The sequence below is a fragment of the Microtus pennsylvanicus genome, chromosome 12 (assembly GCF_037038515.1).
Source record: "Microtus pennsylvanicus isolate mMicPen1 chromosome 12, mMicPen1.hap1, whole genome shotgun sequence".
Taxonomy (NCBI): Eukaryota; Metazoa; Chordata; class Mammalia; order Rodentia; family Cricetidae; genus Microtus; species Microtus pennsylvanicus.
Window position 1 is genome coordinate 11781101 of NC_134590.1, and position 288358 is coordinate 12069458.

At 40.2% G+C, this 288358-nt stretch overlaps 3 protein-coding genes and 1 pseudogene across 7 annotated transcripts; 2 read left to right on the plus strand and 2 right to left on the minus strand.

The window, feature by feature from the left end:
• Positions 1-10404: 10404 nt before the first annotated feature.
• On the minus strand, positions 10405-109952 carry Mrpl1 (mitochondrial ribosomal protein L1). Its single transcript, XM_075943392.1, has 11 exons — positions 109670-109952; positions 67100-67261; positions 65921-66156; positions 61758-61872; positions 50847-51111; positions 49185-49268; positions 47292-47363; positions 43408-43519; positions 34171-34277; positions 12029-12110; positions 10405-10833 (listed from the first exon to the last, which is right to left on the minus strand). The coding sequence occupies exons 3-11, from the start codon at positions 65949-65951 to the stop codon at positions 10727-10729; spliced, it is 975 nt and encodes a 324-aa protein (XP_075799507.1). The 5' UTR covers positions 65952-66156; positions 67100-67261; positions 109670-109952; the 3' UTR covers positions 10405-10726.
• On the plus strand, positions 108505-180754 carry Cnot6l (CCR4-NOT transcription complex subunit 6 like). Of its 5 annotated transcripts, none has more exons than XM_075943387.1 (12): positions 108505-108610; positions 131497-131618; positions 134344-134530; positions 136410-136495; positions 150904-150993; positions 157262-157330; positions 160960-161117; positions 163780-163934; positions 170280-170431; positions 172114-172341; positions 175367-175569; positions 178109-180754. In XM_075943387.1, exons 2-12 carry the CDS (start codon positions 131507-131509, stop codon positions 178319-178321), a joined length of 1653 nt encoding a protein of 550 aa, XP_075799502.1. In that variant the 5' UTR covers positions 108505-108610; positions 131497-131506; the 3' UTR covers positions 178322-180754. The 5 variants fall into 5 exon arrangements, with proteins under 5 accessions (XP_075799502.1, XP_075799504.1, XP_075799506.1 ...); XM_075943389.1 differs by lacking the exon at positions 108505-108610 and adding an exon at positions 110156-110654; XM_075943391.1 differs by lacking the exon at positions 108505-108610 and adding an exon at positions 110793-110912.
• LOC142833237 (U2 spliceosomal RNA) lies at positions 124615-124730 on the plus strand (annotated as a pseudogene).
• A 77319-nt stretch (positions 180755-258073) lies between the features above and the next one.
• Cxcl13 (C-X-C motif chemokine ligand 13) lies at positions 258074-262743 on the minus strand. Its single transcript, XM_075943469.1, has 4 exons — positions 262645-262743; positions 260932-261064; positions 258489-258572; positions 258074-258237 (listed from the first exon to the last, which is right to left on the minus strand). The coding sequence occupies exons 1-4, from the start codon at positions 262703-262705 to the stop codon at positions 258183-258185; spliced, it is 333 nt and encodes a 110-aa protein (XP_075799584.1). The 5' UTR covers positions 262706-262743; the 3' UTR covers positions 258074-258182.
• Positions 262744-288358: the final 25615 nt, after the last annotated feature.

The following is a 288358-nucleotide window of genomic DNA, read 5'->3' on the forward strand; positions in this document are numbered from 1 at the left end:
TAGAGTAGACAGAATAGAATGCTGGGAAGAAGGGAAGTGAGTCAGATGCCATGATTCTCTGACCCGAGATGGACGCAGGTTAGGATCTTTCCCGGTAAGCCACCACCTCCTGGTGCTACACAGATTACTAAATATGGGTTCAAGCAAGATATGAGAGTTAGCCAAGAAGAGGCTGGAACTAATGGGACAGGCAGTATTTAAATGAATACAGTTTCTGTGTAATTATTCTGGGGCTAAGCTAGCCGTGCAGAAGCCGGGCAGGACGAAAAGCAGGCCTGCTCGCGTCATCACTACACCCTATATCTTCACAATACTGTAAGTTGAAAATGTGACCTTAGCTGTTGTGATAGTGCATGCCTCTCATACAGCATTCAACCACCCTGGGCACAAGGATCAGGAGTTTGAGGTCAACCTGGGCTTTATGTTGGGATGTAGTCTCAAAAGTAAAATAACGATAACATACAATATAATAAATAACAAAATAAACAACATACTCTACCCCAATAAACATTGACTTCTTATGACTCCCCCACCCCAAAATAACTAAAGTCTATGAAAGCAAGAGGATGCTCAAGGTAGCAGACCTAGGAAAGGTAAAGCTGGGACTCAATCCCCCCTCCATCTTTTCCTCCCTTCTTTATCCCTGTTGGTACCAAGGACTAGGATATAGCTGTGACAGACCTGACCATGTTTTGGAGACACTGGATTAGAAAAGCAGTGAAATGCTTTAAGCCTTGATTAATAGGTCATACTAGTAGGAGAATGTAAGACAGCAGTGCTGAGGGTGATTTGAACTATGGGGCCTACCTCAGATGTTTCAGATGAGAAGAATTTTAGTATATTACCTAGAGACTGCTCTTGTGATATTTTGGTAAGGAATTTGGTTGCTTTTTACTCTTGTTTGAAAAGTCTGCCCAAGGCTAAAGTAAAGAGATTTGGATTACTTCTGTTGACAGAAGAAATCTCAAAACAGCCTCGTATAGACTCTGACGAGTGGTTACTAGTGCTAACTCTAATAAAGATTTATAGTGGAAAGGAGCAAGCTGAGCAAGGAAAAATACAAAATGTAAAGATTGATGAGAAAAGGAGCACCATGAAGTAGAATGGAGTTAAGTCCTGTGTTCAAGGAGATAAACATTAAGAAATGAACTAAGGAGTGAACTAGCCAAGGCAATGCTGAAGAGATCACCCTGACTGCAAAGACAGGGGATAACTGGTAGGCTGACCAACCCTGAAACTACCCAGGCCCAGAACCCAGGTTATGGAGCATGGAGCATGGGGGGGGGGTCAGTCCTGCAGACCCAGGGATGCAGGATACACAACATAGGACAGCAATGGGATGTCCAGGAAGAGTCCCAATGAGGGTCTAATGTTGATGGTACAGCAGAGACCAGGGCCTAGAACTAGACCAATGAATGATTCTCTACAAAGAAAGCCTGCATGTAAAAATGGATAAATATAAGGATTTGCTGCATGACCTACTATGTCACACTGCAGCTTCCATGATGAGTTTTCCTTTTATTTTCTTAAATTTTATATTTTGTTTTATTTGGGTGGGGGAGGTGGGTGGGATAGGGAGGCATGATATGAAAGATGCAAAGAATAAATTCAAAAATTAAAAAAAAAAGAAATGGAAAATAGGGAGTAGAGACCCCAGGAAAAGATTCCATCAAGCTAAGTTTCCAACTTGTGAAGGGACTTAAAGAAAAGCTTGAAGTAGGGTATAGTGGTATGATGTGGGATTCGTCTCTGCATGCTGTGAATACCATTGGTTAATAAAGAAAATGTCTTGGGCCGGGCGGTGGTGGCGCACGCCTTTAATCCCAGCACTCGGGAGGCAGAGGCAGGCGGATCTCTGTGAGTTCGAGACCAGCCTGGTCTACAAGAGCTAGTTCCAGGACAGGCTCTAAAACCACAGAGAAACCCTGTCTCGGAAACAAAAAAAAAAAAAAAAAAGATAAAATAAAAAAAGATAAAATAAAGAAAATGTCTTGGGCCTGCTCAGAGCAGAATAGAGGTAGGTGGGGAAAACTAAACTGAATGCTGGGAGAAAGGAGTCAGAGAGAAGCCATAGAGCTGCCACCAGAAACAGATATGCCGGAACCTTGCCAGTAGGCCACAAGCCTCATTGTAAGATATAAAATAATGGAAATGGGTTGAGATATAAAAGCTAGCCAATAAGAAGTTAGAGCTAATAGGCCAAGCAATAGGAAGGGAACCAGCCCAAGAGAGAGAAGTGTGTTGTAATCAGCATAGCTGAGAGGAATTGGAGATCTGAAGAGCAGTTTGACATCAGACATGAAGATGCAGAGTTTGGAGTTTGCCCACTGATGGAGGAAGGTCATTGGTTAATTATAATAAAGAAACTGTTTGGCTGGCCCTCATAGGTTAAAACATAGGTGGGAGGAGTAAACAGAACAGAATGCTGGGAGGAAGAGGAAGTGAGCTCAGATGGACAGCTCTGCTCTCTGGAGCAGAGACGCCATGCTCCCGGCTCCTGGGCAGACGCACGCAATGAAGCTCCGACCCAGGATGGACGTAGGCTAGAATCTTCCCGGTAAGCACACCTAGCTGTGCTACATAGAATATTAGAAATGGGCTAGTCCAGGTGCGAGAGTTAGCCTAGAAGAGGCTAGATAGAAATGGGCCAAGCAGTGATTAAAAGAATACAGTGTCTGTGTAATTATTTCGGGGCATAAGCTAGCCAGGCGGCCGGGGTGCTGGGAACGCAGCTCCGCCACTTGTATTACTACAGCCCACATGGTTCTTTGGTCTTGCTTTGTTCTAGTATTTCCTTTCTATGCTCCCTTCCCTATCTCTTAGAACAGTAATGTTATCCTGTGTCACTGTATGTTGGAAGTATGTGATCTGCTTTTTGATTTTGGTTTTACAGGGGAGTATAGTTAAGAAACTGAATGAGACAGAGAAGAAACTGAACTTCAGACTTTTAAAAAGGGTTGAGACTGTAATAGACTATGGGGACTGAATGCATTTTTGGATTATAATATAGCTACAGGGCTTTGGGGGCTGGTAGAATGTGTTGGTGTGAATGGGAATGGCCCTCATAGACTCACGTGTTTGAATGCTTGGCCCCTATGGAGTGGTACTACTATATGTGGCTTTGTTTAAATTGGTGTGGCCTTGTTGGATGAAGTGTGTCATTGTGAGTGTGAGCTTTGAGGTCTCATTTGTTCAAGCTTTGCTCAGTGTGATCCTCAAACTACTTCCTGTTGCCTGCAAGAGTAAGATTCTCAATTGCTCCTCTAGCACCATATCTGCCTGCATGCCACCATGCTCTCTGTCATGATGCTAATGGACAATACTTCTGAATATGTAAGCAAGCCACACCAATTAAATGTTTTTATTTACAAGAGTTACTGTGGTCATGGTGTCTCTTCATAGCAATAGAAACCCGAAGGGTTTTATTCCCTTTTAGGAACTAATCATCAGCTTTATTTTAGTATGGAACCCAATTTTTTAAAAAGTTATTGCTTAGCTTTCACTTTGAAAAAAATGCCATTTTCAATTACTCATAAATTCTGTTACTTTGAACTTCAACTGACAAGCTATTGTCCATGATGTATATTATAAGCAATATACTTCAGAACATCCTACCCCCTTTTAAGTTCTACCCTTGCTAGCCCTGAACCCACTAGTATCAGGATTGCCCTGGAACCTGTACCTTCTCTCCTCCTCTATCAGCTTGCTTCCTCAAAATTACTTTGACCCAAAAAACTGAAGTAAACTGAGAATTTTGCATAATTTAAAATTTTAAAAATAATCATGAATTAAAAATAGGGAAAAGTCAAAAACAAATTAAAACAAAACTGAAAGGCAGCCAGCTCCTTGGTGTGACTCAATAATAGATTTAAATTACAGCTTCCTAAGAATGAGTCACCTTTTGGCCAGTCTAATTTGGAGACAACCAACAATGGCAATACTTGAGAAAATTGTAAGACTCGGCAAATTACCCTGTACTTTGAAGTACAGAATGAAGAAGTGTTCTAATCTTCTATCATGCTTCTCATCAACAGCACAACTGTGTAGAGCTCTTGGAAACATGACCCTGTATATTAACTATCACATGTTAAATTGTCACGCTGTGCTCTATGAATTTGTGAGAATATGAGTCATTTAAAAAATAGCATAAAAGAACACTTGGCCTCAAATCTGTAGGAAGATGTACAAGATACTGTGTTGTAGGGTGATGAAGTGCCTGGTTGTTGTAGAAAGGTCACTTGTTTGTTCCGGGCAGCTCAGCTCTGAAATAACCACACAGAAACTATATTATTTGCAATACTGTTTGGCCAATTAGCTTAAGCGTATTTCTAGCTAACTCTTACATCTTAATTTAACCCATTTCCACTAATCTGCGTATCGCCACAAGGCTGTGGCTTACCAGCAAAGTTTCAGTGTGTCTGTTTCTGGCGGCAGCTCCATGGCTTCTCCCTGACTCTGCCTCTTTTCTCTTAGCATTCAGTTTAGTTTTCCCTACCTAGCTCTATCCTACCCTATCAGGCCAAGCCAGTTTCTTTATTAACCAATGGTATTCACAGTATACAGAGGGGAATCCCACATCACCTGGTTACTGTCATGCAGAGTCCCTCCAAAAAAAAAAAAAAAAAAAACAACAAGGAAACCAAGTCCTGTATGTAAAAGCAAAGAACTCTGTGTCCAAAATCCTAAATACTGCTTCCCTCACTACAGGATTTTAGAACAATGTTACATTCAGCAAATTGTTTAAAGATTTTTTAAAAAGTTATTGTCAAAGAGAAGGAACACCCAGCACTCTATCAACCACAGGGAGCATCTCTTGGTACATTGATTTTGAAACACTGCTGAGCACTGTGTTTGGTAAAACTGGTTAATTTATGATTGAATAGATCTACTCTTGGGTGGATATCAAAACAGGCATGCATATAAAGAGCTGGAGAACGATGTTAATAAGTTAGCCAGTCTATATGTCCACAAACAGTAGCATGGACATTTGTGACACAATCACATGAGATTCTTTATAAAACAAATTGCAACTACATACAACATGGATGAACTTCATAAACATAAATATTCAATGAATGAGCCCAGTCTCCCAGTCATATCTTCAGCAAAGTTCAAAACAGGCAAAATAGGAATCACAATAGTTTTAATGAGGGGATAGATTATATGAGATAAACAAAGGGACTTCTGGGGTGATGATGACCTTACCCTCTTTTTGGATCTATATGGTAGGAATGTGTGTATTTTGGAAAAATTTACCAAGCTGTCTACTTACTATTTGATCATATTTTCAAATTTATATTATACATCAATAAAACTTCATTCCCGAGTAACATTAACAATGTACAACTGCAGAATTGGGCTCCAAAGTATGTGTTCTTCACCACCACCACCACATGCTCATGTTCTTTCCAATAATCTATTCTAGAAAAGTGGTTATCCATACTATCAAAGAAACATGACAATACATTAAGCAAAATGATATATTGGAAAAACCATAAATGTTTGTCCAAGGACTAGTAAAACATATATGAGGGTACATAGCTAGTATATTGAGCTGAATATGGGTATTAATTTCACTGACTTACAGGAGACAAATATTTAATTCCAAGAACAGGTGTGTTCAAGTTTTGCTCTTTTGCTGATCTTTTAGAAAGTCACTGTCCTTTGGGGGAATTCCTTCTACCTCGTGATGTGCATTTCTGGCGAGATTATCAATTTCTCTTTCTCCTAGCCAGCAAGTAGGTATGCAAAGTAAACTGGGCCAAAAGGATGCTTTTCTCCAAGAACTTAGATTTTGAGGAGACGAGGTCTCAAAATGGAGCTGATCCACCTTGCCAGTTGCTATGTGAGGTGACATTCCATTAGTTTTTGCAACATAGATCTTCTGAGGGGGTTCTGCCTCTTTTGCTTTTTCCCAGCACCAGCCTGGCTTTCCTTTCTGTCTGTAACTTAAAGCATCACATCCTTATGATACACCCTCCCTCTGGTGCAATCAATCAATATCTGTTGATGGTAGTTCACTCAGTGTCCCTAGATCCCAAATGAGTTCTGCCAACCTCTGCTTTCTTCTCCTACTGATACATGCCTGAAAACTTTTTCAGTTAGATGACCCATCTTCTCAAAGCATGCCCACAAGGCCTCAAAAGAAAATGGCAAATAGGACCAAAGATGTAAAGAAAATATAACATTCATATATGAGGCAGGAATATAAATAATACAACCACACTGGAACTTAGGCCGCTCACATAACTTATATAGCAATACTTTAAATTAGCCTTTAAAATAAGCATAATTACTTAGTACAATGCCAACTTGAGGTAATAACATCCATTAAATTATCTTTATGTTCTAGTCATATTTTCCTGCAAGACATTAGAGATGTACCTATTTATTTCTTTACTTATTTTGTAGTGATGGAGATCAAAATAGGACTTCATTCATGTTAGGCAAGCCTTCTACCATTGTGCTATACTCCAGGTTCCTTAATTATTAACATAAAATATGAACCATTTATCATTTTATGCCACCAAAGACTACTCTTTGGCAATACAAAAAATGACAGACTCCACATAGGGAGTGAGGAGGTCCCTGCAGGTGTCACAGAGAATTAAAATTCAGTTCACATTGACTTCATCAACCTGAATCAAAACTTCTAGAGTCTGATGCCAGGCAGTTTAATGTAGGCATATTTAAACACAATAGAATTTAGGAAAATGGTTTCCTGACAATAATCATATCCAGGTGCTAAATAAAGCTTGCCATGTGACTATGTAGAAGCTTGTTTAGGAAGTACCTGTGACCAGGAGTGGTGGGTCCCATAGCTTCAGGGCCTAGAATCCACTGTGATCTTTGACTGAGATAGCATAGCGGTCAACAGGCTATAAAGTCCAGGTGACATCTCCCTCTTATGAATGAGTTCTATTAACTGGGAGCTGAAGATGAAGATCTGGGGATTGGGTCTGGAATAAACATCCTGGAAGATTTGAATGAGGTCTGCCTCTACAGATAGCAAAAGATCATAGATCCTTATCAATATCTACTCCAAATCTTCTGGGAGCAAATATTCCTGCAAGATTAACATCCCTGGTTTCCCCAGTGATCTGCAGGTGCATTGTGTCCTCACCAAAGGAGAAGGAAAAAGGAAATAGAACAAATTTAAATTGCCCTCAGATTTACAGAACAGCAAATCTTTCTTCAAACTTTCCTTTGTTTGATAAAATCTGAAGTGCTTCTATTTTTTAAAATATATTTATTGTTTGTTGATCTTCCCTCTCCTCTCCCTCCCTCCCTCCCTCCCTCCCTCCCTCCCTCCCTCCCTCCCTCCCTCTCTCTCTCTCTCTCTCTCTCTCTCTCTCTCTCTCTCTCTCTCTGTATGTGTGTGCACCACTGCCTGCTATATTTGAGGACAAGTTGGTGGAGTTCTCTCTCCTTTCACCTTTATGTGAGCTCTGAGGATTGAACAATGGTTGTCGGGCCATGTGCAACAAGTGTCTGAGCATCTGGCCCCAAAACAATTATTTTCTCTTACTTTACATATGTTTAGGTATAAGAATGTTCACACATATTCTATTTCTTATGAGAATTACAACTTTATAGCTAAGAAAAATAAAGTGGAAATATAAAGTTCTTATTTTTTTAAACAGTAATATTTACAAATCTCTTTTTGTGGCCAATTATGTTTCTAAGCCCAGTTCCAAGTACTAGATGATTCTGTCTATTATTACGTGGAAAATATAATTATTAAATAAATACGTATGATTCCCAATGGTTAGGTTGAAACACAAAAAAACTTAGGTTTTGAAAATAAAAATTATAATACAGTTCAGCTACTTTTTAAACTTCTTAGGGTAAGTTGTATGATAACGGGGATATGCCATGAATTACGGAGGTGGGTAGGCACAGATGAAAGCACACAATGCCGAGTTGTCAAATCTGATCGATGTGCCAGTGGGTGTTCAGTTTTCTTGTTTCCTTCCCATCTGAAATTTTCTATAATAACAAACTTTCAAACTCCAACATAGAGGCTGGACAGACAGCACCGTGATTAGGAAGGCTTCTTGTTCTTTCAAGCGACCCAAGTCTGGTTCCAAGCACCCATGTTGGACAAGTCACGATGACCTGTTACCTCAACGCCAAGGGATCCGATGCTGTCTTCTGGCCACGTGGGAACTTGTACATGCAGATCCAGAGACAGATATACCAAAAGAAAAACTTACACATACCCGTTAGACATCCTAATAAACCTCTATAACAAGGCCCTAATAGATTACAAACAAACCATTTACTCTAAAACAAAGCTCCAACTGGACTCTATTTCATCTTTGCTATTTCATCTGCAGTCTATAGCTATTAAAGTTACATGAAAGGCTATTGTCGCCACCTACTGGACATTGAGGTTGATTGCTTGATATAAAAATTAAAAGTCTAGTTTTGTTAACAAGTTATCAAGTTTGTTTCTCTTGTGTATTACGTTAGTATGCTGTTTAACCTCATTACATCACCTTCGACTGCCGGCTCCTTTCTGAGAGGTGCACTCTAAGACAGTGTTCAGAAAGTGCTCACCTTGTCATGCTCCTGTTTGTCTTACTGGACATCTTGCTTGTCAGCAGGGTTGGCACAGAATTTAAATTATTTATAGAGAAGAATAGCCAGAAAGTTGGAAACTTCTCCGGCTCTTGGTTCAGGGCACGCATGTTTTTGCTATCTAAATCTTTAAATATCTTGGGGCTGGAGAGATGGCTGTGGCATTAGGAACACTCAATAGTTCACGACTATTCAGAACTCCAGTTCCAGGGGCTCTGACACCCTCTTCTGGCAGGCGCATACATGGTATGTAGACAAAATACCCAGACACATAAAATTAAATAAGGATTAAATAAAAATATTTAAAATCCTGGTTTATACTACACATTTTGGAATCTTTTATAAGTTGGCTAGTGAAATTCAACAGTGACTTTCAACCAGGTACTTTAGTTAGGGTCACTTGCGCAATTTTAGAATAAACTGATGGTGACCTTTTTATTAAATCAGGTTGACAACATTGGTACCCACTAGTGTCCCCTACATCCACTACCCGATGAGAAGTGCACAATTCTGAGATCAATCTCCTACTACCAGGTGAAGACCAGCTATTTGTAATTGGTAAGCCTACGAAGTAATTTATATGTAAACTAAAGTTTGGGATTCACCAGTATTTACTATAAAACTTTACAATCTTAATTTTTTAAAAACCAATGGGTGGAGGACCTTGAAAGCATTTTAATGCCTAGCAATTGAGGGAATGCTGCAATAAAGGAATGAAATGTTACTCACTTTCCATGTGACTTGAATAAAATAAACGATTACTTTCAAACAGCATATATTAATGGGGCTAGAGAGAAGGCTCAGCAGTTAAGAGAACTTGTAGAGAGGACCCGGGTTCAGTTCCTGGCTCAGAACCATTTGTAACTCCAGTTCCAGGAAATCGGATGCCCACCTCTGAGCACCACGGGTACATGGTGTACATATACGTATGTAAGCAAAATACTCATACATAGGGTAAATAAATCTTTAAAAACCACACTAGCATGTATACATGTGTGTGTATGCCTGTGTGTATATGTGTGTGTTCTTTTCCTCTCTGTTTCAACTGAAGATGTCAAAGGAATGTCCACTCAAAAATTAATTCTAGTTATCTCTGAGTAGCAGGATTGAGTGATTTCATGTTTATCAGTGCTCTAAATATTTCCACACTAAGATTAACCAGCAGAAAATTGACAAAACAACAGCAGCTCTGAACTGAGTAGTAGAACGTTGGCCCCGCATGCACACAGACAGGTCTTGCATCCAATCCCAAACATGATGAAAAATTGCAAAGTGGCTTGGGAGATGGCTCAGCTGGAAAAGCGCCCGCCGTACAAGCATGAGGATGTAGGTTCAATCCCCAGGGAAGGAGGAGACAAGAGGGTCCCTGAGCTGGCTGGCCAGCCAGCCTGATGAATCTGTGAACTCCAGGCTGAGACTCTGCCTCAACACATAAGATAGAGAGCTGCTGAGAAAGAAGCCGCTATTGACCTCTGCCCCCACCCACACGTCACAGACACATGATTAAAAAATCAAATCCCAACAAAACAAAAAATGTGTCCCCATTGTAAATGGGGATTTCAAATAATCAACTGTCGATTTCAGAACCTGACAACTGGGAAATGACTTCCCTGTACACAGCCCATTCCTCATCTTCCCTTTAGCTTTCATATCACCAGTGCTGGGGAACAAGAAACTTTAATGCACTACTTTAAACATTTGAAACTGTAGTGGTAAGTTCAGTCTATCTTAGAACACACAAAAAGGTTGTTGAAAAGCTTCTACATCCCAACAAGCCTCTCTGCCGACACAATAATCCAAATCAGACTAAATCAAACCAAATTAGAAAAATCCCAGGTTTAATGGATACAAAGCACCCCAGAGAGGAGCCGGGGAAGGAAGATCAGAAAACCATGTGTTTGTTCTCGTGGGGGCAATTTAAATACCCTGTGAAATAATTTTTAAACTGACATTTCTTTATATTGAAACTGTAAAGAAACAAAAAACAAAAACAAAAAAACAAAAAAAAACATTAGTGTTAAAATTTACTTCTAAATGTACTGATCAAGAAACCATGAGGAGCCAAACTAGAAATTATAGTTTTACAGATTTCTCTGTTGTCCCCCCCACCCCATCCCAACAATAATTTCCCAATACAACACTTTTAGGTAGCTTCTTTGGTTTCAACTTCTTTGGGCAACAGTGAATCAGTCTTCAGCAGCAAACCTTCACTGGTTGAACTACGAAGGAAGGCACGCACCACAAAGGGACCTAGAACAAAGACAAGAACCAATGTGATTTTCCCACTCAGACCCCATGGATCAGATGCACACACCTAGGAAGGCTTGTGGGACTCAGATGCTCCCCTGGAAAGTTCTGCGCTGCTCTCCTCAACAGTCACTGCACTAGTCATCCTGGAGATGACTCGCTCACTTGTAATTCATTCCTTTATTCCAGAAGATGTTCACCAAGTATTTAACTTCTGTAACACCAACAGCGAAGGGAACATCTGAGGGAAACACTCTACAAACTTATCTAAAGCAGTCAGCACAGGTGCTAACTTTGAGTATCAAATTGGTACCATTCTCAACAAATGAAAAGACTTATCCTAAGCCCAAAGTTAAGAGATTTCATCTAAAATGGCAAAAAGAGAAAAATAATTTTTAGAGAATTTATCATCCATTATTCTCTAGCTATCTCACAAGATCAAAGTTCCCTATGGAGTATAAAAATCTGTATTCATGCAGTATCTTTAGCCATATTTTAGATGAATTAATAAATGAGATAGTCAATCACATCACCAATGTGCTTAATTCTCAAGGATGGCAAAAGTTTGTTTTGATTAGCATAATTATATAACTAAATCCTGTAAACTCCCAGCATGGGAATTGCACAGAGACAGTCATTGGAGCCTGGGAAGCTCATCGTCAGGCACCCACAGTGTGGATTGTGTGAGGAAGGAACACAAGCAATGCCAAAGACAACAGAAGTATCTTGTATCTACTACAGTGCCCAAGTTAGTGATTCTCCTCACGGCATGAGAGTCACCCATTTACAAGAGGACTCTCCTGTCAAGGCAAAAATACCTACTTTCTGTTATAAGATAAAGATTAAAAAGGACAACTGCTTTCCAACTACACTGTCTTTCCTATTTAATGCCATTATAATTTTAAAGCAATCAATCTCCTTTAAACCTTAATACATTTAACGGTAGAAATAATATGCAAATTTACAAAGGTTTAGGGAGTATACTTTTTTTTATTACTGATAATTAAGTCCCTCTCTAAAACCTTATGCTTCATGAATAAAGTAATTAAGACACCTTTGGTAAAGAAAAATTTTATTTTATTTACTCCCCGGAAGTACTGTGTCTATAGTACTTGCACATTTCCTTTTCATCTGCATAGTTCATGTCTGGAAAGTACCACTGGGGCTTATGGAAGTCTACCCTCACCCAGCTACTCACCCAGATTTAGTGGTCTGTGCCTACAGACTTCATTTATAACTGCTTGAAGATTGGCAGTTAACTGATCACTTGGCATATCCAACTGAAAGAAACAGATACATATTTACCATTCCTAATAGGAAAGTGAAGAGTCATCCCAGTTGGGTAACTGCACCAGTGTGTATTCTAGATGGTGTATTTTATATAGTTATTTAATGCAATGGCCTATTAAGAAACTCTACTATGAAGACAAAATATAAGAACCCTATAATTCTTTAGAAGCACTTAAACATCTTCACATATTTATATGTTGAGTTATTTTACAGAATATATCCTAGTGAGCTATATTTAACTTTTTCTATCTGAAGTTCTGCGACTTCCAAGTAATTTCCCCAAAGTATACCCCAAATATAGAGAACAATCACTCATCCCCAAATTAAGAATATTTCTCTTTTACTTATGTGGGGGCGACAGTGGGTGGCTGCATTTGTGCACATGCGTGGGTAGAAGTCAGAAGTTAGGTATTGGGTGTCTTCCCACCGTATTTTTTTTGAATCAAGGTCTCTTGATGAGCCTGAAGCTCATCAGTTTGGCTAGGCTGGCCAGCCACTGAGCTCTGGAGTCCTCCTGTCTTAGTCTGCCCAGTACCAGAGTTATAGACATGTCATACCATGTTTGAGAAGTGTAGGTTGTTTCCTATCAGCAAAGTATTTTCATGAACATGTCTGAAAGTCATGAAAACTTGCTCAAGAAAACAAGCCTATCAGCATGCACACACACAATGAGAGTTCTGCTTCCAAGGTTGTAGAAAGAGCCGGCTCATTTGTTTCCCAGCTGCCCAGACCCAAAACAATCACACAGAAACTGTATTATTACAACACTGCTAGGCCTATTAGCTCACACTTCTTATTGGTTAGCTCTTGTATCTTAAACTAGCCCATTTCTATTATTTTATATTTTACCAGGAGGCTTGTGGCCTACTGGTAAGATACACAGAGAGAGTAGGCAGAGTCAGTGGTTGGCTGTCTCCTTCCATAGCTACATGGCTTCTCTCTGAATCTGCCTACACTCTCTATATATCCTTTTCAGCCTGGCTATATTCTTTTAAGCCACTGGCCGAAAGCGGCTTCTTTATTAACCAGTGGCAATAAAACATATTAACAGCATACAGAGGGAAATCCTACATCACAAGGTCTTAAGGGATTTCTGAGAAAGATAGAGAGAGAAAAAAGACTCCTGAAGAAACAAGACCCCTGGACCAGTGTCACTTAGACTGACATAAGTTTGTCTGACTATTTTGGAGGACTATGGATCTCAGTAGTACATTTGCAGAGAATAAAAAATAAATAAATATAAATAAAACTTAAAAAAGCAAAACACATAAATGAACTTTAAATACTGCATATTCCTGAAGTAGACAGTATTTAAGTGTGACGTGAGCAAACTAGAGACAGATTGTTTTTTCAAAGTTACATTTACACTACTGTAGAGGAATCACTCTTAGAGGGCTGGTCTATTTCTAGTTTTTGAGGTGAATCACTATGAAATAGAAAATTTAGCTTCCCATTTTGCTAATTCAATTTCCAGTCTATTTAAAATTGAGTTTATAAAGCAAAGTCTCAGAGCTAAAAATTATCACTGATGAGAGAACTGTTTCATTGTCTCAAGACATGCACTGTCGATCAATAGCATGCACCTTTATAAGAACAATGCACCATCGATGAATGATATGCACGTTTATAAGAACAATGCACCGTCAATAAATAGTATGCATGTTTATAAAAACAATGCACCGTCGATGAATAGTATGCACGTTTATAAGAACAATGAACTGTCGAACAGCATGCACGTTTATAAGAACAATGCACTGTTGGTGAATAGTATGTACTTTTATGTAGGGCCATCTTATACAGGCCCATATTTCTGCATTGTGTGGTGACCAGAATTTCAGGCCAGTTTGCACCTGCCACAACCTGATGCCAAGCTAAACAAAGGGTCAGGATATGTTAATGTTACTCTGCTCTTTCTTTGTAATTTGGGAAGTTCACCAGGAAGAAGAAGTGTTAATTCAGTATAGGTGACAGGGCAGCCACAGTTGCTTAACAGAGAGCTTTTACTTCCCATCACCCATAACAGTGTAAACTGGGGAAAGGAAGGCTACCTGCATGTCTCTAAAGAACATTCAGTAAACCTGTAAAAACAATAATCAATGACATAACTCCACTTAATGGGAACTTACTTTGGGATAAGTTTTTAAGCATCTCCATAGAAAGACTCATCAATTTCACCTAAAAATCCTATGAAGTGGTTGTTGTTATTATTATTACTCACAGTTAAACACTGAGATGTGCAAGCGCATGGGCAATCAGGTGTGGAGGCACATTACATAATCCCAGCACTGGGGAGGCTCAGGCAACGAGATCAGTAATTTGAGCCAGCCTATTCTACACAGCAAATTCTAGGCCATCCTGGGCTAGATAGTGTGACCATGTTTCAAAGAATAAAAGGGATGGGTGCCTAGGCAGAGGAACCCCAGGAGGCACTGATGGTAAAGAGGACCAGGTGACAGAGGACTGAGGAGGAAAGGGGAAGTGCTGATGCTCATGTCACCTGAGTACAGGTGTGCAGACGGGAAGGACATTAACTGACACTAGAACACTGACACTGAGCACAGGTGTGCAGACGGGAAGGACATTAACTGACACTAGAACACTGACACTGAGCACAGGTGTGCAGACGGGAAGGACATTAACTGACACTAGAACACTGACACTGAGCACAGGTGTGCAGACGGGAAGGACATTAACTGACACTAGAACACTGACACTGAGCACAGGTGTGCAGACGGGAAGGACATTAACTGACACTAGAACACTGACACTGAGCACAGGTGTGCAGACGGGAAGGACATTAACTGACACTAGAACACTGACACTGAGCACAGGTGTGCAGACGGGAAGGACATTAACTGACACTAGAACACTGACACTGAGCACAGGTGTGCAGACGGGAAGGACATTAACTGACACTAGAACACTGACACTGAGCACAGGTGTGCAGACGGGAAGGACATTAACTGACACTAGAACACTGACACTGAGCACAGGTGTGCAGACGGGAAGGACATTAACTGACACTAGAACACTGACACTGAGCACAGGTGTGCAGACGGGAAGGACATTAACTGACACTAGAACACTGACACTGAGCACAGGTGTGCAGACGGGAAGGACATTAACTGACACTAGAACACTGACACTGAGCACAGGTGTGCAGACGGGAAGGACATTAACTGACACTAGAACACTGACACTGAGCACAGGTGTGCAGACGGGAAGGACATTAACTGACACTAGAACACTGACACTGAGCACAGGTGTGCAGACGGGAAGGACATTAACTGACACTAGAACACTGACACTGAGCACAGGTGTGCAGACGGGAAGGACATTAACTGACACTAGAACACTGACACTGAGCACAGGTGTGCAGACGGGAAGGACATTAACTGACACTAGAACACTGACACTGAGCACAGGTGTGCAGACGGGAAGGACATTAACTGACACTAGAACACTGACACTGAGCACAGGTGTGCAGACGGGAAGGACATTAACTGACACTAGAACACTGACACTGAGCACAGGTGTGCAGACGGGAAGGACATTAACTGACACTAGAACACTGACACTGAGCACAGGTGTGCAGACGGGAAGGACATTAACTGACACTAGAACACTGACACTGAGCACAGGTGTGCAGACGGGAAGGACATTAACTGACACTAGAACACTGACACTGAGCACAGGTGTGCAGACGGGAAGGACATTAACTGACACTAGAACACTGACACTGAGCACAGGTGTGCAGACGGGAAGGACATTAACTGACACTAGAACACTGACACTGAGCACAGGTGTGCAGACGGGAAGGACATTAACTGACACTAGAACACTGACACTGAGCACAGGTGTGCAGACGGGAAGGACATTAACTGACACTAGAACACTGACACTGAGCACAGGTGTGCAGACGGGAAGGACATTAACTGACACTAGAACACTGACACTGAGCACAGGTGTGCAGACGGGAAGGACATTAACTGACACTAGAACACTGACACTGAGCACAGGTGTGCAGACGGGAAGGACATTAACTGACACTAGAACACTGACACTGAGCACAGGTGTGCAGACGGGAAGGACATTAACTGACACTAGAACACTGACACTGAGCACAGGTGTGCAGACGGGAAGGACATTAACTGACACTAGAACACTGACACTGAGCACAGGTGTGCAGACGGGAAGGACATTAACTGACACTAGAACACTGACACTGAGCACAGGTGTGCAGACGGGAAGGACATTAACTGACACTAGAACACTGACACTGAGCACAGGTGTGCAGACGGGAAGGACATTAACTGACACTAGAACACTGACACTGAGCACAGGTGTGCAGACGGGAAGGACATTAACTGACACTAGAACACTGACACTGAGCACAGGTGTGCAGACGGGAAGGACATTAACTGACACTAGAACACTGACACTGAGCACAGGTGTGCAGACGGGAAGGACATTAACTGACACTAGAACACTGACACTGAGCACAGGTGTGCAGACGGGAAGGACATTAACTGACACTAGAACACTGACACTGAGCACAGGTGTGCAGACGGGAAGGACATTAACTGACACTAGAACACTGACACTGAGCACAGGTGTGCAGACGGGAAGGACATTAACTGACACTAGAACACTGACACTGAGCACAGGTGTGCAGACGGGAAGGACATTAACTGACACTAGAACACTGACACTGAGCACAGGTGTGCAGACGGGAAGGACATTAACTGACACTAGAACACTGACACTGAGCACAGGTGTGCAGACGGGAAGGACATTAACTGACACTAGAACACTGACACTGAGCACAGGTGTGCAGACGGGAAGGACATTAACTGACACTAGAACACTGACACTGAGCACAGGTGTGCAGACGGGAAGGACATTAACTGACACTAGAACACTGACACTGAGCACAGGTGTGCAGACGGGAAGGACATTAACTGACACTAGAACACTGACACTGAGCACAGGTGTGCAGACGGGAAGGACATTAACTGACACTAGAACACTGACACTGAGCACAGGTGTGCAGACGGGAAGGACATTAACTGACACTAGAACACTGACACTGAGCACAGGTGTGCAGACGGGAAGGACATTAACTGACACTAGAACACTGACACTGAGCACAGGTGTGCAGACGGGAAGGACATTAACTGACACTAGAACACTGACACTGAGCACAGGTGTGCAGACGGGAAGGACATTAACTGACACTAGAACACTGACACTGAGCACAGGTGTGCAGACGGGAAGGACATTAACTGACACTAGAACACTGACACTGAGCACAGGTGTGCAGACGGGAAGGACATTAACTGACACTAGAACACTGACACTGAGCACAGGTGTGCAGACGGGAAGGACATTAACTGACACTAGAACACTGACACTGAGCACAGGTGTGCAGACGGGAAGGACATTAACTGACACTAGAACACTGACACTGAGCACAGGTGTGCAGACGGGAAGGACATTAACTGACACTAGAACACTGACACTGAGCACAGGTGTGCAGACGGGAAGGACATTAACTGACACTAGAACACTGACACTGAGCACAGGTGTGCAGACGGGAAGGACATTAACTGACACTAGAACACTGACACTGAGCACAGGTGTGCAGACGGGAAGGACATTAACTGACACTAGAACACTGACACTGAGCACAGGTGTGCAGACGGGAAGGACATTAACTGACACTAGAACACTGACACTGAGCACAGGTGTGCAGACGGGAAGGACATTAACTGACACTAGAACAAGGGCTGTGGACCAGTGCCAGGCCAAGTCCTCATTTGTCAACAATGAGTAATAACCTGAGTTTCCATGTGATATTTTCTAGCTTTAAAATGCCAATTTCAATTTTAAAAAACCAAACCAAATTATTATGCAAGCTCTACAAAGTAAATCCAGCATCAAACTTTTAAAAATGATCTTCAAGTTATACCATAAAACAGAAAATTTGATATTAATATAGTGGTTTGAGACTGGTTGCAAAGACTTCAGGATTTCTCTTACCAATAGTAAAAAGTGACTGAATGTTGCTAAGCAGATGAATCACATATCTGCTTAGAAAAAAATCTGGAGGAAGTACATAAAAAACAAGACTTGGCATCCCTTCTTTGTAAACAGTGAGATAGTAAGTGTGTAAGGCTTTGCAAGCCATATGGACTCTGTTACAACTGCTCAAGGCTGCTGGAGCAAAAGAGAAGCTAGAACAATACCTAAACGAGTACAGCTGTGTTCCAGCAAAATTTTCTTTACAAAGACAGATGGGAGAACTGGGCTATGGCACCAAAACCAGAGCTCAGAGACACTGAAGATATAACAGAGCAAAAGCAACAATTACTTCCTTCCAAGCACAAATGGGTCTTGTTTGTGCCTTAAAAGAACACAAAGCTTTCTATCCAATAGATTTTTAGGTTATTATTATGTGTCTACTGTGCAGATGAGGCAAAATGTTTTGTTTCCCTACGAATTGCATTTCAATTTAAAAATAACAGTAGGGAAAATTCCCAGCAACAATTTCAACAGCTGCTGTAAATTTTATGCATGCATTTGAAATAAGTTCTTTATGGCTGATGACAGGACCCAAATCTGGAAACAAAAATAGAAAATGTATTGTCTTATATGCTCCATAAAAAAAAAAAGATACCAATAGTTAAGGCCACCTACTATCTTCTCTATCAGTTCAAAGTAGAAACAGAAGCCAGAAAAGATGGTAAAGGTGCAGATACCTCACATGGGGAGATTGGGGACCCATGGAAGAAGATGAGTAGACCCTGTGATATGTGAAGTTCTAACCATTAGGAGATGACCAGAGAAGCTCCATGGGAGCAGGAGCCAATCCAGTCCCGGAACACTGGCAGACCAAGACTGAGCCAGTGGCCTGGTCCAGAGCAGACCTGAGACAGCAAACTCCACAGGAACAGGTACAGCGGAGTAACTGCTAAGCAAGTGGGCCAGAGTCAGAGACCGCTGAGGGTCCAGATGTGAATCTGGGACCTACAAGAAAGTAGACCTAAGCCAGGACCCCTGAGGGACTAGGCATGAGTCTAGGACCCACCAGGCACTAGGCCTGAGCCAGGACCTCTGCCAGTCTGGGCATGAATCTGGGATCTCCAAGGCAGTAGGCAGGAACCAGAGATCTCTGTGGATCCAGGCATGAGTCTGGGACCTCAGAGGGAGTAGGCCTGAACAGGACCTCTGAGGGTCCAGGCGTTGGTATATACAGAGAATATGGGACACCATGAAAAGGCCAAACCTAAGAACAATAGGTATAGAAGGAGAAGAAGTTCAACTCAAAAGCACAAGAAATATATTTAACAAAATCATAGAAGAAAACTTTCCCTACCTAAAGAGAGATATGCCTATGACGATACAAGAAGCTTACAGACCACCAAATAGACTAGCTCCAAAAAACGTCCCCTCACCACATAATAATCAAAACACTAAACATACGAAGTAAAAAAAAGAATATTAAGAGCTGCAAAGGAAAAAGGTCAAGTAACATATAAAGGCAGACCTATCAGAATTACACCTGACTTCTCATTAAAGACAATGAAAGCAAGAAGGTCGTGGTCAAGCATTATACAGACATTAATAGACCATGGATGCCAGCCCAGATTACTATTCCCAGCAAAACTTTCAATCATCATAGAAGGACAAAATAATATATTCCATGACAAAACCAGATTTAACCTACACCTAGCCACAAACCCAGAAGGAAAACTAAAACACAAAATACTAGAAGGAAAACTCCAACCCAAGGAAGTTGGCTACACCAACAAAAACACAGACAATAGATGATCTCATAGCAGCAAATCCCAAAGGGGAAAATGCACAAATTAACATCACCAACGATGAAAACTAAATTAACAGGAGACAGCAATCACTGGTCATTAATATCCCTTAATATAAATGGACTCAACAAACCTATAAAAAGGCACAGGAGAACAGATTGGATATGAAAACAGAATCCATCCTTCTTCTGTATACAAAAAACACATCTCAACCTCAAAGACAGATATCATCTCAGGTTGGGAAAAAAATATTCCAATCAAATGGACCTAAGAAACAAGTAGGTATAGCTATCCTAATATCTAACAAAATAAACTTCAAACTAAAATCAATCAAAAGAGACAAATAAGGACATTTCATATTAGTCAGAGGAAAAATCCATCAAGAGGAAATCTCAATACTAAACATATAGGCCCAGGGTACCCTCATATGTAAAAGAAATGCTTCTAAAGCTTAAATCATACATTAAATCCCACACACTAATAGTGGGAGACTTCAACACTCCACTCCCCTCTCACCACTAGACAGGTCAGTCAGACAAAAAATGAACAGAGAAATAAGGGAACTAACAGATGTTATAACTCAAATGGTCTTAACAGACGTCTATAGAATATTCCATCCAAACAGAAAAGAATATATCTTCTTCTCAGCACCTCATGGAACCTTCCCAAAAATTGAACACAAAGTTAGTAACAAAACAAACCTCAACAAATACAAAAAATTGGAATAACCCCATGTATCTTGTCAGATCATCATGCTTTAAAACTAGAAGTCAACAGCAATACTAATTCCAGAAAGCCCACAAACACATGGAAATTAAACAATGCTCACCTGAATCAAAGAAGAAATAAAGGGAAAAATTAAAGACTTCCTAAAATTCAATGAAAATGATCACACAACATAGCCAAATTTGAGACACAATGAAAGCAGTGTTAAGAGTAAAGTTCATAGAACTAAATGTATATATAAAGAAGCTGGAAACGTCCCACACTAGTGAATTAATAGAACATTTGAAAACTTTAGAACAAAAATAAGCAAACTCACCTAAAAGAACTACACGGGAGGAAATAATCACATTGAGAGCTGAAATCAACAAAATAGAAACAAACAAAAAAAAACAATACAAAGAATCAATGAGACGAAGAGTTGGTTCTTCGAGAAAATCAACAAAATAGACACAACCGTTGACTACAAACTCTACTACAGAGCTACAGTACTGAAAACAGCCTGTATTGGCATAAGAACAGACAGGAGGACCAATGGAACCAAATAGAAGACCCGGATATTTATCCACACACCTTCGAACACCTGATTTTTGACAAAGAAGCAAAAACTATCAAATGGAAAAAAGAAAGTATATTTAACAAATGGTGCTGGCATAACTGGATATCAACATGTAGAAGAATGAAAATAAACCCATATCTATCACCATGCACAAAACTCAAGTCCAAATGGATCAAAGACCTCAACATAAAGCCAGCCACATTGAATGAACCTTACAGAAGAAAAAGTGAGAAGTACACTTGAACGCATTGGCACAGGAGACCACTTCCTAAATATAACCCCAGCAGCACAGACACTGAGAGAAACAATTAATAAATGGGACCTCCTGAAACTGCAAAGCTTCTGTAAAGCAAAGGACACAGTCAACAAGACAAAATGACAGCCTACAGAATGGGAAAAGATTTTCACTAACCCCACATCAAACAGGGGTCTGATCTCCAAAATATACAAAGAACTCAAGAAATTGGTCATCAAAAGATCACATAATCCAATAAGAAAAAGGAGTACAGAGGAATCTAAAATGGCTAAAAGACACTTAAGGAAATGTTCAACATCCTTAGTCATCAGAGAAATGCAAATCAAAACAACTCTGAGATTCCATCTTGCACCTGTAAGAATGGCCAAGATCAAAAACACTGAAGACAACTTATGTTGGAGAGGTTGTGGGGTAAAGGGAACACTCCTGCATTGCTGGTGGGAGCGCAAGCTGGTACAACCACTTTGGATGTCAGTGTGGCGATTTCTCAGAAAATTAGGAAACAACCTTCCTCAAGACCCAGTAATACCACTTTTGGGTATATATCCAAAGGATGCTCAATTATGCCACAAGGACATGTGTTCAACTATGTTCAAAGCAGTATTGTTTGTCATAGCCAGAACCTGGAAACAACCTAAAGAATGGATAAGAAAAATGTGGTACATTTACACAATGGAGTACTACACAGCAGAAAAAAATAAGGACATCTTGAATTTTGCAGGGAAATGGATGGAGCTAGAAAACATCATTTTGAGTGAGGTAACCTAGACACAAAAGGCAAGTATCATATGTACTCAATCATAAGTGGTTTTTAAACATAAAGCAAAGAAAACCTATCCACAAATCACAATCCCAGAGAACCTAGACAACAACGAGGACACTAAGAGAGACATACATAGATCTAATCTACATAGGAAGTAGAAAGAGACAAGATATCCTGAGAAATTGGGAGCATGGGGACTATGGGATGGGTTGAAGGGGAGGGGAGAGCCAGGGAGAGGAGCAAAGAAAAATGTAGAGCTCAATAAAAATCAATTTAAAAAAAAAAAGAGAGAGAGAGATGACCAGAAAGCACCAACAATCCAGAGGCTGTAAATACTCCCATGGAAGGAAAAGCACCCAGCTTCTCCCTTTACTCTCTCTGACAGGCCTATCTATTTCAAAGTTCATAGCAATTCAGCCCAAAAATGGTGCTGGAGGCAAAGACAGCTTAGGGTCATTACTCCTAGGCTTGGAGTAAGAGAAAACTGAGGACCAAGTAACCCTCTCTACTTCAGGCCACTAACTTGGGCAAGGGATGACTCTGGATAAGAGACTGGTATCAGAAACTGGATTAGCTACCCTTTCAACCATTAACAGCCATTAGAACCATGATATCTGCCTAACATGTTTGTGCCTAATAGAGGGGAAGTTGTACTGAGCACAGCTGGAAGCAGCGGATGAGAAAACATATTTTATGTTTTAACATCAATAAAGGTGGACTTCTTTTCAATAAACTACTATGCATTTATACAGACACAGAATATATTCTGTATGTATTAAAAATGTAAATTTATGCTCTTAGAAGCAATTTCATAGCAATGAGACATTAGCAGCAATCTAAATGCCCAAGAAAAAGAATAAGGTTGAATAAATTATGATGTATCTACACAAGAGACTATAAAAACAGCTATTAAAATTCTTTGCAAGAATTTTTATGACACAGGGGAGGGCTTAAGACACAGTGTTAAGGATACCAAGCTCAGTATGCACCAGAGATACAGCAAACAAAATAGCAGCTGCATGGAGCAGGATGGTGCTGCTGGAGAGGGCTCAAGAGTGCCCAGTAATGACAGGGATTTTGAGTTCCCTCTATAGTCTTAGCTAGGCTACTATTTTCCAAATACCTTTTTAGGTACATATAACCCCCAATAAACAACTGGCTTTAGTTCAGTATTTAAATTACAGAACCCAGACGCTACAGAGGTGGCTCAGTAGTTAAAAGCACTCATCTTAGGAGTACCTACATGGCAGCTTCCATCCTCCTCTCGCCTACATACACATCATGTATGCATGTATTGTACTGAAACACACTCATACACATAAAATAAAAATATATAAACATTTTTTAAAAGTTTCAAGATCAGGGCTGAGTGTAGCTCAATGATAGAGTACTTGTTTAGAATATGTGAGGCCCAAAAATCAATCCCCAGCACCTCAAAAAATAAATAAATAACAATAAAAGGTTATAAAATCAGCTCCTTTAAAGTTCTGCATAAATTACAAGGTATATTTTTACTTATTAAGAAAGAAAAAAAAGTAAAGCAAAAATTACCCTTAATGTTGACTCGAATCCCTACCCACCAAAAATCAAAACTCAGAAAAAGCTATGCTGCCATATATTTTCATACTTTCAAAATTGTATATAGTATTTTTGCAAGACAGGGTTTCTCTGTAGCTTTGAGGCCTGTCCTGGCACTAGCTCTTGGAGACCAGGATGACCTCGACTCACAGAGATCCGCCTGCCTCTGCTTCCTCCCAAGTGCTGGAATTAAAGGCATGCACCATCACTGCCCGACAATAATATATATTTTTGAAGTGAGAGGGAGAATTGACCTTCTGGGGAAGTACAGCCTTGTGAATTTTAACTCCTGCATGCATTTCGGTAGTAACTATACTGATATAGAATTAGAGGCCAAAGAAAACTCTTCTTGTAATCCTCAAGAATACACACCATACACTCCTAACCCTGACAACCACTGCACTGTCAACAGTTCTGCATGTACAAAACTGCCGAGCTGATACAGTGGGTGAGCCATTAGACAATACTCTTACTTCTCACAAGCCCCGGCAGAGCCCATCCTATCTCTGAATTGTCCTCTTCTTGGCAGTTCACAAAAGTGGCATCATACAATATTTATCCTTTGGCGTTCTTATTTCATATAAGGTGTCTTCAAGACTCAAACACAAGCATATGCCAGAACTTCCTTCATTCTGATGCTGTTCTTAGCACATGTCACGTGTGGTTCATCTGCTCTCTGATGATGGGCCCTTGAGCTGACTGCACCTTTAGACTACTGTATCAGCATAGATCTGTTCAAGTCCACTGCCTGAAGTCAGGCTCTGCATAGACCTTGTCTGATACCAATGGAAGGAGATGAGGAAGACACAGTGTCAGACTGGTCCTTCTTCTCATTTGGGTCTCCTCCAAATGCTACTGTATCGTCATCATAGCCCTCAGCCAGATGTGCCAGACATTGTCCGGGTTTTCTCATATCTGCATTCAGTGGGGAAGGCAGAGTGTATGCTGCGACTACACCATCTCACATGGAATGAGACCCCTCCCAGGCTTATATGTATGTATCAGTACTTTAGGGTTGGCAAACATTTTCAGTAACGGGCTGGATTATATTTCGGTATTCAGGCCTTCAGTTTTAAGGGTCACATATGAGTATTATTATCATCTTTTAACAAATTAAACAAAAATTTATTTTATTTTATAGATTATGTGGCAATTTGTGTCTGTGTGGCTATGTCCACGTGAGTATGAGTGACCCTGGAGAGCAGAGGCATCAAATCCAGGAACTGGCATTACTGGCAGCTTTGAGTACCTGCAGTGGTGTTGGGATCTTGGCTGAATACAGTTTCTCCTCTGTCTTAGCACTGCATCCTTAGAGATCTCAGATCTACTACTGACACACTTCACCTCCTATTGACGTGCTCCACCTCCTGTGTTTTACATACTATAGTACATTTTCTTTTATTTATAATTCCCTCATTTATGGCACATACACTGTACTACATGAAAATAATACAAGGAAAAGTTAAGCAGCTGGAAAGAATATGGGGAAAGAAGAGGATGTAGCCCTAAGCCATGAGCCAATGGCTTGCTCCCTTTCACTGAGACATCTGATGGTATCTGACAAATAATAGTCTTTGTAATCCATTTTTGACCTAGTTGTAAAACAGTGTTCACACCTTGTCTACCTGAATTTGAAAATGTTCAGTACAGTACTCATGTTCATGTTCACTGTCCTGAGAACCCTCACTCAGCGCAGCATCCATGTTCATGCCCCTGCCTTGCACTGGTTTATTTTTGTTACGTTACACTTCAGCTTTCATCAAATGCCAGGCTGAGAATATTCCTGCCTCAAGACATCTCACTATTATATAAACAAGTAGAGTGATACCCATGAATGGACCATGTCTACAACTTCAAACACGTCTTCAACTTTAAAAGGAACACACACATAAAAAAAAAATCACATCAAAGGTACTGCCTCTATACTACACAGTTCAAAGCTCCAAATATATTTGCGACCCAGACACGCCACACTAGTTAAGCCAGGGCTTGGCATGCTCGGTGTAAACAGATTTAAACCAGGGCTTGGCATGCTCGGTGTAAACAGATTTAAGCCAGGGCTTGGCATGCTCGGTGTAAACAGATTTAAACCAAGTTGTCTGGCCTCTCTTCTTTCACAGAAAGTGAGCTTAGGTTTGACTGCCCATAACATTATTGTTCATAACGCTTCAAAATTGGGTATTTATGCAACTGTAAAGGGTTAATAAAGTTGTTTTGCTTCAGTGTTATAACTTAATGTCAAAACTAAACTATTATATACGTGTATTAAAGCATACTCTTCACAATTTTAACCATTTCTAGTAAAGTTTTTGAAATTTATTCTCAAATATTCTGGACTTTATATATCAACAAATTAAATAAATGCAACTTTTAGAATATAAACAGGACGGCATTCATATTTTAAAAATAGGTACTTTCTTTTTGGTCTTTTTTGTTTTTTGAGGGTGGGTCTCATCTGTAAATCTGTCTGTACAGAAACTTGTGATTCTCTTCCATCAACCACCCGAGTGCTGAGAATGCAGGCACATATCAACATGCCCAGCTCAGGTCATTTCTTAAAAATACTCTGGTTTTTTGTTATAGACCTGATTTCATGTGCATGTGTATATATATGTGCAGGGACACATGTACATGGGGTCAGTGCTGGTTTGTCTTTTAATCCTGCTCCACCTTATTTTTTGAAACAGTTTCTTACTGAACCTGGAGCTCAAAAATTTGAGAAGAGTAGGTAGCCAGAGCCCGAGGGAGCCTCCCATCCCCAGCTCCCCAGTGTTAGGCTTTGCCATGGATACTGGGAATCTGAACCCAGGTCATCATGCTTAGGCAGCAAACATTTACCAAAGAGCAAACTCCCAGACACCTAACTTAACTTGATTTTATAGTGCATAGGTAGGAATGAGGGCTACGGTCAGGGCTCATACATTCCATATATACAGAATATGCACGTGAGTATTACGGTCAGGGTTCACACATTTTATATATATGGGATATACATGTAAGAATTATAATCAGGGTTCATGCATTCCATGAAGACAGAGATTTTATCTATTTTATTGATATCTCTACTATGTATATACCTGATATACAGTATACATGCAATATTCAACAAATTAATGAATGAGTCGTGAATCTCTGAGTCATGACTAATACAACCACTTAGTCAAGAGGAATGTACAAATGTATATACAAATGCTCTGCATGCCATCAAAAGTCTACCGTTATCCCCAAAAGTCTACTGTTTTACTGAGGTCAAAAGCCTCTGGACAAAAGGCTTTTCTTTTAAGGGTCACAGTCTTTACTATGAGGAACTATTTGGGAGACATATTACTAAGAAAATCCACAATTCTAGGCATTCCTCCAATACTGTTCTTTGCTTGTATTTTAACATTCCCCAGAATGCCTTTGTATAACCGTCTAAAAGTATAAAGAGCATTATCAGTTCCCAGGATATATAAAAATAGGCCTCAACCATGACCAACTTTGGTCTACTGGTTGTTCTTGATTACTACCCTGTTTCTATCCAAATGAAGAGGCCCCCAGATATGTATTATGGGATGCTGCTAGTATCCTTTATTCTGCACTCATTCTAAATCATATTCTCATTAATATACAGGCTGGGAAAATATAAAGAAAGCACACCTTCAATATTCCCAACTGTGTAATAAAATTAACATCATGAATGAAAACTTTATTATTCTAACTTGAAATTTTTAAGTTTTAATGTTATCTGATAATTATAAAATTTTACTGAATTGTTTTTTAACCAAATAGGAAATAGTTTAATACTTTTGAAATAATTTTGTTGTTATCCTTTTCATCTTTAATGACTTTACTAAGGCATAGTTTTGTATATCAAATCACTTGTGGTTTTCTAATGTAAAATCCAACAATTTCTAGTAAGTTTACCAGGATGTGTACCTACCTACCATAAATCAGGGTTAAAGGCCATCATCACAGTCTGACCTGGTATTCTCATTACTGTAGATGCCTGTTTCACTCTGGGCAATTACTGATCTTTTTTGTTTTAATTTTGCTTCTCTTTGGGTATTTTACATAAATGGTGTTATGTATGTGGTTTCTGAATCTGGCTTCTTTCTTGAAACATGATGTTACATTATATTATATATAGCTTGGTTCACCCATATTATATTTATTATATATATATCTTGCAACAATTTTGTTAACTACAATTTTATTTGATATGTTAGATATTCTTTTTTAAAAGATTTATTATAATTTGGCACTTGTCTTAAGAGTTTCTATTGCTGTGATGAAACATCATGAACAAAAGCAAGTCGGGATAGAAGGGATTTATTTGGCTTACACTTCCAGATTATAGTCCATCACTGGAGGAAATCAGGGCCGGGACCTGGAGGCAGGAGCTGATACAGAGGCCATGGAAGGGTACTGTTGACTGGCTAGCTTCCCATGGTTGCTCAGACTGCTTTCTAATAGAACACAGGACCATGAGCCCAGGGATGGTACCACCCACAGTGGGTTGGGCCCTCCCCCACCAATTACTAATTAAGAAAATGTCCTATAGCTGGATCTTATGGAGGCATTTTCTGAATTGAGATTCAGATAACCCTAGCTTGTACCAACTTGACATAAAACTATCTAGCACAGGCCTGGAGAGATGGGTGAGCAGCTGGGAGCATTTACTGTCCCTCATAGAGGACTTGAGTTTGGTTCCCACCTAATTTGTCATAATTGCCTATAACTCCAGTTCCGGGGGATCTAGCATCCTCTTCTGACCCCTTCAGGTTCTTCCATGTACATGGTGTACATACATACACTCAGGGACATGCATATACAAACACACAACAAGATTTTACTTTTATTTATGTATATGTGTGTTGGTAGATGTATGTGCAGATGTTCAAGGCCAGAAAGGGGCAATCCAGGGAGGTGGACACAGTTGTGAGCCACCCTATATGGATGCTGAGAATCAAATCCTCCCGAAGAGCATCAGGTACTCTAAACCACCGAGCCATTCTCTTTAAGAATATGATACAACATAATTATTTTGAGGGGAAGGGGGCAGGTGAAACAAGGTTTCTCTGTGCAGCAGCCTTGGCTGTTCTGGAACCCACTCTGTAGGCCAGACTAGCCTTAAACTCACAGAGATCTGCTTGTCTCTGCCTCCTGAGTGCTGGGATTAAAATCGTGAGTCATTACCTAGTGCGGGAGAATTGTCTGTATTCTGTCAATTATGTTTTAAATAAACCCTGATTGGTCGGTAGCCAGGCAGGAAGTATAGGCGGGAAAATCAGACAGGAAGTAGAAGTGGGCAATGAGAACAGGAGTATTCTGGGAAGAAGGAAGCTTTTCCCCCAGTCCTGCCCAGACCACAGAAGAAGCAAGATGTGACCTACTCTGCCAAAAAAGGTACCAAGCCATGTGGCTAACATATACTAGAATAATGGGCTGGTATACGTTATAAGAGCTAATACGAAGCCTGAGCTAATGGGTCAATCAGCTTATAATCTTATGGAGACCTCTGTGTGATTTTCTTTGGGACTTGCCAGCTGTGGGTACTGGTCAGGACAGAAACCCCCACAAGCAGGCCCTCATGTTACAGTCGCCACCTGGTGACACATATTCTTAAAAATTTAAAACTTAGTTTGGGCATATGTTTATACTCAAGGAACTACCACTAGTCAAGATAAATAATCACTTCCAAAATTCATTATGTTGTTTTGCCATTCCTATTTCCTGTCCCTCCTCATCCATCTCTATACCCAAGGTTATTTTTTCTATCAAATAAGTTAGCTTACATTTGCTAGAGTTTTATATAAATAAAATCATACTATATACTCCCTCCTCCCTGGATTCTTCACTCAGCATACATTAGCATATATGGAGTTTATTTATTACTTTTGTTTATATTATCCTGTCAAGCCTATTTATTTAGAATGTTTCTAATTTAGGGATAATATAAACACATTTGTTTCAAAATTTCTGTTTAAATATGTTTTCATTTCTCCTGAATACACGGCTAAAAGTGGAATAGCAGAACTGGGAGGTAGGAGGAAGTTCAGCTTCTTTACAAATCACCAAATTGCTTGCCAATGAGGTTGCATCATCTTTGGAAAAAAAATGGAATTTTCCCACAAAGAGTTCCAGTAGTCCAGTCTGCTATGTCCTCACCAACACTTGGTTATGGGTGTAGGGGAGTAGTCTTATTCATCCAGGAGATGGTAGTGACAGCTCCTTGTGTTTTGATTTACACTGCACCAGTGACTAAAGATGGTAACCATCATGCCATGTTTGTTTGTCATCTGTCCTATCTCCTTTAAGTGTTCAAGTATTTGCCAATGTAAAAACACTGGGTAGTTTACTGAACTTAGGAAGTCATAATTTATAAATAATTTTTACAATCCATAATCAAAAAAGATATAAGAAAGTGTGTAGACAACTCATTTTCAGTCAATTTAAATCACTTGAGATGAATAAACTATATTTTTTCCAAGAACAGTCATCAAAAAGAGTTGGATATTTGTCTGCAATAAATCAACATCAACCCTCATTTCAAAGCACATACAATATCTATGAAATTTGGGGTTTCAGTTAAATAATATAGTGAATTACAGTAGCTATTACATGTTAAACTAACCTTGAATTCCTACAATAACTGCTTGGTCACTCCCATAGTTTAAAAAGGGTTAATCCCCTTCAAACCTCATGTAGAAAATGGACTGCCCCTGTGGCAGTGTTGGGCATGGAGACCTGTGAAGTTGTTGGGTGAAGAGAGATAACTGTCTGTCAGGGGTAGATTAATTCTCCAGACAATTTGTTGTTATAAAGCAGGGCACCTTCTCATGTCTTGTCTCTCCAGCACAGCTTGCATACCCTTTCACTCTTCTGCTACAACACGATGCAGCATGAAGCTTTCCCCATATACCAGCGCCACACTCTTAGACTTGGCTACCTCTAGAACCATGCACTAACAAAAACCTCTACTATTTTTATTTATGGTTGTGAGCCTAGCCTTTAACGGCTGAGCCATCTCTCCAGCCCAACCTCTACTATTTTTATATCACCCGGTCTCAGGCATTCTGTTATGACAATAGAAAATGGACTTAGGCAGTCAAAATATTTGTTAAAAATAAGTTAAAATTTTTATGTCTATATTCATAAATGATATTGTAGTTTTTTTGATTTCAAGGTACTTCTCCCTGTTTCAGGTAGAAAGGTCAGTTGTGTCTCTGTTACTCCATCTTAGTCAGAAGTATTCTGCTACCTAGCTATTGTTATTATCACATTGACTTCTTCCTAGCCTAAGTAGAACTAAACCATTATTATCATTTTACAGGAAATGGGGGGAAGGCCCAGAATACAACAAAATATAGGAACTACTGCTGTTTCAAAAGCATGAGATTAGATTTGAAACATAACAATATGAATCTAAAATCCACTCCACTAATCTTCCACCATATCAAAGCATTTCAAAAGTATTTATAAGATAAACATCTATTTTTTGTAAGTGTGACAAAAGCTTCCAAAAGAGTCTCACAGTCTAATTCACAGCCTATATTTTAATCACTATGGTATCTTTTAGATAAGACAAAAAGACAAAAGGAAAGAAAAGAATGAGACACTATGGTTTCTCACACTTTAGAACCTAATAAACTATTAACTACAGAATATACTGAAAATATACCTTAAGAAAAAGGCAGATTTAATCCAGCTAGGAAGAGTTTTATAAGGCTATTCTATGATCCTCAAAGACAAACAAGAACAGAGATGATGTCACCATTCTAAAATTGTATGTGAAATAGACATTATTATACTATGTAGACAAGGACAATCGGAACACAACCTTGAGAAACTCGCCTAAAGTCTGCCTTAAACAGCACGACAAGTATCAGACAAGTCTCTGCAGCTCCAGAAGACTCTCTGGAGTTTTACATTTGGGCTCTTGTTTGTTTGTGTTTGGATTACAACACTGTCAACCTTAAGAAACAAGAAGCATTGCCAAGGACCTTTGGGAACTAGGAAATTTCAACATCAGAGTCTAGCAGAGCTCAGGCCAAGTAAATGAGAGCTGAGCCTTGAAGACAATGTGCCAAGTGGGACTTCCCAATGGCTGCACAGATCTGCTCTGCTTCCTTTCTAAGGCAAGTGTTCCACCGTAAGTGCACAGAGTGCTATGTCTAGATAATCTATAGTGGACGTGGTTCAGTTAACGTGGACTACCAACTATTGCCTATGATGTGAAATTTCTCCTTAGAGTGAAACAAAAGGAGAGAAAGAAAAGCTAAGAGCTATTCAAATTATTTTAACTCTGTGAGCAGAGTACAGAGACTACATGCTTGAAGACACTGTTAAGGTTCAAATAAATTCCCTCATTTTAACTATGAGACTTTGAAATGGTTTTCAACCTTGTGGCCTTCTGTACTTTTATCTATAAAATGGAGGTGATGGTTTTACCTCTTCTGGGCTTGATTTTCATCTGATACATAGACACCACAATCCCTACATGCAAGGTTCAGGAATTAGTGCAGAAGACAGGGTGAAAGACTGTAAGAGTCAGAGGAACAGGGAGCCTGCTGTGAGACTGTGTCTCCTAGAAATGGAAGAGAAGCTACACCTGTAAAGTCTCACCAACATGGCTGCCTAAACATGACCTGCAAAAGAATGACATCAAATAGACATGCTAGCATGGAATGGAAAATGTTCATGAGACATCAACACCACACAAAGTACAACAGGCAATTAATACTGAGGGTGAGAGAAACACCAACTGATTATTCAATAACCGAAGAGTCAGCCCTGAAAACATATACATATACGTACTCATCCTATGGTCTGAGCAGGTTGTAGTTATATATTTAGAAATATACATGCACTCACACACTTGTATGCACTAGTTTATATACATGCATGTGCACACACACACATACACAAAGAGGCCATGAATTTAGAAAAGAATAGGGGACTGGGCTTCAGGGAGGAAAAGCAAAGGAAAATTATGTAATTATATTATAATCTCAAAAAATTTAAAAATTATTAGAAATAAAGCTCAACAAAAAGATTTAACAAACAAAAGCATTTAGAATAGCACCAGACACTTGGAAAGCATTAAATCTTGTTATCAGTAAAAGACTACTACTCGTATAGTTATTAATAGACACCTTTGGAGATTCTTCAGTACAAAGAACAGTTGCAAATAACATAATAATAACTTTAATGTTCCAAATGCTTATTTATTTAAAAACACAACTCTATAATTCTAATGCACCTATATTAATGCCCTAAAAATGATATTAAAAACTGACATCTAGCATGTTCTACAAGTATGTAAATAACTTTAAAACACTAGACACAATTAATTGAAATAAAGCGAATGTAGACAGAGACTGCTCCTTCGTTCCTTTGGGTGCCATTATGTAGATGCAGGCTGCTTTTTCGTTCCAGCCGGCCAGACCCAAATAATCACACAGAAACCGTATTAATTACAACAATGTTTGGTCAAGAGCTTATGCATATTCATGGTTAACTCTTTTTTTTTTTTTTTGGTTTTTCGAGACAGGGTTTCTCTGTGGTTTTGGAGCCTGTCCTGGAACTAGCTCTTGTAGACCAGGCTGGTCTCGAACTCACAGAGATCCGCCTGCCTCTGCCTCCCCAGTGCTGGGATTAAAGGCGTGCGCCACCACCGCCCGGCTCATGGTTAACTCTTATATCTGAAATTAACCCATTTTTATTAATCTGTGTATCACCAAGAGATTGTGGCCTACTGGTAAGGTTCTGGAATTCCAGCGTCTTTCTCCTTCGGCAGCTACATGGCATCTCCCTGGTCCCACCTACTCTCTATATCTCTTCCAGCCTAGCTATATTCTGCCCTGCCATAAGCCAAAGTAGCTTTATTCATCAGCTAATAAAAGCAACACATAATACTGAAGGCCATCCCACATCAGGCAAATTAATCCATTTTATGATGTGTGTGTGTGTATGTATGCTCAGCAATCTGTAAGTATATATAAGATTCAAGTCTTACAACTCCCAAAAACTTAAACATTAAATGACAAAAAACTTGTATGTTAGAGCAGATAGGTTAGGCAAAAAGCCAGTAAATGCCAGTGATAAGCCCATAATACAGGAAGAAATATCCTAAGTTTGCACATTCTGTGTGTGTGTGTTGTATAAACATAAATACATGTGTGCATGCATGTACCTGTGCTATAGCATGCTCTAGAGGAAGAAACTCTCAAATACCATTAAACTTGGTTAGCACAATTTACAGAATGAGATTCTTTACTTGTGTATTTGACACCAGTTCAAAGGAAAATTCCAATGTCAGGGATGGGCATCTGAACAAAGAAGAGATGCAACTATAACTTACTGTTGCTATTTTGGTGCTGAGAAAGTTCTGCCTTTCTTCATCTACCATAATTTCATGTCCAGTTTTAAATAATTCAAGCATTTTTGGGATGTCACGACCAATGGAATCTGGTTAGAAAAATCAGAAAAATCCAAAGTTATTACAGCATCTAAACAATTAGCAAAATTAATGACTGAAATAAACGTAAGTTCTATGTGAAAAAACAGCAAATAAGCTGTGGCAGACAAATGTTAGGGAGGTTGCTATGGTCCCCGTTTCTAGTTCATGACAGTGGGTGATCTCTTCCCACTGGGTGTGGATGAGGTCTGCAACCTGCCTTCTAACCAAGCGACGGAATGATATGCACAGACTGCATTATATAATAAATACTACAGTGCCGTTCTGGAGGAACCTCTCTTCTTTATCGGCTTATATGAAGAGGACACAGAGTAAGGAACTCCAAAATCAGCAGGAATAATGGCGTCCTCAATCCAGCAGCAGCCTGCAAATAACAGACTTCTGCCAACCATCATGTGAGTCTGGAAGACAACTTGGTCAAACTGAAAGGAGAGAACCAACTCCACAGAGCTGTCTCCTGACCTCTGCACATGTGCCTCCCCTCTACATGCACACATACACATGTAACACACAGTCTGTTTTTAATAATAAAAGCCCAGAGCCAGCTGGTGGTGGCACACACCTTTAATCCCAGCATTCAGGAGGCAGAGGCAAAAGGACCTCAGTGAGTTCGAGGTCAGCCTGGTCTACAGAGCTAATCCCAGGTCAGGCACCAAAACTACACAGAGAATTCCTGTCTCAAATAACTACTACTACTACTACTACTACTACTACTACTACTAATAATAATAATAATAATAATAATATCCAGGAGTCAGCTATCAAGAGGGTAAAAACTGAGAGATCAGAGAAGCAGAGCAGTCAGACACTAAAGTTTCTACCTCTACCAATGCTCAGACCAAAGGGTGATCCTGTCTCTACAAATCCTCAGACTGTCTCATACTGAATCCTCAGACAACATCTTCAGACTAAATCCTTAGACTGCATCCTCCAGATTATGTCTCCTCCCACCTTACAGTCCTCACTCCAGCCAGCCATATTCCTTATCTCCACCTCCCTCGTGCTAAGATTAAAAGGTATGTGCCAGCACTGTCTGGCCTCTATGTTTAACTAGTGGTTTAGCTCTGCAGTCTCATCTCCAGGCAAGCTTTATTTGTTAGATTACAAACAAAATATTACTACATACACACAAACACAAATTTTAAAAGTTTTAGTATGGGGGCTGGAGAGATGGCTTAGAGGTTAAGAGCACTGATTGCTCTTCCAGAGATCCTGAGTTCAATTCCCAGCGCCCACATGGTGGCTCACAGCCATCTGTAATGAGATCTGGTGCCCTCTTCTGGCCTGCAGGCATACAGACAGACAGAACACTGTATACATAATAAATAAATCTCAGAAAAAAAGTTTAGTATGAAATGTTAAAGTATACAATACTTACCTTGAATTTTTAAAAACTTTTAATTGAAAAACCAAGGTAACTTTCATGTAATATATTCTGATCAAGGTTTCCTCTCTCATCTCCTCCCAGATCCTTTCCATTTCCCTACCCTTCCAATTCCCTCCACACCAAGAAAACAAACACACAAAAAATGGAAAACAAGGATAAAAACAAAATGAATAAACTAACAAACAAAAAAAAAAGAAACTAGGAAAAGAGCAGAAAAAAACATATACAAATATAGATACACAAAGAGACATACAGACAGACAGACACACAAAACAACTTAAAACCGGAAACCAAACATATAATCAAAAAATAATAATACCTTTGAGTTCATTTTACTGCTGGGCATGGAGCCTGCCCTGAAGTGTGGTTTTGTATGCCCAGTAAGACACCCGTGGAGAAACTATATCTTCCTCTATGAGAGGCTGTTAATTGGAGATAGTTTCTTGGTTGGAGATGGTGCCATTGTCTACTTTTGCATCCCAGCACTGGGACCCTGTCTGGTTTGGATTTGTATGGGTCCTGTGCACACTGCCACAGTATTGGTGAGTTCATGTGCATCAGTCCTTTCGTGTCTAGAAGACACTGTGTTCTTCGTATCATCTATCCCCCTATGGCTCTTAAAATCTCCTGCCTTCTCTTCTGCATAATTCCGAGCCCTGCAGGGAGGGTTTGATGGAGATGTCCCATTTAGGACTTCATGTCCCAGGCTCGCTCACTCTGCACATGGTCCAGTTGTGGGTCTCTATTAGTTCCCATTTGTTGCAGGGGAAGCTTCTCGGATGATGGCGGAATGAGAAACTGACCTACGGGTACAGCAGAGTGCTATTAAGAGTCACTTTATGTCTCCTTTTAATTCTGTCTGATTCTAGTTCATATGTTTTGGGGCTCTGTTTGTAGATGAGTATGTACTTTTATTATTATTATTATCATTATTATTATTATTATTAATTATCCAACTTTTCCAGTATCAGTTCTCACCTTAAAGATTGATTTTGTCTGGCATCAATATAGCCAATGACATTCTCTTAACTCTTTCGTTTGCATGACCTCGTGAGCTACCTTCTGGTCAGAGTGAGCAGTGCATTTCCAACTGACACATGCCCAGTGGGAATCAGACATTGACATGCTTTCCACCATCGCATCATGATTGTTCCTTTGTACTTCTTATACAGCCATTTTTTTTTGTTTTAAACAAATAAAAACCATGTCTCTTTTATTCCATATTTTGATTTAAGTTATATGCCTTTTAAACATGTTCTGGAAATTACAAAGATCACCTTTTTTAAAATCATAAATTACTTCATGTTTATATATAATATCAATCAACTAATCTTCTTTTCTCTGCCATCTTAACACTGTGGTGATTGTCATGTTAAAACCTCATTTACTTTCTATATATTTGTCTTTAAAACAATATTCATTATATTTCATATGACAAAAATGATAATCATTCTAGATTCCTTTACACTTCATATTTAACCATAGTTCTTATTGATCCTGCCTCTTCAACATCTCCTAACATCTTCTTTTTCTGTCTTCACTACTATTGCAAAATTTATTCTTTCTCTGTTATCTGCACTACAATAGCCTCCCGAATATTCCCCGTTTAAGTTTCTATATCTTCACATTTCTAACCCATGACTTACATGATTCTTAACAAGGTTTTCAATGGTTCTCATCTACAAAAAGGATCAAATCTAATCTCTGTGGAATAGTGCAGAGCGCCCCATGGCTGGCCCACTGTCTATCACTGTCTACCCTCGTTAACTACCACTATTTGGTAACACTCCACATCCAAATGACAGAAAGTGGCTTCAAACTTCTGGAAAATGCCCATTCATGGTTAATGTCTCAACTGTTATCTTCTTTATATGATTCTAAGAAGTAGATATTCACTCTCAGAAGTACGTTGTGTATTTCCTAATACCCATGTGACTTTAATGCTTAAGTTTAGTCTTCTCTGTCTCTTCTGTCAATATGTATTTTCTTAAAAATGTGACCTGTCAGCTGAGTGATGGTGGTGCATGCCCTTAATTTCAGCATTCAGGAGGCAGAAGTAGGTGGGTCTCTGTGAGTTCATAGCTAGTCTGGTGGTGTACAGAGCTAGTTCCAGGACAGTCAGGGCTACACAAAGAAATGCTGTCTCTAAAACAAACAACAAAAAAAATGTAAACTGTCTTTTAATCTTTCAGTTTTCAGAACATAGTAAGTACTCAGTAATTACCCATTTATTTAACAAATGGGCTGTAATGGTAGAAACTACATATGTAATGGTAGAAACCACACATAAGTTCCCCTAAAATAATTGTACAAATGAATATCACTTTTAGGAATCTTAGGAATTTGGTGTACACACAGTATGAACTTTTTGTATATAGTTGGTGCTAACTCTGTCTACATTATCAAAAAAATTATTGGGCATTTGTTAGCATGTAACACATTTTGTAGATAAGAATTAACGGTCCTCAGTGATTTGCTGCCTTCACTTCCTTGTCACAGAGTCACTGAAGTCCACAGGGACAGAGCCAAGGCTGAAAGGCTTTTATACTCTATCCTGTTTCTCAGAAGGGACAGACATCAAATTACCGTGGCTTTGATTTCTTCTACTGACATGCACTTGCTCCCTACTTTCTTTTCTGCTTTATACTCTTCACTTTCCTTCCTGCCTTCCTCTCCCTCTAACACTCTCTACTGCTTCCATAATAATCAGAACTCAGTCTTTTATTCTAAATGTATCTTTTTTTCCTTTACTACAGAAAACAAGGCTGGCAGGCAAGAAAGAAAAGACAGAAAGAAGCTAGTTAGAATTGAACATGCTGAAATTTTATGAAATGGTGGAAACTAAGAGTTGACATTAGAATCTGGGGAAGCAATGGCCTGTGACTGTAACTGAGAGCACCATTTCAGATAACAGAGGAGACAGGAAGCAAGAATAATACTTGGTAAAAAGTGGAAGCAACAAATCACTAAAGGCCACTATTTTAAAAACTGGTATAAGGACAAAGAACTGAGACAATACAACAAGGGTAGCTCAACCAAAGGAAGGCTTGAATGGCAGGGAAGTGTTCTCTGTTTGACAAAACAAATCTGGGTGTGGTTAAGTGCTGCTGTTAAGCTGGTTTGTCTAACTGCTCCATGACATCAAAGACTTTCCCTCCTGTTCAAAGCCACCACATCCAGTGGGCATAATCAGTGCTCAATTAGTATAAACACAATTATATTTTAAATATGTAAATTACACTTAATCCATAGTTCAGTGGAGTTATTAACTCTGTATCTTCTTTCAACTAAATCCTGCATTAAATGGTCTTTAGTTGCAAACATTTGTAGAGACTATCCTTAGCCAGGTACCATTCTAGGCCATACGACAATAACAACAGCTAACATGAAGGTATCTTTGCTTTAATAGTAGAAATTGAACACATACTACAGAAGAAAGAGCAGGAGAAAGAGAAGTTGTTGCTGCTAGGTGTGCTAAGTCCTAAAAAGAATACAAAGACTCAATAATGAAAAATCTGTAGATAACAGAAAGTTGAGAGTAATTATTTTTCATTTGATGGTCATAGTACTCCTGTTCAAATAATATCTGAATAAGAAAGTGTGCCAAGAAAATAAGCAAAGAATACTGCAGATAGACAGGTAGGCAGGCAGGCAGACACACAGACACACACACACACACAAAAAATAAATAAATAAATCCAAGACCCAAGAAAGTAAAGAAAGAACTCAGTATGTGCATTATGTCAGAAACAGCACAGCAGACCCTAGGGCTGAAATAAAGAAAACAAAACAAAGTTCATATCAGGATTATGCATAAGGCACTCATAATTAATCTATTATTATAATAACAGTATTTAATCATTAGTGGATTTTTACATATGAATAGTTTTTAAACTAGTAAGGGCGTAGAAAACAGTTTTTGCATTTTTCCTCCTATAAACTAAGCGTTCAATTTCAGTAATAGAAGCAATACTTGAAAGCACAAAATGCTATTTTAAGACTTGAACAGTACTTTAAAATAACTGAAACGTTTATGAGTCTTACACCTGATACAATCACCTCTGTGGTGGTTTGAAAGAAAATGGTCCCCAAAAAGCCCTAAAAGAAGGTATAGCTTTGTTGGAGTAGGTGTGGCCTTGTTAGAGAAAGCACGTCACTGGGAAGGCGAATTTTGAGGTCTCACACATGCTCAAGCCACACCTAATGTCTTAGACCACTTCCTGCTGCCTGTGAGTCAAGATGGAAGAATTCTCAGCTCCTTTGCTAGCTTCATGTCTGCCTGCATGCTGCCTTGCTTCCCACCATGATGATAATGGATTAAACCTCTAAAACTGTAAGCCACCCCAATTAAATGAGAGTAGCCATGGTCATTCACAGCAAAGAAAACCCTAACAAACACAGATGCAGGTATCAGGGACTGGGGCATTGCTGTGATAGGCCTGACCATGTTTTTGTTTGGAAGAATTAGACTTTGATACTTTGAGTTAGGAAAGCAGTGGAATGAATGCATTAAGCACTGCTATACTAGTAGGGGCATTGAATGAAGACAATGGCTCTGATAATGATTTTAACTGTGGGGGGCTGGCTCAAGAGGTTTCAGAGGAAAAGAACTTTATTATGTTGCCTAGAGATCTTTATTGTGATATTTTGGGGGGGGGGAGAAAGTGGCTGCTTTTGCCCTTTGTCTAAAGAGTCTGCCTGAGGCTACAGTGAAGAAATTTGGATTAATTCATGAGCAAAGAAAAATCTCAAAACAATCTGGTATAGCCTTGTTATGTGGGTGTTAGTGGTAACTCTAATGAAGATTTATGATTAAAAAAAATGGACCAAGCTGACAGGGCAAATTACAAAATGTAAAATTGGAAAAGAAAAAAAGCACCAGGAAGAGGAATAGAGCTAAATACAAAATAAAGGGAGTGGTGACCTCAGGACAAGATCCCACCAGCTAAATTTCCAATCTGTGAAAAGGAACTAAAGAAAAGCTTAGAGCCAGAGCCCAGTGTGACAGCACTCCAGAACATACATGAACACATACACATACACCACATTAAAGAAAAATATCTAAAGTGATGATGTAAGAATTTTAAAGAGCTCTTGGAGAAGGTGAAGGGGAAATAATTAGCAAAATGAAGCTAAACTTCTTTCGAGCAAGTTTTAAATATATTTCATGAAGCAAAAAAGAAGTACTTAGAAAACAAGCCAAACAGGAATTTGAAAAAGTGAAACTGACTGCAGTTATATAAGAAATTTAGAAACATGCTGTGCAGTGTACACACTGGATCTAGCAGAGATGATCATTCCCACTCCTGCTGGTAAACTGAGATGCTGCGGGAACCAATGAACGCCGCTGCAGAGACCAGTTCTAGCTGCAGCTCCAGAACTTCTATTCTACCTCAGTGGGTTTTGTTGGATCAAAAGGGAATCAAATATTCTGAAAAAATAATCTGAACAAGTTATAAAAATGCATAATACAAGCTCGTCTGTTCTCATGCACATCTGGTGTGTTCTGTTTGAACATTCTGACAGGCTAATAGTTTGTTTTCATGCTTACAGAACACAAATGTTTGCTAGTTCTATTGAGCAGACCCTGCGGGTGAAAAGAAAACACTAAGAAATGGGGGTGCTGTCATTCTTCCAGGAGCCTTCTTAAGCATATGGTCGAGGGACACACATTAAGGAGACATACAGTCAGGGAGGTGTGGTTCATTATGAAAGTAAAATAAACCCCACTGATAAAAATAAACACTTTAACAGGAAATTTGCTATTTGGAATAAAGAAGTTGTTTGAAAACCTTCTACAATTTAAAAAAGAAAACAATGTGATGATGATGAGAAGAACCCTTCCAAACTTAAACACCAGCAGGTGATGATGAAAAGAATGATGGAAACGGAATCACCCGGGGGTTCTAGAGAGCAGAGTGGCAAAGGCAGCAGTTAGAGCCTGAGAACCAGCTGAGAAGTTACAGTGGTGGCCCAGAGGGCATCAGTACCATGAGTCTCTCCTTTCACTGCCTCCATTAGAGCTGCTGGCTGCTTTTTCTGCCCAATAATATTCAATTACAGGCCTGACTTAGGAGAAATGTGAGTCTGATTCCTAACAACAAAGAGAGCTGCAATGGAAATCTCTATGAAAAACGCCAAGTCCCACCTACATTTAGTAAGGTATCATTTAATGCAGGCTACAAAAGTAACAAAACCATAGTAGAATAAAAGAATTTGAGTCCATTTGAATTATATTTAATTAGAGTACGACTAGATATCTTAGTGGCTAATATGTAGGAAGAATTTTAGTTTTTTTTTTAGTCTACTGGAGATGATATTTGAAAACAACAAATTATCAAAACAAACTTTAAAAAATAAAAACTTGTTTTATTTACAATACCTTATAGAAAAACCCTTATCTATACCAGACATTCAGCACCACCTACAACAAATGAACCAGTTCTATGAGTGTGACACCACTTGTCAGGGGAAATGCCTGGTGTAAAGGCCTCAGCTGACTCTTCAAGTCTCCCCATCAACCACTCCTTTCCTATTTAGTCACTAACACTGTACTCTTCATTCAGTCCTCACAATTGCAGAACTTAAACATTACCCGTATCAGTCTCTGGCAATTGCAGCCTAACAGGGCTCCCTCCCTCTAGTTTCAATCCAAACCAGGATCTCCTATGCTGCTCTAGAAAATAGATCATGTCACAGCACACCTTACAGCATCTAAATGATTCATGACAATAGGAAAACAAGCTCATGCTCATTAACTCCTAATTCAAAGACTCCCTCAAAACAGCATTAATCTACCCAACATCGCTCATTTCCCACGGCTCACCTCCACATCTATGTAGAGGCACCATGCCTACAGCTGAGAAGACCTAACTGGAGCCAGCCTATACTTTCTAGCCTACTTCAGTGCCTGTGGTTAATATATTCTTTCTACTTACAATATTAGTTCTCAACTAATTCATCCAATTATACTGGTAACAGCTTAAATGTCACCTCATTCCGTTGGAGAGGTGGGGAAGAAGAAGCAGGGAGGTTTTTACTTGCTTTGCTTTGTTTTGATTTCTTTTCTAAATTTTCTTTCATGGCACTGCAGGGGTGAGGGAAGGATGTGGGGGCACTGTGAGGTGGGCAAAATTGGGGTGGATGATGTGAAATTCCCAAAGAATCAATAAAGAAGTTAAATAAAAACTAAATAGATAAATAAGTTACCTCATTCATGATGTGTTGCTTTCTTCCCCACCTATATTTAAATAAGCCCCCACTGAATATCCATTCATTGTTATCTTAGGAATTCATCAGTTCGTATCTCTCATTTTATAACACTTGCAGCATTCTACTATATTTCTTAAGAAGGAAGTATTCATAAAGAAAAATTCTACTAAGGGGAAATACCTACAGAGCCAAATGCTCATATATATACATTTATGTACATGCTGATAAAGGAGTATAAATGTCAACAAAATGATATGACTACAGTGTTCTTAGTAGTTAGTACATTCTACTAATGTACAGCGAGGCTATACTCTACAGTATTATCAGTCAGTAGCTACTCACATTACACTGTAACAACAATACGAACGCAAAAGAGGAAAAAATAAAGCTGCATACATCATTTTCAAATTCTAGGCATAATAATTTGATCTACAAACATATTAGCAGCTTTGCTTTCTTACAAACAAAATTATAAAGAAAGCGGCTGATAGCATATTAAAATAACAAACATTCTCCCTTACTTCTGGTAGCCTTTGGAAATCTTTTCTTCAGTTTCTTCCTTAATGGGTTAAGCTCAGTCATTATTTCTGGAACAGCTACATAAAAGTCCACAACAACCTCATCATCCAAGATCTGAAAACCAGAGAAAAACAGAAACAGCTCTTTACAAAAAAAACCTTTACCTTTTCAGACAGAAGTAATTTCAGCATGATTTGAAAAAGTACTATTGTACATACTTTTCTTCAAAAACAGAATTATGTAAATATAGTCACCAGATATGAAAAATATCAGAACAAAACACTTTGTTATATTTTAAAAATAGCTGCATGCATTTTTAAACACAATTAATGGTTTTAATTCTACCATGAGATTATGCTAGGCAAATGGTATTATAAGTTAGAACATAACATTGGTATGTATCCAACTCACACGCATCTCCCACAGAAGAATTCAAGTCTATTAAAACTGGAGAGAGGAAAACAGCTTTCATTAACAGGCTTCCTAAAACTACTTCTACAGCATGTTCCTTTAAGTTAAAAATTATTGTGAATGTCATGCTACAATTAACCTTAGGAACACATCTTAGAATAAGATGAATCTGTAGATAGAAATATGCTTTTACAAACAAGAAAAAAACATTACTTTCAAATAACTCTGAGCCAAATATATGTATGACATTTCAAAATGAAATGAATTTAATAAATTAAAAGCTTAGAAATGATTCAAAGTTCAGTGATTATAGCCTACTTTACATTTTCTTTTATAAAAAGATTTTGTTTTTATTCTTATGGGTATGAATGTTTTGCTTGCATGTATGTCTGTGCATCACATGTATGTCTGGTGCCCATGGAGAAGAGGGCATAGGATTCCCTGAAACTGGAGTTACAGGTTTTGAGTCACCATGTGGATTCTGGGAACTGAACCTGGGTCCTCTGCAAGAGCAGCCAGTGCTCTTAATTGCTGAGTCATCTCTCCAGCTAAATACTAAGAAAAACAGTGTACTAATTTAGGAATACAGGAATGGGGGCTTAGAGTATTACTTGGTCTTAGAACACTTGCCTAGCCTGTTTAAGGCCCTGGGTTCAAACTCGAGTACTGCAATAAATAAATGAATGTATAGAACTGTGATTGCAAATCTACAACCATGATTTACCTGAAAAACTGTTTTGAACTTACTTCATAACCTGAATGAATACCTTCTAAAACTACCATGGAACCTGAATGAATACCTCCTAAAACTACCATGGAACCTGAATGAATACCTCCTAAAACTACCATGGAACCTGAATGAATACCTCCTAAAACTACCATGGAACCTGAATGAATACCTCCTAAAACTACCATGGAACTGTCAAACACTTGACGGGAAGAGCATCCTGGTTAAGATAACTTACCCAAGGAAATACATCCACCACCAGGGCTCTTAAAGAAAATTATGTACCTACAATATTTATATACCAAAAATCACGTTTAGATTTTCTTATTTAGGTTTCTATTTCCGATGCTTCCTTTACTGAACAGTGGGGCTGTGCAACACATGCTCCTCCGTGAGGAACTGGACCACTTGAGAGCTGAACTGAAGGAGTGGCTCTGACAGCTTGAGAGCGGACCAGAGGTGGCGCACGCTTGGTGATGTTAATTTTCTGGCTCCAGAGGACAAGCCCTACTCTCAAATTCCCTAGCACCTGCATGTATTTACATTTCATCAATCAAAAACCCTTTAGTAGTTTTTAAATAATGAAAATGATACAGATAGAATGGGATACTACACTTGGACTCAGTCGAGAACCTGTGTTAAAGCAAGGTCCATCCATTCCCATGTCCCCAGTGTACTCACTTTGGACACTGAAGATTGCATAAAGGCTCCAGGCCTCTCCTGTTGTAGCTGGACTGGCTCAACAAGTTCAAGCCAGATGGAGAAGTGTTTACATAACAACCTTAAACAAGGGAGGAAGACTCTTCAAAGCAACTCCCAGGGAGAAGCTGGGCTTCAGCTTCCTGAGTCCCCTCCTCGGCTCTGTGTCCTTGTGTGTGTGTTTGCTCACCCCATAAAAGCCTTTCTTCAGCTACTGATGTGTCTGCTCCTGTCTGCTGAGTTCCAGATTTCCTTGCTGCTACCTGTTGCCCCTGAAATTTTTCTTGCCTTTTTTAAATCTCTAACTAGAAAAGCAAAAGAACCCAATTGAGGCCTCTAGATGGATGACAAAATTACTTCCATGTGGGAACATAAAATGAGGTATAACCTCATTTGTTTCCTGAGCCCTGGTCAATCAAATTTGGCTCCAGGATAAACTATCTCCAATGCCCTTACAAAAAAAAAAAATTAAAATCACCATTAGATAGCTGGGCAGTGATGGCGCACACCTTTAATACCCTCACTCTGGAGGCAGAGGCAGGAGGATCTCTGAGTTCCAGGGTAGCCTGGTCTAAAGAGGGAGTTCCTCAACAGGCTCTAATGCTACACAGAGAAACCCTGTCTTGAAAAAGAAAAAAGAAAAAAAGAAAACAAAACCAAACCACCACCATCAGATTTAGAACACTGCTGGCATGCTGTGTACCCTGAAGGACTTGCCCAGTAAGCCAAGCAAAAGATCTGGATATTCAACAAAGGACACAAATTTCCTGTAGGCAGAGATTGCTCTTTCATTTCCCAGCCACCCAGACCTGAATAATCACATAGAAACTATATTAATTACAACATTGTTTGGCCAATGACTCTAGAATATTTCTAGCTAGCTCTTACATCCTAATCCATTTCTATCAATTTGTGTGTTTCGCCACAAGGTTGTGGACTATCAATAAGACTCCTAAGGTTCCAGCATGTCTTTCTCCTTCGGCAGCTACATGGCATCTCTTTGACTCCGCCTACTCTCTCTCTATATCTCTTCCAGCCTGGCTTTATTCTTCTAAGCCATTGGCCAAAGCAGCTTTATTCATTAACCAATAAAAGCAACAGACTACAGAATATAGAAGGACATCCCACATCACTTTTAAATCAGTTTTTCCTGTCTCCCTGTTGCCCACCCCCATTCATAGTGTAATTTAATTAACTTATCTAGAAGAGGGACTCCCAGAAAATGTTAAGGAAAACCTTTTTGTAATTTTAGAAATAACTATTATGTCCCTTCCTACCTTAAAAAAAAAAAGCCATTCTCTTTATAAAAGGATCCCCAGGCTATTATTTCCTGAAGGTGTGTTACTTACTCCTCAGCTATCATGCTAAGCCAGCCTTGCCACTTCAAGTGGGCTGGGGAGTAAGTGTTCAGAGGAAATATCATGCTATGGAGATAAATATCAAGTAAATGATAATTTCATTCCCAGAGAGAAAAAGATACTTAGCTTTTAAAATATGAATGAGATATTTGTGTGTGCTAATATTTAGATTTCATTTTAAATCTCACATTCAAAACCAGAGTAATATTGGCCTTTATATTTTATTCACAAAACTTTCATGACAACAGTAAAGAATAAACAAATGGATGAATGTGTGAAGTAATACATGGTTAAAAGTTTTGGCGGCTTTTTCTTCGATTTGAAACTGAAGAAAATACAAAACAAATTTCCCCTTTTTATAAATGTACTATTTTGGAGATGATCTATTCCCACTGATTATGTGCAAACACAATAAATTAATGGATGGGGTGAGAGAGAGATGGCTCAGCAGTTATAGGCACTGGTTGCTCTTTCAGGAAACCTTGACTCAATTCCCAGAAACCACAAGGCAGCTATTAACTATCTGTAATGTATCTCTGGTCCCAAGGAATCCCCACCTTCTTCAGGCCTCCAAGGGCACCATGAAGAACAGACATGCATGCAGACAAAAACCCCATAAACACAAAATAAATTAGTGGATAGCAGAACTATCAGAATAATCTTTATAGCCAATGAACATAAAACACAATACCTTCTTAACCAGATCTGCTCCTCCTGCAAACACAGCTCCATTCTCTTCTGCTATTTTAATCTCTGATGCATTCTACCAAAGCATAATAGTTTAAACATTATTTTTAAACAAATTCATTATATTCTCAATAACTGTCAGAAACATCAATTATAATCAAAATTGTTTCATTTCTAATTGAAAATGCATCAATTTTCAATTACTGCATTAGATACAGTACATTCTGAAAAAAAATCTTCAATTTGTGTGTCACTGGAGTATTTGACTGACAGAAGAAATACATCTTGATGACATATAAAGAACCTAGCAAGTGCCCAGAGTGGTGGCACTTGCCTTAATCCCAGTACTCAGGAGGCAGAGGCAAGCCGATCTCTCTTATGAGTTCGAGACCAGCTTGGTCTATGCAGCAAGTTCCAAAACAGCTAGGTCTATGTTTATGAACCCTGACTCAAAATCAAGCAAAAAGAACCCAGCAAGAGACATGTCTCTGGTTCTGTCAATAACAAAAACTTAAAATACGGTTAGTTTTACTAACTTTCATTTTATAAAACTGATATGAGGAGGAAAAATTCAATAAATCAAAAAAAAAATCTAAAATGTAAGTCATGTCTGAAAATTTCAAAGAAAAACAGTATTTGTGATTTTCCTTCCAGATATCCCATTTCTCTCTTTTTGTTTTCTGGGAATATATTTCACTCCCTTAGTTACTGGAGCACTTGAAGCGCCTGTTGGGGAATATTATTTTCAGGTGTGTGACTTCTGTTTACACTGCATTTGATTAACTGTGAAGCTGTGTTACTGTGCCTGTCTAAAACACCTGACAGTTTTAATAAACAGATGAATGGCCAACAGTGAGGGGAGCAAGTAGGCGGGGCTGGCAGGCAGAAAACATAAATAGAAGGAGCAACAAAAGAACAAGGACAGGAGGACATCAGGGACCAGCCACACCGCCAGCCATGGAGTAGGAGTGAAAGGGAGATACACAGAAGTAAGAAAAGGAAAAAGCCCAGAGGCTAAAGGTAGTCAGGGTAATTATTTAAAAAGCTAACAAGAAACAAGCCAAGCTAAGGCCAGGTGATTCTAAGTAAGAATAAGATTCTGTGTATGATTTATTTGGTATTTGGGTGATGGGCCCCTCAAAAAGAGCCAAACATCACGCAGTACACTCTGACAACTATAATCCCCACTTACTGGAAAGAACACAGTTTCTTCCTCCAGAGTAAAACAGAGAAAATATAAAAAGTCTCAGTTATGAAAGAAAAACTAAGCAAAGAGGTTAGTACATTATAAACAACTGTCAAAAACAACAGAAACCAGACAGGTGTCCACACTTATCATGTCCTTGCCTGTTGGCTCCATGACCAGGTATTTGTTTTAAGCTGAGACATATCTCTGGTTCTGTCAGTAACAAAAACTTAAAGTATGGTTAGTTTTACTAACTTTCATTTTATAAAACTAATATGAGGAGGAAAAATTCAATAAATCAAAAAAAAATCTAAAACGTAAGTCATGTCTGAAAATTTCAAAGAAAAACAGTATTTGTGATTTTCCTTCCAGATATCCCATTTCTCTCTTTTTGTTTTCTGGAGACTCAGAGCAGTAAGTGGTCACTGTTGTATAAAATAACCCTGGTGTTTCTGAGGAGTTTGAAGAAGACCTGAAGACCCAGGACACAGCCCATATCTCTCTTCAGGTCTGTGGAACACTACTGAGGCGGCCTGGTAATGGTGGCAGGAATGCTATATGCATCTCCTTCTCAAATAAGTCACTGCTTTGAGCTTTAAAGGGCTAACGTGAATACTGAATTTTCCTCTAAGTATATTCCACTACTCTCTTCATTAATTAGTAATAACTTCTTAAAAATTAAATTATACAATTGCTGACAAAATTACTCACCCCTGTAAACACAGCAACTTTGCTGACTTCTGAAGCAAAAGGGTACGGTAAACTAATAACACTGGCAAATGGCTCCACTTTTTTCTAAATATACAAAGGAGAAAAATAATTACAAAAAGTTCATCTTTTCTATTATCTTCTGGATTCTATATAAAAAAATAACTGACATGTTCTTCATTTTTGAGGTGTTTTGGTTGTTGGGTCATTGGCAGGATAGACAGGCCTTTCTGCAGACTTGAAAATCAAGACCTCTTGCCTCAGCTTCCAAGTGCTGGAAATATAGGGATGCACCGCCGCACTCAACTCCTGCTTTAAGTTCTTTCAGTCTACAGTAGCTCCTCTCGTCTATTCCAAACCATTCTCTGGTTATAATTTAAAGCTCAAGACATTATATATGTTTGTTTTAAAAAATAAGTATCTAAATCTCCCTTCCTAGCTTCATACTCCATTGCATGTGGTTTCTATCTAAATCATTTATCAGTTTCTCAAACGTTGGGATATACATTCATATCTGTATCTCTCTTGATATCGAAAAAAAAAGTCAGGGAATAAATGGAAACCTGGTTTCCATTAACTGAATGTCAACAGATGTTTGTTAACCTGAATTAAATTTTCAAATGTATTACAGACTCAAGGAAGATGAAGAAAACAGCTAGACATCCTAAGGAAAGATAGGATCCCTTAATGTACACCATGGCTCTAGGCAATTATAAATACAAACCCTAGATCTACAAGAGCAAGCCAAGACTGAAAAGAGCTTCTTGGAGAGTCTATTTTAGTGTAACCTAGATCACCATCACTTTCAGATGTATTTGGGAAGTGAATTGAAAATCCAAAATAAACAATGGCATCATTTGAGACACCATCCAATTAAGTACAAATCCTTTACTTCAGAATGAATCTCTTCAGTCATTTTGGTGAAGGACCTACCTAGATCTGTTGATCAGATCTCTGAGGGAGATTCCATATGAAAACAGGCCTGACAGAAGAGAAACGGGACTGTTCCTCTAATAAAATTGATTTTATTTTTAGAAACATTTTTTCAGGTAACAATAGCTTCCTGGGGATTTTTCAGACCAGAGGCATAAATTCTTCAGTACACTTCATATCAGCCATCCAACTTACTTTCACTGATGGGCATTCCTTTTCTACAAACATGCCCAGTAGATTTCAGTAGTCTCCCAAGGTGAACAACCGCCGTACTAGCACCTGGGGACACTGGCTTGCTCTACACATATTTGGTGAGAGACATTAAACGATGAGCAGTAGGCTGCTTGCCTACAATGTTCAAGGCCCTGGGGTCAGTTCGCAGCCCTGGGGTAACAAAAACTGAGCAAACTAAGACAAAGCTCAAATCATTAGTATCATAGTCTATAAATAGATTCCATGTCCAAACGATGCCTGAGGTCTTACAAGACACCGTTATGTCTTATAACCTCATTATTGAGAAAAGGTAATATAAAAACTTTTCATATGAATAATTAACAGTAATATACAAAATAAAAATTCACCACCTCCATCTCCATGTAAACCCTGTCCACCCCCAGTCTCCCAGCTTCAACTTTCAATCACATGTTCTCTACCCCTACTCCTACCCAGAACTTTAAAACTTAAAAGCATCAATTTATGTGTCTATTTTAATAAAAACACAAGGCTACATACCTTTTTCCCCAATGTCATATCTAATGTTAAATCAAGGTAGACGCCTTGCTTTGGATTTGTGAAGTCCAAAACCTGAAACTTCTTAAGTAAGTGAATAGCTTTCTCCACCTCATAGATCCGCCTTGGGTACAAGCGTTTTAAATAGACATCATCTTCAGGTTCACTTTCCATATACGTATATGACTTTATTTTTTCTATATCATCTGAATTTTCATCTGACACCTTTTCCTTGTCTTTTCCTTCTTTCTTAATTTTTCTTGCCGGCCTTAAAACAAGATACATGAAAAGGTCAGTTACATCAGAATGTATTCAAGGAGATCTTTTCTAAAACGTCGACTGGCATGAGACAGAAAACCAACAAGACAGTTTTTTTAAGATTTATTTATTTATTTATTTAGTATACAACATTCAGCTTCCATGTATGTCCACACACCAGAAGAGGGCGCCAAATCCCATTACAGATGGTTGTGAGCCACCAAGTGGTTGTTGGGAATTGAACTCAGGACCTCTGGAAGAGCAGCCAGTGCTCTTCACCACCAAGCCATCCCTCCAGCTCCCCCAACAAGACAGTTTAACTCAATAGTACTGACTGCTTTACAGTGTCCCTAGTTCAACAAATACCAAGGAACCTGTACGGTTTGTAGTCAGTACACGGTGAATGAAGCAGTGTTGCTATGCTCTGAAAGCTTACAAAGGGGCAGAGGAAACATACGTGTAAAGGAATGGCGTCAACATACTGTGCTGAGTATTAAAAGGCTCTTAGCAAGTCTTATGAAGACCCTTACCCCAACCTAGGAAGTTAAGTTGTGAAAGAAAAGATCCCACAGTCAATCACTGAAGGATTAAAAAAGATAGTCCGGATATATACCTAAAGGAACTGTCCATACACGAACTAGTACCCAAATGTTCCTAGAGACATTATTCATTAACAGCCCCAAGGGTAAAGGAACCCAATGTCTCATCTGCTGAATAAAAATATAAATTGCGGCATTATACTACGATGGAATGAGTTCTGGCGCATTTTCATAGAGATCTGTTGCTCTGTTTCTCTTTAGTCACCACCTTCCTACACGCCTCTGCTCCTCCTCTTCGCCCCTTTGCTGACCCCACTCCTCCCTGCAGTCGCCCTTCTGCTTTCATGCCACTTGTGTTCCACTGTCCTGTCTTTAACACAACTAATGATCACACTTTCATTTTCTAACAAAACGAACACATGTTTCTGCAGATATCTTGATACCTTTTTATGGCTGAAATAAATTCCATTGTGGATATGAACCACATTTTGCTTTATCCATTTATCTGTTGATAGATAAGCTGGCTGATGTCACAGCTTAGCTATTTTGAATTAGTGTACCAATAAACACAGACAGATGTGCACCAATCTCTACTATGTTGATTTACGATCCCTTGGGTAAATACTCAGGAGCAGTATAGCTGAGTCATATGTAGTTTAATTTTCAGTTTTTCGAGGAATCTACACACTGACTTCTACCTTGTTTACATTTGTCTCCCTTTTCCTATAGCCCTCCAGCATGTTGTCATTTGTTTTCTTGGTGGTAGCCATTCTAACTGGAGTGAGATAAAACTCTGAAAAGTTTTAATTTTTTTTAAACTTTAAATACATACATACATACATATATACACACACACACACACACACACACACACACACACACAATATTCTGTCTGTGTGTATGCCTGCAGGCCAGAAGAGAGCACCAGACCTCATTACAGATGGTTGTGAGCCACCATGTGATTGCTCAGAATTGAACTCAGGACCTTTGGAAGAGCAGGCAATGCTCTTAACCGCTGAGCCATCTCTCCAGCCCCAAAGTTCTAAATTTTTCATTCATATGGGGTATGTGTGCGCGATGGTGTGCATGCCACATATATGGAGATCAGAGAACAACTTCTGGCAGTCAGGTCTTTCCATCATGTGGATCCAGGAACTCTAGTTGTCAGATCTTATGACAGGTACCTTTACCCACTGAACCATCTTGCCAGCTCTCAAAGCAGTTTTAATTTGAACTGCTATGTAGCTAAGACTGTTGAACATTTTGTCAAGTATTGGCCATATATATTTCTTCTGAAAATGGTCTGCTCAATTCATTAGCCCATTTATTGATTGTATAAATTTTTGTGGGTTTTTTTTTTTGGTTCTTTATAGATTCTAAATATCTATTCCCCTGCCTAATGCTCAGCTAGAAAAAGATTTTTGTTCTATTCTATAGGCCATCTTTTCACTCTGGTGATTTTTTTTTCCTTTGCAATGTATACAGAAGCTTTTTAATTTCATGTAACCCCGTTTGTCAATTCTTGGATTGATTTCCTATGCTGCTGATCCTTTTTAGAAAGTCCTTGTTTACATGTTAAAGAGACTATAATAGAATATTAATCAAGAACAAAAAGAACAAAGTACTTAACTCATGCTACAATATGTATTAACCTTAAAAACAATATACAAATACATTAATAGTATAGTATCTTTATTATATAGTGAGAGAAAACAGTCACAAAACAACACAAATTATTCTATTTATACAAAATATCACCAACGGGAGTGTGAATCAGAATTAAAAGCAGACTTAGTGGTCATCTAGGGATGGAGAAGGGAGTGGTGAGGGAGATGGACATTAAAGAGAAAATATCTGGAAGAATAATGAAAATATTCTAAATATTACAGTAATGTTTGCACAACTCCAGGTATATAACAAAAAACTACTGAGCTATATACCTTAAATACCTGAATTGTGCTATATATGAAATTTATCTTAATGAAGCCACTATTAAAGAAAGAAAAAACAGGTTGGCAAAGAAACAGAGTAAAAAGTATTGAGAGTCATGGAATGAAGTGTTAGGAAAGGGACCACTGCAAATCATGTGATGACAGTGAGAGCTGACTCTTTTCTGTAAAGGATCAGAAAGCAATGTTTTAGCTTTGAGTCATGTAGTCTCCATCGCCATGATTCAACTCTGCTACTGCAAAAGCAGCTGTAAGAAATCCATAAATGGATAAGCATGGCTAAGTTCCAATAAAGCTTTATCTACAGACACTGGACTTGAACTGCATAATTCTTATGTGTCACAAATATTGAAATATATAAAAATTAGATTAGGGAAAAATTAGTAAGATGCCTTTGGCACAGCGTGGGCACCTGAGATCAGTCCCCAGAACACACATTAAAAACCACATCTGGTGCATGTTCCTTCGATCCCAGAGCTGAGGAGGCAGGGACCAGAAGATCCCTAGAGCTCACTGGTTAGCCTAACCAGTTCACTCTGATGAGGGCCCAGTGAGACATTCTGTATCAAAAAGAAGATGGATGGCTCCTGGACCAGAGATTACACCTGATGATAATCTCTGACCTACACACACATAAACATGATCACACACAAATTAAAATAAGTAAAAGAAAAATCCCTTTTGGCCTCATAAACTATGTTGTGGAACAATGGTCTTGTACCCTGCAAAGGGAGGCAGATTTCTGTGGGTTCAAGGACAGCCCGGTCTACAGAGTGAGCTCCAGGACAGTCAAAGATACCCAGAGAAATCCTGTCTCAAAAACCCAAAAATTAATAATAAAAATAAAAGAAAGAGTTTAAAATAAAGCCACATAAAGATGGAAACTACACAGAGAATCTGGATACTGTATGTTATTGCATTGTCTTTGAATTGTTTGATGGCTGAGGAAGGAGCAACAGCTGCTAAAAGACATTTGATTATAAATGCTGTTAGATTAAACCAACAAATACATTTTGAAAACGCCTTGAATTCAAAATTTAAGTCAAAAGATATGGAGAAGAGGTTTTGCTTTTGTTTCCATAGGAAATGAGAGGCTGTGGGTTCATTCTGAGTTAAGAAAAATCAGGTTTGATCAGGAAGACCCCCTGAAAAATCCCCAATAGGAGTGGATGGCCCAGATGATCCATAATTTCAAAGGACCTCTGTTGGAGTTTCCTCTGAGTTCTACATCCAGAACAGACTCAAGCCTCACAGAATATTCCAGTCAGGACTTGACCATAATCCTACATTTTCTTTAGGGCCCCATAAAATTATCAGTGCCCCCAATCAGCAGTAAGTAGCCTAGAAAACTATGCCCACATTCCCAAAAAATGGATTATGAATTTTTTTCTTTATTTAGAGTGTTGGTTACAAGTTGTTATGGATAATGGTCTGGAAAAAAGTTAAATAAAGGAGATTAGATTCAGAGTTCTTGTTTTGAAAAAAAAGGGGACAATAGTCTTGTACTGCGTAAAGATTTGTCACTTGTACTGGTTTAATAAAACGCTGACTGGCCAGTAGCCAGGCAGGAAGTATAGGCAGAGCGACCAGAACAGGAAAATTCTGGAAAGAGGAAAGGCTCAGTCTACAGTAGTCACACAGATACAGAGGAAGCAAGATGAGAATGCCTCACTTATAATGGTCCAAGCCACATGGCTAACACAGACAAGAATTATGGGTTAATGTAAGATGTAAGAGTTAGTTAATAAGAAAGGCTAAGCAAATAGGCCGACCAGTTTATAATTAATGTAAGTCTCTGTATATTTCTTTGGGACTGAACAGCTGCGGGCTCAGGCAGAACAGAAACCTTTGTCAACAAAACTATACAAAAGTAGACAGTAGCCGGGCGGTGGTGGCGCACGCCTTTAATCCCAGCACTTGGGAGGCAGAGGCAGGCGGATCTCTGTGAGTTCGAGACCAGCCTGGTCTACAAGAGCTAGTTCCAGGACAGGCTCCAAAACCACAGAGAAACCCTGTCTCGAAAAACCAAAAAAAAAAAAAAAAAAAAAAAAAAAAAAAAAAAAAGTAGACAGTAAAGCAGATCTGCCCCACCACCACAGTTTGCAACTGCAGAACTCAAGAGGTAATACAGAAAGTAGGAAGCTGGGAGGTAGGATTGGAAACCCAGAATCACAATGAGGCTGTTTTAGAGGCAAAGACAAGCCAGCAAGCAAGAATGACATCTGAATTTCAAGTTTAGAGAATCCCAGCTGCAAAAGAAGAGACAGTGCTGAAGGGATGGAGTGGGAAGTAAAAGGATATTCCCTCTCTTTCCTCTCGAGAAGGGTGGCCAAGGCTGAATAAACAGCGACAAGGCTGAAAAGATGATAGAATAGAAAAATGTTTGCAAGGTAAATACAGAAGATGGGGATAGAAAGAACAGTCTAAAACGCCTCTTGTGGTTTAGGCTTGAGGAACCAACCAGGTGTGGAAGGAATAGTGTATCATTAACTAGGAGCTGGAAGAAAAAAACGTGACCCAGTTCTCTGGAGAAGGAGCTAGTCAAAGGGATATGCTCTGTGCCCAACAGACAAGTGCTCTCTACCTCCTCTCTCGATTCAAGTCCCCAAGGAACAGAATGCATTCTTACGAAACACCTAGGGAATGATGTCAAAGAGGAAACGCAGATAAAAGTTTAAAGCTAAGAAAACAAAGCTAGAGGTAATATAATTTTCCAACATTCATTGAAATCACAAAAGTTTTAAATTAGTAAAACATTATTCTAGAAAGGTATCTGTGTTCTGTAGTAGACAGAATAGTGGCCACTGATGTGGCTTGTGTGTCAAATGTCACTTATAGGCTCATGTGTTTGAATACTGGGTCCCTAGCTAATGGTCCTATATGAGACACTGGGGACCCTTTAGGAGGTGGAATCAGGCTGGACTAAGTGGATCTCCCTGGGAAAGGTCTTGAGGTGGATAGTTCAACCCTGTTTCTTGTTCTCTCTCTGCTTTCTAATCAATCCAGATGTGAAAAGCATCCCCCCACTCCCCTCACCACAGTCAAAGGCTGCTCCTGCCACCAGGCCTTCCCTACCAGGCTGTACTATACCCACAAACCATGAGCCAAAATAATTCACCCCTCCTGGGTTGCCATCTGTAAGATATTTTGTAACTGAAATGAGAAAAATAACTAGTACACCCTCAGAAGACAACCATGTCAGGATAGTGACCAAAGAGAGTTTGCATGTGCCTAAGATTAAAGAGATAGAGAGATTACCCTAGATTATTATCATGAGTCCAACCACCTAACCCTTACAGCGAGAACTTTCCCCTTTCCCAGTCAGATCAGAGGGAGCTGAGCACACCATTATGATGAAGCTGCCACTGCTCCAAGACTGAGGAATGTGAGCAGGGTCCTGCAGGGGGAGTGACGAGGAAACTCACTCTGCTTACAGCGTCCAGACAGTAACTACCAACACCTCACTCAGTCCAACATGTTCCATGTCAGACACGAAATCTAGACAAGTATAACACAGAAAATCATGTTGTTTTAAGCCCCAAAGCTTGTGGTCATCTGTTACAGTAGTAACAGAAAATAAATATAAAGTATCAGAAAACATATGGGAAAGAAATAATGGCAATTTTTTTTTTACTCTCCAAATCAACCTAACATAAAATTCAATTCTTCTTCTTAGCACTCAACAAATCCTCTTATCGCCACTAATAATAGTATCCTCCCCACGAATAAGCAACTGAACACACTGGCAAATAATGATAATCTTCATTTTAATGGCGCAGGCTCCTTTCAGACTGCTGACAGCAAATTTAAGTAAATGCCCATGTCTCAGTAGCTCTACTGAGTACCTACTAAATCCTGACACCTCCCAAACAGGAGGAACCACATTTTAATCTTATATTTACTAACGGAGTAACAAAGCCAAAGGCAGACCAAAGAGCCTGTTTAGGAAGAGAGTGTTCTATTTAAAATAAACAGAGGTTCTAGTCAAAGCCTTCAAATTTACATTAAATAAAATCTTGATTTCACAGCTAAATTTTCAAATATTTAATATGAAAATAATATGAAATCTCCAGAGGCTGAAGTGACTTTTTTTGTAAATATAAATATTTGTGAAGCCCTAAAAAGTCTGATAAATGAGATTATGACGGTTAGAGCACAAGGTACTTACTTATCTGTGGTTGGGACTTTGCTTCATAAAATATTTGAGTTGTTCAATGTAAACATTTTTAGGTTTCAAGTGGAACAATGCCTTAGGAAATATGAGTATGACAACATCACAGTATAGAACAAACGAGACTCTCAGGAAACTGCTACTGTAGTGTAAGCTTACAATCCCAGCACTTGGGAGGGAGACAGGGGAAGAACTTGAGTTCAAAGCCAACCTAAGCTACACAGCCAGGTCCAGTCCAGATGAAGCCATACAATATGACCCTTTCTCATTTATTCTGGGGACAAAGTACTTGGTCACTCAAGGTCCTGAGTTCTATCTCGACTACCACAAAAGGGAGGTGGAAGGAAAACACATTAATCAAAAAAGCAAACTGCAATTAAACAAAATCCTTCAGCACAAATATGGTACAAACTAATCTCACAAACCCATGCTTTGCTCCCACAGCTCTCCAAATCCACCGTCTTTACTCAGAAGAGTCATGTTAAGAAGACTTCTGTTGCTCATGCAGTTAGGTTAGTCTATCAAAGAGCTTAAGAGCTGTGACTTTGAGATCAATATAAATCATGCTGGAAAGAGGGGGAGGAGGAGGACACCTGGCAGTCCGCATCAAGAGAACAGAATTATCGCAGTTACCTGGGTAACTAAACCACACAGATTAAATGAGTAACAAGAGATTGTACTCAGCTAATGACTTTCGTCCTGCCACATCTGTCCTCTAACTACAGAAACATGAGAGGAAGAGCAATCCACGGTCAGACCCAACCACAGAAGATGAGAAAAACACAGTGCTATAATAAAGTTCACTTCAGGACTTGAAAAATCTATGACCCCCAAGAAAACAATCCATGTATTTCAAAAGCAAAAAATCTTTTACTTTGAGGTGTTTTGTTTCTTTGTTTTCGTAAAACTAAGTAGAACTAAATAATGATATTTAAAGCTAATACGAGATAAATACACTAACATCTCTAATAGTGATTTATTCACATCTAATAGTGATTTATTCTTTACTTTTTAAACTAAATGCAGTTCTGCTCCACTTAAACTGTGAAAGTTGGAAAAAGCACTAGCATGGAGAAGAAAGATAATGAAAATTCCCAGCTCTTCTTGACAACACCATGGAGACTAGAACACATAGCTGAGAACGCTGCAGGTAATCCAGTAGCCTGAACTCCAGGAGAGCCAGCCCTCTCCACACCCTCACCATGTCTCTCTAGTGACAGAATTCGGGAAAAGGCAAGCAGGTAAGACAAAACTGAGAGGCTAGTGTGGCAATGGAAGCCCAGGAACACATGGAGTTCATGCTTTAATGGGCCTTTCCCACACACCTCCACGGATGCATCCGGGAAAGACTGCAGCTGCTGGAGACTAGAGAGCCTTCTGGGAGGGTGCAGGATGGAGGGAAAGGCAAACACTCAAAGTCAAGGCAGGAAACAGTACAGGGCCCAGTCTACTATATATCCAGCCTGAGGTAGAGGCAGAGACTGCTCTTCCTCCCAGCTCTAGCCAGTCAAGCACTGAGCACTAGGTGACAACCGCCTACTGTTAGAGGAGGCCAAGGCCCCCGCTGAGATGCAGCTGCACAGAAGGAAACAGCACCAATAACACCACAAAGAAAAACCCAGCAACCCAACCCCCACGCTGAGCACAAAGTAATGGTACAGAGAACAGAGATTTCGGCTGGTGGTAGCCATGGAAACCACAAAACCAAAACCTAGCTCAGTCCTTCACTACACTGGCTCAACATGACACATTAAAAGACAAGCCTACTTGCTATGTAAAAACTATTTACTTCAGTGTTGACTATAGTACACAGGACATCCAGCATTTTATTTTTAGAAAGATACATAAAAAAGCAAAAAAAAAAAAAAAAAAAGACCCCCCCATTATAAAGAGAGAAACAGGATCAGAGTCAGATGGCCCAGTGGCAAACAAACAAAAATCCAGGATCTGCTACTGGGAAATGGAGTCGGGTGGAGAGGGCTCAGAATGACAGAGAGCAAAGCATGGTATCTCAAACAAGGCAATCTCAGGGCTCAGAAGGCAGAGGCAGAGGCAGGCAGGCCTCTGTGAGTTCAAGGCTAGTCTGGCATTTTCCAGACCACCTAGGACTACTTAGATTCTGTCAAACTGAAAACAAAAACAAAGAACAAAGAAAAGCAATGCCTCAGATCTTGACTCTATGAACTATTTTTAGTAGATTCTGAAGTTAGTCATTAAAAAATAAAGATTACAACTAAAATTGTGAACACATCTCATCAAGTTACTAAATAATCTTATGACAAGGTTCCATACCTTTCTAGAGTGGGCAATATTTCTCATGCTATGCTTTTAGATCAGTGAAAAGCATCAAACTGTACAATAAGAATTGGAGATGACATATGACAGGAATTTCCTAGAGGATAAACAAAAATGTTTTAGAATGTCCTTAAAATAAGCCAGTAATACTTGCATATAGCAGAAATAAAAAGAAAACTGCACAAAAAGCAGGCAAAAGATATACATGAGAAATACACTAAAGACATGGAAACACGGATAACTTCTAATATAGAAAATTGGCCACTCTTCCTTCACGCTGTCTACCTCTGGGTTGTGTTGTTCTGAATTACTACTGGACTATGCTGTTCACAAGTACTAAAATTTAGATCCTAGCACCTAATAAATTTAATCTTTGGGCTTCCATTCCTCTAAGAAATGCTCTCCATAGTTATCTGTCTTCATAACTGTTATGAAAATTAAATGAGCAAGTATGTAGTAAAAAGTGCTCAATTATAATACTGATTATTATATAGCACATAAGGATTCTGTAATTTTTAATCATTAATATCCTATAGCTCTTAAGCATTTAATTATTTTTCTCTCGGCCATTTCTTTTAACTACAGAAATTGTGACATTAGGAAAAAAATTCAGAAAAAGATGATACTCTGCTTTATACTTCATTAACATCAATACCCTTGGGGAAACAGTGTTATGCCCAACAACCAAATGGCATGAGCCTTAAGTCCAAGAGCTCAGCCAACATTGCCTTTCAGTACTTTCCCTCGTTCAGTTCAACAGTGCATCATCAATCGAGCTCTTCGTACTCTTGGTAATCAGAAGCTGTGAGAACAAATTTCATCCCTTTATATTTCCATATGTGGAAAGTCTACATAAGAAACTATAAATATATATGTATAAGCATGTGTGTATTTCTACATAACACAATGAACATTAAAAATTTGAAATTCCAATATATAATTCCAGAACTGGCAATCCTATAACATCTAATTATAAAAAGCACCTAGGAGAAAATATCATTTAAAAAGAAGGAAAAAAACAGTTTTAGAACTAAACTTCTTGAGTTCAAATAGTCATTCTGACAGATGCTGCTTCTCTATCATCTCATTGTGATGGTTAGTTCCCACTGTCGACTGGAAGCCGTCGAAGTCATTTGGGAAGAGTCTCAGTGAGGAATCTGCTGGGTCGTGTTGGCCTGAGGTCATGTTGAGAGAGTCTCTTAAGTGGGTTACCTGGGGTAGACAGACTCACCCATTTCAAAGGCTGGGCCCCCAACTGTTTGAACATGGGGGAGCAGATAAGCACAGGAAAGAACACACACTCTCTCTGCTCTAGACTGTGGATACAAGCTGCTGCTTCAGGTTACATGTGACTTGGTTACCCCACAATGATGGGCTAGGACTTGGAACTGTTCATCAAATAAACCTTTCCCTCCTAAGTTGCTTCTGTCAGGGTATTTTACAGAAAAACTGAGACATTATTGGTAACCTGATATCCATCTCTTAAAATGAACATAACACAATAGCTTAAAATGCCAGTGGTGAGCAATCAGCTCAAGATGTTCACAGATGCTGCTATTATCAAGTCTTCTCTTCCCCGTGGAACACCGAAGTCAAAGGAGTACAGACAATGAACTTTTACAACTACGGATCTTTATAGAACTATGGTTGTCAATCAGAACTTTAACAGTAAGTGAAGCAGCTAAAAATAAAAAATACTTACTTTGTAGCAGCAGCAGCAAAATGTCTGTGGGTCCAGAGAATATTCACAGAGCAAAGGGAAGGAGGGGCCTGGTAAGCTGTCTTGGAAAGACAATGCCTTTGATGTCGTATCAAGGCTTGGAAGAAAAAGAAAATATAACATTAATCATCACAGTCATACATTTTTACATTCTAAAAATCAGTATTTTCAAAACAAAAGCAACTAATATTTTGTGGTTCTCAACCACTTTTAAAAAGTATAAGAATAGCGGCTGGAATTTTTTTTTAAACATATAATAATGGGGCTGCCTCAAAAGCAAGAGAATATGAGTTTGGATCTCTCTAGAATGCTGTGGGATAATGCTCTTATAGCCTGTAAAGATTTGTCACCTGGGACTGGAGAGATGGCTCAGTGGTTAAGAGCACTGCCTGCTTTTCCAAAGGTCGTGAGTTCAATTCCCAGCAACCACATGGTGGCTCACAACCATCTGTAATGAGATCTGGTGCCCTCTTCTGGGCAGATGTACACACAGACAGAATATTGTATACATAATAAATAAATAAATAAATATTTAAAAAAAAATTTGTCACCTGGCCAAATGGTGGTGGGGCATGCCTTTAATCCCAGTACTCGGGAGGCAGAGGCAGGTGGATCTTTGTGAGTTCAAGACCAGCCTGGTCTACAAGAGCTAGTTCCAGGATAGGTTCCAAAGCTACAGAGAAACCCTGTATCGAAAAATCAAAATAAAATAAAATAAAATTTGTCACCTGTATTGATTTAATAAAACACTGATTGGCCAGTAGTAGCCAGGCAGAAAATATAGGCAGGGCAACCTGACGAGGAGAATTCTAGGAAGAAGAAAAGTTCAGTGTGCAGTCACCAGCCAGATGCAGAGGAATCAAGATGAGAATGACTCACTGAGTATGGTACCAAGCCAACGTGGCTAAACATAAGTAAGAATTATAAGTTAATTTAAGTTGTAAGAGCTGATTAATAATAAACCTGAGCTAAAAGGCCAACCAGTTTATAGCTAATATAAGCCTCTGTGTGTTTTGTTGGGACTGAATGACTGTAGAACCAGGCAGGACAGAATTTCTGTCTATACCAGAATTCACATGAAAAGCTGGATGGTGGCATATGCCTACAATCCCAGGAATATTAACATACCAGGAAGCTTCGGCAAGCTAGCCTGACCTATATGGTAAAGTTCCAGATCAGTAAGAGACCATGTCTCAACAGAAAGTGGTAGGCATCTAAGGAATGATCCAAGGTTGTCGTCTGACCTCCACACAAGCAATGCACATAAATGCAAACACAGAAACGCATGTGCACAAACATAAAATATCCAATAATAGGGATAAGGTGTAGTTTAGTGGTAGTTCCTGGCCTAGCATGTGCAAGGCCCTGCATTCTATAAGCAGCACCACTAAAAGGAAAAATAAAGCTGAGAAATTATGCTTAGAGAAACAAAAAGCAAGCAGAGGTGTCTAATATCTAGCAACTTCTTCTATTCACTTATTTTATTTTGTTTTTGAGACAGGAGCTCACCATTGATTATCATGACCCGGAACTCACTAAGTATGGCCCAGGCTGAATTGAACTATAGGCAACATGTGATTACATGCATGAGCTTTTATGCCCTCTTCACCTATTTTTACTAATTTAAGCTCAATAGATTTATTTTATTCTTATTAATAAGAAGTATATACATATGTACCCCTAGTTTTTAAAATAGTTTCTATTTTATTTATTCATTTTTAAAGATGATACATTCACAGAGTTGTCCAAGTTCTAAAATCAGAACAAAGCGGGAAATTTGCCCTACCAGATCAAGATTTGTTATAAGAAGGGGCAGGGAGGAGAGAGGGTAGTGTAGAGGATGAAAAGAAAGAGCCAAGCATAATTGTGTATGTGAAATTCAACAAAAACCATTTCTTTGTAAGCTAAATAAAAATTGATTAAAAGGAGATTATGTGGGATGCCAGGCTGTATGCTATAAATATGTGTTGCTTTATTGGTTGATGAATAAAGCTACTTTGGCCTCTGGCTAGGTGGGAAATCCAAGAAGAGAGATGGGGAGAAAGAGGATGGAGTTGAAAGAGACACCAGCATCCGCCAGAGAAGCAAGATGTGAGGTAAAAAGTCATAGCCTCATGGTAAAATATAGAATGAAAATAGGTTAAGTTGTAAGAGCTAGTTAATAATAAGCCTAAGCTAATAGGCCAAACAGTTTGTAATTAATATTAAGCCTCAGAGTAGTTCTTTGGGAAGGCAGGAAAGAAATAGGTTCAGAAGGACAGAGAAAAGACTTTCAGCTGCAGAGAGAAATTATAAAGTCATGGTGGTTCTATATATTGATAATGGCACAAATACAGAAAGACAAACTGGTAACATTAAAAATAAATAAATAAACTCATCCAAAGTTCCCAGTACAAAGGGAGGGGAAACCCACTCAGAGGTGAATTGTAATGCTTAAAGTGCTTTCAGAATAGAGAAAAATGTCTTTATAACCTTTAGAGAAGGAATGGTTTCATAAACAAGACAAATAAAAAGTCAGGACTGTTATACAGAGAAACCTTGACTTACACCCCCCCCAAAGAAAGTGGTTATATTTTTAAAAATGATTGTATTTATTGTTAAAACCTCAGTTTATCAAATTTACTTTTTAAAAATTAAAAATTGAGGCTATAGAGATGGCTTACTATCAGTAGAGTGCTTTCCATGAACCCCCAACACACATGTAAAACTCTCACATTGTGGCTCCTCCTTGCAATTCCTATAAAAAGGAGGGTGATTCCTGTGACTCACTGGCCAGTCAGTGTAGACTCAAATTATACTACCATGTCAACACATTACTTTATTATATTGGTCAATGCAACTGACAAGACTTTTAACAATAGGCATGTTGGAGACTCCTATTATGCCAATATGTGGGACACTGACCTTGGGTCAAATTGTGGGGGTTTTTTTCCCACAAAAACTTAATCAAGAAAGCAGTGTTTGATTTTACTGTGAGCACACAGTTTATAAATTAGATAATCTAAGTATCATTGTTTTACATACCAGACTAAGAAACCTCTAGAAAATGAAGTCACTTACCATATCAATGCAGGGAGAGTTTATGTATTGCAGGTATGAGTGTGAACAAGACCACCATTCTAGGAAGTAATGTGGAATTGCCTAGCAAGCACATCATGACAGTGTAGCAGTCCTCTTCCAGACAAGTACCGTGTCTGTGTGCTTTAACAGACATGTGCAAGAACAACCAGAAGACTGTTTCTAAGTACAGAACTCCCAAGATGAACTCAAGCATGTATCTACCAGAGACTGGATAAAGACACTCTCCTGTACCAGAAAGCTAAGACTATAAAAATCAGCAAACTGCTATACACTGAGATTCATGAACACACTGAGCCCAAAGAGCCGTGACAGAAACACTACTTAGAATCTGCTATAGTAAGAACCAGAATTTTAAATTTCCAACACTAATCAAACTGCTACAGACTGGGCAAAACCAAATTACAACAGCATCACTATTTATACACCCTACTAGACCTCTATCTTTATTTCCAACCCCTCAGTGGTCAATGTGTCACTGTCTTAGCTCTCATTCACTCCACACAGAAAACTTCACTTGCCACCAGACAAAATAGTCCTCAGAGTTTCCTCAACCACTCATCAACATACCTGATGCTACATTCATTCTTTAAAAACTCCTCCCTCTCAGCCTTTTACAAGGAGACAGAAACTATTCCATCTCTTTTAGTAGATACTGAGAGGTTAACAGTTCCAAGAGATCCATCCCTTCTCTCTAAACTTCTCACCCTTCTCTCTAAACTTCACCTTCTCTCGGAGCCTCTCAGCAGACTTTGCTGCCTCCCATATAAACACAGGCCACCACCCCTACTGCCTTGTACTCCTCACCCCTGACTGAAAGGTCTGCCAATGTATTTTCCCTCCCATTCCACCCTCAGAGTGACCTGCTCCAAGAGAGAAACCCAGCGTCGCGCTGTGGGTCGCTTTGAAGTAGTGATGACCGTGTGGGCTGTGGAGCCCAGAACGAGCACGGAGGCATTTCGAATACCTAGAGCTGACCCGTGCCTCCAAAACTCTGGCGTGTACTCGGCTGCAACAAGAGACGCGGCTCTAGATCTATTTTCCTTCCAGAACACTGGCTATCTTACCTCTACTGAGGCAACATATGGCGGCCGCCATGTTGACTATTCCGGATTGTGTTGACGAAATTGGTCCCGCGGTTCAACTGCACCGACAAGCGACAAAGGTTCCGCTGGGAAGCTGGCAAAGGGGGAAGGTGTTGGTGGGAGCAGAGGAACAGGGCGGAGAGCCCTCGTGGCGGTGTTTCTGTCGGTTTCCCAGGCGGGGACTCCGTTTTGTGGTTAAGGCACAAAAGCTTTACAACCTTCAGGAAAGAATGACTTTGTTGAAAATGCTGTAATTATTCATTCCTTCTCATTTTTTCTTTACATCCTGCAGATGTATTCAGAGCCATCATTTAAACAGGGGGAACCTAGTTTCCAGCCTAAAGTCCTGAAAAACCTGGAGTACCCCAGCTTCCTCTGCTACATTTCAGCTTTGCTAAGATCCTTTTTTCTTTAAATGCACGTTGCTAGGCGATAGTGCGCCGAGCTAACTTGTGCGAGGTCCTGAGTTCGATCCCTTTGATAGCAAAAGGGAAAACAATCTGCCAAACTTCCAACCTCCCAAGGCGGATCAGGAGGTTCCACTCACTAACTTCCTTTCAACAAAACGCCAGAACAACGTTTATCTTTCAGCAATCTACTTTACAGTTTCCGGCCGCGGGCAAGCTGTGCCATAAGACCAAGCGAGCAGTACAGTGCTTGGCGTTAGGAAACAAGTCTCGGGTTCTTGCTTTTTGTTTGTTTGTTTGTTTGCACCTAGTATACAAACGATCAGAGATAATCAGAGACCCATACACAAGTTATTCTCACACCTTACCCCCCACACACACCGATATATTATGTCACAGCTGCCAGGTGGTTTCTCTAAAACAAGTTTAATCACGAAGTAAATCAATTACTCCTTAATCTCCTCCAGAGATTGGCCATTCCTAAAGGCTCACTTACGACCTCTGCCTACCTCTTCAGCCAACATCCCTCCTAAAGCGCATGTGCATGTGTACACACACACACACACACACACACACACACACACACTGAGAAAGGGAGAGAGGGAGGGAAGGAGGGAAGGAGGGAGGGAGGGAGGAAGGGAGGGAGGGAGGGAGGGAGGGAGGGAGGGAGGGAGGGAAAGAGAGCGAGCAAGAGAGCAAGATAGAGAAGAAGAAGGAAAGGGGAGGAGGGAGAGAGAAACCACACACTTCTCACCTCTGTGACTTTGTTCCTCTGTGGCATCTGCTTGAAGAAGTGGTACTTCTACATGTACCACATTATCAGTAAATTTTTTTTCCTTAAGATTTCAGTTCAGACTTCACTCATTGTTGGAAGTCTCCTTCCACAATTCCAGGACTGCGTTATGGCCATTTCTTCCTGGTTTTGAATAATAAATAGGAGTTATATTTGTTTATTTGAAACCATTCTGAGACCTATTTTATATATAATGCAACTCACCAACCTAAATTGTACAATTCGATGGGTTTTAGAAGATTCAGAGTTTTGCAGCCATCACAATGTATCTGACTTTCCCACCAGTTTGAGCCCTTTGTGGACAGCAATCCTGTCATTCATTTCCGACACTCAGCACATACCACACACAGCTTCAGGCAGGAATGGAGGTCTACAGTAAGTGTTTGTTGAACCAATGAATACATGAATTAGTGACTTGGTAGGAATGTCAAGCCTGCGAAACGTAGCTTGGTTTCATGAAGCTACCTACAGAAGATAGACTAGATCAAACCTGGAATTCCCAGAAGCTTTATTTTATATTTATATGTAGTTAGTGGCTATCTAAATGAAGAATGAGATTCTTACCTATTGCCCATTCCTCTACTACCTAAGCAGCTACTTCTAAAGCCCTACACTCAACTGTGACTGTAAAAAATAAAATAAAGAAAAAAGAAAGAAATAGAAGAAAAGAGAAAAACACTAGAAAAGCTTAAATCTACTTTTATTAACTTTCTTCCCACTTGCCCTCTTTTCCTTCTATGTTCTTTTTTTTTTTTCACACATAGATCAGGGAGGGGGAAAACTTACAGTCATCTCATGATACTTAAAAAGATAACTGAATCTAAAGATACACATATAAGTTCACCTACTGAGGGTTCTTCAGTTCATATCTTATCTCCACAGCTGGAATCAGTTGCCCCTCACCTGAAAATGCCTACCATGAGAACATAACCACCAGTCAAAACTCACAATAATATTAATATGTTTACAGTAATGTTATTATTATTAAAAGAATATCCTTTATAAGTCCAATGTGCCTGATTGCCTTCTTTGATGGCATTAATCAAGTAGGATCCAGAGTTCATATATGGATGATAGATAGATGATAGATGACAGATAGATAGATGGTAGATAGATAGATGATGTCCACTAGCTTAAGACTGTTTAAAAACTATAAAATAACTTAATTAAAAGCTGAATTACTCTAAAATGGGCACACCATTATAATGATAATGACTTCATCCTCACTGAATTTAGAATTACCCAGAATATTGAGACATACCTCAGTGTCTTTCTATGAAGATATTTCTAGAGAGAATTAATTGACAGGAAAAACACATCCTGAATGTGAGTAGCACTGTTCCGTGGGCTGTGAGCTCTGGTGGAACGAGGGGGAAATGAGAGAAAGGCAGTGGAGTGCTGGCTTCTTCCTTTTGGTCATGGCATGAGCTGCTCTGCTGTCCTCCCCAAACATAATGGGTTGAATCCTGACAAAACTATGAGCCAAGCTAAATCCTTCATGTTCTAAGACATTTCTGCTAGGTATTCTGGTACAGTGAGGAAAAGCTAGCATACAACGAAACTCTGAACATTTGATCCATATGAGTCTCTCCCTACTGAAGAGAGGTGTTTTGGTTAAGGGAATACTCTGGAGGCAAACTTCCTGCCTTTGAATTGCAGGATCACCATCAGCATGTGCAGGATATAGAGCAAGCAGCTATAACCCCTCGGGCCCCCACTTCCTTATTTTAACAACGAGATAATTTTCAGAGGACCTCACTATAGTATCTGTCCCAAAGTCAACCCTCAGTGAACACTGAATGTCACTGTGAAAGAACCAGATAAAGTTCTTAACCAGAAAGGCAAAATGAAACACAGCATGCTTGTCCCCACATGCTCTAGGACAATGCTTTTATTAGTATTTGCAAAGTCACTTGTCTATGTGGCTCATCTTAAAATGCAAGCTTTGCCAGCTGGCTTCTAGGAAGGTTTAGCCACACCAGGAGTCTTGGCAAAATGCCAGCAGCCTCCCTGCTTGGCTAGCTTCCCTGGGGAGGAAAATATTGAAATATGTGCTTAGGCCTGTAGTTGTTTTGATCTGGGTTCTCAGACTTCTTCAAGCATTTCCCACTTGATCTGGAAATTTGTACTTCAAGAAAAGTCACTTCCTGTTTGAGGTTAGAGTTGAAAAAGAGAAGCTTTCATCATACAGAAATAAGGAAATCTAAGATGCTTCTATGTCACTAATGTGTAAGAATTACTTGGAAGGCCTTCTTGGACTCAGAGCGGAGGTTTTCCATGCCTATGATCCATTAGGTCTGGAGTAAGAACCTGGGAATTTACATTTACTATAGGCTCTGGGGTGACGCTGTTACAGTGACCTTGGGACCACACATAGAAAAACTCCCTGAGCAACTGGAAGCATTTGCACACATACTTAACATTAACTTGGGATAGATAGGATAATTGTTCTGTATATAATTTATAAAAATATAAATTCCTCCCAGTTACAATTGCATCAGAGACCAGAATCTTCTCACTTTTATCGGCTCTAACTACACACAAAAATATCTATGCTTCAGCAACCAAAAAAAAAAAAATCTGTTGCCAATAGGCACAGTTTCTAATGTTTGCCTGCCTATCTTGACTTTATTACCAATGCTTATGTTCCCTTCCCACCTGTGGTCATTTCAGAATCAGGTTAAAGTTAAAATTTTACTACCCAGAATGGTGGTATCTCAGTGTAAAGATTGAAAGGTCCGTGAATGACAGATTAAAATTCATATTATCTTGTTGCTCATATGCACGGACTTCTCCGTCCCCTTAGGAGACTAGTTTAATTACATATGAATTGGGAGATTCAGAACGGAGCAGCACGTACACTAAGGAAACCTTAATGACCAGTTCTACAGTACAAAAGAAATGAATGTCTTTCACTTGCACAATTCCGTGCTGTAATTCTCTCACGACAATTCGTTTCAAGCTGTTAACCTTAAAGTCAACCAGCTCACCAAACCCTTGGTTCTTATACGACTGTGATACACTACTGGAAGTTTCCTATAAAAAGCTTTTAAAGACATCTAAACCAAACCAATTCTTTTTTGACCCACACTTCTTAAAATTTATGAATACAAGTCACTGGGAAATCTGACTAAAATGTAGGTTACTGTTTGATAAATCTTGAACAGGACTGGAGATACTGATTTCTAGGAACCAACAATGTGACTGGTCCATGGATTGTACTTTAAATACAAAAGTTCCCAGAACACACCAAACAACAAAATCTCCATTTCTTGGGGGTTTATTTGCTTCTCTGCTCTTATTTTTTCTGAGAAAGGATTTCAGAACCCTGAGCAGGCTGATCTCCATGTTAAAGAAATGCTCCTGCCTCAGCCTCCCAAGTTCTAGGACAAAATCTACATAATCATCATTAGTTCTAAGCCATATTGTTTTGCATAGATGCTCTCTCTCCAACAAGAAACAAGAGTAAGTGGATACCTGCATTTCTGAGACTGGACACCATGGTTTTCATCTTCAGTGGAGACAGTAGACATACCAGCAACTTCTGGTCCCACCCACATCTGAACGTCCCCCTCTCACTTAAATATAACTTTCCAGGGCCAGTTATTTGAAACTTGGGTTAGCACCACCAAAGCTCATGTTGAGGTTTAATACTTAAATGTCACAATGTTGGGAGGTAGGACCTAGCAAAGGTGTTTTGACATTCAAGAGGTAGAGCCCTGGTGAGTGGGTTAAGGTTTTCCTTCTGGAGTGGGTTAAACACGTCAGGGGTTTACCCTTTTTCTCTCTCACATGTGCCTCCTCTTCCCTTTTCCTTCATGAGGCCTACACCAGAAACCAAGCAGATGTCATGATCATGTTCTTGAACTTCCTAGTCTTGTCCAGAACCAAGTCAGATAAAGCCTACACTCTTTATAAGTCACACAGCCACGGGTATTCTCCTCTGGGAACAGAAAACAAAATATCATTTGACATAAGGAATGTCTGTCTGTGCTTGATCCCAATTTGACTTGAAGAAAACAAGCAACAAGGACAAGACTCCTGAGCCAATCCCTCTTCTAATAAAACTGGGATTGGAAAAATGAAGGACTGAACTTTGTAGGTGGAAGGATTGAAGCTGGCAAAGTCACAAAGTTGACTCAGAGCAAGGGAAGTCTTGAAAGACAGAGGGAAGCTATCGGGGAACAGAAATGGTGAGGGAGGCGATGCCTGAATCACTCAGTTGCGAGAATAGAAATGGTGCGGGGATGGTGAGAAAAACCAGAGATAATGGGAGGCGGAAAGAGAGCCGGGGCCTTGGAGAGGAAGATAAGCACCGCTGCCTGAGTTCTGTTGTGGTGTCTAACTGCGGCACCACCGCTGCCTGAGTTCTGTTGTGGTGTCTAACTGCGGCACCACCGCTGCCTGAGTTCTGTTGTGGTGTCTAACTGCGGCACCACCGCTGCCTGAGTTCTGTTGTGGTGTCTAACTGCGGCACCACCGCTGCCTCGATTCTATCACAGCATCTATCAGCCATGCCCCTCAGTTCTATTATAGTGTTTACCAACAGTGCCACCGCCGCCTCAGTTCTATTGCGGTGTCTGTTAGCTGCTGTATCAATGTTCTTGTGAGCTCCTTTGTCTGCCCTATGTGCTTCTATGATAATTCTTTATCCCCTCAAAATAGTAGATGTGAATTTCTGTATTTTTTTAAAAAAATAAAAACGTAGGAAACACACTGGGATCCCACTGGGTATGGAGGCACAGCCTGTAACCCCAGCATTTGGGTGGTGGAAGCAAGAAGATGGTCCTTCTTGGCTATGCAGGGAATCTTAGGCCTGCCTGAGCTGCAGAGTAAAACCCTTTGTAAGAATAAAGATAAAAAGTAAGGGTACAAAGCACATTCCCAGAAAAAGCCGGTAGGAACCTCGTTGTTCTAGTCCTGATGTGTGGATTGACAGCTCTACTCCAGAATTAGTAACAAATCCTTACCAAATCTCAGAATTTGAAAAGCTTTTGGACTTATTCCAGCTACCTCATTCACTGTAAATCTCAGATTAATGCTGGTGAGAAAGTCTTAACTATCCTGTGAGGGAGTTTGCTACATCTGTAGTGGATTCTAATTGTTAGAGGTTCTTGTGTATATTCAATTCAAAAGCTCTCTGTAACTTATACCTGTTGGAATCTTTTTGGTCAGTTCCATTTTCCTGTGGGGAACTTTCTGGAATGTGAGGCCATCTATGCAACCCCCCCCCCCACATACACACACACCTTAAGTGCTCCCTTCGCTTGGCTGAATATGTTCTGTCTTAGTTAGGGTTTCCATTGCTGTGAAGAGACACCATGTCCATGGCAATTCTTATAGAGGGAAACATTGAAGTGGGTGGCTCACTTACAGTTTCAGAGGTTTAGTCCATTATCACCATGGCAGAGAGCATGGTGGCATACAGGCAGACGTGGTGTTGGAGAAGCAGCTGAGAGTCCTGCATCTTGATTCTCAGGCAGCAGAAGCAGTCTGTGACATTGGGCATAGCTTGAGCATATAAGACCTCAAAGCTTGCCTCACAGTGACACACTTCCTCCAACAAGGTCACACCGACTCCAGCAAGGTCACATCTAATAGTGCCCCTTCCTATGAGGGCCATTTTTTTTCAAACTATGACATGCTCCTAACCCTGATTACCCAGTTTCTCTTTCCCGTTGAGTGGCAGCAAGAAACTCACTTTCCTACAACCTTCTTTACCAAGGACTCTAGTTTGCCTATGGTCTCTTAAGATGTAGTCACAAACTGAAATAACACCTCATGGCAGTAACATTGATCAGGAAACATTGCTGCATTCTAAAATTGGATTAACTTATTCAGCAGTGCTAATGGCTTCACTTACTACTTTGCAATTATCTTGTTTTTCTTCAGCCTTTGATCATTTATGATAAAACCATATCACAGCTGGGTGGTGGTGGTGGCTCACACCTTTGATCCCAGCACTTGGGAGGCAAGGGTAGGAGGATTTCTGGTATTTTGAGGCCAGTCTGGTCTACAGAGCTAGTTCCAGGACAGCTAGGTTTGTAACACAGAGGAACCCAGTCTCAAAAAACCAAAACCAACCAAACAAACAAAAATACAAAGCCAAAAAGATACCACAGGTATCTTGAATTTTAAATCAAGCGTAAACTTTCTGATGAACTTTTTAATTATTCTTACTATATTCTAAACTAGCACTATGAATACAAATTTGATCCCGGAACTCGAATCATGGAAGGAGAAAACTGACTTCTAAAAGTTGTTGTCTGACCTCCCTTGTGCACCAGGGCAACATTCATCATGGCACGCCCACACCATAGCATGCACCATGAAATGCAAACATTCATCATGGCACGCCCACACCATAGCATGCGCCATGCAATGCAAGCATTCATCATGGCATGCCCACACCATAGCATGCACCATGAAATGCAAGCATTCATCATGGCATGCCCACACCATAGCATGCACCATGAAATGCAAGCAGGCGTGTGCACACACCCATGTAAATACATGTAAAAGCAGAAAACTGATTTTAATAACTTATTTACATAAAAATGTCCATAAATTCAACCAAAAATTGAGATACTTCTCATTCTGTTTAGATTAAGTAATCGAAATTCAGCATGTGATTTTCACTTGAAGCACAAGACTGCATTCCAAATGCTCATCTGTGCCGACTTTATGGACCAGCACAATTTTCAAATACCAATAACCATTGTGATAGCTGGACCTTATTGAATACTTACTGCATGGAAGCCACATTTCCAAAGGGTTTACATAGTTTAACTCCTTAGATCCTCACAACTGCTTCTGGGATGGGCACTGTAATTATTCTCATTTTACAGATGAAGGGCAAGAGTCATTGAGAAGTTAAGTAACTGGTCTAGCTAGTTAAGTTAGGATTTGAGTCTATGATGACTGGCTCCAGACTTGTATCCTTAAGTGCTATCATATATATATATATATCATATCATATCTGTATATGTCACATGGGGTCATATGTGCTAAGTACTATACGTATTATGGATAGTCCTCTTTCACAGAGGAAGAAATGAAGGCCCCACGACCATCAACTTGTGGGATAATATTTTTGTACACTGTGAAAATATGTCTCTGCCAAGGTACCTCCTAATTGATTTAATAAAGAGCTGAACGACACCAATAGTTAGGCAGGAGAGACTAAGTGGGACTTCCAGAGAGAGATAGGAACTCTGGGAAAGAATTTGAGGTGGAAATTCACCATCGAGGTGCAAAGGAAGTCAGATGTACAGTGTGGAGGAGAGGTAACAAGCAGAATGTAGACTAGAAATGGGTTATTTTAAGTTAAAAGAGCTAGTTGTCAACAAGCCTACGCTCTGCCCAAGCTTTAATTCTTAATAAAAAAAATCTCCATGACCTTTTTTGGGAGCTGGCGGTCCAAACAAAGTCCGGCTACACAAGTTGGTAGCAGACCCTGAATCAGAGTCAGTGTATCTGACCTTTGAACTTTCCTTCTCAACTTCACTGCTAACCCCAAACTCTGAGTCGATATTTTTCTTGCTGATATTTTAAAAAAGAGAATGACCAGATAACATCAGAGTGTGTGGGAGAAGGCAAGCAAGGTACAAGCACACAAGCAGTATTTTTTGATCTTCAAAGTTAAGTGTGTTAAGCCACAAGCACCACAACGAAACACTAATTAGGGTTAACTACTTATCTCGAACACATGAAGGGGTAAAAAAAAATGCTTGAAATATTTATCTAAAATATGAACAGCTGCATTTTGAAAAGCTGTACACATGACAAAAGTCACACCACCAACAAAGCAATTCTTGGAAGGACTTCTTGTTTTGACCACAGTGCAGGGAACTCAGGGGGTGGCAGTAAGCAACTGGAAGGATGTGACTCTCCTCCCCCCTTTTGTTCTCCGTGGCTTTGTTCTTTTGTAAATTTAGCGTTTTGTTGTTACACTCCCTCTAGACCTGGCCTTTCCCTTAGATTATTAGGTCAGCTCAAGACTGAGAACCTCACCAAATTCCAGCCTTAGGAGTTAATGAGATCTTTCCCCTATCTCTAGGCATCTCTCTCTCTACTGTTTTAGAAATTAGTCCGAGGTGTTTTAGGGAAACTCTTCTAATGACAGAGTCTGCTTATGTTGCTCAGGCTGGCCTTGAGCTTTTCAACTTCCTGACTCCAGTTCCCAAGTGCTGGGATGGCAGACATGTGATGCCTGCCCACAGTGGGCAAGTGGTCCTAGGTTGTATAAAAATGCAGGCTGGGCAAGTCATGGGGACCAAGCCAGAAAGCAGGATTCCTCTGTGGTCTCTGCTTCCGTTCCTTTCTCCAGCTTCCTGCTTTGGAATTAATCCTGCCCTGACTTCCCTCAGCTATGAACCTGGAAGTGGAAGATGAAATAAACCTTTTCTTCCCCAAGTTGGTTTTGGCCAGTGTTTTATCACAGCACCTGAAATCAAACTAGGACCCTGCCTTTTATTAATTTTTATCTCAGAACACTGAGCTCAAATACATTGGCCTCCCCTGTGCACAACACTATCACAGCATAGTCAGAACTGCTTTCTTCATTCCTCTAGTTTTTCTATTGCTGCTGCTGGCTCAGTATTTTTCTCCCTATGGCACAGCTTAGATAGGAAGTATTCCCCCAAAGGCTTATGTATGGAAGGTTTGGTTTCCTACTCCCGACTCAAATAATTGGGTGATGACTGGGTCATGAGGACTCTGACCAAATTAATAGGTTAATCCATTGATATATTTAAATTTTGATGGCATAATCAAAACGTAGTGGGAGATAGGACATGGTTCAGGGAACTAGGTCACCTGCGTGTGCCTTTAAAGGTTATTTTGTCCTAGCCCCTGCCTGTCTCTCTCTTTGGTGTCCTGGAAGCCATGAAATAAGCATCTCCATTTCACCACGCCCATTTCCATGGTATTCTGTCTCACTCCTGATCCAGAAATGTGAGGCCAACCCGCACATTGACTTCAGCTTCTGAAACTGTGAGCCAAAGCAAACCTTCTTGCCTGAAATTGTTATCTTAGGTGTTTGTCACAGTGACAAAGAGTCTGACAAACACGCAATGGTTACTAAGTGATAAAGACAGGGACTGTAGAATGCAATGGTTGCTGAGTGATAGAGACAGGGATTGTAGATACAAGGGTTGCCAAGTGATAGTGACAGAGATTGTAGAAACCGAGATTGTAGACCACAATGGAAAGAGAGCCTAGTGATTAGTTTTCTCATTGCAATGACCAAAACACCTGACCAGAAGCAACTCAAGGAAGGAAGGTTCACTCTGGCTCACAGTTCAGAGGGACACAGCCCACCACCACAGAAGAAACTCCAGTGCAGCAATTTGGTCTGTGGTGCCCAGGAGAAAGCAGAATGCAGGGTGGTACTGCTCGGCTGACTGTCCCCTTTTCACACATTTTCATCTAGTCTGGGACCCCAGTCTGCAGTATGCTTATATTGACAATCAAAGCAGATCATTTTTCTGGAAACTCCTTCCAGAAATGCTCAGAGGTGTGTCTCCTAGGGGATTCTAAGACTGGTTAAGTTGGACAAATGATCAATCACAAGGAGAAAACACACTCTGAAGGTAGTGTGCTCAATAATCAAGGAGTCAGGGGGTCAAGTTAAACTTTCCTAGTATGACCAACTAAAAATATGTGCCCTTACCTAGAGCCTCAGTTTCTCCCTCAGAAAACAGAAATGACAATATTTTTTGGAACACACACTTTTCCACTGTGGTTTCTCAAAATTCAGTGACTACTGTGAATGCCTGTGTATACTTGTTAAAAGTTTATTTTCAATGTATAAATAAGAGATCCATTTCTCAGAGCCGGAGAGATGGCTCAGTGGCTAAGAACACTAACTGCTCTTCCAGAGGATGCAAGTCTAATTCTCATCACTCACAGGGTAGCTAATAACTGTCTATAACTCTAATTCCAAGGGATCCAGTTCTTTCTTTTGGCCTCTGCATTTGCGGCATGTGTCTGTGGAACACAGACACAAACACAGGCAAAATATTCATACATATACAATAATTTTGAAGAAAAAAAATTTCTGGCTTCTTTGGAAGAGATGACCAAACCCTATTCTCTAGCGAAGAAAAGACCAGAAGGATACATAAATGGCCAAGAATAGGAAGTGTTTAACATCCTAAAGCATCAGAAAAAAGTAGGTTCAGCTGGGCGGTGGTGGCGCATGCCTTTAATCCCAGCACTCGGGAGGCAGAGGCAGGTGGATCTCTGTGAGTTTGAGACCAGCCTGGTCTACGAGAGCTAGTTCCAGGACAGGCTCCAAAACCACAGAGAAACCCTGTCTCGAAAAACCAAAAAAAAAAAAAAGTAGGTTCTGTTTAGAAAAATATTATCTAAAGGCCAAAAGAAAATAATCATGACCACAGCAGATATATTTAAGTAGAATAATCACAATTTCTGTAAAAACTTTAATCGCGATCTAAGCCATACACTACATAACTTTTTAGTTTGTGCTGTTATAGGATCATAGCACATGATTCTTTAAGAAAATATCCAGATACATTTCTTCCCTGAAAATACACTAGAAAATTAGCTACAGAAGACTAGAGAGAATAAGAGGCCCTGATGCTCAAAGCTCTGCCATAGATAAAGGTTCAATGCCTTCAGGGTTGATAATGAGCATGGGGAATTTTTCAGCCATAACTCACTGTGTAAATAGCACACACAATGGACTCAGGAAATAGCGACTGTATAAAAGAAGTGCTTCGTTAAATATAAGCCTTAACCCCTGAGACTCGGGATAGCCTGAGGATCAGACACACACTAGCCAAACAAAGGACATCTTAACATTTTCCAGGGACATTTGCATGGCTCTGATGAGACATAATTCACCCTGAGGTGAGTAAGAGCATTTTTAAAGGCGTAGGACCAGCAAAAGAGGAATGGTGATTCTGAGTATGTAGCTCAAGGCTCTGCTGTGCCCAGTGCCTTCCCAGGATCAGTGTTCGAACCCAGGAAGAAGAAACAATAGAAATATATGTAAAATAATCGCTTCAATGGACTTTTAGAGGGGCTATGAGCACAAGACTTACTTGAGGGAACCAAGGTACTGAAGAAGGCAGGACGTAAATCCCTCAATGCAAGATGTCTCTGCAGCATGAGACACACTCAGAACACTAACAGTCTCTATGACTCTGGTTCTTTCCTTTAGAGGAGGCAACCAGATGCATGCCTCAGAGAAAGAAAAAAGACTGATGCCATGCCGTCTCAGCTCTGTTTAAGAATACGGTGTATACTCCCTTGGTACATGCATCAAGAGCCAAGGAGCCTTTGAAGGTGTGGAATGGAACCAATAATTACTGGTGGATCACAAAGGCAGAGAAACAGCTTAGAAAACAGCAGCCGTATGGAGATAGCCTTCCCGTAACATAAGTAGGCGTGGTGATTGCAGTCATGATGACACTGGCAGGCTTTATTCACTGTCTCATTTCCCTAAGGTTTCTTCTATTGGGGTAAGCAGTTTGTCTCATTGAACCTTTTTATAAAAGGCTTGCATCTTAGGTCAGGGATTAAAACGATAGGTTGTTCCCTGTATCTTAACTATTGGCTGAATTAACCATGAAAACCTTTCCTGCTGTGTCCAACTTCATCAAGTCCTCCCCAGCTGTTGATTGTTCACCTTATCCTTCGCTGCACGAGAATGAAACTGCTGTTTGCTTCCCACCACTTGAGACAGGGTTTCACTGTGTAGTTCAGGCTGGCCTTGAACTATCCCCCCACATCAGCCTCCCAAATGCTAGGAATAGAGGGCCGGGCCACCACACCTGGCTAGAATTAAGTAATTTTCATAGGCTGCAAGGAGATAGTATGAGGTTCTTTGTAAAATCTGACTGAATTATAATCACTGAATAACTCCTTTGTCACCTATGCAACCTCTATCACATAACTGAAGAGCTTAGAGGGTAACTTTACTTTGGTATTACTGTTCTTATATAGTCTCCTGTAAATTTGCCTGGTTCATTATCTTTATTCTCTTATTTTTCTAAAAGATTTTCCCGTTCTTTCTACATTCCAGTGAATTATTAGTGATTTCTCATTTTAAGAGACATTTTAGGACTGGGATATATCTTCATAGTAAAGCATATGCTTAGTATATGTGAGGTCCTTGGTTCATTTCCTGGCATAAAAGAAAGCAAAAGAAGCAACTAGCATGAATAGAACCCAGAGAGCGAGTCCTGTGTGGGATCCCGACAGCATTCATTCTCCATCTTTGCCCACTCTGCTTGGTACCCATGATGACATCCTTTTAGGTGGACAGCCTGGAATTGCTTCCCCTCTGGCTTCTCTTTGAGTTTAGCCACATGGAGCTCCAGAAATAAATACAGTGCAGGAAGAAAGAAGTCAGGTTTTGGACCAGCTCCCTCCCTCCTGATTAGTCATGGAGATGTCTCTGTTTTCAGGGGCCACTCTGCCCATAGTCATGAAGATGTCTATGAGCTTTTGGGGGGGGGTGGCATTCTGCCCATAGTGCTTGCACCTAGTTCCAATGACATGATACCTCTCTCCTTGATCTCGTGACCTATGTGTCAGTGTAGCTCCCACACTTGGCGTCAATATTTATTTTCAGTATTAATTTCGACATTCTTTGTTATCATCATTAATTCTTCCCACGCCTCTGTAAATATTCCACCCTATCAAGCTGCATTGAGTTAAGTTCTTTGAGTAGGGTAAACAAATCAAACTATTTACTTTGGGAAAAATGACTAAACACTATACTAATAATAATTTCTATAATTCAAAAGAAATATAAGAAAGAATTCAAATTACTTTTGAGATCCTCTTTAATTTGATGTTACATCTTAAATCTGTTTTGAAGTCTGTGCCATGCAGTAGGAACATACTCCTTCCAATGAATCATGCTGAAAACCTTTTCCCAGATGAAGGTGCTGCCTTGGCCCGTGATTCCTTTCCCTCCATCATAGTATGTTTCAGGGAAAATGCTCTGAGAACTTCTAACAATACAGTTCTTTATGCTCATAGCCCTCCTGCCGTGTAACGGTGGCAACGTGTGCCCCCTTTAGATGTCCTTAGCACAACTGTTTCCTTCCCCAGCTTGAAATAACTGTATTAGCTTTCTCACTGGACCAAATACAGGAGAAAAGCAACTGGAGGGAGCAAGGATTTATTTTGCTGAAGGTTTCCATGGTTTCAGTCTAGCAGAGCAGGGACAGAGGGCACAGTGGGTCACAGTTGCTCAGCTCATGGCATCCAAGGAACAAAACAAAGACAGGAAGGTGTAGGCAGAGGCTGCTTGTCAGTTCCTGGCCGCCCAGACCAGAATAATCACACAGAAACTATATTAATTACAACACTGTTTGGCCAATAGCTTAGGCATATTTTAATTAACTCTTACATCTTAAATTAACCCATTTCTACTAATTTGTGTATTGCTACAAGGTTGTGGTTCTCCAGCTTCTGTCTCTTTTGGCAGCTACATGGTGTCTCCTTGACTCCACCTACTCTTTCTAAATATTTTTGTTTGGATTTTCCACCTGACTTTATTCTGCCCTGCCATAGGCTGAAGCAGCTTTCTTCATCAACCAATAAAGCAACATGTATACAGAAAAGGGACCAGGACAAGGTGTGCTCTTAAAGACATGCTGCCAGTCAGGTTCTTTTGCTGATTAAGATCAGCCTTCATCAATCCTACTACCTTCCAATAGTCTGTTCAAATTCAGAAAACATCCTTTAGGTCAGAACCCTCATGATCTATTGTTTCCGGAGAGACCTTCTCAATCCAGTTCTTTGACAAGAGTTTTACACCAATGAAGAACCTATCCAGAGCGCAGTCTTCCTGCCCAGTGTCCTCTGCGTCCCATCTGCTTCCCTATGAACAGCCTTTCTCTCTCGTACTTTACTTCCCTGAGAGGTTTGGTTTAGAGTAGGCGGGACAGCTCCTTTCTTCCTTGTAAGACATCAGCCATGCCTAGAATGAATCTGATTTGCCTCCCACCAACTCTCACTTCCCACACATTTGTTTCTAAGTGGCTAGAAGACCCACAAGACGCACAGAATCACACCACAGGATATACGTACCGTAATCTAACCTTTAATATTCTCCCATAGCATGAGTTGAAGAAAAAGCTCTTTGTTGTTTTAATTACCTAGCAAATAACTATTAGCATCCATGTATGTGCATGCATACACATGTGCACACACAAACACACTTGCCCTTAAAAAGAAATAGGAAGTACATGAATTCTTTAGCATGCTTTGTTGATACAGTATTTTTTAAAGTAATTAATAGATCTGATGGGCAATTAACCTGAAGATCTAGATTTGTATTCTTTTTAAAATAACCGGAAGACCCAGGCACGCCAAGCCCCTTTTCTAGATGCTTGGAATCCACTGGAATGTAAGGACATTGCACTCTTTGTTGAGGCACTAGCTCCGGAGCACCATGCTCCTCCCTCGGCAGTGCCTCTCCGCGTGCTGCGCTTGTCTGCGGCACTCAGCAGACACTTGGCTTTGTCAACTCTCACCCTGCTCCTTTAGAATTCTGCTCTGTCTGGTTAGTAAGAAATAGGCCTAGCGCTGCAAAATAAACCTTGTAATCATCATTCCATTAGTCCAAACCAATGATCAAGGCTTTGAAATTACCCCTTGTAAGGGTCTTTGTGGAACAAATAGGAGATGTAAGGTCCACTCCCCTTTTACATTTTAAGTAATTCTCCAAGTTCTTGCATCTGAATATTATACACTCAATAGTATTTATGCAACTTGATTCTGTGATAACTAGGGGAATGTTTCGTTTGGAATGAAATCCTTTTTTAGATTCTCTTGCTCAAATAGCTTTAGGTAAAGGTTTCAGAAGACTGGTCGGAACACACTAGGATCATGCTTTTTAATGGAATAGATTATTTCAATCCTGTAGCATTTGATCCATTTTGAGTTAGTTTTATATTCTATAGAATGTAATATAGTTCCAGTTGATACACCCTTTGTCTGCGGTTTAGGAGTTTTGTTTGAAACCCATTTTTACTCATATTACTTAAGCAATTTAGTACTATATATAAAACAATATAATGCAATGCCTTTTAATTTATAAGACTGATACTGTATTGTAGTAATTTTCTAACTGGATTCTCCACTGGTAAAGAATTCTTTCTTTTGAAAGTAATAAATCTTTTAAGACAGTACCCATTTAAACTTGGCCATGTTCTAGTCTCCACTGAGTCAAAACTAAAGAAAAGAAAACCATGATTTTGTAACATGCACGCTCTTTAACAAATCCACCTAGTCAGTTAGCTACACCCACTATGCCTCTCCAGTGTAAATATACTCATGGAGTCACTCAACACTATGGAAAGTTACCTGCAATCTCTCTCTAGTCTGCCCACTGATGGAGGAAGGTCATTGGTTAAAAAATAAAGAAACTGCTTGCTGGCCCTCATAGGTTAAAACATAGGTAGGTGGAGTAAACAGAACAGAATGCTGGGAGAAAGAAGCTGAGTCAGGGAGTCGCCATGATTCTCCCACTCCAGACAGACGCAGGTTAAGATCTTCTCTGGTAAGCCACCTCGTGGGCTACACACATTATTAGAAATGGACTAGTCCAGGTGCGAGAATTAGCCTAGAAGAGGCTAGATAGAAATGGGCCAAGCAGTGTTTAAAAGAATACAATGTCCATGTAATTATTTCAGGGCATAAGCTAGCCAGGTGGCCGGGGTGCCAGGGATGCAGCCCCGCTGCTCCTACCACAACAGCCCACGATTCCCCAACTAGCAGAGTCTGTGTGGGAGAGTTAATTGTTATTACAAACCTCTTTATGATTATTGCTGAAACATGTACACAAAAATAATTTTTTTTAAAATATGGAAACTAATTTGAACACCTTGGGAAGACATGGTTCGGGCAAGCTTCCACACATCAACACCATTGCTGCCAAATTTTAGGTACGAAGACAACTGAGGTAATAACCGATAGAGCATTCGCCTAGTGTGTGTAAGGCTGTGAGGCCAAACCCTAGCAAACCCTCATCCCTACCCACAGTCCTTCAAAAGCATGAGCTATCTGGGTGAATTCATCTTCGTATTGATTCATAATCACACGTTCTACTTTAATACAAATATTTATTGTGCTTACGGGGTGCCAGACAAACCCTCTAAGTGCTCAATGTGAATTAGCTCATTTTTAATTATCTTATCAGATGAACACTGCTACCGTGTTTTGTAGGTGAGGGGATTAAAGCACAAAGAGATTGGGTAAAAATCATTTAGAGTTTATGTTTTGCAGCCTGGATTTGAATCTGAGAATTCCGAGTTCTGGTGTTAAACATTATGACTGTGGTGCATGAAAGAAAAAGTTGACAATTCATGGCATCAGTAAGCAAGCCCATATTTAAAAAAAGGTTTAGTAAAGTACATACCTCAGACATTGTCCTGTCTCTTAAACTGTATGTAACTCATTCATTTGCAAAACCATGGATTCTAACTGAACAAGTAAGTATTTTTTTTTAATCAAGGGAAGTATGACATTGAGTCATGCTATAAAAAGGTTGTGTCTTCTTTGAGTGTGAAATAAAGAATTTAATGCTAAAATTATGATAATCCTTTCAATAAATGGTGCTGGGATAATTGTACACCTACATTATTGAAAATGTATCCTCACATAGCTATCACACTTTAAAAATTAATTTAAAATGGATCATAGAAAAAGATGGAGGTAAAGAGGAACTACATAGCAAGTTCCAGGCCATACTGGGATAATCTGTCATAAACAAAGTGGGAAAGAGGGAGAGCGATGGAGAGAGAGATATTAAAAGAATGGAAGAGTGAGCTAGAGGTCCAGCTCAATGATAGGATAGTTTCCTAGCATACATAACACTCTGGATTCAATCTCCATTACTTCCTCTCTCTCTCTCTCTCTCTCTCTCTCTCTCTCTCTCTCTCTCTCTCTCACACACACACACACACACACACACACACACACACACACACACACATACTTCTGAGGAAACAAGAAATTATCATAGACCTAAATATGAAATACTATAGATTTTAGGGAAGAAAATCTAGGTGAAAGAAAAAGAGTGATTTACTGGGCTTTAATAAAATTTAATTGTTTTGCACTATGACACACAGAGTTGTATATTGTGGTCACTTGCTGTCTTAGTACTTGAGTAGCTGACATAAGAGCATCACTTGAGCATTTTTTTAATTACTAACTTATATGGGAGGTCCCAGCCCATTGTGGGAGTGCTATCCAAGGGCTGGTGGTCCTGGGTTCTACAAGAAAGCAGACTGAGTAGCCCTGAGGAACAAACCAATGAGCAGCACCCCTTCATGGCCTCCATATCAGCTCGTGTAAACAGGTTTGTGCCCTCTTTGAGTTCCTGTCTTGGATTCCTCAATGCACTGTGACATGTAAGCTAAAGTAAGCATTTTCCTCCTCAAGTCGCTTTAGCCATGGTGTTTCATCATGGTGGCAGAAATCCCACCTAAGACAGTCAATGAGGAATTTTTGCAAGATACATTTTAAAGACACACAATCATTTAGTTTCCTAATCAGAGAATCCTGGACCACAAACTAAATCCTTTTGACCACAAACATAAATCCTTTTCTCTTAGGTCTGTCTTATTGTACTTTCCAAATAGAAGAATTCATGTTAATTCACTTAAGATTAGATAGTTGTAGTTACCATCTTCTTATGATCTAGCCAAGTCATTTCCAATACAAGACATAGACTCCTTAGAATAGAATGTTTATTAAAACATTTTGCATATGTTCCTTGCTTAATATTGTTTATGCTGGTTGTAATTCTAATCTTATACTTGATATCTGTTCCTGGTATATATTGCTTTGTATTGGGTTTGGAACTCTCTTATTTAAACAAAAGGGGGAGGTGCTGTGGGAGCTCCTTCTGCTCCTTCAGCCAATAGCCTTTAAGATACCAGTCCACTTGGGCATGGTCTCTTATACTATAAATGCAGCTGTAAAGCCTGTGCTGTGCTTGCTCTCTTGCTTCCAGCTCTCATTTCTGACTGCCAGACTCTGTTCCTGTTCCCTGTTTGTGCGGAGGACTGTGATCTAGGACAGTGATCTTTAAGTCTCCCCTAAATAAATAACCTTTTATTATATGTAATTCTGAACTAGTGTGGGATTATTTTGTATCTTCTGCCATCGATTCAATCACTAAACGAATATATGTTAATCATCTACAATGCATGCAAATGTAGTTTCTCACTTAAAAAATTTAGGTGTAAATCTTTGACTGTACCAATCAAGAAGAAAAATGAAAATGATTTTCTTCCAAATGCTTTTAAACCAGGCAAGGCCCAGCAGGATGGAAGAACTTTACCCTGATGAGGACCAGCAGGATGGAAGAACTTTACCCTGATGAGGACCAGCAGGACGGAAGATCCTTCCCCTGATGAGGACCAGCAGGACGGAAGATCCTTCCCCTGGTGAGACCCAGCGGGATGGAAAGCCTCCCTGTTCACCTCTATAAGAAACATGCTGAACTTTTCAGTGCTGCAGCTTCTCCATCAGAAAGCACAGAGCAGTAGACCCCAGCTTTGATGCATGTGTGTGCCCCTTACCCCCCTAGTTATACCAGTCACCAGAGCCATGCAAGGACACAGCAGAGAACATTAAGGTAATCAAAGACTGCCACCAGTTTCTGCCTCTTTCAGTTGCTCTATAACCTGTCATTCTCCTCTGCCACACTGTACTGGTATGTAAGTCCATAGAAGAGGAGCTGAAAACTTCAAAGCTGTCACACTGAAGTTTGGTCGCCACTCTCGGCAGTGCTTTACCTCAGCTTGCTAATAATCCCTAGAACTGGACATCATGATACCCAATGTTGGACATTTGCAGCAGGAAGTTCAACAGTCCCGATTCCCAGCCAGTCTGTTCATGCTATTGATGTCAGAGAGCTACTTAAATGTCCAGCCTAGCAGGCACAGCAATACATGCTAATGCTTATTCCATGGGTGGTGTTTTGAATATTTGCTTTCTATTAAAAACAAGTTTCATGAGAGGATGCTAAAGTTGAACTTTCCATTTTAGGCTGAGAGGTAAAGACACTTTTCTCTAATCACACACTGCTTAGGCAGAGAGAACCAATCAGGACCCCATGGGTTTATGGCCAGAAGAGAACATGCCCAGGAAAAAAAATTCTAGGAACAAGTATAATATCTCCAGTAATATAAAATAAGACCTTTAAAAGAAATGCTAAGAAAAATATATTAAATTCAGTATGATTATATGCTTAATAATCTTTTGTAGCTTCCAAGAACTTACTCAAGAGAACAGAAAAATAGAGTAATGTACAAGAAGTATCAAAGGTAAGATGAACAATTACTCTCTTTTCTGAGAAAAGTATTCTAAATTCACCATTCAAACTACCCCTAAGAGGTTTTATATCAAAAGACTTTCGAACGACCAGAAAGAAAACAGTAACAGTATGAACGTCTAGGAGTACAAGAGCCTGCACCATTGATCATCAGCTTGGACAATACACCCTGTTCTGTAAAAGGGGACTCACATCTTAGTCTGAAATTGATGCTGCAGAAATGTATTATGATAGATATAAGAGACCATTGATATTTTAATCCATGTCCTTGAATTTTTATTTTTATTAAATTTTCAGTGCAGGTACCTAGGAAAGCCAGAGGCATCAGATTCCCCTGAAGTTGGAGTTCCAGGTGCTTGTGAACCACCTCATGTGAATGCTGAGGATCGAACTCAGGTCTTCTGGGAGCAGTACAAATCCTGAATCACTGAGCTATCTCTCTAGCCCCTCATCCACATCTTACAAGACTTGCCGATTTTCTAAACCTGATGTTGACAATGTCAGGTTCTTGGAAGGACACTCAGTTCTCAAGCAACTAAGATATAAAAACGAACAGTTACACAACTATCTTAAAAGTCCATTTTGAAGGGCTGGGAAGACAGCTCAGTGGATAAATTGCTTGTCCTGCAAATGTGAGGACGGGAGTTCAGATCTCAGAACCACAAGAACGATGAGTAGATGTGGCAGCCACTTGTAACACTAGCTAGCACTTAGGAGGCAGAGATGAGAGCCCCGGAGAAAGCTACACTAGCCAGTTGGTGAACTGTAGATGCAGTTTGAGAGATCCTGCCTCAATAGATAAAGTGGGGAGTAACCAAGGGAAACAGAGGCCAGTGTCAACATGAGGCCTCTGCATGCACACAACACATGCCTCACATACATAGAAACATGCACACACATACATACACACACATGCTCACTTAACCTTGGCTCCCCACTTTCACACATGCACATGAACACTTGCATACACAGGTGACCACATACATATAAACACGCACACACACATCCACGTGCCAAAAACTAAAAAAACTGAAATAGGCGTGGTGGTGCATGCTGATAATCCAAGCGCTGGTGAAGCTGAGACTCATCGGCTGTGGGCTAATGCCAGATTGGACCATACAGTGAGACTTTGTCTATGAAAGCAAAACAAACAAATAATGGATTCTCATTTTAAAACATTTTTGGTTGGGAACTGCTCTTATGTGAAAGTTATAGTAAATAATAGATTTTATATTTTTTTTTGGCATTAACTGGTTTGCAGTTTATCAATACAGCAGACAGCAAGATGCATTCCAATCATCAGCCATCCGTGACTTAGACATATGTGCAGCTACTGAAGAGATTTGGAAATAATGCGCCATAATTCTTCCATTTTTATTTCATTTTTACTTTGTAGTTTCCATCTAATACTCAATTTGAAAACTAATGATTCATATTCATTTAGAGTTCAAGAAAGTTGGGAAGAATGGGTAGGAATCTCAGTGGGGGAGGACTTGAATGGCATGTGTGAGGTCCTGGGTTTAATTCCCTGCAGTACATACATGAAGGGAAGGGAAAAGGAAGAACTTGTCAAACTATCATATGCTGTTCCATTGAGACAAATACCTTATCCCACAAAACTGAGAAGGAAGAAATAGATCAGCCAGGCATGGTGCCACATGCCTGCAACCTCAGGCATAGGCAATACAAATGCTCACTAATCAGACTTTATAGTGACTATCTTTGAATCTAATACCATTAATTAGATCTAGATGTCACTTTCTGGTTTTCTTTAGTTCCTATGCTTCATGTAGTACTGTCTGAAGTCATAGTTGTTAAGTCTTCAGACTAAAAAAGTGAGGTCCTGTCTCCACAAATCCTCAAATTCCACACTCCGTTTAGTTCCTGTCTCTTCTCCTTTATATTCCTCTTTCTGCCTGGCCATATCTCTCCTGTCTCCACCTCCCTAGTGCTGGGATTAAAGACCTGTGACTCCCAAGTGCTGGAATCACCTTTGTGTGAGCTCTGTTTCTCTTTTAGAGAATTTCTATCTTGTTTAGCCCAGAGCAGCCTTGAACTCACAGAAATCCATCTGCCTCTTTCTCCAAATTCTGGGATTAAAGGTGTGCGCCATCACTTCCTGGCCTGTATGGCTGACTAGTATGACTGATCTTCAGGAAAGCTTTATTTATTAAAACACAAATAATATACCACTATATGTTATACTTCTGGAATTCATTGTAAAACTGAGGCTGGCCTTGAGCTCTCTGAAATCTCCCCGTCTCACCCCCAACCCAAATGTTGACACTTTGGACATGTGCGACCACACCCAATTAAAAGCACATTTAAATGTAAATATAAATGACTTGATGAAATAATGTACCATGTTAAAAAAACAGAAGGCTCATGTCCTAAAAGTCAGAATGTCTGATTTTGGAAATAAACCTGCTATATTCAAACAGATTTTATAAATTTGGAGACCTCATTTGGCACCTCTATTTACTTGGGGGGCTTAAACCCAGGGCCTTATACTTGCCAATCTTACACTCTATTACTCATTTCCAGTCACCTCTAAATTTTCCACTAAAAATGATAGATAAAAGATTATGGTGCAATATTGTTGTAAATACCAACTGAGCTCATTGGACATAAAAGCATTTCATAAGTTGTTTTCATAAGTTGTAAAACAGCATACAAAATAAGAAATAGAATCACAAAATTTGTTAAAATTCAAAGTACTATTTCATTCATTGATGTGGAATATTATTTTAATTATGTAAAGATGTGTTACATTTGTTTTACCTTGCCTTCTTATGGCATTTGATTGGTCTAATAAAAAGTTGAATGGCCAATAGGTAGGCAGAGAAAGGATAGGAGGTGCTGGCCAGCAGAGAATGAGAAGAAAGAGGAGGACACTCCCGGGGCCAGAAGCCAGGCAGCCATCAGCCAGCAAGACAGAGAGCAGGAAAGTAAGACGTCAGAAAGAAAGAAAAGGTAAAAAGCCCCAAGGCAAAAGGCAAATAGACAGGTTAATTTATATGAAAAGAGCAGCTAGGAATGAGCCTAAGCAAGGTCAAACATTCAACATTTATATTTAATAAGTTTCCATGTCATGATGTGGGAGATTGCTGGTGGCTCAAAAGAAAAGCATGGTACAATTCATTGTTATACCATGATAACCAGAGAGATTTAGAATGGCTTTTCCCTTTTTGCTTTAATTCATTTTTTGGCCTTTTGTTATATAGTTCAGATTTGAAGTAACTGCTGTCCTTTGAGGTTTTAATGAGAAAATACTGTATATGTTTTTTGTTTTGCTTTGTTTTCGAGACAGGGTTTCTCTGTGGCTTTAGAGCCTGTCCTGGAACTAGCTCTTGTAGACCAGGCTGGCCTTGAACTCACAGAGATCTGCCTGCCTCTGCCTCCCAAGTGCTGAAATTAGAGGCGTGCGCCACCACCGCCCAGCTATGTTGTTTATAAGACAATTGCATAGCTCTATCCTCAATCATCTTAACCATCTTCTGTGCTACATTGCAAAGTCAAAAACCAACACCAATACATAGGACAGATTTTCATCTTTACTTTGAAAGTGTTTACTATTAATATGTTCTGAGAGTTGGATAGGAGTTACTTCAGTGATAAAGCTCATGCTTAGCATGTAGGATATCTTGGGTTCAATCCCTAGCAACATACATCAAAAAGAGAAGGAGAGGGAGGAAGAAGAGAAAGGAGAAAGAGGAGGAGGAAGAGAAGGAGGACGAGAAAAGTGAAATATCTTCTGGGGAAATCTAATGATCTAAAAGATTCTACCTTTGAAAAGTTAAGAATAGCCATCTCTCACAGTACAGAAAAACTTGAAAAGAAATGAAAAAAAGATAATGAAAGGAAAGCCTCCAGGGAAAACCCTTCTGCCGAGGATGCACTCAATGCTTAATTTAAATGTAGAAAAGAGCTATCACTGTAATAAGAATAGTTAATAAAAAAGAATATAAGAAGGATATCAAGGGAGTGAACCAGGCAAGGAAGATGAGGCAAAGCAGTGTTCTTAAGTCAGAGAAAAATCTGAAAAATGCTTCAAAGGCAGAGAAAGTTGTTAAGCCCAGAAGCTCAGAATCCTAAAGTCAGAGAGGAAAGGGCTGTCTATGTCAAAGTCTACATCTCTGTCAGTGTCTCTGTCAACGAGTATTTGGCTCCATCAAGCCAGCTGCCATATCTTTATCATCTTGGTGTTCACCAGAGCAGCCAACTCAGTTCTCAGCTCATAGAAGTACTCTGTGGGTGTTGCTTTGCCCTAACAGCTCCCTTGGGGGAGGGGCTGAGAAGGGCCGGTATCAATGGCATAGACACTGGGAGTCAGGTAAAAGGCAAACAACAGACTTGTTTATTCAGCTAATGGAAGAGCCTTATATACCCTCTTTCCAGCATCCAGGCTACTTTCCCGGTGGTTGACATTGTGTGGTTGCCCCTCACTGGTAGGCATGATCAGGACCTCTGAATGTGCCTGTTACTAGACCCTCAGGCAGATTCCAGGTAGGCCCCACAGGGGTTGGGTTGAAAGTGACCAAAAGTGACCTGCATTGTAGTTCATACAAGAAAAAGGACAGAAATAAAGCTTTATAACTACTTACTGACTCCTTGATAAATCCCCAAATTCTTCCCAAGCACCCTGAGTTAGGAAGGCTCTGAAGACATAGCAACAAATCTGTTTATAAAAATGTAACCCATACATTCCAAGTACAGGGCCAGAATTTCCTGATGTTTGGGAAACAACTGTACCATGTGGCCCTGTCATATTTCCTGGCTTTCTGTCCCAGTATGGTCTCTTAATGAAATGCTATTGAAACACACATGGATAAATGACTTTCTCCTGGTTTCCCAAATTACAGTGAAAAGTTTACTGAAGACCAGGGGAAGCGTTGGCTGATGCTTACGGTGCACTGTCACCATGACAGCAGTGGTTTGTAGTCGGTTGTTTTTTACTCTTAAGTCTTTTGGCTCTTTGGGGGGGGGGGGGGAGTCCTGCCACCAAGCTCCCAAATAAATCACACACATGGAGATTATTCTTTCTTATAAATGCCTGGCTTTAGTGTGGCTTGTTTCTAGCCAGCTTTTCTTAAATTATCCCGTCTACCTTTTGCCTCTGGGCATTCATCTTTATCCTATATAACTTTCCTTACTTCTTACTCCATGACTTGCTTTGTAGCTGGGTGGCTGCCCCCTGGAGTTGTCCTTTTTCTTTCACTCCTTGATCCCTCTCCCCAGATTTCTCCTCCTGTTCATTCTCTCTGTCTGCCAGCCCCATGTATCCTCTTTCCTGCCTAGCTATTGGCCATTCAGCTCTTTATTAGATCAGGCATGTGTTTTAGACAGACAAAGTAACACAGTTTCAGAGTTAAAACGAATGCAACATAAAAGAATACAAAACATCTTTGCATCATTACACAAATATTCCGCAGCATAAACAAATATAACACATGCTTAACTAATATTCTACAACAGTAGTTCTCAACCTTCCTAATGCTGTGAATCTTTAATACAGTTCCTTGTGTTGTGGTAAACCCAACCATAAAATTATTCTCATTGCTACTTCATAACTGTAATTTTGCTATTGTTATGAATATTAATGTAAATATCTGTGTTTTGGGATGGTCTTGTGAATGGGTAATTTCATCTCTCTAATGGGGTCACAACCCTCAGGCTGAGAACCACTGATCTAGGGTCATCTGGGAGATGGGCCTCTGGGAATAACTGTGAGGACAGTATTGCATTAATTGAGGTAGAAAGATCAATCCTAGTAGTGGTACTACTCCCAGGCTGAGATTCTGCACTGTTTAATTGAAGAAAGGTTGTTGAGCTGCAGCCAATGTTCATTGTTCTCTTGCACCTGATTGTGGAAGCTCCTTCTCCTTGGCTTTGTTGCCACAACGAGCTGTCCTGCTGAAATGTGGACCTGGATAAACGACCCCCTTCTTCTTTAAGCTGATTTTGCCAAGGCATCTTGTCTTAGCAATAGGAAAGAGACTCAGTAAGTTACTGTGATGCCTGCTTGTGAGGCTGAGACAGGAGGATTGCTTGAGCTTAGGCTTCTGAGACTAGCCTGGGAAGCATAGCGAGACCCTGACTGTAAACAATTAACTGACAAGACTTGGGGGGTGGGAAGCTAGGGGTACAGTATAGTAAGATATGCCTTTATCATGTTTCAGGCCCGGAGCTTCAGCTCCAGCACCACAAATAAAGAAAAGAGAATTGAGGATTATAGAAAAGGAAATGGCAGAGGACGTGGTGTACCTGTCATCCCAGTAACTTAAAAGCCTGGGGCAAGAGGGTTGCTTGAGCCCAGGAATTTGAAACCAGTTTGAGCAAAACAATGAGACTTGAAAAGAAAAACCCTCTGAGCACGGTGTTGTGCTGGTGCACACCTGTAATCCTATCCTGAGTGAAACAGGAGGATCGTAAGTTCAAGGCCAACCTGGGACAGAGTGAGCTTCATCTTAAGATTTTCTCTCTCTCTCAAGAAAATAAGCCTAAATAATATCACAAATTCGCAGAATCTATATTGAAGTGTTAGAGTTCTGCAAAGTTCATGTATTACTACAGTATAAAATTACAAGTGGGGAGTATGGGGGAAGGGGAAGCTAGAAACTAAACATATTATCTGTATCCTTATTTTTTGGCTTACTGTTTGGTCTCATATGGTGGATGAGGGAGTAATATTTAATAATAATTACTTAATCCTATATTTCCAAACATGTGGATTTCTTGGCCTTTGGATATCAGAATTCATGTCCCATCAGTTTTGGCTCATTCAGAAAAGCTTTTCTATCTGAAGACTACCCTCTTCCCTTTGAAACTATCAAGGAAGATACAGTCCTTCAGACAAAACTCTATGTGCTGTCTGAGGATACTTTGTGATAACTGCATCATATAACACTGAGCTGAAATTCCTCCAAAGACATGTACAGTAATACAATAAGTGGGAAAATTAGTTCTCTACCATGAAACATAGTTCCTTAATTTCTTCTTTTATTTCTCATCAAATAAACAGGCTGTACATATTCCAAAAATAACACTTATAAAAACCTAAAGGTGTGTGTGTGTGTGTGCACACATTCATGTGTGATCTTTACTCCTTATAAAAATCACACAGTTCAAGCCAGACATGGCGGCACACACCTTTAATCCCAGCTAGGGAGGCAGAGGCAGGCAGATCACTGTGAGTTAGAGGACAGCCTGGTCTTCAAAGCGAGTGCCAGGACAGCCAGAGCTGTTACAGAAAGTAACCCTGTCTTGAAAACAAACAAATCACAGAGTTCAATAATGGGGACTCCACCCTAATATCCAGATCTAAGCTAGATAGGAGACTGCTCTTTCGTTTTCCAACCGCCCAAACCTGAACAATCACACAGAAACTATATTAATTACAGTACTGTTTGTCCTATTAGCTCAAGCTTCTTATTAACTAACTCTTACATCAAATTAACCCATTTCTATTAATCTGTTTATTGCTATGAGGCTGTGGCTTAGCCGGTAAGATTCTGTTCTGGAGTCTTTCTCATTTGGCAGCTACACGGCATCTATCTGACTCCACCTATATCTCTTCCAGTCTGGCTATAATCTGCCCTGCTATAGACCGAAGCACTTCTTTATTAACCAATGGTAATAAAAACAAATTCATAGCATATGGAAAGGAATCCCACATCAAACCTACTCACTTTCCAAAGGTCCCACATCTAAGCACCATGGTCAGATCAAGTTTTCACCATCTTAAGAAGAGTACCATAAACATATAAGGATTAACTCAGTATGAATTGGAAGTTGGGAGGACAAACCATATTTAAACCACAGCTGTACTCATAGAGGTAAGAGGGTTACATGGAAAGGATCCAGGAAAAGAAACAGCTCCTCTGTCTTCTGAAATGCCTCCTGTGTGTTCGTATGATCCAGTGTGTTAGTGTTATCCAGTGTGTTGGTGTGATCCTGTGTATTGATATGACCCTGTGTGCTGGTGGTGGTGTGATCGATCATGTGTGTTGGTGTGATCCTGTGTTGGTGTGATCCTGTGTGCTGGTGTTGGTGTGATCCAGTGTGTTGGTGTTGGTGTGATCCTGTGTGTTTTGTTATTTATGTGATCCTGTGTGTTGGTGTTGGTGTGATCCTGTGTGTTGGTGTTGGTATGATTCAGTGTGTTGGTGTTGGTGTGATCCTGTGTGTTGGTGTGATTCCAGCAATGCTTATAAGCACCATCTCATGGAATCCTCACAGCTCCATAAAGCAGAAAGCATTATGTGTGTTCTATAGGTGTAGAAATGAAAACACGGAGATGCGAGTGAGTCTGTTACTCACTGCTCCCTGCTGGTCCAAGACAGTCAGCTCATAAAGAGCAAGCAATTGATGGGCTCCTCACTTTGGAGCTTCAGTCCATGGTCACTCGTCCCTGTTGGCTAGGGCCTGTGACAGCAGCATGTAGCAGAACAAAGAGGCTTACTCATAGCCTAAACTGGAAGAGAGAAAGGGGAAGAGACCAGTGTCCCACAGTCCTTTTCTTCCTCTTCCTCCTTCTAGTGCTCCTCCCTACCCCACTCTTCCTCTTCTGTTGGTTGTTTGGTTGTTCTTGTTTGTTTTTGTATTTGTATTGGAGTTGTGTGCTGAAGATGGCTGGACTCAGGACGTCACACAAGCCACACAGGCATTCTACCAGTGAACTTCACCCCTTCCCACAATCCCTTTGAGAGCATACACTCAGTGGCCTGGAGACCTCCCACTGCACCCCATCTCTTACGTGGGAGTAAGCTGGAGCCAAGCTTTTACACTTGAGCTTTTGGGAAACTTTACAGATTCAAGCTATACCAAAGACTGCTCATCTACTACACATGGTTATAATTTTTTGTATTGCATTGAACTCTGCTTCGTGTAAATCAGTCAACAAATAGTTACTGTGGATTTGTTATGTACAAGCGTTACAGTGCACTGCAGAAGAAAGAAATCAGTATATACACCCTGTTCTCAAATTGTTTCCCTTCTAGTAACAGAGAGAAAGGGGAGGGAGAGAGAGAAGGGGGTGGATTCTAATAATGAGAAAATATTTTGAGATACAGCCATCTATTAGCTTAAGAAGCAAACAACTGATGTGGGGAGGGAGATGATGAATATGAAACAGTATATTCCCCAGGCATGTTGCTGCAGGTCTAAAATTCTCAAGCTCCTTTAAAAATTGAATTTGCTAGTTATATTGAGTCATTCATTCGGAGATAGCCTTAGGGTAGGGACATTAATTAAAACCAACTGTAGCAGATCCAAATACAGCAGAGAGCACTTAAAAGGGTGGAGGAAGAAGAGGTGGGGAGCAGCCTCCCATGCTTCCCGACAAGAACTGTTCTACAGAGATCACAGAGAGAAGATACAGCAGAAGGTAAGCAGAGCGAGAGCGAAGGAGCCTGGCTACTCTAAGACTGTATTGGACAAAGCCTATGAATACTAACAGCACGATGACCTGGCTTGGATCTTGGCTCCCATGAAGAAAGTTACTTGACATCTTTGAGGAGAAATAATAACATTTACCTTATATGGTGTTTGTAAAGGTCAAATAGGCAAACACAAATACCTGGGAAATTGTGAGCTCTTACTAAATGGTGTCTATTGTTATCATTCCATAATTTAAGGAAATGGTGTTTAATTCCGTAAATATCTAATTAGTTGGCAACCCCCAATGTCATATTAAACAACAGGAATGTTATTAGGCTAGGTGAGCTTTAAAATGTTTCCTGTATTAATGACTTATAGGTGGTATATCTCTACTTACAAGTACGGCCACTAAGAATTGATAAGGAAGGTTTTTAGATACCACAATCAGGAGAGGGAGCTGTCATAGGAAACAATATTTGAGATAAGTGAAGATCCAAAAATTCTCAGGAAAGTCCTACACATGACCGGATGCATTGTGCATGACCTTTAAATGTCACTATGAAAAGCGTCAAGCCCTGTGGGTCACCAGCTCTTGCCATCAAGGGCTGATGGTGTAGCTTAGTGTTTGATCACTTGCCTAGTGTTTGTGAGACCACGGATTCAATCCCTAGCACAATGGGGAAAACCTCCCCCTGGACAAACAGGAAATGCATGTCTACAATGGTTCAAACCTAGAACAAACTCAGTTTTACTTACAAAGGACTTGGGATTTTAAGGAGGAAGGTTAATACAGTCTTTTTATAGAAACGCAGCTATTATGTAACTAAGAAAGAATATAATTGTTTTGCCTGGAATTCTACCAAAAGTAACTTACCATTTTAGAACTATCATGTCACTTTTATAACCTGCCACACCTATATATCAGCCGGTCTGCTCTTAGAGCCATGGGATTCACGCTAAAGCTACATGTAGATACAAGCTTCTAATGCCTTTATTTGGGCATCCATTGTAGTCAAGTCTGAGCAGTTCATCATTGTATTTAGTGATGAATTACTTCGCTTTTAATTATCATATAGCTTATAACTAAAACATTACATTATTTTTAAAGAAATTATGTGTGTACGTAAAACATACTGTTTATGCACACCAGGTCAGAACAGGTCAGGATAATAAAGAAAGATTACAGAACACTTTCTATTAAACGAGAGTGCTGGATCTGAAGGGGTTGAGCATTGTATTTGATGGTATTACATTACACTAACACTGACACTGAGTGGGAAAAAGTAAACGTCAGTGTTAGCTATGGTCTAGTCTCAAACACGCACATATACAGATGTACAAACAGACACGCACCAAAAGCTACACTCCTTTTATAATATCTTACAGATTATTAAGAAAAAGAGAGCCAGTAACTCCACTAAAGAGGCCTCTTCTCTATGACCCTCAGTACTAAAATCCACGTTCTTCACTTCAAGCAGAGAATTATGGCAGTGCATTGTTTGGGTTTTTAGGAGTCAGATGGGGAACAAAATTTAAATTCTAATTCTGACCAGACAATTTCCCCCAACCCCACCATTTCTTTCCTTTTTTAATCATTTGAGTTTTATATATGTATGTAATGAATTTTAGCAATTTTCACCTTTCATTAATCCTCTCGTGTCTCTCCTCTCACTGAAACCCTTTTTCTTCCCAAGTCCCTCTGACTTTTATCCCTTGATACGTGTGTGTGTGTGTGTGTGTGTGTGTGTGTGCATGAGAGAGAGGCAGAGACCCACTGAGTTTAGAGTTGCTGGCATGAGCACAGGTAGGGTTATTTACTGAACTCTGGATAAGTTATCAGTGGCTAGGACACTGAAGAAAATGACATTTCCCCCATCCAGCTGCTAGCAGTCCCTCAGAACTCAGGATGAAAGACCAGAGTATTGCTCTATCTAGTACTTTCCTTTGAATCATGTTACCTTGACCACATAAAGGAGGAAAAAGTTTATTTTGGCTTGTGATTTCAGTCCCTTTACTGTGGGAAAGGCATGGCGAAAGCAGATTGGCTTATGGTGGTGAGGCGTTGGTTCACATCACAGTAGACCAGGAGGCAGGGATTCCAGACCTGAGCAGATATAACCTCCAAAAGGCTCACCCTAGAGGCCTACTTCTATCTGCTAGGTTTCACCTCCTGGCTCCACAGCCTTCAAAATTGTTCTGGACTTCAAGCTGGGAATCCATTTCTCAAAACATGAGCTTGTAGGCCACATTCCTGAGCCAAACTATTACAATAACATGTGGCTTCTTACTTCAAGGGCTACGCAGATGGGTGGGGAGGTGGGAAAGAACTGGGAGGAGTAGGGGAGGGGAACCATACTCAGAATATATTGTATGAAAAAATCTATTTTCAATAAAAGAAAAAGAATCACGAATAAACATTTCCATTCTAAACAAACAAACAACAAAAACAAAGAAGCCACAAAATGCATATACGAGCCTGCGAACAAACACCAGTCTAGTAGGACACACAGGTGCTAGCAGGTGTTTATGGCCAGGATACACAGTGACTACATTTCTAGTTGCTGTTGTCAAACACCCAATCAGAATAAGCAAGTTGAGGAAGGAAGGAGATGTTTTGGCTCACAGTTTGAGAGTTCTTGCAGAGGAGAAGATGGCAGAAGCTCCCAGCTGAGCAAACCACAGGAGGAGAGAAAAGGGAATGTTTGTTTGACTGATTTCTTCCTTCCCAGTTCACTCAGTCCAGGTTCCCAGCCTATGGAGTGACTTACGGTATTCATGCTGGGCCTTCGCTTCAGTTAACTGTCTCTCACAGACACCCCTAGCTGTGCGTTACACAGACAAATCAAAATCCAGTCTAGATGGCAATGAAGATTAGCCACGACAATATATTCGGGGAAACGCTGGGATAAACAAGACTAAACATGTTTTAGTAAGACCCATAGCATTTTGGATAAGTGCTATGTCACTAGGCTAAAGTCACAGATAACAAAGAAACAAACAAAAACAAAACAATTTTCTTACTGAATTAGTGAGTATTCTCAGTTTCTGGGAGTAAAAAAATGCAGCGGGTCACATGTCCTGCTTTTATATTGACTTATGGACTCCCCTCTTTCTACACACCGAGAACCTCTTGGGAAATGATTAGCAGAGCAGTTGTGGCAGCTGACTAATTACGGTAATATGGGGGTATTTCGGAAGGCTTTCTTATCTTCAAATAAAAGTTCCCAAGGTATGTTTTCAGGCACTATAGCATGCAAAGGGATAGGGGTTTTGTGTAGTGATTCGCCCAAGTTACACCATATGAAGGGATTCTAACTTGTAACTTCATGTTGACAAAAGAAGGAACTGAGAAGGTTAACCAGAGAACATAAATTAGAATGTGTGATTAGCCTGAGCCATTTCAGAACTAAAGTTCCTTCTTCGTAGCAAAAATTAGCTACACTGTCTAAGCATGAGAAAAAAATGTGTGGTTGTTCATTCAGTTCAAATGTTGCGATTTGGGACAGCAATTGTAGGTATAGAAAGAATGTGTTATTATATATGGAAAACTAACAGGAAGAAGTTAGAAAATTTATAATATTAGAAATATTGTTCTTTCCTGGGTCTTTCAGGAGAATGGGCTAGCAATATGTAGACAAGCTAAACAAAGAATTGAAATACAATTCTAAAAGAATCTCCACCCAGAAAAAACATAGTTCCTTTAACTAAGATCATTTTAAAAGTCAGCTGTTAGAAGTTCTCCTAATTTATTTGACATAGGTGTATCAGCACTTGGTTCCTTCCTCTCTCCTCCCTTTTCCTGTTCCTCCCCCATTTCCTTCTTTGCTGGTGGTGGGGACTGAACCTAGGGCTTGACCATGTTAAACATATGTTCTATTGTTAAGTTGTTGCCATCCCAGGTGACATGTCAGGTCAAGGTTTCCTTCATAACACATAAAGTCCCTGAGGGTAAACCAATTACTGAATTCTATACTTTACCCAAATATTAAGCCCCTACATGCACAAGTCACTGAAGCTGATTTCTGGAGTGGGAGTGGAGCATCACCACTCAATTCGGGATTCAAATTCATTTATTGTGACTAAACCAGATTTGGATTATTTGATTAGATAAAATGAAGTACAGAACATACCTATGATATATAACAAAAATGTTTAATTTTAATCCAATAAATCCTTAGTTACAACATATAGTTGCCAGGAAACATAAGAAAATGGATCAAAACAAATGCTAATATATTTGTCTAAGTAATCAAACAAACCCAAAGTTTGACATTGTTTGGAACGATTGTTCCTTCAATTGGAACTACGGTTCCTTCAACAAGTCAGAGCTATAAAAAAGGGAGTGTCAAATAAAGTAAGACCTAAGAGTCTTAGTAACAAGACCAACTGTGGGATCCTGGGTTGGAGGATGGATGGACCGGAGCTCTAGAGCTCATTTTTTATCTGAAGGAAGCACCTCTCATCACGTTGATAAGGCCTGCCATTGTCTCTCCTTCCTGCAGCTGTCTGTTCACAAACTCTGCTTATGACATTTCAGCTTCTTACACATGACTCGATAAATCAGCTAACCCAGTTTTCTTCATTATCTTAAGAAGAATTCCTTACTGGGGCTCAGGATAGTGCTGTAGCTAGTTCTGCGTTCTCTTTACTGCATGAGAAATGCTGTTTCCCTGAAATTGGATATTTTGTTTCTGATGAAGTGAAGCAGTTTCTCCAAGATTGTATAACTGGCAGAGCCAAAAACCTGTATTCAGCTATATCCTTTTCTAAAACCACTGGGTTCTAGCCGCACCTAGCCAAGTACCTGTCCTCAACACACTGTTGGGCTTTCAGGGGCAATGGGAATTGTGGCCTGTTATGCAAGCATCAAGGAGGATTGCAGGGAATTCTGGGGTGGGTGCTTGTAAGGGCAGCTATTTGAGAGCATGGAAATGGAAGGCCAAATGGTGGAAGCCAGGAACAATGTCAACCAAACAATCAGACTGGGAAAGCTGGGGCACGTGTAACACGTTTGGATATAAAGTAGGGAGAGTGACAGAGAAATGTGCTCCGTTTGCAATTGTCTGTGTCCAGGTTCTAACCATCCTGGAAAGGCAGTGGGGAATCCTGTACAATTTACTGGTCCAGAAACAGTTACAAGCATACTATGCACACACCCCTATAAGTTCAGTGGTATTTGGGACAAGAAAAAGACCTTCCTCTTTAGAAAAAATAGTTTTTCTTTTTAAAATTTACAGAGTAAGGGAATCCTTCTATTTGACATCTCAGAATTTAAATATAGATGTTCTTGAGGATACCAGAAACAAGCTCTACTGACCTTTCAGAGAGATAAAGAAACAAAGGGAAAAAGGGAGTAATTAATTATGAGACTCTAAAAACAGACCACGAAAGTTTTGCTGAAAATGCCTCACTTTAATTTAGATGAGCATAATAGTATGCTTGCTTTGCCAGCATAAAGTTTTGCCAGTATTTTTTTTTTTGCAAAATTAATACACTATCTCCACTTTATTTCTCTGGATCCCCAAGCCATTCAGTGTTATTGTGAGGGATCCTGTCTATGTTACCCTGCGGCTTACTTATGACAGCAATGTGTTTAACAGAAACAGTTTCTCAGCTTCTTTTCCAGCTAGTTGGTGACTTTCATTAAGTTTATGGTTAATAAAATCTAAGCAAGTATTTTAGGCAGACCTTCCAGGAAAGTGTTTACAGATAAAGATAAATGTTGCATTGTCAAAAAAAATGAATCAGATAGTGAGAATTCCAACTTCCACATCTTTTTCAGTCTTTGAGCAGAAGACGCTCCCATTCTTAGAGATGAGTTACAAGCTCCTCCTCAAAGTGCAAGCAGTCCTTGAGAATATGCATCCCCTGCTCACATCCTGACCAGCAGCATTTGCAGTAAATTGCACAACTATGTGGGGTGGGCCCTGACACAGGAGCTGGAGTATGAAACAAGAGAGGAAGTTATGCTTTAAAGATAACATGGTCCTGTTGGCCATGACGGTCCCTGGATTGACCACTAGCAGACTTCTCTAATGTAAGAGAAACCAATGTTATTTCCCATTTATTTCACTATCAGATAATTTCTAGTAAACTAAGAAGAGATAGGCTAGATGTGGTACCAAGTCTGTAAAAAGCAGTCAGAAGAACAGAGGCAGGAGGATCATGAGTTTGAGGCTAGCCTGGGGTGAGCTACACAGTGAGTTCCAAGCCAGTCCAAGCTACATAGTAAGATCTTGTCTTGAGAAATAATAAACAAACAAAAAATGCTGATGGTATGACGTTAGGAGGGCTAATATTAATCAAATATTTCTTGAGAATTTTTATTAAACATTAATGATAAGGAATATCATATTTATTATTTGCTGATGACAGAGCTCATGATACAGGATGTAAGAGAGAGATATACATGCACAAGTAACTAAGGATACTACCCCATGGTTGTAACTCTATATACTACATAGACACAGTTGGCCAAGAGGCAAATGGGTACTATGCCCTATATATATAATAGATCATATATAGAGAGAATCTTTCTTAATTTATCTTTATAAATGGAATGTCTGTTTTGTTTATAGACTATGATTGAACCCATGATGGTGATGACAATGATACTGTCCTTTTGAAGTTCTCCTCGATTTCCAAATGTATTTATTATCACTTAGTCTTCTTTGAAAGAACATGTGGTTATACAGAAAAAAAATGTCTACAAGTTTTGGTCTCAGAAGTCAACTCAAGTTACTGGTGTAAGAGTCTTCTGTTCATGTGTTGCTTTCACTGGTTAACGAATAAAGAAACTGCTTTGGGCCTGATAGGGTAGAACTTAGGTGGAGAAGACAGAACTGAATGCTGGGAAGAAGGGCAGAGTGAGAGACATCATAGATCTACGGCCTGAGACAGACACTGGTTAGAATCTTGCTAGTAAACCACAGTCACGTGGAGATACAGAGATTAATAGAAATGGGTTAAATTAAGACATAAGAATTAGCCAATAAGAAACTAGAGCTAATGGGCCAAGCAGTGTTTTAATGAATACAGTTTCTGTGTGGTTATTTCGGGTGTAAGCTAGCTGGGCAGCAGGGACAAAGGGCCCCCTTTCCTTGTAATAAGTTACATTCTACGTAAAAGAGAAACTATCGGTTAATCTAAGCGTACTTTCTATAGCAGAGTTTGGCATGTTGTGTCTAGAGTTTTAGGAGGATTTAGATAAAGCTTCAAGGAGGAAGGAATGCTTTGAGCACCACTTGCCACTATAACAACCTGCTTTTGAAAAAGGCAGAAATACTTTCCCCAAAGAAGAGGAGTACCAGATAGAAAGGAAAGTTTCTGGGCAAACAAGTGGCGGTAGAGAGGACAAATAGAAGAAGCTTTCTAATTTACTAGTTTAGTTTTAAATTTTGTGTACTTATTTACATTAGGGTCTAACTAGGTAGCCCTGCGCTCACAGAGACCTGTATGTCTCAGAGTACTGGGATTAAAGGCATGCACCACCAGGCCCAGCTCAGGTCTTATCTACTTGTTCCCCCCTGTATATATATAGATAGCTTCTGAAGCACAGCTTTGAAAATCCTATGATGTTAGTAGTATACAGTATTAAAATAGTGGATTTTATTGATTGGATAGTATGTTGGCCACCTCCCAGATGCACTGAGGCATGAAATATGTATTTTGGTAGTAATGATGGCCTGGCTAGAACATATAGCTGAACTACAGCGAAGTACTATGGAGAGTGCTGATGATACAGGATCAAGGTGCAGAATAGTGATCAAGGGCTTGAACCAGATAGTATATATATATATATATATATATATATATATATATATATATATATGGATAAGGAAGACCGTAGTGATATTTTGTTTGCGTTTTAACAAATAAAGTTTGCCTGAAAATCAGAGTGCAGAGCTAAGACACTGCAGAGGTAGCACACACATTTAATCCCAGTACTTGGGAGTCCCATGCCTTTAATCTCAGCACTAGGGAGGTGGAGAAGGGAGAAGACAGGAGCTCATGGCAGTCTGAGGTTTGGTGGAGACAGATGGGTCTGGAGATGCAGTCTGAGGACAGGATCGCTCCTTTGGTCTGAGCATTGGTAGAGGCAAAAGAACTCTCTGATCTTCAGCATTAATCCTTATCTCCTACTTTGAGTTTTTATTATTAATACCAATTAGAATTCGTGCTGGAGAGGTCATTAAGAATTCTGTTTACCATCTTATGGTAGATGACATATACGCTACAACAATAACAGCAATGAAGCATATTCATCTATTAACAGTTGTGAGTTGGATGTTAAATGTCCCATAGACTCGTGGCTTTAAACACTTGGCTGTTGGTGGTGCCGTTTGAGAAGGTTATGGAATTTCATTGGAGGAAGTGCATCACTGGGGGGAATGTCTTGAGATTTTAAAGCTCAGCCCTACTTCCTTCACTGTGATGCAATGTGATTAGCTTCCCCCTGCTCCTGCTGCCATGATGGACTGTATCTCCTTGAACCGTAAGCCAGAAGAAACCCTTCCTCCCTTAAGATGATGCTTGTCAGGTGTTTCATCTTAGCAACAAGAAAAGTAGCTATTACATTAAAGTAGCCGTGTACTGGGTGATAGCCACAGCCAATCTGGAGAAAGGAACAAGGAGAAGGGCAATGGAAAGAGTTGATGAGCCAGGAGAAGGGTGGAAACAATAAGTCACCACCCGTGGATGTACACACCAATGGCAGTTGATACCTTCAAGAAAAATAAGAAACAGTTCATCATACTGGTGCATGCCTGTAATCTGAGCCCTTGGGAGGAGGATGTAGGATTGCCACGACTTCCAAGGTTGTCTGGCTATACAGCAGGCCATCATTCACTATAATGTGAGATCTTGGCTCAAAAACAAACCAGCAAATAACACAACAAACTCCAGGGGCTTGGGCTATAACTCAGTTGGTAGAATGTTTGCTTAGCACACACAAAGTCCTTAGTTTGATCCTTAGGAACCCACAAAACCCGACATGGAGGCCCAGTCCTATAATCAAAGCACTTGCAAGCAGAATGATTGGAAGTTCAAGGTCATCCTCACTGCATAGCAAATACAAAGCCAACTTGGGTCACACTAACTTCTATTTCCAAACAACAGCGCCCCAAACCCACATTAAAAATGTCAGGTTTTGGGGAGGAAGTGGGAGAAGTGGAAAAAAGGAAAACCATAACCAGGTATGTTATATTAAAAAAAAAACATTTTCACTAAATGAAAAAAAAATAAGTCAGGTGTGGTCTTGCATTTTTGTAAACCCCAGAGCACCAGGAAAAGACAGACAGGTGTATGATTAGGGCTTGCTAGACTATTATCTTAGCCTACTTGGTGAGCTCCAGGCCAAAAAAGCCAACCCAACCAAGCAACCACTAACAAAAATATCCTAGAAACCAAACCCTCCAAAAACACCAACAAACCAATTAGGTACATAGCCATTGAGAAATGACACCTAAGGTTGAAGACGCCCTTGGGCTTCCAAATGCACGTACCACAGAAGTGTGCACATCAGTACATGCAAGGAATGAACACACTTGAACAAATATCAAACCCAAAGTAAAAACACCAAAAAGAAACATAAAAAATAGATTAAGAAAGGAGGAGAGAGGGTGATGTAGATGACAAGAGCACAGAAAATGCAGTTCAGGGAAATATTGACTGTCATTTTACTAAAATATAGTTTGGAAGTCCTGTGAGGAGGTCTGGAAAGTAAAAAAAAAATAATACATATTTGGTGCATTTTGTATGATATGTTCATATATAAGTGGGCACAAGCTCGTGGGTGGAGGCCAGAAGACAACTTCAGCTGTTGCTTCTGAAGTTCTAACCACTGTGTTTCCTTCCCTTTTGCTTGTTTTGTGTTTTTATTTTGGAGTCAGAGTGTTTTGTTGCTTTGGAACTCACCAAGTATACTAGACTGACTGGCCAGTGAGTCCCAGGGATCTGCCTATCTTCCTGCTTTGTGCCACCATACCCAGACCCCCCATTTTTTGGGTACGTTCTGGAGGATCAAACTTGAGTCCTCTATCTTGCAAGGCAAGCACTTTTACTGACTGGACTATCATCAAACACACTACTTATTTCAGAGTTAAAGTCATTTACTTATTTATTTATGGTTCTGGGAATAAAAACTCGGGCCAAGTGAGTGTGACAGTGATATGTCCATGACTACAGTTCAGAGCAAGTTAAAGTTACTCTGTATCCATAAACATGGAGTAAAAATACATTAAACTACCTTACTAACATTTTAACATTTATTTTTATTCATTTATGTATATGTGTTTATCTCTGTGTATGTTTACAATGTGTGTGCAGGTGCCCTTGGAGGCCAGAAAATGTGGCCTTGGATCCCCCGGAGCTAGAGTTAGAAGCCCAGCATAGATGTTGGGAGCAGAACTCAGGTCTGCTTGAAAAGCATCAAGCACTCTTAGCCACCAAATCATCTCTCCAGTCCTATTTTACTAATTATATCTTAAATAAATCTAAATGTGAATTTTCTTAAAAGTTATGAACTTGTTGCTATAAACATAAGTAATAAAACCAATAAAATAAAATTAGTCAAATAGTAGTAATTTTGTTTAAAAAAACATGAAATCTTTGCTTTTGAGTAAGTTGTTGAACAGAATTTGATAGCAGTAGGATACCAATGAAAACATGGATGAGAAGATTTATTCAGATAAAATGTTTCAAATGCTAATTTGGAACAAATCACAGAACAAGTACGTTCTTCACTGAGAAAGAATGAACCAATTCTGCAATCATATAAACAAAATTTCTATTAAGGCAATTTGGCCTAAAAATTTTTCTTAAGAAACTTAAATTGGATAAACTACCCCTTCTTGTTTTTAAGATTTAATTGTGTGTGTGTGTGTGTGTGTGTGTGTGTGAGCACATGCGTGCGCCTATGAACACTCATCCTTGGAAGCCAGAAGAGGGTGTTGGATCTCCTGGAGCCCGAGTTACAGGATATGGATTGTAGGGACAAGTACAGACAGGGCTTTTAATGATTGAGCCACATCTCTAGCTCCAAAAGCTCTTTAAAAGGAACACTTTTAATTTTCATTGACACATAATTGTATTTATTTACAGAATACATTTCTTTAAGTGTATACATTGTGTGCTGATTAATTCTAGAAAATTAGTTTACCCATCACTATGAATAGTCAACAAGGAAATACAAATTAGAAACAAATGAGATAACATCAACAAACTCAGTATGCCAAAGACAGATCTGTACTCCGGTGTTTATTACAGCTCCATTCCCAATCGCCAAGGCAGAGGTTTTTCTATTTTATTCTAATTTATAATTTTTTTAAAAAGGTAAAACCTGACAAACATGAAAAACACCCAACAAGTTTTCTTTTATTGAGACAGGATCCCACTCTGTAGTCACGGTAGGCCAAGAATGTTGACCAGGCTGCTGGCCCTTTGCCTTGAACTTGCAGCAATCCTCCTGCCTCTGCCTCCTGAGCTCATAAGCATGCACCACCACCTCTGTTCTATAAAAATTTTTTAAAAATGGTCAGGGAAACCAGTACAGTGGCAGAACGCTGTAAAGTTAGCACTCAGGAGAGAGGAGGAGAGTTGAAGGATAGCCTGGGGAGTGCAGGGAGATTGTCTCTGTTCTAACATCTAGAGCTATGGATCAGATCTTAGCTCACTAGTCTGTTGGGGTGGTGGTGTTCAGCCTTTAAAGCACTCGGGAGCCAGAGGAAGCAGATCTCAGTGAGTTCGAGGCCAGCCTGATCTACAAAGCGAGTTCCAGGACAGGAAGGACTGTTACACAGAGAAAGCCTGTCTCAAAAAACCAACCAACCAAAAAAAAAAAAAACAAAAAACAAAAACCAGCTGGAAAGAAAGGATGCTGGAGGCCTTGTAAATCCCTGGATAGAGTTCCCAACATGCCAAGGATGGGATATGTGTCCAAATTAGTCTTTTACTTTTGTTTGTAGAGAGTCAATATACTTGCTATCTTACAGAAAATACCTCTGTGCGTAGAGATTATCTGAATGTGACTGGATTCAGCTGAGGTTTTAAAAATTATTCATTGACGTTCATGTACTTGTTTTGCTCAAATGTATGTCTGTGTGTCTGGTGCCCAAGGGAGTCTGAAGAGAACATCAGATCCCCTAGAAACAGGAGTCACAGATGGATGGTTGTGAGCCTCCATGTAGGTGCTGGGTATCAAACAGGTCCTCTGGAAGAGCATCCTGTGCTCTTAACCACTGAATCATCTCTCCAGCCCCCACCTCCAATGGAGCTTTTAATAAAAACATTATTTACCATTTACACTCTAAATTCTAAAGGTTCTAATTAACCCCCTTGCCCCCAATGCTGTGAAACATTTACTACTTAAATTTAGACACCAGCAACGAACATTTACCTACGAAAGTCTGGGCCTCAAGATTTATTAGTGCTTTTTAAAAATCCACAATGGCCCTCTCCCTTCTCCCTGTACTATTTCTATTACAGCAGCGGTGACGGGTAGTATCAGATGGCTGAGGTAAAAATGTCAGTGCTTCCAACCTGTCCTTCTAGGCATTGTTCGATAATTTGTGTCACCTTTCATTTTTGGCTCGTTTTCTGAGAACTTCCTGTTTATGTGTCAGCTTCCCCTGCCAGGACTGTGAGGTACTATACATGTTTGTCTCTCCAGGGCTGGGAGCGACATACCACGCCTGGCATGTATGTTTGCTTATTGTATATGAGCTAGAAATCCATCTAGAGGTGTTTGAAGACGGGCAAGACATGTAAGTATCACATTTATCTGACTTAAATTTTGAAGGATTTACTTATCTTTTTCAACATTTGATAGTAGCTCTACTTTGCGGGTATGTGTCAAGAAATTTGATGGCAAATAAGGTTTAGCGAAGGCAGGTTCACTGACTGCCCTGGCCTCCTGAAGTCACTTGTTTGACTGTGCTGTTTACAGAGCTAAAGATTACTAATTATTGTATTTTTGTCAGCCTCAACTAAAATAGTTGGGATTGAATAGACTTCTTGCAGAATTTAAGACTATTTTAACACCTTTTACAAAAGGTGTGTATGTGTTTGGGGGTGGGGGTGGGGGCTGTTGCTAGCCAGGGAAGAAGAAACTGAACAAGGATGGAAAAACAACAGGTAGCTTGTAGGTCTTTTTGGCCCAGAGGGGCTTTTTTAGTCATTCACACTTCCTGGTGACAAGATGAAAAGGGCAGTTCAGTTTTTCATAAATGATTTGCATTTTAATCACATCCCTTTTCTCCCCTCGCAAGCGATAAAGGCTTTAAACACTCAGCAACAGGGCCTGATGTAAGCTGCAACCACACACGGTTGCTTTAGTGGGCTAAATAGAACGTTTTTCTCGCGGATAAAATGTGTTGAACGGTGTAAACACCTCTGGACCATCCTCGGCAAATACCCAGCCCAGAGCCACGCACCGGCAGGGACGGAAAGTGCAAATCCAAGGCGGCGTTCTGTCGTGAAGAGCAGATGCAACTGGCTTCTTGGTCTGTTGGTGGAAAAACCTTCAAGTGGCAAAACACATCCCTCCGAACTTAAAATAGCAAGCTCCATTCACGCGGCAACCAATAATATTTCTAGTTTACCCTTAAATGTTTTCATGCCGTAACTGCCGCAAACTGCCAAATACAATTTTATCGCGAGAAGGGAGGCTTTAAAAATAGGACGGGGTTATCGCAGAGCGTCTAGAGGGTTTTAAATTCACCTCCCGCCACGTAACTTAGATACGCTACCTGTTAAAAAGGAAAAGAAGGAAAGAAACCCACTGCGGACGTGAGAAAACATTTCCTTGGGTCACTTCGCCTCACCTGCCATCTCCTTAACCAGCTAGAACGCCCTGGGCTCTGCAGTGGGCCTGCGTGGGGCGAGCGTGGTGGTGGTGGGGGGATCAGTGCGGAGTCCACGCAGGTCCCCGCGTGTCTTCCCGCATGCCCGTCAGCACCGAGGTCCTGATAATCCTACAAGTCTCCTCAGCTCAATCTAATCAGGGAGAATTTTTATTTTTTCCAAAACACCACCGGCGGGGGCGAGGAAGGAAGCCAGCTAGGGGCTCGGCCGCACCGCGCGCACGCGCACCTCCCGCAGCGCGGTGCCGGAGCCCCGCCCCTTCCCGCCGTCACCCCACCCCTCGGCGCTGGGGAGTGACTGACTCCCGCCAGCCCCTCCACGTCAATCAACCTCCTCCTCCTCGCACTCTCTGCACCTTGTTATTAATCTCCAAAGCGGTAGCGCCCGGACTCCTCTCCCCCGGCCCTCGGGGGTGTGAGCGTGTGTGTATTAGAGCGAAGGCACCGAACGCTCGCGTCTCTCTCTTTTCTCTCTTTCTCCCTCTCTCGGCTCGGCCCGGCCTCGGCAAGCAAACCCGGCTCGGCGGCAGCAACCCCCGCAGCGGCGGCCGCCTCAGCACAGGAGAAGGCCAAGGCCAAGGCCGGGCTCCGCGAGGCTCTCGCAGCGGCGGCTCGCCGCGTCTCCGGCGCCTGGCGGGGCCCTCTCCTGCGCGGCGCGGCCGGGCCCGCGTCTCCCCTCACCCCGTCCCCGTCCCGATCCGTCTGGTCTCCGCTCCCCTCGGCCTCCGTCCGCCGCCTCGGTGGTTCCTCAGGCGGCCCGGCCCGGCCCGCCCGCCCCGCGTCCCCTCCGGCCGGTGCCTCTCCCCCCGGCGGGCTGCCTGCATGTCTTTACTGCCCTCAGCCCCGCCGCCACCGCCGCCGCCGCCTCCCCCGCCGCCGCAGCCCCAGCAGTCGCCCCGCCGCCGCCGTCGCCGTCGCCGCCCGGACCCTGGCGCGCTGAATGCAGGTGAGGAGAGGGGCGCGGGCCTGGGCGGCCGGCTCGGCGCGCTCGCCTTCCGGGGCCCGGCCTCCCGCCGCCGCGGGCCCTTGGGGCGAGCGGGCGGGCGGGCGTGGGTGTTTGTGTTTGCGTCTGAGGTGTGGAGGGGAGCATCTGTGGGGGCCTGGTGCGCGCGCGCGTGTTTGTGTGTGCGCGTGTGTGTGGTGTTTCCCCTGCCGCGGGGAAATGGCTGCTGTTGCTCGTCCTGGGCCCGCGGAGGAGAATGAGGTAGAGTGTTTTCCGCGCCCCGGAGTAGGACCGGGAGTGGAGCGAGGGGAAGTGAGGTGGGCGAGGGACGTACGTGTGTGGGTGTGTGAGTTGGGACTTTGGCGGGCGGGAGGCGGCCCCGCGCGAGTGGGTGTGCGTGTGTGCGCGCGTGTGTCTGTGAGTGTGGTGGCGGGAGCCGGCCCGCGTCGCCTCGGGGCGCGGGTTCCCGGCCGTGTGCGTGTGGGGAGGGGGCCGGCGGGCGTCGGGGGACCCCTGAGCGGCGTGGTCCTCCCGCTTCGAGGCCCGGAGCTCGGGAGCCTCGCAGGTGAGAAGCGCTCGGCGGGGCCCCGCGGCGGGCGGCGGATGCGGGAGGGAGCGCGGCCCCCGCGGCGGGCGGCGGGCGGCGGGGTCTCGGGCCGCGCTGCCCGAGGCTGCGGCCGCGGCAGGAAGCGCGCCGGCCTGCAGCGCGGCCTAACCGTCTTCGCGCCCGCCCGCCCGCCGGCCTCCCGCCCGCCCGCCCGCCGGCCTCCCCAGACGCTCCCGGGACGCCGTGCTCGCGCGGGCCCTGGGCGCTGCCCCGGGCCTGGCCAGGTGAGGGTCGGGGGCGGGACACGCGGGTGGCGGTCGCCTGGGCCGTCCCCACGGCTCCCGAGGGGAGACGGAGGCAGATTGGGGCGTTCGAACTGCAGGCCTTTCCCCGGCTGGCGGGGGGGACCCCGAGGGAAAGTGAATCCAAACAGTCCATCTCGGAAGACGGGCTCCTCGGAGCCCCCCTCTCCGCCCTTCCCCGAAGGCTGCGTGCGGGGCGAGCCCGAGTAAAGACGTCTTTGTTGTTGTTGTTGGAGATCACTTTAGCGTTGGCCAGATTTGTTTTTTTTTTCCCCCTAACGCGAAGGGAGAGAATCACCCAGGAAAGGCGGGGGCAGGAAGGGGAACTGGCCTTCGTGGCCTGTGCTGCTGGTGGGGTCGGATCGATCTGGGGAATTTGAAATTGCTCCTGCCCTGCCTCCTGGAGGGAAAGGCGTGGACACTTGGATCTGAGGAGGTCGCCAAGGAAGAGGAAGTTCCCCGAGCTGTCACCTTCGCCGGGCCAGCTTATGTAGCTTAGGCCGTTTAGGGGGATTGTGCTCAGGAGTTTAGCTGAGCCGCGTGTACACAGGGGCAGCCCAGCCCAGCGCCCTGAGATGCTACCTCATCCTCTCGGGGTCTCAGTTGCCCGTCAGCATAGCCCTCCCTGGACAACCAAACATGCTTTCCTCAAGTCTCCCCGACCTAGACCAAGCGGCTTCCCGGGGTGCTCCTGGAAAGCTATTTTAGAAGGACCAAGTCAGAAAACGGACCTAAAGGTAAACCTGCTGATAGACGGAGTGCTTCGCAGAACTATTTATAAACGGCCTCTGATTGCCTTGCCCATTTACCTCACTGTCTTTACAGGGGTGCTTACTTAGCCCACACAGTTAGACCTTGCCTGTGGGTGGAGTCCCAGGACAGATTGGATGCTTTTAGGCTGTGGTCAGTGTGATGGCCAGAGACTGCTCTTTCTGAACCTGGTCTCACAAAGAAACAGTATGTTGTTCGCTGGGAAGCTGGGGGTGGGGGAGAGGAGGAGTTAAAGCTGTTTTCTATTACCGGCACTTGAAGAACAGCCTGATGTGTGCAGTTCAATGGAAAAGCTCTTTAACTTTTACAGACCTATTAGAACCATGGCCATGAAATTCGTATTTGTTTTCGTATTCTTTTTCTCATTAGAATATCTAGAGGTGTTTGTTTGTTTTTAATCTTTTCAGTAAGGCTGTAAGACTAGGATGAGAAAACATGCGTGGCACGCATTTTTAAGTCCAAATACTCATTAATTACCTAGAACGATTGCTTAACTGACTTAGGGACCAAGAAAATACAGCTGGGGATGTAGCTTTGTGTACAACTCACCTTGCATGTGTGAAGCCCTGGGTTTGGTTTCCAACACTGAAGGGCAAAAGAAGTATTTTTTTTTTAGGCCTTCGAGATATAGAAAGTGTTTGTGAGCATATGAGATGTACTTTTTCTAGAAATAAAGTTTTCATTGGAGCTTTACGTGTGAGTTTATGGTAAATAGCTGTATTTGATGTGCTTACTATTTTTGAATAGTCCCTTAGTTTAATTACTTAAGAATTTTTGTAACCCTGGGATATCCCCAGGGGGAGGATTCTAAGTTCTGTACATGTCTGAATGCAATCAAATGTTAAAATGGATCAGAGAACTAGAATTGTGTCTTTTATAAAAGTGTTCTTCCAGTTCATGTTATTAATTCTGGTAAATAAAACCTTTAGGAGTCCCTTTCTGAGTGTCAGCAAAGCTTTTCTACCGTCTTATGATAATTTGCTATTTCACATTATTTTGTATAGAGTGATAAATGTGTTAGTCATTGAATTTTAAGTTTTTTTAAATTTAATTTTGATTTATGTTTTGGGAAAACCGTAATAGTGAGGAGTATAAAGTAAAGCCAGGAAAGATTAAAAGAATCGCAAGTTTTAAAATTGCTTGCTTCTTAAAAATTTTTTGAGGGGCTTGCCCTGTGAGGTAAGCTTACCTCAGACTTATCCTCCTCCTGCCTCAGCCTCCTTATGCAGTTATAGGCAGTTGCCATTTTACTTGGTTCTAATTTAAGGTGCCCCTCTTTCTTTTTTTGGGATGGGGGTGAAGACAGAGCAGTGAGAATGTGGGAATAATTTCATTAAGAGTTAAGTTCATGTCTCTTGAAAAATTACTAATTATGAGGTTAGAGAGGCAGCTGAGCGACATAGTGCTACACAGAGGGCCAGAGTTGTACTCCCAGCACCCATGTTGGGCAGCTGATAACTGATGCCAGCTCTATGGGATCTGACACTCTTCTGGCTTCCGCATAATTATTTATAGACACACACACTTATAATTAAAAATAAAAAATGGTTCTTAGAAACATCAGTGCCTCTAGTTAGATTTTATCTTTGTTTTTAACAATAATCTTAATATATTTTCTAAATTTTGTACATATACAGTGAGGTTTTCTAAAATTTCAAAGAATTCAGTGAAAGTTTTGATATATATAACCAGTGAAAATTATATATATGTGCATATATTATATATATATGTTTATAGGGTTAGCTTTATTAGAAGGCAAAACATACTTTGATTTACATAAAACTTTAACATACAAGGTGTTAAGTATCACTGTTGTATTTTCAAAGAAATTTGTTTTGATTTCCCTCTTATCACTCCAGCCCTTTAACCCTTTGTTTTACTCCTGTACCCCTGTCTGATTTCATGTCATGTATGTTCTTTCATGCTTCGTCTCCCTCCTCAGGGTCTCTTTACTCTTTCTTGGAGTCCATTCTAGTATAAGTGGGAATATAAATATCCAACTTTATTCCCACTTATATACATATGTATGCACAAGCTAGACTCTGCATATGAAGAGAGAATGTTGGTTTTTGTCGTTGTGGATTTGTACCAGTTGGCTTAATATGTTTTCCAGGCCACTCATTTTCTTGAAAGTTATTCTTTACAGCTGACTAGAATTTTATTGTGATTGTATACCACATTTTTTTCATTATGGGTATCTAGGCTGATTGCATTTCCTTGCTATCATGAATATAGCTTCAATAAATGTGAATGTGAATGTTTATTACTGTCAGGACATAGAGTCTTTTGAGTAGACATATATAGGAGTGATAATAGCTGGATCATATGGCTGCCCTGTTTTTAATTTTTTTGAGATAATTTCTATACTGGCTGTACTAGTTTACACTCCCACCCGCAGTGAGTAGGTATTCCTCTATCCTCACATCCTCTTCAGTCTGCTTTGATTATAGGTACATGCCTATAATTTCACCCCTTGTGAGGCAGAGGCAGAACCCTGTAGTTCAGGTCAGTTCAGGCTGACAAACCAAACCAGCCCTCCCCGAAAACAAAAAAGGAAGCCCCCTACTCCAAACAAACAAAAGAGCCAAGTATGCGGATAGTTTATTTTTAACTGGAAATATTCATCCTTTTTGTTTAAACTAAAGAAATTACAACAAAATCAAGGTGGAATATTATTAGATTTTGAAAGGTGGTCTAAAGGAATTTTAAACAACCTTTCCAGAATATTCATTATAAACACCTTTAATTAAGAGGGATTAAAATATTTAGAAATTTCTGTCTTCACTGCTAATGCTGATTATGGCAATAACTTTACCATAAAATTTTAGTGCTTTAACATGCAGAAGTTTGAATGTACTGGTTAGCATGGTTGTCTTGTGGTAACCTACTTTTAGTGCACCTTATGTTTTGTGACTCCTCCATTCCTAGGATCTTGGATTCTGTTTATTGCTCACAGACTATTTCTTAAGAACTGAAAGGGACATTTCCTCAAATTTCATTGGCAATAATTTGTTATAGAGCATTATTTAAATACACCAAATGTGGAAAATAACCCTGGATGGAAATAAGTTTATTCTTGCTACAGAGGGCTTCAGGGTATTAGTTTAGATGATAGTATATATGTAATGATATTTTGTTTCTGATCTAACAAATAAAGCTTGCCTGAAAATCAAGTGTAGAGCTAAGCCACTAGTTAGACAAAGAGTCCAGGCATTGGTGGCACACACTTTTAATTCCAGCACTGGGGAGACAGGCAGACGGAGCCCTGTGAGTTCAAGTCCACCCTGAGCTACATGAGATTGAATCTGAGAAACAGCTCACACAAAGATGATACCAGCACTTGGGATCACAAGCCTTTAATCCCAGCACTAGGAAGTTGGAGTGATAGGGCTGGGCAGAGAGAGGAATATAAGGTGGGAGAAGACAGGAGCTCACATGCAGTCTGAGGACTCAGGGACAGGATCACCCTTTCTTTCTGAGGCTCTGGTAGAGGTAAAAGGTCTCTCTTGTGGCTGACTGCTCTGCTTCTCTGATCTCCCAGCTTTCACTCCCTGATGTCTGACTCTGCTCTGGGTTTTTATTAAGACTGAGTAGAATACGTGCAACATGCATACTTGTAAAATTATATCTAAAAGTTATAATACTTAGGAAATCCTTTCCATCTTCAAAGTAAAATTCGAGGGGAAAAGGGTAGGAAAGGAGAGGAAAGGGAATGAGGAGCCACAAGGAGACAGGGACACAACTCTGATGGGAAAGGCTTGAGTGGGAAATGGACTTTACCAACTGTTTAAAGGTTTGCAATTTTATGAGAACTTACAAATTTAGTTGCATTTGGTAGGCATGTCTTTTACTGTGAAATAATTGGTAGTTATTGTGGTTTACTGGGTTCTGGCTGTTTGATTTGTTTCCTATATTTTGAAATCAATTGGAACTGTGAGCCAGAATTCTGAATTTCAGTTTCTGGGGTTTAATTTCACAGAGAACTTTTTTTCCTTTCTAAATTTCTTTTACTATTTTTTTTTTTTACTTCAAAGAAATGTGATTTAGGTGAACCATGCCATATTCTGTTTCCTTTTGCTATTTAGTAATTTTAAAGTTATTAAAATAATATATGTGAGTCTTAATCCAGAAATAACAACAAAGGCATCAAAGTAAACAACAAAAATATAATTATTAATCCATGTTCTATGCTTCACAATGAAAATACTACATCTTTGCTTTACTAACTGCACTAACACTGGACTTCTAGTACATGAAATAGATTTTATCTTTGGGTGACTTCAATTTTAATTGAGTCATAGAGTATTCTTTCATTGCCCAGGAATCTTACAATGTGAAACCTTGACTCATTTGCTTACTTCTTCCCTACGAACTTGACTCTTAGTATTCCTTTACCTTGGTTATGGATCGCATTCATTTCGCCTTTCTCCATTCCTCCCTTCCTCACTCCTTTCCTCTCTTTTATTCTTTCCTTTCCTTCTCTTCCTGCCAGCTCTTCTCCCTCACTCTCTGTCTTACTCCCCTCTGAGGAGGAGTTTTGAGTGGTTCAGTTAATTTCTTTATGGTAAATATTTCTAATGTTTTGCATCTTGAAAACTGGAGCCTATTAGTTGCTAACCAAACCTTTAATCCAGTCTGCAGAGAACATTCTAGATCCACATCATAAGAATAACATAAGAGTAACGTAACAGTGTAAAATTGTTCCAGGTTTGAAAACTCTGAATCAGGACAAGTATTATTTAGCTGGTGTCACATTTAATCGGGGACTTGCTTATATTTATCAGGGATGAGCCTTTGATCCTCATGGCAGAGAGCATGATATCAGGCAAGCAGGTAGCCAAGCAGCAAGTTGGAGAGAGAACACTTACTGGGAATGGTGTGAGACCTCAAAGCCCACCTTCCAGTGACACACCTCTTCCAACAAGGCCACACCTCCTAGTCCTTCCCAGTCCACCAACTGGGAAACATTCAAATACATTCATACAACCATACTGGGCATGGAGACACACCTGAAATCTCAGCAGTTGGAGGACTATGGCAGGAGAGTAGTAAGTTCAAGACAAGGTTCTGCTATATAGCAAGACTCTGTTTATAAAGGAAATAATTTTTTTTTTTGATTTTTCGAGACAGGGTTTCTCCGTAGCTTTTGGTTCCTCTCCTGGAACTAGCTCTTGTAGACCAGGCTGGCCTCAAACTCACAGAGATCTGCCTGCCTCTGCCTCCCGAGTGCTGGGATTAAAGGCGTGCGTCACCACCGCCCGGCGTAGGAAATAATTTTAAAAGGAACCACAAACCCATACCTAGCCAATTAGTATGTATTTATTAATTTTTAAAATGGCTATAAGCTATTGAACTTAGGGGTCTAGGAAATGAAGACATTTAAAGCACAATGTTTTGTGTGTAATAAGCATATGTAATGTTGAAGTTGAACCTAGGGTGCTAAGCATGCTATCTTTGTGTCCTATCACTCACTGAGTTAAAATAGCCTGCTTTTCTTTCCCTCCCTCCCTTTTGGATCAAGTCTTTACTGTGGGATGGAACTAATACTTTTTAGATTACTAAATACCAAGAACTAAGAAAATTCACTCCCACAGACTCTGCACATGTAATCTAAACTAATCTTTCTGAAAATACTGTGATATAGACAGTATGATTCTTAAGAATTTGAGCCATGAGCCCTTCCATGTTGTAGCTACCAGAAATTCATTTAATTTCTCTGTTTCAGTTTCTTCATCTGTAATAAGAAGATAGTAATAGCACTTATCTCAGGGTTAAATACTGATTAAATGATCTAATTCTCATAAAGTGTTTAGAATGATATCTAACAGATCTGATAACTTCAACATATGCTAGCTATTGCAGCTTCTTATTAGTAAACATACAAGTTACTTAACATTCCTGTTTACATTGGGTCATGTTTGACTCCAGAGTCCCTATTATTCCATGCATAGGGCATTTAAGTCTGGTTATAGCAAACAAGTGAATATGCTAACTGACGGTAACATTTAGTGCTGTTACGGACAGTACATAATGTGTTTTAACTTACAGGGATGAGTAAGCAGAGGTAGAAGTCCTTTTTTTCCCCTTTATGATGAAATGAAAGGAAAGCAAGGAAATAGGTTACAGCAACATCCTTATCATTTTCTTACATTCCTTTTGTTCCTTTATATTTGTTATCATCAGATTTTTGTAAATTTTATTGCATCTTCTATTTCATACTTAAAATGTTTCAGCTATAATAATAGTTAATATTTTAATATTTTCTGGTTATACAGTGTGTGCTAGATTGAGTCAGTAGACTTTCAGTAAAGATGTAAATATTTTGATTTTGAGGGTCACATAAGATCTTTATTACATATTCTGTTATTATTATTTTTGTAATTTTAGTTCTTTCACCTGAGGTGGGATTTCACTTTACAGCCCAGGCTATTCTATAACTCAAGACACTCCTCTTGTCTCAATCTATCTAGTATTAGAATTGCAGATGTGAGCCATCATATTCAGCTAAATTTTTTTGTTATTACTTAAAGATATACAAATTTACCTGGGTGGTGGTGGTGCATGCCTTTATCCTCAGCACTCAAGAAGCAGAGGCCGGTGAATCTCTGAGTTTAAGGGCAGTTAGACCTATAGAGGTAGTTCCAGGACAGCCAGGGATACCCAGAGAAACCCTGTCTCAAAAAAACAAAAAGCAAAAAATAAATAAAAATTAGTAACTACTATCAAGTCAGGGGTGTGAGCATTTACTGTCTCTATGTTAGATTTAAATGAAATACCATTTTTCTTTATAGTATTGGTGAGATTGGTATTATTAATCCCTACTGTATATTTTAACGAGAATGCTGAAATTTAACGGATTTCATGATGGTCTATATATTAAGTGGAGGATTGACAATTAGGTTGTTGAAATTTCTAGCCTGTGTTTTCCAGGATGTTTTCCTAGTCTCCTAGAATACAGTGCACATTTCATACCATTATAAGGAAGGCCCAACAAGATCTTTTCTTTGAGTACCTCTCCGGTTTTATTATTTATTCCTCTTTCTTCTCACATATTCCCTAGCTTAGCATAGTGAGTGACTTACAGTCTGCTCTGTGCTTGAAATGTGCCTGCAGTACCTTATACTTTATGACCCCACTGACTGCTTCAATAATTCACCTCAGGTGCTGCTTAATCTGGGAAACCTTATCTGACACTTCCAGGCTTTGCTTTATGACTTTCCTTGTGTGCCTTTAGCATCCTGCCTGTTCCTCTTTGATAAAATTTGCCACAGGGTCTTAAAATTACTTTGTTTATGTCTTGGCTTTGCTTCTAGACTATGTCATTTTGAAACATAAAGATGATGTATACTTCATCTTTGTGACTCAAGTGTTTGAAACATAATAAGAAATATATAATGCTTTGTATATAGTAAGAGATTAGAAAATGTGTATTAAATACATAAGTGTCTTTGTAAGCGGAAATTACATCAACATATATATTTGCAGATGTTAAGTTTTTGGAAAGTCAATTTAACTTCTGGGTAACTTGAATAATAGGAACATGAAGTTAATGGGGCAGATTAAAGCCTGATTTTAAGTGGGATCTGTTTCTACATAAGGGATGTTAGTTTTGTCTTTGGTCATTGACACAGATTTTAATTTTAGAGCAGCAAGTATTTTTAAAATACTTATGTTGAGGTTTTTTTTTACTAATATTTAATTTGAAAGTTATAATGTGGCTTTATTTTAGAAGCATTCATTAATTAACCACACACTTAATTTTACTGGTAGATACTGTATAGCTCCAAAATCTCTTACTTAACCTATACTATTAAAGACTTTGGGAACCATTAGATGATTTGAGCATGTTGATAAAAGTTTAAAGTTTACTCATTCTTTTTCAAACTGTGCTAGGGATGGAAGCTGGGTCTTACACACAGGTGAGCACCTGATTACTGGGATTTATGTTAAAAATATTAACCTGAACGTTTGAAGAAGGCCTAGCTTGAGTTGAGCAACCTGAATACCAGTCCAGCCTGAAAGGTATAGCTTTCATCCTTCAACGAAGAAGCTTATTTTTGCAGCACATGGAGGCCACATGAAAACCACAGCTGATCAGAATGCAAAAAATAAGTGACTGTGAAGTGCTCAACCCCATTGGGCAGATCTGCAATGAAACCCCTATGAAGAGGGGTCAGGAAGATTATAAGAGCCAGAAAACCAGATTGCCTGCTGCAAAGACAGGGCAGGGAAGCAGAACCATGAAATCTCAACAATATGGTTGCCTTAACAAGACCTGCATAATGACAACACCATTCGACATGCCAATATAAATGGATTAATCTCACAAGATCCACTTATGCATGAGGAGCTTTAGGGTACTCTGTGGCTCTGAGAGAGGGAGAAGGAACTTTATCCAGTGACAAGTCCTCTGATAGCCAGTTTAGATATTCAGCCCCAAACACATGTTGATTAATCAAGTAACACAAAATGATGGATACACTATGTATGTATGTATGTATATATATATATATATATATATATATATATATGTATATATATATATATATGAAGTGGAGAAAAAGTAGAAATGATGTAAGTACACTGCTCATGGATGAAATTTTCAGGAAATGAAAATTTTAGTTAGAAGATTAATCTGGTAGACAAGAGGTATCAGTTGGAATGAGAATAAGTTTCTTTTAAGATTTAGAATTAAAATATAATCAATAAATAGGTTTAAAGTGGTGTTGTAGATATAATCAAAATACTGAATGAAATTCTCAAGGAACTAATAAAATAGATTTATGTTGGGATGAAAAAAAGAAAGCTTTCAAGGCACATTGGTTATTTTATATGAAGGAGTAAGTGAGAATATGCCGAAAAGTCGTTTCAGGGAAGGGAATAATGAACTTTGTGTTAGTGGTGGCACAAGTCTTACTCTTAGCATTTGAGAAGCAGAACATCTAGATCTCTAAGTTTGAACCCAGTCTTACCAGTATACTGAGTTCTACTCAGACCAGCTAGGGCTATATAATGAAATCCTGTCTTTAAAAAAAAAAAAAGAGAAATAGATTGCTGCAATCTCTACTGGAGTGGTTTTCATAATTTAGGCCCTTCTTAATTTTGACCGAGTGTCTTCAGTATTGACTTCCTGGCCTGTAAACTTCATAGGTTAACTTTTGCTAGGTTCTGAGAACACCATTGATAGCCTGGAGAAGGCTGTGTTCTTTTGCATAGTAATTGAAGGTAAATGAAAGGAAATAAATTGGATTGAAAAGGAACCTGTTGTGCTGAGTGTTTATCTTATTTGGTATAGAGTGCAAATTAGCATCACTTACTGTTGGTTCTGTTACCACCATATATAGTTGGCTGTAATGGCCCTCACTTGTAATCCAGCACTTTGGAGATGGAGGCAAGAGGATCAGAAGTTCAAGGTTCCTTGGCCACTTAGGGGAGTTCAGGGATATCGTGTGATACATGACACCTTGTCTCAAAAAAAAAGAAAAGAAAATTAGCTCCTCCCCTAAAAATTCGTAACCAAACAAAACTCTTAATTGAAATACCAAAATTAATAAAAACAAATGTGATATGAAAGTGTTTGTACTTTCCTATATTATTACATTATATATAAAACAGTGAAAATATTCTAAGATTTTTGTAACAGCTATATTGTGACATGAATATTAAGTTCTGTTTTTGACAAAGGTCATAGTTACCGCTATCACTACTGTGTAGGTTGTCTAGGTCTCTGAAATCTGTGATACAGTTTCTTCCTGTATACAGTTTCACAGATTCCCTGATATTCATGGACCCCAGGTTAACAATATATGCTTATTGTCTCCTGGATTTTTCTCAACTTTGTGTATTTTTTTGTGTTAGTTATTTACTTTTCTTTACAGATAGTAATAATTTTGTTGCTTTTTGTCTTTTTGAAACTAATATATGCTCCTTTAAAAAGAAAAACTTGAAATGATACTAAAGGGGATCATTTCCTGGTAATTTTTTCTGATAGTAATTAAGACTGTTAGTATAGTATATGGAACTGTTATCTGGGCAATAGGCTTATATAGCCACAGATATTTTACATACAAATAAAAGTAAAATCATATTATATATGTTTTTTATTAAAACACATCACATTAATTTTTTATCCACAGGTATATTTTATACTTTCAAATTTTTATAATACCACTAAAATTTCATGTGCCACATTACAAAATGCTAAATTTCCTGTTTTAAAGTGTTTCTCAATGATTTTAGTATAGCCATATTATAAATATATCACATGCATAGCATATCAATCACAAAAGAAGCCTAATATTGAATATCATCTCTAATTCCCCTTTCTGCTTGCAGCTATGAGCTACTTTCTGGTTGTTTTGAAAAAAAAAGTTCTGTTTTGAGACAGATTTTCATCATGTGTCTCTGGCTGACTTCGAACTCACAGATAACTGTCTGCACCTACCTCCTGAGTGCTGGGATTCATATTTGGTTTTATGGATTGACTGTTTTAGGCATTTAGTGAAAGTGGAAGCATAGACTTGACCTTTTATGTCAGGCTTCTTTCATTTAGCATAATGAATGCTTCAAGAATAAGCCTTTTGGTAACATATAATAGTACTTTTTTTTTGAGACGGAGTCTCCTGTGTCACAAGCTAGCTTCCAAGATGCCAATGGATATTGTGTAGGATGTAACCAAGGATAATCTCGAACTCTGTGTCCTTCTGCCTCTACTTTGCAAGTGTTGCCAGTACAGACATGTGTATCATTATACCCAGTTTATGCAGTGCTGGGGATCAAATTCAGGGCCTTGTATAGGCAATCTTTGTACAACTGATCTACTTGCCTGGTCCTCATGTTTATGGCTAAATAAAATGCCTTTGTTTGCATGTGGATATTTTTGGCTATTCTGAATAATTTTGCTGTAATATTAGTGCATACATATTTGTTGGGGCATACGTTTTAATTTTTTTTGAGTATATTTCTAAGAATGGAATTTCTGGGTCATATGGTAATTCTCTGTATGAGGTTGTGAGTAATGAACATATTTTATATTTCTTTAAGTCATGATTTTTAGTGGCTCCACTTTATTGATACTTCATTAATTTATTCAGTCTCCTGATAGTTGATAATTGAGTTGATTTTTTTGGTGGTTATCAAAGTGAAAATGTATATAATGTCTTTGAATGCTTTTGTGTATGTGTTGTTTGCTTGTGTATGGGGTTGCTCACTTGATGTTTGTGGAGGCCAGAATGTTGGGATGTCTTCCTTGGTTCCCTTCTAGATCCGACACAGGTGCTGGGATCCTGAACTCAGACTTCCATGCTTTCTTAGCAAGCACTCGATTCCATCACCTCCACAGTTCCCATACGCTTTTTTAAAGGATAAATTTCTACAGGTGGATTTGCAGAATTGAAAACTATATAATTTTGATAAACCTTGCCATATTACTCTTTAGATATGTATAAAATTTTACTACCATGGGGGTTGGGGACTGAAAACTCTGTGGTAGAGTGCTTGGTCTCTACCACATTCCTGAGGTCTTGAGTTCTGTTCACAGCACTGAAAAAAAATCACCAGTTTTATAAAAAATGCTTGTTTCTCTAAGCTCTTTTTTTCCCTTCTCATTTTAATTGTTTGTATAGAATGTGATATACATTTTCCCCCAACTCCCCGTCCCTCCTTCCCTCTCTCATTCCACCCTCCCCTGTCTCCAAACTCCTATTCATGTTAATCATTGCTATTCTGAGAACAGGCATATATATATAATATTTTAAAATACTAAGGTTTTTTTTTTTGTCTATGTTTTTGGATGCTTCTGTGATGCTTTTTGACTTGCCTGGTCATGACCCCAAATATTTCTATTGGAATATATACAGTTTTTCTTATATTAAAAACAGCAAAAAAGAATCCATGGTACTGCCACTTATAAATATATATGTTTAAGACAAGGTTTTACTTACTGTATAGGCCTGACTGGACTGAAACTCTTTCTGTGGACCAGACTGGGCTTGAACTCAGAGGTCTATCTGCTTCTGCCTCCTGAGTACTAAAATTAAGGTGTGTGTCCTCAAGCCTGGCTCATCTGTAATAATTATAATGACCTTTGCCTTGTTGAAAAGTTCTCTGTACACTAAGACTGTAACTTGCTTTTCCTGCTTGTTTTTCTAGGAATGAACAGAACTGAACTTAGCATGACTTAGTCAGAGCTTAGATTTTATAGTTAGACTTAATTTATCTTTGACAGTGGTGGGTTTTTATTTGTTAGTTTTGTTTTTTCCATGTTAAAGGTCAAATAATAGGCTACATAAGTATTATTCCTGAGCTTATCTCCAGCACTTAATCTGTGTTTAAATTCCAGTTAATTGCTTCTTGGGCTTTTGGCCAAGATCAAGTGTAGCATCTGTTTTTGTCAGTTTGCTATCTGATGTATTATCTCTCCAGGAACAATATATTGTAACACGAGGGCCGCAAGCCCCAAAGAAAATCACACAGAGATTTCCATAGGTTATAAAACTGATTGGCCCATTAGCTTGGGCAACTTATTATCTCTTGCAGCTTATATTAACCCATTGTTCTTATCTGTGTTAGCCATATGGCTCAATACCTTTTAAAGTTGGGCAGATTACATCTTGCTTCTCGGTGGTCTGGGCAGGAATGGGAGGAATGGGCTTCCTCCTTTCCAGCATTCTCCTGTTCTCATTGCCCCGTCTCTACTTCCTGTCTGGTTGACCCACCTATACTTCCTGCCTGGCCAATCAGCGTTTTATTAAAATACATGATTGACAGAATACAGACAATTCTCCCGCACCAATATATTATATATGTTTTTGGAATAAGTAAATAGAATAGGAACATGTTATGCATTCAGTACATGTATAGACCTGGTATTGCAAGAATAGTAAGCTGTTGGAACTTAAAAAAAAACGAAATTCTGCTTACTCATCATCTGTGGAGTATTGAATGTTTCTCAGCATTTCTGTATATCAATTTCCTTACCTGTAAACTATCAGTTAATATGTAATTCATAATGTTAGTGAAATGAAACATGAGAGCACATACAGATCCATCTAGGCATGTGCTGGGCATTTAGTCATGTCTTCTAACTTATAAACCCCATCTTTCTTTATTTTACTAAAATTGGGTTCAGAAGCTAAGAGTTTCAAGATAGTGTGATCCTCAGTTTTCAAAACTAGGAAAGTCATTTGGAATTAGTACTGATTGGAAAGAGAGCAAATCTTCAGTTAGTAATTAAGTCACTTGGTCTGGATCTGCTTCCGACAGAGGAATCTAAAATAGCTGCAAGACACTTAAGGAAATGTTCAACATCCTTAGCCTTCAGAGAAATGCAAGTCAGAATAACTCTGAGATTCTATCTTACACCTGTAAGAATGGCCAAGATCAAAAACACTGAAGACAAATTATGCTGGAGAGGATGTGGTGTAAAGGGAACACTCCAGCATTGCTGGTGGAAGTGCAAGCTGGTACAGCCCTTTTGAATATCAGTATGGTGATTTCTCAGAAAATTAGGAACCAATAAAGACCTAGCAATACCACTTTTGAGTATGTACCCAAAAGATGCTCAATCGTCCACAAGGACATGTGCTTAACTATGTTCACAGCAGCTTTGTTTGTCATAGCTTGAACCTGGAAACAACCTAAATGCCCCTCGACCAAAGAATGGAGTACTACACAGCAGAAAAAAAAATAACGACATCTTGAAATTTGCAGTCAAATGGATGGATCTAGAAAACATATTGAGCATATTTTCGGTTGTAATACTGGATATGGATTTTGTGTAATTAAGTTTCAAAAATTGATAGCAAATACCGTTCCTTGACTCTACAACTACCTGTTATTCCTAGTATATTAAATGTGTATACTGTTACTGTTTTGTACTAGCTAATGAAACAAAAGTGTAGTTTTTAATAACAGAACTAGACATTTGCTCCTCTGTGACCTTTTATTAGTTTATTATCTAGGTCTAAAATTTGGAAGAACATTATATTTTGTGCACTTTGTTGCTTTTGTAGAGCCAAGAAAACAGAAATTGAAAAAGGTTCTGGGGCGTTTGTAGGAAATGAACAAATAAATTTAATTTCTTCTGATAAGATACAAGTTTCTCTTTCAGTGGCCAGCTTGTTTTTACTTTGGGCCATAGCATGGGAACATTCTTGACTCAGAGCCTTTGTAAGTTCTCAAGTTGTTTATTCTTTTAACCATTTATTTTAGGAGGAACTATTTTCAAGTTTTCCCTTTTTTTTTCTTTTTGCACAAAGCACTGCCTATTGATAGGGGTTTGTATGAGTAGAATGGATATTTTGGTGAGAAATTAATCATGCCCCATTTTCCCTCCCCCAAAGGTTTGATCCTTTTGTTTAGTGTTGTTTCGGATGATTGTGAATCAGCATTGAATCTACTTATCTTTAGAATCTTTTCATAAGCAAATGTGGAACATTTTCCTTTGTGCTTTTTGAATGTTATCCTGGACAGTTTGATTATTGAAAGTTTTCTGTTTTACACTACTCTTTCTAGTGGAGACTAACAGATTTAGATAATGCTTTCCTATGTTCTTGACTTTGGTTCTTAGAAAAGTAATATTAATTTTATTAACTCTTCATATATTACTGTTTTCATCTAACACTGGAACATTTTATAATTTTGTTCATTTCAAAAATATGGGACAATTATTACTGATTATTTTTAGACTTTCATATTTTATATTCAGGGTTTAACTTAAGATATTTTATCAGAAAACTGAAGTGATGAAACGGTTGGTTAGTTAAACTTTCAGCTTTCTTCTTTTTAATTTTTTAAAAGCTTTTATTATATATATTTGTGTTTTGTTATGGGTGTTGGATCTATTGGAAGTGGAGTTACAGACAGTTGTGAGCTGCCATGTCTGTGCTGGGAATTGAACCAGGATCCTCTGGAAGAGTAGTCAGTGCTCTTAATCACTGAGCCATCTCTCCAGCCCAAACTTTCAGTTTTTATACTGTTCTCTAGGAATTGAAACAAACAGTAATTTAAATTACTGTTTCTTTTTTTATATATTTATTATGTATAGAATATTCTGTCTGCACGTATGCCTGCAGGCCAGAAGAGGACACCAGACCTCATTACATATGGTTGTGAGCCACCATGTGGTTGCTAGGAATTGAACTGAGGACCTTTGGAAGAGCAGGCAATGCTCCTAACCGCTGAGCCATCTCTCCAGCCCCTCTGTTTCTTTTTTTTAGGTGCAGTATACTTTTCTTAGTTTATATATGAGATTGTTTTGTTTTAAGGCAGGGTGTTATTATGTGGCCTTGCCTTGACCAAACTCTGTGTGTAGCTTTGAAGTACAGAGATCCGCTTGCCTGTCTCTTGAGTGCTGAGACCACACCTGCCATAGGTAATTGTCTACACACACATACAAAAAAAAATGTGAATTATTATTTAAGTCATTGATTTATGTATGGTCTGAGACAAAGACTGAAAATGGAAGGAAAATAGGAGGAATTTGTATAAATTGTTATGTTGCTTCAGGTTTTTGGTCCCTTTTTTGTTTGAAGACGTTGGGCCAAAAGTAGTTCTGTATACGTCATACCTTTAAGAGGCACTCCTGCAGTTCTGTAGGACACGTCATGCCTTTACAGGCACTCCTGCAGTTCCGTAGGATACGTCATGCCTTTACAGGCACTCCTGCAATTTGTCTTATTTTGGGTCTCTATATAATTTATGGTTGACTTTGTTTATAAGAGCATCTAGAACATCTAGAGATGTTATTATTTCTAAGGTTATCTAAAGAAAAGAACTTGTTAATATATAGGATTGTGTTTGCTGTACATTTTCCAGATTGTACCACCTGTGAATTTAGTGAGATACTTTTCTGTGTGCTTAACTTGATAGTAATTAGCTCTTGTAAGAGAGAACCACTCAGGATGGCTGGATCTTTCCACATCAGTCATTAAGAAAATGTCCTTCAAGCTTGCTTATAGGACAGTATTAAAGAGGCATTTTCTCGATTAAGATTTCCTCATCCCACATATGTCTAGGTTTCTGTCAAGGTCACAAAACCAAGTTGAGGTATTTTCTCAACTGAGGTGTCCTCTTTTCAGATGACCGTATCTAGTTTCTCCAAATTGTTAAAACAAAAAAAAACTTAACACAATATATAAATAACATCTATCATAATCCCTTCTTGTTAAGTTTTATAAAAATGATAAAACATTAATGAAACATGTTTTTCATCCATCCTTATTGTATGTAAGGATTATGTATCATGCGTTTGAATGTAGTTCTATTTGCTTTGCTTAACTGTATATGATCTTAGAATGGAATAATGCCCACAGAATTTACATGTGTAATAAAATAAAGCTTTTATTTTCTGAAAAATTTAAGAAATATTTAAAATAAGCCAAATGTGGTAGAAATCAAATTTATCTCTATGAAAAATTCTTATATTCTTTGTGCTTTATAAGTAATTATGCAACATTTATAGAAAATAGCTTTTATTATTATTATTATTAGAATTGGGCTTCCAACTGGGTTGCCAGATGATACAGAGAACATCAGGACCGCCCCTTGGATTCTTGGTGTCAGTAATAAAAAAAAAATTAGGAATGAACTTAAAGGGAAGCGCAAGGCATTTTTATTAGAATTTAAAGAAAAAAGCATCTGGGCTGGAGAGATGGCTCAATGGTTAAGAGCTTTGCCTGCTCTTCCAGAGGTCCTGCTTTCAATCCCCAGCAACCACATGGTGGCTCACAACCATCTGCAGTGAGATTTGGTGCCATCTTCTGGCCTGCAGGGATACATGCAGGCAGAATACTGTATTCATAATAAATAAATAATTTTTTTAAAAAAGAAAGAAACATCATCTCAGGATGGGCAAGCTGTAAATCCTCAGTAGGTGCAGGGAAGGAAAGAAAAGAAGTCACACCATGGAGGCCAGACATGTACCAAGCAGCCACGTGACAGGGAGGGGAATTTTAGGAAAAGAGTAAGGAAATCCAAAGTATTAGGAAAGCATATTTACATTCTGGGCCATACCCAAAAGAAAGAGAAAGAAAAGAAAGTAGAAAAATTGTACCTTTCTAACTCAGGCCTCAGGAAAGTAGGCAAACTGGTCAAACTTCATGGTAGCTTATAGTGACTGCAAGGGGCAGGGAGCAGGAATTCTAGGGAGAGTCTAGTATCTCGTTTAAAGAAAGTTTATTGCATCTATCTATTTCAGCATGGCTTAAGTTGAGCCTGTCTTTGTAGGTGTGGTCAGGTGATTGACTTAGCCCAACTGGAATGTTAGGCTAGAGATTCTGTTCTCTTGACAAGACGGATTTTTTTTTTCTACCTTAACATTGTAACTCCAAATAACATAATATGCTGAAATTAGAATTGTAGAGTTCACCTGGAGACTGGGGATAAATAACCAATGAAGAAAGCTTGCCCTCTACTCCTTTAAGTAGAAGGAAAACTGACATAAGAAATTTTGATTGTGGTCTTATAAAGCTAGCTTTGATTTCTTGGTGCAGAATGGAATACTATACTATGCTTTATTTTTGATATGCAAAAATTTTACACCTCCTAAAAGTAACTCTTATATTTGGAATGCTATTCTTAACTTAGAAATAGACACAGATTTGAATACTTGGTTTAAGGGCATATGTGAGAAAGAACAAAGAAAAATGAGCAGAAAACCAACTGTAGAGCTGAGAATGCAGTCTAGTGGTGGGGATCTTACATGACATGTGCCAGGTTACTGACAAAATAAAAAATTAAATCAACTAACTATATGTAATTTGTGATAAGGATAACATATAGATTCTTAATTAGACTCGTGACGTTTTCATTTGCTGTTGTTTGATCTGAAGTGGATTTTATTTTTCTGTCTGCTATCAAAGCAGTAAGTTTTGTATTGGACGCCTTGAATAAAGTTATTATCAGGGCTTTTTGTCATCTGCTTCATACTTAGCACATTAGAAGTGGTTTATGATTGATTTCGTCACTATCGGTGATTGTGCTGTCATTATGAAGTCAGTCCACATTTTTGTTTTAGTTGGCATGGTTCTATAATTTATCTAGTACTTTTAAGAGCAAAAGGGAGTGGCAGTAATTGCTTCAGAAGAACAGATATGTATTTACCTATTAGGATGTGTTGATGGCAAGTAACAGAAGAAAAACTTAGCTTGCAGTAGTCAGGAAAGCATACTGTTTGTGGGTGCTGCACGTGTGATTTATTTAGAAATCTGCCTTTTGTCTGTTTTTTAGACTGCCTTATTAGGTCAGCTTTGCTTGTCGTTGGGTGGCTATGTGGAACTATCTGGGCTATACTCTTGTTTATGATCAGCAGGAAAGAGGATCCTACTTCTTACAAACAGAATGAGTCTTGAGCATTGTCTTAACTAATACCAGTGTCAAGGAGAAAATCATATGCTATTAGTCTTGAGATATCTGAGTATTACTCAAATGGAGGGATAGAATTACATAACTCTTAGACTATTTGGAGTTCTATTAAGGAAACTAGTTGTAAGATCAGCTTTTCTAGGAAAGCAGTGCAGCTTGACACAGCAGAAGGGAATTGGGGAGCAACAGTGTTTTCTGCAGTCTATTTGCATTTTCCCCATAGGCATCTGTTAAAAGAGTTTCTCAAAGCCTAGTACTGTAGTGTTTTTCTTCAAGTGAGAATATTGTAGTATAAGATGATTTAACTAGCTTGGTGGTTTGGTTAAAGAGTACACCAACACAAATTACTGGGTGTGGAGGGATGGTAAGACATTTCTTAGAAGAGTTATTATAATGCCATGGACAGAGGGAAAAAGCATGGTGGAGGCTTTGAGGTGAGTTCCAGCCACAGCACCAGAGAAGTGTGGGGATATCTCTGAAGAGAATAAGAGCCCACTTGACAGAGGAGGGAGATTTTTCTTATACCTTTTGAGGATGGGGAGGTTCACCAGAGGCTGCAGCCAGATTCTTAAGATTTGCAAGCAGGAAACAGGAAAGGAGAGAAAAAGAAAGCTTAGCACATTTTCTTTTTTTGGTACTATATTTTAATTTTGACTAATTTCCTCAAATCATAATAATAATAATAATCGTAACTTTAAAAAAGCTGTGTGTGTGTGTTGGGGGGGGGGGGTGCCAGATGACAACTTTCCAAAGTTAGTGGTCTCCTTCTACCATGGGTTTCTGGGCTTGAACTCTTATCATTAAGATTTTGCAGTAGGCACTCTTGCCAGCCCTAACTATAATAATTTTTTTTCCCCCACAGACTAATAGGGATGCCAAAGGAAAAATATGATCCTCCAGATCCTCGCAGAATTTATACCATCATGTCAGCAGAGGAGGTAGCCAATGGGAAGAAATCTCACTGGGCAGAATTAGAAATCTCGGGTGAGTGGAATCTGCAGCATTTTGTGTGAGATATAATAGCAATAATTGGCAAGAGTATTGCTTTATTTATAGGCTCTTTGTTGTCTTTAAACTGAATGAACTAATTGGAAACATGTAAGAATCCTGAGGTATACTTAGTGTTTTTTTGATCTTTCTAGATACTTTCCCTTTCTTTTGAGATTAGGTTCTATAATATAATAAATTTTGTGTTGGCTTTTCTAGAGTAAATTTTTGCAAATTAAAATCTTTGCCATCCTTCTGTTATCTCAGTGCTGGCAAAGAAGGAACCCTGACTCTGTAGCAATACCTGCTAGTTGTGAATAGGGCATGTTCAGAATTAGTTGAAGTAGATTATGATTTGAAAAATTGTCACCCCTGATGTGGGATGTCCTTCTGCATATGTGTTGCTTTTATTGGTTGATGAATAAAGCTGTTTCTGCCAATGACTTAGAGTAAAGCCAGGTGGGAAATCCGAACAGAGATATATAGAGAGAGTAGGCAGAGTCAGAAAAACACCATGTAGCTGCCGAACAAGAGGGATGACTAGAACCTTACTAGGAAGCTACAGCCTCGTGGTGATACACAGATTAATAGAAATGGGTTAATTTAAGATGTAAGAGCTAGCTAGAAATATGCCTAAGCCATTGGCCAGTGTTGTAATTAATTCAGTTTTTGTGTGATTATTTGGGTCTGGGCGGCCAGTAAGTGAATGAGTAGCTTCCGTTTATAAGACCGAGTCTGAAAATGAGAAAAACATCAAATTAAAACTGAAAGACATTGTATAAAATACCCAACTGATACACTTCACAGTTATCAAGGTTGTGAAAAACAACAAAAAGACAGAAAGTACCTTAAGTCAGAGAAGGGTTAAAGAGACATATTTAAAATAACCTGAATTGAATTAAAGAACCAAAAGATACAAAAACTGGTAAATTCCAAATAAAGCCTGAGTTTAGTTACTATTACTGTATCAGTGTTGGCTTCTTTCTTGTGATATATATGCCGTTGACTATGAGACTCTAATGTTAGGGAATTTAAGCAAAATACATATAAGAACCCCAAGCCATATAAGTACTTATCAGTACATATAAGAAGCCAAAAGTTGGCTTTTACCCAGTAAATACCCAGGGTCCTCCTTCAGTTTATCAACCTAAAATGTCAGTCCTTTGAGAAGCAAACTCCTTCCCAAGATCTGTGTTAAATCCTAAATTAACAACTTTTTCTTTTACTCATAGCCTCAGCATTGAATACTTTGTTTTTGCACTAAAATGATGTAAAATCCTAGTTGATACTTTATATTTGAATAAATAGGAAAGAGTTTGTGGTAGAACAGAAATAAACATTGGGTTTAAGTATATAAAAATAACATTTTTCCCTTCGAGAGTTTGTGTACTCTGTATTCTGTTGCCATCTCTCATCTAAATCTTTTTTGAAAGTGATAAATATAATTATTACTTTATGAGTCTGGAGAGAGGGCTTGGCTAGTAAGAGCACATAGTCCTCTTCTAAAGGACACAAGTTTGGTTCCCAGCACCCACATCAGGTGGCTTACAAGTGCCTCTAACTTCAGCTCCTGGGGAACCTAATAACTCTGGCCTCTGAAAGCACCTGTAGCCATGGGCACATAGCCACACAAACACATATACTCACTTAACTAAAAGCAAAACAAATCTTAAAGATGATTGCTTTGCTTTTATAAAATTTATGAAATAATCTATATAAATTATTCTTTATTTGGCCTGGGATGTGTCTCAGCTGGTAGAGTGTTTGCCTAGCATTCATAAACCCTTGACTTAGGATCAGTTCCCACTACCAAATAAACTGAGTATGGTGCACAGGCCTGTAATCCTGTCGCTTGGGACACAGAGGCAAGAAAGAAGATTAAGAAGTTTACGGTCCATTCTCAGCTACAAAGATAGCAAGTTAGAGGCCATTTGGGGTTACATTAGAGGACTCCATCATAAAACAAAACATTGAACAACTGAGGAGATAAGATAACATCCCGTTTTTTAAACCCCGAGGCTAGGTGATTTGTCCAGACCTGTATTGCTAATAAGTGGTAAAAATCTGAACTCTAAAGCAGGTCTTATTTAGTGCATGCTTTATGCCCAGTTGTTCATAGGCATTGATGTGAAACTTATTTCCTTGAATATGTTTCCCTTAATGTAAAATTTTAAACTATGGTTGTTAATTTCTAACTTAACATCAGAAACCTGGGAAAGATATTTTCTTTGAGGATACAATGATTTTCCTGATGGCTAATCTAAGGTTGGTTCTAAAAATCATTGTTTATTTAAAATTTGCTGACCAATCTAGGTCATGGAGTGTGCGAAGACTGTCAGGACTGTTTAAGAAAAATGAAAGCTGATGCCTATTCTATCACCAGAGCTCAATTCAGCCTTGTTTTATCCTTCAGACCTGGCTTTGGGAGAGGTTTCAGTCAACATCAGTCACTTTCATTCTCTCTCTGTCTTTGTTTTGCTGTTTATCTGTCTCTTGCTCTGTTTCTTCCTTCCCTCTCTCTATTCCTTGAAAAAGGGTGACTTGAAAATGGAGTTAAATGAAAGGAGGCTAGATGTTGTAGCAATCATAGCTTCTGATAGAAAGTTAATGTCAAAGATAATATACCTGTGAGTATTTGCCATCTTTTCTAGTACTTACCAGTTCTTGGGATTCAACTTTTGTATTGAGTCTAGAGTTTATGCTTTAGTATTTTGCCTTTTAGGTAGAGTGCGGAGCTTAAGTACATCACTTTGGTCACTGACACACTTGACAGCGCTGCACCTAAATGACAATAACCTTGCTCGCATTCCACCTGATATTGCCAAGCTTCATAATCTGGTTTACCTGGATCTGTCATCCAATAAACTCAGAAGTTTACCAGCAGAACTAGGAAACATGGTGTCTCTCAGGTGAGGAAACATTAAAGATATGATTCATTATATAAAATTACAATTTACCAAATAAGAAAGTTATGGGATGTTATTTTATGGTAGGATTTCCGTGTCTGTGAAGATCAAAAGATAGGAATTTAATCTTTCTTTTCCTTTGCATTGTAGGTTCTTGCTACTAGTTTCTTTTGACAGACTTGAGGTAGGGGAAGGTTAAAAGTCTTTTTTAGTTAGAGTCAAGTCTGGTAAGACCAATCAGAAAAACTTCAGAAAAATATGATTTGCTTATAAATGAAACTTTTAGAAACAAAATTCTGTTAGAAAATACATGTTTATATTTTATATTACAATTCTTTGATGAAACCTAAAAACTTGATAAAAATGAATTTATAGTTCAAGAACCTTTAAGACTTCTCTTCTTGAGTCCGGGTCTTGCTGTGGTGCCCCAATTGGCCTCAGTTTGCAGCATTTCTGCTCTGGTCCCAAGTCTGGGGACTGCAGACATGTGCCACTACATTTGGGATTTCTTACAGGAGAAAAACATTATTAAATGTTGCCCAGTCATTAGTTACTTTTTATCTCATCTATTGAGTAATGGTTTTATTGTTGTTACTGTTTTTGTTGGTTTTGGTGTGTATTTATTTTTTTTTACATCCAGACTGTAGTAATAATTGTTTTCTTAAGTTGCTCTTTCATGTTTAAAATTATTAACAATATGTTATTTATTTGTTCTTTTGCTACTCCCTAACTGATTATATGAATGCTTAGTTTTTTCCTTTATAATGAAGGCATTATTTTTTCATAATCTGCTCAAAATCTTAGTTACAAACTTAGCTCTTCTCTGTGTTGTTCTCTTCATTTTTTTTTATTGATTTGTTCCTGTCTGTTCTGTTTGTGCTTGAAGTACATATATTCTATATTGATTGTTTTCCAGAGTACATTGTTTTTTAATATTTTGCCTTTTTATTTTGTAACGTGTTTGTTCATGTATGTCAGTTTGCACATATCTACAGCTTGCATGTGGAGGTCAAAGGACAACTTTGTGGGAGTTTATCCCTCCTACAGGTCTTGTGGATCAAGCTTAGGTTGTCAGGCTTGACCTCAAATATCTTTCCATACTCAGCCATCTTGCCTGCCCCTTTTTATGTTTTCTATTTAATTATCATTAGCTTCTGCAATATACTTTCTTGTTCTGTATTTCTTTATATTTTTCAATTTTTTTTCTTATAGTATTTTTGACATGATTTAGTTACAATAGTTGATGTAGGCAATTGGCTACTAATTTGTAGTTTAATCCTCAAGTTTGCTTAACAATTTACTTTTTTCATGCTGGGTGATGCCGGCACATACCTTTAATCTCCTTTCTTCATGCTGGGTGGTGGCCGTGCATACACACATTTAGTGTCAGTGTGTGGGAGGCAGAGACAGGCGGATCTTTGTGAGTTCAAGGCCAGCCTGATCTATAGAACAAGTTTCATGATAGCCAAATTTACACATAGAAAACCCTGTTTCAAAAAAAACCCACAACAAACTAAAATTCATCTGTAAATTAGCTTGGTTCAGAATCTAACAGGTTTTTGATACTAATAACATCTGTCACTCTGACTGGCATCTTCCAGACATTGTGGATGAAAGAAAAGCTTGAGTGAGCCTGAGATTGATTGTGCAGTTCATATGCCTCTGAATTTAATCTGTGCTACAGAATGAGTAAGTCATAGAAATATTTAGTAATTGTAGCACGTTAATAGTAGTATACAGCATTTTGGGATTAACATGAAGAAATGCCATGAATGTAACCATCACTCATGATGTGTTAGAAGAAAGCTAAGAATGACAAATGTAGTTATTAATAAGGCATGTTACATTATACTGAAACCTTTAATTTTTTTTTTTTAAACAGGGAATTGCTTTTAAATGACAATTATTTACGGGTTTTGCCTTATGAACTTGGCCGGCTCTTCCAGCTACAAACTCTAGGTTTAACAGGTGAGTGACTTACAAAGAAGAAAATGTTAATACTTGTATTGAAGTATTATAATGTTTTAAAAATCGTTTTGTTAAAGTATAGGTCAGTTTTGGTATGACTTTGAGACTGTGAGGAGGAATATATGAAGGCATTAGAAAGGTAGTGGTTGAGACATCTTATTCTCCTGTCTATTCTTCCTCCCCACTTCCCCCATCCCTCCCCATTTCTCATCCCTGTTTTGGAGGTAATGTTTTCTACTCTGTAACACAAGCTAGCCTTGAGTTCTCCATATTCACTCTGTGTCAGCCCACCCCAAATACTGGAATTACAGATGTGAGCCACCACTTCCAGCTTCATTTTGTTTTCTATGTGTTAAATCTTACGTAGTTAAAACAGTCATTTAGCTAGAAGTAGGATGAAGGGGCAGGCCTATGCCTCTTGATTGAAAACTTATGGAATGTTTATCATTTTTATAAGCTTAGATTCATTGAGAAATTAATACTTTTCACCCCATTTATAATTCTCTTTAATAAGAATAATTCTTATGTTGTTTAGAACTTTCAGAACAGCTAATTTTCTACATTCTGATATAATTGATAGAGAGCCCATTAGTGAAAATTAGCAATATAAAATTGAATTTAACAGGCTTAACCTTTGAGCCAAACAACATTCTTGAAATAGCAAATGTAAGTGTTGAATACTTTAATGTGACTCTTTTTATATTACCTTACATATCCCCAAAAGTTTATTATATTACTAACTGAATGGATTATTCTAAATATTTGTTAATTTTACTGTTGTTTATTTTATTAAAGTGTTAAGTCTTAAAGCTAGTGTTTCTAGGGCTAAGTATATAACTCAGTGGTTGAAGTGCTTACCTGCCATGTACAAAGACTTGGGTTTGATTTTAAGCAACACCAAATGCAAAACAAAAAATGAAAGTTACTACTGTTTGGCTAGTCTTCATTGTAGTGGCATATTTTTTTGCTAACACAAGTTCATTAACATCCCTTCTCTGATTAAAGTTCTTTAACATCCCTTCTCCGATTAAAGATCAGGGTTGTCAGACTACATAAAAGAAAAATAATATGGAACTTTGTGCCATTTACAGGAAATAAGAACTTGAGATAATATATTTAAAAAAACTTAATATATCTAATCTGTTAGTTGTTAGCTATTCTTCACCAACTAACTATAACTTAGCTTTATTCTTGCCTATGAAGACATCCTTCTTACTAAACTCCAGTTAATTCTGTTGCAAACTGAGTGCAATAGTGTTTGTTTTTCTTTTCTTTTGAGTTTTCTGTATTTATGAATGTGTAACAAGGTATTTGGAGGATATAATTCATTCATGTTTTTGTATACTATGTGCATAGCCCGTCAGTAACAATATGTAAATCATTCTACTTTCTTGTCCGCCCCCCCCCCCTTTTTTTTGAGATACCTTGTTGTGTAGGACTGACATCTCCAACTCTCAAGTGCTAGGATTATAGAAATGTGCCATCATGCCCAGCTGCATTTCGGGATTCTCATTTTCAGTAGAAATGTTTAAACTGTCCTCAGTAGTTTTCTCCTTTTTGAGGATCTGTGTAATTTTCATTCCATTTTATTTTCTGTTCAAGTGATTATATACAGAAGGGCAAAAAGCTTTTAGGAAAGAAATCAAGCTAGAGCTTTTCCTGCCCGTTAAAACTTTTTTCCTTAAGTGATTGAAGGAATGAAATGTCCTTAACAAATGGTAGCTTTATATATACAGGAACATAACTTTTGAAATAATTCTTTAGTCAGTTTTGAACGATTTTGAAGTATTTTACATAGAATGAAAGAAAAGTGAACAAAGCATTTAACATGGCACTATGAAGCTTAAAAGATACAGTGTGAATGAGCAGCTCTGGGATTGCAGCCTGAATATTTTTATTTCTTTTTTTTTCTTTGAAATCATAGTTACTGAAATTTTAATAATGATTAATATTGTCTTGGTCTAATAAACTCATTTAAAAAATTACATTTTGATATCTGAGGACAGTGTCTGGAGGATAAGTTATTTGAAAAACAGAAATGACCATTTTTTTTTATTGACTTTACTTTTTTTTCATACAGTATAGTTTTATCATAGTCTTTCTTCTATCCCAAGCCCTCCCAGATCCTACCTAGTACCCTACAACTATAGGTATGGCCAAGATAGTAAATTGGAAATGTTTCCCATAAGTCACTTAAAAGTCCAAATATTGCCATAGAAAATGGCTCAGTAGTTAAGAGCAGCTCTTCCAAAAGGACCAGAGTTTGGTCCCCAGAACCCATATTTGGTGCCTGTAACTCCAGATTTAGGTTGTCAAGCCCTCGCACGCACGTGCACATTCACTCACACAGATACTCCCACCCCCAACACACACACAGGATTAGAAAACAAAATTCTTAAATTGTCTTTAATTTTTATTTCTAGTTAATTTATTTAATTTTATGGAGAGGCATTTTCCTAGTGGAGTTTTGTTGTTGTTTGAAAAACAATGAACGCATTTAGATTCTAGAAGTTTTATTTCTTTTGGTTTTTCAAGACAGAGTTTATCTGTGTAGCCCTAACTGTCCTTGAACCCACTCTGTAGACCAGGCAAGCCTCGAACTCACGGAGATCCCTCTGCCTCTGCCTCCTGAGTGCTGAGATTAAAGGTATGTGCCACCACGGCCCTGTTTTAGAAGTTTCATTCTAAACTTTTCATTCTATTTCAGCTGTAGTGGCACACTCCTTTTAATCCAGCACTCTGGAGGCAGGCGGGTCTCTGTTGGAGGCAGAGATACTCACTAGCTACTTTTTTGTTTGCCCACATTTTCAAGGGAAGTGGCTGGCATAATGCAATTGAGTAATTCTGGCTAAGATTCAGTATGTTTCCAGCAAGTAGCAAATTCTGTAGCAAGCTTCATAAAGCTAGTTATGCTTTGCCTGGAAAATAGTTACATGGTAGTTACACTGTGGTTGCCTTGACCTATTTAGTTGCTCACGTGAGTAGCTACAGAAACTTCCTAGTAGAAACAGATAAAGCTCTAGATAATGGTGTGCACTACACAAGCATAGGACCTGTCTCCCAAAAACACTGTAAAGATTTTTTTTCCTGTACTTTTGAGAAGAAAGTTGACCTTGTTCTTTTCATTATTCTTAACAAGGGTATGATGGTTTATGTCTTTAATCTACCAGTACTTTTGAGAGGTATGATGTCTCAGTTATGGTCTAGATAGCAAGTTCCAGGCCAGTAAGGGATGTATAGATTCTGTTTCATAAAAACAACAGCAGCAGCAGCAGCAACAAATAAACTAAAGAACAGCAAAGGAAAAACAAAAACCATTGGGCAAATTCATATCAATTGGAATATGATGAGTGAATTTGTTCCTTGAAAAAGTTCAGTAGAATATTTCTGTAAAACTATCATTACTTGTGTATGTTCCTTTGGAAAATACTTTTTCAATATATTTGGAGTTTATAAGATTGATTATTGGGAATTAAATATGTAATCATGTGTATTTGTGTGTGCCTGTGTGTAAGTTGATGCTTGTGAGTGCAATGTCCAGGGGAGCCAGAAAACGTACCGGATCCTCTGGACTGGGAGTCACTGGTGGTTGTGAATGGGGTCCTCTGCAAGAGCAGTATATGCTCTTAACAGCTGAGTCATCTCTCCAGCGTTATGATTGAGAATTTCTAATAGTTAATGATTGAGTTGTGCTAGGCTGTACCAGTGCTAAAATGGAACCAAACAACTTGAACTTTAAATTTTCCGGCCTTGTCCATTGCAGTTGGTTATTTAACAATGTGCTACCACATCCAGCTAATTTTTTTTTTAATTTACTTGCCTATTGAATAAAAAGAGAAAAAGGAGAAAAAGTGTACTTTATTAAAAGTGTCTGTAATCTTGATATATTTTTAAAGTCTACTTGTGTCTATATTACCTGCCATTTTAAGCCATTTTTGAGTTTTTGTCTATCTTAAATTATTTTCAGATAAATGTTTATGGCTATATATTGTCTTATTGTTTTGTCTTGTGTTGCATATTGTATCTATAATTGGAAATACTTTTTTTTTCTTTTGTGAAATAGTGTCTATTGCTGTCAGCAGACCTGCTCCAAATATCTTGGCTCAAGGGACAAGTCTATCTAAATACTAATCCCTTACTAGATTAATAGTTTGTAAATCTTTTGTAGGCTGCCTCTTTACTGTATTGATTGTTTTTATAAAGATGTAGTCCCATTTTTTTGTATTTGAAGTCACATACCAAAAATCTTTATCTGTATTATTAGTATCCCAAAGCAATTATCCTATATTTTCTTATATGATCATAGTTTTGTATGGTAAATTATTTATCCATTTTGAATTGATTTTTCTGACTAGTGAAAGACGTCTAATCTCATTTTGAGTCAATTTTGTTTCTTGCTATCAGTTTATTACACATGACTTTTATGTGTTTACGGTTTTTTTGCATATAGTAATTCATAATGATTCCCAGTGATCATTGGTATTTATGTGGTATCACTTATAATAGCACCTTTTTCATCTCTTTTCATTTATTGAGATTTTCTATTTTCTTTAGTTCACATGAGATTTTATTTATATTTTAAACTATTTGATTTGTGAATCTTTTTACTATTTTTACATTCTTTTTTAAAATCATCTTTATTTCTTTCAACCTTCTAAGTTTAAGTTCTGCTTTTTTCTGGTTCATCAATAGGTTGAAGTTTTTGGAACTAGAAGGTTTGGGTTACATGTTCTTTAATTTTTGTGTATTCATATAATTCCTATAGTTCTTCCCTAAAGAAATTCATGACAATTTCAGAAAATGTCAGAGAAAACGTAGAATTTTGTATTTTTCAAATTTGTTGAGAAGTGTTTTTGCCCTAATATATTATGGGCTATCTTGGGTGAGTGTTCTGTGTGCTGATGAGCAGAATATATATTTCGCAGTAGATTGAGATAACTCTATAAATGTCCGTTAGGTGCATTTGGTCTATAGCATACTTGAACTCTCATGTTTCTGTTGTATCTCTTTCTGTTCTGTCCATTGGTGAACATGAATTTATTTTCTTTTGTAAATTTTTAACTTAAATTCTTTTGTAAATGTAGCTCCTTGTATCCATTTCCATGGAATATCAACATTCAGCCCTCAATACTTTCATTAAAAAATTTACTTTTGACAGTTTCATGATGTGTACAATTGATTATATTTGCCCCCAGCTCCCCCTCCTCTCTCTAGACACCTCAGTGTGTCCTCCTCCTACATTCCTGTATTGTCTTTTTCTTGTGGGATGGGGATCCACTGAGTCTAATTAGTGCCTGCTTGCTGGGGTGTTGACTGATGTTGTTGGCTTCATCTTGTGTACACTGAGTTCCTGAGTGTAACAATCATGTCATGTTTAGAGGACAGCATTTTACCGCACTCTTCCTGTCTTACAGCTGTTACAATCTTTCTGTCCTCCATTCTGTGATATTGCTTGCTGAGTCTTGGATATCAGAGGGTTGATGTAAATGCTGAGCACTCAACAGTTAAAGTGTTCTTAGACTTCGACTGGCTATGAGGCTCTGTATAACAAACTGTTGCCCACTACTACATAAAGAGCATTTCTGCCAAAGCAGTGAACAACACTAATATATAGGCTTAAACAAAATTATTTAGAAGGCAGTTTGATAAAATGTCCACTTAACAAAGCAACAGTAATATTTACAGTACCTGGCATGAATTTCCTCCTGTAGAGCAGACCTCAGATGTAATCAGGAAGCAGTTGGTTACCCCAATAATCTTCATGTTTCTATTGTACCAGTTGGATACATTTTGCCTAGCAAGTAGACACTATAGCATTCTGGGTACACTGTTGAGTAATACCATTAATGATTTTTCTCCTCCAGTGGCCTGAATTGCATCTTCTAGCACTCTGAATACCAGCCACGAGGGAAAATGTTTTCAGACCAGTTCCACAAACAAAATGTTTTTTGTGTTAATTATCGTGGCAACTAAAGCAATGGCAGCAGATTGTGTTGTTTTGGGGCCTCTCTCCCCACCCCCGCCCACCAGTTTATGCCTTGACTGGCACTGGAATTTTATTTTAATAATCCATATCTTCTGGGGGAAGCATTATCCACCCAAACAGGGTACCTGTGTTCAAACTTTTCTTTTGAATTATATTGTTTAATTAGCTTGCAGAGTAGTGGATTTCCATAAGGGCTTTTCATATAACCTTAGTTATGCTTAACTGACTTCTCAGCACCCCTTCCCCTATCCCCACTTAAGCCTCACTGTAGTGATACTTCACATGTAGTCTATCCCTTTGCCCCTGAAGATCTCTTCCCTTCTACCTCTCATGAGCACTTTCTAGTTTGACCACTACAGACACTCCAGTTCAGATATACTAGTCTAAAAATATACGACCAAGTCTGAGGAGCTTATCATTTTGACAGGGCTATCGTATAATTAGTTACTGGGACTTTGACTAAATTTGGGGCTGTGTGTGTGTGTGTGTTGGGGGGTGTCTTGCAGCTGAGAAGGAACATATGGTGTTTGTTTTGCTGGGCCTGAGATATCCCACTTACTATAGTATTCCAGTTTCATCCATTTCCCGGCAAATACTGTAATTTCAGTTTTCTTTACAGCTGAATAAAATTCCATTCTGTATATGTTCCACATTGTCATCCGTTCACCAGTTGATGAGTATTTATTTACTAGCTGTTCGATTAGGGCAACAATGAACATGAATGTGGGTGTAAGAGTATACGGAGTACTTTGGGTATATGCTCAGAAGTGATGTAGTTTTTTTGTTTTGTGTGTGTGGCAGCGTTTCTCTCTAACAGTCCTGGCTGTTCCTTGAGATCCTACCTGCCTTTGCCTCCTGAGTGCTGGGATTAAAGGTGTGTACCACCACCGCCTGGCAGGGGTGGTGTATATTGATCATATTGTAGATCTTTTTTCAGCTTTTGAGAAACCACTTCACTGATTTCCATAGTGGCTACACTAGTTTGAATTCTCACCAACAGTGAGAAAAGAATTTGTCTTTCCCCACACTAATGCCAGAATTTGTTGCCATCTGTTTTATTGTTCATAGCCCTTATGACTGGGGTGAGATGGAATCTCAAAGTAGTTTTTTTATTAGATTTTTTTTTTAAATAACAATCCAAATTCCTCCTCCTATTCCCTCCACACACCCTCCTTCCCCACCCCCCTTCCCCCCTTCCCCAATCCTAAGAGAGGGCAAGTCACCTTGCCCTGTGGAAGGTCCAAGGCCTCCTCCCCACTACATCTAGGCTAAGCAAGATATACATCCAAAGAGAATAGGATCCCCAAAAGCCAGTACGTGCAGCTGAGACAAATCCCATTGCCACTGCCAGTGGCCCCTCAGTCTGCCCCAGCCATGCAACTGTCAACCACATTCAGAGGGATTAGCTTGGCCCTATGCTTACTCCCTCCCAGTCCGCTGGAGTTGGTGGGCTCCCATTAGCTCAGGTAAACTGCTTCAGTGGATGAACCCCTCATGGTCTTGACCTCTCAAAGTAGTTTTAATTCACATTTCCCTACTGTCTGGTGGTGTTGAACACTTGAAAATGTTTATCAGCCGTTTGTATTTTTTTCTTTAAGTATTTTGTTTAATTTTATGGTCCATTTTTAAAATTAGATTTTTTGATGTTTGCTACTTGAGTTCTTTGTATATTCTAAATACTAATCCTGTGTTGATACATAGCTGGCAAAGATTTTCTCATTCTGAGACTGTCTTATCTCTTCACTTGATTGAGAGTTTCATTTGCCATACAATGCTTCTTAATTTTATGAGCTCTGGTTTGTTGATTATTCCTGAGCGATTGGAGTCCTATTCAGGAATTTCCTACCTATACCTATATCTTGACGTGTACTCCCTACTTTTTTTTTCTAGCAGTTTCAGAGACCATTAATAATCACAATTAATCTTAAAAGGTATGTATTGATTCCTGTTACTTTGTTGATTCTGTAGTGTGTTTTTTTAGCCCGTCTTCCTCTCTTGCTTAACTTTTATTCTAGTGTTATTTATTTCCTATAGCCTCGTAAATTTTTCTTTTAGTCTGAGAGATTCCTTCAAGTGTTTTCTGCAGAGCTGACTTAGTATTCTTAAATTCTTTTAGCTTTTGGTATTGTATAAAGTTTTAATTTTTCCCTCAGTGATGACAGATACTTTATTATAGTATACCTGTATTAATCTGAGTTGGCAGTTGTCTTTCAGAACTTGAGATACATCTGTCCAGGCTACCTGGTGTTTAAGTTTTCGGTTGAGTAATCTACTTTTATTCTGATGGGCCTGTGTGTGACTTGGGTTTCTCTTTTATTGTTTCCAAACTTAACGTTTTTATGTTTAGTGTTTTATTTACCACATGATCAAGGGAGTTTCTTTTCTCAATATTTTGTTGTTGTTTGCTTGTTTTTGTTTGTTTTTTCTTTCATGATTGGAATCCTAAATGTCTCCTGTGTTTAAATTGATACTTCTTTTTCTAATTCTAGGACATTTCTCATCATGCTTTCTTTAACAACATTTTCTGTGCCTTTTACAGTCCTCTTTTCTATGTCCATTCTCTGTAGATTTGGTCTTTTCAGAGTCTTACATATATATACCTTGGAATTCTGGTTGGTATGTTCCTTGTCTTTGTTGTTGTTTGATTATTCCAGTTCTTTGACCTTGTCTTCAAGCTCTTTTCCTAAATCTGCTGAAATTCCTGTTACGATTATTTAAAAAAGTGTTTCCATTCCTTTAGAATGAACTGGTTCTTTTCTTTCTTCTATGCCTGCCACATAGATTTGGTTGTTTCAGAATGTCATGTATGCCTTAGTCCCACTGGTACCTTTCTTAACTGTTTTAGCTTTATCCCTGCCTGGATCTAGTTCTACTTATATTCATGCTTAGATATTCTGTCTCCTTGATCTTTACTATTGGTTGAGACCATTCAAGAGCTTTTTATTTGACTTAGTATGTTTTTAATATTCAGCATTTCTGATTATTTCTGTGGGTTTTTTTAAATCTGTTGAATTCTTTGGTATCTCACAATGCTCTTTTCTTTGTGTTCTCAATTGGTAACTTATTTTGTCTTTGATTTCTTTGAACACACATAACAATCCTCTTGAGTTCTCTCAGATTTCATCTCATTTAATATCAGTAGATGCTATTACTGTAGGAGCAATGATTTCGAGGTTATGTTTTTTCTTTTACTTATGCATCTGCATTACTTTGCTTGATTTTACTAATTTTCATTCTTTCAGTTGAAGTATTTGCAGTATTCATGTCGGACTTGAATGTGGTAGAGTTAAGTGTATAATTAAGACTTAGATTCCTCGGTCCAGATACTCAGTGTGCCTGTGCAAACTATATAGGACATTAACTGCTAGGACAGCCGTAGCTTCTTGGAGTACCACTATTTAGGTGTTGTATTAGTCAGTTAATAGCAATAGTCCCATTTGGCTTTAGTATCTGTTGGAGAATAAGCAACTAGTGGTGGTATAGAGAGTTCTCATATTTTAGATGATAAAATAAGAAGTTGGAGAGAAGTTGGATGTGTAAGGATAGGATTGAATATTAGACTTGAAAAAGAAAACAAAATTGAGGTCGGTAAAATAGCTGGGATGGGAGGGTTGGTATTACACTGTCCACAGATTTTTGAGATTGTTAAAGCTGTGGAAGATAAAAAGTGGATGGAATAAGGATGAGAGAAAGAAGAAAAGATGGAGGAAGAAGAAGTATGTAAGATGTGGCAGAAGGGAATAGTAAAGAATGGTTTCTAGTAAAGTGGGTGGAGGAACATGAAAAACAGTTCTAATGCCTAACTGAGTAATCACAAGCAAAATAAACCATCAGGAGTTATGTGTGCGAGAGTGAAGATTAAATAAATAATAGTAGAACATAAGAAATAAAAAGAATGCTTATGGAATAAGTTGCTGGCTCAGTTGTGATGAGTTGAGAGGTGAAGTTTTCAAATGTCTCTGGATCTAGCAATTTCCACATAGTGGCAAGAGTGGAGAGTTGAAGCCCACTTTAAATCTATTTGTATGGTAAGCTGAGTTTCTTGTAGCCGTGTCAGCAAGGCAGACAACTGAGGATGTGCTTGTGGTATCTTACTTTTCCTGCCTCTTTTGAAAATTCTTTATATGTTTATGTTTCTATTTTTATTATTAGAGTTTTCACGGTTTTGCTACACCTTTTGCATTTTGTCATTCTACTTGGAATTTAGTAAGCTTGATGGGTATGTATGCTAATGATTTTCATCAAATTTGACATGGTTTTGGCCCCTAGTTCTTTAACCTTTTTATTCTGTCTTTTTGGGATTCCTATCATGTTGGTATCCTTCATGGTATATATCTGAAATGCCTTTGTTTCTTATATTGTCTTTGCCTGTGGTCCTTTGCTTCTAGCTGTCAGGATTGTTGTTCAGCTATTCTAGAAAATTTTGTTGTTGTTCAATGTTTTCTCTTTTTTATTTTTTCTGTAGTTTTTAAAAACATTTTTCAGGTGTTTAAAAAAAGTCAATTTGAAATTATCCTCTAATTTTTGTTTTTGAGCAATTTCTCATTATTTTGCTCATGATGGCCCCGAGCATGTAATCTTCCTGTCTCAGCCTCCCAAGTCCAGGGATTATATACCTGGCTTTTAGATTTTTTTTTTCCTCTGTGTAACTTTGAAGCCTTTCCTGAACCTTGCTCTGTGGACCATGCTGACTTTGAACTCAGTGATCTACCTGCCTCTGCCTCCTGAATGCTGAGATTAAAGGCATGTACCACCACCATCCAATGATTTTTTTTTTACACATTTTTAAAGCTCATTACACATGCAGCTGATTTCTTAATAATGAAATTACATCATAATAAAGCCATTGTCATTGGAAAGTATTATTTACTACACTGAACTCAACCACAGTACAGTGAAAATCCCTATGATCTTGGATCTGCCTGGAATTTGCAATTTGTTACAGCTGTCTATTATCACAAGATTGCTTAGTTCATTTTATTAGTCTGATGAAATATTTGAATTGAAATATAGTTTTTACTAAGTGCATACTGTTTTTGAACTGTCCTAAAGCTTAACATAGTTGTTAAGTTGAACCACCCAAGGTCAGACTGTTAGTATCATAAGTAACTGATGGCAGTTTTCTTTCCTTTGTTAATTCCTTATCTGTTGCTTTCTCCTCCCTTGCTTCAGCTCATAATTTATTATTTCTTTGTATGTTTTATAGATTTTTTTTATTATAACTGCACCTTTAAGTAAACATAACAATTTAAAAGTCAGAATTTTACCTTGTACTGTGGTTATGTGTTAGTGTTACAGTTTTTCTTCTTGCTGTAGAGAACTTTCAAAAGTAATTTTGTATTGTGGGCACTGAAATCCTTACTCAGGGTTTGAGATTTTCTTTAAATGCCTAGAGCCGATAAATCTTCCTTCTTTGCTTTGTGATTCTGTTGGAACACACTTTCATTACTAAGTTGGAACTTGATAACAGTCTGTTAGCTTTGTTTCCTGACTGGGCATAGTTTCAAGGTTAGAGGGGAAACTTGAGCTGTTTTTCATTCCTTGCTGTATATATAGCCCTTTTCATGTGAGTGGTCTTTTAAACTGCCAGGAAATAACAAATGTTTTCAAGCCCCTATGGATATTGAATTCTCAAGATTTTCATTTGTTTAGCCTATTGTTTGTTCTACCTCTGCCATCTCCCCTATTCACACAATTAAAATTTGTCAGTAATTTGACATTAATAGTTTTCTCTACCCTCTTACTAGAGCATGTGGGGAGATCCCTCAACAGTCAGAGAAACACAGTACAGACCAGATAGTAACTAGTCCTTATGAGATGAAACTGAAAGAGCTTCAGTTGGACTGCTCTGGCAGTGCAGGATCAGAAATAAAGACAACAAAAATCATTTTTCTTAATCAAATTCTTTTTTTTTTCTGAAATGAATTCTTTTTGGGTGCTGGAGCCATTTAAAAAATTTCTCAAGATCTCAAATAGAGTATGCATTGCTTGTAGAAAGGAGTATATTCTTAGAAATAAGCTTTTAGGCAACTTCATCTTTGTGTGACTATCATAGAATGTATTTTTTGTTGTTGTTTTTGTTTTTGTTTTCCTGGAACTCACTCTGCAGCCCAGGCTGGCCTCAAACTCACAGATATCCGCCTGCCTCTGCCTCCCAAGTGCTGGGATTAAAGGCGTGTTCCACCACCGTCCGGCCCTAAAATGTATTTTTATAAGCCTAGATGATGAGGTTAGGAACTCTATTTCATCTCTTACTTCAGTCCAAGAACATGGTAAATACGAAATGATGAAGTTGCTGTGATGTAATAGGGCCTGTATTTTACAATAAACTTTTAATGTGTGTAAATAGTCTTGTATAATGTAATACATGGGCAAGCAACAGTTTTTATTGTCATTAAATATTATATACTCTACATAATTATATATCCTGTAATCTTAAGCAACTGGTAACACTGGCTTGTTTAATACCAACATCACTACAAATACCTGAATAATGAATAATAAATACTTCATGCTTCAGTGATACGAAGGCAATGTTGCATGGTGATAAAATGTTTTCAGCTCCATTGTAATCTTAAAGCACCACTATTACATGTCATTGTTTCTTGACAAAATGTCATTATGGAGTATATGTACTTTGTTATATATAGTTATATATCTTTATGTATATATAGTTATATGTCTAATGTATAGCTATATATACATATATAACTATATATAAATTTGCTACTCTTGCATTGAGATAGTGGATTGGATTACCAGTTATTGGTTGCACCTTTCACTCATTTTACATTTTGGAGCAGAAACCAAAGGTTTCATTTTTTTTTCCTCTAGAACTCTAATGTATAAGCTCTCTCTCTTTTTAAAATTTTATATCTTTTACTATTTGATATTCAGGATTTTGAGACCCATTTACATCTTTTTAGTAATTCCCTTGAATCTGTTTTCCTTCTTTCTTGAGTTTTCCTGTCAGTAAGTCTGTCAAAGTTTTCCTCTTGTGGTATATAAGTTATAATGACATGCTGCAAAGTACCCTAGTATTTAAGAATCCAGCTTGACTGGCTGTGTGCTTGAAAACAGTACTCAGATGAAGGTACAGAGCATTTCCATCACCCTTTCCCCTTTGAAACTAACTGAAAACTGCCAACCAGACCTACAGCATAGACACATCCTTTTATACTTCAGCAATATATGAAATTTCCAAGAACTATACATTCTCCTAACATGGTCATTATTTTTTTTTAATTGCATTTTGATGGGTAAATGAACTGCTGATGGTTTATTTTAAGTTTGGAACTCCATGTCTAGACCTTTGATGAGTTTTACTTTTCTGGGTCTGAATGCTAGAGAATTGTATGTTTCCATTAATCAATGCTGCCTTCACTTATACAGTCTGTTACAGGTGTTTTTATACATTTCTCAATACTCAAGATATTTTTGATCACTGTTACAACAAAATTTTCCTCCCACATTTCACCTGTTACCTTGGCAACAATTTTCATCTTATTTGAAATCTCATTTTCTTCATGTAATGTGTTAATAAAATTTTCCAGCCAGGTTGTAGTGGCGCACACCTTTAATTCCAGCACTTGGGAAGCAGAGGCAGGCAGCAGATCTCTATGAATTAGAGGTCAGTCTGGGCTACAAGAATTAGTGTCAGGACAGCCTCTAAAGCTACAGAGAAACCCTGCATCGAAAAAAAAAAATCCAAGGATTCTTCTTACTTAAAGCATTTTTTTATTTTACATTTATCTATTTGTGTAGAAGAGAGGTATATGTTTTAGTCACAGGAGTTGGTTTTTGTCTTCTACCAAGTAGTTTCTGTGGCTCAAACTCAGATAAAACTCAGGTTTGATAGCAAGCAAGCACTGGCCTGAGACTTTTTGGTTTTTTCGAGACAGGGTTTCTCTGTAGCTTTTTAGAGCCTATTCGGGAACCAGCTCTTGTAGACCAGACTGGCCTCGAACTCACAGAGATCCACCTGCCTCTGCCTCCTGAGTGCTGGGATTAAAGGTGTGCGCCACCACCGCCCGGCTTTTGAGACATCTTTTTTATGATATCATTCATTCCTTTTTAAGGAGGATGGTTATGTTTTATTTAGCAGTCTATCTTTAAAGATAATGTAGACTATAAGATAATTTCAAAATAAATAATGATTAATATGTATGTATTTATGTACACACATGTATATATTTCTTTTTGACAAGTGCAGATTTAAGGCTCATGCACTGAAATCTGGAAATAACTCTTTTAAAGTTATTATTTATGGCTATCTAAAGTTTTTTCTTTATATTCATAAAATTTTTTTTAGATGTGTGTCACAGATAAACAATAAAATTCAGCTTCGGAAATTAGTATGTTGTTACATAACGTATGCCCTGAAATTGTAATTGTCACGTTTTATTTTTGTTTTCTGTTTAAGGCAATCCTTTATCACAGGATATTATGAGCTTATACCAGGACCCAGATGGAACCCGAAAGCTACTGAACTTCATGCTTGACAATCTTGCAGGTAACTCAGAGCAGTGAACTCTATAGATGTTATCAGTAGCTGATATATCACAAATTGCTTTTATAATGGCTATATGTTTAGAATTTCTGCCTTTGCCTTTTGCATGCAGGACTTTTTTTTCATGTATGAGTACTTTCTGTTTATGAAGCAATGTGGTAATAGTTTTAGTTTCACTGTCTTATAGGAAGTTTTACACTTTTGATCTATTTTTATTATGATTGTTACTAATACTACTGTGTAACCCTGGTTGGTCTGGACATTATAATGATTACCAGGCTGACCTCAAACTCACAAGAGATCCATTTGCCTCTGTCACCCAAGGGTTGGAATTATTCATATATACCATATATGTGGAGGTGTCAAAAGAGGCCAGAACAGGGTGTCAGATTTCCTGGAGCTAGTCATAGTTGTGAGCTGTCTGATATTAAAAGCTAGACAGCAAACCGAGGTCCTTTGGAAGAGCAACAAGTGCTCTTAACTGCAGAACCATCTCTCTTATTTCCAGGATCTTTACATTTTACAAGTATAGACTTTGAGATACAAATGGCTAGTGATTACAAGTCTATGAATCATGATTGTCTTACTCTTTTAATCACTAAGATAGTTATTAGTAACTTGAATTTAGTGAGATGACCTGCAACCTTGCTCACATATTTTTAATGAAAAAGATTGCTATTAGTAGTGCCTAGACAAGATGATTTTGACTTTATGTAAAAGTTTTCCTGTTGCAATCTGTAAGAGGAGGGCCTGCTTGTTTGTCCTCGTTGCCTGGCTATCTTAGCCCCGAAATAACCACACAGAAACTGTATTAAGTAAATCACTGCTTGGCCCATTAGCTCTAGTTTTTTATTGGTTATTTCTTACATCTTAATTTAACCCATTTCTATTAATCTGTATATTGCTATGTGGCAGTGGCTTACTGGGTAAAATTCTAACCGGCGTCTTTCTCAGGTGGAGGATCCATGGTGTCTCTCTCTGACTCTAACCTTCTTTTTCCCATCATTCCGTTCTTTCTTCCCTGCTTATCTAAGTTCTGCCCTATCAACAGGCCAAGGAAGTTCCTTTATTAACCAGTGAAAGTAACACATAGACAGAAGGACCTCCTACAACTACAACATTTTCCCTTTTCTGTTTAAACAAAAAGGAAGGCTTTAACTTTAACATAGCAAAACTATATATAACAAAACAGGTATCAAGCAATAATTACAGTAACAATATTTCTATTTACTTTATCTTTTATTATAGCTAAGGAAAACTATAGTTATAACTATCTATATATTCTTTAATTCCATCAAAGACTCTAGAAGGATATATTACCTAAGTAAACAGGAAGTGCAATGTAAGCAACTTGCAGAACTCTAGAAATGACAGACATCTTGCTGCCTGGATAGTCACCCAAAGTTTTTCTGTGCCTTTTGGGCATCCATTTTTAGCCTACAGGCCCATTGTATCCAGCAGACTTTTCCATGAAGCAGGAAATTTCAAAGACCATTCTGCCTATATTGGAAGTTTGCCAGTCACTTTCTTCTGTGTCCTGCAGAATGTCTCACAGACTCTTTCATGCAGCAGGAACCCCAAAGGATTGTCTCACTTTTAGGCAAGTTCAGCAGTCATTTCTCTATGAATCCTGCATGTCCAGTTCTTCTAACAAACTCCATAAGGAGTCTCTTCAATGCCCATCTTCCTCTTGAAGTAATTGGTGCTGCCAGGAGCATATGTGCCGCATTGTCATGAACAGTCCTAAGTTATTAAAACATTTTAAATGCCATATTCTGAAGGTCTTTGAAAGATTTGAAGAATACCTATCTAATTGAAATATAGCTAGAAAATCTAACATGACTACAAGCTTGACTATTATAGATGATTAGCTATTAGCCTATATTTAAGTATACATTACATTTTTAAATGAACTACATAATCACAATACCTTAATGAAGATCAGAAATACATATAACAAAATTGACCTTATATTTGTATCAATAAACCAAGATCCATACCAATGCAAATTATATCTATATCATATCTCCCTTTAAATGTAAAAGAACATTTATAAACAATATTTGGGAATATAGGAGTAGTTATTTCTCTCCAAACTACTTCCTGCTGTTTGAGGGCACTGTTAATTAGGTCTCTCATGGAGTATCCTGTGTGCTAGGTTCATCTCAGTCAGCAGTTGAGTGAAGTAAATTTTTGAGGGTATTCATGGCGATTTTTCAGGGGGGTCTTGGTGTATGAAACCATATTCGCCTGGAAGTAATCCACAGTTTCTCATCTTTTGTGAAAACAAAAGAAGAACCTCTTTTCTCAAGCAACATGTCCTTAGACCCAAATTGTGAACTCAAGATACCTTTACAATATACATGCTGCTTTAGCTTAGCAGCCCATACAATGAAATGTCTCTCTGTACTTAGCTACTTCACAGTTAAAAAAATTCAAAGAAAACTCAATAATATACATAATCCAGACTCTCAGTGAATTTTCCATTTTTACATGGTTTATAACTTTTTTAATCTATGACTATATCTGTACTCTGTCTCTTTAAAGACTTTACCCTTTTATTTAAAAAGCATTAACTTTATTTTATGACTTTCTATATTCTTCTTTCTTCCAAGCCTACGTACAGTTTTCCAACACTGTGACCCATTTAGAGGTCTTTTATGTTTGAATCTGTCCTATTGTGAATCTGTAATTCTTGACTGTCCAGGAGCACTTTTGCTTTGCGCTTTAAAATGCTAAGCACTTAAGAATCTAAGCTTAAAAATCTAAGCTGCGACATTACTAGGTCAAAGAAATTACTGCCTGCTTGCCCTGCCCAGTCCATCATGGTGGAGCTGTTCTCGCCTCTGAGAGTTAAGCACACTGCCCCAGTTCCAGGCAAGAAAGCTGTAGCAGTCTGCTCACAAACCCCATTCAAATGCTCTGTAGCTGGACCATCTGCCTCTGTTTCCTGAGCCCTGGTATTAAAGGTGTATGTCAGCATTCCTTGGTCTATGTGGCTGACTTGGCTGCTTTGCTCTCTGATCTTCAGGAAAGCTTTATTAAAATACAAATAATATACCACTATACCCTCATACTTGTAGAACATGCACTTTTACATACTGAGCCACCTTCTTGGCCTGTACACACAAAAAATTATCTAGCTATTTGGTATAGTCTCATTGAGCTGTCTTCCTGACTTCTATGCAAAAATTTATTCATTTAATTTTTTGACAGGTTTCACTATAGCCTTGCCTGGTGTAGAGTTTACTATGTACAGCAGACTGTCCATGAACTCACAGAGTGACCTGCTTCCATCTCCTAAGTGCTTGAATTCAGGAACTGAGCTTCCACACCTGACAACATTTTATTTGTTGGGGGGGCATGTGTGCTATAGCATACATATGAAGGTTGTATGTTGTTGCTGGGTCCTAATGTCTTCCTCGGGGGACGGGTGAAAGGCACGATGTCCACTACTACAGACACTGGGAGTCAGGTAGAAGGTTTACAGCAGACTCATTTTATTTAACAGCGAGGAAAAACTTACATACCGTCCCAGCACCCAGGGTTTCTGATCCACTGACAGTTGACATTTCATGCTCGTCTCTCATTGACTAGGCACGATTAGGACCTCTGACAGCGCCTGTTGCTTGGCACTCAGGAAACACAGCTTGGTTGTTCCTTATTGGCTAGGCACAGACAGGACCTTTGACAGCTCCAGGTAGACTCCAGGTTGGCTCCTTTTGGCCTGGTAGGCGTTAGTGTGTAGGGGCATGTGTGCCATAGAACACATGTGGAGTGTGTGTGAGGGCATGTGTGCTGTAAAACACACGAGAAGGTGAGAGGTCAGAGGATAACTATCTGTAGTCACTTTTACTCCCTTTGCCCAATGGACCATTTCTCCTGCCCCTAGATAGTTTGTAAACAGAGCTAAAGAAATTATGAGTTTCGTCAGAGAGGTCACTATTAGTATTTCAGCTATACTCTTAAATTAACTTTATAACAAAAGATGACTTCCTCATATATAAAATGTAAGGTTTATAATAAGAGGAAAAGCAGTTAATGTTATTCAAAGTGACTTAAATTTGAATGATGGGACACAAATTAATAAACTTATTTCCAGAATCCTTTTAGTAAGAAATTAAGAATAGGTCTAGAGATGTGGCTCTGCTGGTAGACGGTTTGCTTAGTATGCTCAAAACATTTGGTTTTATCCCCAGCACTACATAATCTGGGTATGATGGTATACACATTTAATCCTGGTTCTTGGGCAGTAGAGGAAGTAAGTTCACTTAGCTCACTGCAAATTTCAGGCCAGCTTGAGATACCTGAGATCCTTTATGGAAAAAAAAAAACAAGGACTATGTGAATGTTTACTTTAGTTGTGTATATAACACATGCATACCATTCCTAATTTACAGTAAATATCTTTCTTATTTTTATCATTGTCACCAGTTAACTCAACCATTTATATAATTTTTTTCAGGAGTTTTTTTGTTTAAGTCATTTGGTGGTATCTCTGTTACAAATACCCTTAACTTTGCTTGGTTTATATTTTGATGAATAGAACTTTTAACATAATAAAATTTACTGGTTTTGGAGTTAGGATGGGTAATGGTAGTCCTGGTATGGTCACAGCTCCTGTGTCCTCTCCAAGAGCTTTTCCTTAGCTTAAGATTATGAATGTGTTCTCTAGAAACACCTTTGTTTTACTTGTGTTACTTCGAGCTATAACCTTCTTGGAGTTGATGTTTGTGTAATGACCCTCCCATATGTGTATTTCTTATTTACTCTGAACCATTTACTGATAATTCTATTTTTCAGTTAATTACTGATTTTTATTGCTACATCTAGAAATCAAGTGTGGAAAGGCTGATGTAACTCTAAAGGCATTTGGCTAGCATTCAAAGAGGCCTGTGTTGGATCACTAGTGTCACGTAAACTGGGTGTGCTGAATCTGGTGCTAGGGAAACTCTTAGGAAATCACAAGGATAACCCCAGCTAAGACTCCTAAGTATAGCAGAGAGGGTGCCTGAACTGGCCTTCCCCTGTAATCAGATTGACTATTCTAATTGTCATCATAGAACCTTCATCCCATAACTGATGGATGCAGATACAGAGATCCGCAGCTAATCACTGGGCCTAACTCCCAGAGGCCAGTCATAGAGAGGGAGGAGGGATTATATGAGCAAAGGGGTCAAGATCATGTTGGGGAAACCCACAGGATCAGTTGATGTGAACTAGTGGGATCTCACTGATTCTGAACTGAACCAGGGAACCTGCATAGGACCTAACTAGGGCCTCTGAATGTGAGTAACAGCTCTGTGACTTGAGCAGTCTATAGGGCCACTGGCGATGGGACCAGGATTTATCCCCAGTGTATGAACTGGGTTTTTGGAGCCCATTCTCTAGGGAGGGATACCTTTCACAGCCTAGATACGGGGGGGGGGGGGGGGTGCTTGGTCCTGCCTCAGCTTGATATGCTAGACTATGTTGACTCCCCGTAGAGGCCTTACCCTTTCTGAGGAGTAGATGGGGGGAATAGGTGGGGAGAAGTGGAAAAAGGAGAGGGAGGGAACTGTGGTTGGTATGTAAAATGAAAAAAAAACTTTTAAATAAAAAAGCAAAAAACTGAGTGTGGTGGCGATGGAGGCTTGTAATCTTAGCTCTTGGGAGGTGGACAAGGGAAGATTATAAGTTAAAGGTTATCCTTAGGTACATTTGAAGCTTAGCCGGAAATACATAGAAAATACTTTTTTTTATTTAAGAGTTTTTTTTTAAATACATATTTGACCATATTCTTTACCCTTATCTAAATCCTCCTTACCTTTCTACCCACCCAATTTCATGTTTTTTCTCTTTCAAAAACAGGAACAAAGCGAAACAAAGATAAACCAACAAAACAAAAATTACCCAAAGCAAACAAAAAGTCCACAAAAACGAAAGATGGCATCCTTTTTGTGCTTGCCAGTAGCTGTTCCTGGGCATGGAATGGGATGGGGCCTGCCCAGAAGTGTGGTTGATACACCCAGTAACACTCCTTGAAGAAAATGGATTTTCTCTTTCCCAGCAGGCATCAATTGTAAATAGTTCCTTGGTCAAGGACTGTGTCTACCTCCCCTTCTCAGTGCTGGGACTTTTTTTTTTTTTTGGTTTTGAAGTCTTAATTAAATTCTAGGATTTGGTTTTTAAGTCCTTTTGTGGGTATCATAGCCAAATAGTAAATAGGCTGATTTGGTAATAGAAACTAAACATTGGATTTTTTTTTTGTTTTTAATTTTTTTTCTTTCAGTTCATCCAGAGCAGCTTCCTCCGAGGCCATGGATTACATTAAAAGAACGAGACCAAATCCTGCCATCAGGTAGGTTTTTTTCCTCTTTGACTTTTAAAATAAATACTTATTTGAGCTTTATGATTGGTAGACTTACATTTTATCAACCAGGATGTAGATGGGTTTTAAAGTATTGATAGACAAAAATAAAACCCCAACATTAATTTAAGATAGCCATATTGTACGGGTAAATATCTTGTATCTTTTGCTGTGGTGCTCTGGGCTTGAAAATTATTCCTTGTGCTGCAGCTTTTGAGAGACCTTAGATGATTTAAGAAAAATGAGCAATAATGAGCTTTCTTCTGAAAAAAATTTGAATTTCTTAGATATTTTATCTTTTTTGAAATGAATACTGTTGATAATTAATGTTTGAGTTAGCTTAGTGGAAATTCGACAAGATTGACTATAGGAATAGTTAAGAATATTTCATAACTATTAGAGTGTAACCTAGCATGTTTAAAACAGTAGTTATGTTTGAAGTTTAAACTAGTATGCTTTTGTGCAGACCAGTAACAATTTGATATTTTTGTAGGACTTTTTACTGTATGTTAAGATATTTTAGGTTTGGAAAATCCACTTAAAAAGAAGTAAGAGAGAAGACTCAGTGGTATTAAGAGCACTTGCTGCTCTTGAAGAAGGCCTGAGTTCAGTTTCTAGTGCCCACAGGGCAGCACACAACCATCTGTAATTCCAGTTCCAGGGAATCGGGTTCTCCCTTCTGGACGCCTTAGGCACTAAGGCTGCATGTTGGATACAGACAGAAACTCATGCATACAATAACATCTTTTTTAAAAACAGTGAATTGTTGCTTAAGTACCTTTTAAAAATCACATCCGTAAGTATTTTTATGATACTTAATTTCATTTCAAAATTCAGTGTAACTTCACTATTCATAGCTTGGCCCCTAATGATTTTAATTAAAGACCTAATGGGCCTTTAATGATTTTAACAGGTCTGTTACAGTCAGAAGTTACTAGCTACATTTTGAACAATTCACCCCTTCTGTTCTGAGTTTTTGGTTTTTGCTTTTTGTTTTCCATTTTTGTTTCTGTTTTTCTAAAACAGGGTCTCTCTGGTATGTAGGTCTGACTGTCCTGGAACTTGCTATGTAGACCAGGCTGATCTCACAGAGATCCACCTGCCTCGCTTCCCAAGTGCTGGGACTAAAAGTGTGCTACCACATCTGGTCTTTTGGCTTCTTTTTTTAATTCAGAATTATGTGGAATGTATAACATCATCGTGATTCTCTTTGTATTTTGATGTTGAGAAATATAATCCTATGCAGTACAGTTATGGTCTTCCATAGGTGTGTGGTTTTAAAGTCACCACACTGTAGAAAAACATTAGCTTGTTAAGTAGACATTGTTTCAAAATTAGTAACACTTGTTTTAGCATGATGCATATTAAACAATCTGAGTAAAAGGAACACTTAGGTTTTCTAGAATGCCTTGGATTAATTTTATAATTGATTACCTATAGTGTGGTTTTTGTCCTTCATATTCAAATCATCTTTTTTTTTTAATGAAAGTCTCTTACCTTCATGATTAGATTTTTGCCTTGGATTAAGTGAAATACAAATATTTCATACTTTCTCTTCATGAAATTCAGATTTAAGAAGAAATATTCAAATAGAACATAAAGATAGAAGGATAGGGAGCTGTGTGGGAAGAGGAAGGGAACCTTACAAAGAGGATACAGTAGGGGGTCAGGGCAGTCAGATGGGGGTGAATATCAACAAAGTATCTGATTATGAAAATGTCAGGATGAAACCCATTATTTTGTATAATGAGCATGTATTAATTAAAAAAATTAATGTAAAAATTAGTTTCATACATTAAAAACGAGCATCATTTTTGAACTCTTTAATCCCTTCTGAACACAAATGGACAGAATTTGAAAGGAAAACTACTACTATACAGCTACATTTTTATTATGAACAGGGATAATACATAGAACTTTATGTTAACTAGTCAGTAAATTCATAAAGTAATAAATTCTTAGGGTTGGTGGTTATGAAAAATGAATAAAGATTCTTCTTAGTGTGTGCGGTTGGTGTTGGCTGAATAGATTTTAACTGTCAACATTGGAAAATGCCTTTTTTGTGCTGAATAGAGAGATGTGTATAATATCTGAGGGTAGTTGGGAATGATTTATAATCAAATAGTTGTAATTATTAACTGTGTAGTAATCAAGACCAGTTAGTGAAAAATCATCCAGACAGAAATGGAATATAAGAAAGCTGTAATAACAGCTTAATTAATTTTCACTTCCATTTATAACTTGTAAACATGTCATTGGTGCTGAGGTTAGTCTTTGTTAAACAAATTATAACTGCTAGACTTGTCTAGGAAAATCTTCACAAAGTCTTGGATGTGAGCAAAACAATAATAATCTGCCTTCTTTTCCTCTTCAAAATGGTGTTTCATATCTGGAGAGGCAGAATATGGTAAACTCTTGCTGCTTTACTTCATAATGTAGTGGCTTGGGAATGGTTCTGGGTTATTTCCAAAGTAAATACAGGGGATATAAATAACTCCAATTGAAACTTGGCCTTCAATTTACAAAGTGGCCATGAACCAGATGCCGTACTGCCTTTCCTATTATTGAAACTGAATTCAACTTCACCAAATGTTACTTGATCTTAATTGCTTACAAATTTATTAAATTGGTGGTTCTCATCCATGTAGGTTTGTTGTAACCAAGTGGTATATGAAAATATACCACTTTTGAAAATGTGCATCCAAGAACCTAATGCTCTGACTTTAATATAAAGTTATATCCTTGGTATCAGTTTTTGTTATTGTTGTTGATGATGATTTTTTTTTAACCTTAGGTCTTTCTGTAGTTTAATATGCATGTTAATTTTTGGGGCAAGTCGGGATTTTGTTAAACTTTAGTTTAACCAATATTTAGGGGCCAGAAGTTGTGAATTTCTAAGCATCCAGGTGATCATTGATGCTGCTGGGACTTAGAGCATATTTTGCAGTAGTGAGGGCATCTAGATTATTAGTTTGCTTACAGTTTTTTTTTAAACAAGTCAGAATCTTATAAAATGATAATTTTATTCAGAAATGAACATTAGATTGGCAAAAAGAATTCTCTTATGGTTAAGTTTTGTTAGTTCACACCTTTCTAGCTTAGATTTGTGGCAGTAATAATAGCGCCCCAAAATATTAACTATCAATATTTTGATAAGAAATAATGAAATTAGAACCCTTTAAATATAATAAAACTAAAATTTGTTTTTGCTATAATTAAACTAAGCCCCCTTTTTTTCAGTAGAACATGCAAACAATACTCTGATTCTTAAATTTTGAATTTATTAAATTTTCTTCAAAATTCTGATTCTAGATAGTTAATCCAGACTATTAAACAAACACTGGTGTAATCTACTTGAGTGAAATCATCAGGTAAAACTTAAGTGAAATTTTCTTTAACTTAGGTGAACATAAATGTCATAGAAGATCTTACTTCTGTGCGAAATCCTGCATTCCAAGTGAAGCAAAGGAAAATACTTTATCAGAATTTACTTTTGGCATTTTGCCGTAATTATGTATGAACTGTATTTGTGTGCTTATGCCGGTATATTCTTGATACTTATTAACAAAAAGTTGCCTAATTTCCTCCCTTTTGTCTGTTTTTTTTCTTCTGCTTCTTAGCATCATTCACGGTTATGTGTTACAATGTGTTATGTGATAAATACGCTACCCGGCAGCTATATGGCTATTGCCCGTCCTGGGCATTAAACTGGGAATACAGGAAAAAGGGAATTATGGAAGAAATTGTTAACTGGGACGCAGATATCATTAGTCTTCAGGTAACACTATAGAAATTAAATTGTGTTTAACTTGAAGGTGAACTAAAATAGTAGAAGAGCTTTTCTCTGGGAGATAGCCTATGTTCAAGGCAAAACTCAAAAAAAAAAAGTTCCTTTCCTTTAAAAAGGGATAATTTTAGTATAAATTAAGAGATTTCCACAGTGTAACTTACCTTGCTTACCAAGGACACACATGCATTTATTTTCATGTACTGTTTTCTGAAATTAATCTTGCCTCTTGTCCATGTTAACAATTCCCCTATGAACGATTTATCAGAAGTACTGTTAGAGAAAATTGCAAAAAGATTACTAGTCTTTCAGGAATATAAGTTTTCCTTAGAGTTGAGTTCAGAAGAAAGGGTTTTCTTAAACATGTTCCTTAAAGTAAAATATTAAAAAAAAAAACTGCACAGTAAATAAAAAATTTTGTCTTACTTTATAAACTATTTTAAGAATTTAGACTTAACCTAATTTTCTTTTTTTTTCTAGTTCATTCACACAGGTCTATATTAGTAAATTTTTTATATCTTGATTTCTCAAAAAAATTTAAAAATTCCCTTTCAATTACTTTAAAGACATGTTAAGGGCTCAGATCTCTCGGTAGGACCCAATTGTACAAGTTACACAGCTTTGAATTGGAGAGGAATGCTTTAAAGTCTTCTACTTAATAATACTGTATTTATTGAATTTTACTGAAGAGGAAATACATATTCTTTTGAGGTTTAAATTCCTTTTTAATATTTGACTAGTAATTAGCCCAAAATATTTGACTAGTTTTTTAGTAATTTTATTAATTTCAAAGCATATCAAATGTTTTTGTTTTGAAATTTTTGAACTGACAATTAATAAATTAGCATTTATTAGATATGACATGTATTTTAATATATCTGTACAGTGTGGAATGGCTAAATCAGGTTTGTTCATCTCCATCACCTCAAATAGTTGCCATTTCTTAAAGATGTTTTAAAATTATTGTATTTTATACATTTTCAGTACATCCTGGAAAGAAAAATGATGACCTGCTTTTTGTTTTTGTTTGTTGGTTGGTTTTAATTACATGGTAGGCCCTAGTCCAGCCATGGCTATATAGTGAGACCCTTTCTCAAAAAAGAAAAAACAAACAATTTTTAAAAATAAAATAGCTTGGTAGTTTTGTTTCTTTGTTTTGTGTTTTACATTACCTGAAATATAACAAAGAAAAATCTTTAAGATGAAATGTTCTTGTGAACAGGAAGAACAGCCAGAACTGGGGAGAAGAAAGCAAATGAAGTTAGACTGTGGTTCAGTAGCTTTTGCTTTAGTGTTTATAGTGGCTTCCTGTAGGTGCCTTTGTAAGTAAAATGTACTTTGAAAGATAAATCAGAATCTACAAAAACATTTGTAAAAGCCAAAGTATTATAAAATATTCTAGGAAAGTTGAAAAATTAAAAAGTATGACTAAGGAAAACACACTCCTGCACATCCAAGAACTAGTATGTTGATGCCTCTGGAATATTTTTGGTATACTTTTTTATTGTTACTGTTTATTGTTAGTTGACATAAGTTTTTTTTAAAAAATTAAATGAGATTCTACTATTATTGGCATATTTTGTTTCTTCACTTAATACATTTTTAATGTTACTCCAATTCTTGAGTATGTGAATGTAAGTATAATTATAAGACTACAATTCCTACTGTAGGGCAGTCACTTACAAGAGTACAGCTCCTACTGTAGGACAGTCACTTACAGGAGTACAGCTCCTACTGTAGGACAGTCACTTACAGGAGTACGGCTCCTACTGTAGGACAGTCACTTACAGGAGGACAGCTCCTACTGTAGGACAGTCACAGGAGTACAGCTCCTACTGTAGGACAGTCACTTACAGGAGGACAGCTCCTACTGTAGGATAGTCACTTACAGGAGGACGGCTCCTACTGTAGGACAGTCACTTACAGGAGTACAGCTCCTACTGTAGGACAGTCACTTACAGGAGTACAGCTCCTACTGTAGGACAGTCACTTACAGGAGTACGGCTCCTACTGTAGGACAGTCACTTACAGATTTCCACTATAAAATCACAGTGTTAAGAGCACCTTTTTATATCAGTATCGTCACTTTCACATTTGATTATCTCATTTGAAAAGGTTTTTTTTTAAATAAAAAATGGTCTTAATTATTAAGTTAGTAGAACGTTTTATGATTGCTATTTCTAAAATTTTCTGAAAGCTTAGGGTTTTTTTGTTGTTGTTGAGTCTATCATTCGTACTCCAAGTATCATTGCTTTCCACCACAGTTTAAGAGAATTAGTAATCTCTTTTTCTTTACATGAAAGATTTAATATTTTCTACCACATAACCTATTATATATGTTTGTTTAATTACTAGTCTTGAGGACATGAAATATATTGAAATCTAATTTGGGAGTCAGGAGAGCTGAAATATAATCCTACTCCTATTATTAACTAGTATTGTGAACATGAGAAAATCATGCCATCCTTTTTGTGTCTTCATGTTTAAAATGCTGGTCATGTCAAATGCAACTGCCAGTGATACAATAAGATTGTTGGATGATATGTTACATGAAGTGCTTTATCTTAGTCACCTCTTACTCATACAGAATACTTTAATGTCTTAATCATTCTTTCATTATGTCATGTATATAATAATTTTTTTTTCATCTAAGGAAGTGGAAACAGAGCAATACTTCACTCTCTTTCTGCCAGCATTGAAAGATCGTGGATATGATGGATTCTTTTCTCCAAAGTCACGTGCCAAAATCATGTCTGAGCAGGAAAGAAAGCATGTCGATGGTTGTGCAATATTCTTCAAAACGGAAAAGTAAGTCAAGAAAACAAAGCTTAGGGATGTACCCTTAATGACTCTAACTTTCTCACATCTACAGTAGCCTTTAGTGGGACTCTAAAAAGGTGAAGCTAGAGATTGCAAGTGTTATAAAAGTTAAAACTGTTTTTCTTAGGAAATATACTGGAAATAAAAATATTTATTGTATTATTATATTTTTATTGGCAGATTAAAACTTTGAGATAGATTTGAAGATACAGTTTTTAAAATATTTTCATAAAGTAAAACCATAGTTTATATGTGAAGTGAATTAGTACCTTTGAATAATAACTGCGGATTTCTTTCTGAGATTTAATTTACATAATGAACCTTTTCGTCATTTTTAATTATTATTTCATGTCTGTTCAATTATTTACTAAATACTTAATTGAACTTTTTTGTGAAAAGTCTGTACTAAGCATGAGTAATTCCTAATCTCACTAGGATTCCAATATAACAGGAAAAGATAGGAATATAGAACAATATACATACACATATATGTATACATATATAGTATGTGTATATAATATATGAAAGTTGTAGTTATATGTATGAAGAGGACAGAAGTGAAGCATATGACTTTGGATATGGGGAGGTAAAAGATAAACACCAGTTAGTAAAAGAGAAAATGTGTGGAAGTGAGAGAGGTTGAATTCCATATTTAGCACTTTGTACTTGGTACACTGACAATTATCTACATAGACGAGAACCATATCCTCATTATAACAAAATCAGACAGTTTTATTTTTCTAAAAACTTATCTTTCCATCATATATACTATTTTTATGTGAACAGAATCAGTGAACTTGAAAGATATTTGGCCCACTTCTCATTTGTATGTACCCGGTTTCTTGTCTTTTCCATGAATTTTTAATAAACATGAGCTCATTTAGGTAAGATGTAGAACTCTATAACACTTAATGCCAGAATGTATATAGTTCCTTAATTTTTTAAAAATTATATTTTATTAGATTAAAAAGCCCTTTCTAATTATTTATATGGATTGTCTAAACTTTTAAAGTAACTCAGGTTGATATCCATTTTTTTTTAATGTAGATAATGAAATCAAGACACAGGCAGACAGGTTCCATGAGCAATGCTACATGATAGCTCTCCCTTCATAGTTCACACCGTCAACTTCTGTAACAGTACAATCTTTTGGCATTTTGTTTCCACTCTGGTATTACTTTTGCTTCTTACAAGCATACCTCATTTGGAAAAATGCTTGAATTGACCTTTATTACCAATGTTCATAGAAAAATTTTTTTGACACACTGTAAACTTAAATACTATGTGGTAACAGTAGAATGTTTCATTAACATCAAGTTATTTTCCAGTCTGCCTGCTTTCCTCTATCCCTGCCCCCCCCCACACCCCTTTTTTTAAAACCCAGTTCTCTTCCTCTCCTGATCTCTGTCTTTCTAGACAGGGTCTTTATTTAGCTATTCAACACTATTCAAGTGTTGTGACTACAATGTTTGCCACTGTACCATTTCCTCTTATTGCTTTACAGATGATGTAGAAGAACTTGTTCCAAAAATCATTCCCAATATAGCCTGAAGGGAGAAATTTAAGTTCCTTGATAGTTACTAAAGGTTCACGATTTGAAATAACACATAACTTCAATATAGGAAACTTTAGCCTTTGGATAGTGGCAGATTCATTCTTAAATTATGTAAGTACTGTGAACAATTTTTAAAAATGAGTACACAGAGATTATTTTCTTGCATTCTTTTTCTTTCCATCCTCAGCTTTGTCCTTCCTAAATAGTATAGTCTCATGGACTCCATAACAGTGAATGTAACACACTGTTTTATTAAACTGTTTGCTAACTATCCAGGGACCCCCCTTTTTTGTGCCCCAATATTTTTATTATTAAAATTTACATAATTTCCTCCAACTCTTTCCATGTCTTTCCCCTTCCCTACTCCTCTCAAATTTCTAGCCTCTTTCTTTAATTTTTACTATCACATATGTGTGTACACACATAGGCACATAAATGTTTAAATAGAACCTGCTGAGTCTGTTTACTGTTGCTTATGCATATGTAATTTCAGGACTGACCACTTGGTATAGGATAACCAGTTCAGGGGCTCAGTCTTCAGGAAGACTGTTTCTCTTGCTTTTAGCATTTCGTAGTTGACTGTAGCTCTTTGTCTGGGGGTGAGGCTTCAGGGACCCCACTTTTATTTTCTTCTCCCTTCATGGAAGAGGTGGTAATAGTGCAACGACTTGGAAATCACTCGTTTGCTATTTAATTAGCTGCATAATCTTGAGTAAGTTATTTACCCTTTCAGATCTGTTCTTCACGTGTTTATTTTACCTTGTAAGAAACATTTTTATGTTGTTTACAAAATGAACAAAATAAAAGTGATAAATGTAGATGAATATTTTGATTCCATAAGCATTTTCAAAGTCTCTTAAATCAGTGAAGACAGTAATCTTTATCAAAATACCCATTTAGTGAAAGAATGGAATACTTTTGGTAAAAGCTAGAACACAGGTTATAGACATGTAGAGAATTAGAATACAATAAAACATTCTAGTGATTTTAAAATGGGAAGTGGTTGCTGACTATTGAGTTACACCTAGTTTTAATTTGACAATGCTCATTGGGACCTCAAGATTTGGCAGTACCTTTTAGGCATTATCATAAATACCATTATTCTTAATAGTTAAAAATACCAGAAAATCAAATTTTGATTGATCAAATACTAGAAGTGAGGTTTGCTCTGTCTTTTTGTCAAATATGACCTATAGTAGGCAAACACATACATGCATTTTATATGTGAAGTGTGTGTATGTGTGTGAGAGCGAGAGAGAGACAAAGGCATAAAAATAGGTTTTTATCTAGACGTGTAGGAAAGGAAGAGTGTAGTGCAGGAAGGAGAAGAAGGAAAGCCTAGGTGGGAAAACAGCTTGGCACTGTTAGACATGTTACTGTTATCACATATCACAGTACTTCAAGGAAATTTTTTTATGAACCCTGGTAATAAATGCCAAATTTAATTGAATGACGTAGCCTCTAGGTATTATCTAAGAAAGGCCAGGTGCTTTCTTTCTTTATATTATTTTCTTTTGTATTATTAAATATAGTTTTGTTCTTGGAAAAGGGGCATTCGGAAGTTGTAGTGCTACTCCATCCTTTTACACTTTTTTGTAATTATTCTCATTGACTCTGGGTTATTGATTATTTTTATTGCCTTTATTAATCTCTGAATTTAATGAAGTCTTGATTTCTGGCTCCTAATGCTAATTTGCCATCAGTTAAATATGGAGCTGGATAAGTGGCTCATGTTAAGAGTGCCTCTGGAGTTGCAGAGTACCTGCCTTTCTTTCCCAGCTCCCATGTTATGCAGCCTACAACCACCAGTTCCTGAGAATTGATGCCCTCTGGTCTCTACAGACACTGTGCACACATGGTACACATAAACTCACATAGGCACACACACATACACATAAATAGAAATAATCTTTTAAATAGTATAAAGTTGGGATGTAAAATGGTTTTATGCCAAAGTTCTACTTTTCAAGTGTGAGTTAATAAAAATTGTTTTATCTACTATCATTATGGGCCTTAAATTAATAAAAGGTAAAGAAATGCCTTCAAGAGTTCTCAGCACTTAGGAGGCAGAGCTAGTAAGTCTGTTAGTTTTGGGGTCAACCTCGTCTACATAGTAAGTTTCAGGCCAGGCAATTCTTCAAAGACCATGTCTCAAAAACCCAAATAAACAAAAACATTAAATGTTATACAGACACAGACTGGTGTTTGCTTTATGTTTCTTCCATATTTATTTCTAGCCTGTAAGTTTTCTTAAGTGCTGATAGTTGATAAGACTCAAGGTCATCTTTTATATATTTCACGCTGAATATACTTTTAAGAAATTTACAGAGGAATGATACAGAAAGGAAGATACTAGTTAGCTTTTGGTCCTATACTTTTTTCCTCCCCCTTCTGCTCCTCCTCTATTCATATTTCTTCATTTGGATGCATGTGGGGTGGTCGAAGTCAGCACACACACCACTGACTGCACCATGTGTGTAGAAGTTATTAGCAGCTTGCAGGAGTCCATTCTCTCCTTCCTCTGTGGTGTAGATTATCGGCTTTTGGAACAAGGATCTTTACCACACAGAGCCATCTCTCTCGTTTATACTGTCTTCTCGATGGTGTTCGGTGTTCTTTTACTTACAATTAAATTTGGTGAAGATTAATAATGTAAATCCTGTTTTAGTTGCTCACAGTTCGTGTTCATTGTTGTCTTTCTAGCTTTAGAGTCCTCACATGGCAACATAAAACATTACTTCTAGACTGCACAATGTTAAGAAATTGTTGCTTGTTTTGAACATGTTCTCCTGCGCATGAGGCATTTGTCATCATCTTTCTCAAATATATAAGGTTTTTAGATGCTGTTTTATTTAGTTTTGGTATTTTAGTCATAATCATTCTTGATTATGTATGTACTTTTGTATACCCATTTGAGATTTTGCTTAAAATCTTCAACAGGGGAACATACAGAAAAATTCTTATGATAAATAGCATCAGGAAAAATGCTTATAAAGCAGAGTACACCAATCAGAATATAAATACTAAGTGAATTTTAAATACTGAAAAAAATGACAGGCTTAAGATTTTATTTAAGCTTTTATTTAGCTTTAATAAATAATCAGAAAATAACTATAAACCAGTGCATGTTAGTTGAAAGAAAAATTCTAATAGAATAGAGGAAGAATGCTATATTTCAGAAATGTTTCCTGTATTGCATTCTGTACATCAGAAAGTAAAAGCCACATGGAGCATATTTGGTATATGATGGTGGGGAGCAACATAAGTGGTTGTGTTATTAGTGTTGTAAAATATAAGAAGATTATATTATATTTATTTAGAGACTCAGTTTCACTATGTAGCATTGACTGGTCTGGAACTGCCTGTGTAGGCCAGGCTAGTTTTGAACTTAGAGATAGCCACCTGTTTCTGCCTCCCAAGAGCTGAGATTAAAGACACATGGCACCGTGCCTGCCTCTTATTTTTATTTATGTGTATATGTCAATGTTATGTATGGTGAGTGCCCATGGAAGCCAGAAGTGGGTATCAGGTCCCCTGGAGCTAGAGTTACAGTTGGTTGTGTTGTATCTGATGTGCATGTTGGAATCAAACTCGGTTTGATACGTTTGGAAGAGCAGCAAGTGCTATTTATCTACAGTCTACTTAGCTGCCCCTGTTTATTGATAAAGACCATGACTAAAAGCAATTTAGAGCAGGGGTTTTATTTCATCTTACCCTTATAAGTGACCATTCATCACTAGACAAAGTCAGGACATGAAACTTGAGGCAGAAACTGAAGCAAAAACCATGAAGGAACACTGCTTACTGGCTTGTACTCTATGGCTTACTCAGTTTGTTTTCATATACCACTTAGTAGCACTTGCCAAGGGTGACATGCTCCCAGTGAGCTGGGTCCTCTCACATCAACTTGCGAACAGGCAGCCTGATAGAAAGAAGCTTTTTTTTTTTTAAATTGAAGTTCTTTACAGTTAAGTGTAGCTTGTATCCAACTGGTAAGACAACCAGTACAGTTGGCTTCACCAAATTTACAATTCTTAAATGTTAGCATTAGATTTTTATTCTATCCTATCATTCTACGATACTTAAAGTTTGTCACTAAGGAAAGAAAAATGCTATAGTATAGAAGCCATCATCACACATCACAGAGAGCCATTTCTTTTTATAGCACAATCTATTTTTTTTTGAACACTTAAACATAATTACAGTCTTTCAGTGAAAAGAACTAATCAAATGTGATAATTTTTAGCTGGGAAATAGGTTGTATTCCTGCATTTTCTTGACAATTATCTTGATACAGTATAAAAATAATTGCAAATGGGCCAGATAGATTTTATTCATTCTCTTTAAGTTGGTAACTTAGTTAAGATGGTGTGCACCTTTAAATGTCAGGCCGTCTAAACAGTAGCTTAAGCAAATGAATTTTCACCTACATCAGGCAGTCTAGAAATAGAACTGGCTCAGCTGTTTCTCCATTCTTACAAGATTGGCTTTTACCCATCTGCTTGGTTCACACTTGATTATTAATCCTTTATATACTAGCTAGAAGGGGAAAAGACATAAAATGATGAGGGGGATATATATTTCATCTTTTCTAGATGTGACCTCAATAAAGTGTTTATAAAAGTCATATTTCTTATTTCCAGAATTATATCACATGGCCATTTGAAACTAGAAAGTGAAAGAGATTACCAGTGTCTGTACTCATGTCCACTCCCACTTTTAATGTCTTAGCATGGCAGTATAACTACCTAAGTCATCTAAATATGTGTGCCTTTTAGATTTACATTGGTGCAGAAGCATACAGTGGAATTCAACCAGGTAGCAATGGCGAATTCAGATGGTTCTGAAGCAATGCTGAACCGAGTGATGACAAAAGATAACATTGGTGTGGCTGTGGTCTTGGAGGTCCACAAGGAGCTCTTCGGAACAGGTGAGTGTCTTCTAAACAGTGTTAAAGATAAAGATCCTAGACTTCCTTATAACAAAAGAACAAAACCTTATTTATTACAAAATTAGTTTCTTTTGAGAACTGTTGATGGAGATGAACAAGAAAATAATATTAATTATATAAATTATCATTTATTTCTTATGATTTCATGACATAGTCTATAGTTTCTATTATTATTTTTACTTACAAGGTAATACCTGCCTTTTTTTTTTTTAACATACTATTAGTTGAAAAAGTTTTTTGAAATAGGGATGTTTTAGTTAACGCTGAATTAGAAATTACAATGACTTAGTCCTCTCCAGTGTAGCTTTAGCTTCATGAGTATGAACCCTTTGTTTTTAAGGTTAAATAGTTGGCTTGTTTTCTTTATTTTTTTCTTTGTTAAATCTCAAGGCTTTGTTAGGGTGAGAACGACATCTTTTATCTATGTGATACTTCCAGGGTTTTTAGATTATTTATAGCTTCCCTGACAATCAGAAATTCATTGTGTACTTGGCATTATCAAGATCTTTTGTTAGCCTCTCTCCTGCCTGCCTCAGAGCACTTTATTACTTATTAATGTTTCAGGCAAGAACAAGGTGGTGGTAAGACCACATCAGCGCACTTCTATTCCTGTGCTGCCTGTGGAATAAAAGACTGTCTTGAGTACTGGTTTGAATTATTCAGACTATACATTTTGTTAGATTTCTTCTTTCTACAGTTCTTCAGTTTATTGATCATTAAACAAAATCAGCCTTTAATGTAAGACTTCATGTTTACTTCTTTTTGGGAATTTATTTGGATAGCAGATTTGCTTCCTTATTTTATTTTCTGTAGTTTCCTACAATGTTGCTGATTTTTCCTATTGACCTTTCTCTATTCAGCTTGTGAAATGCAAGAAATGTGAAGTGGCAAGAAATTATTTATTGGTAATTCAACTGGAAACATCTTTCACTATGTTATTATGCTAATTAAATAAGAAGCACTTAAAAGTGCTTGCTTGGTGCTGTAGAGATGTCTTAGTAGTTAAGAGCATGCATTGTTTTTCCACAGGACTAGAGTTTGGTTCCCAGCACCTACATTGAGTGGTTCACAGCTCCCTTTAATTTAATTTCAGCTCCAAGAGATCGAATACCCTTGTCCTGGTCTCTACAAGCACTGTATTCATGTACACCCTCACACTCTGATACATATCATTTAATTTTAACTTAGTTAAAATTAAAATAACTTGCTTGCTTAAACTAAGAACTCAGTAGATGAAAAGTACTGTAACTCAAATACCTATTATATTATGACGTAACGTACAGTGTAAGCATATACAGCAGGAGTCAGCAAAGCTGTTCTGTTAGGATCTAGATAGTAAATATTTCAGACTTTTGGGCCCCACAGGGTCTGTTTGAAAAATATAAAACTTCCTTTAGTTCACAAAGGTTGCAACAGAAATCTGTAATAGACCAGGTATATTCCATGGTTACAATATTAACATGATCATGATGAATAATAATACCACAATTTCCAGAATTACATTTTAGCTTCTCAGATAAGTTTGAGATTAAAATCAATATAAATTTATAGAAAAGAGCAAAGAAGTAGCAATGGATCTCTTCCAGAAAACTTTTAAGGTACTACTCTTTAAGAAACATAAACATAACTTTCTACATTTTCTTTTTTATGCTTAAATTTAGGTATGAAGCCGATTCATGCTGCAGACAAACAGCTTCTTATAGTGGCAAATGCCCACATGCATTGGGACCCAGAGTATTCTGATGTGAAACTTATTCAGACCATGATGTTTGTGTCAGAGGTTAAAAACATTCTAGAGAAAGCCTCAAGTAGGCCTGGCAGCCCAACTGCAGATCCTAATTCCATCCCGCTGGTGCTATGTGCAGATCTTAACTCATTGCCAGATTCAGGTATTTACAACATGTTTTCCTTGCCTTCAATTTTGTTTTTAATCCTGGTTGAAAGGCCACCTATCTCCTAACAGGGCTTTTTCTTCTAAATTAAGGAAAACGTCTGTTCGAATTTCGGAGGATGGGGTGAGATAGTAACTAATTGAAAAAAGTTTAGTAAAGAAACTGATTCTAAAGGAGTGGTCAAGCTTAACTGAAGCAAAATGATTGCTTTTGTCCTTTACCACTCCTTCTCTTAACTGGAAAGACGTTGGAAGCTGTCATCAGAACGTGGATGTATAGAAGAGGGCCAATAAATGACGTCAATGCTTTCTAGATTATAATAAGGAAGCTATGGGAAGAGATACCCTCTCTCACTCTGCTCTGATCTGCCAGGGCTACCCACTAACCAAGTCCAGCTAGAAGATATAGGGAAGGATTTGCATCCATGCAAGATCAAGCTCCTGAGGCATAGAGTTCATCAGAGAAGGGAGAATGTTCTCTTTAGAGAACATTCATTTTGGATAGCTGTCTCACTAATAATCTTGGCAAGTTTCCAGTGATCTTTCTGTACTTACTACTAAGTATAGAAGAATAATCAAAATTCTAGTAAGATTGTGTATCACACCACTGGACTACTTTATGTCTGAATTTCATCTTTGGAAGACAGAGTTCTCCATTGTAGATCCTAGATTTCAAATGCAAAACAAAGAGTATAATATAAGTCTTATACTATTAGCAAAACATATTCTAAATATTACATATTATTATTAAGGTATTTAATCCACATTCCCGGTAGAGATTAAACTCAAGATTGTTGCATGTTAGGCAAGCATTCTGCCGCTGAATTATGTCCCCAGCTGTAGTCAGAATAGTCACTCAATAGCAGATATAAAATAAATACCTATACTTGGAATTTATAAATGACCAGCCCAAGAAAATAACTTGTTCATTGTAATTAAATGCTGAAATCTTTGCAAATATTTGATTTTGACCCCTAGGCCAACTAGCACCTTCTTTCTTTCCTCTGCCTCTCTCATTCTCCCACGTGTATATGCATGAATACATGGTGGTATGTTTGTGTATATGTGCTCACACACTCCCCAGAAGTCAACCTTGGGTGTTCCTCGGGTGCTAGTCACCTTGTTTGTCACACTAGGTGTCTACCAGCCTAGGGATCACCAAGTAGGGTATGCTGGCTGACCAGTGAGCCCCATTGATTTGTCTGCCTGTACATCCTCAGCACTGGTGTTACAAGAGCTCTCCACTATTCTCAGTTATATTTTTATGGGTTCTGAAGCATGACTCAGACTCCAATGCCTGCATGGCAATCACTTTACTGAGCTGTCTCTCCAGCCCACATCCCTCTTACTTATTCTATACAACTCTTAAAAACTGCAAGTGTTTCTTGTATTATTTCATATTTTCTTGAAATCATTTATAATAACTACTAGCATTATTGTTACCATTGCATAGTTCACTGCTCAAAGCATGGTTGGATCCTGGTTCTGTTTTTTAGGTGCTATACATGTTATTCAATCTGGGAGTAATTTTATTGACCTCATTAAATTGTTTGCCTAGCATAATCGTAACTGCTAGATAAGTTGCATTTCCTTTTGAGTTATTTACAACACTGATAATCATTTTACTTCATGTTTTGCTATCATTCTTTTTTTTATTTTTTTTATTTTTTTTTGCTATCATTCTTAATTACTAATAAATGAATTTAATATTATTGCTAACTAATAAAAGAGTAAGACTTTTTTCATGTTTGTTAATTCGGTAGAAACTTTGAAGCTGCTACTCTTTTCAACTCTTTAGACACATTAATACTTTTGGTCTCTGGCATATAATATTATTTAAATTCAAAATGTTCATCATAGTCATGGGGGGGTTGAACTGGAGAGAGAGCTTAGTGGTTAAGAGCACTGACTGTTCTCCCAGAGGGCTATGGTTCGATTCCTAGAGCCCACACAGTGACTTAAAACAGTCAGTAATCTTAATTCCAGGAAACCTGATAGAACTTCTTTTAGCCTGAGGGGGCACTAGGCATGCATGTGGTACAGACTTGCAAACAGAACACTCATACACAGAAAATAATAATTAAAAATAAATAAATAAATAAATGATACTTCCAAGTTAACTCTGAGTATTGAATTATTGAGAATGAAAAGTCTAACATTCTTTTTTATATATCTTTAATGTTGTTGATTATTGTAACTACTGCTAAAGAGATGTCTTAGGGCTTTTATTGCTCTGAAGAGACACCATGACCATGGCAACTGTTACAAAGTAAAATATTTAGTTGGGATGACTTGCTTACAGTTTCAGAGGTTTAGTCCATTACCATCATGGTGGGAAGCATGGCAGAATGTAGGCAGATAGGATGCTGACTACAACTTGATATGTAGGCTAAAGGAAGTTGACTGAGACACTGGACAGTACCCTGAGCATAGGAAACCTCAAAGCTCACCTTCGCTTCCTCCAACAAGGACATACCCACTCCAACAAAGCCACACCTCCTAATTGTGCCACTCTTTATTGTATATGGACCATTTACATTCAAACTACCATGAGATGGTGGTTTTGAGTAATATTACAAAAACACGGTCAAGACTTCTGGTAAATGCTGTCTAGGTTCTAAAAATCATCTAAACCCAAAGAACCACTAAGATTGACAGTATACCTGGATGGTCCTGGTACTTTGTTCTTAAATTGACAAATACCTTTCACTGTGGTTGTTACATGAAATTACTAGAAACCAGCAACAGGAACACTTTTGTTTGTTTCCAATACAGGATCTCATTATACAGGCCTGGCTTGCCTGGAGCTTTCTATGTAGACCAAGCTGTCCTGGAACTCAGAGAAATCAGCCTGCCTTTCTGCTTTTTGGGTACTAGGATTAAAGATATGTACCACCAAGCCCTGCTAAGAGTGTCATAGGACTTAACCAAGCCTCTCTAAATTTGGTGTGTCTGTAAAGTAAGGCTTAATACAACTTTGTACTAAATATTAAAATACAGTGTTCCTTTCTTTATTCTGCTAGGTGTTGTGGAATATTTAAGCAACGGAGGAGTAGCTGACAACCATAAAGACTTCAAGGAACTAAGGTACAATGAGTGTCTTATGAACTTCAGCTGTAGTGGAAAGAATGGAAGCTCAGAAGGGAGAATCACACATGGCTTCCAACTTAAGAGCGCCTATGAAAATAACTTGATGCCTTATACCAATTACACCTTTGATTTCAAAGTAAGTAGCAGTCTCTGGGTGGCATATGAACTATTTCAAATAAAAGCATGTAAAAAAGAATATAAACCCATATGATTAAGAGTTTGCAGACCTAGAGAGATTGCACTAGCTGTTCTTTCAGAGGACCTTAGTTTGATTTCCAGCACTTCTCTGGCAGCTTATAGGGCATTTGATGCCATCTTCTGACCTCTGTCAGCGCCAGGCACCCAAATGTTCCACAGATGTGCATGCAGGCAAAATATATGTACACATGAAAAAAATAAATTATTGATTCAAAAACAAACACACAAAATCCAGTCACAAAAAATGTCTGGTTTGCATATATACAACTAAAAAGGAAATTTTGTTGGGTTTTGTGTTTATTATTGATATAATTCGAATTCTTTTTTATCTTTCATTTGTTTACATTTTAGATATTAGTGATAATAGGTGATATTTCTAAAATTTTTACTTGTCAGTCACTGTTGGCAGAACTTGGGTATATATTAATACAGTTAATTCTCACCTGTTTACCACCAACAGTGCTTAGCAAGAACTTAAGCCCTTAATATAACTATGGCTAAACTCACCTGGAATGAATTTATATAGTATTCAGTCAATTTTTTTCGAATATCTTATAATTTCCCAGGTTTCTTGTAGGGGTGGAGTTACAGGTTGTGCTTAATGTCAGTCTTATCCATGTAATACTACTAGTATATTCTCAAGTCACCCATGGAACTAGTTTTTAAAAGGAAAAGGAAGTCTTAAAAATAAGGGAGCCTGTTGTTCATGTACAGGACAAGATACTCATTGAAAGACTGGTGGCAGTCTCTCTGATTACTCACTTCCCTTTGCCTGTTTTCTGATCGTTTCCTATACTTGTAGCTCTTCTTTTTACCTCTGTCTTGCTTTCTGCTATTTCCAGAATGAATTGCATGTCTTCTATCCGAAATATACATATGTAGATGTAGAAAGATGTTTAGTATATAAAGCCTAGAGAAGTTATAGTATAATACAAAAGGAAAATTATTAAATAGGTTCATTCACATCTTCAATAACCTGTTCCTATTTTGTTCACTTTTCTGTTTGTTTGTTTAGTTTTTTGAGACAAGTTTCTCTGTAATGCCCTGACTGCTCACTATGTAGATCAGGCTGGCTTTTAACTCAAGAGATCCACTTGCCTTGCCTCCTGGGATGAAAGATTAAAGGTGGGCACCACTATGCCTAGCTTCCCTTTTTAATTTTTGAGGTTTGTTTACTCCTTTCTAAGCAAAAGTAGGAAGGAGAAAAATCTCTATGTTGATATTAGTCTGCTTTCATAGTTACGAAATGAGAACTAAAACTGCTTAGAAGTTAATGTAGTTTTACTGTTAGATAACTATTCATTGGTAGATTGTATTGTTTTGATAACTCATACATGATGATGTGCAGTAAAATACTGAACTAACTTTCTAGGGGACATAAGCCTTGATTTGTAGTGTTTTCCATGGGTTAAGTACTTTTTCTAATCTAACTTTTGTTCACATTGTTAAGAATGGTACCATTAAATTTGGCAATTGCCAGCTCTAACATATTACTGGTTTTTGCAGTTGAAAGATACACTTCTATACTTTGTGATACATAGTTTATTGTAGTTTAAATCCTGTCTTTAAATTATAATGATATATAAAACATTTGCCAGCATATCTCAGAAAATCTGTAAATAAAGTTCCCCAAAATAAGTGTGCAGTAATTGGGTAACTATTATTGTTGTCTTGGTCTGTGAGTAGGTTAAGAGAAAATTTTATTTCTTCCTTACTTTTAGAAAGCTTACTTTTTACTTGTTCGTGAACTATAAATTTAAAAAAAAATGGCATATAAGTTACCATATTCTTCTTGCATTAGGCATTATGGCACATACTGTAATCCCAGCACTTGATAGGGTAAGGAAGAAAGATCTTAAATTCGAGCCTAGCTGGGTTTTATATATATAGCAAGTCCTTGCTACATTAAATGAATGGATGAGTGGATTTCACATGTAGAAATACTTTTTTCTGTTTGGTTGTGGACTTTCCTGATATATGTAAACATTAGATTAGGTGGAATCTATGCAGGGCCTGGGACAGTGGAGACACATTAGTTTTGTTATCTGTTAATCAAACAAATCAAATCATCTAGCTTCGGAAATAGAACAGATGTTATATATACAGGATTTTGTCTTCATGTGTGTGTGTGTCTGTTTCTACTAACTGATACTTTTCTTTAGTGCCAGGATTTGTAGAAATGAGTATTTTAAACTAAGCAAATCAGGACAGTTAGCTGTATAGTAGCTTGCATATATATTAGATTTTACTAAACCATGTTGTTTCTTTATTCAACCACCTTTATTCATGTAATAACCCATTAAAAATTAGAGCCTTGCTTAATATATAGTCAGGATAACAGGCACCAGGAATAGAGGTTACTTAGCTATTTAGCTTTTCCGAATTAAGGATTGTTCTTGTTTTTTTTATGGCATTTTTCTCATTTTCTAAACATATTTTTTTCTTTCTCCTTCCTATTACCCCTATTCTCTTCCCAGGGTGTGATTGACTACATTTTCTATTCCAAGACTCATATGAACGTGCTTGGTGTCCTGGGGCCTTTAGATCCTCAATGGCTGGTTGAGAACAACATCACTGGGTGTCCACACCCTCACATCCCTTCAGACCACTTCTCACTGTTAACACAACTTGAACTTCACCCTCCACTCCTGCCTCTTGTCAATGGTGTTCACTTGCCTAATCGGAGGTAGTGGAGTATAGCCCCGCCAAGACGGGGATCTGTTGCTATGGACCTGTACAGTTGTAAATCAAAGTATGTAGGAGTGAAGTATGGCCATCCTTAAGCTGCTGCTTCAGGTTCCTTTCATTATGTGTTTGCTATAAGACTTTGTATGTTTTGTGCATATTGATATCATTTGGCACTAGGGCTGGAACCAAAGTATTACCGTCTGTCTATCCAAATGTTTAATATACTTTTTTAAAATTGGATTTTTTTTTCCTATTTTATTAGAAAACAGCATTCACAAATGGTAAATCACTAATCTGAGGCCCAACACCAGTTTTCTTCTCTAAAAACAAATACATTCTATGGAATGATTTCAAATAAGCCAATCATTTTTATAAGAAGTGATTTTTACAAACTCCAAATACAAGATTTTCAATTGAATTATGGCATGCCTTATAGGAAAAACTTTGAGTTTCTGGTTTCCTTTATAACAAGTTGATTTTTGGCTTCCAAGTCATTTGCACAGTAACAAAGCACTTAAATTTGCTTGATTTGTACATTAAATGTGATATAGTCACTAGCCATAACAAGATAATTTGAGAAATGAAAATAATTGTACAACATGCTTTCAAAGTCAAGCATTAGTTTGTGATAGTTTGTTGGCCAAATGCTGGTTGTTTTGTTTGAGGAATCTTCTCCCCCTCCGCCCCCCTTCCTTTTTGGTCTGCCTGTTAGTTATAATTTTTTTTAGAAGTATTAACTTTAAGCTCATCTCTCCAGTCCATTTATAAGGAAATAGCAGATATATACTGCCATACATATTGAAAGTAGAATTTGGTATTTTTAGGATGCCCACAAAATTAGTATCTAATATTTGTCATTTTTCATGTCCACTCTTCTTTGCTATCTGGTTGTACTGGAAAAAGATATGATCCATATCGTCTTTACCACTACAGTTTTAATGTTTAAGGAAGATTACTGAATGAAAAGCCCCTGGTAAAAGGGAAAGCCATATAATGTTATACATGTTTTCCAAAGTAAGTTAAATGGCTGGTTTATTTGTTTGTTTGTTTTTGATTTTTTTTGAGGTAACAAATGGAGAGGACAGATTTGGGGAAGTAGTTGAAAACTTTGGATCATTTTTTTTCTGACTCTAGCTGCCAAATGGCCATCATATGCTTTTAATCTTTGTTGCCATATCTGTCTAGATTTGAATTGAGCTACTGGTTTATTCCCAAAGTTTGATGCCTCTAGATGTATTGGAAACCAACCCCCCTTTTGTTGTTGTTGGCCAGGAGGGGCCACTTAAAATCTGACTGGAGAGGCAGAAAGTATAAATAACCATTTTGTGGGGAGAAAATTAGTTGGCTGCTTGATGTTAATTATGGCACAGTAACATTGAAAAAGGTTGTGTCTGTGTTTTTAAGTTTTTCTTTATTCTGCTTTTTTGCTGCTATAAGAGTTTTCTGAAATTTATATTTTAAACTTTTCATGCACTTTACTGTTTCTAGTATCAAAATGTGATATTTTTAATAAACAAGAAATTTTCCATTATGTGAATGAAATTTTAAAAGAAAATAGCCTATATTTGTGTCTCACTAATATATAAAGTAAAAGTCAAATTTAAATTATTTAATTAGTTTTAATTATATACAAATTGTCTCCTCTTTCAAACCTGACATCTTAGGCTGTTTTATTAGTCTTAAATAATACATTTCCTGTGGTTATTTTATACTAATTTCTTCCATAGTTTACTGATCAGGCTATATAAAATAATATTTCCCCAAAGGGTAATTTTAGTGGGATGAGGGTGGTGGGATGATGTAATATCACACAGGATTGCATCCAGAAGAGCTCTGTAAAGCCTAAATTCCCTTTTAAAAGTGCCTAGTGACAGAGGCGTTGTCATCGATTGTAATTGGGTGTCAATGTAGTTCAAAAAAGTTTGATGTAAATAAAATATTCTTTTAAAAAATGTTAAAGTACCTGAATAAAAAAAAAAGAAGAAACCCTTGATGACAGATTTTCCTCAGTGTTCAGGTATCCCTTCTTATATACCTCAAGCATCCAACATCTAGCCATGCAAATTGATTATCTGAAGCATAGTACTGGAAAGTAGAATAGCATGAAAAACTTAATTTTGTGGACATTACCTTTTTTTGTAATCAGCTACTGTATGTTTAGTTGTAGATCTTTTGTTTCGGGTGGGTTTTCTGCTCTGGAGGTATATGCACTAACAGAACATTCTTCTTTCATAGACGCATGTTAATTAGCAATGTGAGCAATATTTCCTACCATACTTCACTCCCGATATTTTTTGAGATGTTTGTATAAAATGAAATTTAAAGTTCACTTATGATTGTATATGAACCACAGAGGAGCCCATTTATTAATAAAAAAATCTTTTTTAATAGTTAAATGTGGAGGGGAAAATAAAAAAATTGGGAAACATTGTAAACAGCTTAAGTTTATTTTGTGTATGATTGAGGCACTCTGTTGCAAGAAGGTGTGTAATTGGGTCTCTCTGCTTCCAAATGCACTCTTTCAAACCATTCATTATCCTGTGTATTTTAATGTGGTTTTCTTAAATGTTGGTAGTAGCTCTGTTGAGGTAGGTGATTGTGTTTTGTTTTGGGTGGCACACACCTAGGGCATGGTAACCCAAATTCCATGTGCACGGTTTCCCTTTAGCCTCTTGCCTAAATTTCACACACTGTTTCCCCTTTGTTCCCTTTGTAAAAGGAGTGGTATCTAGTTTTGAGCTGCCAGTTCAGATGATCAGAAATGCTGCTGTCCTCAGCATTGTCTTGCTAAATGCATGCCATTTGGAACTTTGGCAGTGAGAAGCCCAAAGGACAAGGTGAATGACATGGTATATATTCGTGAAAATGAATCATATATGCTCATATACTTTCTAGTTCTCAGAATAAGTTAATAAGCTTTATGCCGTTGGGCTGCTGCATATTTTATCTGATGATAAAAGAAAATTTGGGCATTTTTAGATTGTGCTATGTATTTTTTTAACTGTTAAATATGATTTCTGGTAATTTTCTTAAGAACTGGAGTGTTAAGTTTATTAAAACGGTGTTGTTTGAGGAAGGGGAAACTGCACTGTTTGCCATTATAACAGTCATACAAGTGCATGTCAAGTCACCCACTGTCAAGCATCAGTACCCTCCTCATAGCTTTACACACTTTGATGGGGAATATTGCAGCATCCTCAGGACTGACATCTGGGAAAAGGCTCAAATCCACTTACTGCTCCTTGCTTGTTGACTTTGTTTTACAATATTGTGCCTGGTGTCAACTTTTAAGCAACAGCACTGCCTAAAAGCAAGCAGAGAACAGAATCCCAGCACCATTCTGTAGGCAACTTTTTAGAATTCAGATACAGTAGATCTGTTCAAGATTTATGGTGTTTTATGTAAAAAAAATTTTGTACAACATAGCTAAATATTTTTGTTTGATTTATTTGATGTAAGGCGTGTGAACATTCATTTGAATATCACATGTTAAAGTCAGGTATGGCACAATGGGTTCTGAGACCAGCTTCCCCTACCCTCCCATTTGCCTTCTTCTTATCTCTTTATTTTCAAATTACGTTTCTGATATCCATAAGCAGATATTCAATTTTACTAATAAGCATCCTTTGTGAATGTATTTCAAAAGCCACTATGTTTTAGTGTTACAATTGTAGAAATATGAAGCTTTTTTTTTTTGGTCTTAAAGTCATATATCACTGAGAAGGGAGAAAGCTGAAAACTAAGACTCATATCACTTGAATCTGTGGCAGATTATGTTAAAATTGAGGGTGTGGCACATTAAACCCAGAACATGGACAAAATTGTGCTCCATTTAAAAATTCTGTCTCCTGTGTGTATGTCTTGCCAATAGGTGAAATTTTAAGTCTGCATTCTATTTCCAAGAATTCATAAAAATTACACAAACCACCTGTACACTCAATAGAAGATAGCAAAGGGAAGGGAAAGCACAAGGAGAAATAGGTTGAGTACATGTATTGAAGGAGCCAGGAGCATAGAGCTTCATTTCTAACACAAAATTAGATTTCCTAGTGTTAAAAGTTGACTGTGTTCCAATACTGATTTAAATTTTAATATTTTATATTCTCAGTTTCTGAAATGTTTTTAATAGCTTTGCAAAGTATACTAACTGGTTGGTAGCTTCAGTCACAAAAAAAAATCCCATAAATTGTATTATAATAGTGGTCCTGTAGCAAGCAAAATCTCTGTCACATATTCAAAGTAACACGTTTTGACTGAAATGTGAGCTGTCATGTTTGTAAGGTTTTTTTCTTCTCTATTCCCATAAAACCCAAAGTAACACCTTTCTAATGTGTTAAAATATTTGTTTACCAACTTTCCGTTTGGTTTGTATCATATTTGTATGACTTTTGTCTATTAGAACTAGATAAATTAAGTAGAGAAGTTAGAGTTATTTTTTTAAATCAGGAACTTCAACTGAAGTTTTGAGTTTATAGACAGAAGAGAACATTTATGTCTGTGATTGCTCTGGATAATTTTAATTCTGTAATTGCACTGCAATTCCCAAATTTAATTTCAAACACAAGTAAATGCTACTACATCTTTAACCTCATTTACCAAAGTTATAGCCTGTTTAAGAACAGGATGCCAAAAGCATCTTTCATAATTGTCAACTAAATGCTTAAAAGATAAAAGAAAACCCTTGGGTGTTCTGAGCAAGAGCTGCAGAAAGAGGAGGATGGGAAGAGAAACAGAAAAAATCAGGAACCTGTTCAGGACACTGATAAGGAAGAACATGTGTACTTCTTACTTTTACTAAATGCATTCCTGTAAATGTCTCAGTTAAAGGCCTGTAGGAAAAAATGGCTTCCCAAAATGTTTTAGTAATATAATTAAATAATATAATTATTTCTTTTGGCATAAGTTTGGTTTACACTAGACTTGGTTTATTCTTGGATCCAAAGGAAAAACTGAAGTAAGATAACTTTCAAAGGATATGAATTAAGGGCATGCCTATTAAATGTTGATTTTTTTTTTATGGCACAGCCTATAAAATGAATAGTACTGAACTGGAATTAGAAGTTTGTCATCAGAAATCATATGCCTCTTGGCATGGTAGCATGATATATTCACTTTTCAGAATATTTGAAAAGATATCAATTGGCACCTATTACTGGTTATTTTCATCAGCAAGAGCCCTGAATTTAATTTCCTTGTTTATATTATTTGTCACTTCTAAAAGTATAGGACTCCTGGTAGCTCTCCAAAAAATGATTCTTTCTTGCTCGCTATATTAGAGCACTGACATATTTTCTTAGCTATCAATTGTTCAGTGTACCACATTTGTTTAATTTATGTGTAGTTACTTGAGCTCAGAATATTGGCTCAGCATTGGTGTGCCAAACAATGACTTTGCTTCTTACCAGACAGACTTAGTGTCCTGCTACTGTTTCAACTTTAATGCGGTAAGTGATGCAGTGTGTGGATTGCTCCTTATCCAGAAACTACTGTCCTTTCTCTGTGCTTAATTTGCTAAAAGTGTATTCCCTTACCTTGAAATTCCTGAGCGGTGCTCTGCCATCTTTTGAGAGGGGTTTGGATGGCTGTTCCTGCACAATGGATCTGGAATTGTTCAGTGTTGAGTGGCAGATTTCTTAAACACCAGCAGCACTGAGAAGTGCACTATGGGCATTCGTACAGTTGCCCAAATGCAAACAGTTCTATTATCCAGGAGAAGCTGAGGTGTTGGGTTCAGTAGGAATACTTGGAGTATTTCAAGGAGGGCAAATGCTTTATTAGCTCTGCTGTCTCTGAAGTGGGGTAGCATGTTTTGCTTTTTTTGTTTGTTTGCTTGTTTTTCCTTTTTTTTTAAAAGAAAAAATATGTACACTTTTTTTTTCCTCTTTGGAAAGGCCAGGCTATTTGCTTACATTCACCAGAGGTCAAGTTGTATCTTATTTTCAACTGGGTAAGTGCCAAGTAGTTGTCCATGGACCTTTCCACTCAGTTTACCATTTGACTAGGGAAGGAATTATTTATTTTTATTTCCTGGCATTAAGTTGACTAATTTATTATTTTGCATACACTTGAGTTATTCTGTGTCCTATATAGTGGTTTTTGTAACTCATACAGTGGTATAAAAGCAAAGCACATGATCCTGAAACTACGCAAAATGTTTTAGTAATTTCCCCATGAATAGTTGGTTGTTTCTACTAATACCATTCTAAGTAAATTCTACTGTTTCAAGTTGTGTATTTATTTTTAAGAAAAAGCCAAGCACTAAATGGACATATTCTGATAATCATTTACAATCCAAGCTTTTTTTCTTTTTCCTTTACTAGAGGATTCAATGAAGTGCCATGTAATTGTAGCTTACTAATAATTAATGTTTGATAGACTGGTTCTGTGATACTCTTGACATTTAACTCTTGTCATCACTGGAGAAGATGGTTCTACTCTCATTCTCTGATAAAATCACCAGCTGCTTTATTTTTCTATTTATTAAACAGTTGATAAGGTCTGGATCTTGACCGAAATGCTTAGCTGAGATGTTTTTCATAGTAGACACTATAGAAGATGTGTGTGAAAAAGGACACAGTTGGGTGGTGGTATTCTTTTTCATTAATGTGAACATTGACTAAACAAAGCAGTCCTGCCTTTTAAATCTTGTGGCAGCTCAGAAGGGAGGTGCTTAAGAACCTTAACTATTATGTCAGATGACAAAATATTTTTTTTTCCATTTTGGAGATTGGGTACTGCTCACACATGATGTATAGGGCTAAATATATGCTTGTTTCCTTGCACCTGTGTACTTTCCCCTTCTCCCACTTTTCCTTTCCCTGTAGGCAATAAATGGCCATTTTGCAACTGCATACTTTTGTCTTGGTTTTTGATTATTTGTGCAATGCTAAGTTCCTGCTTTGGGGTGGGTACTTTTCTTGTAGGGCAAACTAGGAAATCAAGGTGATTTAGCTAGAACAATTTCAAATTCATACTTGAGTCATTTTTTGTTTTATTTTTTTGTTATTTGGTGAGAATTAAATTAAGGATTTCAGATAGGATAGATTTTGAAGTTATGTGACATACTTTACCAGAAGAAATCAAGCAAAGGGACTTACTTGTAATACCCTGAGTTTGTAGTAAATGGATGTGATATGCCATGTTGTAGTTTCTTACCTTGGTGCCTTGGTGCCCATGGAAGTTTATGCTGAGATGAAGCTTCTCATCCTATGTCCTTGAGTGCCTGGTGAACAGAAGTCTCCTGATAAGCTTTAGGAATGTACTATGAATATGAAGCAACTGCTAGATCTTAATGCCATTAGTCTGACCAGTGTGACAACCGTCAGACAAATAAGCAGAGTTAAATAGACCTGAACAAGCTTGATAGGTTAGAGCTGCCAAGACCCAAAGCAAATTCATTCAGCATTGATAACACATCTATAAAGATGATAGACTCCTTGTCCTCCCAGAAATAATTTCCCATATATTTTGTTTATGACACAAGAAGATACCCAAATGTTTGAGTAAGTATAAAAATAGTTTTAAATCTTAGCATCTGGGAAAGAAAGTAAGAAGAGGTCATGCAGTATAATTAGAAATTCAAAGAACTGGATATATTCAACTGAAAACTGATTTTCAGGTATGAGTCAGATTCAGAGAGGAAATTGAAGTAACCAGCTTAGTACTTGAAAGGACACTTTTAGATTATTTTGGAACAGATTGCTGGCATCCAAAGAAATCCCTAGGCTATGGAGCCCAGTGCCTACTTCCTTGGCATTTAAAGATTTGCTACAAGCCTGTAGTTGACCCTGGGGCTCTTCTCAGAAGCCATTATGTTGGACTGCCTCTAAGAAGCCATTTATGAAGTGGATCTTGATGTTCAGGTTTCAAATTGACTGCCTCAAGAAGCTCTTAAGAGAGGACATTGGAATCATTCACTGCGTGTTTGTGCACTTTATGGCCTTGGGCAAAACAGGCTTGTTGGTAAAGTTGAAGCAATAATCTTAAATCTTCAGGGATTAGTTTAGTGTGCTGGGGATCCAAACTGAGGTCCTTGTTCATGTATTGAAAGCACTCTTACATCATTCCAGCACCTGGCCCATTTTTAAAAATTGGGCCAGGACAAAGTAGCTAATGGTGTTTTAAGTGATCTAAGCCTAGAGACCTGGAAAGAATGAATTTAGGGAAAACGAAGCAAATCGGGGGAGATGTTTTTTAATTCATTATCTCTGTGGGCAACAGTACCTTCTTAGAACTCTGGGGAACTGGGTAAAATGCTTCTTAACAGTTTTTGTTTTGTTTTAGAGGAATGGGAAAGAGAATTTACTTGTGGATGGAGCCTGTCTGCATGACACACGAGTACTTTGGGTGTTGATTGCTCTGTCCTTGTTTGTGCATGCATCACATCCAGTTGTCTCAGTGACAACAGAAATGGAGTAAGGGTGCTGAAAATGAACGTGTAGCTGAGGCAACAGAAAGAATAAAGTTATGGTGTGAGGCTGAGCACAAGGGGAATCTACCCCTGAGAAGTTTGGACCCATTGTCTGCTCCTAGTCCATCTCAGATGTGTTAGTACTACCTCTAGTACTCTGCTGAAACATTGCTTTGCTTCACCAGAGAGGACCACCCCATCAGTTAAGGTACAGTTACGATACATAGAGTTCACTTTTATGTGCTGCTTTAGTTCCTAAAATGTTAGCCTGGCTCTTAAAATTGGTTGGCTTTGTTAACAGTTTTCTTTGGAGGTAGATACCGTTAATATATTCCTTTGTTCAGGTGATGTCGTTAAGATTGTGGGTCTTCAGTGAGAAGAGATGAAGGAGACAAGCACAACTCTGAGCAGCTGCTACCAATGAGAACTTTGTGGGTTATAGTCTCTCTTCCTCTAGAAGAGATAGTGCTTTGAGGGTTAGGGATAGTTAGGAAATTCAAGTTTCTCTGCTGTCACAACCAAATGTTCCCATCCTAGATTGTAGGGTTTCATGCAGTACCTTGAAATTGAAGGCAATATTTGTTGTATGTGTTCCTAATATGGAATTTCTGAGTCTAATCTTTAATGTTGTTTGTCCTGAAATAATTACTAGTACAGTGGTCTTTTACACTGTCTTTTTATGCATTCTGACTTTTACAATATGCCTTGACTTATAGCTGGCTGCTCTGAGCCTTTTGAGGTCCCCCCCCCCAAGTTTTCTAAACTTTAACTTTGAAAACTGCACAGGCAGCCCCAGAATTTTTTCCTGTCCTGTTTAAGTTCTACTACTTCCCCAATAAACCAGTGCTTCTTTTTCATTCATTTCAAACCCGTCATCGGTGAGAGCACCTGTAGTTTTCAACCAAATAAGCTGGTGAGATATATCTTGAGTCTTTGGTTTGTTGTTGGTTTTGGTTTGTTTGTTGTTGTTTTAACTATTTCTGGTATATTAGCTTCCTTTTCATTTACAAATAACAGAACCCGAAGGATCATCTTTTCAATAGTTTATTTTGCCTTGTGATCATAAGAAACGAGGATGGGTACTGGGAAGTGTCACATAGCACAGAAAGGGGAAAGAGTCACAGATGAATTGCTGAACTAATCACCTATATGCCACTGAAGTTTGAACCTATGTGGAACCTTATGAGGAGCCATCTGGACGGTAGCCAATAGCTCCTGCACTCTTGGTCAAAGGTTGCCTTTTTTTTTTCTATTTTTTTTTTTAGAGGTTAACTTCACAGATAAAAGTTTAACTTTTATAATTTTGATTGAATAGAGATTTAAATTTTTTGTTGAAGAAAATCAAGGACATACACTCAATTATAACAGCAAATGATAAGATTCTTACTGAAACCAAGCAGAGTCCCGTGTATTTTAGAGCATTATCTTTTATGCTGCTATCTCCTATTTGTAGATCATGGTAAAAATACAGTTTATTGTTAAAGAGCTCACAGTGTGTCATACACTATAATATATATTAGCTCATTCGATTCTCACAATAAGCCAGCTGGCCTTTCAGATGAGACTGTTTTTCGTTCTTAGGCATGGGTGACTGAACGAAAGGGCTGTGAAGCACATGACCGGTCAAGAGGCCTTCTTACTGGACCATGGGTTCTGTAGAACGCTTGGATTAGTGGTGCAGCTGCAGTGGTCCAATTCTTTAATATTGTAATGTGTTTGCCACCCACCATATCAAGTGACTCAGGCAATGCTTGTAGTCTCTTCAAGACTCAAACACTAATTCTCTCCTCTGGAAGTGTAGGAAGCTGTTGGCTGGCAGCTCCTCCCCTGCGGACAGGGAGCTACTTTGCTCAAGGTCATGACCTACTATAGAGTGGTTACTTAGAACCAGTCCCTGGCAAAAAACGGAGTTAATTAAGGCTTAGCTCCCTTGTATCAATGTGTAGGCAATTTTGAAGACACCAAAGTTCCCTGTGCAAACTTCTAAGGCTGTTATGGCAGTACAGTTTCCTCAACAAATTTGATCCTGAGAAGTATAATAAAAACGTTCTCACTGTCAGTCTGCATCTAAAAAACTGGTTTCCTGGAGAATCTATCCCATGGCAAGGAGGAAGAGGTTCCATATACCAGGTTGTTGGGTTATAAAAGGCTTGTTATGGAAAACCACAAAACTTGACATAGAAGATAAATTCTCTGTTTTAGTTGTCAGGTGCTGTGACAAGACAGCATGACCAAGACAGCTTTTCAAAGAAAGTATTTGGGAGCTTTCAGAGAATTAGGGCAGGGAACATGGTGGCAAACAATCAAGCACAGTGTAGAGCAGTTAACTGAGAGCTTGCATCTGATGTATGGGCATGAGGCATAGGGAAGAGCTGAGACTGGTGTAGGCTTTTGAAACTCAAGCTCACCTCTAACAAGGCCACCTCTAATCCTTTCAAATAGTTCCACCAACTATGGACCAAGCATTTAAATACAAGCCCATGGGGGTCATTCTCATTAAAACAACCATACTGTGTATAAATAGCTCATAAATATATCCGTAAGCTGGGCAATGGTGGCATGTGCCTTTAATCCCAGCACATGGTAGGCAGAGGTAGTAGGATCTCTGAATTCAAGGCCAGCCTGGTCTATGAGAGCTAGTTTTAGGACAGGCTCCAAAGCTACACGAGAAACCCTGTCTTGAAAAAACAAAATAAGTAAGTAAATAAATAAATAATAGATGCATCAGTAAAAACATGCTGACCTTATTGAAAGGCCAGTGTAAGCTGATTTATAGGTATTTACAGGCTCTCCATGCAGATAGTCTACAGTAAGGGGTTAGCAATTATCAGAATTATATAATGCATGGAGCCATAAGAAGGTAAGGAAACAATAAATTCAAATGGTGAGGGAAATAGTAATGTTTAGAAGATATTACCACCTTTATGTGCATGGATGTTTTGCCTGTATGGCTGCACTACATATGTGTAGTGCCCACAGGAGGGTGTTGAATCCTTTGGGGCTGGAATGACAGATGGTTGTGAGCCACCATTTGAGTGCTGAGAATTGAATTCCGATCCTTTGGAAGAGCAGTCAATGCTCTTAACCATGAGCCATCTCTCTAGCTCCACGTATTACCATTTCTAAAAGGCAATAAACTGGAAATTGGGAAGAGATAATCAGATCCAAGAGGCTGAATTTACCTAGAGCCATGCAGCTAGAACCTTAGCAGATCCTTCCCAGAGTAGGCTGTGGCCCAGAGGAGGACTGTCTCTGGGGACTGACCCAGAGCTGACTAGAAATGATACTCAAGGCTCTAAACAAGAAAAAGACCCTAGTTTTCCTCCCCTCTAGTTTTCTTCCATGTCTTCAGTGGCTGGTCCTAGCAAGAAGTTATCAGTAAGAAGCCTAAAAAATGTTATGTCCTCAATCCTTTGAGAACAAAGTGATGGTGGGCTGTGCATGTGAAAGCAAGCAAGCAAGCAAATAATTTCACATATGACTGTGTTTACTACATAGCATCCATTTTTACAGTCTGATCATTGTAACTTTAATACGATCATAATTCAGTGCTGCTATGTAATAGGATCCAATTATCCTTTGTGTAAACATGTTCCTTTTGATAATATGCTTAATAGAGCCATCTGTCACTTAATTATGGAAATAATTTCTGAGAAATGTGTTCTTCGGTGAAGGTGAATTAGTCATGTAGTTGCACAGGCATAGCTCACTAGGGAACACTGTCCTATGGTGCACTTTTCCTTTAGTTGGCCGAAGCCTTGTTCCACAGTACATACCTATTTGACTGAGGAGTATTCTCCAGTCTTTCTGGATGAGCATGTGGCTAGAAGTAGCTAAACAGATCATGACTCCTCCGTAAACTGGTATCTAAGATTCTCTAGAGCCCTTTTTGCTGTGCTACTCAATACAGTTCCACTGGCTTATGCAACATTTGTGTACTTGAATTGACAGTTTCTGATAGGGGAAACAAAGACATTAATGTAGGTCATGATGATTTTAGAGAGTACATCAAAGGCATAGGCAACAAAAGTAAAAGAGACAAATGTAGTTCTGTCAAGCTAAGTTTTTCACATTAAGAGAAATTGGAGAATTAAACAACAGGATATTGAGATGGCTCAACAGGTAATGGTGCTTGCTGTGTGTGCAAGCCTAGTAATCTGAATCCCTTCCACCCTCATGCAGGTGGAATGAGAGAACTGAATCCATAAGCTTGTCCTTTGATCTCCATATGCGCGTGCACACACACACACACACACACACACACATAACATCATGCAATATACACATAATAAATGTATTTAAAAAGAGAAATAAAACTACAGAATGAGACAATACTCAAGTTATTTATCAAACAGGATGAATATCCAGAATATATAAATAAGAACTCAAAAAAGTCAGTCCCTCACAGACCAGACCAATAAAAAATGAACTAAAGAATTAGATCTCAAAAGAAGACTTACAAATTGATTGAACAAATACATGAAAAATGCAAAGTCTCACCAGTTGTGAAGCTGTTAGAAAATATGGGTACTGGGAAAATGCAAATCAAAACTACAATGAGTTATTTCATCACAGTTGGAGTAGTTGTCAACAAAAGGAAATAAGGAGATGCCAAGGAGTGGTGATAGCTGGTAGATTTAGTTTTACCTTTTTGAGAATTCTCCACATTGATCGACATAGTGGCTACACCAGTTTGGAATCCCACCAACAGTGAGTGTTGAAAAGAAGGGGACCGCGGACATCCCTGTTTTATATTGACTTCGGTTGGATTACTTTAAGCTTTTCTCTACTTAGGATGATTGTATAGTTTTTATTGTGTTGATATATGTTCCCTATATTAGCCATATAAAAATATCTCCTTAGCCCTATATTCTCTAAGACTTTTTTTCATGAAGGCATGTTAGATTTTATCAAAGGCTTTTCTGCGTCTATTTGTAAGCAGAGACTGTTCTTTCGTTCCCAGCCACCCAGACCCGAATAATCACACAGAGACTATATTAATTACAACACTGCTTGGCCTATTACCTCAGGCTTCTTATTAATTATAACTCTTACATCTTAAATTAACCTATTTCTATTAATCAGTATGTCACTATGAGGCTGTGACCTACTGGAAAGGTTCTAGAGTCTGTCTCCTTTGGCAGCTACATGGCATCTCCTTGACTCTGCCTACTCTCTCTCTATGTATCTCTTCCAGTCTGGCTATATTTTGTCCTGCCATAGGCCAAAGCATCTTTATTCATTAACCAATCAGAGCAACACATATACAGAAGGACATCCCACATAATCTATTGAGATGATAATATGATTTTCTCTGTATTTATAGTGGTTTAAACATTTATTGACTTGCATATATTAATCATTGCATTTCAAGAATCTATTTTCACACTTATTAAAGTTTTATTCAGAATAACCAAGATAGAGAATTTCCTATATGCCTTTTAGTGAATAAATGGATAAAGAAACTAGTATATATACACAATAGAATATTATTCTGCCATAAAATGAATGAAATCCTATCATTTGCAGCAATATATACAGAGGAAGTAGCCATGTCAGATATGTCATGAAAGCAAAGAAATACTCTGACTTTTTATCTTCTCCTTTTACCCATGCAACCCAGAAATCCCAATGACATCTGCCAAACCCACAGAAATCGACAGAAGCACTGATCTACAGGCATACATATAAACATCTGCTTTGCCCCGAGAGGGGCATCATGGGATGTTGTTTTCTGAGCATGACATGGTCCTCACATTTGAACTCAAAGCAACTTATTATCTGCACAAGATTAGGCCTGTGAACCATTCATCATGGGTGGTAGAGCAGCTTACCAGGCCCTGCCAAACTACCTGAGTTTGGTCAAAGAGTTTGAAGTGGTTGGTCCTAGCATAACTGGTTAATGTTTTGAGAATAAATTACTTCTGAATTCCAAGCTATTAAATAGGACATCCACATTGCCCCTTCCAAGCCCAAGGGACAGAACTGAAGAACATGAGAAAGGAAGTGTTGTAAAACACTGACAATGGCTGTTGAATGCTTGAACTCACAGCACCTGTGATTGACCTGGGCACAGTCTATACAAGGTTAGACTTCTCCACAGTCAACACCCTGTCATGGAGGTGGAGAGGGTCTCTTAGGGGGCTCCATCTCTTCTTGAGGATTTATAAACTGGTATGGGTTGTTGGGGGAATGAGAGACATTCTTCCACAGTGTAGCCACTGGTAATGTACCCATGATCCTATAAACAAACAACCATAATAAACTCATTGGTCACACACCTGCACAAAAGTACACACGTAGGAAAGAGATTTAGAAACAGGAAGAGAATTAACAGAAGTGAGAGGACAAGGGAAGGTAATGGGGACTAAATATGATTAAAATACAATTTTATAGCTATGTAGTTAGTGTACGCTAATTGAAACACTTAAAAAGCTCATGGCCTTAGGCTTACCTTTTTCTTTGTGTAGACTCCAGAGCAGTCGGATGACTTTATTTCATCACATCCTTATCAAACATTACTGTCATAATGGTCATACTGTCATAATGGAGTGGTGACTTAACCAAAGCCTTGCCATGTGCCATGACTCAGGAAACCACAACTTACAGTTTCAACAGCTAAGATACCTGTGCATGCCACGAGTTACTACTCCACTTCTCGCCTTTAAGGTCTTAACCACATGCCAAAGGATGATAACACTACTATCTTAGGGATCTAGGTTGAATATGCTTCCTTGGACCAGTCTTTGTATGAAGAGCTTTATCAGTAAGAAATCTTTCAAAAATGAAAAGGACTAGAACAGATGACAAATGGTGCAGGGGACTGATCATGTAGGCAATCCTGAGAAGCCATGTAGGATGATACTGGGGTGATCTGAAATTAAGAAGATAGGAAACTGCTCTCATTGTTTGAGCTGGTGGATAAGGGGCAGGATGTAATTTACCAAAGTACAAAAACCTAAAAACCTATTAGCCATTATTTTATGATATACAGGAAAACATAGGATTACCTCATAGAACTGGGTATTACAGAGGAAGTAGCCATGTCAGATAATGTCATGAAAGCAAAGAAATACTTTGACTTTTTATCTTCTCCTTTTACCCATGCAACCCAGGAAACCCAAAGACATCTGCCAAACCCACTTGTAAGACGTTTGTCAAGGGAGCTTGGGGAATGTAGATGCTGAGATACAGTCCAAACGAAGGTAAAAAGGGGCAGAATCAAATCCAGTAGGTAAATAACAGCACAAGAAAGGACCTCACTTCTTATACTTAGTACCTGTATTTATGAAATGTGTGTAGGCCATTAGTCATAACATGAATATTAGATCTTGTCTAATCCTCGCTAGTTTCTGGCAATCCACATGTAGAAAATCACAATAGGATAACCTCTTATGAGTCCTGAAGTTAAAATAGCAAACTTTTAAATGAAATTAGATCCAAGTAGTCTTTATTGTGAGATGCAAAGCACAGCACATTTCCCCACTACTAGCTTGTTTCTCCTTAGTAATGTGTAACTGCAGCGCCAAGATGTTATGAAAATGAGGAGGAAAGAGGCTGGTGAATCCTGCTTTGAAATACTTATTTCTGCTAAAATCATGAATTTTTTTTTAAACTTTAGTACTTGCACATCTATTTATATTCTGTGGGTATATAAATGTCACATATTTAAGCCCAAAACAGTCCTATTTGTTTTTTTTTCTTGTGCCCTTAATCATTTGTTGGAAAAATGATTTACATATAAAGATAAGATAAATTTGGAAAGTTTGTGTTTAGAAAAAGAAGGACTTCATGTTCTGAATATGTGAATGTGTTAGTTTGTAGCCAGGAAATTAGGCACAGTTATGAAACTGTGAACGAGCAGCAGGACTTGAACACTTGTATCTTTTCCCTGTATTCTCTTAAGTACAGGCCACTATTACTAATTACCAGTCTTCTGATTACACTACTGTTGTTTGTAAGGAACACCAATAAGTTTAGTATCACACTCAAACTCTTGTCAACCTGTTTATCAACTCAGTTTAGGATTTAGGCTTTCCAGTTTCTCAGATGCAACCTCTTCCATCTTAAGGATATTTAGGAACTTAATCCATAGTTGGGAATTAGGGAGAGAGAGAGAGAGAGAGAGAGAGAGAGAGAGAGAGAGAGAGAGAGAGAGAGAGAGAGAGAGAGAGTTTATTATATTAAAATACGGATGGTTATATATAATCAAGGACTCATAACATTAGAAAACTTATCAAAGAAACTGGGCATGCTGGAGCATGCCTGTGGTCTCAATATTGGCTCAAGAGGCAGAGAAACACGAGGGCCGCCAATAAATCTGAGGCCAGTTTGGTTTATATGGTGAGTTCTAGGCCAACCAGGTCTGCCTACCAAGACCTCTTAAATACTCTTTGGACCTACCAAAACCTCATCTCAAACACTTCTGCCCTGCCACCAAACACTAAGCACAACAAAACACTCATCTTGAATCTGATGTTAATTTTATACCTCCTTTTCAAGTTCTAAGTCCCAGCAGATGGCCTTAGCTACAATCTATGATTGACCCTCCCATTTTCTCCATTACTTAAGTATCTTCTTTAATTGAAATCCTAATGGGATGGCTAGAAATGGCTCTTTGTCTGCCAGGATTGAGTGTTTTGAACACCTGCTGTCTAAACACACACTAAAGGAGCCCTTCCAAGTAGATGCCATGGTCTATCCATGGAAATACTCAGCTGTCTGTGGGGACAAATGCCATGCCGTGTGGGCTCTCAGTGACTCGCCACATCCTGAAAACAAATCCTTTTGGCACACGTATGAGAGAGAGCACAGAGAGTGCCTTGAGTTGTGCTTTTACAAAAGCAACCACAAGATTTTGCCCCCTTTTTTCAGAATTATGCAACCACTCTGCAAAGCTTTCAGAACTGCATAGCTCAACCATTGTTCTCCAGGGACCATGTCCTCACAGACCACCAGTGCCCTGTGTCTTTCATGGTTTTTCTTTCCTTTAGAGGAGGAGTCTTGATGAACAGAGACGAGGGTAGAATTATCAGCTCTGCTCTACTCCTCTCTTGCTGTCCTCTTTGTGACCTAGAGAGGAGCTAAGAAGGGGGTCTTGGAAGAAAAAAAAAGGAGGAGGAGGATAAGAAAGGAGTTACACACACACACACACACACTTTCTAAGACCTGGAATAAAATGGTTTGTTCCTCCTGTTGGTTGTAGGTTTGTGCTTTTAGCATGTTGTACCCACAGCAGAGCTGGAATGTTGACATTTACTACTATTATAAATATATACACTTGACTTTTAGTCTTCATTTAATTTTGCTATTGGGTGTGTATATGATGTGTATGTGGGCATGAACGTGCCAGAGTGCATGCATGTGGAGGTCTGAGAACAATTTGTGGAGTTGAGGCTCTCCCACTTTCTGGTAGGTCCAGGGTTCCAACTCAGGTCTCCTTCTTTGCCTGACAAGTGCTTTACTAACTGAGCCATCTTGTTGGCCTTCAACATAACATTTATACTAACAGCTCTTTCTCCATGTTTTGAAAACATTTAAAAATTAATTTTATTATTTTAAAAATTGGAAATAAAATTCCATACTCCTAAATTAACCAGATCCAAGCAGATCCATGGTTTTAAATATATACACGTAGAAAATTGGCTATTTCTTTCCTGAGGAACTTGAGTAAGTCCTTCTCCAGGTTATTAAATACATTTCAAAGCAGCAGAATATTTTGAAGCCTTGTAAAACATTTGACTGTGCTGTAATAGTACTCAGTTTTGTATTTATTAATATTTAAATTAATTCTAGTGTTTTGTTGGTGTGAGTGAAAATACCATGTGCTAGAATGTTTGCATTCCAACATTAAATTTTGCCTTGCTAAGATGTTGTAGGGAGTATTCAGATACTATGTAGTTTCTGTCTGACTGACTGCCCGTGGAATCTTGAGTTTTCAGTCCATGACTTCCCTGTGAGCCAGGGCTTAAACTCCTGACAGATGGTGTGGTCTTGAATGCTGTCGCACGCTGAGCATGCCAGGAATTTAAAGAGTTGCCTAAACGTGGCCTGTGGGAAGACAGCTGGGCTGGAACAAAATTAGAGGTGAGGTGGTTGGTCACATTTTCCTAAAAGCAGTCTGACTACATCCTGGAGTTCAGATCAGTAGAAGCCATTCTGGAAAAGAAAGCAGCAGGAAGGGTCTATTGAAGGACAGTTGCATGATGGGGGATGGTGCAGGGTACAGCCATGCTGGCAAATAAGGGAAAGGGGAAGTGAAAGAGACAGAAGTAGTCCTGGAAGTGGAGAGGGCGTCCCCAGGGAAACTGTCTGTACCTCCCCACTTCCCTGAAACATGATTTGGTGTCTCGTGCTTTGAAGCAGTGTGTGGATATGAATTGGAGAGCTCCTACCCTTCCAGGGTATTTAACGTGGATAGTTTATATGGTATAAGGATACAGTTGGAAAAGAGTAACTGCCTGAAAACTCAACTTCTAGTACCCATTCTCACCCAAAATCCTGACTCATCTATGGTTGGTGTAGCCTCTCGCTCCCTGTTGCCTCTGTTTGTTTCCTCAGTGCTGGCAGGCCAACCAAGAACCTCCTTTATTCTAGGCAAGCCCTCTGTGGGCTTCAGATTCCATGGAGGAAACTAGCTGGTGACTGTCGCCGGCCGACTTCTGCTTGTGCCTCATGGGTCTGTTCACAGCAGAGCACTGCGCGAAGGGCTGTAGAAGGTGGAGATGATGAAAGCAAGACAGCCTCAGCTTCCGGGTCAGAGTGACAGCGGAATCAGACCAATGACCACGGCGGTGACACAAGGGAGCCAAGAAGACTGCTGCAAAGAAACTGTCAGGAAGATCGGAGTGACACCAGGATTGTGAAGAAGATGGCTTTTATAAAGGATGCAAGAAAGGGGGTCAAGGGGATGTAAGATCATTACTAGTGAAAGAAATCACATAAACACATGCACGAAGGTCGGCTTCTCATCTGGGTGCAGACACACTGCATACATATGCCGAGGTCTCTGGAGCACATGTTCAGTTTCTGGTGTAAGCCTGTGTCCAGTAAATATCTTTTAAATCTTTGAAGAAACTTACAGAAAGCCTACAGAACGATATAAAGAAAGGGCATGAGTTTTTACTCCTAGGTAGGCTTTAATTTGGAGCAGACAAGATGGTTCATTAAGTAAAGGTGCCCAGCTGCCCAGCCTGAATGCCCAGGCTAATCCCCAGGAACCAAATAGTGGAAGGAGATAACTGACTTTTATAAGTTGTCCACACACACACACACACACAAAATGACAACAAAAAAGATTTAAGTTAAAACTTGGACCTACTTGTTATGGCACTGTAAATAAACTTTCCGACCTTTCTGAGTAAAACAGAGTAATTTAAGAGTGAGCTCTCCAAAACTGAGGATTAAGCAGGATGACATTAAATACACTTGCATGCTCAGTTTTCTGCTTTTCTTCTCTTCACCCTTCCCCTGACTGGCTGTGTGGCTGCTCATTGCTTCCTAGGTAACAGCAGAGGGCAACATCACCCCATTCTTCTACCCAAGGTTTCCTGGAACCGGTCATGTTCCTTGCTGACAGGAGTTTTAGAAATATTTGAGCGAGAGAGGGGAAGGGAACTCTTGTGTTCCGGAGGATAAAGAGGACACTGAGGGACAAACCCTGGGAGAAGCTGAGGACAGCTGCTGCCATGGCCTGCTGTGGGCAACAGCTGTGTGTTGCAGATCTCCCATCTTAGCGATCTTCCTTGGCCAACTGGGCCAGGGAGGCTTTTGTTGCTAAGGGAACATAGGAGCCTCTTACTGAGAATCTTAATGGAAGTCCCTATCCTGGGAGGCCAGCTCTTAGAAGTCTGCTAGACTTGGTTTACTGTGTGGAGTCTCACCTTGCTGGAAACTGTCCTGGGTTCAACCTGTGTGGCCCTAGAGTGACTTTTAATAGCATCCTTTCCCTCTCAGAACGCCCTGATTTGCAGGCTGTGTTTTACTCGGTATGTCAGGTGGATGGATACATCAGGGACAGACCACACTGGTTCTCCGGCATGAACTCGGTATGTCAGGTGGATGGATACCTCTCAAGGATCACATTGGTTCTCAGGCAGGAACTCTTTGTTCGGGTGGATGGATACCCTCTTCAGGGACCACACTGTGGTTCTTCTGCATGAGCCCAGAACTCACACCAGTCATTGATCCTGGCCTTCTCTCTCCTTTCTGAGATCTGGTCCAAGCTGGGCTCAAGGATCTCTCTTTTCCAGGGAATGTGGAGGCTAGCAGGCTGGGAAGAGAGGCTAAGGCACCTCGTGCCCTTTCTTCTGTAAAGGGCAGAGCTAGTGAGTAAGGATTTTGGAGTTGCCAGCCCCTGGCAGCCAGACCTTACAACTACTTGAGAATGACTGCTCTCAAAGGGCCGGGAAGGAGGAGAGATGCATAAAGTTCCCTGGGGTTGGTCACAGTGAAAAAGAGAACCTCTTCCCCTGCAGTGAGGTTTTCTGACTATATGTGTCTGATAAGGGAAGGAAAACAAAAGATTGGAGGGAAAAAAAGAAAACTACCTAGCAGAAGTCCTTGGATCTTGTTAGAAACACATGTGGGCTGAGTCATCAGAAAGTGGTTAAGAAGGCTGGCTGCTCTTCCAGAGGATCTGGATTCAGTTGCCAGCACCCACGAGGTGGTTCACTCCCATTCCAGTGAGATCAGACACCCTCTTTGGCCTTCATGGGCACTGCACAAATATGGTGCAGAAACATACTTGCAGGCAAAGTATTCAAGCATATAAAATTTAAAAGTTTTTAAAAAATCTTTTTAAAGAAATAAGTTCAAGACAAGCATTAATTGTGTAGAACCCTCTGCCCAGTGCACTATAGTGGTTCCTGCATGATCACTGAGACACTGAACTGAGAATGAGCAGGTAGTGGACATTTTCTTTCTTTTCCTTTTTTTTTTTCATGTTTTAGTTTTCCGAGATAAGATTTTCCTATATAACAGTCCTGACTGTCATGAAACTTGCTCTATAGACCAGGCTGGCCTCGAACTCACAGAGACCCACCTGCTTCTGCCTCCTGAGCTCTGGGATTAAAGGCATGCACCACCACCTCCAAACTAGTGGACATTTTCTTATTGCAAAATGTTTCTAAGACATCTGTGACAAGCCCCAGTGTTTGCCCTTTTATCAAATTCTAACAATCTTCTATACTTTTCAGAGAAATGAAATGTCATCAATACAGTTAAGATATGCTGTGCACCTTTACTGTGATTATTAATTACTACTACTCATGCAGTTTCAAACCTAATTCGCCTGATCAAGGTTTGGAAGTGTTTAAATAAGTGTTGCTAGCCTCATTAGAATTATATATGCATGTACATGGCTCTAACGTTTGTTTTATTTTATTGGCAGTTGTACAAAATAGCTCCACTTTAAACCATTTGCAGGGGTGGCATGTGACGGCAGTGGAGGGGGCAAGACAGAACAGAGTATAATAATGGTATCTGTACGAAAGTAAAAATACCAGAATGAAAGCCGTTCCTCGGTATGCTAACTACAAATTTAGTAAAATCTATTTTAAACAAAATATTATAGACTGATATACATTAAACAAAAAAGATATCACTACAAAAGCTGAGTAAATTTATCCCCAGTGTGGGAATTAAACTGAATTTCAATAAGATTCACAATAATGAGAGCTGTCTTGGTTTTGTCAGAGTGAACTTCCAACCCCGATTCCCTGCGGATGATCACAATAAGCTATTATTGGACTCCCCCGGCTTTCTTTGAAGCATCTGAAAACCTTCATACACAATTGTTATCATTTAACACACTGAGACATTCTTCTGCTAATAGAGCTAACACATCCAAAGTTCATGCTTTAAGCAATAAATGTAATATGATACATAAATAGACGTGGGGACAGAAATCAGATGGTCATCTCAACAGAGGCCCTTGGCAAAGTTCAGCTTTTTTTTTTCCCGGATAACAGCCGTGAAGAAAATAAGAACATATCTCAAATACCACAACTTATACATGACAAACATTATAGCCAACACTGTATTAATCTATTGGGGGGTGATAATGAGAGAATCTCCTCTGCAATAGAGAATGATACAAGACTCCTCACTCTTCCTACTGTTACTGAATACAGTGCTTGAAATTTCAGTGAGGACGTAAGACAAGGGGGAAAACATGGGGATAAATAGGAGAAGAGGCCAAAGAATTCACATTTGCAGGCAACATGATCCTGTATGTAAAACACCCTAAAGCGTCTACCAGAAAACGCTTAAGCCTGCCTGCCACACCTTTTCAGAAAAATAGCGGAATACAAAATCATTATACAAAAATCAGAATCTTTTCTATGTACCAATAATAAACTTTCTGAGAAGGCACACACATACACTTCACGTTACACACACACACACACACACACATTGATAACAATTTTTTAAAAGGAACTTCTGCTTGGGATGCAGACATGGCTCATTGGTTAAGAGTACATGCTGCTCTTTGAGTTTCCAGGATTTGGTTCCCAGCACTCACCTTGGGTGGCTCACAAATGCTGTAACTATAGATCCAGGGGATCTGAAGCCGTCTTCTGGCTTCCTTAGGCAATCATACATGTGTGTAGCCCCCATACTGAAATTTAAAACAAAACAAAACAAACAAAAATCGATGAAAGCTTCTTGGGAAAGAATTAGGAAAGAAAGAATCACAATATAGTGGCACATGTATGAAAATGTAACGAGGTCCATCACTTTATATGCTAACTTTAAAAATTAAAATATATGCTCATAAATTAAAATTGAAAACTGTAAAAATTAATAAAACGAACGTTCTAAATGTGTGGAATGAAGACAGTTTGCTCCATAGGTTACACCTTTCTGGCTAATGTGTCAGTATGAATATGACTGTTGCTTACGTTACATTGCTTTCTTTGGACACAGTCTCTGTGGTAGCTGCTCACCTTTTATTGTGAGGAATACCTTATTTTTCTGTTTTTAGTAAACACGTTACTGAAGTATAAATCTGGTGTGGGACAATTGTCTATATTCTGTCAATTATGTTTTAAATAAACAATGATTGGCCAGTAGCCAGGCAGGAAGTATAGGCAGGACAACCAGACAGGAAGTAGAGGTGGATCAATGAGAATGGGAGAATTCTGGGAAGGAGGAAGCCCATTCCTCCCCAGTCCTGTCCAGACACAGAAGAAGGAAGATGTGACCTACCACACTGAAAAAGGTACCAAGCCATGTGGCTAACATATACTAGAATAATGGGCTAATATAAGTTATAGGAGTTAATAAGAAGCCCGAGCTAATGGGCCAATCAGTTTATAACTAATGTAGATTCTCTGTGTGATTTCTTTGGGGGCTAAACTGCTGTGGGACCTGGTGGGAGGACAGAAACCAGGCAGGACAGAAAACCTCCATCAACATAAATCACCAACTTTATAGAAAATATGTAGAAAAAGTTTATACATGAAACTTCAGTATAAGAAAAAGTTTATACATGAAACTTGACCCAAGAGCAGAATAACATTTGCATCCCATTCTCTCAACTTGCTATGAGCCTTCTGACAGCAGTAAATGCTATGTTGTTGGTGCTAGGTGCCATCTTTCTGAATTACCAGCTTTGAACTTCCTATACATCACATCATAGATTATGCATTTTCCCTGATTTTGGCTCCTTTCCATTGATAATATACATTTCTGAAATTCGATTGTGCTGCATGAAATTTGGTTGGGCTTCTGTCTTGGCTGCAAAGTATTCCTTTGTGATGCCATAATTGATTATTGATTTACTCCCTCTCTTGTGTTTGCACTGTTTCTTTTCAACTTTGGGCCATCATCAACTTTTTGGTGTGTGTGTATGGTGTGTGTGTGTGGTGTGTGCATGTGTGTATGTGTTTGCGTGTGCACATGTGTGTGCATTTGTGCTTGTGTGTATGTGTGTGCACATTTGTGCTTGTGTGTACATGTGTGTGTGTGCATGTGTGTATGTGTGTGTGCTTGTATTATATGCCTAGGAATAGAGTTGCTGGCCCATAGGGTAGTCATGAGTTCAGCTTTAATAGATACAACAAAATGCATACCCTGATTCTCCATTGCCCAGGCTTTGCTTCCACACACTTGTGTCATTTTCTACATCTCCTTTCTAGATGCCTGCCAGCTTTAGACATCTTTTATTCTTTTTCTTTTTAAAAGTACTTTTTCTTTTAAATTACATGCTTCCATGTGTATCTGTGGGAAGGAGTATGCATATGGACACGGGTGCCCACAGCAGCCATGAGAAGTCATCAGGTGCTCTGGAGCTGGAATTGCCTGAGATCAGTGCTGGGAACTGAACTCAGATCCTCTGCAAGAGCAGGCTCTCAAGTGCTGAGTCATCTCTCCAGCCCCTTAGGCATCATCAGGTTCTGGGCTTTGTTTAATTAGCTGACTTAAGTGGCCATCTGAGGGCAGCAGGCCCAAGTACTTCTCTTCTCTTGTCTTGGTAGAGCTGAGTATGCCTGTTCCCATAGCCTGTCCAATATGGTGTTTGCTATGACTGCAAGAGAAAAGAAATACCAGCATCTTCTGAGGTGCCTCACAACCAAACTTCTTTGTCCTGGGTCAGAGCTAGGAGTGAATCTAGAGAGGAGTGGTTGTGGTGTGGAAGATCCTACCACACTCCAGCTATATCCTTCCCGAAACTGTAAATCTAGTTTCCTGGGATGCGATGGGAGCCTTAATCAAGGAAATGACTGAAGTCTTGAAATAAATGGAACTCAATATTAATCAAAAATATTCTGCTTTAATAGCTGGAAGGACAACAAAAGACGGCCTAGGACTAAGATCACATGAAAGGTCCTACAATCCAGTAATAAGAAAGACCCACAGAGCAGACTTAAAACATTTACTGGAAAAATAGAACGGTTGTGTTTATACTAAAGTCATTGAGACTGCTCAGTCAAGTTGGTTACATAATCTGGCATGATGATTGATGTTATTCTGCAATAGGACAGAGCCCACATCAGTTGTGCTCAGCATAGGCCTGAGACATATTACATTCATGCTGGCTGAGAGTTTTCATTGTACAGCATGAATGATTGCTTACTACAGTTTTGTACCCCCACTGTGAAAAAATTGCATAGCCCTAATAAAGCTTCCGAATCAATCCTTTGCAGAAGCATATTATTATCTTATTTAATTTGCAACATATTTTGAACAAAATCTGGTTTTCCATGCTTAAGAAGTAACTGAGGTAAAAGGTACAGTGGTTCCACTTTCGTCTTAGAGATTGGTGTTAGCTCATTCATGGCATTTGGAAGGTAAGAAAAGCACAGACAATGTGCTTGGTGTGTTAAATATTTTATTTTACATGCTGAGAGCTTCTTTCCAAATTGATTCACTTTGTAATTAGGAGCCAAGAACTGACCATTAGGCCTTTCTATCAGCCACCAATAATGAGCCCACTTAACAGACAGCCTGAGAGTCAGGTGGGCAATCCCTCTCCATCTTCTCCTCTATTAAGGATTCCTCAGTCTCATCTCCAGCCCTGTAGCAGACCACCTGCAGGGGCCTGTCCTCCCCCCTCCCACCCTGTCCGTGCCCCCCTACAAATCCTCTGAGCAGACCCAGACCTCCTCCTTCCCATGGACACTCTCCATTCACTCCCCTTCAAGTCCATCCCCATTCCTTCCTATCACACCCAAATACCCAGGAAAACTGTCGTACCTGGGGGTCACACTTGCTGGGAAATCAGAAGCACACCCTACCAGGCAACTCAGAGCCACCACACTCTCCTAAGATCCAGAGATCATAATAGAAACCAAAAAACGGAGTACTCATTCAGAAAAAAAAACAAAAACAACAAAAACGAGCAAATATCAACACCTAGAATTACAATCACCCCAAACCCAGATGCCTAGACACCAGCATAAAAACAAAAGCACAGCCAGGACAATGTGTCTCCACCAGAGCTCAGCAACCCTGCTCCAGTAGGCCCCAAGGAATGCAATCTAGCTGAAGCATAAGACAAGGGCTTCAAAATAGCCATTATGAATATGTTCAAGGACCTTATAGAGGATACAAATAAATCCATTAATGAATACTATAAAAATGCAAACAAACTGTAGAATGAAATGAGGAAAACTGTTCAAGACATGAAAGTGAAAAAGGTATCGGTAAAGAAAATCCAAACTGAAGTAAAACTGGAAATGAAAAATTTAGAAGTTGAAGAATTTAGAGGTAAAACCTAACCAACAGAGAACAAGACACAAGATAGAAGAAATGGATCAAAGAAAATCTTAAATCTAAAAAAAAAAAGTCCAGATACAAAACATCCAAGAAATCTAGAACAGCGTGAAAAACTCAAATATAAGAACAGAAGGCATCGAGGAAAGAGAAGAAACCCAGGTCAAAGGCACAGAAAATATTCTTGGGCGCCAGGTGAAGGCGTAAGTCACAAATAATGCCACACCAGTTTGGAATTATGATTAATAGGGTGGTATTTATTTAAAGGGGAAAAAAACTTACAGATCACCGTTCCAGACAACAGCCCTCTGCGCAACCAGGAAGAAGTCTAGTCGCCAGTGGAGCAGGAAGTGAAGAGAGAGAGGAGAGGGAAGTGGCCACTTTTTTTAAAGGGAGAGAGACTACGCCTCAATGGGTGGTATCTCAGCGGCTAAAGGCTGGAGGAGCGGAAGGACCTCCCGCAACACTAACAAAATCATAGAAGATTTCCTTACTCTAAAAAAGAGCTGCCTGTCAAGGACAAGAAGCATAAAGAATGCCAAATAGACTGGACCAGAAAAGAATTTCCCCAATGACACATAATAATCAAAACACAACATATACAGAACAGAGGAAGAATACTGAAAAGCTGCAAGGGAAAAAGATCAAGTAACATATGAAAGCAGAACCGTTAGAATAACGTGACTTCTCAATGGAGACTCTAAAACCCAGAAGAGCCTGGACAGATGTTCTATAAACTCAAAGAGACCACAGATGCCAACCCAAACTACTATACCCAGTAAAACTTTCAATCTCAATAAATAGAGAAAGAAAAACATTCCACAATAAAAACAAATTTAAACAGTAGACCTTCAAGTGACTTCTGTAGATCTACAAGTCTACGTCTGCAGAGAGCACTTGAAGGAAAACTTCAGTTGAAGAATTTAACCACAACCAAGAAAACGTAAGGAACAAATAATAGCAGATCAGCAAATCAAAAGAGGGTGGGGGGAAAACAGTATAAGAACAACACTGCTCACAGTAATTCTCAGTATCACTGGTTCTGACTTCTCAATAAAAGGACATAGACTAACAGATGGAGACAAAAACAGGATGCATCTTTTTGCTGCATCTAAAAAATGCACCTTAATATCAAGGATAGACACCATCTTAGGGTAAAAGGATGTGAAAAGATATTCCAAGTCAATAGATCCAGATCAAGCTGGTATAGCCACTTTTATTTGTTTGATTGGTTGGTTGGTTGGTTTTTTTCCAGACAGTATCCATTTTAATATGTTACGAAATAGACTTCAAACCAAAACTAATCAGAAGAGATAAAGAAGAACACTATTAGGTCTCAAACCCAGGACAAGTCTCACACTGGTACCCGTGCCCCTCCCAGTACTCCTCTTCCTCCTTCCTACCCTAACTAAACCTCTTCCTCCCAGGAGTTGGGCGTCTGTTTCCCTTCCCCCAGCCAGACTGCTGTATAACTCTGCCATTGTGGCTATGCAAGTCTCTTGGCCTCTTAGTCCAGGTAACTCTCTTGGTCAGTGGTTTCTCTCTTGCTGTCCCTCCCCCCTCTCCTCTCATGACCCGTTTAGTCTGCCATTCATGTTCAGCCTCGACACTTCCCTCAGCCTACTTTTTCTATTATGTCTACAATAAAAATCATCTCCCTGCTTTAGGAGTAGCCATGCCCACCTCCTTTTATTTTTTTCATCCAAATACTACATACTCATCAAATAAAAAATACACCAAGAGGATATTATGATTCTAAACATTTATGCACCAAATACAAAGACATTCATAAAAGAAACTCTACTGTAGCCAAAATCATATACTGACCTCACACAGTGATAGCGGGTAACTTCAGTGCCCTACTCTTGCCAATAGAGAGGTCATCAAAACAAGAACTAAACAGAAATGCCCAATATAAACAATGTCATAAACAAAATAAACCTAGTTGATATTTACTGAACATTTCTCCCAAACACACAAAAAATATACTTTCTCTCGGTACCTCATGGAACTTTCTCCAAAGCTGACCACATGCTTGGACAAACAAGTCTCAAGGGATATATGAAAATTGAAATAACACTCTGCATCCTATCTGGCCATCATGGGTTAAAGCTGAATATCAACAAACAGCAGAAAACTTACAAACTCATGGAAACTGAATCACTCACAACTGAAAAAAAAATGATCAAGACAGAAATTAAGAAAGAAATTAAAACCTTTTTAGAATCGAATGAAAATTAAAACACAACATACCCAAACTTACAGGATATGCTGAAAGCAGTTCTAAAAGGCAAGTTCACAGCACTAAATACCTACATAAAATAATTGGAGGGCTTTCATATTAGTAACATAACGGCACACCTGGAAGCTCTGGAACAAAAGGAAGAAATAATGCCCCAAAGGAGTAGATGACAGGGAATGATAAAACTCAAGGCCAAGATCAATAAACTAGATAAAAGCAAAGAAAATATAATCATAAATATAAAAACTTAAACTAATACAAAGAATCAATGTAACAAAGATTTGATTCTTTGAGAAATCATTCAGATTGATAAACCCTTACCCAAGTTAACTAAAAGATGGAGAAGGAAGAAATTAATAAAATTAGAGATGAAAAGGGGTGGTAACAGACACTGAGGAAATCCAGAGTCATAAGAACATACTTTAAAAGTCTGAATTCGCTCTGCGGTGGTGGCGCACGCCTTTAATCCCAGCACTCGGGAGGCAGAGGCAGGCGGATCTCTGTGAGTTCGAGGCCAGCCTGGTCTACAAGAGTTAGTTCCAGGACAGGCTTCAGAGAAACCCTGTCTCAAAAATTAAAAAAAAAATAAAAAAATAAAAATCTGAATTCTACCAAATTAGAAAACTAAAACAAATGGATAGATTTTTTTGATATAGACTACCTACCAAAGTTAGATCAAGATTAGGTGATTTAAGCAAACCTATAACATATCCCCTAGTGAAATTAAAGCAGTAATTACAGGTATCCTGACATAGTTTGAATGATATTAGCTCCCATAGTCTCACAGGGAGTAGCACTATTAGGAGGTGTCCTTGTGGAGGAAGTGTGTCACTGTGGGGGTGGGTGTTGAAGTCTCAAGGTACTGCTCAGTGTGTCAGTCCACTTCCTGTTGCCTTCTGATCAAGATGTAGTCAGCACCATGTCTGCTGTATGCTACCATGTCCCCCACCATGATGATAATAGACCGATCCTCTGAATCATAAGCTGCCACTACAATTAAATATTTTCCTTTATAAGAGTGGTTGTAGTCATGGTGTCTCTTTTTAGCAATAGAAATCCTAACTAAGACATTTATTAACTGAAAGAAAGTCCAGGGCCAAATGGTTTTAGTGCAGAATTCTACCAGACTTTCAAAGACGAAGTAATGTCAATACTACTCCTCAAATTATTCAGCAAAACAGAAACAGAAGGAACATTGCATATTTTTTGAGGCTGAAATAAACACCTACGAGGAAAGTAAATTACAGACCAATTTCCCTTATGAACGATGAACATAAATGCAAAAATTCTCAATAAAATACTTGCAAACCAAATCTGAGAACATATTACAAAGGTCATCCACCATGATCATGTTTGCTTCATCTGAGAGATACAGGAATGGTTCAATATACACAAATTTAATCTCAATTTTTAAACTCAAATTTCAACTCCAAGTAATCAAAGGCCTCAACATATTCAGAAACACTGACTATGATAGTAGGGAAAATAGGGAATAGCCTTGAATTCATTGGCACAGGAAAAGACTTCCTGAGTAGGCCACTGACAGTATAGGCACTGTCTTAGGGTTTCTGTTGTGGTGAAGAGACAGCATGACCATGACAACTTTTATAAAGGAAAACATTTAATGGGGTAGCTTATAGTTTCAGAGGTTTAGTCCATACTCATTATGTTGGGACATGGCGGCATGTAGGCAGACATGGTGTTGGTGAGGTAGCTGAGAATTCTACGTCTTCGTCTTGCACAGGCCACAGGAAGTGGTCTGCCTCACTGGGCATGGTCTGAGCATATATGAGACCTCAAAGCACACCTCCATAGTGACACACTTCCTCCAACCAGGCCAAGCCTCCTAATAGTGCCACTCACTTTGGGGATCATTTTCTTTCAAACCACCACAGTCACTAAGACCAACAATTAATTAATGGGGCTTCATGAAGACAAAAATCTTCTGTATGGCACAGGACACATCATTCCAGCAAAGTGGCAGAATACCGAATTGGAAAAAAATCTTTACCAGTCACACACATGATAGAGGGTTAGCATCTAGAACATATAAAAAACTAAAACATCTAAACATCAAGAACAAAAATAAAACCCAATTAAAAGACAGGGTCTAGAATTGAGCAGAGACTTCTCAAAAGACATAACAGTAATGACTAAGAAACTCTTAAAGAATTGTCCAACATCCTTAGCCATCAGGGCAACACAAATCAAAACTACTCTGAGGTCTCATTTTGCACTAGTCGAAATGACCAAGACCAATAAAACAAATGACCGCTCATGCTGGTGAGGATGTGGAGTAAGAGGAATACTCATCTGTTGCAAGTGGAAGTGCAAAGTTTTACAAGTATGGAAAGAGAAGGATCTCCCTAGGAAAAGGAGATAGAACAGATAGTTATGAATGGACACGGGGTCAGGAGATTGGAATGTAAGGATCAAATGGAGGAGAAAAGGGGAGGATAAAGAAGGGAATACTGAAGGACGTTTATAGATATTTCTCTCATATATATATTATATATATATATATATAATATATATATATACACACACACACACACACACACACACACACGAAAAATTCTAAATTGAAATCTCCAAATAATGGGGAAGAAAATCTGCAACTAGTAGATATCTCTTACTATCAAATGGAACTTCCAGTGCTGGGAATAGCTTATAGCTAATCAAGTTGTTGGCCACAGGGACCCTGTGAAAACCCCAAAACAACTCAGGCCATTTCCAAGGCTTTGGGTTGCTCTCTGCAAACTAGTGTTAAGGCCCTCTTGCTGAAGATGTCTACATAACTCTCTGAATGTAGTGAAGTTAAACCGGTGCCTTCCTAGAACCTTCACCCCTGCTGGCTGGTGATCATGACACTGGAAGATCTATCAAAAGAGAAAGAGAAACAGCAATCCAGAGAAAACTCTGTGCTCTGCAATGGTGACCTGCCTTCAACGCTGGTGCAATAGTGGCCCAAAGTTGTAGGAGTGACCAATGGCTATCTGGTTGGAATTAAGGCCTGCTCCATGTGATGGAACCCACACCCGAATCTGCCCCGGTAGCCAGGAACCTGAAGATAGGTAGGTCTTGATCCCAGGGAAAAATAAAATTAATTTGCTAAAGGAACATAGCAATAAAATGACTTCTAATGACATTCTGCTATCTTCTTAGATCAGTGTCTTGCTCAGCCATCATCAGAGAAACTCCGTCCTGTAGACGGGAACAAGTCCACAGAGTCACAACAGGACAATATAAAGAGAATGAGAGACCTTGGAACACTCTGTCCTAAATGGGATGTCTCCACCAAATCCCTCCCCTCAGGAACCAGGGAATTCTGTGGAAGAGGAGGCAGAAAAATTGCAAGGACCAGTGGGGATGAAAGATGGTAAATAAACGAGGCCTTCTAAATATAGCAGGACTAGCACACACATGAACTCACAGAAGCTATGGCAGTATGCAGGGGCCTGCATATGTCTGAGCCAGATGGAATCCATCTGAGAGGGAAAGTAGACAGAACCCAGAAGCTATTCCCAACTGATAACTACCTGTAAGGGCAAAGTTAGTTCTCTCCAAAGGAGTCTCACTGGGTATACAAGCCACACTTACAGACAGGTCCCATGCCCAACAACAGATAGCCAACATAAAACAAAGTCAGTATATTTTTGGTTTTTTTTTTGTTGTTGTTTTTTCACAGTGCTTTCTCTGGGTTGTTTCTAGAGACTTTTTGTTTATATATCATGGTTTTTATGATCTTGTTTTATGGATTTTTCTCTGTGAGGAGATATGTGTGTTTCGGTGTCTGTGTTCCTTGAACTTTTTGTTTGGCTCTTTTTTCTTCATTTTTTTGTCCTATTCTGGCTTCTTTGTTTATATTATGCTTAATTTCATTGAATTATTATTTAATGTCTATTTGTATCCTAATGAGAGAGAGAAAGAAAGGGTGTGGATTTGGTTGAATGCGAAAGCTGGAAGTATCTGGGAAGCACTGGAGAGAGGGAGACTATAATGAGAATCTACTGTATGAAAATATCTATTTTCAGTTAAAAATTGACCATTTATATCCAGGGTTTGAAGACCAATGACATTTTTATTGTACAGACTAAGCTCTTTTTTCTTTAATTAAGAAAATGTAATGTTGACGGCATCCAGTGACTAGTAGGGTTGAGCATCCTGGTGCATACCGGTAATCCCAGCACTCGGGAGTTTGGTGCGGGAGGACTAGGATGAGACCCCATCTCACAAAAACAAAAAAGAGCTAACAGCAGAAAACCCAGTTTAAGATAGTATTGGAATTGACATGGGACAGGGCGAATCTATTCTCAGATCAAGTTCAGAAAGACCCATAGATTTACCCACTTTGTTTGAAGCTATTAGAAGGGAAACTTTATGGGGCATCTGATTGCTAAGGTCTGAGAAGGAACTTACCATCGAGTGTTCTCTCTTATAAGGAAGTGCTGGGCTGGGGAGGTGGCTCAGCAGTCAAGACCCTTACTGCTCATGCACAGAACCTGGGTTTCATTTTTCAGCTCCCATGTGACAGCTCACAGTCTTCCATAACTCCTGTTCTGGGGAATCCGGCGTCTCCTGACCTCAGAGGGTTCCTGCAGTATGTAGTACACATATATACACTCAGGAACACATGCATAAAATTGAAAGGGAGTCCTGTGGAGTGTGACAAAGGACAGTTTGTCACTGCCAGGTTTCCTGTTTGCACTTATTTTCGTTTACTAGTGCATTAAGGGTTAACACTACAGACATCAAGAAAGGTTTCTCTTTATTTTTAGTGAGGGTGTTATTTTGGAAACCGTGTTAAGTTACCATGGATCAGTTTCTCAAAAAACCGCATTCCTTACTTTACTCTTGACATTCGACAGCAGTATGGTCATTTTTATATTAAATAAACAAAATTGATACATGAGTCCATAAATTACTCAGATTCCTTAATTTTAATTTTCCCTATGTTTTTTTTCCTGTTCCAAGATTCCATTCAGGATGCCTCATTGATTTAGCTGTCCCAGCAGCACAGGCTCCCCTTGTCTCTGTTGCTTTTCCACACCCCCCTTTCATTATCCTGATAGTTTACTGGTTAGGAATTTTGTAGACTGTTTCTCACTTGTGATACTTTTCACACTTAGCCTGCATTTACGGATGTTTTTGAAGACATCACAGACATAAAGAGCAAACACCTATAAACACGAGTTTTCTGTTCATCTTGGCCATGACATGCGAGTGCTTATCAGCTTCCCCGCTTCATCCAAAGCTCTTTTGGAAGTAAGCCAGGCTCACCTTCTTTTAAGGTTAACTCAAAATGCTCTGAAGTTCCACTTTCATTTTATTCTGGTGTAGTTTTCTGTTCCCGTGTCATCCACAGAAGTGTACACATGCCTGAATGTCACCTACACACTCCAAAGCTAAGCTCCATCTGAAAGACCTTCTCCCTGTGCCTCACGCTTCTAAGGGTTGTGAGCTGAAATAGCTTTCTCTTGCACCGCAATCAGGTGTGTTCAAAGATAAGAGCAAGAGGCGCAGCACACTCCTGGGGCTTCTTTGACAGAGTGGAGGTCGGCAATAGTAACGTTCGGTTCCCTCACGCTCGTTCTTTATGGAAGGCTTGGCAGACTTCCAGTTCCCAGGGCCTCAGCTTGCCTCCTGAAATGGGTTGATTTTCTCCTAGTAATGTCAGCAATTGACCTGCTGGACTCTGTTTCAACTCAGAAGCTGGTGTTAGCTCCCAGTGGATTCCAGAAGGGGAGGAACACTGTTCCCCTTCACTCTACCTCTTCAAAAGAAGGCACACCTTTATCATGTGTCTGTCTTCTTTATTGCTAATAACTGTGCAGTGATCCAAAAGACTATTGAAAAAGAAACAGGAGATACCAATAAAAAGCTTTCCCAGACTCTAAGCTATAGGTGTGGATATGCCATCCATAACTCATTTCTCAAAATCCAGTTTAGTAGACTAATTTATTTTAGAAACTCAGTCTGTATGAGGGTTCAGAACCAGTTCTTCATTATCTAACTACCTAACGAGCAACAGCACGAACGGAAGTCTACTGAGGGTTGGCTGCAGGAGGAATTTAGGAGTACACAGCAGCCACGTTAAAAAGAAAGAGAAGGGAGCCTGCGAGATGGCTCAGTGTGTGAAGGTGCCTGCTGGCATCCTGCTACCCCAGCTACACCCTTGAAATATTAAACTCCTCACACGATCCAGAACAACTGAAAAAAAAATCCCACGGACAAAATTTAGTCATCACTTGCTTTTGTAATTAAATCTTTATTAGAGCATAACTGTGCTCATCCACTTATGTTCTCCATGTGATTTCATTTGCCCATGCTCCAGGTACAGTGTAGGACCCTGTGGAGAACATACAGAGCAAGGGCTACAGCCTTACTAGCTGTTTCGATACAAAATGTTGACCCCTGGATTATCCAGGGGCTGTTGTCTATCTATAGAGGATTTCAAGCCTAATTCTCGTACAATTGACTGCTTCTTAGAAGAACCATGATTTCTAAGGCATCAAGGATTTCTGGAGAATTCTTGGGCCCCATTAGCTTTGGGGGCCCAGGTGTCCCTGTACCTACTCCCAGTATGAAGCCATGTGAGGGGGACTAGAAGGGAAAGTGTTAAGGGTTTAACATATGCTCCTTGACATATGGACTGGCATTTGAGCTGCTCCTGACGGGAAGAAGCCTCATCAGAGGGTAGCTGCCTAGACTAAGGGAAAACTGCCAGTGTCTGTGACATGGACCTGATGGAGCTGTCGCTCTTCTGCTCCCTTTTTCTGGAGTTCCCCTCTTTCGTCACTTTTTTATTACTGCATTATTGATATAGGACTCGCACACCATAAAATCCACCCTCTGGAAGTTTACGAGATTCAGAAGTACGCACAGTTGTTCAGCCATGGGAGAAAATTTTCAGCTCTCTCTAAATTGGCCCTGGATCTGTTAGTGACCCCCTTACCCTTCAGTTTTAAGCCGTCATTACTTTACATTTTACATATATGTTTATCTATGATGCGCTTCACAGAAATGGGATTGAGAATTTACACTACCTTTATTTGGCTTCTTTAGCGTCGCATACGGTTTTCTATGTTATATGCATTATAGCTTGAATAGGTGCTTCATTACTTTCTATGACAGAATAACAAAACCTTCCATTGTGATCACTATTGTGCCATCTGGACATAGCCCATTTGAGGTCCTTCTGAAACATGTGTTATGAGTTTGTTTTGAGCATCTATTTTCTGTACTCTTTGGCGTCTACTTGAGAGGAGAATTGCCACAGACTCATACATCAGTGTTCTCCTTTTCAGGGGACTGCAGACTGTTGGCAAAGCTGCGGTCCTGTTATTATACCTGCCTGCCAGTCCTGCAAAGGTTGCCTCTGAGACCACAGTTGCTTTGTGTCTTTGTCAATACTTGTCTGCCTTTTCTGTATCTGTCCTAGTGGGTAAGAAGCAGTAGCTGGTTGTACTTCCGACGTGTATTACCCTTTTGATGTTGGAGCTGAATATCTGTCCATGTACTTACTATCCAGTTGTAGCGCTCCAGTTTTAGAAGTAGCTATTCGAACCCTTTGTCTGTTTTCATTCCGTTATCTGAAGATAACATAAGGGCTGATTCCTAGTGATGAGAAGGTCAGAGGGGGACAAGCAGATTTCTGGCACTGAGGCCCACATCATGTGTGGCCATCAGGCAATAACACTTGCTGCAAGAATGCAAGAGCTAGGTCTTCAAAAAAAAAAAAAAACAAAACAAAACAAAACAAAAAAACCTCACAGAATTACTAAAAGGAAGAGCAGCCAGACTTTGAGCCGACAGCACAAGGATTACATGGTAGTAGTATCATGACACTTGAATTCTCTGCTTTTCTCTCTTCCTATCCCTAAAAAGGGTAATTAGCCAGCTAAAGAAGGAGGAAGAGAAAAGTACTCCAAAACACGCATCACAGAGAGCTCAGTTTATTTAGACTTCACCGAACTATTTAGTAAATCAAAGATGAAGCAATTTGTTAATACCTGGCAGTAACTAAAACAAACAAACCCCCCTGGGATTGGGAAGATGGCTCGGTCAAGTGCCTGTTGTGCAAACCTGAGGACCTGCACTCAGAGCCCACATGCCAGCCAGACACGATGGTGCTCGCCTATAATCCCAACACTGAGCTCGGTGGCCACCTAGTCTTGCCACGCTGGTATCAACGAGAGACACCATCTCAAAGAAATGGAATTGAAAAAAGGTGCCAAGTGGTGGAGGAAGACACTCAGCACATACACATGTATACCCCTGCTCACACACACCTGGAATATGCCTGACATTTATTTCATCCAGGAATGGGAAAACTGGGTGAACGCTATGGAACCAGAGGCCTTTGTGTAAAAATCAAGCTTTAAACTGCTTTATAATGTCACTCCTACCAAATGTAACTAGTTTGGCCAGGGACAGTACCAAGTCAGCACACAATATAAACATCTCTCTCATGTATGTATGCTTGTGTGTCTCTGTGAGTATACGTATTTGTGCGTGTGCATGCCTGCATGCATGTGTGTGTGTGCATGGCATGCATGCCTGTAAGTGTGTGTGTGTGTGTGTGTGTGTGTGTGTGTGTGTGTGTGTAACTGACACCAAGGAAGGCGAGGAATTGCCGTGGAGGCAGATGGACGAGCACCATGAGACTAAGGGATTAGTGAGCTGCTTTGGAATGGCTGTCTGCAACTTCAGTAAGAATCACACCAATCACACGTCTTGGTTCGGTGTTGAGTTTCAGAGGTAATAGGGAAATCCACTAATGAGAGACTTGAGGAAAAAGAACAAGTATGTGGATAGTTATGGAGTTAAGTGTGTGTGCACGCTCACACTCACACATGCACATACACACGTTCACGCACACACACACATGCACACACACACACCCCATAATGAAGAAGCCCACCAGGACATGGATAAGTAGAAGCAAGGAGAAGCACAAAGTTCTGGAGCATACATAGGGTGAGGGGGTTACCAGGCAGGGTCCGGAGAGATGTCAGGGACAAGGGGAGCAGTCGGGAAGTAGCAACAATAGCACTTTTGACAGAGCCACTTTGTCCGGATGTTTCTGTTGTAAATTTGATATATTGGGGCTTTCAGTTAAGTCCTACAAATAACAGCCCTATTACTCAGTTTGAAACCCCCAGAACTGTGATAGAAAGAACTTGGGATTCCTATGATCTGTAACTCTCTCTCTCTCTCTCTCTCTCTCTCTCTCTCTCTCTCTCTTATATAAACTGAGAAATTCTTCAATTTGAAAAGGGGACTTTCCAGTGGAAATAATAGAATGTAAATTGTTTACTTGGCAAAATACCATTGGACTAAACTAAGGCCCTTCATATATAAGATATGATAAGAGTTTACCTTCCCAGTGCTTTAGAATCGGGTAACAGGGAAAATTTTCCTCATTTGTTAAAAGGGAAGAAGCCTGAAGAACACCACAGTTAATGAAACTATAGCTGTGAAATGGGAGCTGCGGAAATCTTGGCCAACAGTGAACAAGCTGAGCAAAAGCTCAACACCGGACTGGTCGAGACTAGCTTAAGTGGTTAGCACATGATGAAACCTTTAAGTTTGAACAAATAGGACAAAGACTTCATGGCTGCTTTGCTTTGATCTGTTGCCCCATTGTCCTCCTGGGGAACATTTACTGCTTGGAAAAAGTACAGAGAAAAAGGTGCATGTGTGTTTGAAGAAATGGTAATAAACACGAGCACATTCTAATGTAAGGGTCATTTTGAGTCTGCTTCTGCTGCATTTTCCCTATGGGTACACATTCTGAATCTTAATTTCTCCATCCCAGGATATGCAGTTTAGCGTGATAGGGTAAAGGAATAGGTAGGTAGATGCCCATCCTTTTGGCACATCCTTGCTCTTAGGATAATGCGTCGAACCGCATGAAGTACTACAGAAGAAAAACAGAGACAAGTGACTTTGGAATAAATCACTTATTTGAATATTATCATTTATTTTGACACATACAACAGTTAACACTTTTGTAGTTAAATCAATTGCTTCTAGACTGATGTGGTTAACAACGCATTCGGGAGATGTTCCTTGATTACAACTGAAAAAAAAAATGCCTTTGAACTTGTGTATTAAGGCCCTATTAGAGCACAAAGCCAGGCAGTGTATCAGACTATTTCCCAGCATTTGTCCTATGGGATATCAGTGTCCTGAGAGGCTTCAAAAACAAATATCCTGTGATCAAATTTGAGTAATGTGACATGTCACATCTTCTTGGGAATTCATAGTCCACATTTGCAGAGTGAAGCCTCCAAGAAATTCTGCAGCAAGGCATTCGTATTCAAAACTATCCAGCTCTGTAGTCCCCAAACACATGTGACTGTAGAGCCTCCTTTGCTTACAGCGTTCAGCTTGATCCCTGCTGCTAAATGGTACACATGAGGTATTCAGGACCGAGTGCCAGGATCCAATGGCTCGGAAAAGCAAACAGAGACTAAGATTAATCTGCACCTGGATAAAGTGTTTATTCACTAATATCTGAACAGGTGCCAGGCCCTGGTGGCCGAGCTTCTGTACAGAGTCCTAGTAAACAAAGCCCACGTGTGGCTCCAGGCACATGCTTTGTGGGGTACTTCAGCCCTCTACTGAGAGAGCTTCCAGAGCCTGATGGATAGAGGTTTTCACAAGTGTTTTCTCCAAATCTCTCCATTTGCCAAAACTCTGCATTCATGCAGCCACTGAAAGATCTCTCCTGCTCTGTTTCATGTGTGTCTCTGTCGCCATCCTGTCCTTCCAGAACTCCCCTGTCCATTTCCTTCAGCTCACGCATCCTGCAGCTGGTGGTGGTCACATTTGTCAGCCTCACGGTCCCGCGTGTGGCAGCTGTAAACACCAAGAATTCACCCTCCCTGTACTCCTGCCTCCCAAAGCGGGACGCAACTGAGCCCTTTCCTTGCTTCCGAAGTCCTTCCCAGGAAGGCGCTGCACTTTAACAGTGAACTTCCCATAGCTCTAAATGGCAGCACTCCTAATTATATCGACTGTTCTCGAAGGCACCTTTATTTCTTCAGTAATACTAATCAGACTTCTTGTAGATAGACTTATGTCTGTAACCAGCCAGTTTTCAAGGTAAATTTACAAAATTGTGACAGATTCAGATCTTTAAAATAGCATGTACTTTACATCTTAACTTAGAAAATAGTTCGCTGTAGGGCTGGGATCGGTAGATTGTTTGCCTGGTCTATCCGTTACTTCTGTTACTGGGATAAAACACCATGACCAAGGCTGCTTGTAGAAGGAAGGTTTTTACTTAGGCTGATGGTTCTGGAGGACAAGTCCACAACGGCAGGTGTCTTAGAGCTTCCGTTTCTGTGAAGAGACATCATGACCAAGGCAACTCTTATAGAGGAAAACATTTGGTCAGATAGTGGCGCACACCTTTAATCCTAGCACTGGGGAGGCAGAGGCAGGTGGATCTCTGCAAGTCTGAGGCCAGCCTGGTCTACAAAGAGCGAATTCTAGGACAATTCAAAGCTACAGAAAAACCCTGTCTCGAAACACTCCGCCACAAAAAAGAAAACATTTCATTGGGGTGGTTTGCTTACAGTTCAGAGGCTCTGTCCATTACCATGATGGTGGGACACGGCGGTGTGCAGGCAGATGGGGTAATGGAGTCGTAGCTGAGAGTCCCTCATCTTACAGGCAATAATAGAAGGTGACCAGAGACACTGGGCATTATCCTGAGCATATGTGAGAACTTAAGCCCACCTCCACAGTGACACACTTCTACCAATAAGGCCTGCTACACAAGGCCATACCTCCCAATAGTACCGCTCCCTTTGGGGGCCATTTACTTTTAAACCACGACAGAAAGGAAGTAGCAAGAGCTGACGCTGTGGGCTCACACCTTGGATGGCAGGCCGGGGTAAACTGGGAATAGTATGACATGTTGGGACACCCAAAGCTGGTCCCCGTGGATGTATTTTCTCTAGCAAGGCCCATTCCCTAGATCTCTTCAAATAGTGCCACCAGCTGAGAGCCAAATGTCTGAATGCCAGGGTCTATGAGGGAACGTTCTCATTCAACCCAGATACCTTACCCACACAAAACCTTGGCTGCTGTCCCTGGCACTGTTTAGAGATAGGTGTGGTATCGTGTGCTTATCATTCTGGCACCGGATAGGCTCAGGGGAGGACCAGAAGTTCAAGGTCATCTTCAGCTGCATAGCAAGTTTGGGGCCACCTGGGCTACATGAAGCTCTGTTCCAAAAACAATACAAAATAAGATTAACACCCCACAAAAAATAAATATCCCTTTTCTGATTCAACAAAGAAAATACAATGAATGGCTTGCACTCTGCTCCCCACTCCCTTCTTCAAACTCAGTCCCAGATGAACCATAGAAGCAAAAGGGAAACCGGTAAAGTGGCGTCGTTTAGGTAGACTCAAGATGGAAGTTGAGTCCTGGTGCCATAAAACGATATCACAACACGGAAGAGGGCCTGGTGTCACTGATGCTGAGGAGCCAGAGGCATGTTTTGTATACTACACACTCCTCTCTCCACACATTTAAGAATCTTAGATGTACCTCCGATGCTATAAACAAGGACAAAAACAGTGCAGAGCCAGGACAGGGTAACATTTGGGCAGTTTCCAGGTTTGTCTGAAGTGAGAAAAGAATGATAAATTATCAGCGAGCCCTCCTATCCCCTGGACATCTCGCCATGATTTTCTATGAGACTTCAGCCAATAGGAACCTAATTTTATACAGTGTATACAAAACTGAAGGGAATAAAAACCTCAGTAATGGAGATGAGTTCCAAATGTACTCAACCGAAGAACGCGTGATGAGCTGGCGGAGAAGATGGTCTCCACGGGAGATGTGGCCAGGAACTTCATCTAACATCAGGGCGCTGAACAGGGCGGGCCCTGAAGCCACAACCAGGATGTCGAGCACACTTCTTGCCTATTTCTGCCCTTGTTTTTATGTATTTGTGCATCTGTATGTTGACTGGATGTTTTATTAGAGAGGTTTGAATAATGTGGTGATATTCTAACAGTTTTGCCTCCTTTTTTACAATTTTTGTTGTAGCTTGGGTGTGTGCTAATGTGATGTCATTTAGTCTGCAGCCATTTGCAGCCTCTGACGTTCTCTTCAAGCTGGAGTCACAGCTATCCTGAGTCTGACCCTTAGCTCTGTTCTTTCAAAAATAACCTTATTGGGGTATGGAGAGGGTTCAATCCATACTTAGAGTGTAAAAATTAAAATCGCTTCAGGCTAGGTATTTACCTCAGTGCTTGAATTCTTGTCCAGAGTACACAAAGCTCTGGGTTTAGTTCTCAGAAAAAAGAAATGAAAAAAAAAAACTATCTCAAGACTCATCAAAGACCTAAATATGAGACCCCAAACTGAAACTATAAGAATAAGGCACAGGGGAAACATCTCAAGACATGGTATAGGCACTGGTTTTTCAGGATGATATTCCCAAAGCAAAAATACACAAGGTGGATTATGTCATTAAGAAACTTCTGTACAACAAGGGGAACCATCAACAGAGGCAGCCTACAGAATGAGGAAACACCATTCATCTACAGAGGGTTAATATCCAGACTATATGAGGCACTCCTAAAAGTTTGCACTCACAACAAATAATCCAGTTAAAATGAGCAGATAACCAGAATACATACTTCTCGAGGAAAAATGGCCCGTCAGTGTATGGAATGTGCTGGCCCCCATTATACAGCAGGCAGATGCAGCTAGAACTAGACTGAAATCCTGCCTCACTCTAGTGAGAGTGCCTGCTCCAAAAAATAAATAAACTAACACATGGCCATAAGAATGTGGAGGGGAAAGGAAATGTCATGGGTGGTTGGCGAGAATGCTACAGCTGTTATGAAGAACAGTACATAGGTTCCTCCAAAAGAAAAGTCAACGTAAAGCCAATATAATCTCCCTAATTCCTCCTGAGTGTGTATTCAAAGGAAATGAAATCAGCACGCCTTTGAGATACCTGCACATCCATGTTTGTCATACTATTCATGACCGCTAAGATAGGGAATCAACATAGAGAAAGAAAATGTGACATATATGTATGCATTTCATTATCCGTAATGAATGGTGAAAGTATGTACACTACAGCTGGGGACATTATGTGACATGAAATCAGGGAGCATAGAAAGACGTGGACCACATGGTTTCTGTCATCTATTGGCCTGAAAGAATAGTGATTGCTAGAAAGTGGGAAGTAAAGGAGGAATGCGGTTAATGAAGGCTGACTTTGGTAAATGCACACTGTATGTCTGTATGTAAATATCACATTGAGTCCTATTAATATTTAGTAATTGTTATTAAACACTAATTATTAGAAATAGAGAGTGAATGGGGAGAAAGGACAAATGCCTCACATTCTTCCTTTAAGTAGATCTAAAACAATTGAACTCACGGAAGTTGAGCGAACAGAGAGCAAAGGAGAAGGTGATGGCCAAAAACAACAGAATCTCATAGGAATGAGCTTTGGGGATGTATTACAGAGCACAGAAAATGTCATCGACAGTACACTTCAATAATACCCGAGAGAATAAAGTCAACATTTTATCACAAAACATGGCAAGGTTTGAGGCAATAGATCATTCAATAAGCTTAACAATGCATTCACAAACCCATTACTCTGTGTCCCACAGACACACATAATATAATTTAAAATAAGATCTTAAATGGGAAAGATAAAAATTTGTCTGACTTAGCCTAAATATGAATTAAAGCTTAGCTGGGAAACCCCCTTTCTTCAGCTTCAAGCCACTCAATCAATGCATATGTTCTAAAATTGTCTTGAGAAGCATTTTAACGAGATTTTGCATGGGTTTCTTCCACTGCATCACTATTTCTTGGATTTTCAAAAAGATTTCATTGTCTCTATTTTTTTTATGTCAATGGCTGTTTTGTATGCATGTGTGTCTTTGCACTGCTTGCATGCTGGAGCCAACAGAAGAGGGCATCATATTCCATGGAACCAGAGTTCAGATGTTGTGAGCCACCATGAGGGCATTGGGGATTGAATTCAAGTCCCCTGGAAAAGCAGCCAGTCCTCTTAACCACTGGGCCATCTCTTCACTCCCTACATCATTATGTCTATGTTAGTCCCGCCTTTCGCTCTGATCTTTCTAAGCATTTTCTGTTTTCGAAATTGATATGATAATCGTCCCAGTATTCTCACATTTTTAAATACGTTTTATAATGCAAAGTCTATTTGTGATGTCAGCACTGTGATGTCACAGGTTAATATTGAGATGGAATAATGGAAAGTTTTGATGTTGCTCAATCAAGCCTTGTGACGAGCTCATCATTGTGATGATGCAACAAAGCACTTCGGTGACTCAGTGAAACACTGTGATAGCTCAGTGCAGCATTGCCATGTCTCAGGGCAACACTGCATTTTATCACGGACCTTGGTGATGTTGCATTGATGTCACAATACAGCGTTATGATTGCACAGTAGTATGGCTATGTAGGAGCAGGGCATTCACTGTAATGTCACAATGAGGTATTTTGATGGAACAATGGAACATTCTGATGTCAAGGACAGTACTGTGATCTCAAAAATGGAGCATTGTGATTTCACAATGTAGTGCTGAAAGTGAACAGTTAAGTACTGTGGTATCAAAATCCAGCATCTTGAGGACACAATTCAGCACCGGGATAGGACAATCTAGCATTCTGATGTTTCATAATAAAGCACCGTGACAGTCTCTGTGGAGCTTTGTCTTGTCAGGACAGAGCACAGTGATGAGGCAATAGATCCCTGTGATGTCACAGCTCCCACCATGATGGCTGAAGCATGCACTGCGACATCAAAGTTCAGCCCCGCGACAGTACAATGGAGTATCGTGCTGTTACAGTGGATAAATGTGATGCTAACACGCAGTAGTGTGATCGCACAATGCAGTACTGTGACTGTACAAAAAAATGCTCCATTGTGTTTCCACAATTGGCCATTGGAAAGGCACACTGGAGCGCTGTGATGTCACAATGTAGCTTTGTAATATTAAAATGGAGCTTGCTGATAACACGTTCAAATCCTTGAGATCATACCATATAATATCTTGATGTCACAGTAGCTCGTTGTAGTGTTACAGTTTCATTTTGTGATGTCACAATGAGGCACTGTGATGGAAAACCAGAACATTACAATTTCACGGTGTGGCACAGTTGAACATGGTGGTTCTGCAGATGAGTGCTGTGATGGCAAATAGTGCATTGTGATGTCGCTGTTCACTGAATGATGTTGCACTAACTCATTGTGATGTTACAATTAATCTTTGTAATTTCATAATGAAACATCGTGATGTCACAACAGAGAATTATAATATCGTAATATGGCATTTTGATGTGACAATGGAACATTGTGATGTCATAATGCCGCATTGTGATGGGTCAGTTCTGAATTGTGATGTCATGATGAGCATTGTAATATCACAATGGAGCACTGTGATGTCAAAATGTAAGACTGTTGTCAAAACGGAGCATTGCGATGTCATAATTCAGCAATGTGATAAAACAATGGAGCATTGTGACAACACAATGGATCGTTTTGATGTCATAATACTGCATTATGATGCCATAATGGAGCTTTTGCATGTTACGATGATGAAATACAAAATAGATGGGTAAAGTGTTGGTATAAGAGAAGATAGAGGGGCTGAAGAGATGGCTCAGAGGTTAAGAGCACTGACTGTTCTTCCAAAGGTCCTGAGTTCAATTCCCAGCAACGATATAGTGGCTCACAACCATCTGTAATGGGGTCTGGTGTCTTCTTCTGGCCTGCAGACATACATGGAAGGAATGCTGTATACATAATAAATAAATATTTAAAAAAAGAGGAGATAGAGGGGAGGGAGTTGGGTGGGTTTAATCAAACACATTGTAAATGTATATGGAATTCTCCAATGTGGGCTCTTCACATAAGGCCTTTTAGTGGATGAACGTTTTCTAAGTTTCTTGACTATGCTGAGGAAGACAACAGTGATGCCCAAACAAAGAAAGGATCAACAATTAAATAAAAGCAAATATGATTTTTTTTCATGAAAAGTTAATGGCTGACTTAAAATTGAATGGCTAGGTACTTAAATTTAAAATATATGTATTTTTCTAATTCTTTTTTTCCTTACTATTTGATATTTTTGGTAAGCCACGTGGAAATGCTCAGGTGCTTTTTTGTAGCTTGTGTATTGATTCTGAGACATGGGCTCATGCCTGCAGAGCTGATACTCGGCCAGGAGAACAAGGATTATGGTTCATGGTAGCAAAGCAGAAGCTGGAAGGGTCCCGATGGCTGCTAAGCTGACACGTAAGTCTATGACAACCTCCAACTTTGAAAAAGCCAAAGATTTTACAGAAGAATGTGTCCACTGACTTCAAAAATAATACTATTTTGATATCCTTTCTCGACCACATGCCTGCCGCCTAATGACCGTCTAATGACCAAAGAAAATGTTACCAAATACTGAGCCTTATTTAATTGTATGTATTCTGACGTGTACTGACTTTTTAAAAAAGTATTTCGAAACAATTTTCAAATATTTCAAATCCAAAACAATTCATAGAAAAGTTGTACCATGGCCACTTTTCACTTAAAAATTGCTTGACGTCACGTAACATGAGAGGAACACAAGTTACACTCCTGTGACGACACCTGCTTCCGCTTTCCAGAATAGTGGAAATGGGATATTAATAGACAGGTGAAGTCAAGCATTGGTGACAGAGCCAAGCTGACGTAGAGCAACTAGACTGTGCCAGCGCTGATAGCCAAGGAGGCAGTGCCCACACAACCTCGGTCAGCACTGTCAGCCTCGTCAGTTACGGCTGCCTAGCAAGATAGCACTGATTTGGACATATGATTCAGAAACGCTATACCTGGATTTTTCTTAAATCAAGGCAATGGAATCTATGAACACACACACACGCTGTTGTCAATGGTACTGTTATTCCTAACAGCCAGGAACTAGAAACACATATCTACCTACAGGTTACTAGGTAAACATCCTGTTTTATACAATTTATGTAATTTTGTTTTATTTATGTAAATAATAAAATAATAAGCCATAAATCTATTCTAAAATATGGATGAATGTTTAAAACATTATACTGTATTAACAATACAGTGTAATATTGTTAAGTTATTATTTCCTCAAACCTTTAACATTATTAAGTATTTATAAATGAAATTAATGTTATAAAATATATTTGAATCTCAGTAAAGTTGACAGAAAAATCTCAGAGTCTTATGTGGAAAGTGGTTTCATAACTATTGTTATGTGCCACTAATTCTATAATAAGTCTTCTATTTCCATAGTCATTTTATTTTAGTTTAGTTTTGAAATTTGTTTTTTGAGACAGTGTCTCTCTCTGTGTAGCCCTGGCTAGCCTTCAGCTTACTATGTATGAAAACCAGACGGGCCTTGAACTTGCAGAGATCCACCTACGGAGTGATGGAATTGAAGGCATGCGCCACCCTGTCCAGCTTCTCTAGGCGTTTAAGAAGGAATGGGAGCAAAGAATATCTGGCTGCCACAAGGCCTGACGGTGCTCAGTCAAGGTACTCGAAAACATTGTCCTCCAGAATTTTTAATGCCACAAAGCAAAGAATCCTACCCAGCTGTTTTGAGCACGCAGAAGGGCTGTATGGTCTCAGGAAAATAGAAATAAAAAGCAGCTTTAAGGCTTTCATAGTCAATGAAGCAATAAGAATGCTGAAGTGTAGCTCAAGGATAGGCTCTAACTGTATGTTTTTGAGAATGATACGAGTCAATATTTATGATGCAATATGATAAAGCAATATTATATATGGAGGGGCTTATGGCATGTTACTCAAATCTCTCCAGCCATAACTTTTTCCAGGAAAAGAATGTTTATGAAAATGTAGTCAGTAGAGAGATGTTTATCCTCTTGTCCCTTTTACAGAGGGTCAGGAGGAATAAGATGGCTCTGAAATGTGAAATATCTTAGTTAGCGGGCACTTCACAATGTCCAGGCCCAGCTACAACTATCCGTGTGTCTCTTTTTAAATGAGGAAGTGTGGTGGAAACGTCCACTCTAGAGCTGGATGGCAGGGTGTAGCTGCTGGTTTAACCGAGTGCTTGCTGCAAGCCCTCAGTCTGTTATCTGAGCTTTGAAATTTCAATTGCTTAAATTTAAATTCTCAAGTTATTCATATGTAAAACAGAGTAATAATAGATGGGACTTTCTTTCCTCCTAGAGCTATTATGAGAAGCAAATGTGTTAATATGCAAAATACTTAGAAGAATGACTAGCACATTAATACTCTGAAAAATATTAGCTTGAGAATAGTAAGTACCACACTAAGATCCTTTTGTAAAACTCTGGGTTCTTGTGATGGAGAGCAACTTCTGAAGTGAGTCCCAGCAATCCTGACCCTTTGTATTCAGATCCTTATGTAACGTCGCTTTCTTTGATGTTGGGCTAAGACTGGGCTCATAATTAGTCACCCCCCTTAGAGGGTGATGAGATGCCAGTTCCCAGTTTAGGTTGTCAAGGGGGTGATTTAGGGAACTCTTTGACCCTTACTTTCTCACTCTGGCAAGGCAAGCTGCCACATTGTGGGCTGTCTTTCTGGGAGAAGGGGCACATGTCAAAGAATTGTGGGGAATCTTTCAAATATGGACAATGAAAGCACCAAGAACACTGCAAGGCAAAAGCCTTCAGAGAACTGAATTCTGCCAAGATTCAAGTGAACGAAGCTGGATGAGACACCTCTCTTTGTGCCCTCAGAAGATGGAAGCCCCTCGGACACCTTGATTGGATGTCCTCAGACCCTAGTCAGAAGACTCAGCCAATTGACGCCTAGATTCTTGATCAACAGAAACCATGCTAGAGAGTTTATATCATTGATTATTGAACAATATTTATGCAGTAAGTAACATGTACCCAATGTATCTTTTGTTATCATGGTATATGGGTACCTTTGTACTAAAATTATTGGAACTGATTTGGGTATGGGCTAATATGGGATTTTGAAAAACTTTCTATTCTATTCTATTTATTTATTTAGTGTGAATATGTGCACACATGTGTGTATGCCTGTGGAGAAGTTAGGGGATAACTTGCAGGATTAATTTTTCACCTTCTACCATGTGGGCCATGAGGATTGAAGGTGCCTTATGCCACCGAGCCATCTCATTGATTCAAGACCGGAAATGTCTGAAGGAACACGATAATGAAAGGAAAACTGCCTCAAACAAATGGCACAACTCTGGGCCTTGGAGATATTTCCTACAAGAGCTCCTAATGATGCTGGATGAATATATAAAGCATAGCTAGAAAAAGCAGGATCTTGAAGAACTGTTTGCACACGTGTATTCATAACAGTTTTGTCTGTAACAGCAAAGGAAGTAAACTTCTAAAAATACAATAATGTATGACAGGGGTTATGGTTAAAGTAGCTACATGGCCTTTCACTGACCAACATTTATAATCAAAATAAAATATTGAGCAGCAAAATGTCAAAGGAGGAGCTGTCAAACCATTACAAGCAGGGGAGAGGCATGGTCATGGAAGGATCATGCTCTTGGGATCATATAACAGTTCTCTAGAGAGATGATTTGCCCAGGATGGTCATGTCTGTGTCCTCTGGAGGGGGCTGATCAGAGGTTGGATGGATGACTTAATCCTCTGGAAAGCACCAACCCTGGGATTGACCTTACCTCTTCTCAGATAACACTCTTAACACCACTGGAGGGGTGCTAGATTTTTTTGCTCTCTCCTGGAACTGGGTTACTATTGTTCTCTCCTCAGATATCTCAGCCAACCAAACCTGGTAACTAGCTGTGGACTGGAGGACGAATGTCCAAAGTGCAGACAGGCAATATCTCTTGTCATCTTGCACATCCTGGTGAGAAGTGATGTGATGGTTAGTGGCAGCAGAGGCAGACACCGATGTGAGAAGTCCAGGAGGCAGATTCTTCAACATCTGCTAGCATCTGATGGTGTGGGGAGTCAGTGTGACCATGGGGTTCTTGCTGTGAGCAGCAGAATCGGGGTTTGATTATCTCAAGGAGATGATGGGTCTTCACCAAAAGGACCTTAGTGGTGCTCAGAATATATAAGTAGAAAATAAGAGTTGGGAGCCATATAGTACCAAAAATGAATGACTCCATTAGCAGTACACCAGGCAGTAGTAGAGCACACATTTAATCCAAGCACTTGGAAGGCAGAGGCAGAGGGGATCTCTGAGTTCAAGGCCAGCCTGGTCTATAGAGTAAGTTCTAGGACAGCTAGAGTTACACAGAGAAACTGTCTCACAAAACCAAACCAAACCAAACCAGGACAAAAGAGACTAGCAATGCACAGAGGAAGGAGTATAAGATTCTTGCATGAAGACGACTCAGCAGACAATCATCACTTGCTGTCAAGGCCTCTCTGTCCCTATCTTTAGGGACCACTCTAGCTGGCTCCAAGTAAGTGTGCAGTATCTCTTCATCTTTGTCTCTCCTGGGGTTCATAGTCCCAGAGAACAGTGTTCTTTCTGACCCTGGTTGCTGTATCTGTCGCTATAAGAGAAACCAGGACGACTATTTCTTACTGCACCGCAGAGGAAAGTCACTCACTGGAATAGACCAGCACTATACACAGGATTGGTAGGACATTACTCTTTAATAACAACAGGACAAGATGAACAGTGACCACCTGCCAGCTGTCCGTCCAGGTTTGAGGAACTGGGTACATTTATTTACATTATTTACTCTTTCTCTTTGGAAAAAAAGTGGATATTTTCCAGGTTCATATGCCTACACCTAATTTCAAAAAGTCACACAGAGCCGGGCGGTGGTGGCGCACGCCTTTAATCCCAGCACTTGGGAGGCAGAGACAGGCAGATCTCTGTGAGTTCGAGACCAGCCTGGTCTACAAGAGCTAGTTCCAGGACAGGCTCCAAAACCAGAGAAACCCTGTCTCAAAAAACCAAAAAAAAAAAAAGTCACACAGACATAAGTATAATCAATAATTTTTTTAGTTTCACTGCTAGTTGAATACTTACAAGCAATAAAAATGGTTTAACAAATATGTTGTGCAATTAAGTATCAAATGCATTTCTGCTATTTGATGAAGTTATAATTTTATTCCCAAATATCAACATGTTCAGAGCAATATCAAGGCAGATAGATGCGGGATGCTGGGGTGATAATTCTACCTATTTGCAGTAGAATCATCATCCATAGATAATTTCCAACTTTACCATGGTTAGTATATTTCAGTTCAGGTGAGTACAAAATGTTCCCTCTCTCTGAAGTTATTAAATCATTCTTCCATGAGCTTGGCATTATAGACTTCCTGTTACAGAAAAGGCTGGGAGAAAGGGCTCCAATTAATTTTGAAAAGTTAAACCAAGATCCCATAGTTCAAATGCAATGGTATTATACAATCATTAAATCAGAATCATACAGTTTCAGAGGGCAATCAAAAATTTCTCTTAATTTTTTTGGATCAAAAAGAACTTCACTTCAGCCAAACTTGTAAATGCCATGGATTGAATAATTGTTATTGCTCTGACACTTCTAAGAGGCACAGAGCAAAACTGTCTCTTCCTTTTGTCTCTGTGAACAAAAGTTAAGTATAGCCCCAGTGTTTACCCTGTACAAGTAAAACTAGCTAAAAGAGATATTACTCACTCATGCAAAGCCCTTTAAAAAGTGTTGTTTCCATGGGAGACATCAGGAACGTATTTATTAGGAACCATGGTATTTTCTAGATGGTATCTCCAAAATTAAAATGGAAAAATTGGCAAAATAGTATAGAAATAAAATGTTAGCCCCTCCAACTAAAATCTCCTTCTCTTTCTTTAATATAAGCACTTGCCACATCAGTGAAAGGCATTGTGAGTAGTGGTGACCATTATAGTAGGCGCAAAGAGGTGTTTTGTTACATTTTGGTTTTGGTAAAACAGTGTCATCTGTAACTCAGGTTGGCCTTGAACTCTCTAGATCCATGATGACCTTGGGTTTCTGATCTACCTGCTTTGACCTCCACTTGTTGGATTACAGGTGTGTGCAACTATTCCTGGTTTACAAAGTATTGGATATTGCCTTACTTAGTTAGGGTTTTATTGCTGTGAAGAGACAACATGACCACAGCAAACTTATGAAGTGAAACATTTAGTTGGGGTGACTCACAGTCTCAGAGGTTCAGTCCATTATCATCAATGTGGGGAGCATGGCAGCACGCAGACAGAGTAGTAGCTGAGACACTCTGCAATATCCTGAGCATAGGAAAGCTCAAAGCCTGCTCCCACAGTGACACACTTCCTCCAACAAGGCCACACCCACCCCAACAAAGCCACACCTCCTAATAGTGCCACTCTTTATGAGCTTCTGGTGGTCAATTACATTCAAACTACCACATTTGGTAACAGTGTGGTAGTTTTACCCCAGAAGGAAAAACTTTACAATTTCAGTTAAATTGAAGTTTCTTTGGAATAATGAACCATAGAAATGATTCCTTATGGTGATATTTTGTTTGTGATCTAACAAATAAAGCTTGCCTGAAGATCAGAGTGTGGAGCTAAGTCCCTAGTTAGCCATAGAGGCCAGGCAGTCCTGCCACACACCTTTAATCTCAGCACTCAGACGACAGAGGCAGAAGGAGCTCTGTGAGCTCAAGGTCAGTCACCCTTGGCTACAGGAGATTGAATCAGCCTAAAAGAGAAACAGAGCCGGGCGGTGGTGGCGCAAGCCTTTAATCCCAGCACTCGGGAGGCAGAGGCAGGCGGATCTCTGTGAGTTCGAGACCAGCCTGGTCTACAAGAGCTAGTTCCAGGACAGGCTCCAAAACCACAGAGAAACCCTGTCTCGAAAAAAAAAACCCAAACCAAACCAAACCAAACAAAACAAAATAAAAGAGAAACAGAGCTGGGTGGGCGGTGGTGGCTCACATCTTTAATCCCAACACTAGGAAGGTGCAGACAGGAAGGATATGACTGGGCAGAGACCGGAGCTCATGACATTCAGTCTGAGGATTTGGTAGAAGTGAAAAGTCTTTCTAGTGGCTGGATTTTTTACTTCTCTGATCTTTCAGCATTTACCCCGATATCTGACATCAGGTTTCTATTATTAAGACCACTTAGAATTCGCATTACAATTCCCTAAAGTATAGTCCTTGGTGCTTTGCACTAAAATAGAACATATTGTAAGGAATTCTTCAGTAAGATTCCATTATTTGGTTCAAAAAGTATTTCTCAATAAGCTATTTAGGATAGCAACAAAGATTCTGAAAGGTTTGGGTGCAGGCAGAGTTTCCCAGCCTAGACTAAAAAGACTCTTATCTGAAGGTGGCAAGGAAACTAGAAGAGAGGATGGAGTGAGACTCATGTGCACTGCACAGTGTCTGCCTCCTCTGCAGCCCTCGTTATTTACCCCTTAAAACATGCCTTCCACTTTGAACTAAACAAATGCTCGGAAACAATATACGTCATAGCTGATTTTATGTGTTCTGAGCAAATGATCTGATGTGCCTTTGAACATTTACTAACTTAAAGTTTATGTGTGTCAACAGTGGGACTACGGGTAAAAGCTTGGTCTATTCCCAGGCTAATGAACTTTGGAGGTGAGGTCAGATTGTATATCAACAAAGAGACAGACAACATTCAAGACGGGAATTGGTTGGGGATGAGATTGAAACAGCCTCTGTTTAGACAAGCAGAAGTCTAAGATGCTGAGAGTCAGTAATTGTGAGCTATTAGAAATACCTGCTTAGTAAGTCAGGGCCACATGGTTGCCATACCTGGCAAGTCAATCTTTAACAGCAAGCTTTTTCTGACAGGCAGGCTTGTGTCCAAAGCGGGACAAGAGTGGACACACCCTGCACAGCCTGTACCTTACTGAGCTCCTCCTGGACCACACAGCACTTCAGACCCTCTCCACCTCACCAGTCACTGGTTCTGACTTTGCATGGCTTCCATCGATCCCCACCTGGGAGGAATCGAACCTGCAGTTACACAACAGAAATAAGCTTCCTTTCATACTCTAGCAAATACCACTTGTTATATCTGAGAGTGTTGGTTAGTGCAGAGGAGAAACAGATCAAAACCTATATCTTCCTATTGTATATGCCAAGGATATGCTATGGGTGTATCTCTTCCAGGCCTCAACTCTCATCTGTGAAATAAGATACAAAGTCTTATGGCTTCATGCACTTAAAACCTTTTCAATTTCTAATGAGAAAGTGAACAGAGAAGGGAACATCTCTTGGGATAGGGGAGCCAAGGCCCAGAGCAAAGCTTGTTTGAAGTCGCCCATTTCTGAACCTAAAGGGCATGCTGGCTCTCCTTACACTCTTCCATATAAGGGCGCAGGGCAGAGCTTTATCTTAAACCAACAGTCCTGACAGCTTGCTTACCTGCTGTCAAAATATGGAGAAGTCTCTTCTGCTTTAGAGAGCGGCAGTGCTATAGGCAAGCCACAAAGACGTCCGACAGGATAATGTTATGCGAATGTCTCCGAGCAAAGAGAAGACTTCTGAGATTCACTTTCCACAGTGACCTGGAATCAACGCTATTGACAAATATTTGATAATTAGTGCTGAAAATCAGTCAATATGAAATGGTCACATCTCAAGATCCACAGGGTAGCTTACTACATTTTGTCCTTCAAACAATTAGAGCAATGATTTTGAAATATAATTTACAGCCTCATCGAGATCATTTTGTTCTTGTTTTAATAATTGGTTCTCGGAAGAGACACAGCCTTTCCCCAGAGGCACAAACACAAAGGGTGTAAGAGGATAATCTCATTGGATGATAATTAAAAAATTTCAAAACATTTTAAGCAATGTCACTGTCATCATGACTAGCTGCCATGCTGTTTTCTTCAAAGTGAGAAAGGGCATGGTGAGGAAAGAATAGGAAACCCAGAACCACTTGCTTCTGCTGGGGACAATCCAACCAAAACACTGGTCCAGGATAAAGGCAAAAGGACATTTTAGACATGTAAGAACTCAGAAATTCGTGTTCTCCAGGGCCCTTCTTAACTGTTTGTGAGTGTCCAAGGAGGCCGGAAAGAAAGCATTGAGCTGCAGCTGTGGGCAGTTGTGAGCATCCAATATAGGTGCTGAGAACTGAACTCCCCTGGAAGAGCAGCAAGTGCTCTTAACCGCCGAAGCATCCCCACAGGGCTCTTCTTAGGAAACAAGCTTCAGCTAGCCAAGAGGTAGCTGGGAAAGGGATGAGCAGAGCTGTATTTTATTACTGTCGCTGCTGCTGGGGCTTGAAAGGATTAAGTGTTGTCCTGAGCTGCCTCTGTCTAGTAAACACAGACTGCTTTTCCACTGACAGTGATATAGATAGTCTGCTGAGGACTAGAGCAAGCAATGCTGTGCTACGAACTCAGCAGATGCAAAAAATCCATTAGTGTAATTCATACAGCGTGCTGTTTGACCCCTAGCTCCGGCGAATGCCTGAGCGAAATGCCGGCTCGAATCCTTCTCAGTGGCGAGTGTAGATTACTTTGTGGAATTTTTGCGTAGCATAAAACACAGATGCTTTGAGCAGAGTGCATCATTCTCTCCAAACTGCTGTGCACAATGAAGTTGGGGCTGGAAAAACACATTGTGAAAACCCAACACACATTATCACGGCAGACCCTGCACTGAGGGCCTGCGCTGAGAATTCAAAGATGCACCAGAGGCTGTTCTGGGGGTTGGGTCAACAGAAGGCCTAGCAAGTTGTACCCTGAATCTACCCTAGAAACATCTCACGGGAATTCTTTCATTTTTCCAGAAGATGCTGAGCAAAAGAAATTCAGGAGAGATGACTGATGTCCCAGAGGAAGCAGATTGCTAAATTAGAATTATTCCAAAGATATCAAAGTGTTTCACTACTCCACCCCTTTCTGGATATGGTCTTGCTGTGTAGCTCAGGCTGGCCTGGAATTTTTGGTCCTCCTGCCTCCAGCTCCAGCAGACTGGGGTTACAGGCATGCGCCACCGTGCCTAGCTGTGAAATTGCTGTCTGTCCACTGTTTGGTGTTCTTTTAGATATTCTTCATTTCTCCAAGCTCCTAAGCATCCTATTCAAGATGGACCAAGTAGATGGGCATAAATGTTTTATCTCGCAGAAACAAATCAAAATGATAAGATAAAAACTTTCTGCTCCCCGGGGAAATGGTCTTTCCTCTTCCTGCTGGAAAGCAGAGCTGTCCCTCTTCTCTTCCCAGGCTCCATCCTCTGCCATTATTTCCCCCTCAGAACTGCCTGGAGCAGCAATCACCCTCTAGGGACTCCGGTCCAGGATCACCCCTCACTGTGTTCTAGCTTTGAGTTCTCCCAACGACCTAAGGAAATCCAACCTCACTGGTCATGTTAACAACAAAATAAGATTTGAAATAAACATGAGTAAGTGGTAGCATTTGTTGAATCTAGTGGGTTTTTTAAATGGAAATTTATTACTTTAATCTCCTGTGTTTTGTACCAATATTACCTTCAGAAGGCACACACACACGCACACACACACAGTGTTAAGAGCTCAGTCAAGGTAGAGACCATAAATGCAAAAAGAGTCTCTGTCTGTGACAGCCGCACGGAGTCACTAATTTTCACACTGAATATGAATCAAGTTTTGGGTCTGGCTGGCTGAGCTTTAAGAAAAAAAGGAAAAGTAAATTACAGAGGATGTTCTGTTTACATTTGAGTAGGGGATTTCCTAACGACACTGTAGTGACTGTCAGACGATTTATTCAAAGGTGACCCCAAAAGCTGGCTGGAAGGGGCCATTTGGAATTTTTAAAACCTTCTCAGTCATTTTACTAAAAACATGAGCAACTGTTATGAAAACAGAAAGGGTGTCAAAGTTCGCTCATCGGTTGGGTCTGCAAATATCGGCTGCGCGCTCGTTCACAACCCAGCGCCAAGGTGAAGACAGGTTGGTTTTTATTTTCTACTAGATTATTTGTAACAAAATCACAGCTGTGATAGAGTGCCTCCCTTTTAGATCAGCCCTTTCTGGGTGACATTTATAGCTATTCTTTCCTCCTGGGTAATTCTTCATCCTCCCAAAGTCACCTTGGTGCCTGAGATCTGCCCCTTTTCCCCTTTGGAACTGGAAGCCACGTCTGTCTTTAACCCTCGCTGCCTGTGAATTCACTCCCATAGCCTTTATAATGTCTACCAATTTCTATCTCACTGAAGGACTGTTATGCCAAGATCATGGAGTCCCCCCAAAACCAACCAGGAGACCGAGTCCTGTCTGTAAAAGCAAAGAGCCTTTATTCTTACTCAAGTCTGCGAACTCAGACTCTATGTGTGTCCAACATATTGGAGTGATCGGACAGCACCAAACTTAGTTGGGGTTGGGTTTTTATAGTAGCAAAGGTAGGGGTGAGGGATTTTTAAGTTTCAGGACCCCTGATTGGCTGACATTTGTCTAGGGGTATCCTTGTAGAAAGCAAAGGGTGTGTGCTGGCAGGAGGTCTTATTTACAATGGTTGAAATGTTAGGATTTCCTTTGGATGGTCTGTTCCTGGTGCTTCCAGCTTTTACTGGAACAAGGTGCCGCCTGCTATCGGAGCTGTGAGGCCAGGGCCTCATGTGTGGCCAGGCTGCCCTGGGCCTTACAGGACAACAATCAAAGTAACCCTCTTTCTTGATATCAAACACTATTTCCATGACTGCCACAGAGTAATAAGTAAAGAGAACTATGTAGACTAGTAAAAACCCAGAGGCAAAAGGTGAACAGGATCATTTAAGTTTGGAAAAGTTGGCTAGAAACAAGCCAAGCTAAGGCCGGGCATTCATAAGTCTAGCTGAAGCCTCTTTGTATTTAGTCATGTACATGTGCTGGTGTCTGTGTGTGGGTAAGTGTACATGTGTGCACATGCCCACAGGAGCCAGAGGTGTATCCTCATGGAGGTGTGCCAGGCTGGGCACAGATCTTGACTCCTCTGCAAGAGCAGTGTGTGCTTTTGGATTCTCTGCGGCTTCCCTCAGTGAAGACTTTGTTTCCAGTCTTCAAATCATGAGGGTTTCTTGCAACCCTCTGTAAATAAATCTAGTAATGGTTTATTCTATGTTTTCAAGTGCTGTGCTTTGTCAAACGGGTGAGCTGAATGGGAACGGTCAGTGAGAGGACAAAGGCTGGCAAAGGGGATACTAGCAGGATGAAGGACTCAGCGTTTTTAATTCTCCCACTTTTGACATAATTTTTTAATTAAAAGATCCAGCTCTCTATGAAGGGATCATAGCCTTAAATCTCAGGCAGCCATAAAAGTATCAAGTGGAGTAGAGTGGTCTTGGTCCAAAGGGAACTTTGGAGAATAATGATAAATAGACTCCAAGTGACATAATCAGTCACCATGTGCCTGTCACTGTTTCCCTCAAACACCCTGCAGTTAACATTTACACAATGGAGTACTACTCAGCAGAAAAAAAAATCTTCAAATTTGCAGGCAAATGGACAGAACTAGAAAAAAAAAAAACATCCCAAGTGGGTAACAGACCCAGAAAGACAAATATAGTATATACTCACTCCTAAGTGAATATCATCAGACATAAAGCAAAAGATAACCAGTCTACAACCCACAACCCCAGAAATAGATGGAAGCAGATGCAGAGATCCACAACTAACCACTGGACCGAGTTCCCGGAGTACGAAGGAAGAGAGGGAGGAGTGATAATAGGAAAAAAGGGGTCAAGACCTTGATGAGGAAACCCACAGAACCGGCTGACCCGAGCTAGTGGGAGATCACTGACTCCAGACTGACAAATGAGTAACCTGCATAGGACCCAACCAAATCCCCTGAATACAGGTGGCAGTGGTGTGGCTTGGGCAGTATATGGGGCCACTGGCCGTGGGACCAGGATCTAACTCTAATGCATGAACTGACTTGTGGAGCCCATTCTCTATGGAGAGATACCTTGCTCAGCCTAAGCATGGGTACAGGGGAGGATGGCTTGGTCCTGCTTCAACAAGGTGATGGGGCAGACTGAGTTGACTTCCCAGGGGAGTCCTTACCCTCCCCGAGGAGTGGATAGGGGGTAAAGTAGGGGGAGGGGGAAGCCGGAGTAGAGGAGAGAGGGGGAACTGGAATTAGTATGTAAAAATAAAAATAAATAAATAAAATTAATTAAAAAGAAAATAAACAAGGTTGAATTATAAAAAGAAAGTATAATAATGATGATGATGATGATGATGATGATATCAATAATAAATGAAGCTTTTAGAAGCCTTCTCCACAGTTCCATGGAAATGAAAGAGTATAGCAGGAATTTGGCTCCTAAAGGTAAAATTATGATGTTTTTTTCATCATGACTTTTAGACTTCCACAATATATTGCTAATCTTTTTGAGGATAATTCATTCCCAAAATATTTCTGTAAGGAAAAAATAATGGACATTTCTGGAGGGACAGTGTGTACCGAGAGTTTTGCCAGGTGTTTGCATCTTCCTTGGTAACCCTCAAAAGCTCCAGAATCAGAGACTACTGTCACTGTTCTGTAAGTAAGGAAATTGAGACATAGCAATAATATAGCAAAGACCAGGCCATAATGCTGTTGAAGAGGAGAGCTGAAATTTAAGCCCATTTTTCTCTGTGCAGATAGTGCCAACATTTCCTTTGATAACCCTATACCCCACCTTGGGGACAATCCCCACAGAAACTGATGGACTCTGGCTTCTTCCTATCAGATGATGTGATCTGTCTTTGGGAACTTCCTCAGTCCATGTACAGAGCAGAAAATGGTTTAGTTTTGAAACTTCTGGGCGGAGTGGGGGCTGTAACGTAATAGGCCATGCAGGCAATGAGACAAACAGTAGACCATGCAGGCAATGAGACACGTGCGAGCTGTGGACAAATGCTCTACATTCTCCAATTGGAAAATTCTGACTCATGTTCGACATAGTCTCTGAGAGGGCACACGGAGGCATTGAGCTTCAGCTGACTGTCAGTTTTGCTCTGGTCTAGCATTTGCTCACTGTGCCCTCTTCTTCCCTTTCGGAATATTTATTGGTAATATTTATTCCCATGCCATTGTATTTTGGAAGTATGTAATTTGCTTTTTGATTTCCTGAGGGTCACAGTTAAGAGATTGCCTTGAGTTTCAGAAGAGACTGAACTTTTAAACAGTCTTGAGACTGTGGAAGGCTATGGTGACTTTTGAAATTGGATTAAGTGTATTTTGCACTATGGCTACAAGCCAAGGGGGCAGGGAGTAGAATGTAGGGGTTGAATGAGGATGGCTCCCATAGGCTCATATGTTTGAAGGCTTGGTCCTTAGTTAGTGGAACTGTTTTGAGAAGGATTAGGAGGTATGGCCTTGCTGAAAGAGCTGTGTCATGGTTAGAGCTGTGAGGTTTCAAAAGCCCACGCCAGGCCCAGTCTCACTCTCTCTATGCCCAACTCATGAACCAGGATGCAAGCTTTCAGGTACTGCTCCTGTAATGGATTAAGTAAAAATGCTGCAGATCCCCTAGTGGCAGCAGCAGCAGAAATGCTGCAGGTCCCCAAGCAGCAGCAGTGGGCAGCAGGTCCCAAGAGCAGCCAGTCCCAGGCAGGGATGGCACAGTTCCCCAAGTGAGTACAGTGAGCCACAAGTCCCAGGCAGGGAGCTGCATGGTGGGTGAGAGACCTTGATTGGGGCAGCCAGTCCCATGAGGAGAGACAGACAGATGGGCACTCCACAAGACCACACTGCAGGTCTCCGAAGGTAGCTGGTCCTTGGCAGAGAGCCATGCAAAGAGTGAGAAACAGAGACATGGTTAGGCATGCCATACAGAGTGAGGTTGGATATTTATTTAGTGGGTTATAGAAGGAAAGGGGAGAAGAATAGAGAGAGAGAGAAGGGGGGAAGGGGAGAATGGAGCGAGGCAGAAGCTGCCTCTTTGGGGAGAAATGGAAAAGAACGGACTCAGGCTGGAAGCTGAAGATGAGCTTGCCTTGGTGGGTGGGGGAGGGGTTGGGTGTGGCTTGTCTCTTAAAGGGACAGAGCAGATCATTATAGCTCTAGCTCCATGGCCGCCTGCTGCTTGCTGCCATGATCCCCGCCATGTTGTTCATGGGCTCACCCTCTGAAACTGGAAAGCTCCCATTAAATGCTTTCTTCTATAAGTTGCTTTTATTGCTGAGCTTTGTCACAGCAGTAGAACAGTGACAGTGAGAAAGACACTGTGCTGACGGATACATCTGCCGCTAGCCCATCCAACCCATCCTTGTGGATGATGTGTTCCCTTAGCCACCCTGAGATTCAGCTCCCTTGCCTGGGTGCCATGCTGTCATGGTTGCTCATTATGCCTGCCTATCTCTTGGTGGTTAATTCTGTTGCCCCCATTCTCTTATTTCTGGAATGTGTCATACTACATTTTACTAAGGAGCACAGTTCTGTAATGAACTCTCCTGTGGTGTGTTCTCTAGAGGAGAGTCATTCATTCTCGGCAGCAGCCCACAGCATTTTCTTTCAAATTTAACAATCCCAGGACCTTCTCGCTAGGTGCGTCCGTGGGAGGATTTTTCTGTGTGCTATTTCCATTCTAGCTTGCCTACTTTTATGAACTTTTCACCCTTGCTTTCACTGTTGGGCTACAGCAGGTCTAGAATTTCTACTGCACCTAGACATGTGGAGAGTGACAGCTGCAGCTGCAGAGGAGAAGGTCACCATGGACCAAACATCCCAATCCATGGTCATCTCTACCCGAGAGACCCCTGTGCACCAGGCACGTGAGAACCATTGAGTGGGTAGCAATGGCAGAGACATATTCAGGCAAACTCAGCTCTAGACACTTCCCCACACACTGGGAAAATCCCCAGCAGTTTCTCCCTGAGGTGAGATGGGACCATACGTATAGCACCCTATTTCCGGGGGTCTCTTTGGTTTGACACCTATCTCACCAGTTTTGGGAGTGGAGGAGGTGAGGCATATGGGAGTGTTGCCATCACAATGATTTTCCAGACGCCCCCCCCTCCAGAATGGGGACAGAGAAGGGGTCAAAGCTCAAAAGTCTAAGTTCTTCTGCAAAGAATTTTCCCTGCACAGTTGCTGTCATTGACAGTCAAGTATCAACCCTCTGCATCAGGGAAAAGACTGGACAGGCAAACTGAGACTTCTGGAGGCTTGAGAACACTTCCTGGGCCTTCTCCATTGGCCCTCGGCATTAGTGACTCCGAGTCTAGCAGCTTGTCCTGGAAGGAGTTTGTTTGCTCTCCAAGCACCTAAATTTCTAGACTTTCCACTCAAGGGTCTGAACCCTAAATACCTGGATCTGGGAAGAGAGGGGGCTGGGTATGTGTGGCTCTCCCAACAACACAGAACAAAGGGGTTTAAACAGGCCTGGAACTACTTTCTGCAGTTTGGGCTCATGTGAGCCTTGCAGAGCAGGGCTTTAAGAAGTTCAGTAAAAGTTTCTTTGTAAATCTTGTGGCTACAGGGTGGTCTGGGTTCTAAGTGGTACTGAGGAGGCAAAGGGGTGGATAGGTGAGCAGCAGATTGCTAGTAGTGTAGGTAAGAGCTAAGTTCTTCCTAAGCCTTTTCTCTTAGTGGTAAATCCATGTCTACTCTTTCTTGGAGGGAGTTTGTCCATGCAAAATGCCATGACTTTCTTATCTTCTTCTATGGGATGGTTTTCATTTGCTTTTGTTTTTTCACTAGGTAGCCTTGGCTGGCCTTGAACTCACAGTGTTCCTGTTTCATCCTCCCGTGTTCTGAGATCACTGCCTTCTCAATCACTTAAGCCTTAGGGGTTCACTGCCTTCTCAATCACTTAAGCTGACCTCTCCCAGTCATAAGACACCAAATGTGGTGGTTTGGATGAAAATGGTACCCATAAGCTCATAGGTTTGAATACTTGATTCCCCAGTTTGAGAACTAGAATGTATCACCTTGTTGGAGGAGGTATGCCACTGGGAGTGGGCTTTGAAATTTAAAAATTCCACACCATTTCCAGTTATCTCTCTCTGCCTAGTTTTTATATCTCAAGATGTGAGTTCTCAGCTATAGCTTTAGAGCCAGGCCTACCTGCTACAATGCTCTCAGACATGATGATTAAGGACTCTGTGGTAGCTTGAATAAGAATAAGCCCCACAGGCTCACATGTTTGAAGGCTTGGTCCCTAGTGGGTAGAACTGCTTTGGGAAGGATTAGGAAGTGTGGCCTTGTTGGAGAATATATGAAATTAAGGGTGAGTTTTGGGGTTCAAAAAGCCACACCAAACCCTGTTTCTCTCTCACTCTGCCTTCAACTTGTGGGCAAGCTATAAGGTTGAAGCTACCACTCCAGTGCCATGCTTGCCTGTCTGCTGCCATGCCCCCTGCCATGATGGTCATGGACTCACCCTCTGAAACTGTAAGCAAGTCCCCAATTAAATGTTTTCTTTTATAAATTGTTTTGGTCACAGTGTTTCTCCACAGCAATAAAAGGTAATATAGAAGTCAAGGTAGAAAAAAATAAGCCAATTTCCAAGGGCAGTCATTGTAAGAGCCAAGGAAACAGCCTGCATGCAAGCTTAAGTACTTTCCATAGCTCTTTCCTTGACTCCTTGGAGAATGAGAAGTAAGACAAGAGAGAAGGCATTAAAATACATGCCCTTTATTCTAACCTTTCCAGGTTTCTACCTTGACAGTCTTGGGATGCTGGCACACTCTAATTTGTGGGTTACAAAACCAGAGACAATAGTTTGGAGAGATACAAGGATCTATCTAAGAAGTATGTGAGACTCATTCATCATTCTCCTGCACTGAGTCTGGCTGACTGGCTTTGGGGGAGCCTAGGCAGTTTGGATCCTCACCTTACTAGACCTGGATGGAGGTGGGTGGTCCTTGGACTTTCCACAGGGCAGGGAACCCTGATTGCTCTTCAAGCTGATGAGGGAGGGAGACTTGATCGGGGGAGGGGGAGGGAAATGGGAGGCAGTGGCGGAGAGGAGGCAGAAATCTTTAATAAATAAATAAATTAAAAAAAAAGATTGCAAGCAGGCCTTGCACGTCTTATGTGCTGAAACAAACAGGTAGGGGAATAGAGAAATAGAGAAACATGTCCCAGATAAAAGCAAAGCAAATTCCTATGAACTGACCTTGGTGAAAAATACATCATTGGCTAAATTAAAAAGAAAACGACCTAAAAAAGATGAACACTGAGGTCAGACTATAAGGGCAAAGACAAATGAGAATTTTAACAAATGTACACAAGTATAGAAGAATGCCAAACAGAAACTACTGATCTGAAGAACAGTACAACCGAAACCAAGACTTCAGCGTCTCCACAGCAGGCCAAAGGAAGGACTGCTAGACTTAAAGATAAGTCACCAGTAAATACCAGGTCTGAGCAGCAAGAAAAGAAAAAGAGAAAGAGAGAGAATAGAAAAGAGTGGAGGTAGCTAAAGGGATTTGTAGAACACCATGAGTGAAAGATGTATCCAGAAAGAAATAGAAAGAAGAGAAAACAGGAGGGACAGAAAATAGGTTCAGAGAAGCAATTCTACAAAACTGGGGAAGGCTAGACAGGCATGGTGGTACATGCTTGCAATGTCATCCTTGGGAAGCTGAGGGAGGGGGACTATTATGGGTTCTAGGCCATCCTGGGTTACCTAGTGAGTACCAGGCTATCCCAGGCTGTGGAGTGAGAAGAAGAAGGTGGTGGGGGAAGAGCAGGAGGGAAGATGCCCAACAAATAGCCTAATGTTGCATCCTCACTAACTCTAGAAAAGCTAAATTCCAACTTAACAGAAGGAAAAGACAACTATAAAAGCTGAGACATGTGTAACAGACTAGAGACATAACAGAACTCAACAGACTAGAGACAATAGAACTCACCAGGCTAGAGACATAATAGAACTCAACAGGCTAGAGACATAATAGAACTCACCAGGCTAGAGACATAATAGAACTCAACAGACTAGAGACATAATAGAACTCAACAGGCTAGAGACATAACAGAACTCAGCAGGCTAGAGACATAACAGAACTCAACAGGCTAGAGACATAACAGAACTCACCAGGCTAGAGGCATAACAGAGCTCAACAGGCTAGAGACATAACAGAACTCAGCAGGCTAGAGACATAACAGAACTCAACAGGCTAGAGACATAACAGAACTCAGCAGGCTAGAGACATAACAGAACTCAACAGGCTAGAGACATAATCGAACTCAACAGGCTAGAGACATAACAGAACTAAGCAGACTAGAGACATAATAGAACTCAACAGGCTAGAGACATAATAGAACTCAACAGGCTAGAGACATAACAGAGCTCAACAGGCTAGAGACATAATAGAACTCAGCAGACTAGAGACATAATAGAACTCACCAGGCTAGAGACATAATAGAACTCAGCAGACTAGAGACATAATAGAAAAGAACAAACCACGCTGAGTGGGTGTGTGAAAACAAACAAGATGGACAAACCTCTATCTAGAGACAAGAAGAGGAGAGGAGACTGAAGAGGGATGCTAAAAAGAAATCCCACACTAGCTCAGAACTGAATACAATAAGAGGTTATTTATTTAGGGGTAGATTCACAGATCACAGTCCTCTGCTCGAATGGGGAATCCAGCAGCAGAAAAAGAGAGGGAACATGTGCTTTACACTGTCATTTATAGTATAAAAGGCCACGCCCAAGTGAGCAGGTAACTTAAAGGCTACTGGATGAAGGATTTCCTACAGCTGGAGACTCCAAATGAGAAAGGAGGCTTGTGCTTCTACTGCTACAGAGATACCAAGGACCATGAAAGACAACTACAATTACGTGCACACAAATTGAATAACTGACCTAGCAGAGATGGATGACAACCCAGAAAAGTCAGACATGTGAAGACAGAATTATAAAACATTAAATATGAACAGATCACTGAGGGGGTTGCAACAGTAAGAGAAAGTCTTCCATCTGGGCTGGAGAAATGGCTCATCGGCTAGAGTGTGCCTTGCTCTTCCAGAAGAGCCAACTTTGGTTTCTAGCACTCACATTAGTGGATTGAAAAAGGGAATCTGTTACCTTATTTGGACACTGTGGACATCCAAACTCACTTCTGTGCGTATGCATACATCCTATGTACATACATAATTTTTAAAATCTTTTTTAAAAGTCTCCTATCAAAAAAATTTCCAGGACAGAATTTATTCCTGGCTTATAATATTTGAGAAAAGCAATATGATTCCTTCTAAAAAATCTGAGGTGGGAACTCAAGAGATAGCACAGCGGTTAAGAGCACTGACTGCTCTTCCAGAGGACCCAGGTTCAATTCCCAGCACCCACATGGCAGCTCACAACTGTCTGTAACTTTAATCCAAGGGGTTCTAATGCCATCTTCTGGTGGGCACCAGGCATGCACATAGTATAAAATACACATAAATACCCACACGCATAAAGTAAACAAAGAAACAAACAAAAAACCTGTGCCCCCTGAAAGAGCTTCTGTATTGATGAGCCCCAGCTATCTCGCCTCATATCCTCTCAGCCCTTGGTTTGGCACACTTCTGTTTTCACATGTACTCTACCTGACTTTGCTGGCTCATGTTAAGCCAGATCCTAGAGGCCTTCTGAGGAATGGAGCCTTTTCTCCCTTGACAGGCCCAGCACGTGAGCTACGAGCCACTCTTCTTAGTGACCAGTGGTCAAAATGAGCAACGGGACAGAGATCAAAGGCACACCCATTTTGCAAGGCCTGAGGTGTAATAACTCCCATAATGCACTATCAGGGACCCAACAGGAGTCAGAGGATTTAGTGTCTTGGAGTGCATAAACTCTAATGTGTGGCTAAATCCCACCAAATTTTCAGGATTCAATTCCTTTCCAATTAGGGTCCTGATTTAGGATTTCACACCTGGCTAGGATGACAGTCCAACCAAATTAAACAGATTAAAGCCTAGATCTAGTTTCATTTTCCCTGCGCTGTGTCAGGGGAGAGGAGATTCTCATATAGACTTTGAGAAGTCCTGTGGCTCCACAATTTGTCTGAGCTGGCTCAGTCCGCAGTGGGTGGCTTATGGGCAGCAGAGGTCCAGCCCTCACTGTTTTGTAGAGTCCAATATCCAGGAGGCATCGGTCAGAGGATCCACTTTCTCTTGGGTGACCTAGCTTCTCACTGTGAACTCTTTCATATCTCAATGGGCCTAAAAGCTCTGTGGGGCCTCTTATTAGGGCACTAATCTTATTCACAAGGGCCCCACCCTCATGACCTTATTATCCCCCAAGTCCTCATTTTCTAATGACGTTACTGTGGGGATTGGATTTTCTTTCTTTTTGGAAACACCTAATACCTCAAGAAATGGCCCCCTGATTCCATTTTTTTTTCTAGGAATAACCAGTCCCTCAATTTCCCAAATACTTGATAACTTGCACCTGCTGACACCTTGCCTTTTGTCGTTCATCACCCACCTCGGCTAACAGTTTACACTACCGTCTGCGCAGGGGCTGAGTTTATGCCTTAAAGGATCACCACCTTGCTCCTTACTGCTTGCCAGCTGTCCGATGATCTAGCTACAGGGTCCCTTTTAAAGTTTTGCTTTCTTGAGCAACACTTTGGACCTAGCCTTGCAGGCTAGGTTCCCTGGTAAGCAGTCCAATAGGGGAGAGATTCGTAAGCAGAGGGTAACTGAGGAGTACTTTACAGTGTAACTCCTTTGGGGCAGGAAAGGCAGCTGATTAGGGAGAAGGTAGCCATAGCAAAGGCCTTGGTGAGTTGACAGGGAGACCTGCAGCTGGAGACTCATGCAGATGTGACTGCAGTTCAAGGAAGGGGTGGGACATTGTACCTTTGCATCAGCATTCCTTTGAACAGGCAGCTTGCAGAAAGGACATGCGACCAGGGCTAAAATCAATTTCTAGAGCACCCCAGTTGCTGCCAGGCACATACCAAGTAGCTGGGGGAGTAGATATCTCATTCCTGAAGGCTTGTCTGGTGGCTCAGCACGCCTTTCAGCATTCTCTGTCATGTGCAATCTCCACTGCGTTCTTGGGTCACCTCTAGAATGCGTATGCTTATCCACATCTTTGAATCACGGTTCCCTTCTAGTGAGTCCTGAACACCATGCGATTTACCCCAAGTTTACCTCCCAGCTCTAGGGTTCTATACACTTCTTTTCTAGCTCAGCACTATATGGCAACAGATCCTGACTCTGGTTGGTCATGGGACTTTGTGTGTGTTGGTGGAAGGATGGGGTAAGAAGTGGGGCTAGCTTTGGGCTCATTTAGTTAGAGTACAGACAATAGCTGAGCTGTCGTTTTGCACCACACCATGCCCCTCTGGCCCTTGGAGGCGACATGAATGCTGCTAACCAACTCCTAAGCTTGTACAGCGCGTCCCAAGCTCGCAGGACACATCTGCATTTTTCCTATTAATTTACAATGACTAAAGTATTGCCCTCTCCCCTAAAAAACAACCTCAGATGTTGGCCAAAGTTTTCCCCAAAGTTTCATAAATTCTTCACTTTGAAGTGGAGGGGTGACCTTAAGGGTCAAGGCCAGCACAGAGGCTGCAGTTAGGTTTGGGAGATAGTCCAGAATGTGGAACCGGAGCACAGACAATGGAGAGAGCAGAGAGAAAGTTGGAAGACTTCCTCAATTTTAATCTTCCTTGGAATTTTAGCCTTCCTTAGGCCTCAGAGGGACACTCAAGGTCCCTGTCAGTCAGTAGGCCTTGGAACTGGCCAGAGTTTCCAGAAGTCACAGGTCCACAGAGAAAGCTGAACTCCTGCCCTGGCTGTCATACAGCGCTGCTGCAACTGGAGACGGACAAGGTTGCCTCAGTGAGCGGACAGGGGACTGCCCAGTCAGTTAGCACTCTTCCATCTGTCTAAGAAGTGATTAGAGGGGGGAACATCCTTCTCATTAATTCTACAGCAATAGATGGACGATAACAGGGAACGTATAAATTAGGAGGGTTGCTTGGCTTTTAAGGCAGACCCCAAAACAACAAACAAACAAACAAAAATTCAAGGGCTTGAGTCCAGGTTGTATTAACTGTGGCAAAGTTAAGTCTGTTCACCCTGGTTTACACTCCTGCCTCTTACTGCAATGGACATTTTCAGTTTCACTAACTGCCATGAAGCGCGTGCCTGCATATGAGGTCGTCACAGTGAGAGAACGTGGAGAAAGGGCGTCAGCGGAACAACAAACGAACAGAAAGTGTGGGCTGGATACTTTGTAAGTGGAAGTTTTGGAGTTCATTCCAACTGGGAACTCAACAAAGGATAAAAATATTAAGCAAAATGAAAGACGCTTTTCTTAACGTGTGGTGGCTTACCAGGGACGTCGGTTGGGACATCGGTTGCTCTTGACTGACAGGGAACACCCACTCCCTGGAAGAGCTGTTGCTGAAATCAGTGCACGGCTCTTTGCTTGCTGTCATTCTTACTTCTTAGGAGGAGGAAGCAGAAAGGGCAGGACATGCAAATGAAGCAAATAGAAAAAAGGTGTTCGTGTGTGTGTGTGTGTGTGTGTGTGTACGTGTGCGTGTGTGCATGTGTATGTGTGTATGTGTGCGTGGGAGTGTGTGTGTGTGTTGTGATGATTCAGACTAGAAGCCAGGAATGGCACCTGCCATTTGGTACAGAGAAATGCAAATTTAGAAACGCTAATTTTACTATTGAATAATATGTCTTTGCTTACTTGAACTTTTGGCAATTATTCCCCACCTAATTTTAGAGGAAGCACATGAGAAATCATTTTGTAACTTGGCACCTGGCAGTGGACGATGAGCTGGTATTAATCTCCTTAGAGGAAAGAATTAGGTCTCAGCTGACTGTGACCTATGGCCACATTTCCTTCATTCCTCGTGTCTCTTCTGGCTTTGGGTTCCAAACTCCCTGGATTTCATTATGAGGGCTGATGAGTTGGGTGTTTCAACAATTGCGCCACTTACCACTGGATGCCAGTAGAGGACCGTGGACTGAACTCAGGGCTGCCTGTGGCATTTCCAGAAGACCAGGGAAACATGAGAAGCTGAGAAGTAGCTGGGTGGTGGTGGCTTTAATCCCAGCACTCGGGGGGCAGAAGCAGGTGGATCTCTGTGAGTTCGAGGCCAGCCTGGTCTACAAGAGCTAATTGCAGAATAGCTAGAACTGTTACATAGAGAAACCCTGTCTCACATGGACCATTTGGAAGCTCATGTCCTAGGCTCTCTATTTAAACTGATCTCACTCCACCCTGAAGGTGATCTTGAGAGGTTCCCCAAATCTATTGTTCTACTTGGCCACACTGAATAAATCTCTCCTTTCTGGTTGCAACTATAAATTTGGCTCCCTTAATTAGCTTCTTGAGGACAAGTGCCACAGGTCGTGACCCCTAGGTCTGATAACAATATGATTTCATTATATTGGAGTTAGTCATAGAGATAGCAGAACCAAATCTTTAAAAAAAATTGACTTTCCATTTATTTATTTTGTGTATGTGTGTGGATATGCTTGTGTTGTGGCAATGTAATATGGAGGATGTAGGAATTGGTTGTCTCCTACTGCGTGGCTCAGGGATTGAACTCAGGTTGTCGGGCTTGGCAACTCGTCGTCTTTACTCCTGCCCACAGGACCAAATCTTGATTCAGTCTTCCCCCACGCATCCCTTCTTCATCTGACCGCAAGCCTAAGCAGAGGAATCACGCCTGGGCCTGGGAATTGCCTGCATGTGGTGCTCTGCAGTGAGGAGGATGGAGGATGTAAGAAAGAGAAAACACGGGGGCTTCTCGGTGTTCGTGCATAGGAACCAGCCAGGAAACTAAAACTGCGGGACTTTAGTTTCAGGATTGGCTATCAAACTCAGACATTGCTCAGTGAGATTCTGGCTTGGGAGGCGAGATCCTGGGCTTCTGAATTTGGCTATTTAGAGGAAGGACTCACAGGATTTACTAGTCTGCAGCCCTAGGGAGACGCTCTTAGGGATTCTACTAAACAGGAGGGCAAGAAGGGACTGTGTACTCAACATAAGGCTTCCCACCCAGAGCCTGCTTCTTCAATCGGAACGTATTTCCCCAATTAACCACCAGGGGGCGGTAAAGAACCGCTTTGTAGTCACCCTGCCTAAAACCTCTGTCCAGGTGGGATGGAGTTGACTTCTGGGTTGAGCGGAAGTAGGGCTGTTCAGGTTGTTCATTTAGGATACCAACAAGAAACAAGAGAGTCTCAGCTGAGACTCTAAAAGGCATGAGTGAAGGAACCAGCAGAGGCATGGGCAGGTTTGTGGAGCAGGCAAGGAACACAGGTGCATATACTCAGATCTAAAGGAGACAGGAGGAAGGGTGTTTGAGACTTAGAAGGCAGACACCGCAGTCATTGCTGTAACAGCCATGCCCACAAGCACATATAAACAGGGAAGGAATATCTCCTATCCATTTTCCCCAACTCCATCATTGACCAAATACTCAGAAGTGGGGGTGAACTGAAGAATCTGGGGCATAGATCCAGTGTCAGGAAGAGATGGAGTCTTTGTTGGGACAACATCATGAGAAAATCACAAAGAACCTCATCAACAAGATATCATTTAGAATCCTTATCCTTCCTCAATGGGACACATGATAATGGATGCATTGCTAAGTGTCTCTGTTATAAAGATGCTAACAATTTGACCATGGTTTGGCACAGTGAGTAAAGGTGCTTATCACATAGGCCCCATGACCCAAGTTTTATCTCTTGAACCACAGTGGAAGGAGAGAAGGGATCCCGGAAAGCTGTCTTCTGGCTCCTACTAGGCATGGTGGCAGGCATGCCTACCCCTTGTATTAGTTACATAAACTATTATTTAAAAAAGTCACAACAGTTGGCCAGGCAGTGGTGGTGCATGCCTTTAATCCCAGCACTTGGGAGGCAGAGGCAGGCAGATCTCTGAGTTCCAGGCCAGCCTAGTCTACAGAGCAATTTCCAGGACAGCCAGGGCTGTTACACAGAGAAAACCTGTCTTGAAGAAAAAGTTCACAACTGTTGTACTTGGGACAGCTATTCATCCAGCATCGAGAGTGACAGCTGAGATCGGGCATTCAAAAGATGCCTGCTAAGATTCAGCAGCCATAGCTGGTATGCACTCTGTGTGACTTTGGGGAGGTTCCTCAGCATCTGTGAACACTAGTATTCTCATATGGTCACTTCTGAGTATTTGATCAAAGATGCAGTTGGGGAGAATGCATAGAAGACAGGAGGAAAGGGGGTGGGATAGTGGAATTTAGTCCTTCCCTGTCAGTATGAACTTGTGTTCATAGCTGTTCTAGCAATGATTGCAGTTCCGGTCAGGCAATCATCTAACTCTCAAACACCCTTCCTCCTGTCTCCTTTAGGCCTGAGTATACGCACCCGATTTCCCTGCCTGCTCCATGAACCTGCCCATGCCTCTGCTGCTTCCTTCACACATTCCTTTTAAATCTCAGCTTAGATCCTAGTTTCTTATTTGCACCCTAAATGATATCATTGAAGAGTTTTAATAAATGTTAGTCATCTTATATTTATGATAAATGCACGCACATTTTTTCCCTTTTCCTGTAATATATCATAGTGCCTTAATCCCATGACATAATTTTAGTGGCATTTGCCTGGGAAGTCTCAGCATTATATCATTGCATTGAATTTCAGTGACAGTTACCTGCCAGATGCGCACACGCACAAGGGTCGTTAGGAACACGTGGTTAGGTTGTATGGCTTCCTGTTCACATGTCCCAAGCAATAGAGAACAAAATGTGTCCTAAGTATTTTAAACAAGCACATGGTACACGAGATGGTTTGATTCTGCCCAAGTGTCGTTTACTGAATACCTTGGTCTCCGTCTGCAGGAGACAAACACGTCTGACTTGGTGACTCCAGTAGGTTTGCAATCCAGTTAGAAAAATAAGACAAGATCAGAAAACGTCATGATGAGTGAGACTGTTAAGACACTCATGATTCACGTATTTGTTCAATGTATATCTGCTGAACATATATATATAATACTATATTTGCTGAATATAATATATATATATATATATGTTACTAGTCTATAACTGAGGCTAAGATTCAGGGAGGAGCAAAACTAGATATGTTTTTTGCCTTTCAGAGTAGCCTAGTTGGGAGACAGATGGTCTCATTAGCGATGGAGATTGAGGTGATAGATAACATTGTGTGAAAGTACATTATAAGGAAGCTGATCCAGGCTGTAGGCATAGAAGGAAAGCAGGAGCAGCAGCATGAAAATCCCATCCTGGAGAGATGCTAGAGCGCACTAGAGACGGGTACCAGAGTGCGCTAGAGACGGGAACCAGAGTGTACTAGAGACGGGAACCAGAGTGCGCTAGAGACGGGTACCAGAGTGAGCTAGAGATGGGTACCAGAGTGCGCTAGAGACAGGTACCAGAGTGAGCTAGAGACGGGTACCAGAGTGCACTGGAGACAGGTACCAGACTGCACTGGAGACGGGTACCAGAGTGTACTAGAGACGGGAACCAGAGTGCGCTAGCGACGGGTACCAGAGTGCACTGGAGACGGGTACCAGAGTGCACTGGAGACGGGTACCAGAGTGCACTGGAGATGGGTACCAGAGTGCACTGGAGACGGGTACCAGAGTGTGCTAGAGATGGGTACCAGAAGGCAGAGGAAGGCAGCTCTTAAGCTTTCTAGCCAAGGTGAAACTTGATCTTGGGCCAGGTTATGGTAAAGCTGGAGAGTATGGACTGGAAAGAGGAACACATAAGGAAACGGTCCTCAGATTTTTGTGAAACTAGAGATGGACCTAGTGGTGAGAGGAATCTTGAAATGACCCCCAGTTTTTTACTTTGCACCACTAGACAAGTTGGGGACATCACCGACGTGGGACATGCTAGAATTGGGCCTGGCTGGAATTCAGTCACTGATTTTTGTTCTCGACGTGGAGTTTTGGGTAGCTTCATAAAATCCAGAGCAGAGATAAGACAGTCACTCGAATGTAGGAGGACTCAGTGAATGTGGGATGCAAGATGGAATGGGACCAAATGCTTCCGTGGTAATGAAGTCTGTGGTCTTAGTTTCTTCTTGGGAAGCAAGTTTATAGTGTTAAAAAGAGGGTTAAGGAAAGTTAGATATGGAGAGGCTTGAGAGAGAAGGGTGAACAGGATCATGGGTCTGAAAAGGCCAAAAAGGAAGACAGAACCCGGAAGTGTGGTGTTCTGATGCCAAGGGAGAGATTTCAGCCGTGGACTGATTGATTCCCAGAAACTATTGGGTTCCCTAAGAGAAGCACGGAATACTGACTCAACTTGGTAACTGTAGGAATTTTATTATCATTCCCAATTCTTGACCCTTCTCTGCTCCCATACTCCCTTCCGCGTGGCCTTGCAGTGGTATTAGAGACCCAGCTGGGTCAGAGGTTTATTTTATCTCTAGCATGCCTGGCTATGCATGGTAACCATAGGCAATAACATATTGTGTATCCTAGAATTGCTAAAAGGGTAGAGTTGGAAGGTTCTCCCCGCAAAGAATGCTGACTATGATGGGTGGTAGATGTGTTAATTAACTTTATTTAATCAACCCATAATGTATACATATTTCATACTATCACAATTATAACTTATATCTATGTACAATTATTTCTTTGTCACCGTGAATAAAACTGTGAGGAAGAGTGACAAGTGAGACCCCAAGAGACACAGCATCTTTCTCCTGTCACCGTGACAAGGATACACGCTGGACACCACTGACTTTCCTCTAAACAAGAGGCACATTGGAGAACTCTGAACCAACCAAATGGCCTGGCTTAATGCCGAACTCAGCCGAGTCAGCTGAACTGTAGTTGACCTGCAGACAAGTGGACAAGAGATAAATGTTTTTGTTGCAAACCATTAAACTCAACCAGCGTTGTCATGGAGACAGCAGCAGCTTGATTTGCTTTGCGCATGGTCATTGGTGACCTCCTGGCAGTCCTGATGGGGAAATGGTGTGGCCCAAGCTGGATTTGGAGGGTGCTTAGGAGTAAGGAAGGCACTGGGAATGGTAGCCAGAAAGTGGTCAGGTAGAAGCCTTTTTTAAAAACCTTGCTTTTTGTAGATGGAAGAGACTGGATTGTGTTTGAATGGTGTAGGGAGAGAACTGATTGAGAGGGAGACTTTGGTTATTTAGAAAGGACATCATGTGGGGGGTGGGGTGATTTAAAACCCAGGTGAAGAGATTGGCCTTGGTGGGAAGAAGGGAAGTAAAGCACAGTTAAGAAAAACTCAAGAGTCGGCTACTGGGGCCCAACCGAAGGTCAGAAAAGCAAAACAGCCAGCCACTGGCTCTTACCTCTACCTCAGTCCAAAATTGTGATCCTGCCTCCAGAAATCTCAGAATGAAACTGAGACAGTTAGCTGTCTCTCCCGTTTTATATTCCTCTCAGAGGCTGAAATTAAAGGCATGTACCACTGGGATTAAAGGCATGCATTACCCGGTTTCTATGGCAACATGTTATATCTTCAAATCAGTGTTCAGAGGAAAAGTAAGTCAGGCAAAAGACTGTAGAAGTATGCTCCTGTTTATACGAGCATCCTCAAAAGCTGAATTATAGGAACAGGAAAGGGTTGGGTTGTTCCACACAACTTGCTGGATTGAACCCTTAATGACTGCAAGTTTTCGTGTCTCTAGACTACAGCTTGATTAACCTGATGTAGGAGAACACAAGCCCCCTAAATGGCTCTCCTGTGTTAGGACGGATGAACAATATCTTTAAGTGTTATCAGCATCATAATTACCTCAAAGGGGAGGCAGCTTTCTTGGGTGTTATTCACATCAATAGTTTTTGAATTCTAGCTCCTCTACCTCAGAGAAAGAGAATTAATTCCGGACTATGCATGAGAATTTCCACAGAGTCGGGAGCACTGAGAATGGACCTTTCAGTGAGGAAAGAAGACAAGAGAATCAAGCCCACTCAGCTGTTTCCTTGAGACTGTAGGAGAATTGTCTCCTCCTGGAACTCTGGAGGTAGGTGGATCACTCGGTAAGTTTCAGGTTTCTTGCGTTCTGCTGCTAGTGCATTGTTGTGAAGCTAGGCTGGTGGCTCTTTTGTTCAGCCTTCCAGAGCAATCGTTTTGTCTTGGTGAGCATCACTTTGTATTTTCCCTTCAACTCTATTTCCTTTGACTTTTAATTAATTGTTGTGTATGTGTGTAGATGTATACATGTAGTCACGAGTGCCGAAATCCTGTCTTGACAATCTCCAGTTGTTCCCTTCCAAACCTTCCCTCAGACTCTCTGTTAATTGGTTCAACAAGTGCCCTTGCAGCTAATTACAACTTAATCCTGGTTCTAAGTCAGCTGAAGGCTCTTCTCCTTGCGGTGACTTCTGAGGAATGGGTGCTGGTATGCTATAAAAACAGTTTAGGCCTCTTGCACGTCTCAATTTCCACCTTTCCACATCTACCCACAGCCTTCGGGCCTCACAGCTCTGCAGCAGCCCAGACCTCCCCACCCCCATGGGACTGAACTATGAGCAACCGATGTGCCGCCCATCCTTCTCCAAAATGGAGAGGGTGCCCCACCCTTCCCTTATTTTTAGCCTTTTAAACTAATGCTCATGAACTGTACATATTTTGGGGAACCACATGTTATGTTTTGATCATGTATACACTGTAAAGTTCAAATCAGGATAAATACATCTTTATTCCTAAAGCACTTATCATTTCCTTATGAAAAATATTCAAAATGCTTTTAGCTTTAAAACAATATACAGTATATTACCATGATCTACAGTCTTGTCACCAACAGCAGGGGAGCACAGCTCAATGTTGCTGACTGTGCAGCCCGAGTTCCTCTGAGTCTCACACGCCTTCTATAGCTCAGCGTTGTGGCTGTGCAGTCTAAGGAGCCCCTCTGAGACCCAGACACCAATCTATGCAGTCTGGGGAGCCCCTAAGAGTCTCAGACACCAATCTATGCAGTCTGAGGTGCCCCTCAGAGACCCAGAGACCTCATCTATGCAGTCTGAGGTGCCCCTCAGAGCCTCAGACACCAATCTATGCAGTCTGGGGAACCCCTAAGAGTCTCAGACACCAATCTATGCAGTCTGGGGAACCCCTAAGAGTCTCAGACACCAATCTATGCAGTCTGAGGTGCCCCTCAGAGACTCAAACACCCCATCTATGCAGTCTGGGGAGCCTGTAAGAGTCTCAGGCACCCTATCTATGTAGTCTGAGAGCCCTTCAGAGACTCAAACACCCCATCTATGCAGTCTGAGGAACCCCCCAGAGCCCCATCTATGCAGTCTAAGCAGCCCTAAGAGTCTCAGATACCTCCCCTAGAGTAGAGCTGGAATTCTTGACTTGCCACAGAAAAGAATTTCTTCATGGCAAAACAAAGCCAACAAGTGTACTCTTAAGGAGAAAGGACAGCCATGCGCAGGAGGTTGAGTGTGGGAGAGGAACCACCTATGTTAGCGATTTGGGGGCTTTGGAGTTGCATTGTTTGAAGGAGATGATCTATAACTGAGGCCAAGGAAGAAGAAAAAGATGTCAGCCTCCTTCTGTCTTTATTAAAAGAAGTATTTTTGTTGTTGTTACATGAAATTCTGGATGATTTATAGAGCACAGGGAAGGCGTACATATGAGGAAGAAATGAGACAAAACGTTCCTCAAATTAACACGTGCAAGTGGTTTTGCTTTATATAGTTCATGCAAAGAGGTTAAGGCCCGTAGTTTTTATCCTGAGTGTGCCTCATTAGTCATATTAATTACCTTGTAGCATTTTTAGGAAGTATATTTCTACATACAGTGTCTGTGTAGGCTGACCTCTAGTCAACGATGTCAAAGCTCTTGACTCAGTCAGCAAGAGACATAAATCAGGTTGGGGCAGGTGAAGGTCAGGGGCTCTTTCCCTAGCCCACGCCCCCTTAAGTTCTTCCTACCACACAATGTCCTGTGGCTTTGACTGGCTCTGAAGAGGAGGCCAGGCAGAGTGGCTGAAGTCAGAACATACAATGGAGTGTATTCTCAGTCTAATGTAACGATGAAGAACATTCACTTATAAGTCTGGAGACCCTGGGCTCAAATTCTGGTTTGTTTTTGATTAGTTATATGGATGAAGGCAAGGAATGTCTCTTTGTTTCTGTTTCTACTGATGGTATCTACCTCCCATAGACAGTAGTGCTAGAGGGATGGTTCCTGGTGCCCACTTATCGTCCCCCGTTTCTGCCAGCTCTCAAGAATGGTTAATAGTAGCTGCCTCATGAGAAAGGGCAGCATTGATGACTTGAGGATGCTGAGTACTTGTTGAGCTATATGCCACAATAAAGCTGAAGCTCAATTCCCACTCTCTAAACGCTGAGGTTTAAAGAGCACTTGGTTGCAGGATTTTGAAGATACTGTATATTCCCTTTGCATATTTGTAATCAAAATGTCAAATTATAGATGACGGAGAATATAATATCTATAAGTAGCATATATTCTTTCTGAAAATACTTAATAAAAATAAAAAAATGAATGAAAGGAGAAAGCTGTGCATTGAGGTTCACACCTGTGCTCTCTAGGCCGAGGCAGGAAGACTACCGCAGTTCAAGGACAGCCTGGCATATGTAGTGAGTTTCGGGCTAGCCCAGGCTACAGACTGAGATCCTGTCTCAAAAAAGACTAGAAGTAGAAAGCAAGCAAGCAAGCAACGCTAAAAAAAAATGGGGTGGGAAAAGACTTGGGAAATAGCTCAATAAGTAAAATACTTGCTAAAAAGCCAGGAGACCTGAGCTTAGACCACCCTCCCCACTCCCCGCCTGCCCCAGCCACTTAATCCCTCTCCTGGGGGAAATGGAGACAGCTGGCCTAGCCTACTTAGGAGCTAGCCCATTGTCAGTGAGGAATGAGACTGGGGTCTGAATTCTTCCTATGCACACACACACCCTCCACACACGAGCACGCACGCAAACCCACACAGAACCAAACACCACCACCACCCTGCCGCAAAATAAATGAGTGAATGAATCAATGGAGATAAATGGGAGAGAAAGCCAGATGGGACGGGAACAGACCACAAGGCAGCCAAGGAGGCCAAGAGGCAGTCAGGCTGCGACCTCAGAGCAGAGCTGGGAAAGAATGGCCTTTAAGTCCTCCGCCTGTCAACTCAATGCAACACTTTGTCAAGTGAAACATTGGAGACTCTGGGGATCCATGTAAACAGGCAGCGAGAACGGGTCTGTGGAAGGGTTTGAAGTCTGGAGGCGATCACATTTAGCATGCCTGGGGAAAGAGGCCTCCGAGGCAAACCTTTCCCACCGCATAACTGCTCTGGTGGCTGACATAATTTGGGGTCATCTGTAGAGGGCTCTGATATGCAGGAAAAAATGAACATGATTGAAACCTCACGTCTCCTTGGGAACAGCTGAAGAACATCTCAGTGAGAGAAAATTGTCTGTTAAAAATGAACGGGTCATAAGCAAGATTTATTTTTATAAGCAAGATATTTGATTAAGTTTATTGAATGACATTAGATGAAGAGAAAACATTAAAGAATTTGATACAATAGACTGATATTTTTGTCTATGTGAAAGATATGAATTAAAAAAAAAACAAGCAAATGAGAGCCACGGTGTACAGGAATGTGTTTGTATACTGCTGGAGAGCCTGGAATTTTAAGCCTAGGATCTTTCAATGTTACGGGGTTTAATCTGATACAATAAATTGTATACAAGAAACCTTTAAAAGTAGAAGGGCTCTATTTTCTTCATGAGGCTTTTAACTAATGGAGACCTACTCTGCATCGTGTTCGGCTGGAATGGCATGGGATGCCCAGCAAACTATGAAGACCATTAGGGAAACCCGCCTTCCTTAAGGGGGTGAAGTGAGGGAAGTATACCCCATACATTTCTTGTTAATACAAGCTACAGGTTCAGATTACTCTACAACCTAGAACAGTTTGACATTAAACAACATGCCTATTACCAAACACATGGGTGTTACTGAGCACCCATCCTCAAATAACCCTCGTTAAGGAACAAGAATGTAGGTTGAGGATAATCCTGCAGGGTATTCTTTACACACAGTCATGCTTGTTTGTAAAAGGAATTTATTTTCTTGGAAATTGTTCAACCAAGAGCACAACTAAAATTCAGAGCGGGGATAAAGGAGGGTGCAGGCGTTCCTTGGGGGACAGGGCCTTCAGGTGGTCCTTTTCTTACTCACTGGAGCTGGGGGAGTTGAAGACACAGCTTTTCTGTGAATGAAAAACAAAGCCATAAGTCACACTTAGAGAAACACACACAAGAAACTAGAACTTCCCTCTGGTGACATCAAATAATGGCTCCTGGGCACCCTTGCTGAAGCTGTCTGAACGGCTGGATGAGTTAGCCCTGTTCTAGCCGGCACATGGAAACAGCGGGACAGACATGTGTCCGATGACTTTTCCCAGTTGTAAAGGATTCCCCAGTGTGGCTGGCTAGGAAAGCTCTCGTGTGCTTCACTTACCTCCGTATAAATCTGAGTACCCTCTGGAACCATCTGTCCTGAGGATTCACACATAGAATTTGCTTAGTAGTCTTAGTCCAGATCCTGGAGAGAAATAAACACAAATAAAGATGAAACAGGGTGCGTTCTTGTTCCATCCTGTGTGCTTTTTAATAACGAAGAGGATTGATTGTCAAAATAATTATTCCAAAAAAAACATCAAAATTTGAGCAAGAAGCTTTGAATCTGGAAGAAGCGATTTGGGGTGTGAGGTCCGTGGAAGAAGAGGACAACCGTTTGTGGACCGATGTGTGGGAGCTTGAGGGGTCCAAGTTGACAGAAGCCCTTATGTCCTAAGAGACTGTCTTGTTGATAGTCTTTCTATGAGTTAGAGAAGGGCTAAAAAGTTGACTCCAAAGTTGGGTCACTTCTAAACTTATACCCCAGTATCATTCAAATGTCTTATCCACTGAGCTCAGGAGAGCAAAACAGACTAGAGAAAATGTTTTATCTGAAAAAAAAAAGAATATATTTTAATATGGAAGAAGTTTCAATTGGGCTCAGTGGCATTTCTCCAAGTCACCAGTTGGCAAGACTTTTCCTGCCCTGAGAAATTAATCAGCAACAAACCAGCTCTCATAGCGAATGGCCAACCTTTGTCAGACACTGTTGTCACTGTGTGCCATAGGCCGTATGGTCACCTCAGTTCTTCCCACAGAAGTCCTGTTCTAGAAGAACCATTGCTTTCTCTCCTTCTGACGAGTGCAGAGTTCAGAGAGTTCAAACAACACATGGAAGACTGTACTGCAAACGCACAATACCGCAGGATTGCTTGAATTCTTGCAGAGGTGGTCTGACTTCACAACCACACTTTCAGCAATCACTGTGACCTGAATAGTTATCAAGCTCCAGACATGGTGCTAAGGTTCCTCCCTGCAATGGAAAAGTAAGGTCTCCCAAGCGGTAGAAAACCAGGAGACTATAAATACTAATTTGTGTGAGCTTAAGCAAATGCAGTATCTTGATGTATCAGGCATCTTAGCTATAAAGAATAAGGAACCATCCATCTAAGTTCGATTTCTTTCTTTTTCTTCCTTTATTTCCTTTTTTGGGGGGGAGGGGGTTGAGAAAAGATTTTGCTGTGTAGCTTTGGTGCCTGTAGACCAGGCTGGCCTCGAACTCACAAAGATCCACCTGCCTCTGCCTCCCTAGTGCTGGGATTAAAGGTGTGTGCCACCACCACCTGGCCTAAGTTTGAATTTCTACCTCTTTAGGTCAATCTTAGAAGCCATAAAGCAAGTGGGGCCTCAAGGCAGCATCTTCCAGTTTGGTTTTAGAATCATGACGGCAAAACAGACTTTGGCCACCTGGATATGTTCATCCCTGACTAATGGATTTCTCCCAACAATCTGTAGCTTTCATTTCCATATCTGCCTACTGTTCAAAAATGCTGACTTTAACAAGAAGATGTACACTGAAACTTTCATTATTTCCAAACAACGGGTGTTAGGAAAGCAGAGACAATTAGGGAGGGTGTCCTATTTCCCTTGATTGAGAGGTGAGAGCCTTGAACCAAGGGAGGAGAATGCAGCCAAAAGGCAAGGAAGCGGTCTAGTGCTCTGCCTCCCCCCTCCCCATTGGGCCCCATGGCTAGACTTTACTGTGAAGTTTGAGGGAAGTAACTGTGGCTTAGTTTAACTCTCGTTGGTGGAGACTCTGGTAAAAGTATCATGCCATCATGGCGAAAAGTTTCAGAGTTTTGATAACCTGTATTTCTGCTTTGTCAGTCAAATACATCTGGTCCCAGCTACAAAGCCTTGTTTCAAAACGGGACAAGCAAGCATAGTTGCTTACAAACTTTCCAAAGCCCAAGGAAGTTCTCGAGGGCTTGGAGTGTAGCTTAAAAGGAGAAAACTGGTCCGGGATCTGTGAGGTTCTGGGTCTCCTCCTTAGCCCAGTCCACAGAGATAAACGAAGGGGGAGCAAAGGGGCGGGGAGAAGGAAGGGCAAAGGCGAGCTGCTGTTAAAAGGGAGGTTCCAACAAGGAGAACGAGGCTCTGTGTGAGCATCCTTCAAAGGCTGTGTAGGAGAGAGGGAGTTCTGACTCCATCCCTGCCTTCGGGTGCTGTAGGCAGGTTAGCTTCCTGAAGCCTCAGTGAGTTAACCTCCTTAACACCCCTTCCCCCGTTTCAGCCTCTGTAACCACACACACAGGCCTTGGTGGAGCAGCTTGAGAGATACAACGAGGGAGCAAGAGGTTACAGCTTTGGATTGCTGAAAAACAAGTATTTAAATATTACACATTTTCATGATTAACTTCAGATATTTAGCAACATCAAATTGGTCTCTGAGATTCTTGCTACCATAATGTTGCTAATTACAAATATATTTCTTCAACTGTTTTTCACTTGAGGAGAGAAATTATGTAACTTATTATTATTTTTTTTTAATTCTTGCAACTTACAGGGCTTCAAACTTTGGGCAGCCATTCCCAGGAGGTGTGACTTGAATCCGCTCTATGATGTTTGGATGGACAGGCCTTGAGATCGTCTTGGAACATTTACACTTTAGGTTTGTGTAATTGGCCTCCAGGATTCCTGTAAATGCAGACTCAGTCACTTCAACCCATTGGGCCTATAACTTAGAAGTAGAACTGAACTACCAATCTTCTATATCACGCATTTGTAGAGGCAAACATTTCAAGCCAGCTGCATAAGCTTTCAGTTTGTGTATTTCTGTTTGTTTTGCCTTGTGTGCTTCCAAATGTTTTCTACCAAAACCTTAATGGAAATGACCTCAGCTTTTCAAAGTCGTAGCATTCCTTGACTGTCCTTGTAGCGTTATATTGGCATTTAGGTGATTTGACAGCTGATGCTCTAGGGACAGTCAACTATGTTACACCTAATGTGTTAGGAAATCAACTGATCTCCGCTCCCAGCGAAAAAGCAGAGGAGCAGATGCTGCTGGAGACTGGCGAATATTGTAAGCATCTCTCACAGTTCTTTCTCTTAGCAACCCTCCACCCTCACCGCCTCTCTATCTGAGAAAACCCATGGAGGATGCTTCTTCACTCATGTTTAATATCTTGGTTCTCAATATTACTCATAACTATCACCAAAGGAAAACCAATAATAAAAATTGGAGGCTCTATTCAGCCGCAATACTTAGTAGTTATAGACATTTTAGTGGTAATTCATCTCATGGATTTTTGTGAAGTCTAAGGTTTATTTATTTTTATTTATTTATTTTAAAGAAATTGTTGCTGGGTTATCCAAACATTTGAAAAGTTGGACAAAGGATGATTTTTATAAGTTCAAAGCTGCTCACTGAGACATGGTCTCCCAAAACAAAACAAACAAAACCAAAAGATATTTATAAAATCCTTTGAATAAGTAAAAGCGTCATGTCCCCAAGGTGTCTACAGTTTTGTGGGCTGAACAAGGAGCCATCCTTAGACCACAGCTGAGGTCATGTTACTCACAGCCTGTATACTGATACTGGGAACGGAGCATTTCCTAGGGGCTAACTTTGTCACCAGCAGCAGGAAAGCTTTATAGGAGAGGAGAGAAATGAGTTTTGAAGGAAGAGTGAAAATGGGGATGTGGAGGGGGACCTGTACATCTTAAGCGTAATTATCTGTCCTGTAAACCCGAGTGCTTCTCTCTGCCCACACATCCATCCCCTCAGCTGTATACACACCTTGCCATTTCAGTTAGACATTCATGCAGTCACGCAGAGACAGCTGCCCCATTCAGGCTGAAGTCAGCTCCTCGCCTCTGCTTTATTTAGGGTGTCAGGCCTTACCACGTGCAACTGTCCTGGGAATGTCAGACTCAGAGGCCAAGGTTTGACGAGGAGTGGCGTCAAGAGGCAGAGCAAAGAGGAGCCGTGCAAAGGAGTCTTCCTGTCGGCGTCTGAGCTGACAGCCAACAATACACAACTATACCTAAGTCCTACGAACCCGCACCATCCTTCCTCTATAAAGGACAGTCTTGACACTTTGAAAGCTTCCGTTTTTAAAGGGTTAAATCCCTGGGACCTCACCCTTCCAAATCTGGAAGCAGTTGAGCCCCCACCCCTGCTCTTGTAAGACTTCCTTCCCAGTTTTAATTGAAGGAGAAATGGCGAGGACCATTTCTGCTCAAAGGCTAGAGAAATCATAAGTGAAAGTTCTCACCGTGGCCTGGAGCGAGGCAGCTGGCCAGCAGGAGGAGCAGGGCTGCTAGGCTGAGTCTCATTCTGCCTGGAGGTGGAGTCCAACCTTCAGCTCTGAGGCCAAGCCGAGGGCTCCCGACTCCAGACTCTTATTTATTTAGACCAGTGAGGGCCCTCCCACCGCCTGCCTCCAGTAGGTCAGCTGCACCGTCAGTCTCCAGATCCCCCAAAGATTGCTGAGTTTGCCTTTGCAGAAAAAAGAAATTCATCTTGCAAAATTTATGACTATGTTCTGGATAACCAAGCATTTCTTGGAGATGCGGATTAAAAATGTCAGAGATGCCGTGGAGATCTGAAGGTGAAGAAAAGAGGAGAACGGGATCAGTTTGGAGACCCCCAAGTGCTCTCTTTTTTAGTGCTTGGGATCAAATCCATAGCCTGGAGTAGGTTAGATAGACAGCCTAGCACAGAGCCCCTGCTCAGGACACAGGGCCACGCTAGGGGCGCAACTGGTGATTGTGGCTTCCCAGAGTGGAAGGTTGTCAAGTTTCTCCGCAATTTCAGGTATAAGCTTCATGGCACCAGTGCCTCCGTACCTCATTCCTGTGTGTCCCCAGCTTTTGCAAGAGGGCTCACCCTTGGTACAGGCTCAGTAAGTATACACCTGACAGACACTCTGGATCCTCAAGCTGCCTGTGTCCTAGACTTCTCTGCCAAACGTTTCCAACTCTTCATTTTATTCTCTGAAATGATGGTTACATATGGACATCTTAAAGGGGGAAAAATATGTGGCTGGTCCTTGGTGTACTTGTGGCAGAACGAAAGGAGGGTAGGGAACGGCTTTGAGATGAGCATCTTTGTGGCCGCACTTGCAAGTTAGTAAGCTGTGAGCCGCGTGTCAGTGGACTCATTAGGACATCAGCTGGAGGACCTCGTTGATAGACTGTTCAACTTAAGCACCTGTGAGGTGTGGTTTGGATACCAAGGAAACAGTTAGCCTGCAGCCTTTCCGACTTTGCTACAGGCTCTTTGGTTTAAAGGGAGGTATTTGTGTAGTGGCCAGCCTGGTCTTACATGCCAGTGAACTGACCTGGATAAGTGTAGACGGATCCCACACCTTGGATTACTGGAAAATCAATTTTAGCTTTCTGGAGTGATTTCCTGCACAATTTGGTGCTATGAATCAATTACTGAATGCTGAGTGCCCTCAGTGTTCCAATGTGTGTGTGCGTGTGTGTGTGTGTGTGTGTGTGTGTGTGTGTGTGTGTGTGAGAGAGAGAGAGAGAGAGAGAGAGAGAGAGAGAGAGAGAGAGAGCCCTTAGTACAACAAGCAGCTCTTCCATTTGGGTCGAATGACAGTAACAATAGGAAACTCGATCATGAGATAGTCTAGACCATCTTGTCCTGTCTGGCAGTTCTAGCTGTTTGAAAATCCTCCGCCCTAGTAGTGGGAATCAAATGATCCAGGGCCTTGACCATACTAGGCAAATGTTCTGCTACTGGCCTATGCTCCTAGCCCAAGTTCTTCCCCGAGTGTCTGACAATGAATTCTCTACGAGTTTATGCATTGTCTCCTACTTCTGTTTGCTGTCACTGAATGAGGTCATTCTAAATGCTCTCGTATTAGGGTGCTCCAAATATTTGAGATCAGAATGAGTGTCATTGGGTTTCACGGGAGCCTGACGTGGAGATGGACTTTGGATGAAGACATTTATTCGGAACAACCCCTGAGATGGCAAAGAGGGGAGAGGAGAGACGTGGACTGCAATGCTGGCATGACAGAGCCTGCGACTGCTCACCAGGGAGCTCTAGAGACCTGCTTCAGGGGCCTTGAACAGACAAAAATGTCCCCGTGGCACTAAGAAAAGAATGGAGACAGGGGACCTGAAAGAGAGCTCTGAATAAAACCAGGAAACTTCTAAATTGACTTTTGATAGAACACCTTGGCTGTAAAAACTCGAATTCTTATGAAGTGATATATGGCCTTGCTCAAACCACTATCGGTGGGTCGGATTGTCTCCCTGTAGCCTGCCTCAAAGGAGAGACAATACAAGGAGGCGAAATCGTGGGCTTGCACACAGGCCCCTGAGGCTGCATCTCACTTGCCATCCCCAAGCCCCTCTATAAACTCTGGGTGCCTCTTTCCCTCTCTCACACACCCCTTTCGGAAGGGAGAGTGTCTGACCTCCGTTGTTTGAAATAAAGGGTTCAGTCTGCTGCGGTCAGTATGCAGCCCCTCCTCTGCCTCCTGCCTCTTTAAGCTTCCTCAGGACTCTTAACAGATTAACAGAGTCATCAGGCCTGAGAGTAATTCCAGAATAGTCCTGAGTCTGATTTCAGTCCCTTCAAACTCAGAATTCTGTCTTTATTTTATGCTATCCACTCTGCCCAAAGATGGGATTGGTGTTTGGGCGATTCTGGTAGTCAGATGGTCCCAGAAGTTGGGATTTTCTAATATCATTTATAGTAGAGGTATGTATTCTAAAATCTTAGAAGCCCAGGAGCAAGAAGTTTGAGCTGATAGGGCTGGATGAAAAACATTCTATTTTTTCATCTTTAAGTTGTCGCTGTTGTGTGTGTTCATGAGTGTGTGTAGGTATGTGGGGAGCGCAGAAGACAGCTTGCAGGAATTGGTTCTCTCCTACCATGTGGGTCCCAAGAATGGAACTCAGGTGGTCAGTTTCCGCAGCACGCGTCTTTATGTGCTGAGCCATCTCAGCAAGACCAAGCTAGGCCATATCCTTAGCAGGACTGAGCCATCTCAGCAAGGCTGAAGGACTTTCCTTTTAAAACAGCTTTGCAGATGTCTTTGTTAAGAAACACAGATGCATCCAAAATGTGGGGAAAATCAGAAAATAAAGGGGAATGGTTTTCCTCGGCCTTGTCATCAATCAGATTCTCTCTCGACACGTTAGAACTGGGAACCTTTGTACCTTGGACCTTAGCTTGTAGGTTACAAACGGGCATCATCAGTTACACATGGGAACCAGTTTAAAAGGCTGGCAGGCCTGTAATCCCAGTGACTCAGGAGCCCAAGGCAGGACCACTGAAATTTCAAGGCCAATCTTGGGGGGTCAAATTGAATTCCAGACCTGCCTGGACATTGAAATGGAACTCAATCTCAAAATAATTGAAAGTTAAAAATCAGGCTGAAGATATAGCTCAGTGGCCGTGTTTGCTGGCCATGCACAAGACTCCTAAACATTAGTACCGCCATCACCACCACCATGGCAACGAAACAAACACACCCCCAGCTCCTGTCTTTTCACAATATTCTCGGGAGGTTGAGCACTTTCTAAGACCTGAGGGGCAGAGCCTGGCAGACCCTGGACTGTAAGCTGTGGCTAGGGTTAGAGTTAGGGAGCCTTTCAGCAGGCTCCTACGTATATTTAAATCAACTTTAGCCTTCATTTGCATAAGTTGTCCTTTCAGTGTGATGCACAGACACCCCAGTGACTGACAAAGGACCATAGTGTGCCCTAAGATCTCCTGCAGAGCCGTGTCTGCAGCCAGGGTGTTTTGTAATGTTGCTGAGAGTGGAGCGCCCTGAAATCCAGAGACGGCAGGGATGACAAAGTGTCTGCCAGTCTAGGCTGTCGGCAGGCTCTGAGCAGAGGGTCCACCCCGGAGTTCTAAATGACTGATATGACGAACATCCCTCCCACTTTTAAAGTATTTTATAATAACTAGAGGCGAATGTCACTGTGACAAAATTGAAAATGCTTCCCCCACCCTATTCCACTCCACTTAGCCAGAAACCAGAACCTGACTTTATTCTGTGAACAAATGTTTTATCTGCTGATAATGTCTGTTTGCTTCCGACATACCTTTCGGCCAGACAGCGAAGCTTTGCGACCTAGGGTGGAGGCCCTGTGGGCCAGCTGTCGGGGTTTACACTCCAACACCAACCTTACTAGGCTGTTAGTTCCTCTGTGCTATTGCCTGGCTTGACAATGACAACCATCCCAGAGAGTCACGTGGCTTCATTCAATGAATGCCAGCTTTTTTCCCTCACCTTTGTGAAAACACAACCATGAACATATGTGACAGAGTGGCCGTGGGTTAGACGGAAAGTCACCCCCGACACGAGCTAAAACGTCAATGAGGTTCTTACTGGACACCTTCATGTTTGCAGCTCTCTGGTCAAAGAGCTGTCCCTCTTCGAGAAGAACCCATCACACTGTCTGAATTTCCCCCAGAAGACACCTGGAGAAATTCATATTTGCAAAAGAAATAGAGCTGCTTTTTCTGTTATCATTTTCTTACTTCTATTATATTTTAGAAATATTCTATTGTGTTATAACTGGCGTGCAAAGGACTGCAGATATTGGACGTGAGCTGTTGGGTATGTCCGGACAACTGTAAACACTGACATTGGCCACCATTTCCCCCTCGAATGAACTGCTTTCAGAAACCTGTTGTTTGCCATGTAAGGACCGCAAGACCTCTACCTGTGGAGACGGCACTGTAAAAAGCAATTGACTGTTTAAAGTGCCATTCGCCGATTGTTGTGATTCCCCAAGAGACCGCTAGGTGGCAGCATTTCTTACAAAAACAGTTCTCCGGGAGGAAAAGTAAGGAGCGCTCTGCCGGTGTGCTGACCAGAGGCCGATGGGCACAATATTCAAAGCAATTTGAAAATCTTGTTCATTGCTTTAAACAACATCACGAGGGTTGAGACATTTTTATTAGGCCAAAATGTTCATCATGGAGTGGAGGGAAGAAAGCCCCTAAAAATCTGAAACAATCCAACGAAAATCTGGACCAAATCCAGTTTCTTTGTCTTGAAATTGCAAAACCGAACTTCACGTCAGTTCTCCAGTGCGTGATCACATTTGGCCTCCGCAGCAGCTGGATTCGAACCTTCCGTGCTTAGAAAGCTTTCTGAATACAAGGCTACCACATTCCAGTGTCGAAGTGATCGACGACCGAGAGCAGCGAACACCAGTTCAGTACAGATGCCGTTTCTCCTCTTGGATTCTGTAATGTATACATTATACTACCATCTGCATTCCTCACCTAGGAATGGAGCCCGTGACCAATAGGAGTCAGAAAACACATCCCTACTAGGGCTGGGACTCCAGTTCGGCAGCAAACCTTGTTTAGAATTTGTGAAGGAAGCCCCAGGTTGAGGGCTCAGTACCCATTCACATGGAAGAGTATCGGGACACATCTTCCTGTTCCCGAGTTATCCCCAGGTAATGAATCTCACTTTCCTTTGTCAGTTTTTCTTACCTCTAAGCAGCCAGCCGTCAAGCTCTCCTCGTTGTATATTTTCTCCCTTGGCAAACATGTCCTGTCCGGGTCTTCAGACTTAGATTTAATTTAAGTATGTTACATATCCTGGCGTGTATCTATCCACTAGCTCACTTTTGCCCTTCTTTTTCCCACAGAGACTTCTTAGATACCCAACCAACCATATTTAAAAACTGAGCTTTGTTTCCTTGCAGCTTGATCCACTTCAGTATTCCCAGTTCTGGCAAATGGTATCATTTACCCATCTGCGAAAGAACCTGAAAGTGCTTGTAGCCCCATCTCCTGTAAAGCCCCGATTTGGTCTCTGAGAGCTGGCGTTTGTAGTTCTTGACTGTGTTTACTTCTCTCTAGGTTCATTGTCCCTTTCTAGTCCTAAGAAGATTGGCTTTTTCCTTAAGATTTTTTACAATAATTTTATAAATTTATAGGTACAGTGTGATTATTTCAATATGTATATAGATTTGAATGATGATCAGATAGGAACGATTAGCAGTTTCGTCACTGCATATATTTATCATTTTTAAAAAATATTTTATTTTCTAAGATTTATCTTTATGTTTTTAAATTTATGCTGTATGCCGTGTGCATGTGGGTGCCCTCTGGGGATCTGTTGGAGCTTCAGTTGCAGGCAGTTGTGACCAATCCACTGTGGGTGCTGGGAACTGAAGTCGCATCCTCTGGAGCAGCAACAAAAATCTCATAACCACTGAGCCATCTCTCCAGCCACCTAACTACTATTTCTTAGGGGTCAAAGATTCAAAATCCATCTCAGAGAGATAGCACCTCATCCGTGCCTGTTAGAACATTGATTATAAAAAAGCCCAAAGAAACCAAGCGCTGAGGATGGGAGGAGAGGCTGTCTGACAAGACAGTGCTGGGGCTGGAAATTGCTACCCTTGTTCCAGAAATCAACAAGGAATTTTCACAAAAGCCTAGAAATAAACCTATCATATGATCAGGTGCACTTACTTCTGAACATATATTCAAAGGAAATAAAATTAGTACCTCAAAGATATCATACTCCCAAGTTCATTGCAGCACTGTTTAGAATAACAGCCAAAGTGTGGAATGAGCCTAAAGGATAGTTGTCAGAGGATGTATTAGGAAAATGGAATAACTGTAACCGTGCAATGCTATTTGGCCTACAAAGGTGAAAGCCTGCCATTTGCACCAACGGTGAAACGGTGGTAACATGGCAGCAGCTCCCTTCCTAGGGCCCTTTTGCTCTGTTTTCCACACAGCAGTGAGATTGGCTTCTCCAAACGAGTGATTATGTCGTCATTCTGCATCAAAGGCCTCCCACTGTTCCTGTGGGAAGAAATTCTTGTGCGGATCTTGCTGTTCTCAACTTCATCTCCCGCTTTAGCTCTGGGCTGCTGGTTTTCATGTCTGCTGATTTGAAGACGTCACCTGCTAGAGGTTTGGAGTTCACAGGCTGAGTATTTCTGTAAAGACAATGACTTTACATTCTGTGTGCACGTGTCCTCCCTCATTCACGGAACCTAGATGCTATGCTTTCTTCTCCTTGAGATTTGTTAATAAGGCTTCATTTTCATCCATCCTCAATAGCATCAATGGTGGATAGGCTAGAAATGGAACATGGATATTTTTGGAGCTTTGAGTTGGGCCACAACTCACCTTCCTCCTGTGTAGGATATGGTCACTCTGCAGTTGCAAGTTGGTGTAAAATGAAGAAAAATTTCCCCAATAACTCTCGGCTATACTGTATTGTCTACTTCTTGATGCAGAGTATCCCACAAGGCATTGTCCAGAATCTATAACATCTTGGCAACACTTCCTGCTTTTTAAATAAACCTAGTTGTCTGTTGAGTAAATGTAACATGAGCAGGGGCCAGGCTTGTTTTGTTCGTTGGGGTTTTGTCCTGCCCGGTACCCCCAGGTGTTTAGCCCCAAAGAAAATCACACATAGGTCTCCATAAATTATAAGCTGATTGGCCCATTAGCTCTAGCTTCTCACTGGCTAACTCTCACATCTTGATTAACCCATTTTTCTGATCTATGTTAGCTCAGTACCTTTTTTCAGTGGAGCAGATCACATCCTGCTGCTTCGGTGATCTGTGCAGGAGTGGGAGGAATCAACTTCCTCCTTCCCAGAATTCTCCTGTTCTCCTTACATTATTTCTACTTCCTGTCTGGTTTTCCCACCTATACTTTCTGCCTGGCCAATCAGCGTTTATTTAAAACATGATTGACAGATTACAGACAATTCTCCCACACCAAGTAAATACCACTATCTGTCTGATTCAAAGACCTTCCTTTGAGCCAGTGTAGACTTTGAGCTTTGATGACCTATTCCTTTCCTCTTCCAGGCATTAATTACTGACCAGGAAGGGGAGTAGGTTGGGGAAGCAATGGTTGTTGCATGGCAAGAAGACAGTTCCCTACCCAGGCTTGCTGCACACCATCTGGCTGCATCTCTCACAGACATGGAGTCTTGCTAACATGCTGCAGACCATCACTCGACTCTGGGCACATTCTTAGCCCCTTGTTGCTTGGATATTTGCCCCATGCTAGACACCTTGGAGGTAGAGCAATCACAAGAAAGGCACACCTGTTGGTTTCCCGTACTCCACCCCTAAAAGACTGAAGGAGGTTGCCATGCTGGCATGTGAGAAAGCAATCTGTCTCAATGGTACCTCTTCTGTGAGAAATATGTTTTACTGTCTTCTCTTTAGACAAGCTCCAATGACAACAACCATACTGCTCACATGAGTTGAGTAGAGGGGAAGGCTTCTCTTGTACCTCTAGCTATCCCACCACCTCCCTTTCCCTTTATTGACTAGTGGAGGAATGGAAGCCAAGCACCTCCTGGTGGCCTTTGTAGGGAGGAGGTGGTGCCTGGGGCTGGTGCTTCTTTGGGTAGGAATAGAGTCACATAAGTAGATCCCAAGGGTTGGGCAACCAGTGTATATTCTTGCTCTTGACCTTCTAACAGAACACCGTTTATTGTGAGTGTCCAAGCTGTCCCACAGCAATACAGGGATATCAAAGCTGTCCCATAGCAACACATGGGTATCCAAGCTGTCCCATAGCAACACATGGGTATCCAAGCTGTCCACACAGCAACACATGGGTATCCACGCTGTCCCACAGCAACACATGGGTATCCAAGATGTCCCATAGCAACACATGGGTATCCAAGCTTTCCCATAGCAACACATGGGTATCCACGCTGTCTGCCCACAGAGATACGTGAGTATCCAAGCTGTCCCACATAGCTACATACCTTAGATGAATTTAATTCAAGAAGTTTGCACACAAAGTGGGTGGGGTGTGTAGTGTTCTCATTATTTTAAGGCAATCACAATAATTCAATTTTTTCTAAAGAATTGAGATCTAGATTTTTAAAAATAAAAACTTAAGACAGATAAAAAAAAGGAGCACTCTTTCTGCCTTCAAATGTTGTCCTCAGTATAGAGTCACTTATAGCTTCAGGACAGCCTCAGGGAACCCAGGTGTCATGATGGATTCCCAAATGCTAGTACATGGAAAGCTTCTTTCTGCAAGAATGGAAAGGATCTTCAAATGGTGTTTAACCTGTTTGTAGGGATGAAAATGTATAGCTATAAGTATATATAAGCTGCTTATAAAATAACCATTCTGAAGTTTAACATACTCTTTGGCTTCTTTGCTCAGGTTTCTTAACTAACTAACTCATACATCTTAAATTAACCCATTTCTATTGTTTTATATTTTACCCTCAGGCTCGTGGTTTGCTACATCACATCTCACTTCTTAGGCAGCTACATGGTGTCTACCTGACTCCGCCTTCTTTCTCCCTGCATTCAGTTTAGTTTTCCCACCTAGCTATATTCTGCCCTGCCATAGGCCAAAGCAGCTTCTTTATTAACCAATGGTAATAAAACATATTCACAGCATACAGAGGGGAATCCTACATCAAAAATGCAAATTCAGGGCTGGAGAGATGGCTCAGAGGTTAAGAGCATTGCCTGCGCTTCCAAAGGTCCTGAGTTCAATTCCCAGTAACCACATGGTGGCTCACAACCATCTGTAATGGGGTCTGGTGCCCTCTTCTGGTCTGCAGGCATACACACAGACACAATATTGTATACATAATAAATAAATAAATATTTAAAAAAAACAAAAATTCAAAAAGCTTTAAGTTAGTCTCTCCTAACCAGTTAAAGAGGCTTTTAAAAATAGCTTATCACTGTTTCTTTTCTTATTTTTTTATACTCCCAGAAAACATTATGCTCAGCTTTGTTTTTAGGTTGATAAGTGAGATTTTCCAATATTTTCCTTTCTGTAGCATACTGTCCTTACATTGTATTCACGTTGAACATGACGGGACCTCCTTGTGTAAGACTGAGTAATATTCCCTTGGGTATGTATAGCATATCTTCCTAATCCACCTGTGCTGGATAGCTTTATGTTAACTTGACACAAGTTAGACTCATCCGAGAGGAAGGAGTCTCCATTGAGAAAATGCCTGTATAAGATCCTGTTGCAGACAAGCCTGTAGGGCATTTTCTTAGTTAGTGATTGAGAAGGAGGATCCAGCCATCCTGGGCTGCTGGTCCTGGGTTCTATAAGAAAGCAGGCTGCATAAGCCATGAGGAGCAAGTTAATACACAGCACTCCTTCATGGCCTCTGCATCAGCTCCTGCCTCCAGGTTCCTGCCCTGTTTGAGTTCCTGCCCTCACTGCCTTTGATGATAAGCTCTTATGTGGAACTGTGTCAAATAAACTATTTCCTCCCCATCTTGCTTTCGGTCATGGTGTTTCAACACAGCGATATTACCCTAAGACATCACCCATCTGTCAGTACCCTCTTGGCTTGCTTCTGTATCACGGTGATCGTAAAGAAGCTTCAATGAGCATGGGGCATAGGCATTTTTATGAAACTGCAACTTCATTTCTTTTCGGAGGAGAGACTGATGAAAAGTATGATATTTCTATTTTTCAATTTTGGAGGAACATTTATATCATTGTCCACGGCGACAGTACCAATTGCCACCCCCACAGTGTTCCCTTTCCTCCCATGTCTGCTGACACTTACTTAACTTCTTACCTTTTTGGTAATATCTGTGCTAATAGGTTTGGCGTGATACACATGGTTCTATTATTTGAATCAAAACAGTTCTCTAATGTTTAGGCCATTTTAGATGCATTTTTTGGCTACAAAAAAGTCATCTTAATGACACATATCCTTTTGTTTTTCAGTTTTAGGTCAACAGGAAAATACCACTTTAAACCCTGACACTGCCTTCTCTCTGCCCTAGCAATATTCAAAAGGACTTTTGTTGTTGGTGGTGGTGTTTTTATTTTTATTTTGGTTACTGTATGTAGAACATATACTATATGTAAAACTTTTTTTTTTTAGGTTGTCAGTAAAATGGCTGCAGCCAATTCTTAAGCTGAAATACTTTTGTAAACTTCTCAGAGAGGTGTTTGAATACCAAAGCCAGGACAAGGTGGAGCCCATTGTCTTAGGAAATGGAACAGAAACTGGAAGTGGAGCAATTTCCCTAAAGTCCCTCTATGGATAATAGCACAGTGCCAAGGCTACTAAGGCTCCTGGCAACAGAGCAGCATCCCCACAGAAGGTCCCAGCAGAAATCCAAGGGTCTTGCTGCATATCTCCCAGAAGCCGATAGTGCACTCGGTAAGTGCAGAGGTGAAAGTCAGTGAAGATACCGGAAGTTATTGAGAGATGTGTAAACACCGGGCTCACTCTGGGTTTTGTACTTGCCCATGGGACATGCATGAAGAACACCATATCCACTCTTCCTCTGTGGCCCATTGTTTTGGGGAAGCTACAGATGAACTAAATTATGGCCAGTGCTTTGTCCTCATCTTCAAAGGAGCAAACATTGGAGTGTTTGACATTGTGCAATATACAAAAAATGTGTTGCCTTTGCCCTCCGAAAGTCAGCTGCATACTTAGCACCTTCATTGTATGTCCTTGGATCTCTAAGCTCAAGGCATCCTGGCCCCGAGATTAAAAGCACAAAATAGAATTTCTTCCAGAATGGGTGCCTTAGGACATTGATTTCTGAAGATTTCTGAAGTACTACATGTTTTCCTGATTACAGAGCAGGAGATCGCGGTGGTGAACTCAACGCAGCAGTTACCCGTACTACATGAGAGAGGAGAAATTAAGGGTGATTTCCAGAGGCCTTCTAGCTGCCTCCATGACCTGCAAAGGGACTGTTCAGTGAGGGAAGGGGACACATGAGTATTGTTTTATAACCAACCCCGTGGAAACGAAGGATTTTACTTGTGGCCTTTGTGTATTCCCATGATGTAAATACTCCCACCATGGGCAATGTCAAGGTACAGATGCGAGACCGTTGCAAGTGGAGCCGGAGAGAGGATACTGACAGCAGTCCTGGCCAGTGGCTGCGTGCTGGTGGGTCAGCCCAGGGGCCTTAGGAACAGAACCAGACTGCTGCCTCCGGGCTTTGCAACATGAACACTTTAATGCTGTACCTTCCTATTCATCTCAACAGAGTTCTGGCTGGGTTGGGGTGCTTTTAGTAAGCTGATAGCCCGCAGCGGGTTTTGAGCTATGCCAAGGCTGTCAACACGAGTAAGAAGCTGATAAGTGGATTCCTGATAAGCCCATTGTCTCAGCATTTTTACAGTCGGTTCTGTTGGCAGAGGAAGGCGATTGTTTGGCTGGTCTTATGTTTTGGGGAAGTGTTGCCACCAGGGCCTTGCTTCAAGTTCAAAGCATTTGGAGTAGCTGCATTGGTTCAGATTTCCGGGGCAGGAGGCAAAGCTGGGTCTCTGTGTTCTTAGAGCCAGTTGCCTAAGCTGTCTCTCTTTTATATGTCTCAAACACCAGTGGAGCCCGGAGGCACGCCTGCATGCTTCACCCTAGGCCTTCTGAGTCCAAAGTCAGACTCCTTTCACTACGCTGGAATCTGCCGTCCCACGCACACGTGTTTTCCACCAGTGTAAATAAGAGCTCGCTTTTCTTCTCAAGGCAGAACAGATTAGCTTGCCTGGCCATGACTTCCAGGAGACTGCCATAGCATCCAGCAGCAACGTTGACCCTCTGCTGACCCTCTGGGTACCAGCTCCAAGAACAGAAACACCCTCCTTCCCTCTGCATCTGAGCAGCTCTCTCTTGGGCATCACCACTGGGGTAGTGTTGATCTATATCTCCTCTCCAGAAGCTGATCATAGGGTTTTGGGTTTTTTTTTTTGTTTTGTTTTGTTTGTTTGTTTTCCAAACTAGTAATAACACTGAGGTCCCCCCCATCTGGTCCTAAACACAGCAGGATTTTTCACTGGAATTAAGAGGCCTAGATTTGGGAGCTCATGCTTCTTCCACTAACCACTTAAGCTCCCGAGCTCCAAATAGTCTCATCTAAAGAAGAGGCTAGCATCAGGATGCTCACACAAGGGATGCGACTGGAAGTTTAGTGTACTGGAAAGTCCTTTGTAAAGAATGACTTTGAAATTTAAGGTAGTTTTCTATTTTATCAATGTTCCCTTTTACGCACTTCTGTTAACTTTCATTCCCAAGGCCAACTTCCTCAAAGCCACATGGACTGACCAGCTCCGCTCTGGAGGGCTGGGTCTCAAGGGGACATCCACTCCTTCACCACCACAGCAGCGGTTACAAATCGCAGATTTTGTGAGGATCCCGTAAGAGGGCAGACGTGGGAGATGGCTTGAAGCAATGGCTGTTGCTCCTCCTTGCCGTAAATCAAGGCGAGTTTGTTATCTGAAGTCTACTTGGCTCTATGCATATTTAATTTGAGCTGAGAGTTTCGTTTTATTAGCAAGTGACTCACTGTAGTCGCTATCGGGGGAAATGGGGCAGACTTTCGGTTTTTACAAATCTTTGGTCAAGAGTTTCTTTCGTACCTTGTGGCTTAGAAGAGTAGACAAGGGGAAAGAGTCACCCCAAACCACTGAAATCCAAGGGAATTCTGAGAGAACAAAGCCGCAGACCATGGTGGAGATTAAAATGAAAGATTCCATTAACATCATACGGATTTCTTTTTATAAAATTTATTTATTTATTTATTTATTTATTTATTTATTTATTTATTGTGTATACAATATTCTGCCTGCATTTATGTCTGTGTGCTAGATGGGAGCACCAGATCTCATCATTACAGATAGTTGTGAGCCACCATGCGGTTGATAGGAATTGAACTCAGGACCTCTGGAAGAGCAGCTTGTGGTCTGAACCTCTAAGCCATCTCTCCAACCCACCATATAAATTTCTATTTGAGAACTACCTGGAGAATCTCCCTCTTTAAATTGCAGCTAATAAAAATAATACTATAATATATGTTTAGCTGTCCAGCATCAACATACTTCATCCTGTAGGCATCTGGGCCTTGAGGGGCAGTGAGGCCCATTGCCACTATGGTCTTTGAAAAGGCTCCCAGACATCCAGGGTACCAGTCCAAGGATGGCCAACTTTGGGCTCTCATTACAGACTCTGAATTTTGGGGGATTTAAATCCATGACTTAAGTGGAGACAGCCTGTGGCATGATATTGGCTTGGTCCCCCTGCTGTCTGTTTATCTGTGGCTTCCTACAGCCTCCCCCTGGATTCTGGGAGTTTTCCATTTGTCCTCCCAATAATTTCTTTCATGTATTTCCAATTGTATATTGGAAAATTATTACATATGCAATTATCAAGTACAGAATGATGATGTCACAGGCACACAATGTGGAATGGAATGACTGACTCAATATATCTGTCACCTCAAATACTGTCATTTATTCCTCCTGTCTCATTGCAACGTTGTACCTTTTGGTCAACATTTTTCTATTCCTTCTACTCCCTAACTTATGGTCACTCACATTTATGACCTTGACTCTATAAGATTTCAAATCTAAGTGAAGACATATGAGGCTTGTCTTCCCAGACCTGAGTTACTTTCTTTAATGCACTGTGCCTCATTTGCCTGGTAGGTGACTGGATGGCATTCCAATGCGTGTTCCTCTACCTCTTTCTGAATCTGAGATACTCTCAGGTTGGTTCTATGATGTGGTTCTTGTTAATGATGCTTCAGTGAATATGGGGAGCAGATCCCTCTTCTTTTGGCTACACTGCACAGAAACGGAATTGGTGGGTCCAATGGTAATGACCTAGTGGTTTCTTTACTGCTCATGGTAGGCAGCTTTGCTCTCCACTAGAGCTTGGCGTATATGTGTATCAAGGCCACCTGACTTTATACTGCCCTCACAATCTCGCTTGGAAGAATCTAGTGTGTAGAATCCCCACAAAGGAGGATGACCCAAAGGCTACATCACACAGCTGTTCAGCTTTAAACACAGGCACAGAAAAGGAATTTGTATGCACAAGCAACCTATTCTCTAGGCTTGTGAAAGGTTAGCTTATCAGCCACATTTTGGTATTGTGTCTTGCTTTGCTGAATTATTGTGATGTGCAATTTTGTGATGGAGGAGGGTCATCTGTCTATGTGTTACTTTCATTGGTTAATAAAGAAACTGCCTGGGCCCTTTGATAGGACAGAAAATTAGGCAGGTGGAGTAGACAGATCAGAATTCTGGGAGAAAGAAAGCTGAGTCAAGCAGACGCTATAGCTCTCCTTTCCAAGATGGACGCAGGTTAAGATCCTTCCCGGTAAGCCACCACCTCGTGGTAATACACAGATTACTAAATATGGGTTAAAGCAAGATGTGAGAATTAGCCAATAAGAGGCTGAAACTAATGGGCCAGGCAGTGTTTGAAAGAATACAGTTTCCGTGTAATTATTTTGGGTAAAGCTAGCCAGTGGCTAGGAGCCAGGTGTCAGGACGCGGCCCGCCACTCCTATTTCTACAATTTTGTTTAAGTGATTTATAAAAAAGGATTATGCAAGCATGAGTGCCTGTGTTTGAGCCCCAGAATACTTTTAAAAATGCTAGTTGTAGTGGTCCGTGCTGCTAATGCTGGCACTGTGGAGGTAAAGCCAGAAGGATCTCTGGGGCTTGCCGGCCAGCCAGTATGAACTGATGAGCTAGATGTACTGAGGAATTCTGCCCCAAAAGGCAGCAAGGACAATGATGGAGGAAAAGCATGAAATCAACCTCTGAGCTCCACAGTCATGCTTGGACACGCGTGTGAATACTCATACATGCATATACACCACACCATACACACACATACCCACACACATGGAATAGTTCTTTCACAGACTGAATTGGAGTTCTGACTTCCCATAAATTGCCTCTGTGAATTCCCCCGGCCATTCATTTCTTTGAAGCGAGATGGCAAATTCAACAAGCACTTTTGATCTTGGCTCACACTGTTCTCTTGGATGGAAAAAAAAAATAGAACCGCTACAACTAAGCTGATTTTTTTTCTTCCGTGGAAGTTGGATTCTAAAGACAGAAGAGAAATGTTTTCTGAAATGACATCTCTGACATGTGAAGTAGGTGGCTATTCTCTTCCAAATTTAAAATGTATCCCACCTGCTTCAAATGCTTGTGATCATCTTGGAACTCCCCAGTAAAAAAGCTGCGATCATAAGTGATCCAATTTCCTTCTCTTCACATCCATCATCAGTCGGTATTGATAGGCAATGCATTTTCGGCTCATGGGATAGGCTCTGTAGGTGTTTGGGAGAATGAAGAGTGGCGTCGTTATCCTGGAAGACGCACACACCTGTGCAATCTGCAGGACGCAGCACCAAGTAGCTTAAACCACATGCAAGCATGAACATCATTCTAAGATTCTTTAAGACTCCAGAAGAAACAGTCGGTCCTTCTCAAATACTTCCAACTGCAAGCTCTATATCAAATACTTAGTGTTCAGCCTTGAGGTCATGACAGTTTTGATATAATTTGGGCCAATTTCCTCCATGCCACCTGCAAACAAAGAAAAAGCCTTCACTTGCGCTTCTGCGAATTACAAAATAGAGGAGTTCTATGACAGTCTGTGACTTTTCCAGCCTCAGAAACCTAAGACAGAAACCTTAGACAGGCTGGAAATAGAAGTGTCTCGGAGGAAATTGTATCAGCCATGGGGCCTGCTTTTCATTTCTGGTAGCTGTAAAGGGGAACTTTCCAAGTTCGTCTTCCTAGGTTACCTACGCAGCTTCGTGTGGTCATCCCCCCCCACCCCATAGCGAGAGGGGATGGCTTTAGAAGTACTGGGATAGTTGGTGTTTTCAAAGGCTGGGTATCAGTCTGTCACCACTATGAGGATGGTTTATGTTTGCAAAGGGTGGGTTTCAGCCAGTTTGCCATCACTGTGGCAAATGTCTGAGAGATACATCAGGAAGAAAAGCTTATTTTGATTCAGGTTGGAGGTTCCAGTCCCTTGTATGACTGGTCCCACTGCTTTTGGGCTCATGATGAGGCAGTGGCTCACGGTTGGAACATGCGGTAGAGCGACCCCACCCACTTTATAGCAGGTGAGGGAACAAAGAAGCAAAGAGGGGAGAGGAGCCCTAGAATCCCCGTCACTGAATGAGAGTTCACAGAGGACCCACCTCTACAAGACTCCGTCATTTTCTGAGGTGCTATTCCAGAGACCAAACTGTTAATTCATGGATCTTTGGGGAGAAGATAGTCAAGACCCAAACTATAGCTGGAGAACAAGGAGTGGAGAATCAAAGCCTAAGGAATTAAAACAGAAAAATTATATGAGAGGGACAATCTGTGAGAATGCACTAAGAGCAGAGACTTACATCAAAACCTAGAGCAAGCTGCTTGCTTAAAGGCCGGTACACCGTCTGATGGTTAATTTAACAATGAGACATCACCTACATACAGCATATGCACACAATAATAACAAATAGGACAAGGCTATAGATTCCAAAATTAAATTCCTCTGGGTTGGCTGTGTGCTCGTGTAATCTCAGCATGTGGGAAGCTGAGACATACTGGTCTGGAGTTCAAGGCTGTCCTGGGCTATAAAACAAAAAAACCAACTCTTCTTGTGTGTTCTTTCTGACATAGCTAATACTGTCCAACTGTACTAAGCCAACTGGAGTCTGAAGGAAGAAATGATGCTTTACTACCAGAGTAATGGCCGCGCTCTGGGTGGGCAGGAGGCGTGGTCCTGGAGGCCAGGCCCAATGTGCTCTTCTCGTTATTAGGAGCCATTATTCTTTGTTGCTGTTGTTGCTTTGTTTTTTGTGTTTGGTCTTTTAACATTGGATTTCTCTGCAGCTTTGGAGCCTGTCCTGGAACTAGCTCTTGTAGACCAGGCTGGCCTCGAACTCAAAGAGATTCACCTGCCTCTGCCTCCCAAGTGCTGGGATTAAAGGTGTGCACCACCACTGCCCGGCAAAAGCCATTTTTCTTAATAGTAGTCTGTGTTATGCTTCATGTGTAGGAGTGGGGGTGAGAAATAGCAGAATCCAATTTCTTTCCAAATCTACAACATTTAGTTATTCAGTAGAACTTTTTATTTAAAGATTAAAGTTATGGAAAGGGATGGGAGAACAGCCCAGTAATTCACATGGATGCCACAATATCAGTGGAAAAGACGTTTCTTTTTTATCCTTTGTAAATCGAAGAAGAGAAAGAAAAGAAATAGAGTCAAAGGAAGTGAGGTCCAATACTCTTGGTACGTCCCTGGTGCCTTACACAGTCTCAAAGGTCTTTAAACAATAAAGTGAAAATTGAGTCGTTGAGTGCAGGAGTCCCTTGAAAACAGCCAACTCAAGCTGGAGTGAGGATCAGAGTTGAACCAACAGGAGTAGAAGAGCTTCCTGCCTGAAGCCGGTCCACACACTGCTGTCGTTCCTGGAGTTACCCTCCCTGGGAGGACCCTTGCTTCCATCAGTTACAGTAGAACCCCAGAGAAAAGAAAAGGAGGTGACTTGGAACCCCTGCTTCTGCTTGCGGCTTCTTACGATTCTTGTGGCTATTTTATCTACTTGCTTCCTTGACACTTGGTTTTCTAACCTTTAAAGAGCTACTTAGTGATGAACTGCATGAGAGAAAATAAAGGAGCTGTTGGAAGCACCTTTTGTCACACAGAGAGAGTTTAACACAATATAATAAATGGTGCCCATCCTTTGTGAGGGATTCAGTTGAGAAGAGTGAGTAGTGCCAACCTTTGAGTGATGGGTATACGGAGCACCATGTCTGCGGAGAAGACTGCAGCGCTCCATCCTTACACACGTGTTTCCTCAGTGAGGCTCTGTAGGAAACATGTGAGCCACACGGTGCTGTCTTCCTTGCATCCTAACTGGCATGGAGCACACACTCAATGAGAGTTCCTGCTACCCCTTGGGTTCTCTCCGGACTGACGGCAAATGAATAGTGATGTGGAGAAGCGAAACTAGAGACCTTTGTTAATGGAGAAGCATGCTCCAACTTAGCAGCCTTTTCTTGATTTGACGGGTCCAGCAAGGAAGACACCAGATTAACCGGATTTTATTTAAGCATTGTTGACTAACTTAACAAACCATGTCTGGGCTGTGTATGCTTTTAGAGAGCCAGGCAGGAAAACCTTGTTGGGGGTTTCAGTATTAATCTCCCTAGTTAGGGGTGGCTAAGGAAAAGAAGCCACATCCTGCTGAACCACAGTGTGGTTTCCTATTATCTGTCATCCGCTCTAGGGGATGGAGTTCCTCACCTCCCACACGTCAGCTCTGCCTACTGCAGCCGAGCTTACCGTGCGTGGGGGACCCACAGTGTCACACTGCACTTCCACGTTTTCATCCGATTTGAAATTGCTCTGTCGATTTTCATAAACCGTAGAACTTCATAAAAGTTCCATTAATCTGCAAAATTATCCACCAAAGCTTGCAGAAGGCTGCTTCAATGTTCTGTTTTCAAATGGAACAATCAATGGTTTGACCAAAGCCTAGAACACATGGCCCCCGAGCAGTCCATCAGAGGCCACTATTTCTCGGTGCTATGGTGTGGTCTGACACTCTCTCCAGTGAGTGTTGATTGCTCACATCCCCTGCCAGAGCCCATTGCTCTTACTTCTTGTGAATGTGGGGATATAGAATCGCTGGTAAATACTGGCTCTTTCGTGATTCTCCTAAATCCACAGTAGCTGACCTTCCGGAAGGCAGACAGTAAAATAGCAGAGCTCAGAATGTAGCAGACTTCAGCCAAGCTGTAAAACAGCACCGTCAGCATTTCAGGTTAAAGACAATTTTACCTTTCACTGAAGTTAATTATCCATTACATCGTGTAATGGGATTGGCAAGATGGCTAAGCAGGTCAAAGTGCTTGTCACACAAACCTGGTGGCCGGAGTTCCATCCCTGGGACCCATGGTGGACTCTCAAGAAGTTGTTTTCCCTGAAAACTCATTCTAGACATATGTAAATTACATTTGCCTTAAAAGCAGCCCAAGGACCAGAGTCACCGGTTCTACGGGCTTGGATTAGGAGGCCTGATCTGTCTCCTATCTTTTCTCATGGAGAAGGGAAAGGGAGGGAAAAGACATGGGGAGGGAGAAAGGACAGGAAAGGAAGAATCTGAACTCCTAACTTGTCTCCTGGCCCCTCTGGAGGTTCCTTCCTGAGCTCAGCTCCCCCAGGCTGTTGTTGGTGAAGCCTTTTCCGAGTAACTCAGCGGGTTCCTGAGCAGTCCTCAGCCCCAGGAGGTCATATCTGAAGTGCAACTTTTGTAGATGTTGCAGAAACTTAGAAGGCTTTGAAATAATTGAAAGGAACTATTTTCTGCTGCACTGTGAGCTAATTTTGACTTCACATCTGCACGGAGGAAAACATAATGAATTTCCCATTCTTTCCCCGTTGAAACCATGTCAGTACAAAAGTTTCCAGGCATGGCCTGCCTGCCTGCCTTCCTTCCTTCCTTCCTTCCTTCCTTCCTTCCTTCCTTCCTTCCTTCCTTCTTTCCTATATGGGATGCATATATATTTATTTTATATATCTGTGTGCTGTCTACAGGTATGCATGAATGCCAGAAGAGGGCATCAGACCCTGTTACAGATGGTTGTGAACTGCCATGTGGTTGCTGGGAATTGTATTCAGGACCTCCAGAAGAGCAGCCAGTGCTCTTAATGGTGGAGCCATCTCTCCAGCGCCCTGCCATGGCCTTCTGTAGGCTATTCTTGTAGTGAGCTCACACTTCTTTCATCAGCTGTCTGATGAGCGCAGTTTGTTGGTAGACTGACAAATGAACTAAGGTGCCCTGGACCGAGGCGTGGTGTGGGAGAAGGTGCAAACCTTAGTGTCCATTGGAGGTTGGATTCCAATTCTGGGTAGCCAACTATTTTGAGAAAATATTTATTTGCATGCCGTGGTGTTGGGGATGGAACCCAGAGCCTTGCACACTATAAACAAGCACCTTATGTGTGCATCAGAACCATAGCCCAACAAATAACACCTAAAGGCTACCATAGCCTTGTGGCAATGTTATTGTTATGAGCTTTGAATTAAATTTGAATTAGTCTCCTAAATCACGGGCATGGGAGAATCTGCACCATGAAAACTGCCTGCGAGTTCGATTTTTGGATGTATGCCAGAAAGTGACACCCCTGGCCCATTCTCCCTCCGTACTACTTCAGGAGTTATGTTTTTAATCTTCATGTGGGGCAGTGGGACTCAGAAGGAGAGGGTGGCCTCAATCTTCAGTGGATCAGCTCTCAACCAAACCCTAACTCACATCGAAGAGAAGAACAACAGATCTGGCCTTTGGAGGGTCCATTCCAGATGGGCAGTTTGTCTTCTGCACCCTCCTTGCTGCAAGGTCGTTCCCATGAAGCTTAGAGAGAGCTGCCACGGGTGCGAGCACCCAGAAGTCCTCTGCCGGTCTAAGGAACCAGGCGTGGGACTGTGCGCTGCCCGGCAGCCTCTTTCTCTCAGTCCCTGCCTCTGGGGTTGAAGGAGAGGACAGGCTAGTAAGTACTAAAAGGTGCTGATGGTGTGCGCAGCATATAATGGACCTCACCGAAGTGCAGAGAAGCGCAGGAAGAACCGTCCCAGGCAAGGGTGGGGGTACATTCAGAACCCCCGCTTCTAGCCCATGCCCTTCTTCTTCCTTTGTCATTGGAGGCATTGCCTGATCAACCACGAGCCTGGCATGAACACGGAACAGGGAGGGGGCTGCGTTAGGAGATAATCCCGGAAAGGCAGCCCTAGGAATTTCCTGTCGCCGCTCAGCTGTGTACAACGTCTGTATTGACTGCTGATCAATTCCCAGAGCCTGAGGTCTGGACCTAACACAAGCCAAAAGAGCCAAGTTTATTAACCCAGCTCAAGAACCGAGCCAGAAGATCTCCCAACACCTTCCTTCATCTGACTCTGCTTCTTCTTCGACTTCTGACCCAGAAGAGAATCCATCACTGTCAGAGATCACTGAAGTTCTCCAGAAGGAAACATTTTAAGTCTTTGTTCTTTACTTCAAATATCGTGACCCTGGCAACACTATGCCAATAGTACCTTTGGCCTTGACCCAGATGTAGTTCTTCCCACAGCAGTCCGGAAGGTCGCACATGGTCTCACGGTTTCATGGCACCCATAGAACCCACAGTTTTGCTATTGATTTGTAGACTGGCAACACGATCAACTCTCCCCTATCTCACGGGAACAGGGTATTTCTGAAGCCCCTTTCTCTTCTCTGGGCCCCTGTATCTCAAGATTCCTTGAATGTGGCGGCGGCAGTTATATAGTTGTTGGGAGAGCTGTAGAAAACGTGTCTTTATCACTTCATACTTTCAACATCATGCTATGCCCAGGAGATAACAAAACGCTACTTAGGACCAAGGAGAGTCTGTCTCTTCTATTAGCCTCATCGTTCCTCCACTTCTGTAATTTATTTTTTGTCCATTTCTCATGCTTTTCATATACGATTTTGGCTCTTTCCCCCTATATAGAATGCTGCCTCTTCCCCCGTCCCCTTTTCTCTCCCTGTCCCTCTACTCCTGGTGACTTAACCCAACAGTGATTCCCGGTGTGATTCCTCTGATCTCACCACCCACCTGGTGCAGGTCACTTCCCTTTGCTGTGTGTTCTCAGAGAATCAGGCTTTCTTCAGGAGTTACGCCATGTTGGCGTTCTACATCCTTCTAGTACTTCAGCTGAAACTCCAGGAGGAAATCTTTCTCCATAGAGCCCAGCTTTATTGATTGTTTATTGAACGAGCGGTCAGATCCAGGGCACACTGGTCAGGCAGTTAATCCCAGAAGGAGAGCTACAAAATGTCAGGAAAGTTATGTGTGAGGGAAAAAAACCCTCACATTCCACAGGTTTTCAAAATTCCTACATTAGGTGAGCACACGGAGGGGTCTTTTCCTTTACAGTTTCTATATTTTCTAGCAGAAAAGTGGCAAGACCCTGAAGAAAATGAGTCTCGAGATTAGACTGGATGTCTTACTGCTCTCTCGTAGAGAGCATAACAGAAGCTTTCAATAGAGTAAGAGGAGCCAAAATTGGAGTCAGCTCACTGAGTGGGAAGCACGGAAATGGCAGCGAATACGGATTACCCTTGGCGTGTTTGGGGGATAAAACGAACAGGAGAAAGGAAACAGCTGACTCAGAGAAGTAGCAGAACCAATAGAAGACGGCTTAGCTGAGTGAAAACCTACCATAGTGATGGCAGGAAAGACTTGTGAGGTGAAGAGGAAGGCAGAAGGCAGCACGCAAAGCTCATGCAGGCTTGTGAGCAGCGAAGGGAGGAAGGGCACGCTTACCGATATCTGGTGAATTGGTAAGGATCTAACTGAGAAGATAGCAACCCCCTGGAAGTGATCGTCTGATAGAGACACATCAGCAAGACTAGGAGCCTGTGAGAGCTCCGGTCCCATCTCGAGGATCCCAAACAAGCAGCTGCCAGGTGCTCGCCTGCAGGCAGCAAACTGTAGATGTCTGTACTGCAGACGCAGATATCAGGAAGCTGACTTTTTATACCAGCTGTCTCCTAAGTTTTCAAAGGTGACATCCAATTTAAACAAATGCCAGCCCAGGAACTAGAATTCAGTCCATTGATAAGCTCTTGATACCTTGTGTCCATGTCATAAAGCTCATATGGTATTTAGTCGCTCTATTGATGTGCAACTTTTACCCATTTGGGATATACTGTTCAGTTGCTTTTAGGAAATTCACAGATATTTAGCTAAGATCGTAGACGACCTAGAAATACTTCAGTAACTCAAAAGAAACCCCAGCCCTGTACTGTAAACACCACTAGACTATTTCCTGTCTGTAGATGTGCCCAGTCTGAACCTTTCATGCATTCATGAAATGCTATGGGATGTGTGTGTGTGTATGAGTGTTTATAATTGACTTTTGCCTTCTTTGGGGAGCTGGTGTTTTTTTAAAGTAAAGAAATAGAGCCGGGCGATGGTGGCGCACGCCTTTAATCCCAGCACTCGGGAGGCAGAGGCAGGTGGATCTCTGTGAGTTCGAGACCAGCCTGGTCTACAGAGCTAGTTCCAGGACAGGCTCCAAAGCCACAGAGAAACCCTGTCTTGAAAAACCAAAAATAAATAAAGAAAGAAAGAAATAGAGATATCAAGGATTTGGAAGACTTTGAAAGGAAAAGCCAGGTTGTGCCCAGGAGAGTAGAGGGCGGAAGACGGTTAGTGAGAAGGAAGGAAACCTGCAGCTGGGATGGAAAACGAGGTGTCTGAAATTGTCCCTACTTTTTTGTTTGCTGGTAAGTCTGTGGTGATTTTGAAAATTAAAACTGCCAGCCACTAGCAGCTGGGTCTGATTCCTATCCCAGTGTGACCTCAGGCCTCATGGATGCCCAAGCTCCTGCACGTGAGAGAGACTTCTGTCATGTCAGAGAGACACTGAGCACCTAAAAAGGTTGCTCATATTCTAGGTGGCAAACTCAAACAAGACCAGGAGAGGGTCTGGGGGGATGATTCAGTCAATAAAGTGCTTGCCACAAACATGCAGAGACCCGAGTTCAATCCCAGGCAGCCATGTCAAAGCCATGGTGATGTGTGCCTGTAAAGCCTGCCACTGGGAAGGTAGACACAGGAGCATCCCTGGGCTTGCTGGCTGGTCTAAGCTCATCAGCAAGTTTTGGGTTCAGTAAGAGAGACTGTCTCCAGAAATAAGGTGGGAAGGTGATGGAAAAAGACATCTTATGTTGATGCTGCCTGGCTTCTACGTGCATGCACACGCGCACACACGTACACACACATACATATACACCCAGACACACCCTCCCTCTACCCACAACACACAAGGAAGGTCAGGGACTAACAGAGAAGTAGAGATGGAATTGCTGTTTCTCACTCTCGTGGCACTGGCCAGATCCGGCCGTGGGAGGCAAGCCCTCCATTTCTGCCTCTGGACACATCCTTGAAAGTGATTTTTGTCTCTTTTTGGGGCCTTTCCGTGATGGCACAACCCAGTCACAGTGTCTCCTGTCCTCTTGGTTCAGCTGCTGCTAACTTCCTTGTATAGAGGAGAAAAGATCATCCCTCCTGCTCTACAGAAGGTCTCTGGACAGACTAAAAACCATTTGCGGATTTATTTTAGCAAGAGGGGCCACTATATTTAATATCAGTGTTTGAAATCGGGTAACAAAGAAGTCAAGGAATCCTGGTCTAAATCTGGGAGATGGGAAGATAAGAGACCTGGAAGTACTCAAGTATTCAATGTCTGAGTGCGAGAAAAGAAAGCTATCCATTGAAAAATAACTCTCAAGTTTCTTGATTTCACATCCCAAGAATTTATTTCCTCTCATTGAAAACAAGGAATGGTGGTAAATTCTGTATTATTTAAATTTCATTACAATAATATTTCTTTTAAACATTCATTTATTGGGGGTTAAGAGCACTTGGCTGCTGGTGTGAGATCCAGGCTCAATTCCTAGGACCCAGATGGCGGCTCCAGGCCAAGGGAGCCTATCATCCTCTTCTGGTCTCCTCGAGCACCAGGTGCACACACGGTATATAGACATATATTCAGGGAAAACATCCAGACTCGTAAATTTTTTAAAGTAAATTAATTCATTATTTGTGTATGTGTGTGTGTACATGTGCCTGTCTAAGGGCACATGTGGAGGTCAGAGGGCAATGTTGGGTGTCCTTTGTAATCTCTCTCCACCTTGATTTTTGAGAAAGGATCTCTTGTAGCTGTAGAGAGGGCTTAGCAGTTAAGGGCACTGGCTGCTCTTCCGGAGAACCGAATTCAATTCCTGGCACCCATACAGTAACTCACAGCTGTCTGTAATTCCATTTCCAAGCCTACTGATGCCCTCACACAGACATACACGCAGGCAAATCACCAGTCAACATAAAATAAAAATAAATTATATATTAGAAAAGATCTCTCACTGAACCTGGAGCTAATCAATTGGCTAACTGGCTGCCCAGCAAGTTGTCCGGACTCTCTGCTGAGTGGAGCCAGCATTTCCCCCACTCATTCCCCCACTAATCTCTCTAACCTCCACGATCATTCTATTAAAAGGAAAAATATACCCAGACTCCACCGGCCGCAGCCTCAGCAACTTCAATGGTCTTTTCAAATCTTGAAGTCCTTAATGGACTCAACCTTCTATTAGTTCGGAGTACTGAAAAGTTTTGTTTTAAAAAGCTGGGGAATCTAGAAGAATTCTAGA

Excerpts from the sequence above, each read along its gene's own strand:
- Mrpl1 (XM_075943392.1), bottom strand. The coding sequence starts at position 65,951 with ATGGCGGCCGCCATATGTTGCCTCAGTAGAG. Across the intron at positions 49,269-50,846 it reads ATATGACATTGGGGAAAAAG|AAAAAAGTGGAGCCATTTGC; the intron begins GTATGTAGCCTT and ends TTGTATATTTAG. Across the intron at positions 10,834-12,028 it reads GCACAGACCACTAAATCTGG|GTCCCTTTGTGGTGCGTGCC; the intron begins GTGAGTAGCTGG and ends TCTTTGTTCTAG.
- Cxcl13 (XM_075943469.1), bottom strand. The coding sequence starts at position 262,705 with ATGAGACTCAGCCTAGCAGCCCTGCTCCTCCTGCTGGCCAGCTGCCTC. Across the intron at positions 261,065-262,644 it reads CTGCCTCGCTCCAGGCCACG|GAATCCTGGAGGCCAATTAC; the intron begins GTGAGAACTTTC and ends CTGCATTTACAG. Across the intron at positions 258,573-260,931 it reads TGCCCAAAGTTTGAAGCCCT|GATCTGGACTAAGACTACTA; the intron begins GTAAGTTGCAAG and ends ATTTCTCTCCAG.
- Cnot6l (XM_075943391.1), top strand. Across the intron at positions 134,531-136,409 it reads GGAAACATGGTGTCTCTCAG|GGAATTGCTTTTAAATGACA; the intron begins GTGAGGAAACAT and ends TTTTTTAAACAG. Across the intron at positions 170,432-172,113 it reads CAAGGAGCTCTTCGGAACAG|GTATGAAGCCGATTCATGCT; the intron begins GTGAGTGTCTTC and ends GCTTAAATTTAG.